We start from the raw sequence: 205,754 nt of genomic DNA, 5'->3' as shown, positions 1-205,754 counted from the left end.
AACAGTGCTATTTATTTATTTATTTATTTATTTATTTATTTATTATGTTATGTTAATCACCATATATTACGTCATTAGCTTTGGATGTAGTGTTCCATGATTCATTGTTTGCATATGACACTCAGTGCTCCATTCAGTACGTGCCCTCTTTAATACCCATCACCAGGCTAACCCATCCCCACCCCCCTCCCCTCTAGAACCCTCAGTTGTTTCTCAGAGTCCATAGTCTCTCATGGTTCGTCTCCCCCTCTGATTTCCCCCCCTTCATTTTTCCCTTCCTATTATCTTCTTCTTTTTTTTTTTTTTTAACATACAATGTATTACTTGTTTCAGAGGTACAGGTCTGTGATTCAACAGTCGATAGTGCTTTTTAAATATAAACCTTCCAGTTCATTAAGAATTTTAAGATATGTGATGATACATAGCAAGTCCCACAATTTTTAGAATTTCTATGACAAGACAAGAATTTATGAAGAATGCTAAAAACTGTACAACAGAAATCTGTGCATATCTATCCTTGCTTTAAGTAGAGAATATGTATTAAGTAAAGATAGATTAAATGTAGTTAAATTTTTAAAGAAGACTCTTATTACTCTTCTATTTTCTTTTTCCTTTTTCTTCCTCTTGCCCTACCCTGCCCGTGTTCTCTGTGGCGGCTTGCCAAGACTGCCAGCTCTTCTAATTTTTTTTTTTTTAAATTAAAACCTGCTAAACTCCAGAGTAGCAGAGTCCATTATATCTTTATTATTCCCCCTCCCTCCAAAATGGTCTAAGAACCCAGGGACCTTGATGAATTCAAAGAGACCAGTCATTTTTCCAAATACTTCACAGAGGAAGAAAGAGAAAAAACTAGAAAATTTGACCAGTCTCCTATTGGGTCCCATTTTTCTGTCATTGTTCTGTTGTCCACAGTTACTGGTAACAACAAAACCTCATGGTCTCATGCATCCTCTTCCATTCCTGCGATGATATGCCTCCTGGTCAATAGCCCAGCACAGTGGTGCTGTATTTCAGACTTGGACCATAACTCAGCTCTTTAGTTCACACTCATTGGGTAAGAGAATGGGTTTTGAAGTCTCACAGTCCTGTGCATGTGTCTCAGATCTGCCACTTACTGGCTGTGTGGCCTTGGAAAATTTACTTAAGCTCACTAGGCCTCTATTTGCAGAACCATAAAATGGGTATACTGTTGGACTTTCCTCATAGACTAGTTGTAAGAATTAAATGACAAAATCTGCATAAAGTATTTAGGAGAATATCTGGCACATAGCAATGTCTATAATTTTTTTTAAGTTTTTATTTAAATTTCAATTAGTTAACATACAGTGTAATATTAGTTTCAGGTGTACAATATAATGATTCAACACTTCCATATATCACCCAGTGCTCATCACAAGTGCACTCCTTAATCCCCATCACCTATTTCACCCATTCCCCCACCCACCTCCCATCTGGTAACCATCAGTTTGTTTTCTATAATTAAGAGTCTATTTCTTGGTTTGTCTCTCTTTTTTCCCTTTGCTCATTTGTTTGTTTCCTAAATTCCACATATGAGTGAAATCATATTGTATTTGTCTTTCTCTGACTGGCTTATTTTGCTTAGCCTAATACTCTGTAGTTCCAACCATGTCATTGCAAATGGTAAGATTTCATTCTTTTTTATGGCTGAGTAATATTCCATTGTGTATATATACCACTTCTTCTTTATCCATTCATTAATTGATGGATATTTGGGCTGCTTCCATAATTTGGCTATTGTAGATAATGCTACTATTTATAGCAGAGGTGCATGCATCCCTTTGAATTAGTGTTTTTGTATTCTTTGGGTAAATACCTAGTAGTGCAATTGCTGGATCATAAGGTACTTCTATTTTGAACTTTTTGAGGAACCTCCATATTGTTTTTCATAGTGGCTGTCTCAGTTTACATTCCCACCAACAGTGCATGAGGGTTCCCCTTTCTCTGCATCCTCGCCAACACCTGTTTATTCTTGTGTTTTTGATTTTAGCCATTCTGACAGGTGTGAGGTGATATCTCATTGTAGTTTTGATTTGTATTTCCCTGACGATCAGTGATGTTGAGTATCTTTTCATGTGTCTGTTGGCCATCTGGATGTCTTCTTCGGAGAAATGTTTGTGCATGTCTTCTGCCCATTTTTAAATTGGATTATTTGTTTTTTGGGTATTGAGTTAGTTTCTTTTTCTTTTCTTTCTTTCTTTCTTTCTTTCTTTCTTTCTTTCTTTCTTTCTTTCTTTCTTTCTTTCTTTTTTAGGGAGGAGGTGAGGGGCAGAGGGAGAGGGAGAGAGATAATCTTAAGCAGGCTCTATGCCCAGTGTGGACCCCAATGTGGGGCTCAATCTCACAACCCTGAGATCATGACCTGAGCCGAAATCAAGAGTCAGACACTTAACTGACTGAGCCACCCAGGTGTCCCTGGGTATTGAGTTTTATAAGTTCTTTATATTTGGATACTAACCCTTTATCAGATATGTCATTTACAAATATCTTCTCTCATTCTGTAGGTTGCCTTTTAGTTTTGTTGATTGTTTCCTTTGCTGTGCAGAAGCTATAATAGTGAACCTGAGTAACAGAGGATGATATCTATATGTTTATGAAGAGATTTAATGATGTAGGGAAAAGCTTATGATATAATTTTAAGGGCAAAGAAAGGAATAAAATTATATATATATATGTATCTATATATATGTAATGTGATTTTTAATGTGACAAGGAGGATGGTGGCCATCAAACACTCCACTTTATGTCCTTGACATTTCTATCTTTCCATCTATAGTTACATGACTAGTTCTAGACTGTGGACTGTGGGTGAAAGTGGTGTGTTACTTCTGGGCCAAAGCATAGCAGAACCGGTGTGAGAGCCTCCAGCTGTTGCTTTGTCTCCCAAGGTGACTGAAGAGGTCACATGTTCCAGGGGCAGCTACAAGATTGTGAAGTTTCCTCATCAGTCTGGGTCCTTGATGGACTTAAGGTCCCTGTTGACCCATGATGGACAGGTAGCGTGAGTGAAAAATAAGCCTTAACTGAGTTAAGCCACTGGGATTTAGGGGTTAATTTGTCAACACAGCCTAATCAGGCCTATCCTGCCCAATACTTTTATCTTTATTAAAATATGTATAGAAAGACTTGAAGATAATTCACCAAAATTTTAATAGTGATAATTGTGCAATAGAGTGATTATGGGTGCTTTCAATTTTCTTTAAAAGTTTTCTGTATTATAAAACATTAAAAACATTTTTAGTTCATTTTAGGAAAATTTTGATCAAAACTGGTTACATTATTATCATTGGCTCTTCAAGGGTAAGCTGTAGCTATTTACAGACAATTTATTAACGAGAATTGCTTGACACTCTAGGACTGACAACTAAATAAGGATTTAGTGTAGATTAGGGGTTGGCAAACTACAGTCTGTGGAACAAATATGTCCTGCAGCCTGTTTTTGTAAATAAATTTTTATTGGAACAAAGCACACTTTTTTTTTATTATGTTCAGTTAGCCACCATATAGCACATCATTAGTTTTTGATGTAGTGTTCAATGATTCATTAGTTGCGTATAACACGCAGTGCTCATCACAACAAAGTACACTTTTTTTTTTTTTAAAGATTTTATTTATTTGACAGAGAGAGACACAGCGAGAGAGGGAACACAAGCAGGGGGGGTGCGAGAGGGAGAAGCAGGCTCCCCGCAGTGGGACTCGATCCCAGGACGCTGGGATCATGACCTGAGCCGAAGGCAGTCGCTTAACCGACTGAGCCACCCAGGCGCCCAACAAAGTACACTTTTAATTTAAATATCATTCGTGGTGTTTTAGCTCTATAATGACAGAGTTGAGTAGGTATAACAAAGATGACATGGCCCACAGAGTCTGAAATATTTACTATCTGGCCCTTTTCAGAAAAAGTTTTCCAACCCCTTGTGTGGGTTGCAAACTCTAGGCAGGGCCAGGATTAGGGTGAGGAGTGTGAGGCACTTGCACTTGCTCAGGGTACAAAATTCAAAGGGGCACTGAAAAACTCAGTAATCAAGATCTAATAACATTTTAATGCAATATTAAAAAAATTAATGCAAAAAATCCATGATGAACAAAATGCCAAAATTTTAAATAAAAATAGAATCAGTAATAGTACTGTGCCTACCCCTGTTGGAGCCCAAGGCGATACTAATCCTGTCTTTATTTAGAATTTTGATATTTTGTCCCATCATTTACAGCAGAGAAGTGCCCTAAATTCCCTAGCATGATGCTTAGCATATAGTGGACTTGTCATAAGTTTTTTCATAAATGTGAATTCATTAGCCCATGATACTGAAAAAGAAGAATTAGAAAAACTGTTGACGTGGGAGCAGTTTGTCCCAGTTGTTCTGGTACTTATGCACTACATACTAAGGCTTTTCAGCAGTTTGATGTACCAACAAATATTGGTGATGGCTTTTGCCTTAGTCCTAGACCCATGGGTGCCACCCCAATTTATAGGACTGTTTTAAGGTGGTGTTACGGGGATTTATTATACTTTAAACATAATTTTGAACATAATTTTTTTGAAATTTATATGATCTGTAAAGACTTGCTTGTACAGGGGCGCCTGGGTGGCTCAGTTGGTTAAGCAACTGCCTTCGGCTCAGGTCATGATCCTGGAGTCCCGGGATCGAGTCCCACATCGGGCTCCCTGCTCAGCGAGGAGCCTGCTTCTCCCTCTGACCCTCCCCCTCTCATGTACTCTCTCTCATTCTTGCTCTCTCAAATAAATAAATAAATCTTTAAAAAAAAAGACTTGCTTGTACAATCTAAATGCTTGATATATTACTTTTTAGCCAACTATTTCTGGCATTCTCTCCCATTTCTTAGTTGATGTATTCATCAGATAGACTAATCTCATCCTCTCCTTCCAGGCTCTTGTAATATCTCCATTCTGACTGGAAGATGGAACATCCATTCCAAAAGTCATATTTGTTGGGATTCGAAGCCACATTTTTCAGAGTTCAAAGGTTCATGTAGTCTATAAACTTGAACTTTACTCAATATATTTGGAAGTGGCTGCTCCTAAGGAATGAACATTATATTGTTTATCTTTGTCACAGAGACCCACGTTGACCAGTATAGAGGCTTGGATGAAGACAGGGAACAGTCGTTCTTTTTTCTTCCAAATACCTGCTTTTTGGGGGAGAGGGGTAGATTTTGGTAAAAGTTGGGGAAGGAAGCACCATGTGAGTGGATGCTGATGTTGTATAATGGTCATTAGACAAAACATTTTGAAAGGAGCATATTAACTATAGGAATAGAGAACACAACTACACATTTAGTTTACCATTGTAAATCAAAATAAATATGCCCAAATGGTAGTCACTCAAATGCAAAAATTGTTCATGCAATTCTGATAAACTTACAAGTAATTTAGTTTGAATTAAAATGTTAGCTGGCATTTTGTTAGATGTCTTTGTTACTAGACTTCAATCACCTATAGGTAAAATTTTTGGTTCTTCTTCATGTAGGGAAGTAGAAGAAGAACAAGAGAGGTTCTCCCTCCTCACCTCAGTTCTTTGAAGTGGATAGGGTAAGGGTGGGAGAGCGTTAGGAAAGAGAGAGAGGAGAAAACCCAGGAATGAGGCTTGAGGAAGAGAAGTGGAGAGAGAGAGATAGTGATTAAAGGAGAAATGTGGAGTGAAGAGAGGAAGGGGACAGAGAAAGGTTTTGGGGAGGGAGCAAGGGACAGGACTCTTGGTCTACTAGCTCCACTTTGTGTACTAGTAGGAGATACTATGATGGAGGCAGATACTCAATAACCTTCGACGGTGGAGACTCATCTGATCCCTTATGTACTACACAGGTTTTCTTCAAATTAGTTGAACCAAGAGGGGGAACCAGTCTGGTGCCACTATGATGATTTCTTCTGAAGGTACTAATATTCTGAGGACATTTCTGGCCCTACAATGATGTGAACTAAGAAGAACTAAACATTTACCAGGGATACATGGCAAGATCTGTGAGGAGGTTGCCTGAAAAATTGAATGAAATGAATGAAATGAATTGAAATTAAATGAAAAATTAAGGTTTCTAACACTTTATTTATTCCCACAATCCAAATTTTCCTTTTGTTTTTCCAATTTTCTGACACATTTTGGTGAGGGCTGCCTATAGCATGTGTTTGTATGTGGAAAAATGGAAGCATTTCTCCTGAAGAAAAATTCACAGCTTTCTCAAACTTTACCTTGAGGCTTTGGTATCTTAGTTTTTCTCTATTTTTAAAATTTTGGGGGAGAAAACTTGATCTTCTTTTCTGTATAGGCAGTTTACTAACATTTCATAGCTAAGTCATGTGGAGAGACTATTTCTAGCGTTGACAGTAATTGTCTTCTCTCTGGAGAGAATGAAAAGATGGAGTATTTCTTAGTACTTCCCACGGCACCTAGTCGCATGCTTTGTTTACAGGGGGTTCTCAATAAGAGTTCACAAAATTGTAACTTTAAAGGTTTTTATAAACAATGGTATGTACATAAAAGGGTTTTTTTCTACCTAACGATGAGAATCATGGGCTCTGAAGCCAACTTGTGTATCTGTTGTATTTTATAGCTGAATTAGACTGTTGGTTTTATGTTTTTAATTTAATTTGTATTTTTATCAAACCAGTATAAATGAATGGTTAAAAAGACAGAACAAAACATATAATGAAAACAGCAGTGTTCTGTGTCATATTTTCTTACACCTGATTCTTATCCACTATTCCTCATTATTAGCTATTTCACCTCCTTATTTCTAAATCACACCCTTACACTAGTTAAAAAAATTTTTCATTTTATGTACCATGGTTTCTTGCTATGGATGATGGAGCTTTAGCTCTCTTATACCATCTCTCCCTCCCTTCCTCCTCCCCTACTCCTTATTCTCCTAATGTTGTCATATTACAGTTTTGGTTAACTTGATATTTAGAAGTTCTTTTATCAAAAAAATTTTAATGGTTGTATTCTTTGCTTTATCAAGTATATCTCTGGGAATTTATTTTAAGAAAATATCAGAGATAATGCACAAGACATTTATATGTAAGGATATTCACTTCAGTCCATCAGTAATTATGAAAAAGTAGACCAAATCTGAAGTCTAGCATTAAGGAATTTTTTTGGTAAAAATCCATTTTTGCCAAAAAAAATCTATTTTTACCTAATCATATGATAGACTACTATGCAACCATTAAAAGGAGTGCCTGGGTGGCTCAGGTGGTTAAACGACTGCCTTCGGCTCAGGTCATGATCCTGAAGTCCCAGGATCAAGTCCTGCATTGGGCTCCCTGCTCAGTGGGGAGTCTGCTTCTCGCTCTGACCCTACCCCCTTTCATGCACTCTCTCTCTCACTCTCTCAAATAAATAAATAAAATCTTAAAAAAGATAATGTTTTAGAAGACTTAATAGCATAGACAAAGGTTCATGATATAAGAAAAAATGAAGCTAATGTCTAACAGTATACCTAGTTTGACCCAATGTTATTTTACAAAAAGAAAAAAGAAAAGAAAAAAATGCACATATTAAGAAGGTATGGAAAGATATGTACCAAAACTTTAAAAGTATTTTTTCTTTAGTTGACAGTATTGAAAAGTAATTTAGTTTTCCTGTTAAAGTTTTTCTGTATATTCCAAAAAGAATCAAGTTGGCAAATTGCTTTCTGAAAGGGTTCTAGTATTATTGCAATACCATCAACCATTTATAAGACCAGTAGCTTTATTGTATTCTTTTTTATTTTTTATTTTTATTTTTTGCTTTATTGTATTCTTAACGTTACTTCATCTAGTGCTATTATTTTTTAAATTCTTGATATTAGGCTTGCTTCTCTTCTTTTTATTTATATTTGGACATCTTTGTGAAATTTTGACAGGAATTAAATATATTTCCTTTTAGCTATATTTTATTGGAAGACAAGAAACTGTCATCATAAGGTACATGAATCATTCAAAAAATTTTTTTAAAAGATTTTATTAATTTATTTGCGAGAGAGAGAGAGCACGAGCAGAGGGGAGGGGCAGGGGGAAAAGCAGACTCCCCGCTGAGTAGGGAGCCTGACTTTGGGCTCAATTCCCAGGACCCTGAGATTGTGACCTGAGCAAAAGGCAGACCCTTAACTGACTGAGCCATCCAGGTACCCCCAATCATTCAAAATTTATTTTTGTTAATTTAATTGACAAAAAATGCACCTTATTTGGAGTATTGCTTCTTTGTGCTCAAATAAATTTTCATAGCTTCCTTTTCTTGTTGTGTATTGACTGTTTTGTGAATTTATGTCTGTTTGTGTCCTTTGGATGGTAGATTTCAAGATGGTAAGGTGATAACAGAGATTATTCTAAGCGGAGATAATGACGCAAGCAGACATATGATTATATAGTTGTGGACTGGGTTTGTGAGAGGGCAAATCCTGTTTGACAGGATCATGGTGTGTATGTAGGAGAACAGGGCAGGAAAAAGTAATGCCTTAGAAATGTTGACCATTGCCTGTCCTGCTAAAAAGAATTCCTTTTAAAGGAATCTCTTCTGCGCATAGGCCTGTTTCTAAAGGGTCCATTCTCTGAACCTGTTATGCTGCCCATCCCCCACATGATTGGATCACAGCTGAGTGGAAGAGGATGGGCATCTGATCCAAAGACAGACACTCGATCGGTTATTCTGTGGCATAGCTGTGGTCCAGCATGAAAAGATGGAGTAGGCCATTTGGCCTCTTCAGAATTTCAACCGGGAAATCAAAGACTGAACCAATTAGCAGTGTGGGCAGAAACTGCAAGGAAGTGTTGAGAGTGGACAAGGTGGAGAAGGGCTTGGGAGTGGTCATGTTGTGCTGTGTGCTGGCTGAAACCATGAGGAATGGAAACTGAATAATGAGGGAGCAGGGTGACAGAGAGAAGAGAAACTGAAAGGAGAAGAAGGGACATGGGTAGAGTGAGAGAGTGGCTCAGTTTTAGAGCTTTCTCGTTCTGACAGCTATCAGTTGATCAGTGAATATCCTTTTTCAAACGTTTTCTTCTCTTAAAGTAACTTGAGTAGATCTCTAATGCTTCGAAACATACAGGTATCTTGGGACCGTATTAGGAAGAACTTTTGATGCTAGGGCAAGATGTTTGGAGTTTGCTGGGCAAAGGATAAATCTTAACCATTTTTGAGATGCAAACTAGTATCATTAGAAGTGTGTTAAATAAAGATTAATCTAGAAGTGGTATGCAGGAGAGATGGAGAAACTGATTTGGGAATCTATTACAATAAGATAGGTAGGAGGTAATTAAGGCCTTGAATTGAAGGTATGACAGAAAGAAGGTAAATGAGTAAACAGATGTAAAAATATAACAAAGGAGGAATCAATAACACATGATGTAATTTATTAGATATAGGAGACAAGGAAAAAGAACATGTCAGAGTTGGAGCTGAGGTTGTAAGGCTTGGAGGTTAGAAGTTAAGAGAAATAAGGAAGTTAGGAGTCTGGGATGTTTGGAGTTATGGAGGGCCGGACAGCTGTTCAGTTTGTGTCTGTTTAGTTTCAGGTACAGGTGGGAAATACTATTTAGTTCAGCTTAAATAACTTTTATTGAGTTCCTACTACCTTGTTGCTGCCCCTCAATGGTGAATGTGGGAGATTGAAGTACAAAAAATAAAATAAAATAAAATAAAACATGGTTTGTGCCTTTGAGGAGCCCCTAGTGTTATGGATGAAGTTGTCTGCTAGGTAGAGGTATGTGTGGAACAGCTTGAGAGAGAACTTTTGGACTGGAGATCCAGATGTCAAAAGAGCCCCCACAGAACTGGATTATTAAAGGATAGAGTGTGGGAGTATAAAGAGGAGAACCAAGGGTAAAACTGTGGGGAATACCTGGTGTCATAGGTTAGGAGAAGGAAGGACAAGGGGAGGCATGGCCAGGATATGCTTAGGAAAAATGGGGTAATACAATATTACAAAACCAAGGGAAGGGAGGGTTTCGGGAGATACAGTGTTAAATACTGCAAGAGCTTGAGAGAATGAAGTTGGATTTGACATGTAGGAACTCATTGTGATCCTAGAAGACATGAGTGAGTAAAGGGCTAGTGAAGACAGGTAGGAAGCAAATGTAAATTCCTCTTCTAATAATTTGTATGTTGAAGGGTTGATAAGAAAAGAAAACTTGGGGGAGGGGGTAAGATCAAGAGAAGATCTATGTTTATTTTAAGACACTGGGTCTACTGGAGTAGGCAGAAGAAGAGATGATTGGTCAGGAGAGTTTTAAAAAAAATCAAAGAAGAGAATTGAAGGAGCAAGGATGTAAGGAGAGGAGGATTTATGATCAAGTGTAAAGGCAAAGAGGATAATGTTACCAGAATGAGAGATATTTCATGCTGGAGCCCAAGACTGGAAGGAAGAATACAACTTACAATACAGAGGAATTCAGAGGGGAAGAGAAAGGGAGTAAAAAGAAAAATACCTCAGATGGCTTGTATTTTCTCAGAAAAGTAGCAGGCTAGAAGTGAAGTCTTGTGATTGGGGATTTTGGGAACATAGAGGAAGAGAAAGTCTTGAAAGGCCACTAAAGGGAATGGAACAGGGAATTAATAAGAGGTAAATGAGAGGATTTTTGAGTGGTAATAGAGACAAATAAGGGTGAGAAGGTGAGAGATGAATCAAGAAAATGAAAACTGTTTCAAGTAGTAGTACTCAAAAGAATTTCACCCAGTTCCTCCTTCCCCCACCCACACTATTTTACAAATAAAGAGTTTAATTCTAAGCAGCTTACTCATGAAACTGTTGGAGTCCCACCGCCCCCCCCCCTTCTTTCTGCATGAAAAGAGATGTTGACAGTTAACTCTAAGGTTAGTTTAGGGAATTGGTTAAATCTGAAATCTGACTAAATCTGGAAAATATAAAATTGACCCAACCAAAAGATCAGTGCCTGTGTATGTTGAATAAACCTGATAGCTGGTCAGGATATGATTCAGGAATATTATAGTGTGTGTGCCTGATAAGAATACTTTTTCAAATTTTTAAACAGTTCTGGTTTTGCATATATTTAAATGTCTGATTCAGACAAAATAACTGCCAATTGTCTTATCTAAAAGAAACTCAGTTGTCACTGTGCTTGTTCTATAATGTAAGTCCAGTTTTCAGTGTGAAAGCTATAGTTGTGGAAGATAGTCTGGAAAATTATTACACATTCAGAAGTAATCAATCATTTCTAGAAATGGAATGAGAACATTATTTAAAATGTTTTAAGAAATATTTAATTTATTTCCAGGTTTCAAGACTGAATCCCTTAAGTTTCTATAAATCTTTTAAAGATGAAGCTTTGCATTTCTGAGGATTCCTTTTTCAGCAGAGCTCTAAGAAAAGTTGAATTCTCTTAGAAGTAATAGTGAAATAATATTCTTATTTATATTTGTGAACAAGATCAAATATGTACTTTATATTGAACCTCAGTAGTGACCTTTAGGGGCCAAATAAAATGACCACAGCCCTTCTGTGTCATTTTCACATTCAATTTTAGCAGCCACAGACCGAACAGACAGAATCACCACAGCAATAGGCAGAATATTATTATTACTTCTGGTTAGAAAATTCTCTAGATATTTTTCTTTTTTTGGTTTTTGGTTGTTGAAACAAAATATTGGAAGTGATTCCAGAAAAAAGATGCAAGTTTTATTAGATACTTTGTGTTTTCAAAGCACATTGTAATTGTCGGTTATTCTTTATCCCGCTGTGACAGCAGATGGGAATGCCATCAGTGATGTCCATAGGCTTCAGCGTGAGGTAAGGGTCAGTGATCATTCTGGCCTCTTGCCCAGGAGATGGAATGGAATGACTCAGTTTTCTTGGCTGAATTCCAAGGAGACCTCAGGAGAGCCCTTCACACTGAAATGATACTGAAGCCTTTATCACTTTTCTGAATTGGTAGAACTTGTCCTCTGGTTAGATGCAATGCTAGTGATACACCTGTCTCTTCTGCAGTGTGTGTGTAACACGTGTGTGTGTGTTTGTGTGTGTATGTATGTGTTCACTGCTGCTGGGAGTCCACACTTTTTAACTCCAGAAGGGGACAGCTCGCCTCTGACCCTTACTACCTCTTAGGTCTCAATTTAGGAAAGGGTGTTCTGCATTTCAGAGGTATTCCTAGCTAAAGAATCCAGCTTCCACAATGAAGTATTGGCAGCTCTGTGGATGAGCCTTGGTTTGGCAGACTAGGCTCTCTATCTGACTCAAAAGCTTGGACATTATCCATAGATGTCCTTATTTGCAAGGTGACATTCTAAAGAGAATGCCCCCCCTTAAATTGTGTCTGAAGAGTGAATCAAGAATGCTGGGGGCTATTTTTCACTGGATGCTCAAACTATTTTAACTTCCCCCTAAATCTGTTCCAGACACCTTTTAGTTCACTTCAAATTTCTTCCACCAATATTTTCTGGGTACCTGTCTATATGCTATCCCATTTGCTACCTCTGCCAGGAATTCTGAATAATTCTACTGTGTATAGATAATAATTCTCAAATGAGAAGGCAGAAGAGCTACCCTGGCCCCAGTGTTCTGTGCCCATCACCAGGATGGTGTATTATGGAGCTAGAACCTGGTGTTTCTACTGCTGCAAGTTCCTTTCAAGTACAACAATACTTATGATGGAGGATGGATCAGTTTTCCACATTTCCTGCAGGGTCTATCTTGGTTCTCTTTAATAAGCAAAAGAATGGCATTTACCTTTTCTAGCAAGACAACTGTGATTTTAGTAGGCTCATCATATATAATCCATACCAAGCTCTCAGTAGAAGAGGCAATGTAGCATAAAGTAAAGAACATAGTCAGTGGAACCAATAATATCTGGATTTGACTTCTGGCTCTACTACTTTTTAACTATGTGACCTTGTAGAAGTTGCTGTAAGTGTTATCTACCACAGGGCTGTTGTGAGAATTAAATGAACTAATACATGTACCGTTCTTACCATAAGGGCCTGGCACATGATAGGTACTCAATAAATGGTAGCTATCATCATCATTACCAGTGATCTTCCTGAATATAGGCTGAGCTCTTTATGGAATTTGACTTATGGACACGTACAACTTTGTTCTTGGAAAAGTGGCAAGCAAACACTATCCTTCCAGGCATTTTTTTTTTTTTTTGAGAGGGAGAGAGGAGGGCAGGGGCAGAGGGAGAGAGAGAATCTTAAACAGGCTTCATGCCCAGTGAGGAGCCTGATGCAGGGCTCTATCTCACAATGCTCAGATCATGACCTGAGCCAAAATCAAGAGTCAGATGCTTAACCGACTAAGCCACCCAGGAGCACCCTTCCAAGCATCTTCTGATAAGTCTGAATATATTGTAAGACTGGCATCTGCACTCCTTGGCCATCTTCCAATACCTGTTGAACAACATCTTAGGTGAATGCTGGGGACTGAGGAATCATGGTTTTCTAGGGTGACATGACATACTTCTATGACTTACTGTCATATAAGTCCCTGGTTTAGATAGATAGGTTTTACAAGTCTCTTTCAGTATCTCTAGGTCAACTCTAAAAAATGTGTATTTGAGAGCCCAATGGTGAGACTCATTTTTCTCTTCAAGATTTGCCAAGTCAACGAAATATGTCAGTAAAGCGGTGGTTGGCTTTATGTCCATTCCCAAGTGTTCCAACTATGTAGTGTGAACAATTCCACATTGTCATTTAAGCTATTGCTACTCGTCCACAGGAAGTTTTAGGGTCCATCTTTCTTGTTGCTCTCATATGGCATTCAGCTCTATACCAGCAGTTGTTGGTGGCTCTGCTCCTTCCCTTTGACTCACTGCATCTCTCACATCATAGATGTCTTTCATGACCTGGGCAAAATGCAGGCAATTCAGAAGGGCCTTCAGGACACTCTTTAGTTATCAAAGCCACTGGTATAGCAGTACAAGAAGTACTCAGGTTACACTTAGCCTTTAAGGAGACTATCTACGTGGGTTATGCGACCTGTCTCTTCCCATACCCACTACCCACTTGAGTTGATAGCAGAGGGTTTCCACTCAAGGTCTTTTGAGGGGGTTGCTCTGTCACATGTTGTCATCCCCCTCCAAGCGAATCAACCACACCTTCTATTGTATACATATACACACACATATAAACATATGTGTATATATATATGTATATATGCTTAGCTATTTATATTTTTCATGCAACAAATCGTCCCTTTATGTCATATGTCAATTTTTCAACTAGTATGCAATTTTTCTTATAGTTTAAGTTTTTATTTTTATTTATTTATTTTTATTATGTGTTGTAAAATTGGGAAACAGGCTTAAGTAAAATTAAGTTAGATACAATCCAGGCCTCTGTCCTAGGACCTCCTTTTTTAAAAAAAATTATTTGATTTTATTTTATTCTGCACACTCCCCTAGATCATCTCATCCAGTTGTAGGGCTTGGATTACTACCTTTCTGCTCATGGTTCCAAGTCTCTTTCTCTGGTTCAGACCTCTGTCCCACATGATGGACATAAAATTTTGACTGCCTCCCAGGCAGCTTCTCCTGGACCTACCACACGCAGCATACTTTGTCCTAAATTGAACTCATTATTGCCTCCTTACAAGCTTTTTCCTTCCATATTCTTGATCTTGAATTGTAACACCAACATATCAGCTGGGGACTTGATAGTATTTCTAGTCTCTGCCCTCTCTTCTATTTCCAAGATTCAAATCCTATTATTTCTTCTAATGAAGTACTTTTGGAATCTCTCAATTTAGACCTTTCATCATTTACCCTGTGAATTAATATAATACTTACCTCTAATTGCTCTCCTTAGCTGCTGGCTTAGATCTCTTCAATTTATCTCCTTAATGCTTTCAGCATGATTTTTATAAAATGTGAAAACTGAAAATATGATTATTTGTTTTCTTCTCCCTCACCCACTCCCAGCTTAAAAATATTCAGGGACTTCCCATCATTTACTGAATGAAGATCTAATTTGTTAGCATGGCTTATAAAACCCTTTATGATTTGACCTCTGCCAACTTTTCTTACTGTACCTCTCTCCCTGCTCTCCTGTTTTTAGTCTTCCTCCTTAATATAGTGAAGTAATTGGCTCCTCATGCTTGTGCAGATGTCTGTTTTTGCCTATGTTCTTCCTTTACCTGCCCCTCCCCTTAGTGAACTCATGAAGCTTTTATTGACCTCTTCCCTAAAGGAAGAGTTAAGTTTCTCTATTTCTCTGCTTCCATGGATCTGTATTACTTATTTAACAAGTATTTGCTGAGGATGTGCAATACAGAGAAATAAGGTTAAAATTAAATGATTTTTGGATTGAGCACATGAGTACATTTGTTTTAGATAAATATTAATAACAAAATAAAAATTTAAAAAAACCCCTTATTTTGGATATTTAGCTTAGCCATGTAGAGTGAGATAAATTACTAAGCTTTAGCCAAATGCAACCTAATTCTTGTTTGATTCAACTGTCCCTGCATTTTCCCTCAAATCATTTGTCATATAATGGTGTTGTTGAAGAATAAATGCAACCTACCTTAAAGGCAATTATTTTTGTTTTAATCAAATAGTGAGTCTTAAGGTTGTGACTGATTTCCATCTTTTTGCTTACTTATAATTTTGTCAGAAAATAGGAGATTGAGCCTATAGGACAGGACAAAATCTAGTGTAGTATTTTGGCATATTAGTTGGGAAGGAACAGCACACAAATAGACTGGGGTTGGTTGGATTAAGTGGGTTAGGATTTGGTCTGTAATACGTCGGGCGTTTTTGTTAGATATGGGAAGTGAGGAGCTCAGATATTTTAGGACTAGTATTACATGTCTATCTAAAAGATTGTATCTGAAAAAAAAAAAGATTGTATCTGAAAAAAGGCACTGGAAAGAAATCTGTCTCCACATAGACTTTTTTTAAAAAAAATTACCCATTTATTTGAGAGAGAGAGAGAGAGCGTGTGAGTGGGGGGAGAGGCAGAGGGAAAGGGAGAGAATCTCAAACAGACTCCACACTGAGCATGGAGTCCCCCATATCAGGACCCTGAGATCACGACCTGAACCAAAACTAAAAGTCAGGTGCTGAACTGACTGTGCCACCCAGATGCTCTCACATAAATAGACTTTTGCTCTCATCATCCCACATTAAGTGTTTCCCTTAAACTTTCTCTTCCTTTCAGAATCTTCCTCTTCCTTTACTGAATTAAGTCCTTTTGGGTCTCTGGTTATGCTATTTGTAGTGAATCTCTATTATTTTGTTTGTCCACAGTTTTGACTCTTCTTCTGGGAACATCATTCACCCCTTTGGGCAAAATGTTCCTTATTGCCCTTTAGACAGTTGATTTGGATGTGAGCTGCCATGTTCTTTTGACAGACTTTGAACCTGACCACAGTTGATGGCTGAAAAGTGGTCAGAACTCATCATTTGGAGTTTTGAACTAGGGACCAGAGAAAGCATGGTCTGTTCTTTGATGGTAAAGCTGAGATGAAGTATGGTAGCTGTTGGCAGCCAATTTCCTCATCATATACTTGCAGTTGGTTTAAAAGAAAAAAATAAACGTGCAGAGAAAAACAATGAAGAGACAGAAAATCCTGGTGGGACTCAGGTTTCTGGTTCCAAAGTTGCTTATATTCAAGTCTGTTTTGAGGTCCACCTGTAGTCCTTCTCTTCTTATAACACCAAACAAATACATTTCCTCTTTTGCCTAATCTAATTCAAGCTGGGTTTCTGTTACCCTGCAACCTAAAGAGTTCCAGCCATTCCACTTTCTTCATCTCTTTCTCTATATAATCTGTTTGATTCATTTTGTTAATATTCTTTTATTAATGTCCTTAAGATATTAGATGACATGCATAATAGCTATTATTTCATCAAATAAATTTTATTCAGTAAAGCGGTCGTTGGCTTTATGTCCATTCCCAAGTGTTCCAACTATATAGTGTGAACAATTCCACATTATCATTTAAGCTATTGCTACTTGTCCACAGGAGGTTTTAGGGTCCATCTTTCTTGTTGCTCTCATATGGCATTCAGCTCTATACCAGCAGTTGTTGGTGGCTCTGCTCCTATTGCTGTGTGTACTGAGTATTCAAAGTGAGAAACATCATTAGGAAATCAGATAGAATAAGTAATATGATTTAAGAATAACTAGAAGAGTAGTCTGGAAGGGCTGATCCACATCTAAGTTTGGTCAAATTTTGTTCTCTAGAAAACAGGAGACAAATACCTTGTCTAGAGAACTATGCAAAGATCTAGAAAAAAACCTAGAAAACCTAAAAAGACCTAGGAAAAAAGGTTATAAGCACTGATTTATAATGGATGGAAGTGGTATATTGTTTTATAGAAATGTATACATAGACCAGGGAGTTTAACACTTATCTAGGAGTTTGGCACTTGTATATACCTGCTGTATATACAGGTTCAATATGAGGAGGAGGAGGAGGAAGTTTTAATTTGTTTGTTTTAAAAATAATTTGGTAAAAAATTAGGTTTCAGTTTTTTTAAAGGGAAATTAAGGTTTTTATACTAATATGATGACAAAAATGTGACTTGGGCTACACGGTTCATGTATCTTTATGGGATTAAAAGAATTCATTACCTTGGATTTTACAAAAGACATAATAATAATAAAAATAAAAGCAACCTAATAAAAATGAGCAAAATATTTGAACAGATACTTCACAAAGGAAAATGTACGAATGGCCAATAAATAATAAAGACATGAAAATGTGCTCAATATCAGTAGTCATGAGGGAAATGTAATTTAAAACCACAGTGAGCTAACATTTAATATCCACTAGAATGGGTAATGTTTAACAGTCTGTTATCACCAAATGTTGGAGAGGATGTGGAACCACCAGAACACCCATTTATTGTTGGTAGGTGGGTGTGTAAAATGGTTTCACCACTTTGGAAAACACTCTGAAAGTTTCTTAAATGGCTAAGCATACAACTTCTTTATGACCCAGCAATTCTACTTTTAGGTATTTACACAAGAAAAATGAAAAAAAAAATATCACCACAAAAACATTTGTACAAGAATAATGTACAGCATTAAAAAAAAAACTGGAAGCAACCTAGGAGTCCATCCATTAGAGAATATTAAAAAATGAATACTACTGGGCAATAAAAATGAGAAACTACTCATATACACAATGACATGAAAAAAAACTAAAACCCCAAAACACCAAAAAAAGCTATACTAAGTGAAAGAAGTATATAAAAGAGCAAATATTTTGTGATTCCATTTATATGAAGTTCAAAAACAAGCAAAACTAGTTTATACTGTGGTTGCCTCTAGGGGAGTTTGGGCTGGGATTGACAGGGAAAGAACAAAGGGAACTTCTTGGGTTAACAGTAATATTCTATAACTTGATAGGGGTTGGGATTCACAGGTACACACGTGTCAGATTCATCAATTATCACAATATTTTTGCATTTCACTGTACATAAATTTTATCTCAAAAAGAACTGCAAACAAATATTAAGCTCTAGTTAATGATGTGTATGCCAAAGTATTTCGGGGGAAGTGTTCTGATATTGCAAGTTACTTTGAAATGCATAAAAAAATAAGATAGAGGGGGGCTAGGAAGATGGCGGCAAAATAGGAGGATCCTAGTCCCACCTTGTCCCACAAATACAACTAGATGACTATCAAATCATCCTAAAAACCCCAGAAATTGACCTGAAGACTGGCAGAACAAACTCCACAACTGAAGGTAGAGAAGAGGCCACATCGAAGAAAGTAGGAAGTGTGGAGATGCAGTTTGGGAGAGAAACAGATCATGACTGCTGCAGAAGGGAGCCATGGTAATGGAGAAGGGTGAGAGATAGACTAATGCATAGGGGAACACAGGGAAAATGATTCCCCATAACAATTGCTTGGAAGGTGAGAGGTGCCAAATTTGTGACTTCTGGCAACCAGCAGGGCTTAAAGCCTGGAGGCAAGGAATAATATAGCAGAGAAAAAGGGTACAATAAACAAAATGAGAAACATACTTGATGGAATGAACAGCAGAATGGAAGAAGCAAAGGAACAAATTAGTGACCTAGAACACAGAGTTATGGAAAATAGTCAAACTGAACAAAAGAGAGAAAAAAAGAGTAATTCAAAACAAGAATAGACTTAGGGAACTCAGTGACTCCATCAAATGTAGTAACATTTGTATTATAGGAGTCCCAGAAGAAGAGAGAGAAAATAGGGCAGAAAATTTATTTGATGAAATAATAGCTGAGAACCTCCCCAATCTGGAGAAGGAAACAGGAGATCTGTGCCTCAGATCTAGGAGGCACAAAAAACTCCCATCAGAGTCGATAAAAGCAGATCCTCACCAAGACATATTCTAATTAAATTGGCAAAATATAGTGATTAAAAAAATTTTTAGAGGCACCTAGGTGGCTCAGTCTGTTAGGCACCCAACTTGATCTCAGCTCCCAGGTCTTGATCTCAGGGTCATGAGTTCAAGCCCCACATTGGGCTCCACACTAGGTGTAGAGCCTACTTAAAAAAAAAGAAAAAGAAGGGGCACCTGGGTGGCTTAGTCATTAAGCGTCTGCCTTCGGCTCAGGTCATGATCCCAGGGTCCTGGGATCGAGCCCCACATTGGGCTCCTTGCTCAGCGGGAAGCCTGCTTCTCCCTCTCCCACTCCCCCTGCTTGTGTTCCCTCTCTCGCTGTCTCTCTCTCTGTCAAAAAATAAATAAAATCTTAAAAAAAAAAGAAAAAGAAAAAAAATTAAAACAATAAGACAAAAGAAGATAGTAACTTACAAGGGAAAACCTATAAGGCTAGCAGGAGATTTTTCAGCAGAAACTTTCCAAGCCAGAAGACAGTGGAATGATATATTCAAAGTGCTGAATGGGAAAAATCTGCAGCCAAGAATACTCTATCCAGCAAGGCTATCATTCAGAATAGAAGGAGAGATAAAGAGTTTCCCAGGCAAACAAAAACTACAGGAGTTCATGATCACTAAACCAGCCCTGCAAAAAATATTAAAGGGGACTCTTTGAGTGGAAAGGAAAGACAAAAAATGACAGTATGAAGATAGGAAACACAATGGCAATAAAAATGAACATTTCTGTAAAGAATCAGTCAAGGAACCCCAAAAATAAAAGGATGTAAAATGTAACAAAATATACCTAAATGTGGGGAGGAGAGAAGTAAAGAATAGGTTCAAACTTAAACGACCATCAACTTAATATAGACTATTATATGTAAAAGAGCTTATATACAAACCTAATGGTAACCATATATCAAAATCCACTAATAAGTATACAGAGAATAAAGAGAAAGAAATCCAAATATATCACTAAAGAAAATCAGCAAACCATGAAAGACAGGAAAGGATCAGAGAAAATCTTCAAAAATAACTACAAAACAAATAATAAAATGACAATAAATACATATCTACCAGTAATTACTTTGAATGTAAATGGACTAAAAACTCCAATCAAAAGACACAGGGTGACAGAGTGGATTAAAAAAAAAAAAAAAAAAAGACCCATCTGTATGCTGCCTACAAGAGACTCATTTTAGACCTAAAGATATCTGAGGATTGGAAGTGAGGAGATGGAGAAACATTTATCATGCAAATGGATGTCAAAAGAAAGCTGGAGTGGCAATACTTAGCAATATTTATATTGAACAAAGTAGACTTTAAAACAAAGACTGCAACAAGAAACAAAGAAGAACACTATGATAATAAAGGGGACAATCCAACAAGAAAATATAAAAATTGTAAATATTTATGCACCCAACATAGGAGCACACAAATACATAAAACAGTAATAAGCATAAAGGAACTAATCAATAATAATACAATAGTAGTAGGGGACTTTAACATCCCATTTACATCAATGGACAGATCATCTAAACAGAAAATCAGCAAGGAAACAGTTTCTTTGAATGACACACTGGACCAGATGAATTTAACAACTATATTCAGAACATTTCATCCTAAAACAGCAGACTACATATTCTTTTCAAGTGCACATGGAACATTCTCCAGAATAGATCACATATTAGCCCACAAAACAAGCCTGAACAGATTCGAGAAGACTGAAGTCATACCATGCATGTTTTCGTATGACAACATTATGAAAGGACAAGTCAACTGCAAGAAAAAATTTGGAAAGACCACAAATACATGGAGGTAAATAACATGCTATTAAACAATGAATGAGTCAGCCAGTAAATAAAAGAAGAAATAAAAAGTACATGGAAACAAATGAAAATGAAAACACAATGGTCTAAAACCTTTGGGATGCAGCAAAAGTGGTTCTAAGAGGGAAGTTTATAGCAATATAGGCCTAGCTCAAGAAGCAAGAAAAATACCAAATAACATAACCTTACACCCAAAGGAGCTACAAAATGAACAACAAACAAAACCTAAAACCAGCAGAAGGAAGGAAATAATAAATATTAGAGCAGAAATAAATGATGTAGAAACTAAACAAACAAACAAACAAACAAAAAACAATAGAAAAGATGAATGAAACCAGGAGCTGGTTTTTTGGAAAAAAAAAAAAATCGATACACCTATAGCCAGACTTATCAAAAAGAAATGTACCCAAATAAATAAAATCACAAAATGAGAGAGGAGAAATACAACCAATACCATAGAAATACAATTGTAAGGGAATATTATGAAAAACTATATTGGACAATGTAGAAGAAATGGATAAATTCCTAGAAACATATAAATTACCAAAACTGAAACAGGAAGAAATAGAAAACTTTAACATACTGATAACCAGCAAGGAAATTGGATCAGTTGGGGCACCTGGGTGGCTCAGTCGGTTAAGCGTCTGCCTTTAGCTCTGGTTGAGATCCTGGTGTCCTGGGATTGAGCCCCACGACAGGATCCCTGCTCAACAGGGAGCCTGCTTCTCCTTATCCCTCTGCCACTCAACCTCCTTGTGCTCTCTCTCTCTCAAATAAAGAAATAAAATATTAAAAAAAGAAATTGAATCAGTAATCAAAAAACTCCCAACAAACAAAAGTCCAGGATTGAATGCCTTCATAGGTGAATTCTACCAAACATCTAAAGAAGAGTTAATACCTATTCTTCTCAAACTATTCCAAAAAATAGAAAGGGAGGAAAACTTCCAAATTCATTTTATGAGGCTAGCATTACCCTGATAACCACCAAAACGCTCCTGGGTGGCTTGGTTGTTTAAGCATCTGCCTTCAGCTCATGTCACGATTCCAGGGTCCTGGGATTGAGCCCCGCATTGGGCTCCCTGCTTGGTGGGGGGCCTGCTTTTCCCTCTCCCTCTGCCACTCCCCCTGCTCGTGCTTGTCCTCTCTCTCTCCCTGTCAAATAAATAAATAAAATATTTTTTTTTAAAGATTTTTATTTATTTATTTGAGAGAGAGAATGAGATAGAGAGCATGAGAGCGGGGAGGGTCAGAGGGAGAAGCAGACTCCCTGCCGAGCAGGGAGCCCGATGCGGGACTTGATCCCGGGACTCCAGGATCATGACCTGAGCCGAAGGCAGTCGCTCAACCAACTGAGCCACCCAGGCGCCCCAATAAATAAAATATTTTTTAAAAAGACACTAAAAAAGAACTACAGGCCAATATCCCTGATGAACACTGATGCAAAAATTCTCAACAAAATACTAGCAAATCTAATCCAACAATACATTTAAAAAAATCATTCACCATGATCAAGTGGGGTTTATTCCTGCATTGCAAGTGTGGTTCAATATTTGCAAATCAATCAACATGATACATCACATCAATAAGAGAAAGGACAAGAACCATATGATTATTTCAATAGATGCAGAAAAAGCATTTGACAAAGTACAACATCCATTCATGATAAAAACACTCAACAAAGTAGGTTTTGAGGGAACATACCTCAACATAATAAAGGCCATATATGAAAAACCCACAGCTAACATCATCCTTAATGGGGAATAACTGAGAGCTTTTCCCATAAGATCAGAAACAAGACAAGGATGTACACTCTCACCATTTTTATTCAGCATAGTACTGGAAGTCCTAGTCACAGCAATCAAACAAGAAGAAGGCATCCAAATTGGTAAGGAAGGAGTAAAACTCTATTTGCAGATGACATGATACTATATATAGAAAATCCTAAAGGCTCCACCAAAAAGCTATTAGAACTGATAAATGAATTCAGTAAAATCACAGGATACAAAATCAATATACAGAAATCTATTGCATTTCTATACACTAATAATGAAGCACCAGAAAGAGAAATTAAGAAAACAATCCCATTTACAATTACACCAAAAATAATAAGATGCCTAAGAATATAACCAAGGGGGTAGAAGACCTATACTGTGAAAAATTGAAAACACTGATGAAAGAAACTGAAGATGACACAAAGAAATGGAAAGATATTCTATGATCATGGATAGGAAGAACAAATACTGTTAAAGTGTTTATAGAACCTGAAGCAATCTACACATTTAATGCAATCCCTATAAAAATACCAACAGCATTTGTCACAGAATTAGAATAAATAATCCTAAAATTTGTATAGAACCACAAAAGACCCCAACTAGCCAAAGCAATCTTGAAAAAGAAAAGCAGGGGTGTCTGGGTGGCTCAGCTGGTTAAGCCGCTGCCTTCGGCTCAGGTCATGATCCCGAGGTCCTAGGATCGATCCCTGCATCGGGCTCCTTGCTCTGTGGGAAGCCTGCTTCTCCCTCTCCCACTCCCCCTGCTTGTGTTCCCTCTCTCGCTCTGTCTCTCTCTGTCAGATAAATAAATAAAATCTTAAAAAAAAAGAAAAAGAAAAAGAAAAGCAAAGCTGGAGACATCACAATTCCGGACTTCAAGATGTACTACAAAGTTGTAGTTATCAAAGCAGAATGGTACCAGCACAAGAATAGGCACATAGATCAATGGAACAGAATAGAAAACCCAGAAATAAACCCACAACTATATGATCAATTGATCTTCAACAAAGCAGGAAAGAATATCCAATGGGAAAAAGTCCTTTCAACAAGTGGTATTGGGAAAACTGGACAGCAATACGCAAAAGAAACTGGGAAGATATTTGCAAATGACATATCCAATAAAAGGTTAGTATCCAAAATATATAAAGGACTTATTCTGCTCAATACCAAAAAAAAACAAACAACAACAACCCAACAACAAAAAACAAACAAACAAACCCAAATAATCCAATTAAAAAATGGGCAGAAGACATGCACAGACATTTCTCCAAAGAAAACATCCAGATGGCCAACAGACACATGAAAAGATGTTCATCATCACTTACCATCAGGGAAATGCAAATCAAAACTAAAATGAGATATCACCTCACACCTGTCAGAATGGCTAAAATCAACAGCACAAGAAACAATAGGTGTTGGTGAGGATGTGGAAAAAAGGAACCTTCATGCACTGTTGGTAGAAAAGCAAACTGGTGGAGCCACTGTGGAAAACAGTATAGAGGTTCCTCAAAAATTTAAAAATAGAACTACCTTATGATCCAGCAATCACACTACTGGATATTTACCCAAAGAATACAAAACACTAATTCAAAGGGATACATGCACCTCTATATTCATAGCAGCATTATTCACAATAGCCAAATTATGGAAGCAGCCCAAGCATCCATCAGGTAATGAATGGATACAGAAGAAGTGGCATATATATACATATATATGCATATGGCTGTATATATGTTTATGGCTGAATAATATTCCCTTGTGTATATATGTATATATATTAATAAACTATAAAAAGGAATAAAATATTGCCATTTGCAATAACATGGATAGAGCTAGAGAGTATAATGATAAGTGAAATAAGTAAGCCAGAGAAAGACAAATACCATATGATCTCACTCATATATGGAATTTAAGAAACAAAACAAATGAGCAAAGGAAAAAAAAGAGAGAGAGAGACAAATCAGGAAACAGACTTTTAACTGTAGAAAACAAACTGATGGTTACAGAGGGGAGGTGGGTGGGAGGATGAGTTAAATAGGTGATGGGGATTAAGGAGTGCACTTGTTGTGATGAGCTCTGGGTGATGCCTAGAATTGTTGAATCACTGTATTTTACACCTGAAACTAATATAACACTATGTTAACTGGAATTAACATAAAAACTTTAAAACAAAAAAAAATAAGATAGATCGATGGATGGGTAGACGGATGCGAAGATGGGTAGATACGTGATAAAGCAACCATGGCAAAATGTTAATTATAAAATCCAGTAGGTATGTGTATGGATGTTCACTGTAGAGTTTTTTTAACTTTTCTCTATGGTTGAAAGTTTCATGCTAAGATATTGGAAAAAATAAATAGCAAAATGGAAAAAAGAGGACATCAAATATATTAATGAGAACTGATTATATATTACTAAATGGATTATATATACTTCATTAAACAACCAGCTTAAACATAAATGTGTTACCACCACATAATAAATTACAAAATATATAGGGCTGCCTCAAACATTGCTGATTTGAAATAGTGATTATTATCTCAGAAATATATATATTTTTAAAGATTTGTTTATTTATTTGAGAGAAACAGAGAGATAGAGAGCATGGGGTGGGGGTGGGGTGGGGCAAAGGGAGAGGGAGAGAAAGAATCTCAAGCAGACTCCCCGTTGAGCACAGAGTGGGATGCGGGGTTCTATCTCACGATCCTGAGATCACCACCTGCTCTGAAACCAAGAGTCTGGTGTTTAACTGACTGTTCCACCCAGGTGCCTGCTGAGAAATATTTTTATATAAAAATACTATGTATTCATTGATACATATAAATTCATTTAGTTTTAGAAATTAAATAATCCTCTAACAAATGTGTTTTGAATACTGAAGCATGTGCTGTCCATGGTCTGTTTGCTCTCAGATCCATTCCTTGGCCTTCCCCTGATTTACTCTGTGTCACAATGGGGCTGACCTGGCAGGATCTTTTCTCAGGCTCCTCTGTCAGCTGGGTTACAGCATGGGAGGTGTAGACAGGACAGAGAAGAGTAAGAAAAAGGAGAGCCCAGGGGGTTTCTCCTCTTCTGGGCCATGGTCAGTATCCTCAAACATAGCTGCAGTCTTCTCTGTGACTTTAGTTCTCATCAGCCATGCCTGCCATGGTCTCTGCTTTTCCCAGTGACCCTAAACTCTGGGCACCCATATCACTACCTCCTTCTTTTGTCCCTCCAGCCTACGGGTGGTAGTGGCTTCTTGTTGGGAAGCTCTTGAGTCGCTTCACTGTGCTCTTTGACTTAGGGGCTCTTCTGTTACTTGTATAAAGAATTCTCTGCATTGAATTCTTTCTCCTTTACTACTTAGAATGGTCCTGTTTTCCTGATTGATCCCTGCCTGAAATATGTAATCTTCATAGAGAGGGATCATGGATGGAATGTTTTTGGTTTTTTAAACTGAGGATGGCCATTTCCTGAAAGAAGATAACAAAGAATGAGAAACAGAAGTTTGCCTGGGAATTGTGGGCCAGGGGTGAGTCTGAACTTTCCTGGCCCTGAAATGAACAGGGACATCCAGACCACAGAATGCAATGGAAACAAAGAAGTATATACATAGTATATGCATAGTATGTACAAAGTGTATACATACATTTATTGCCATTCTGACCACTATGGTAATACAGTTCCTTTAACTGGGATGGAGTGCAACATATTGAGATCCATCAAAGGCTCACAGCTAGAGCCTGTGAGTGGGACTCCCCACCCTGTTTGCTTGTTCTTTCTACTGTGTTCTTTCTCTTTCCAGTGTTGTTTCCACTGTCTCATTCTGATAAAGAGATTTGATGCACGGGGACTGATAAAGGTGTGAAAGTGGACATGTCGGTATTATGTGGATGTGTAAAATGCTCATTTTCTGTAGTGGTTGATCTGATCAAGGAAATAAATGATATAAAGCAGCAGTCCAGTAGGGCTTGCTGGAAATTCTCTCAAAATGGAGGTGGTGAAGAGGACAGGTTCTGTAGCCAGACTGCCTGGTTCCAGCCTTGGCACTGCTGGCTTTTGTGTGTCCTTAGGTAAGTTAAGTAACCTCTCTGCCTTACTTTCTTCATGCCTAAAATGAGTGTAATCACGGTACCTACTTCATAGGGTTTTTGTGAAAATAGAATGACTTAGAACATGTAAAGCCTTTAGCACAGCTCTGGATACTCCGTGAATGTAACCATCACCATTATTAGGAAGGGCATCAGAAGCTTCACTGCAGCCTAGGAGGAAGTAATCAGCAAATGTCTGTAACCGGGTGGCAGGACATGATGGCCACAGGCATGTCATAACTTCAGGGACTTTGAAGGGAGGGAAGCCATAATTGCCAGTCTATGATGTAGGAAATGTGCCTCCCTTCATGGGACCCCTGTGGTAATGACTCTCTTCAGCACTGATACAGTTCATGCTCCCTTTCCCAGGGATGCGTTCCCCTTAAACAGTTCACTTGGAGGTGTAGTTACTCCTTACTAGATTTTGGTCGTTTTGTTTGTTTTTTGTTTGTCCCCCTTACTAGATTTTGGAGACTCCCTTAGCTAGGAGGGCAGTCCTAATCTAGTTCTAGATCTCTTTCTCAGATTTCATAGTAAATACATATCTTTTTTTTTTAATTGTGGTCACCCACATTCAAATTCACTTCCTATGTTTTTGGAATCTTGTTTGAGACTTGGGGAGAAGCAGAGTCCACCCCAAAGTTGAAGCCAAAAAGTCAGTGTTTGTTTTCTTCCTTACAGCTTGAGTTTAGGCTGGCTAGTTTCAGTTGTAATAGTCTCCTGCCTAAGAATTGGAATGTGTTGAGTTACCTAAAGAAGCAGGGTCAGTTTAGAATTTCTTGTGGTGGTGGGTGCTGCCTGTGGCATCCGGCATCCAGCTGTGGTTGTGTCCGCAGTTTTAGCAGAGTTCCCTAAGCTGCAGGTGGTGCCCATCCAACATTCAGTGGTGATGGCTTAACACCTAACCAGGCTCTTCCCAGCATATGCCTTTGGCAGTGGTTCTGGTTACCTATATTTTCCTGGCTTCTGCTAATATTTTGAGCCTACTTCTTCAGTCTTTGTGTTGATGCTATGAATTGTCCAGTAACTTTTAATCAATTCATTTTTTCTTAGTAATTAGCCAGGGTTGGCTTTATTGTTTGCAACCTGAAACTCTGCCCAATGCACTGGTTTTTTGGGACCCACTGATCCTGTTCTACTACTACTACCACTACCACCACCACCACCACTACTACCACCACTACTACTACCACCACCACCACCACTACTACTACTACCACTACTACTACCACCACCACCACTACTACTACTACCACCACTACCACTACTACTACTACCACCACTACTACTACTATCACCACCACCACCACCACTACTACCACTACTACTACCACTACTACCACCACCACCACTACTACCACTACTACCACCACCACCACTACTACCACTACTACTACCACCACCACCACCACCACTACTGCTGCTACTAGTACCACCACTACTACTACTACTACCACCATTACCACCAGTACTACTACCACCACCACCACCACTACTACCACCACTACTACTACCACCACCACCACCACTACTACTACTACCACCACCACCACCACTACTACTACCACCACCACCACCACCACCACTACCACTACTACTACCACCACTACTACTACCGCTACTACTACTATCACCACCACCACCACTACTACTACTACTACTACTACAGCAGCTGCCTGTTTATGTCAGAGCCAGTGTATCCATTGTAGAAGAGTCTGACCTTTATCTCTTACAGTCCTTTAAGCCTCAATTTTTGAAAGCACAGGCTTTGTGTATCCAGACACAGGAAGTTGCTGTAATACTACAATATGCATTATTTCTATCCAACTCATTTCAATTTACCAAACACCTAACGAACATTGTATAAGGCAATGAATGGTCAGGCTTTGAGACACAAAGTCAAGGAAGGCACAGTTCCTCCTGCTTGTATTTAGAATTAGAGCTGCTTAATTTGTTATATCATGGTGTGATTCAGGCAAACCAATTCAGCCACGCCCAAAGGGGAAAAATGAATGGGTAAGATTAAGGTTAGGGAAGGCAATATAACATGGTGGTTAAAAGATTTTTTAAATTAATTAATTAATTAATTTTTAATTCCAGTATAATTAACATACAATGTTATATTGGTTTCAGGTGTACAATTCAGCAATTCTATACATTACTCAATGCTTATGACCATAAGTGTACTCTTAATCCCCTTCACCTATTTCACCCATCCCCCACCTACCTTTCCCCTGGTAACCATCAGTTTGTTCTCTATATTTAGGAGTCTGGGTTTTTTTGTTTGTTTCCTTTTTTCTTTTTATCATTATTTATTTATTTATAATTAAAAATTTTTTTATTAACATATAATGTATTATTTGTATGTTTCCTTTTTTCTTTGTTCATTTATTTTGTTTCTTAAATTGCACATATGAGTGAAATCAGATGGTATTTGTCTTTCTTTGGCTTATTTCATTTAGCATTACACCATCTAGATCCATTCATGTTGTTGCAATTGGCAAGATTTCATTCTTTTTCATGACTGAGTAATATATATATATAATATGTATAAAAATATATATCACATTTTTTTTTTTTTTGAGAGAGAGAGAGAGAGCATGAGCAGTGGGGGGAAGGGAAGAGGGAGAGATCAAGAGGGAGAGAGAGAGAATCTGGCACAGGGCACAGGGCTCAATCTCATGACTCTGAGATCATGACCTGAGCTGAAATCTACGAGTCAGATGCTTAACCAACTGAGCCACCCAGGTGCCCCTATACCACATGTTCTTTATCCATTCATTTATTGATGGACACTTGGGCTGCTTCCATATTTCGGCTATTGTAAATAATGCTGCAACAAACATAGAGGTGCACATATCTTTCCAAATTAGTGTTTTCATATTCTTTGGGTAAATCTCAGTGGTAGAATTACTGGATCATATGTTAATTCTATTTTTAATTTTATGAGGAACTTCCAAAGTGTGTTCAACAGTGGCTGCCCCAGTTTGCATTCCTACCAATGGTGCATGAGGGTTCTTTTTTCTCTATATCCTCACCAACTCTTGTTGTTTCTTGTGTTTTTGATTTTAGTCATTCTGACAGGTGTGAGGTGATATCTCATTGTGGCTTTTATTTCTATTTTTCTGATGATTAATGATATTGAGTATCTTTTCATGTGCCTATTGGCCATCTGGATGTCTTCATTGGAGAAATTTCTATTCATGTTTTCTGTACCCCCTTTTTTGGGGGGGTAGGCTCCATGCCCAGTGTGGAGCCCAACCTGGGGCTTCAACTCATGACCGTGAGATCAAGACCTGAGTGGAGATCAAGATGTCAGATGCTCAACTGACTGAGCCACCCAGGTGACCTGCCTTCTACCCATTTTTAATTGGATTATTTGTTTTTTTTTTTTTTGGTGTTGAGTAGTGTAAGTTCTTTATATATTTTGGACACTAACACCTTATCAGATATATCATTTGAAAATATCTTCTCCCATTCAGTAGGTTGTCTTTAGTTTTATTGGTTGTTTCCTTTGCTGTTTCTTTTGTAGAAGCTTTGTTTTCTTTTGCAGAGGCTTTTTGTTTTGATGTAGTCCTAATAGTTTATTTTTGCTTTTGTTTCCCTTGCCTCTGGAGACATATCTAGAAAAATGTTGCTACAACTGATGTCAAAGAAATTATTGCCTGTGCTCTCTTGTAAAAATTTTTATGGTTTCAGCTCTCACATTTAGGTCTTTAACCCATTTTGAATATATTTTTGTATATGGTGTTAGAAAGTGGTCCAGTTGAGTTTATTTTTGTGTTTGGTGTTAGAAAGTGGTCCAGTTTCATTCTTCTGCATGTAGCTGTCCAGTTTTCCCCACACCATTTGTTGAAGAGACTTTTTCCCACTGTATATTTTTGCTTCCTTTGTCATAGATTAATTGACCATATGATCATGGGTTTATTTCTGGGCTCTCTATTCTCTTTTATTGATCTATGTATCTATTTTTGTTCTAGTACATACTGTTTTGATTACTACAGCTTTGCAGTATATCTTGAAATCCAGGATTGTGTTGTGTTCTTCTTTTTCAAGATTGCTTTGGCTAGTTGGGATCTTTCATGGTTCCATACAAATTTTAGGATTATTTGTTCTAATTCTGTGACAAATGCTACTGTGTATTTTGGTGTAGATTGCTTTGGGTTCTATAGATATTTTAACAGTATTTTGTCTTCCTATCCATGATCATAGAATGTCTTTCCATTTCTTTGTGTCATCTTCAATCTCTTTCATCGATGTTTTATAGTTTTCAGAGTCTTTCACCTCCTTGGTTAAGTTTATTATTAGGTATTTTATTATTTTTGGTGTAATCGTAAATGGGATTGTTTTCTTAATTTCTCTGTCTGGTGCTTCATTATTAGTATATAGAAATGCAACAGATTTCTGTATATTGATTTTGTACTCATGATTTTACTGAATTCATTTATCAGTTTTAGTAGCTTTTTGGTGGAGCCTTTAGGGTTTTCTTTTTCTTTTTTTTTTAAAGATTTTATTTATTTATTTGAGAGAGAATGAGAGACAGAGAGCACGAGAGGGAAGAGGGCAGAGGGAGAAGCAGACCCCCCACTGAGCAGGGAGCCCGATGTGGGACTCGATCCAGGGACTCCAGGATCATGACCTGAGCCGAAGGCAGTCGCTTAACCAACTGAGCCACCCAGGTGCCCTTCTTTTTTTTTTTTTATGGCAAGAATATTTAGACTATTTTTTTTGTTTTTTGTTTTTTTTGTTTTAAATTTTATTTTATTATGTTATGTTATTCACCATATAGGGTTTTCTATATATAGTATCATGTCATCTGCAAATAGTCAAAGTTTTACTTCTTCCTTACCAATTTGGATGCCTTTTATTTCTTCTTGTTTGACTGCTGTGGCTAGGACTTCCAGTACTATGCTGAATAAAAATGGTGAGAGTGGACATCCTTGTCTTGTTTCTGATCTTATGGGAAAAGCTCTCAGTTTTTCCCCATTAAGGATGATCTTAGCTGTGGGTTTTTTCATATATGGCCTTTATTATGTTGAGGTATGTTCCCTCAAAACCTACTTTGTTGAGTGTTTTTTATCATGAATGGATGTTGTACTTTGTCAAATGCTTTTTCTGCATCTTTTGAAATGATCATATGGTTTTTATCTTTTTTCTTGTTGATGTGGTGTATCAAATTGATTGATTTGCAAATATTGAGCCACACTTGCAATGCAGGAATAAATCCCACTTGATTGTGGTAAATGAGTTTTTTAGTGTATTGTTGGATTCAGTTTGTTAATATTTTGTTGAGGATTTTTGCATCAGTGTTCATCAGAGATATTGGCCTGTAGTTCTCTTTTTTTAGTGGTGACTTTATCTTGTTTTGTTATCAGGGTAATGCTAGCCTCATAAAATGAATTTGGAAACTTTCTTTCTTCTTCTATTTTTTGGAATAATTTGAGAAGAATAGGTATTATCTCTTCTTTAAATGTTTGGTAGAATTCATCTGTATAGCCATCTGGTCCTGGACTTTTGTTTGTTGGGAGTTTTTTGATCACTGATTCAATGTCATTGCTGGTAATCAGTTTGTTCAAATTGCCTATTCTTCTGGAATCAGTTTTGGAGGGTTATATGTTTCTAGGAATTTATCCATTTCTTATAGGTTGTCCAATTTGTTGGCATATAGTTTTTCATAATATTCCCTTAAAATCCTTTTTATTTCTGTGGTGTCAGTTGTTATTTCTCCTCTCTCATTTCTGTTTTTATCTGAGCCCACTTGCTTGCTTGCTTCCTTCCTTTTTCTTTCTTTTCTTTCTTTCTTTCTTTCTTTCATGAGTCTGGCTAAACGTTTATCAATTTTGTTGATTTTTTTCAAAGAATCAGCTCCTGTTTTCATTGACCCCTTCTACTGTTTCTTTAGTTTCTATTTTGTTTATTTCTGCTCTAATCTGTATTATTTCCTTTCTTCTACTGGTTTTGGGTTTTCTTTGTTCTTTTTGTAGCTCCTTTAAGTATAAGGTTAGGGTTATTTAGGTGTCAGGGTCTTTGTGATTTTTCTTGCTTATTGAGGTAAGCCTGTATTGCTATAAACTTCCTTCCTAGAACAGCTTTTGTTGCATCCCAGGGATTTTGGACCTTTGAGTTTTCATTTTTATTCGACTCCATGTATTTTTTTTTCTTCTTTGATTTCTTGGTTGATCCATTCATTGTTTAGTAGCATGTTATTTAAACTCCATGTATTTTTTAAAAAAGATTTTATTTATTTATCTGAGAGAGAGAGAGAGAAAGCACGAGTGGAGGGGAGGGACAGAGGGAGAGAGAGAAGCAGACTCCCTGCTTATCATGGAGCCTGATGCAGCGCTCCATCCCAAGACCCTGAGATCATGACCTGAGCCTAAGGCAGATGCTTAACTGAGCCACCAGGCACTCCCTGTTATAATAATCTTAGCACCAGTAGTCAGAAATGTATGTTTTCTTCCAGCATGGATAAATCACAGTTTTTAATAGAAATAGGTGAGTTTCTTGCCTGTTTTCCTCTACTTGATGCTCTTCAGTAGTATTTTAGTAGAATTTTTGGCTGCAGTATCACACTGAGGCAGTACCCTTCAGGGAATTTCTGTGTCCTTTTCTGGGTAGGTGTGGTGTCCTGATAGAGGTTTGAGAGTAGCTTTATCTCCTCAGTTGCATAACTGTGTACTTTACATACATTGAAACCTCTTTGCCCCTTTCCTGCTCACTCATTGACATTTGCCACTATTTGATATAGTAGGCCTGACTTGTATGTTTCAAAAGATATTTATGATGCATGAACCTCCCTTCTGGCTTTTTTCCCCGGGGAAGACCAAGGAAAGTGATTCATTTACCCAGTTTGCTATCTGATCTTTTGATAAGTGTACCTTTTTTTGTTTTTCAGATTCTTCAGCCCAGTATTTTTTTAATGTGTTATAAAAAGTGTTTTATTGCCTTTGGAGTCAATTTCAAAGTATTTCTCAAATTATATTTGGTCTAGTTTTCAGTTTTATAGTTAACGGGCTATGTTTGTTAGCTTCCTTGTTTTCCTTATATGGACTACTTTTCTATTATTAAAAACTGATTTTTTTGTAATTGCTGTTTTGGTTATCAATCAGATAGGTGGGGTTTTGTTTGCTTGTTTGCTTTTGGAAGAGTTTTAATTAAAAAATTTTGTTTTTTATTATTCCTTTCCCAATGCTATTTACAATTATAACTTTATTTTTGGCTTCTGATGAGATATTTGAAAAAAGTCTCTAGGCTTCTACTTTATTTTCATATTTTCATTCATTTCTCTCCCTACCTGACACCTGCATTTGCTTATGTTGCAACCAGTGGAAATGATACCAAATGAGGGATTGTAGCCTGAAATTCTAGTGCTGGGACAGCTTCAGAGTTACAGTGTGACTTTGGTTAGGTCATTTGACTGCTTGGCTTCCAATTTCCTCATCTGTGAAATGAAGGGAGTTTGTTCATTTACTCAACAAGTATTTATTAGGCAAGTATTAAATTGTAGGCATTGTGCTAGATGCTGGACGATCTGCAATGAACAAAAAAAGTCAAGGTGCCTCCTCTCATGGGATATATATTCTAGTGCCATTAAATGATATAAACTCCAAGGCTTTTTGGAGTTCATGGTACTGTGTGTGATACTTTCACTTAGTTCCAATTCTCTTTTGAGCAGAATAGAAAAAAATGCAATACATCTGAAGTTTGTTTTTGGCTTTTGGGGATTCCGTTGGCTTAAAATAAATACCTTACAATTTGTCCTAGAAGGTGTTCCATGGAAACCAGTGTGAGATGCTCTTTCTGGAAAGGATTTAGGTCAAAGCTGCGTACTATATCCTCTTCTTAAAGTATATCTTAGGACACCTTTAGAAATACACTTCAGAGCTCTGTTTTTTGAAGTACACTTAAAAAAAGGAATTACTGGAATAATTAAGATTGACCTTTATTTAGATTTGAGAGTCAACATCAGTGAAAGAGGAAATGAAAGTTTTTTGGTTGCTGCCAGTATGCTAATACTTATTGAGTTATAAAATTGCATTCAGCTCTAGACTATAAAGCTCTCTATTGGATATCAGTAATAATGATAAATAAGTACGAATAGCAAAATGTGTAAATTTATTATTTGGTTGACAATCTAGTATGTGACATATATCTTGGAAAAATAATGGACTGATAAGCTTTTTTTTTTTTCTTAACATATATTGCATTATTTGTTTCAGAGGTACAGATCTGTGATTCAACAGTCTTGCACACTTCACAGCGCTCACCATAGCACATACCCTCCCCAATGTCTATCACCCACCCACCGCATCCCTCCCACCCCTCCACTCCAACAACCCTCAGTTTATTTCCTGAGATTAAGAATTCCTCATATCAGTGAGGTCATATGACACATGTCTTTCTCTGATTGACTTATTTCACTCAGCATAACACCCTCCAGTTCCATCCACGTTGTTGCAAATGGCAAGATCTTTTTTATTTCAATATAATTAACATGGGCTGGTAAACTTTTAAATGTACTTGCCAATGGATTTTTAGTGTTGCAGGAACTACCACAACAGAAGTCCTTAAAAGAATATTTAAGCCAAGTCTTCTCTCCTTTTCCCTTAATACCCCCTTTAATTTAAAGTGGGCTATTTGTGGGAATGTTCGATGTCAGGTAGTAAGAAAAGTTTGGAATTATATTGAGGTAATTTTGGAATTATTATCAGAATGGAGCTATCTGAAAGGATTGTTTGTAACAGGTGAAAGCTGTCAGGAAAAATAAAATAGAATGAAAGATGTAAGCAAAGTGACAGAAAATAACTGATGAGTTGGTGGAAAATCCAGAAAACTTCTTGCATGAAAATCAAAACATAACAGGGACTTGCTTGATTTTATGGGAAGAGAATAAATAGTAAATATAAATTTTTGCCTCTTTCTCAAATTCTGTCTTATCCAGGATAATAATTCTTATTTCAATTCCAAATGATCACACTTGTATTTTTTTTCTGTTCATGAATTTATATTAAATTTTATTAATATCATGGTTCTAATTTAATTGGTCTCCTTAGATTAATCTTCTGAAACTTCAGGAACAATAATCAGAGTGACTGAAAGGAAGTAGAGTCCAGTATTCTGAAGATGTTCATGCATATACCTCGTTATACATATACAGAGATAACCAGAAAAAAATACAAAGTAGCACCAAAGAAAAAAGGAGGTAAAGAGATATTAAATTTTCAGAGGAGGGCAAGCGTACTTCCAAATTGGAGGAAAAGGGAAAAATTTGTGTGTAAGATTTATACTGGTCTTAAAAGAGTAAAATCTGGGCACTCAGAGATGTAGGGAACACGTCCTAGGTGGAAGGAATAATAGAGCTATAGAGTGAAAATTATATTGGCCTGGAGTTAACTGAACTTTGGTTCAATTTTCTCTAATTCCTAGTTTCATCTATAAAGATTGGATAATAACATCAAAACCTTGCTGTGGGGTTGTTGTGAGGGGTGGTCAAGTGGACATTTCTAGCTAAGTTTCTGGCAAAGAGTAGATGCTTGGACAAAAACTCTCCCTTCCTTTTTAATGCAACTGTGAAGGACATATGAGGCCAGGCTAAGGAGTTTGGGGGAGCCTTAATCCTGCTTCTACTATTTACTAGCTTCATGATCTTGGGCAAATTATTTAATCTTGCTCAGTCTCAGTTTTCTCATCTCTAAAATGGAGGTAATAATAGTACCAATTTCATAGTTGATATAAGGAGTAAAAGAGTTAGTTTATGTAAAGGACTTATAAAATATATGGCACAAAGTATGTCACTGTTAACTATTATTATTATTTTTCATAGGCTCTGAGGAGCAAGTGGAAGTTTTTGAGCCAGGGGATGGAGGAGAGTGACTGACTCAATTTTTTCTTTAGAAAAATCAACGTGTTGGTGGTTTACCAATAGGAATTGGGTGGTGAAGAATTAGGGAGAGACCCAAAGTGAGGAAGACTAGTTAAGGGATTATTAAACACTCTGGATCAGAGACACTAAGAACCTGATGAGTAATGGTGGTAGCAGGAATGGAGAGGGGCCACTTGGCCTAGAAACATACTTTTCAAACTTCATTGTATGAATCACTGGGGATCTTATAAAAATGCAGGTTCTGGTTTGGTAGGTTTGAGTGGGGCCTGCAATGTTGCATTTATAACAAGATCCCAAGTGGTACCAATGATGCTGGCCCAAGGAGCACACTGAATAACAAGGAATTTGAAGATAGGATTCATAGGAGTTGACATTTGATTGGTCATGGGGACAGGAGACAAGAGGGATGGTGAGTTTTCAACAGAAGGAGCTAAATTGGGAAGGAAAACGATGAACTCAGATTGACACACCAAGCTTGATTTCCTGAAATTGGAGTTTTAGGAGGGAGAATGGTATAATGCCAAAAGGGTAGATTTATTGTCAAAAGACCTGGATTAAATCCTGGCTCCAACAATTACTAGAAAGATGACTTTGGACATTAGCTCTTCTTCATCTCTAAACGGGAGACCACAGTGACTACTTCAAAGGATTGTTGCAGAGATGAATGGAGAAACTTTGTCATGAAAACTTCTCGCATGGTGGCCAGCACATAGATGGCACTTCCTGAGTAAAAATCATATTTATAAGCTATGGAATTTATGGACTAATCCAGCTCCTGGCAAGGCTGATTTGGGTTTTAACACATACGTTTTTCCTACAATGTACATACTGATACTTCAAATCATACGGTAATTTGGCAGGCTTCTGAACTTTATGTTTTCTAAGTATGCGTTAGCTGACATAATTTCAGAGGACTTGAATGCCAGGATTGGCAGAAGTTCCACCAGAGCTACATCTATCAGAAAACAGCAATTGTCAGATTTTTCCTTTTAAGGCACTTCTCCAGGAATAACTGTCTGAATCAAAGAGGAAAATATCTGGTCAAACTCATTTATAATCATAGTCCAGTAATGGTAAATGGCAGGCTGTGGGATAAATCTGTGGACTTTCACTTACATTTCCAACCAGAGGCAGCAGTATTGATGATTGAAGAATTAGCTCTTTGGAGCTTATCTACAACCTTGAGTTGGATATTTTAGACTGGTGGAAAGTAAATATTTTTCCCTTAAACTTAATCTGAACTTTCAAAATTGTCCTTGTATCTGTCCCTACACATAACTCAGTCAGTGAGATTTTAGGGATAAGGTTATACTGAAGTGAGCAAGTAAATTTATGATAACAAAGAATTTATAGCACACATTTTATTCTGGAAGTCTTAAAAAATAACTATAATATTAACAAACTGCGGTTATAGTACTTATGTTGTTGGACTATTCAAGAAAAAGTTCTTTTATCTCTTGCTTCATAAAAGAGATCAGAAAGAAAAAAATTCCAGGCCATATTGTCAAGATATTATCTCAAATATAACAAGAGATCAAGTCATCCAAAGACTCGTTTAGTTACAGTTCTTCTAAAAACAACTTATTCTTTCTAAAAATTAAATTACATAAACTATTCTGGAATATTTTGTGCTCAACATCAGGGACATCAACCATAAGGATTTGGGACTGTATCTTCTTTGGTGTCACTTCAGTACGAGGAAATTCAAAATCACTTGCATGGATTGAGTACTAAACAAATCATCTCAATTTCAATTCTGTATCTCTGCATTTTGTTGTCTCCAGTATTCTCCATAGCCAGAATCCATTATTTTCATCAACTCTAAAAAAAGTCCAGTCTTTCAAGGCTGAAAGGAGCTCCAGAAGAAAATCTTTGCTGAGAGAATTATTTTGATCTTGCTTGAGTAGTTGGCTGAAGTCCTTGCCAACCTATTTACCTTAATTAACTCCACAGGTATGGTTCCCTCAAGATGAACCCTAAGTGTAGTTGACTCTAGGTTCAAAAAGGGAAACTCTCCATCTCCTGAAATTAGAGAACCATTAAGGCTCTTAGAGACTTCCTCCAAATAACATAAAATTTCTTCTTAAATTGAAAGACTTAAGGCTCAATCTAATAGCTTGCTTACATAAGGAGCTAACCTGCTTTAGGTAGCAACTATTTTCTACAGATAATGGCTATGAAAATATTTGTTGAATGAGTCGATACTATTACCTGTTTTATCTCCTCCAAAGAATAATTTTATGAAACTTTTATCTAGACACATTATTTTTTTCTCCCATAAATTTTTCCTTCCTGTTATGTAGCCATCATGCATCCAGTCATCTGAAAGAGAAATTTAGGAGTTTTCCTGGAGTCCTCCCTGCCCACCTCATATCCCCGTTCACTTCCTGACACCTGCTGACTCTTACATCCTACATGTGTGCTGTCCCTTTCTCGCTTGGTCCCTCCTGGCACTATGCTAGCCCAGGCCCTTACATTTCTCTCTGAGCCTTTATAACAGCATCTTAAGGATTTTCTCTGTCTCCAGTTATGGCCTCCTCCAATTTACCCTTCAGAATGCCTTTGGAGTGATATATTTAAAATCCAAATTCAATCAGGTAATTTCCTTTCAGTGACACTCCATCATTCACAGTGAAAAAAAAATAAATAAATAAAAATACAATGAAAAAAATCCAAGCTCCCTGATACAAAATTCAAGGCCTCCCACGATCTGGTTTGTATGAGCCTCTCAGGTTTATTTCCTACTTACCATTCACTTCACACTCAGCAGGTGTCTCAGCCTCGGTGCTACTGGCATTTTGGGCCAGATAATTCTTTGCTGTGGTGGGGCTATCCTGTGCCATTTTAAGATGTTTAGCAGCATCCCTACCCTCCACCCAACCAAAAATAACTCCATTGCTAAATGTTCCCCAGGGGGTAAAACTGCCCCCTGGTTTGTAGATAGGAGTTGGGTGGTGAATCACAAACTCTGTACATATTAGGATATGTAGTACCTCTATTCTTTGCTTTTTTTGTTATTTGTTCCTGGAAAGCTTTTCTCCTTCTTTGTCTAATGTAGGGAGAGAGGAAAATATCCTGTACTTCTGTCCTCTAACTTCTTTGTTTGCTCAAAAAAAGAAATTTCAACAAAGCTTCTATAGGCCATATTCATTTTTCATATTACCATCCCTTCTCAGAATCCTTACAGTTAGTTTCCCTTCCATCCCCATAAAAATCCACAACCCATGATAATCAGAGCTATTATCAAGAAAGAGAGACCTTTGACATTTTATGGCGTATGATGTTACTAAACATCAGTCCGTAGCCAAGTCCCAGAGATTCTGCTTCACAAAGTCAAGGGTGAGTCTCAGGATCTATCTATATGTGTATTTTTTTTTTTTTTATCAGCTCCAGCCAAGATGAGTCTCAGGTGCCATCTGGTGTGGAAGCCAGTGACTACATAGCTGCAAAGGAAAAGGTAAAAAGATGCATCCAGGTATTCAACATTTTGATAGTTGAGTATTTCACCTCATGTTCATATGGATTCAGTATCTAGTGTCCACACTTAAATTCCAAGTTACATAAATCCATATAGCAGATAGAGGAAAAGATGTCTGTTCATGCCATTGTCCTAAATACTAAGAAGGCCTTCAAAACAAACCAGGTAAAGAGGAAATACCTGCAAGCGTTCTTTCTTAAGATAGCAAAAACATGCCTGATAGTGGGGAAATGGAGTTATTTTCATAAAGGTTTCCAGCTATGGGAGCAAACAAAGGATGAGAGAAATCCTTTCTACACAAGTTTCATTCTAGATGCCCCCCTCCTTCAACAGAGAATTTAAAATAGCCCTTTCCCCTAATTCTGTTGATTATTATTCTTCTAAAGTCTTCCTCACCATTTAGGATCCCATGGGAGATCAGTAAGGATGGTGGGGGTGAAATGTTCCTAGTAGTGGAACCAAGGATGATGGAGTAAACTGGAAAAATCCTTTAAAAACTCTAATTGAGACAAACCTGACTACAAAATTGTATCTGTGCTATGATTACAACTGTAAAAATTCTGTCTGCATATGGACAGGGACTAAAAGGGAGCATGAAAAAAATGTAAACAGTTTGGTTTGTAGGATGGCAGGATTTTGGGTGGATTTTTCTTTCTTTTATTTTGAGTTTTGTCAATGTTTTTGTAATGTTTTGTAATAAACAATACTATAAAAGAAGCAGCTGAACCTACTGACTAATTATTGTTAGAAAGAGCAGCTTAGCATCAACTCTATCAGAGCTAAAATTGCTGCTTTTGGCAGATGCTCCTCGACATCAGATAAATACTATGTCAGATAACCTTAATCAAGAAGTCAACTCCTCTGGTCCATAGGAGCATTTCTTCCTTCCTTCCATCCCCCTTCCCTTCCTCCCTTCCTCCAGTCTTCCCTCCCTCCCTCCCTCCCTCCCTCCCTCCCTCCCTCCCTCCTTCCCTCCCTCCTTTCTTCCTTCCTCTGCTAACTCCCTGTGACAGGCATACCCAGATTACCAGATATTGGTTCAACTGGGTCCACAAGGAAGGTGTTCCATTTTGCTGTTTTTATTTTATTTTTAAAAATAGTTAAAATGATTGATTGGTTATACAGGCCCTAAGAACAGCCTTGGACCAAATAATCTTCTTCAATATCGTGAAAAACTCAGGGTCCTCAAAAGAGTGTCTAAGTGTGTGAGTGGATTCAAGCTCCATTTTGAAGGAAATACTGTTGTCACCTTCAGGAACTCTTGCAGCTTATCTTTGTGCAGAAATGGAATGGCAAGAATACAAGTTAGGTTCTTAAAAATTTGACAACAGAATGTCAGCCTCACTTCCTGCACATCTGGTGTTTAAAGCTTATGGGTAATCAACAGCATAGACTATTGACACTTCAGGCACTTGTCGGTGAATTCAATCCTGAAGTGACTTGTAACTGTGCACTTGCCAAAGGCTCACCGAAGACACATGGTATTGGAGAGAGACAATTTAAAATGGGTGGTCTCTCCATTTTCCTTCCAGGAACTCTAATCTCTGTTCTTGTGATTCGTTGCAATATTGGGAAGCAACATATCTGGGCTGGGTTACCTCTGTACCTGATAGAAATTCTTGCACTGGGTTAAAAATTCAGTAGTCTGGTTTGAGCCTTTGTGAGAATCAATATAAGAATTGTTCATTGGAACAATGCTTTTGCATTTTTTGGCAAATATCATTGCTGAGGATGTTGTGCTTTATGTCACCTAAAATCTGTTATTAAAAAATATACGTGATAAATTGCTGTTGGATTCAGGACATGAGCTTTTCTTTGCTCGTAACATGGATTAGAGACCAGGCATTTCTCTTTGTGCCTTAGGTACCAGGAAACTCATGCTTTACCCCTAGTACTCCTCCACTGGCAGTTCCATACAGATTAGAGGAACTGATGAGCAGAGATAGCAGAGTTGGGCACAACAGGGAGGTACAATTTGGTGTCCATTCAGTTGCTGTGCCTGTTAGGGCTTAGGTTGGTACAATCCTTCCAACTTTAATGATCTCATTAAGATTTTTTCTTCAAGAATCTGTTGTTCCTGAAGTGCTAGATTTTCATAAAGGAAGAAATGCATTTCATTTTCTATAAATATCAAAATTAATTACTCATCGTTATAACTATTCATTAAAATTCAAAATTAGATGAGAATGTTCTTCATAGATTTTTTTTAAGCCTTGAAGAGATCCATTTTATTATAGCATCTTCAGCTGTACTATTTAAGGAAATTATGACATAAGGTTCATAATCGAATTAAGCCAATACCTTTTGCCCAAATCCTAAGAAGAAATTAGTAAAAGATGGTGGGTAGAATTATGGTGGTTTATTAGGACAAGTGCAGGCAATTGAGTAGAGTTGTTTTTGTAGGTCTGACCCCAGTGTATCTAGTTGGGAACAGACTCATTCATTCACTTGTTCATTCTTTTAGTCAGCAATATATGAGTCTAATGTATTCCAAGGACCATTTTAGGTGCTGAGGATATATCAGTAAGTGGAACAGACAGAACTCTCTGCCTTTACAGAATTTACATTCTAGTGGGGAGAGGGGAAGACAGTCAATAATAACAAATAAAAAAATGCATGGTGTGACAGTTGGTGATAAGCGTTATGGGGAAAAGTCAAGTAGGTAAGGGAGAGATAGGGGGCACAGGGTGTGAGGGTGGAATTTCTATTTTAAATAGTGTGACCAGGTGGCATCTGAGCAGAGATTGGAAGGAGAAAGCTATGTGAGTCTCTCTGGGACAAGTTTCCATTGAGAGGGAACAGTTTGTGCAAAAACCCCAAAGCAGGCGTGTGCTTGGCATGTCCAAAGAAAGCAAGGAGATGGATGTGGCAGGAATGGAGCATGGGAAGACAGTGGTTGGGAGACCACTGAGGGAGGAGAGAGCCAGATCAGATAGGCCACTTTAAGGGGTTTTAAAAATGAGACAGGGACCACATGGAGGGTTTTGAGCAGAGGAGTAATGGGATCTGACATGTTTTAAAAGGATCACTTGATTGCTTTGTGCAAAACAGACAGTAGTGAGATGTGGGACTTGGGCTGTAGTAGGGAGAATGAGGAGAAGTGGTCAGATTCTGGATCTATTTTGAAGGTAGAGCCACCAGGATTGGTGACTGGTAGGATAGAAGTTGTGAAAAAAAAGATAAGTTTTTGGTCTGAGCAAGTATGTCAATGAATGCAAAGGATGGAGTTGCCCATATCTTGGATGAGGAAGACTGTGGGAGGACGATCAGGACAGTTTTGGACAGATTAAATTTGAGATGTCCAAGTGCTGATGGTTTGATAATATAAATCTTAACTCAAAATTAATACTATGTTTAATATAATATATAAACAATATACTATGGTACTATTAAATATTAATATACTTGTACTACATTTTAAGAGAGACACTAGCAACAAGTTATACATATATATATATAGAGAGAGATCTACATATATATCTATATCTGTGTCTCTTTTCATGCTGGAGGGGTTCCTTGAAAAGAGCAAATGAATTTTCTCTCAGTGCTCACTTACAGTCAGTACTCAGTCTTCCTCTTCTACTGCCCAAATGAACCTTGATTTTGTTCTCTTTTTATTCACACAGCCTAAAATTCAGGCCCCTTGATCTCTTCCTGCATTATTGCAACAGCTTCCTAACTGGTGTCCTCACCTCTGCTTTATGTTCTTTCTCTCTCTCTCGTACACACACACACACACACACAGATATATAGATGTACTCACATACATCAGTCTACCTATTTATAGCTATATATGTATACATATATATGGCCAGTTATCATTGTGGTAGCTGGATATGTAGATAATAAATATGATACATATATATTGGATAACAATATATTAATATGGCCACTGCAGTGTGTGTATATGTATATATGTATTTATGTACACATATATACATACATACATATACCTATATAGGCACATACATATATATGTATGTATATGTATACGTATGTGTATATATACACAGAAACATGCCTATAATACAATAAATATACATATTTACATTTACATGTGTATATACACCCACACACATATATAAACCCAGCCACAACAGTGATATTTCTGTATTTTTAAAATATTTATTTGTTTGTTTGTTTGTTTATTTATTTATTTATAGTGCATGTGAGTGGGGGGAGGGGCAGAAGGAGAGGGAAGAGAGAGAATCTCAAGCAGACTCTGCACTGGGCATGGAGCCCCACTCGGGACTTGATCCCACAACACTGAGATCATGACCTGAGCCAAAACCAGAAGTCAGTCCAACACTTATCTGACTGAGCCACCCAGGTGCCCTGTGATATTTCTTTTTTTGATTAGAAACTTAAAAATTTGTGGTAAAATATACATACCATAAAATTGGCTATTTTAACCATTTTAACGTGTATGGTTCAGTGGTATTATGTACATTCACGATGCTGTGCAACCAATCTCCAGAAGTCTTTTCTTCTTGCAAAACCAAAACTTTGTACCCATTAAACACTAGCTCCCCATGCCCCCTGCCCCTAGCCCCTGGCAGCCACCATTGTACTTTCTGTGACTATGAATTTGACTGCTCTAGAGACCTCATATAAATGGAATCATACAGTATTTGTCCTTTTGTGACTGGCTTACCTCACTTAACATAATGTCCTCAAAGTTCATCCATGTTGTAGCATGTCTCAGCATTTCTGTCCTTTTTTAAGGCTGAATAACATTCCATTGTTTATCCATCTTGTTTATCTATTCATACATCGATGGAACCACAGTGATATTTATTACATACTATCCCCCTTGGAACCTTATAGTAACTTGTCCCCATTACTCTCAGGATAAACCTAAAAGGCTTTACTATGGTTTACAACACCCTGCCCCCTAACCCAGCAGCCTTCATTCTATTTATCTCCCTTTACACTCTTTCCTTCAGTCAGGCTACCTGACCTTACCACAATTCCTTTCACATCTGGAATTTCTGTCCAGCTTCTTCCTCTGCTTACAATGCCGTTTTTTTCAGAACAAGCTCAGCTTATACCTCAGGACTCAGCTTAAGACATCAACTCCTCCAAGAAGCTTTCCCCCCTCTCATCCAGGCTGGGTTAGGTGTACAGATAGTGCTTCTAGAATCCCCTGGACTTCTCTCTACCAATGCACTTGTCACACTTAGAGCTAAGATGATGTTTTGTTTTCCATTTCATTCCTGGAGCCCAGCACATTCTGAGTGTGCAATACAGTGTTCCCCTCCTATCCAGGGTTACTGTTTGCAGATTCGGTTAACCCTCCTGTGGGCAATGGTCCACGGTGACTACAGAGGTAGGGAAGTGGATGCTCCTCCTTCTGACATAGCATGATGTAGCCTCAAGCAATGACACAATGCCCGCGTCACTCTCCTCATCTCATCATGAGGGCATTTTAACATCTCACATACTCAAAGAAGGGCAAGTACTGTACAGTGAGTTATTTTGAGAGGCAGACCACATTCACATACCTTTCATTACAATATGTGGTTATAAGTGTTCTATTTTACTATTATTGTTGTTAATCTCTTTCTGTGCCTAATTTACAAATTAAACTTTTAATCATAGGTATGTGTGTGTATACACATATATCTATATAGTTCTGTACTCTCTGGGGTTTGGGCATCCAGGGGGGATCTCTGAATGAACCCCCCTGATAAGGGGGAAATGTACATTTTTGTTGAATGAGTGGATAGTGGCGTGCAAGTAACTGGAGTCTTGGAGGAGGTGGGTGTTGAGGCAGTGGGCCGAACAAGTGACTAATTCAAGGCCACTAAATGTGAAGGTCAAGCCTATGCAGCCCTCTGAGTGCTGACTCCTTCCCTGCCCCCGACACCGCTGAATGAGGCACTTTGTGCACGCAGTAGGATGACCCAGGATGTGCTGGAATTCACATTCTCCAGCCCTCAACTGTTAACCCCCCAGGTAGGAGTTTAGGTGCCTTCAGCACAGTGTTAAACTTGTACTCTTTTGGTAAATGATGCTTAAACCCTTCCTGCCTCAGTTCTCCTCCTCACTCTCCTCCCCCCACTCTGAACTTGGAAATAAATTCATATGTTTAGGTCACTTAAACAAAAATGAAACTTTATTCTGTGAAGTAAGTGTTTAGTTTGTAAAAGGATCAATGGACTATTTTGGATCAAATAACTGTGTTTTCTTTAGCCATTTAAAATGGTCTATTTTCATTTTTTAAGCCACTGCCTTGTGAAAGGACCTAAGAATATCCCCAACTTAGTGTTAGATCCTGTAATTACATTTTCTCATTTTGAAAGCAGTTATGCAGTCCTTACAATAGAGTCAACGCAGCTAAAAATAAACTCCAGGCAGTTCATATTAACTGGGTACTAATAACAGGCAACAAGGAGGCTCGGGGTCCAAATATGATGAAAACAGGAAGTTCATTACACAAGCTGTTCTTTCCTGAGAGATCTGAATTCTTAAAGCCTTAACTCAAAAATAATCCCTTCAGGTTATAAATAAAAGCAGAGAATCGTCTCTTGTGGCTTAATGGAGATAACACTGCAGCTAAATAAATCCGCATAGTTATGGATTGAACGTAAGGCCAGAATGTCTGTTTGGGAAGAGGAAGGAGTATGTTTGTGGAGACCCCTCTCCTCCCACAGAGGCACTGGGCCCATGCGCCCAGGGGCTTACCTTTTCTCACCCTGGACACCAGTTGCCAAGGAGATGACGCTTTACTTTGGTATGATGGCAGGAAAACAGAAAGCCTTCAGGTGTGGAAAGGATTTTTATTTTTCCCTGGGGAGAAAATGGATGAAAACGGAGCAACCGCAGCTCCAAGTGTCTGCCAAGTAGTGTAAATTTCAGTCCTGGGTTTTCAGTGTAAAGTGGGAATGAGACCCAAAAGAAGAAGTTAAACCTCTTTCCTTTAGAACTTCCTTTCTCTAGTGAGTGTCCCTGATTGTAAAGATTCAGATTTTCTTGATTAATGCAAGGTGAGCATGGAAAATTTAACTTATGTGACTGGGATGAACCCCACCATCTCACCTCTTGAAACCAAATCCCAGACCTCCACGGTGTTACTGAGGAGTGTGATGAGGAGCCCATGACCCTGCCATCCACTCCTCTTTGAGAATCTCTCACTAGTTTTTGTTTTTCTTCCAAATTTTTATTTAATTTCTAGTTAGTTAACATATAGCATAATGTTGGTTTCAGGAGTAGAATTCAGTGATGCATCACTTACATACGACACCCAGTGCTCATTATAACAAGTGCTCTCCTTAATGGCCATCCCCCATCTAGCCCATCCCCCACCCACCTCCCTCCATCACTAGTTGTTACAACAGCCACCAGGAGGATCGCCCTGGCTCAGACAGGTAGCTCATCTTAATTTCCTGTAACATGGCAGAGACCAGGCTGACAGGATTGGGATGGGGAAGAGAACGGGGGTAAGGAGCAGGTGCCAACCACAGAGTGGAAAGTGCACACTGATCTGGCTCCACAGAGGCAGTTTTTGCTCCCTAGGCTGGGTCAGTGATGTCTGCTGGGTTTGCCTGGAACAAAAGAGCACACCTGGGGAGTGCTCACCTTGTGAATGTCCCCCAAACCCGCCAGCTAATTCTTGTTCTACTCACCCTTCCAGGGGAGGGAACTTTGTTTCTTTCACCACACAACAAATCTAGGGCTCTGTCCTAGGAAAGGGGTTCTTGCCACTTTTGAAGAGATAAGGGAGAGGGCCAGTCACAGTGAGCTTCAGGAGGGCCATACTGCCAAGGCCTCAAATTTAGACTTTTGATGTTATTTCCAAATGGGGTTAACATAGCCGCAGACATACACTGATCTAAAAAAAAAAAAACCAAACCAAAAATGTCATTCCATATGACTTTAAGGTTGTGTTCTATGACCAGCTCACATTAACTGTTGGGTACTATAAATTTTATATTTTGTAAACCTGTGAATAACACAATAACATTGCACTATATATATTTATTGAGTGCAAACATTTAAAATATGTCAATTTTTGTAATGCTGTTTTGACATTTTTTTTTTCATTTTCTAAAATACTGTCATTCTCAGAAATTGGAAGTGGTCTGGCCTCTAAGAGGCCCTGACCATAGACCACCTCCATCTCTGATGCTACTCAAGGGGAGGGGCGGAGACTTTTGTGAGAGAAGGAGGGAGTTTTACAGAGATACTTCCTCAAGGTAGATGAATGCAGTGGTTCTTAAACTTACATGCATAACAAAATCTCCTAGGAAGCTTGTTAGAAATGACACATGATGCACTGAGAATTTCTGGCTCAGACTCAAGATCTTTTCTCAGGGGACCTGGGACTACTCTTTGAAAGGCCCTGTAACAGGTTGTAGAGGGAGCTGTTGGGGGAAGGTCAAAGGGTAAAAGAGGTACCTTTGGGAAATAAATAATGACTCCTTCTGGGAACAGTGAAGACTCTGTCAGAGAGAGGTTTATCCCAGTAGCTGAGAGAGCAGAGGATAGGTAGAGACAGCCATTAAGGATGTGGAGAAAAAGGAACCCTCATGCACTGTTGGTGGGAATGCAAACTGGTGCAGACACTGTGGAAAACAGTATGGAGGCTCCTCAAAAAGTTAAAAATAGAATTATTGTATGAGGGCACCTGGGTGGCTCAGTTGGTTGGGCGTCTGCCTTCGGCTCAGGTCATGATCCCAGGGTCCTGGGATCGAGTCCCGCATCAGGCTCCCTGTTCTGTGGGGAGCCTGCTTCTCCCTCTCCTCCCCACTTGTGCTCTCTCTCTCACTATCTCTGTCTCTCTCTCTCAAATAAATAAAATCTAAAAAAAAAAAAAAGAATTATTGTATGATTAAGTAATTCCACCACTGGGTGTTTACCCGAAGAAAACAATTTGAAAAGATACATGCACCCCTTGTTATTTACAGTAGCCAAGGTATGGAATTAGCACAAGTGTCCATTGACAGATGAATGGATAAAGAAGCTGTGATATGTATACACAATGGAATATTACTCAGCTGTAAAAAATAATAAAATCTTGCCATTTGCAACAACATGGATGGACCTAGAGGGTACAAGGCTAAGTGAAATAAGTCAGTCAGAGAAAGACAAATACCATATGATTTCACTCACATGTGGAATTTAAGAAACAAAACAGACGAACAAAGAAAAAAGACACAAACAGACTCTTAACTATAGAGAACAAATTGATTGTTACTGGAGGGGGGTGGGGGAACGGGTTAAGTAGGTGATGGGGATTAAGTAGTGCACTTATCATGATGAACACCGAGTGATGTAGAATGATTGAATTATGACATTGTACACCTGAAACTAAATTAACACCATACATTAATTATACTTCAATTAAAAACAAACAAACAAAAAAAACCCAGAGCCAGGGACCTGGTGGTTGAGGGGGCAGAGGGTAGGAGGGAGAGCTATCAAGCCTGGCTTTAGAAAGCACAGAGCACACTGGAGAAGTGTTCACATGGGCAGACTGTGGGGGTGGGCAGTTATGCCAGAGGGACATGAGACATGGGCAGCTTCAGGAGCATCTTGCTGGAGGGGCGTGGTGAGAAGACCTCAGGTACAGCACGCATATCCTAGAGGGGTCCGAAGTCTATGAAGCCAAGGAAGTACGAGGGAGGCTCCGTAGGCCTTGGTATAGGAAGAAGCCCAGAGCTAACCACTCCCTCCACCAACTGCCAACAAGCTAGAATGCTCCCTATAGGTCACTTATCTAATATGTACACTGACTTTTTATGACATTTTTGATCAACTCATCTGTTTGGAAAAATAAGGAGAGTATTAAAAGAATTTGGGATATGGAAGGAAGGTGTCCTAAGCTGTGGGTAGGGACAGCTTTTCCTAGATTTTTGAGTTACGGTTTTAGCTAAGCAAAGTATGACATTCCTTCATAGATCAATCTGTGTCTCTCATACCATCAATAGTTCTTGCCTCAGGGTCAATTTTATACATTTAAAAATTATAGATTAAACATTTCAGTTTCATTTCCATGGTCCATGTGTTACAAACCCAAAATTCTTTTGTATTAGTTTTTGTCCATTCCAAGAACCTACCACAAAAGCCTTTCTATGAGTAATAAGAGAAATTTATCCACTCTTTATATGATTAAGTAGTTATAGGACTTTCTTTGGTTTTTAAATATCAATGATCTCAGTTACATAAGTTTTTCTTAACTTTAAATTTCACTTCTTTAATTTTCACTGATGATAGCAACCGTGCTCCATATTTTGGAGTTATCTGCCTAGCAACTTGACTGTGAGCCATTTGAGCTAAGAGGACAATTCTCAAGCTTTCTGGATTGCAAAGCTCTATTGTTTCTAGACTTCCACATATTATCCATTTTTTTTTCTAGTGGAACAACATTAATAGATTACAGCAAAAAATCATAACAACTCAACTTCTGTTTTGCTTCTGTTGTGGCCATCACAGGTAATGGTTCCTAAGCTATAAAAAATAGAACAAATAGTGTTAATAGGGCTTTGAAATCAAAGGTAGTTGTTGGATGTGTATGTGTGTTTGTGTGGATTGTGTATAGGAAGTCAAAAGATAGTCTACTTATAATTCAACAAGTTTATTTAGTGCCTAATATACGCCAGACACTGTTGGATACAAGTGTACAAAGCAATGCTCCCATTCCAAGGGAATTTATGTTCTCATGGTGGTAGTAGGGAAATGAAGGGAGTGACTGGAAGTAGGACATGTGTGCTGTTTTTTATTTTGTTTTGGGTTTTTTTTGACATTTTTTTTATTATGTTATGTTAATCACCATACATTACATCATTAGTTTTTGATGTAGTGTTCCATGATTCATTGTTTGCGTATAACACCCAGTGTTCCATTCAATACGTGCCCTCTTTAATACCCATCACCAGGCTAACCCATCCCCCCACCTCCCTCCCCTCTAGAACCCTCAGTTTGTTTCTGAGTCCATAGTCTCTCATGGTTCATCTCCCCCTCCGACTCCCCCCCCTTCATTTTTCCCTTCCTACTATCTTCTTCTTTTTTTTTTTAACATATAATGTATTATTTGTTTCAGAGGTACAGGTCTGTGATTCAACAGTCTTGCACAATTCACAGTGCTCACCATAGCACATACCCTCCCCAATGTCTATCACCCAGCCACCCCATCCCTCCTGCCCCCACCACTCCAGCAACCCTCAGTTTGTTTCCTGAGATTAAGAATTCCTCATATCAGTGAGATCATATGATACATGTCTTTCTCTGATTGACTTATTTTGCTCAGTATAATACCCTCCAGTTCCATCCACGTCGTTGCAAATGGCAAGATTTCATTCCTTTTGATGGCTGCATAATATTCCATTGTATATATACACCACATCTTCTTTATCCATTCATCTGTTGATGGACATCTTGCTCTTTCCATTGTTTGGCTATTGTGGACATTGCTGCTATAAACATCGGGGAGCATGTACCCTTTCAGATCCCTACTTTTGTATCTTTGGGGTAAATACCCAGTAGTGCAATTGCTGGATCATATGGTAGCTCTATTTTCAACTTTTTGAGGAACCTCCATACAGTTTTCCAGAGTGGCTGCACCAGCTTGCATTCCCACCAACAGTGTAGGAGGGTTCCCCTTTCTCCGCATCCCCGCCAACATCTGTCATTTCCTGACTTGTTAATTTTAGCCATTCTGACTGGTGTGAGGTGGTATCTCATTGAGGTTTTGATTTGGATTTCCCTGATGCCGAGCGATATTGAGCACTTTTTCATGTGTCTGTTGGCCATTTGGATGTCTTCTTTGGGAAAATGTCTGTTCATGTCTTCTGCCCATTTCTTGATTGGATTATTTGTTCTTTGGGTGTTGAGTCTGATAAGTTCTTTATAGATTTTGGATACTAGCCCTTTATCGGATATGTCATTTGCAAATATCTTCTCCCATTCTGTTGGTTGTCTTTTGGTTTTGTTGACTGTTTCTTTTGCTGTGCAAAAGCGTTTTATCTTGATGAAGTCCCAGTAGTTCATTTTTGCCCTTGCTTCCCTTGCCTTTGGCGATGTTTCTAGGAAGAAGTTGCTGCGGCTGAGTCAAAGAGGTTGCTGCCGGTATTCTCCTTTAGAATTTTGATGGACTCCTGTCTCACATTTAGGTCTTTCAAGCATTTTGAGTCTATTTTTGTGTGTGGTGTAAGGAAATATGGTCCAGTTTCATTCTTCTGCATGTGGCTGTCCAATTTTCCCAACACCATTTGTTGAAGAGACTGTCTTTTTTCCATTGGACATTCTGTTTTATAATAGGGTAATTAGAGGAGGATGAGTGACATTTGACCCAAGACTTGAAAGAAGTGAAGATGCCTCATGGATACCTGGGGGGAGAGATTTCCTGGTGGAGGAAAGTTGAGTACACAGGACTGAGAGAGGAGATTACCCAGCATCTGTAGGTAGGGAGTGGATGAGGGGGAGAGGGAAAGGGAGCATGCCAGAAAGTTAGCTGGGGAAGACCATAGAGAGTCTTTCAGAGAAAGGTAAAGACTTTGGATTTTTTTTTTTTCTTGGTGAGATAGGAAGCCAGTGGAGGGTTTTGAGCAAAGGAATGATGTGAACATTTTAATAAGATCATTGTGGCTGCTGTGAGGGGAGTAAGTTAGGCTGAGTTCCCTAGAAGAAGAACCTGAGATGGTAAGTGCATATGATTTATGAAGAAACTGGTGAAGGAAGCAGGGTCAAAGTGAAGAAGGAGAATGGCAAGAAAATGGTTTTGGGTGATGTAAGCTTCAGCCTTATCCCATGGGGAGCTCTGGAGCATAAATTTCACCATTGAGTTTTCCCCACTTGAGGCAAGGGAGAGGTGCTTTTTACCCTCATCCTGGTTCTTGGCTAAAGAATCTGGGGAGAGGGATGGAGAGTGCAAATCCCGGGCACCTCTGGGTACAGTGACTTCTTTTGCTGAAGGGGCAGTTCTCATGGATGTGCTCACAATAGTTCGGGCAAGGGCTCACCAACCACACAGAGAGAAGAGATTTTAGGGGGCCTGACTGAGCATACCAACAGCATCTTCTACATGGAATAAGGATGGAAGGAGAAACACCCATTAGGAAGCTAATGCAGCAGTCCAGAAGAAAGATGGAGGTGGCCTGGACTAGAATATAACAGTAGAGGTGTTGAGAAGTGGTTGGATTCTAGAAAATTTTGGAAGGCAGGGCCCCACAGGATTTGGTAATGGGTTGCTTATAGAATGTAAAAGAAGGAAAAGAATCAAGAAGGATTCCAGGGTTTGTGGCCTACCCATGTATGGAGAAGGGAAAGACTGTGGGAGGAGCAAGTTTGGGACTGGGGTGACAATTAGAAGCTCTATTTGATACATATTAAATCAGAAGCACTTCATAGATGCCCAAATGAAGATGTCACAGAGGCAGATGATCAAAGAATCTGAAGCTGTGAAAATATGTTTCAATTCCTAGGTTCAGATTACCAGCTGCCCATGATTTTAAAAGAATGTGTGTATATGTTTGAGGTAGCACTGCTGGAAACTTTTACTGGGGTCCTGAGAATGGATGGGTGAGAAAGCTGTAGTTAGTTCCAATAAACCTCAAGAAGGGTAAAAGGTGAGTATTAGACACTATAGACCAGTAAGCTTAATGAGAACTGTAGGCTCCATTTCTAAGATAGACCATTAAACATGGTTTGTAAGTAATTTACCAAAAGTTGTAGTGCTTTAGAGGTCACATGGATTCACAAAGTACACATCAGACCACGTTAGCCTCACTTCCATAAAGATATTCTAGGCACAGAGGTTTGAGGAATTCTGCAGTCTTAGTATATCCTGATTTTTATACAGTATTTGTTAAATTTCTTTATTATATCCTTCTGACAAAATGAAGAAATGTGGGACAGAATCTAGAGTACTTATGTAGCTTTCTAACTGGCTAAGCAAGAAGAGCAAAGAAGGGCCAACCCTTAGATTATTTTTTTTACTGCCAATCAAGTTTTTATATTACTAGGCCCTTTGCTAGTTATAATTTTTATCAACAACTTAACTGAAGAGCTAGAAAGCATGTTATCATGTTTGAAGATGACACAAACTGAAGGAAAAAAGCTAATATAGTGAATTATAGAATGGAAGTTGAAAAGGAGAAGCCCAAACTCACAATCTGAAATTTAATAGGGATGGATGCAAAATAAAGCAAAAGATCCCATTTCACAGGTTATGAGAAGTCTACCTTGACAGAAATGAATAGAATTAACAAATTTTTATAAAGAGGTTTATTTTTCATTAAGTATGTGTGGCATTAAGTTAAGAGTGCAGGCTTTGGAACCATCTGCCTGGGTCAGAATCCTGGCTCTGCTACTTACTGGCTGCATGACCTAGGGTATGTTTTTTAAAGTCTGCACTTTATCTTCCTTACCTGGGAAATGAGAATGCTAATGTTAGTTCTAGCTAATATTGTTGGAACAACTGGAAGAATTAAACACATGTGATGTACTTAGAACTGTGCCTGGCATATAATAAGTATTCAATAGATCACTATTATAACAGGTTCAAACAGTGTGATCTGGTTGCTAAAAAGGTAAAACAATCTTTGGGTACAATGATAGAGATGAGGCGTCAAGATCCAAGGAATCTCATTGCCCACTGTACTATTTACTGCAGGGATTTTGTTCAATTCAGGTGTCCCTAATTTAAAAAGTGTCTTCAACCTGTGGGCAGTTGAGTGCTGAAGGTGATGAAGGGTGTAGAGTCATGCCAAGTGAAGAAAAGTAGAAAGGGCTGGAATAGAGACTATGACTTCTTCTTTTGCAGAAAGACTCAAGAGCTGACATAAAGCTTTCTTGAAAAATCTGAAGGGCTGTCATGTGGAAAAGGAATTAGAGTGTTGCTCTGGAGACAGAACCTGGAGCAGAGAGTAGGAATAACAGGGGATGATGTGGGGTGCAGAAGTGTTTTAACTTTCTGTTATGGGCAGAAGAATTTCTGTTCTAGCTCTGCCTCTAAATCACTGTGTGATGTTAAGTCTCTCCACTCTGTAGGCCTCAATTTTATAATCTGTGAAATCAGGATTTAGATTAGATGTGTTCCAAAGTGGAATTTATAGTTGGTCTGTCAGTGGGTTGTCTTCCTAGACAGTGGGTTTCCTGTCATTGGAAATGTTTAAGTAGAGGGCCATGAGACATATCAGAGTAGACATTACTGTATTCGATTTGGAATTTGATCTAAATGACATCAAAGATCTCTTTCAATTCTAAGATTCTAAGAAAATATTTTTTTTAAAAGATTTATTTATTTATTTGAGAGAGCGAGGATGAGAGAGAGTACATGAGAGGAGAGAGGGTCAGAGGGAGAAGTAGGCTCCTCGCCGAGCAGGGAGCCCGATGCGGGACTCGATCCCGGGACTCCAGGATCATGACCTGAGCCGAAGGCAGTCGCTTAACCAACTGAGCCACCCACGCGCCCCTCTAAGAAAATATTTTTGTGTGTATTCAGATGGCCTATCCATCCCCATCCTCACCCCTTAGCTCTACTTTCTTGATGGAGATAGAGACTCTAATGATTATGTAAGAGCTCGTTACAGTCTCTATTGATTAGACTGAGCTGGGATTTCTCATTCACATTCTCAGGGGCATAAAGCTCCCAGAGAACTGAATGACCTCAGGAAAGAGCTCTCTGTACTAATTTCCTTGGTACCTGAAGTGTCACAGCAGAGTTTCTAGCATTAGCATGCTATCATTGCTCCCATTCTTTGTCCCGAAAGTGAAGAAAGTGAAAAGTACCCATAAATTACTGATTCTGTATTACACAGCCACTAGCTGGGTTCAAGGCTGTGCATGGAGAATTTGGTGCTGGTGGAGGCTGGGATACGCAAGCTCGGGGGTGAGTGCAGCAGGAGGGCGAGGGGCGACTGGATGGCAGCCAGGAGCAGCGGAGCTGTGGGACACCCTGTTGCCTGCAGTTGCCAGGCTGACTTCACTCTTTATACAACAAATATTTAGTGACCACTTATCATGTGGAGGACACTCTACTAGGCACTCTGAGGGACACCGAGGAATGCGATACACTTGCCCCTTCTGGCAGGGGGTTTCTAGGCTATTTGGAAGATAATTACCAACTGGCAGCAAACACTTTGCATAATACTTCCTTGTCTGCAAAGTGCCTTCAGACAGACCATTCTTCCAGCAGCCTGTGGGATTAGATCCTTCAAGTACCCTCACAGCAGCCTGTGAGGTACCATTATTCCCACTTTTCAGACAGGAAACTGTGGCTCTGGAAATTAAGCCATTTGCCTAAGATCACCCAACTGTGTTGTCTGACGTGCCCTTGCTGTTGCTGAAGTAGACCTAGGCATGTCTTCGACTCCAGTTCCAGTACTCTTTCCACTCCACCACAGTAACAAGAAAAGTTAAAAACCATTATGTAGCCTATAGTATATTATCAAGGGAATTGCACAGATAATATGTATTATAGGATTTAGAAATGCAGATCACTATGTCTAGTTACCGAAGGGAGGTGAGCGAGGCTCTGGACATGAGTTAGAGCACGCCAGTAATTTAATAGTGATCCAAACAGACACGATTCTTGCCATCTGAGAGTTTATAGACCAGTAAGGGAGTCAGACATTCATTAAATAATGACATAAAGATTAATTACAAGCTAGGATGATGCTATGAAGAAAAAGTATAAGATGATTTGAGAATGTATAACAGGATGGAATCTGATCTAGTTTGAGTAGACAGAAATCAGGGATATTTTCTCTGGAAAAAAAAAAAAGATTTTTGGCCTGAGGGTGAATAGGACTGAGCTATGCCAAGGGAAGCAAGGAAAGGGAGAAAAACATTCCAGACAATGGGAACAGTATATGCAGAGGCCCTGTGGTAGCAGGGATCATGCATTCAAAAAAGTGAAAGTTGACTAGTAGAGGGTACTGACTTGAGACTGAACAGAAACGCAGGAGCCAGATAATACTGAGTTCTTTGTTTTTATTTTGAGAACAATAAGAAGGCATTGGAATATTCTTAACCTGGAGGTGACGAGTTCAATTTTGCATCTTGAAATGGCTACTCTTGCTACGTGAATAGATGCGAGGTGGACACTCAGGGAAATTGGGAAGAGCCTACTGTGGCAGTCCAAGAGGGAGATCTTGGTAGATTGGACAATGGAAAGGGTAGTGGAGAGAGAAAATGATGAGAGAAGATTTACCAGGACTTGAGGACTGGTAGGATGTGGATGAAGAAAGGAAGAAAAGCAATCAGCAATCAAGGTTTTGGATGTGGGAGTCTTGCAGCCTGGAAGTGCTTTTAAGAGATATAGAAAGTAGGGGTGGTGCTGGCTTGATATGCAGAGTTGAGGGTATGATGGATTATCCAAGTGAAAAGAAAACAGTACGATTAGAATTTTTAAAAAAGACAAAAGAATTGTAGTTGTAAGATTGGGACCTATCAATAAAGTCATAGTAATTAAGGTGTGAGTAGAGGAATCTACAAGTTGGGGGATAGTGAAAAAAAATAATGAGGGTTCAGGAGTTGTATAGAACAACCACTGTATAGAACAGAACCACTGGGTCAGGTGAGTGGATAAAGTAGGGCACACCTGCAAAGAAGTGGTCACAGAAATAGAAGGGCATTATTACAAGAAAATAAAAAATGTAACCACTAAACATAGTTCTTTTTTTTTTTTTATTAACAACCTCATATATATTTCCCTGAATTAAATAACAACAGACATCCACCAGGAAGAAATTACTCTGTGGACTGCAACGCTGTTGTTACCATAATATGGTTGCTTTCAGAGTATGTTTGGGCCTCCCCACCCCTGCATTTACTGGTCACAAACTACGTTTAGGTTGTAGTTTTTGCTAGTGAATATTGTGGTCCAGAATCAGATTCTGCAATACACATTCATTTGTAAATAAATAAATAGCCCCCTAAAATCATCAAGATGCTTTCGTTTTCTTAAAAAAAAAAAGGAATCTGCTTCTCTATTTGAGAAGTCACAGTGTGATCCTGTGACCAAAGAACACCAAACTTTCATTCTTATTCCAAATGTCTCTAAAATCCACTAACACTTGTCTCAGCATTGAATAAGCACATTAAAAATAACGTTATCCATTTTCTCTGCTGAAACTTTTTCATCTACTTACCAGTACGCCCAGAGACATCAGTTCTGAAGGATGGCAGCTTGATTTGTGCCAACTGTTACCAGGAATCACGGACCAAACTGGTTATTTTTGGCCATGAAACTAACTTGAGGCTGGCACCAATGTCCTAAAGCACTTACGAGACAAAACACTTGAGTGGGAGTCAATTGTATTCTCTTCTATGGAAAGTCTTCTGTGAGGTCGAAGTACAGGTGGCTTCATCCAGCCAAGATTACGTTCAAAGTTGAGTACTCTAACGACAAAATGGAAAAAACTCAAGCCAACGGATTAGGTGATTGGTGTCGGTAAATTTTCATTTTATGGTTAGTTGAAAACATAAGGCAAGACATCCTTATTGCGGCTCTGCATCTAGGCACAGAGAGGGTGGATGTGAGGAGTCAGTCCCTGATGACCACCTTTATGTGGTTTTGTATCTGGTGAGTCAGCTCTGGGTCCCTGTCCCATAGTAGGGTGGCAAGGCTCCTATTCTTCTTGTAGTGTCCCTTAGGTTCATCCCACCCTGTTTTCAGAGTTTCTTCTGAAATGCTACTTTTTTCGCTCTTCCAGGATCTGAGGCCAACATTTCCGATGGGTGGGGGTGACCACTCCTCCAACCTAAGTGTAGGAGATTCATGGAAGTGTAGGGAGAATCAAACTTTATGTGTATCAAGGGAAGGTGCAAAGCCAGGACTTCGGGAAAAGTTTACATTTTTTTTAAAGATTTTATTTATTTATTTGAGAGAGAGAGAATGAGAGACAGAGAGCATGAGAGGGAGGAGGGTCAGAGGGAGAAGCAGACTCCCCGCCGAACAGGGAGCCCGACGCAGGACTCGATCCCGGGACTCCAGGATCATGACCTGAGCCGAAGGCAGTCGCTTAACCAACTGAGCCACCCAGGCGCCCCAAAGTTTACATTTTTATCAATCAGGTCTAGGGAGATACCACCTGAAATCTAAACCTTTAGCTACACTGATTAACCTTTTTTAAAAAACTGAGGTATAATTTGTGTACAGTGAAATGCTCAGATCTTCGATCAGTTTTGACAACTGCATACAAAGACATAAAATATTTTCATCAGTCCAGAATGTTCCCTCATGCATCTTTCTGGTCAGTCCCCATACTCATCCATCAACTACTGCTCTGCTTTCTATCACTATCTGTTAGTTTTGTTTATTCTTGAATTTCTTATAAGTGTAATCATTCGGTCTGTGCTCTTTTGTCTTTTGAATCTTTCACTGAGGATAACATTTTTGAGATTCATTCATGAGCATATCAGTAGTTCATTCCTTTTTATTAATGAATAGTATTCAATCTTTGAATGTACTACAGTTTTTAAAAACTTCATTCTCCTGTTGATGTACATTTGGATTTTTTCCAGTTTTTGGCTACTATGAATAAAACTGCTTTGAACATTCTTATATAAAGCTTTATGTAAACAGACATTTTCATTTCTCTTAGGAAAATATCTATAAATAGAAGTTCTGGGTCACAGGGTAGCTGTATGTTTAACTATTTAAGAAACTGCTTAACAGTTTCCCAAAGTAGTTGTACCATTTTATACTCCCACCAGAACCAGTGAAAATCTGGGTTTCTTAACATCCTCTCCAACGTTTCTGTTGTTAGTATTTTTTCATTTACAGGTGTGTGTGTGTGCATTGTATGTAGTGATATGTCATTGTATTTTACTTTGTGTTAACCTGCTGACTAGTGATGTTCAATACTTTTTACATGTGCTTATTGGTCATTTGTGTAGCTTCTTTTGTGAGCTGTTTGTTTAAGTCTTACGCCTATTTAAAAAATTTGGTCCTTTGCATTATTGACTTACAGGATTTCTTTGTATGTTCTGGACACAATGTATTTGTCAGATGTATGTGTATATATGTACTGTGAATATTCTTTCCCAGGCTATGGCTTGCTTATTTCTTTTCTTGATGGTGTCTTTTGATGAGCATTTTATAGTTTGATACAGTACAGTTTATCAAGGTTTTTCCTTTATGGTTCATACTTTCTATATCCTTCTTGAAAAAGTTTTGCCTACTACAAGGCTGTAAAGATTTTTCTCCCATGAATTTTTCTCCTAGCAACTTTATTGTTTTACCTTTACATACATTTAAGTATATGACCCATCTCTAATTGACTTTTGTGTATGGTGTGAGGTAAATTTTTTCCCCTCTCTCTCACTTTTGGTATGGGTATCTAGTTATTCTAACACAGTTTTTGAAGAGATTTCCTTTCTCCATTGAATTTCTTTGGTGCCTTGTCAAAAGTCATTTGACTAAATGTGAATGGGTGTATTTCTGGACTCTTTCTTCTGTTTCTAAATCTGGTTTCTAAGTTTGGTAATGATTTTGAAATAGGAATGGATTGAGAGTCTTAGGTTTCTAGAGGTTTATGAATTAGTGTAGGAGTCCTATAGTAAGCATCTTTCACCATCTGAAGATTTGTATGTGTGTGTTCAGTGAACCCATGATCATTTATAGGATTCTCATGTGAGTTCTCTAAGGAAAGTGGTTACAAAGAGTCAGAGCATTGATGTGTTTGGCTTTTACTTGCTGCTTGTAACAACATCTTTCAAGACTGAGATGAGCTCAGGTAAGAATTAGCTGATTTGATAGTAGAAGCAGAGGAAATAGAGTCTAGAAATGTAGGGCCTGTCAGGGCTGGAAAAACCAACTATTCCCGAACCTAAATAAATTGTTGCCTTTTTACTCAAGCCTGTTATTTCAAATGGTCACAGTGTAGCTGTCACAAGCTGAGAGAGCTAGAAGATACCCCATGCTTGACCTTTTGCAAGTGGTTAAACATTTTATCTGAATTATTCTTAACCACTTACATAGCACCAGTATCTCTTCCTTCATTGCCCTGGCTCTGATGAGCTAGTGTTCCTGCCCTGGCCTTTCCTTGGAAAGGCCCATCTTTTCTTAGAATTCAGGTTACTAGATTGTCCTATATTTGCAGCTCTCTGATGGCTCAAGAGAAGTTATGATTTGTAGTCCACCCAGCTTTTTATTGTTAGGTTTGGACTGAGCTCTTTCCAGCGTTTTGTACTCTAAATGGAAACAGAATTCCCAAGTGGGTGATTTATAAAGATATTTTTTCACTTGGTAAAATATCTTTTTTGTAATATTCCTTGGAATCACAATCCCTATTACCGTTCCAATCCCTATTACCGTTCCAAACCCTATTACCACTCCAATCTGTTTCTTTGTCGGATTCTACTCATCTGCCTCCAGACTTGTAGACCACAGCTCCTGGAGGGTATGACTTGGCATTTATTTCTATCCCCAGCAACTTGTACAGATTCTGGCATACTAAAGGACCCTGTTTGTTGATTAAGTGATGAATGGAATGCCTTGACCAATCTCACTTGACAAATGCCTGTCTTTCAAGATGAAAAGCAATGTCACCTCCTCTGAGAAAACTCTTATGAGTTCTCTTTTTTTGTGTGTGTGTGTTTGATTAGATTTTAGAGTTCAGAAAATTTTATTTAATCAATTTTTGCTTCAGTGAAGGAAACATTTTTGGAGCTCACTGCACCATTACTTCTGTGGTATCACTTCTGCATTTTCTTTTTTTCTTTTAAATTTTTTATTCTTATGTTAATCCCCATACATTACATCATTAGTTTTAGATGAAGTGTTCCATGATTCATTGTTTGTGCATAACACCCAGTGCTCCATGCAGAACGTGCCCTCTTTAATACCCATCACCAGGCTAACCCATCCTCCCACCCCCTTCCCCTCCAGAACCCTGTTTGTTTTTCAGAGTCCATCGTCTCTCATGGTTCGTCTCCCCCTCCGATTTCCCCCGCTTCATTCTTCCCCTCCCGCTACCTTCCTCTTCTTCTTTTTTTTTTCTCAACATATATTGCATTATTTGTTTCAGAGGTACAGATCTGAGATTCAACAGTCTTGCACAATTCACAGCGCTTACCAGAGCACATACCCTCCCCAGTGTCTATCACCCAGTCACCCCATCCCTCCCACCCCACCCCCCACTCCAACAACCCTCAGTTTGATTCCTGCGATTAAGAATTCCTCTTATGAGTTCTCTTAGAAAGAGTTAGTTGCTCCTTCTCTGTGTCTCCTTCATATTTGTACCTTTCTCCACTGGCATAGTGTATGATGATGATTTTTTATATCGTTTAGTCTAGATTGTGAATTTGTTGAGAGCATGAACCCATTCTTCTTATTCTGTATCTTCAGGTACCTAGAATGCTGTGTGATACATATAATTATGACTCAGTTTGTTAAATGGACACATAAAAATGGGTTTTCTAAATGAACTGTAAAATGTCTTTGTTGAGTGATTATACAAAATAGGTTTACATTTATGCAATTTCTATTTAAAAAACAATGGCATAAGGAAATGCACTTGTTATAGGATGTGTATATGTGTGTATGTTTAACCTCCTAATGGTGTAAGTTAATCACAGAATTTGCTTAGGACAAAGATAGCAACCATGTAGTACCTCTGCCACCATTTTCTCCTTGTGTGCTTATGGCAGACAAATTGTTTCAGTTCTTTTTCCTATTGGTCCTGGGCATGAACTCAGAATCCTACCTTCCAATAACAACTCTACCAATGGATTAGATTTGGTGCATGGAATAAAGATTGCTTTCTCTTCCCTAATCTAAGGGGCTCCTAAGACAACAAGCACCCTTGATGCCCTTGCGGGATAGTACCTAGAGAGAAGATTCTAATAAGCTGCAGACACTTCGCAGATTCCTGTCTCTCAGAACTTAATCACATTTGCATTTGGCTATGCTCAGATGGTGGAAACACAAACTCCAGACTGTCAATCAACTTGGGCTTCCTTTCCAGCTTTTCCTCAATCAATTTCTTTAAAAATCTTGGAACACCACAATTGTACAACTAGTTTTTAAACAATAACAATGTTTGATACCTATATATTACATGATAGTTGGTAACTTAGAATTGTTAATCACTGAAAATCTAGTTTAAAAGATGTGCATGAGCGTATGTGTGAGAGTGTGTGCATACATGTGTGTGAACTGAGGAGCTTATGAGATGTGAGGAAAAAAGAGGGGAAGATATTTGCTGAAAAATATTTTTTATACAGTCCAGCTTTTACCTTTAAGTATCAGTAGAAAAATTTCTGAAACATATAGATTTCTGGCATGTAATTTATCTTCAAAACAGAAATTAAACTAACCAGTTATAAATTTGAGTTTCTTTCTGAATTAACCATGTTGGCATTACCCCAGCTACCTCCTTATGCTCACATGGTTGCTTCCAGACTCTATGTAGAATTTTATGCCTCTGTAGTATCAAATTTGTTAAATGGCATATTTTTATATCAGTAATTTTTATAGCATATTGTTATTCCAGACTTTTACATGCCTCTAATTTATTCTTAACTTCAATATAGCAGTATTGGCTTTTTTTTTTTTCTAAGTTTGATGGTATGAGCGCTTAATTGTGATTTAAAGTCATTTCAACACCATCACTAATTTGTACTTCATTTTCTATTCTTTCACAAACTTCAGATATTTGGATGGGTACAAGAGTAAGTATTAATGTTCCTCAAGTTTCCTTTTTATATCTCCTTGAGGAACATTTTGATTTTTTTCTTAATAATGATTGAGGTGAAGTATTTCTGATGACCTTGGCTTATTCATGATACTTAAATGCAGAATTGTAGGAGCAGTTTTGGTTGCAAATCAAATAGGACTTGGTTTGGTTTCCTTAAATCATATTCCCTCTTCTTAGCCCCCCAGTAACAAGGAGTCAATTGATCATTATCTCTCTCTTCTAATGTCTTTTATAAAATGAGGTCATTGGGTTGCAGAGTTGTCCAGTTGTCTTTAGGAAAGATTTTTGTGGCAGTGTCCTTTCTTCGCTGTCTGGGTACCATGTTTCTGTGATTGTCAGGATTATGGTCAAAGGTTAGATGGATGAAGAAGGCTGATGAGGCATGTTCGGTTGCTATAAAAAGCAAGGTTCCTAAGTACATCAATCAAGAGATTGATTTTTTTCCTTGAATACTTTGTTTGCCATTGAGATAGGCTGCCACCAGGTGAATGGTGGTACCTTGGTTATCTGGCCTGGAGTCCAAATAGCTTTCATGGAAGACCTGTTCAAAGCATCAATTTTCTGTCTTAATTATATCATTTTATTTTTGGCATGACTTATGATCACATTATAATGAAAATAAAAATAAGGAAGGGAAGTTAACCTAAAAATCAAGTAGCTTTTCTTTTCCCTTGCTTATATTCAGTTTGTATCCATTTATAGCCATAATCTGTGTGTAGTTGTAGCCATAGTTTTTGGTCCATAATTTATTATTCCAATTTTAAGTAATACATCGAAAAGCATGTTTCTATGTTGCTACGTAGTGTAATTTGTTACGACCATTTGAACAAATACGCATTTTCATGTCAGTAGATATTCTTTTAAAACTGTTCATTCAATGTTGAATATATACAAAAATTTGTAAGTTACATATAAGCTATAATGAATCAACATATTATCAATACGCATATGCCTATCATTCAGTTTAAGATGAAGAGCATTACCATTATCTTTGAAAGTCCCTATGTGCCTTTCCTGTCTTATCCTGTCTTACCTCCTGAAGGTCACATGACCACTATCCTAAATCTTGTGTTTATTATACTCTTGGTTTTCTTTATAATTTTATTATATGTATTTGGTTGTTTCTCTAAACAACATATGGTTTAGTAAATACTTTTTAATCTATATTTAAATGGATTCATATTGGATGCATTCTCTTGTGATTTTTTTTTTCACCCAATATTAAACACCTGTGTTTTTTTCCATGTCATCATGTGTTGTATTGTATTCATTTGCATGGGTATAAAGTATTCCAGTATATGAATATACTACAACTTATTGTCCATAGTGAACATTTGTGCTTATTCCAGTTTTTTTCCCTTTATAAATGGTAGGGCAAAGAACATTGTAATATACAATTCCTATTATGATTATTTAAGAGTTTTTTTGTAATGTGTATCTAAGACAGACTCTTCTTCAAATACTTAGGTAATTCCAAACTGTTTCCAAAAGTGGTTGTACAAAATTACACTCCCAACAGCAAGATGTAAGAATTCTGGTTGTTTTATACCCTTGTCAATGTTTGATATTATCAGATAGTATAATTTTTACTAATATGATAGGTACAAAATGCTTTCTCATTTGGTTAAAATGTGTATTTTTCCAGTTAGTAATGAGACAGAACATCTTTTCAATATGGCTTATCTTCTAGTGAAGAGCTTGTTCAAATCTCTTGCTTTTATTTCTCTTGGGTTCTCTTTTCCTGATTGGTTTGTAGAAATTCTGGATATTAATTATTTGGGCTATATGGGTTCAATTAACCTTCTCCCACTCTCTTTCTCACTGTCTTTATGGTATCTAGTGGTAAACAGATAATATTAGTTTTAATGTAGTCAAATGTAATTTTATTTTAAAATTTGTGCCCTTTGTGTCTAAAGTAAAATTTCCTCCCTCAGGTGTTAAGGATATTCTACATTTCTTCTGAAAATGTTATAGTTCCGTCATCCAGTCAGGTTTTTAACCTACCTGGAATTGACTTTGTGTGTGATGTGAGGTAAAAGCACATTTTCTTTCTTTTTTTTTCCTCTTAAATAAGGATGACCAGTTGGCTCAGCACAATTTATTTATTAAAAATTCACTCTTTCTCCATTGACTTGTAATACCAGCCCTGCCATACACCAAGTTTCCATATATTTCTGTGCTCTGTAATCTGCTCCGTTGGTTAATTTGTTTGTCATTATGCCAATATTACATTTTCTTAATTATATCAGCTTTATTTGAAGTTTTGATATCTGGTAAAACAAATCTCCTAGTTTTTCTTTAGGAATGTATTGGTTAATCTTGGCCCTTTTTTCTTCCATATAAATGTTACAAACTGCTTGGAAAAATCAATTAAAAAAACTGCTGGGATTTTATTTAGAATATCATTGAATTTATAGATTAAATTAGGGGAAATGGACATCTCGGTGATACCTGAGTCTTCTAGTCCAATGAATGTGGAATGTTGTTTTGTTTATCTAGGTCTTAGTGAATGCTTTTTATAATTTTTAATTATTTTATTTTATTTATTTATTTTTAAAGATTTTATTTATTTATTTGAGAGAGAGAATGAGAGACAGAGAGCACGAGAGGGAAGAGGGTCAGAGGGAGAAGCAGACCCCCAGCCGAGTAGGGAGCCCGATGTGGGACTCGATCCCGGGACTCCAGGATCATGACCTGAGCCGAAGGCAGTCGCTTAACCAACTGAGCCACCCAGGCGCCCACTTTTTATAATTTTTTAGAAAAGATTTTATCCATAGAGGATTTGCACAACTTTTGTTAAATTTCTTTTTAATGTTATTGAAAATGGCCTGTTTAAAAAATACATATTCTAATCATCTGTTTCTTCTGTAATTGAAATATAATTGATTTTTGTAAATTGACTTTGTATACAGAAAAATATGTAAATTTTCTGTCTAATTCTAATCATTTACCTGTAAATTGTTTTGGATTCTATCACATTCAAAAGTTACAATTTCAGTTTTTCTTTTCTAGTTGTTGTATCACTTGTTTCTTTTTCCCCTTACCAAACTGGTTTGGATTTCTAGTACAATATTTTATAAAAGTGGGGATAGTGGGTCTTATTCCCTATGGCAAAGGGAAAGCTTTCACAGTTTCCCTATTAATTGTGATATTTCTGTAGCTTTATATTTGTTGTTGTTAATATCCTTTATCAAGTTAAAGAAGCTCACTTCTAATTTTAGATTATCAAAAGTGTTTTAAAAATTGTGAATGGATATTGAATTTTAAAAAGTTTTTTTCTTCATCTAGAAGAAGAAATCACATTATTTTCTCCTTATTAACATGGAGAATTGTATTGATTTTTAGTGTTAAACTAATAATACATTCCTGGCATAAATCCAGCTTGATATGGCTAGATTATCCTTTCTATATGTGGATAGCTGTTACAGGTTGTTAATTTATTAATATATTGTTTAAGATCATTGCCTCAGAATTCTTCATAGAAATTAGTCTGTGCTTTTCCTTTGGCATAGGTCATTGTCAGGTTTTAGAATCAAGACTATGCTAGACTTATAAAATGAGAAAATGAATTGCAAAATATTCCCTTACTTTTTGTTCTCTGGAAGAGTTTTCATGAGTTTGGAATTATATTTTTCTTGAATATTTGGTAGAATTTGCTAGCGAAGCCCTCTGTATCTGGAGTTTTCTCCAGATGTGGAAACTTTGTATCTCTGATCCAATTGCTTTAATGGTTATAAGACTAGTCCAATTTTAAAAGGTTATGATAGGAACTATCCTATAAATCCAAATTAATAGATGCTAGAATTTTACGCACATTTTATGTTTTTTAACCTTTCACACTTTTCCTCTGCTTGTCCCTCTGCACTGTATTCTGGGTAATTCCCTTAGATCTGTCTAATGATTCATTGATTCTCTTTTCCACTGTGTCTAATCTGTTGTTAAACCTGTCCATTGAGATTTTATTTTCAAAGATTACATTTTTAAAATCTAAAAGATTACATTTTTAATACATTATTTTTACTCTTTTTAAAAATCTGATTGCTGTTTACTCATATTTTCAAGTCTATTTATTATTTCCTGAAAATTGGAAGTGTTCTTAGTTTTGGTCTGTTAATCCCAGTATTTAGTTATTTGCAGCTCTAATTCTGCTGCCTGTTGTTTCATCTTATTTTATTATACATTTTGTGAATTTTATCTGTGATTTGTGCCTTGGAACTCTTCCTGGGTAAACTCTGTATTTGAACCTGATGGAGGTGGTTTCTTTCAGAGAGAATTTGGTTTTGTTTCTGTCAGGTGCTGCTGGGGAGGGTAACATCAGTGTGTAGCTGGGACACTTTAAGCTAAATTATCAGCTTGAGATTTTAAGTTTATTTCTTTGAAACCTATCAAATTATAGAAGTTTTGGTGCAAATCCAAATAAGGGCTGGTTGTTACCTCTACTCACAATGAAGGTCCCACACAGGACATTTTCTTTATGAGTTCTTTGAAGGTAAGGGTCAATTTATTTCTGTTAGTTCATCCTTACCATGGGGGCATAGCCCTTTGAGATCTCAACTTTATGGGAAGAGTTGCCCATTAGTTTTCCCACCTTGACCAATCCCCAAGAGGCTGTGAAAAATTAAACTCAAATTGAGCTGATTTGGCAGATATTCTCATGGTTAAAGCCAGCTTCAGTGCTCTGTTTTCTTCTCTGAGTTTTTGCCTTTATTTAGTTTTTGGATTGGGTATTTTATTTTCTTATCATATCATATATTAATTTAAGAAGATATACAAATTTTATCTTTCAGTTTTAGTTTTTTTTCTTAATTGATGGTCAGTTTTGGCAATTAGTGCACCATACTACCAGAAATTATTTTTTAAATATCTGGTTTTAAATGACTGCATAATTTAATAAAGTACCAGGTGAATATATCACTGTTTATTTTACAATTAATAGTTTTAACATTTCAAATGAATGCATGCATCAAGTTGATACACCACAACTTACTTAAGTACTCCCCTTTTATTGGACATTTACTTCATTTCCAGTGTTTTCCTACTATAAAAATATTATGATGAAAGTTAAAAAATACTTTATGAATGCATGGGTCTTGCATGCCATGATGAATTTCCATTTTATCATGGTTATGGTGACACATATCTGTATTTTGAGCCAGGTAGTGGCACGTTCAGCTTTGCATTTTAGAAAGTGAAGATGATGAATTCTATGTGGTTGAGATTAAAGAAAAAAAGATTCGTACAAAAGCTATTTGAATAGTCTAGCTAAGATTTGATGAAGGTAGCAACCAGCCCAGAAACAGGGGAGATTAAAAAGAAGGTCTAGATTAGAAGATACTTGGGGTTTTAAAATTTATAGAATTTAGTGAATGACTGAATGAAAGGGGGTGGGGAGAAATAACAAGAAGAAATAACAAGAAAAAAATAACAAGAGGACTCCAGTGTTTCTGGTTTGAGCAGTTTTGTGGATAGCAATGTCCTTCACCAGAAAAGGAAATGCAAAGAAGGAGCAGATTATGGGTACATGTGTACATATGTTGAGATATAAGTGCCTGTGGAGATATTTACTGGGCCTTTGGATATTTGTATCTTAAGTTTTCTGGGCTGGAGATAAAGATTTGGGAATCATGAAGAAACATATGGTAGCTGAAATTTGGGTCTTGAATGAGACTGCCTGGGGAGATTGTGAGGAAAAAAAAAGGCTTAGAGTAAAACCATGGGAAACACTAAAGCTTAAGAGGTCAGAGGTGGAGCCAAGGTAAATGAAAATACAGGACCAATTGCTCAAAACAGAGAAAAAAAGTGCTATTATAGTTACATTACAAAGCTTTTCCTTTCTTTTATGGTCTCTCTTTTGACATTATTGTGGCTTTTATTTGCTATTTAATATCATTCCAATAAAGAAAAATCGAAACTTTTTTTTTTTTAAGATTTATTTATTTGACAGAGAGAGACACAGCGAGAGAGGGAACACAAGCAGGGGGAGTGGGAGAGGGAGAAGCAGGCTTCCCACTGAGCAAGGAGCCCAATGCGGGACTCGATCCCAGAACCCTGGGATCATGACCTGAGCCAAAGGCCCATGCTTAACCGACCGAGCCATCCAGGTGCCCCCCAAATTGAAACTTTAAATTATTAACGTAAATTTTGTCATTCATCTTTATATTGTGCAATGCCAGTTTTTTAACAGCTTTATTGAGACAAATTTGCATACGGTAAATTCACCCATTTAAAGTGCACAGTTCAGTGGCTTTTAGTATATTCGCGGAGTTATGTAACCATTACCACAATCTAATTTTAGAACATTTTCATCATCCCAGAAAGAAATCCCCCACACCAATTGGCAGTTCCCAACCCCCCTCCCCCCAGCCCTAGGTAACCACTAATTTATTTTCTATCTCTATAGTCTTGTCTATTGTGGATATTTCATATAAATGGAATCATACAATATGTGGTCTTTTGTGACTGGCTTCTTTCAGCAATGCCAATTTTAAGTGCAAGTATCAGAGTATTTAACTAGTATGTGGAATTATTGAAATGACACATTTCATATTTCATGGCTCATTTCTGGAGGGTGCCTCAAGCTGGACAGAAGAGACAAATTCAAGCCAACCCCAGGAAGGATGAAAAAGGAAGAGGATTCTCCTTCCCACATCCCATCCTCCCATTGAGCTGGCTGAAGGAACACTTTTGGGCCCCGGGATGCTTGTAGGGCAAGTGTAGGCTCTGCCCCATGATATGGGATACTTATTTGCTTGGACCTGAAGGCTGCTAGGTTTTACCTTCTGTCAACATAGAACTTCCACACCAAGCCCTGGGCAAACATGGGTTTGGGGATGTGAAGCCAGTCATTTCCTCTAACCATGGTCTCCTGCCCTAACTCATGGCAGCCAGTCATTTCCCTAACTCATGGTCTGCTGCCCTAACTCATGGCAGATGGGTGGCCCCCAAAGATGTTTAAATCTCTGCACTTTAAACCACAACACACCGGGGTGCCTGGGTGGCTCAGTCGTTAAGCGTCTGCCTTCGGCTTAGGGCATGGTCCCGGGGTCCTGGGATCGAGCCCCGCATCGGGCTCCCTGCTCGGCGGGAAGCCTGCTTCTCCCTCTCCCACTCTCCCTGCTTGTGTTCTCTCTCTCGCTGTATCTCTCTGTCAAATAAATAAATAAAATCTTAAAAAAAAAAAAAACCACAACACACTGAGCACCTGGATGGGGGACGACCAAGAGGTTTGTGGACCAAGACTGAGTCTCCAGTTGATCGCTTGCCACACATGCTAGTGTGGCACAGGAGTAGAATGTGTACCCAATCCTGATCCTCCTAGAACTGTGCCAGGCCCTTTCTAGGGGTCAGAGAGTGGCAAGAGTCATGGGATGGAGGTGAGTAGGGGAGGCCAGGCAGGTGAGGCAAGATGAACATGAGCTGAGACTCCAAGCCCAATGCATATTCCATTGTCCCACTGGACTTCCCTTACAAAGCAGAAATTCAAAGGGAAAAGTATTAAGAATTTCAAGGTAGTGACTGCAGTACATTAAATCCCAAGCAGGGGCCCTTCTGAACATTCATACTTATGCAATTGCACTGGACTTACTTCCGTGAAGCTGGTCCTGGCCAGAGAAAAGGAAAACTCAGAAGCAACAGAAAAAGAAATATGACAGGAGCTATAAAGAGTGGTGTCAAAGAAGCTGATGGAAGAAGATGTCCTAAGAGAGATGGAGAAGTCAACAGAGTCATTGCAAGAAAAAAGTGTACATATGAAAAGGATTGACCACTCTCATATGACAGGCCTGATGATTTTGCTGAGATCAATTTCAGTGCAGTGGAGTGGGTAGAAGCCCGATTACAAGGATTGCAGAATGATTGGGAAGTGAGGAAGTGGAAACAAAGATTGTTGACTTGTTCAAGAAACTGGCCTGTAAAAGTGAGGGGTGAGAGTAGAACTTGGAGCAGCAATAGAGTCTAGAGCAAGGGTTGGTAAATGACAGCCTGCAGGCCAGTCTATGGCTTGTTTTTGTAAATGCAGTTTTATTTGAACACAGCCATATCCATTTACCTACATATCGTCTTTGGCAGCTTTCACACTGTAACAGCAGAGCTGAGTAGCTGCAAAAGAGACCATATGACCTGCAAAACCTAACCTATTTACTATTCAGCCCTTGACAGAAGGCTTTTGACCCCTGTTCTAGAGCAGTGGTTCTTAAAATGCAGTTCCTGGACCAGCAGCATCAGCATTACCTGGGAATTTAGAAATGCAGATTCTTGGGTCACACCCAGACCTACTGGATCAGAAACTTTGGTAACCCAAAATCTATATTAAGCTCTTCAGGTAATTCTGATGCACCTTAATGTTTGGGAATCATTGGGGTGGAGTTCTGATGGAAAGATTAGCTTTTGACTGGAGGAGAGAACCCATTCCTCTGAGGTGAAGTGAAGGAAGGGAGGAGGGATGGGATGCATGAAGTTGAGTTCCACTCATTAGGTTCTTTTCACTTCCTACACTGTCTCAGAGTAGTAACATCCTGCCTTCCCAAATCCCGTATTAGATGGAAGCAACCAGGACTGATTTCCAAGTGACATGAGCAACACCTCCCAAGTCTAAAGTTAAACTTACACGAAGGGAGATTTTAGCTTAGGAAATGGAAGGAAGCTGTACAAAACTCACCCGTGCAGAATGCTGTAGAGGCCATTCATGCATTGCATAGGTACTTGGATCTTAAGATACCCTTTTAGGTTTTCTGCAATCTGAAATTTTAAGATTCCTGCCTAGGGTGGGCATTTATTTCTAATCTCTGATGACTTATTCTATCTAGAGTCAAAAACACCTTCTTGGAACACATTCTGATCTCCAGGCCTCTTTCCTTGTTTCTAAGGGTCAGATCTCCCTCAGTGGTTCTCAGCTGCCTGGGGTTTAATTAAACTAGTAGTCAGGGAATCCAATGACCTGCTTACAGAGCAATCAAAGGTCAGGGACAAATTTGTCTTTTCTAGTGAACCCTCTGTTCTATGTCAGGAATTCCTGTCAATAGTTAGTGAATGATTCCTGTGTTTTGAAAACGTGTGAAAAGTGTGAAAGCCAGGATAGGTCCTAGGCCAGCAATATACCTTCTATGCTCCTCGATTGTCTCTTAAACTGTGTGAATTAGTAATTTAAATTCAGTTGTATGCTTAGTAAACCAGTTCACATAGTTCCAATTTCTTATGGGCCTGCTTTCTGCTATACAGTTTGACTTACTTTTCTTTATGAAAGGGCCAATATATTTTCAGGTATGAAGTGGCTGATCTCCTGACTCTTTTCCCTCTTGCTAGGCTGATCATGAAAGAATCTAGAGAAAGAGATAGGGGGCATTCAGTGGTGAAATGAAGCTGATAAATCTGATGTGTCACAGTAGGACTATGAATTCTGAGGGGCTCATGTGAGCTTACTCGTAGGGTGGCCCAAGAGGACAAAGTGAAGGAGATAGTGGTCTAGGGCAGTGGGAGGTGGTAGGAGTCTCCAAGGGACTTCAGTGGCTGCTCAGTCACTAATCCCTTCTAAAGGAGCACACTCTGGCTCTAAATTCTAGCTGTCCTGGGGGTCTTTAGAAGCTCCCATGGTCATGCTCAGGGACATGGAAATTATAGTTCTGAGGCTTTGAGAAATATCACTGAAAACATTCTGTTGAGAGGCCAAGTAATAATAAAATGTTGTGCCTTGTCTGAATATTTTTGATGGTCAGTGCATGTATGTGTGTGTGTTTTATGATAGTTATATTTTCCCTTTGGTTAATTGCCTTTTATAACTTCGTGTTTTTCTTATCAATCAGCTTCTCAAACAACCAAGATATGATTTGTTTATCTTTCATTTCTGCTGCAAATATTATTCCCAGTTGGTTGTTTGCATTTTTATTTTGGCTATGATTTTATTTACAGAATTTAAAAACATCAAGTAGTCAAATCTGTTAGTATTTCTTAAATGGGAAGGTGGAAAAATGTCATGTTCACCTGCAAACCAAAGAAACTCCATGTGTGGGAAAACTTCTTATGTGGTAGGAGTGCTGTAGTGACTATAAACCATCCTGGCATGGGTAGATCTATCATCTCTGGTTGAGGAGAGTGGAGTAAAAAAAAAAATGAGAAAGAATCACATTAGCTATTATTTGGATGTTATTATTATTTGGATGTTAATACCTTAGGTGCCCAGTTTTTGAAGGGCCTTGTCAGATCCTTTTAAAATAAGCTAGTATGGATGTCTGTCCAAGTTTGACTCCTTGTGTATGGCTACTAGTAAAAAGATAGAATGACCACTGCCCATATCAGCTCATCAGACCTGCTGGGATCCTAGCATAGTCTGTGCCCATGTATGAGGAAGAACCCAGGCAGCATGAGGAGTTCTTTCCTACTTAAATGCTGGATGCTTGAAACTAGAGTGATGCTTTGTCTATGCTGTAGTTATCTTAGACTCCTTGATCACTTACAGCTGTTGGGTAATTTTTGAATTGTCCTCTAAGGGAGGAACTGATCAGATCTAGCTTTGTGTCCTCATTTCTTTTGTGATTGACAACTTACTCTAGAGTGTTTCCACTGGCTTTGGAATGATGAGACTCTGCAACTTGCCTGCTGACCATGGCTGTGATGGACCATAGAATATTAACCAGATTTAAAAGACTACCGGTATAGCTTCCCAGTGTAGCTTCTAACATGGCTGAAATCCCATGTGGGAAAGTGAATTCATCAGTGGGCAACTGATGGTGGGAAAGCTTGTCGTGTAGATGACTTTACCCCGGATGTCCAGGCAGAAGGTCACACAGAGCTATTCATATTTGAATTCCCTACTTCCCATGTTACCTTGGATATTGGGTCCAGCCTGGCTTGAGGATTCTGGTTTTGGGGTGATTATACTGCCTCCAGAACTCAAGTAGGTCTTGAAGATCACTGCACAGCCTGCCTTCCAAGTGGACTCTGTGTAGGTGTTCTTAGAGCGGGAAGCCAGGCATGGCGTTGTCTACCATTATCTGAGAGTGTGAAATTATCCTTGTACTTGCAAATGAATTCCAACCTAAAGGGGTATACTTCCTCTTGAAACTAGGGCCCGAGGCCTCTGAAAACATATTGGTAAAAATCTGTGGTTAAGGTTCATTTGTCCTGCAATATCCCAGTTCTGTGATACTGTTTGTAGTAAGAGATGGGACAAGCACAGTTCTGCTGTGATTAACATCTCATGACTGTGGTAATCATTCAAAACTAGAGTTCACTTCCACTTGTTCCTGACTTTCTGGGCTAGCTGTGCAGGGCTGGGGTCCTGCGCCCTGGACCCCTGCTGCAATTTGGGTTAGGATGGTTAGAATCCCTTCTCTACCCATGTACAAGGGGGATTGATAGGAAACCACCTTCAAATGACACCCAAACTAGCGTGGGACCTGTCTCAGGCTATTTGGTTTGTATAAATCCCAGCTGTCATATTTAAACACTTAATAAATGACGGTCCACATTCTGCACCCTACACGGGCTTCTGTATCAAGGGCAGTTCTTCAAATGTTTATAGTTTATAATCATATCTCACCTGAGTCTTTTCCTCAGGTTAAACAATCTTCTTTTCCTTCAACTATTGCTTATGTGAAAAATTCCATGGGGACACAGTAATTACCGTCTCACCAGCCATGAAATGCCAACAGAAAAACGGGTAAAGGATATAACCATCATAAATAAATAAATAATTAAAAATTTTGATAGCCATGTATGGAAAGTTTTAACTCACGAAAAAACAAAGACTTTAAAGTTAAACAGGTTTCCCAGTCAGTTTGGCAAAAGTTAAGATTCTTATACCCCGTGATGGTGAAACTATGGGAAATAGGCAATTTCATATGGGGCAGGTAGGAGAGTGAAATGTACTTCTGGAGACAGTTTGGCAAACGTTGCCACAAGTCTTAAATATTTGCATACCAGAAATTCCACTTATAGGAATTTAGGCTGAGGAGATAATCAAACAAGTTGTATATTACAAGGATGCTCACCCTGGTGCTGTTTATAATAGTAAAATAACAACAAATCATGTCCAGTACTAGGGAACTGGCTACATAAATGATGATACAGCCCCATAAAAGGATGATGTAGCTCTGTATTGAAATGGGAAGATATCTGCAATACATTTTGTGGAATAAATTGGTTATTTTTTTTCTTAAAGATTTTATTTATTTGACAGAGACACAGCAAGAGAGGGAACACAAGCAAGGGGAGTGGGAGAGGGAGAAGCAGGCTTCCCACTGAGCAGGGAGCCCGATGTGGGACTCTATCCCACGACCCTGAGATCATGACCTGAGCCAAAGACAGACGCTTAACAACTGAGCCACCCAGGCGCCCTGTAAAATGGTTATTAAACCAAAAGAATAACATGATGTTGCTTCTGAAGGACATACAAATGTGAACGGTAGTTATATTTGACTCAGGATTGTGGATAGTGACATTTTCATATCTCTATTTCTAACTGTCCCTCTTGGATTTTATTTCTTGGATATTAAAGAAATATTAAAAGTTAAAAATATTTGATAATTTGATAGGTAAATTGGCCTCTTGATTTAATTTATGTTTTTGATTACTAGTGAGTTTAAACAATTTTTCATGTTCATTACTTACTTAATCAAGTATAGTTAAATAAGGACTAAAGTCTTATGTTTTCAGAGGTCATGTTACAGCTGGAAGGGAATTAGCAACATCTAGTCTCAATCTCTCATTTCATAGGTAAGGATCAGTCAGTCCAGGGAGGTTATATAATCTGACCAAATATGAGACAGAATTATGGCTGGTCTCTGACCCATCAAATGATTGAGCTTTCTGTTACAGTTTGCTGTCTTTCTCAGATTAGGTACATGCTGCTTGGTACCTCATACATGCTTCCTGGCAGTACCAAGTGTTGTGTTGTGCCAATTCAGAGATTAATTTGTGATTCATGATTGCTAATGATTAATTTTGGAGGTGATTTGTGGTAGATGTTGCTTTACACAAGCTGGGTTTTTTCTGTGTGTTATGTGTGAGGGGAGTCAAATAGGGGCTTTCATTGTGCAATTAAATCTGTACGGTGGAAGGAAGAATTTGGAATTTGGGCCAGAGGACCTGCAGGTGACTCCAACAGTACCATTCCCTATCTGTGGGCCCCTGGGTAAGTTATTTAACCCCTTTGAACTTTGTACATAAATGGCCAAGAGTATCTACATCACAAAGTTGTAAAGAGGATTAAATGGGGTTGTAAAGAGAATTAATGTGTGAAAAAGACCAGTAGAGTGCTAAACTGAATGTTATATATCTGTTTATCTTCACTGGTTTGTTAAGATCCCGATTCTTTCCAGAAAGAATTTGAGACAGCAGATGTACATCATGCTTGTTGTTGTTGTCATGGTTTCTACTATATACCAACTCTGTGGGAAGGTCGGTTGTCAAGATGGACTGTAGCAAGAAAGAATAAATATTTACAAAAACCTGTTTCAGAAAAGAGGGGTAAGGGAGAACCTCCTTGGGTAGGGAAGTTAAATTTCTACCAGCCACTTGGGGCTAGGAGTGAGTCTATTGGTCACGATGGGGTAAGTTAATCATCTGGACCAGGCTTAGGATTTACTAAGAACAAAACACTTTGTAGTCTGGGGGAAAATGTATCTTTTAGAGGAGAATCTTTTGGAGGATATATGAGGAAAGCTGACCCACCATTAGCCTTTAAACTTCCAAAGTCAGGGATTGTGTCTTTCCTGTTTGTTGCTGGACCAGTACCTAGCCCAGCTCAAAAACAGTGAGTTGTCTGAGTAACTTCTAACATTTGGGCTATAATGTGCCAAGGGGCGTGCATATTGTGTTGAGCTCTCAGGGACCATTTCAATAGGGAATTTAGTTTCCTTCAGTTCTAGGAAAATTGCCGGTGTTATTTCTTAGATAATGTCCTCTCTTCTGTTATCTCTATTCTTTCTTTTTGGAATTCCTATTAGTTAAATATTAGATCTTCTTTATTAATATTCTCATTTTTTTTCTTTTGGTCTGCTTTCTGGAAAACTTCTTCAATTTTATCTTTCAATCTTTCTATTTACTGTTTTCTTTTTTTTTATTCTCTGAATATCTAAATATTCCTTTTGTTCATGGCATCTTATTCCTGCTTAGTGAATCTAATAGGTTAAACAAACTCTCTGAAGATATTACTTATAGATTTTGGGGGAAGGGTTTCTTTTTAAATTCCTTGTATTATTTCCAGTTCTTCAGGCAGTGGTGGCTTTTCCTTCTCCTTCTCCCTCTCCTCCCCCCCTCCTCTTCCCCTTTCCCTCTCCCCCTCTTCCTCTGCCTCCTTCCTCCTCCCCTTTCTTCTTCTTCTTCTTCTTCTTCTTCTTCTTCTTCTTCTTCTTCTTCTTCTTCTTCTTCTTCTTCTTCCTCTTCTTCGTCACCTTCTTCTTCTTCTTCTTCTTCTTCTTCTTCTTCTTCTTCTTCTTCTTCTTCTTTCTTCTTCTTCTTCTTCTTTCTTCTTCTCCTCCTTCTCCTTCTCCTCCTTTTCCTTCTTCTCATTCTCCTTCTCCTCCTTCTTCTTCTTTTCTGCTGCTTCTGCTGCTTCTGCTTCTTCTTTTTGCATGTTTATATTGGTCTCTGTCTTAAATATTGATTGGTGGTTTTCCTGAAATGCCTGGTGATCCTTGGTTAGCTGTTCATATTTTAAAATGAGGCACTAAAAAGCTAATTGAAAACTATGTATTCATGGGCAAAGCTTGACAATTGCTGGAGTGGACTGAACCACCCAGGCGCCCCTGATAGCAAAGCAGAGGTTAGCAAACTATGGCCTGGGGGTCAAATCCAGCCAGCCCTCTGTTTTTATGGGCCAAGTTTTCTTGGAACGCATCCACACCCATTCATTTACATATTCTCTATGGCTGCTTTTGTCTTAGAAATGCAGAGTTGAGTAATTGTGACATTGATATATGGCTTACACAATCTATAATATTTACCATCTGCCCCTTCCCAGAAAAAAGAGCTTGCTGATCCCTGATCTACAGGCCACATTCTATGCTGCATGCTTGAAGAAAGTGGACACTCAGTCTGAACACAAGACAATGGAAGAGCTATATAATAGTAAGAATAATTTCTAATATTTTTTGAGTGTTTAGATGTGCCTGGCACTGGTAGGCATGCATTATCATATTTAATAGTAATTAAGGATTATCTTCCTGACTAGATTATGCATTCCTTAATGTTAAGTTTATAGCTCCAGAATTTAGCATGTATGGGCTTTGAGTGACTGTTTGTTGAGCTAAATGAGCAGTATTATCATGTAGAAGAGATGAAAGCCCCTTCTTGGAGATCAGAATAGAAATTTTAGAGAAGCAGATTTCAGGTCATTGAGACATATCAGCTCTCACTAAGGTAGTGAGATACCTGCCCTTGAAGAAGTGGTCACAAGAGTCTGACTGTCCAGTTGTTCATGGATATTACCTAGGGGCTTCTTGCTTTGGGTGGCAGGTTGAACTACTTGAAGTCTTGACTTCTAGGGTTCTGTCATTCAAACTAGGAGACCAAAGACTAGAACTCAGAACTTATAGTTGATATACTTCTCTTTCCACTGTAATATACTGCCTCCCTTAGAATTCCCACAAGAAGTGCTATGAGGAGTTGGTGTTGTTGTGGAAGGAACATCACAATGAACATAGGAGGTTTGGGGTTATAATTCCATTTCTGCAACGTATTTACCACATAAGCCCAGCAAGTCTTTTAATGCTTTGGGGCCTAAGTGTCCTCAAGTGAGGGGACTGGACTAGATAATCTCTAAATTCTCTTTCAGCTCTAAAATAAATTTATCCAAGGATTAGCAGGGCCCCTCCTATTGGGAGGACAGGACAGACTAGTACAAACAAGATGTTTCCCTGTTATGTGTTGCCAGAGTACCAAGGCTCTGCTTTTAAAAATATTTTGCCCACCTCCTGATCCCATCCCAGTCTCAGCTACTCAGTTTCTATCCCCTTTCTGTCTCCCTGTTCCTGTCTTGCTTTATGGTACTTCTTACTTGGGAGATTAGATTTAAGCAGGCTGTAGTTTAAGCCTTTCTTTAGCATAGTGAAGGCAAGCCCTTTCTTGTTAAATTCTGCTCATTTGGCTAGTGAAGAACGTGGAGCTGTTCAATGCTTGGAAGTTTGGGGATATTAACATTGACCTCAGAAAAGTGATTGGGCCTCCTTTATTTAGGGCACTAGCCATGGAGAGCTCAGATTTCTCATGGGGGAACATTTTATTCTTGGTGGAGACAGTTTCAGCTCCCAGAATGAGCCATCTATCCATTCCTTTAATAAAGTTCTTTCATTAAAACTAAAGAACTTAAATTCTTTTAAAAAAAGATGACAAGACTCAACCTTAAGCGGACCCTCATCTAGCAGTACTGTTCTCACATCCCACTCGAAAAGATATCAACTACTAACTGTGGTCTCCAATTACCTGTAGGCTTTTGTTTGAACTATCTTAAATTAAAAAAATTTCATTTTACTTAAGTGCTTAATATTAAATTGTTTTACAGTTGCCCATATTCCACGCTATATTTGACCATATAGCTCTTATCTCTGAATAGCCCTAAAAACTGCAGTGTCATGTTAAGAACTCCTTTTAGTCCAAGGCACGTCAATGCGTGTTGCCAACTTACAACTGATTCTCATCCAGAAGATTAGCAAGGCCGCCACATGGTGTTCTTTTTTATGAAACGTTATTGCCTGCATTATAGCTAGGACTTGATGTGGTGACATGAATCCCAAATCTGCAGAATGGTACTCTTAATTCTGCTTGGGTGGAGAGCAACTTGAGCTCTCAGCATAAGCCTTTTATTTTGGGAGTATCATTCTTTGTCATCATTTCTGCAAGGAATCTTAGTCAGTTATTAAGAATTTTATTTCGCTCCTGAAAATAATATTTCTCTCTTTTCATATTGAGATACCCAGATTTCATATCTTTAATGAACAATCTCTAGCATTGATTTACTTCCTGAATATCCTCCCCAGATATGTTTTAATTATTCATTAAGAAGCTATAGGAATTCTAGGGGCGACTGGGTGGCTCAGTCGTTAAGCATCTGCCTTCGGCTCAGGTCATGATCCCAGGGTCCTGGGATCGAGCCCCGCATCGGGCTCCCTGCTCGGCGGGAAGCCTGCTTCTCCCTCTCCCACTCCCCCTGCTTGTGGTCCCTCTCTAGCTGTGTCACTCTCTGTCAAATAAATAAATAAAATCTTAAAAAAAAAAAAAAAAGAAGAAGAAGCTATAGGAATTCCAGGTAAAAATGGAGCCTGGCTAAAAGTCCCTGGGGAAGTCTTTCTCAAATTTCCTACCAAAGTGCCTGTAAAGACAAAGAAAAAATATGATAATTTAAACACAAAAATAAAAACAATGAGCAGGATAGTCTCAAAATTGGGGAAGAATCTTTACTAATTATAAAGCAAGATTGAGACAAATCTACCCCAGTCTCTTTCTATGGCACACTGAGTTGGCTTTACTACATGACACAAAAAACCTTTTGAAATGGGGGAGTGAAGGTATTGTGTTCCCTCCACTGTCTTGTTCATTATCAATACAACCAAGCAGGTGGGCTTTTACTCATGTGTGTTTTGTGAGGCTGAGAGTATTTTCACATCATTCTATATCCCACAAATTAAAATTCTCAGAAAACAATTTGGATCCTGAGAAAATGAGGTCAGCTTTGGCTGAGTTGGAGGACTGGTGGAGGTATGTTGCATTTTCAGGGGAAAATTTCTGAAGGGTAAAGCTCTTTAGGTTTAGGTTGGATCACAAACAAACAAAAACCACCATGAACTAAACCCCAGTAATGGTGCATGCTGGGAATTAATTTTTGAGAATCCATGATGGGTTTAGGTTAGGGGTTAGGCCAGATGCTGTGCACATCTAATAAATGGAGTGGAGCCAAGAATGCTTTAACTTCTCTGTGTTTTGATAAACACCAAATATGAATAGATTTCAACTTGTTCAAAGATAAATAAGGAAGAGGTAAAAACCACATGAAGTGTGTGAAAAAGACTTTACTACAAGGGAAGAAAGAGTATCTAGAAGACCCAAAGGAAGAGCGTATCTCTGAAGTGATTTACTGGAGGGTCCAGAAACTGGAAGATTTCAACTGGAAGTGTTGGCTTCCTCAATAGAATACAAAACATATGGATGTTAAAGAGCAGAGAATAAATACGTGGATAACTGGTATTCTTGAAGAAGACACTTAAACTAATGGAAAAAAACAAAGATACAACAGAAAAAGGGAGAGAGAGAGAAAGAGAGAGAGAGAGAGAGGGAGAGAAATGAAGAAACAGATTCTTAACTATAGAGAACAAACTGATGGTTACCAGAGGGGAGGTGAGTGGGGGAATGGGTTAAATAGGGAATGGGGATTAAGGAGTGCACTTGTTGTGATGAGCACCGGGTGATGTATGGAAGTGTTGAATTACTATTTTGCACACATGAAACTAATATTACACTATATGTTAACTATACAGGAATTTAAATAAATAAATAAATAAATAAATAAATAAATAAATAAATAATCTCATCCTCCCCCCAAAGATATAACAGGAAAAATTCTTGAGCAGAAGTAAGACCCATATTGAAAAAAATCATTGTGTTCCAGACAAGTCAATGCACAAAAGCACACATAGAATATATCCTGGCAAGAATTTTAGTTCATAAAGTTAAGAAAAAACTTTCACAAGCATCTAAGCAAAGAAACCAATACCTAAAAAAAAAAAAAATTGGTTGTTCTTTGGCTTTTATTCTGAAAGCCTAAATTTAGAAGAAAATAGAGTATTTATATAGAATTTTGAGAACCAAAGTTTGTAAGTTATTGCTATTATACCCAGCCTAATTAACTTGTGAAATAACAAAAAGACATCTCAGATATGCAAGGACTCAGAAACATGTACCCTTCTTGAAAACAATCACTTGGAAAAGCCTAAAAATGGAGAACTTAGGCTAGAAAAGGATTGTCCTTTGGTCTGAAACCAGTTAAAATAGGGATATGTCCAATCAGTGTTTATCAAATGATTTTCAGTCATTAAATTCTTTATCTAGAGGAAATCTCCCTTGAAAGTCTCAAATATAAAACAGCTACAATTGTCATTCTTTGGTTAAAGAGGGTATAAAGAACCAAGAGGTCTATCCACAGGCAGCCTGTGAGGTACCCCCTCAAAATGTTAGTACTCTATGGAAAAAAGTTTTAAAATCACTGCTCAAAAATAACTATTGTAAATCTTTCTATAGAACTGAATACAGATGTTAAAAAATGATTGATTATTAAAGGAGATTTATGATGGATAAATTAATTTGATAATAATCTAGATGTAGATATTATAATTTCTCTGACTCTGTTCTCCTGTTTCAAGATTATTTTGATTATTCTAGATTTATTGCAATTCCATATAAACTTTAGAAGTGTCTTGACAATTAAAAAAAATAAGCTGTTGGGTTTTTATTGGAATTGAAACAAGTTATCAGTTTGGAGAGAATTGGCATCTTTATATTAATATGATTTATCTTTGCATACTTTTAGCTCTTTTTAAATTTCTCTTAGTTATTTATTTTAGTATTCAGTGTAAAGATATTGTTTAAATTTTGTTTAAATTTCATTTCCAATTGCTGCTATATAGAAACATAATTGATTTTGCTTATTTAGTTTGTAACTTGTTTTTCTAAAATGTAATTTCCCAGTTACTATTATACAGAAATGCAATAAATCTCTATATATTTATGTACTATATTTTGACCTTGTTCAATTCACTTCTTAGTTCTAGTAGTTTTTTGGTAGTTTTTTAAAATTATGTTCTGTTAGCCAATATATAGTACATCATTAGTTTTTGATGTAGTGTTCAACGATTCATTAGTTGCGTATAACACCCAGTGCTCATCACAACACATACCCTCCTTAACACGCATCACCCGGCTACCCCATCCCCCTTTCTTCTGTAACCCTCAGTTTGTTTCCCGGAGTCCAGGGTCTCTCATGGTTTTTCTCCCTCTCTGATTTCTTCTCATTCAGTTTTCCTCCCTTCCCCTATGGTCCTACTCACTATTTCTTATGTTCCACATATGAGTGAAACCATATGATAATTGTCTTTCTCTGCTTGACTTATTTCACCTAGCATAATCCCCTCCAGTTCCATCCATGTTGATCCAAAAGGTAGGTATTCATCCTTTCTGATGGCTGAGTAATATTCCATTGTATATATGAACCACATCTTCTTTGTCCATTAATCTGTTGAAGGACATCTCAGCTCCTTTCACAGTTGGGCTATTGTGAACATTGCTGCTATGAACATTGGGGTGCAAGTGCCCCTTCTTTTCACTACATCTGTATCTGTACCTAGTAGTGCAATTGCTGGATCATAGGATAGCTCCATTTTTAACATCTTGAGGAACCTCCATACTGTTTTCCAGAGTGGCTGTACCAGTCTGCATTCCCACAAACAGTGTAAGAGGGTTCCCCTTTCTCCACATTCTCACCAACATTTGTTGTTTCCTGTCTTGTTAATTTTTGCCATTCTAACTGGTGTAAGGTGGTAACTCATTGTGGTTTTGATTTGTATTTCCCTGATGCCAAGTGATGTTGAACATTTTTTCATGTGTCTGTTAGCCATTTGTATGTCATCTTCGGAGAGTGTCTGTTCATATCTTCTGTCCATTTCTTGACTGGATTATTTGTTTTTTGGGTATTGAGTTTGAGAAGTTCTTTATAGATCTTGGATACCAGCCCTTTATCTGTAATGTTTGGTAGGTGTTTTAGGATTTTCTACATATACAATCATGTCATCTACAAATAAATACATATAGTACATATTTATCAATACAACTACGTACTACCTTCTTTTTCCATATTACAACCAATTTTAGTTTGAGCCTTTTTCATACTCAAGTCTGAGATCCCTCCTGCATCTCTTCTTGCAGTCATCACTTTTGTCTAACATTTTGATGACACACTGCTTTTTATTCCTGTTTTTCTGAACGTAACAACTATTCACCTTTAGAATTGACAGTTTAATTTGAAAGCACCTGAAAGGGGTTCACTTGTTTTTTTCTGCTGGGTTACACTAATAATTTTTCCCCTTAATTGAAATACATATAGCTAGGTGACAATTAGCATCACTGGAAAATCATCCAGCATTGGTCACACTTCTGTTCCTAGCTTTGGAAGTTCTATTCTCTGTCTGAGAAATTTGTCAATTTTGACTACCTTTAATTGTATTGCCTTATATGAGACAGAAAATCATTTGCATACCCCCAATTTTTCATTTCAGGGCTGCCACACAATATGATATTTTGAATCTCATTTTAGGCTAGTGTTTAAAATCATGTTGTGCTGTCAATGCAATTAACTAATCGAAGGTAACAATTGGAGGAACATACCTTCCATGCATGGCTAAGATCACATGTATGTGGCAACTACAATAATGCCTAAACTTAGTCTTCTCTTTGGCCACTGCCGAATGTCTTTGATATCTATTGAAAGATATAGTCAAAGTTCAGAAAAGTTGAAATTTGAAAATAGACTAATGAATTATAAAATGGAAAAATTGTTGAATTGCTCAATAAATTAAATAGCTGATTTTAAAGAAACAATCAATAAAGGTATGCATTTTTGGCAAGTATATTCAAGGAAAAGAAGAATTACATATATATAATTAAAATAATTATTAAAGAATACCATGGCAAGGGTTTTGTTGTTGTTGTTGTTGTTTTTAAAGATTTTATTTATTTATTAGACAGAGAGACACACAGCGAGAGAGGGAACACAAATAGGGGGATGAGGGGAGGTAGAAGCAGGCTTTCCGTGGAGCAGGGAGCCCGATGCGGGGCTCGATGCGGGGCTCAATCCCGGGACTCTGGGATCCTGACCTGAGCCGAAGGCAGATGCTTAACGACTGAGCCACCCAGGCGTGCCTATGGCAAGGTTTTTTAAAGATCTGGATAAAACAAATTATTTTTCTAAGAAAAATATATTACCAAAATGGACTCAACTAGAGTTAGAAAACCTGAACATTCGTAACCACTAAAGAAATTATAAAGATTATAAAATGGTAAATTATAAAAATTATTTAAAAAGAGCTAACTCCTAGAAAAGCCCTAGGCTAAATGGATTTACAATCTTTTAACAACTTTCAATGAATGGTTAATTCCTATGTATAAACTGCTCCTTAATAAACAGATGGTAAAGTTTTCAATTAATTTCACAAACCTAACAGAGCAATTATACCAAAACTTTAGAGACACTATAATGGATATAAACTATTTTTATTAAAAAAAATTAAAGAAAATTAAAAATAAAGATGCTGGAGGCAGGCAGACAGTTTAAAAAATTTCTACGTAGTCTAAGAATTATATCCAATGAAAAGTAGAATAAAATTGAACATACAGTGGGTTGGTGGTAGAATTAGGCTTAGAACTTGAAAAATTTTTTAACCAACATTTTCTCATCTTGAAGTTGTGTGTCAAAAATCACATATAACCAAATTCTCTCTCTCTCTCTCTCTCTCTATGCATCCATTATCTGTCTGTTTATCATTATTAATTATAATGGCGAAGAACTACTGTACTAACAATTAAGGGTAAAAAATCCTTGAAGATTGCTCCCTAGAAAAGGGGTGAAACTTTAAAAAGTTGGAACCATAGTGTTTAGAAAGCACCCACCAGTCCTGGATTCTGTTCTCTGCTGAGTTCTGGACTCAGTTCCTTCTGCAGGTCACCAGTTGCGTGGATCCAGCCTCTGCTCAACTACCTACAATGAGATAATAAGAAGGTGGCAATTTTGTGTATTCTCAGTCAGAGGTGGCACAGATTTCATTGGTCCCAAAGTGTATGTAATTTTGGACACCTTCTTAAGAAAAAGAATACAAAATTAGGGCCTGGAGGAGTTTGTGCAACAGAGGAGCCCTGAAGTTTAAGCTTCATCAACCTCATAGAAATATCCCTCTGTTCTCAGTTATTTCAACTCTTTTCCAAACGTAGCTATTTTGAGACTTCTTACAACTAAGTTGCTCTACCTGATTTAACTTGGGTTATCGAAATCTCTCTTTTTTAAAAAGATTTTATTTATTTATTTGAGAGAGAGAGAGCGTGAGCACAAGCAGGGGGAGTGGTAGGCAGAGGGAGAGGAAGAAGCAGGCTCCCTGCTGAGCAAGGAGCCCGATCTGAGACTCTATCCCAGGACCCGGGGACCATGACCTGAGCCGAAGGCAGCCGCTCAACTGACTGAGCCACCCAGGCATCCCTCGAAATCTCTTTTTAAGTGTACTCAAAAATAGGCACAAGATTCTGTATTCTGACTAGCCTAGGATAACAAAGGACTATCATCTCCTTTTATTTAAGAACTTTATACCAGTATTACTGCAGTGATAATATTAACTTATAAAAAAAACCCCACAATACACAGATGATAGAACTTGATCTTAAGTCATCTAAAACATTTGTTTTACTGAGAGAAGTAAATTTTGTTCTTCTCTTCCACTCTACTTTATCAGCTCATATTCAGATAATTTCTCTTATACCACAACCAACCAACAACAGCAAATAATAATTAACACTAGTGAATATTTATTTATTGAATGTGCTAGGCACCATTCTAAGTACTTTACACATCTTAATTTATTGATTTATAATTTATCCTCACAAAATCCCATGAGGTAGGTACTTTTACTATTTTTATTTTACACATAAGGAAACTGAGATACAGAGAGGTTAAAACTTGCTTGAGAACCTTACATCACACCATATACAAATATTAACTCAAAATGGATTTAAGACTTAAATATAAGAGCTAAAACCATAAAACTCTTAGAAGAAAACATAGGGCCCAATCTTTATGACTATGGGTTTGACAGTGGTTCCTTAGATTTGACACTGTAAGCACAAATAGGGGAAAACAGATAAATTGGACTTCATCAAAATTAAAAAATTCTGTTCATCAAAGGACACTATCTGTGAAAAGACATCCCACAAATGTGAGTGAGAAAATATTTGTAAATCACATATCTGATAAGGGTCTAGTAGTATCCAGAATCTATAAAGAATATTCACAATTTTTTTTAAGATTTTACTTATTTATTTGAGAGAGAGAGAGAGCACATGAGAGGGGGGAGGGTCAGAGGGAGACGCAGATTCCCCGCTGAGCGGGGAGCCCGATGCGGGACTCGATCCTGGGACTCCAGGATCATGACCTGAGCCGAAGGCAGTTGCTTAACCAACTGAGCCACCCAGGCACCCAAGAATATTCACAATTTAACAACAAAAAGATAAACAACCGAATTAAAAAAAAGGGCAAAGGATTTGAATAAAAATTTCTCCAAAAAAGATATACAAATAATCGACAAGCATATTAAAAGATACTCAGTGTTACTTATTGTTAAGAAAATGCAAATAAAAATACATGAGATACTATTTCACACTTACTAGGATGGCTATAATAATAATAATAATTAAAAAAACCCATGAAAAATAGCAAGTGTTGGCAAGGATATGGAGGAATTTGAATGTTCTTACAATACTGTCAAATGTAAAATAGTATGGCTACTGTAGAGAAGTTTGATGGTGTCTCAAAAGTTAGATGTAGAGTTATACTACAAAGCAACGATTTGAAAACAGGTGTTCAGGCACAAACTTGTACACAAATCTTTATAGCAGCACTAATCACAATAGTCAAAAGGCTTTGGAAACAACCCCAATGTCCATCAAATAATGAATGGACAGACAAAATGGATAGTATCCATGCATTATTATTCAGCCATAAATATTAGTCACCCTGATTCCTTAACCCTAAACTTACAAAAAAAATAAAAAATGAGAAAAAAAATTCTTCACCTTTTACCAATTCTTCTGTAATAGTCAGGCCTCTTGATTGCACGTGATAGGAACCCATCTAGTTTACATGAAAAAGGAAATTTATTGGGAGGCTCACAAAACTGCAAGAAGGGTGGGGGTAGAGTTGGGCCTTAGGGACCTCTGGAATTAGGGACTTGAATATCTATGGGGCTATCTCTCTTTCTTCCTTCTTATCGACTCTTTTTTGCTTCTCATTCTGTGTTGGTTTGTTCTTTCACTCTTTATTTTTTCCCACTAGGCGTGAAACATAGCTACTAGCAGCTTCCAGGCTTATGTTCCAACTTTGTCTTATGAGAGGGACTCAGTCTCTTCTACAAGCTCCTGTTTGAAAAATCCTAGTAAGGACTCTGATCAGCTTGGTTGTTACATACTCATCACTTGGTCCAACATCTATGGGTGGGCACACTAAGATTGGTAGTCTTCACTGGCATCATTAGTAGAGCAGGTCTATTTCATCAGAAGAAGAGGTGTGCTTTTCCTAAAGAAGAGCCAGGCAAAGAAAATAATAAAAATCCACAACGCCTACTAAAATTATAAACCCATAACTCATGTTAACTTCCATAAATAACTTACTCATTTGTGTAACTTACCCACCTTGGCACTCTCTGTTGTAATTCTCTCCTCAGACTATAAACCCTAAAAATATGGGAAATCACTTGGTTCAACTGATGTGCATAGTGCCTAGCCATTGATTTCTTTTTTTTAAATTTTATTATGTTATGTTAATTATCATACATTACATCATTAGTTGTTTTTTCTTGATGTAGTGTTCCATGATTCATTGTTTGCATATAACACCCAGTGCTCCATGCAGTATGTGTCCTCTTTAATACCCATCACCAGGCTAACCCATCCTCCCAACCCCCTCCCCTCTAGAACCCTCAGTTTGTTTTTCAGAGTCCATCATCTCTCATGGTTCATCTCCCCATCCAATTTCCCCCCCTTCATTCTTCCCCTCCTGCTATCTTCTTCTTCTTCTTTTTTTTTTTTAACATATAATGTATTATTTGTTTCAGAGGTACAGGTCTGTGATTCAACAGTCTTAACACAATTCACAGTGCTTACCATAGCACATACACTCCCCAGTGTCTATCACCCAGCCGCCCCACCCCTCCCACCCCCCACCACTCCAGCAACCCTCAGTTTGTTTCCTGAGATTAAGAATTCCTCATATCAGTGAGATCATATGATACATGTCTTTCTCTGATTGACTTATTTCGCTCAGTATAATACCCTCCAGTTCCATCCATGTCGTTGCAAATGGCAAGATTTCATTCCTTTTGATGGCTGCATAATATTCCATTGTATATATACACCACATCTTCTTTATCCATTCATCTGTCGATGTAGCCATTGATTTCTATTCAAGATGCCATCTCCCCTTCACTCCACTTACTGAAAAAAAGAGAAAAAAGAAAAAAAAAAGAACTATCAAAACACCCTCACTTGCCTTTCATTTCTTACTGCATTTTGGTTGACTTCCACACCCACTGCTCTACCAAGACTACTCTTAAGAAAGTTGACAATGGCTTCTCTATGTCAAATCCAATGGCCTCTTCCCAATCTTGATCCTACATGATGTTTTCTTTTCAGAAGCTTTTTCTGTTGATATGCTGGTAATTTACTATTCCCTCTGACCAGTGCTCCCCAGCCCATGTTGCTAGTTCCACTTTTGTCTCTGCCTCAAACTCAGGTGTTCCCCAAGATTCTGGGCTCAGCCTTCTCTTCTGACTCTCCATAGATGCCTCCATGGTTTTGCTTTTCTCTGTAGGTATGTGGCTTCCATGTCTGTTGTTGCAATCCTGAATTCTAACTACCTCTTTTATGTCTTCATATAGACCTCTGCACATCCTGCAATTTGAATATTTATTTCGTGTCTATATCACACCTTATTTCTAAAGGAATCTTAGAGGATTCAAACTACCATCTTCACTTCCTGTTGAAATTTTACTCCATCTTCAAGGTTAATCTGAGAGGTGCCTCCTCTAGGAAGCTTCCTTACATTCCTACCATATAATGAATGGAATCACCACTTGAGATCTTATGTTATTTTATTGTACCACTATCATAGATTCCTATGATAAAAAAGTTGTGTCTGCATCCCCAATGACTTGGGAGTTACTTGAAGGCCAGGACCAACTTTTGAATCCTTCTCTCTATTCACCTGTCCAACTCAGAGCATAAGATCTTACAGATAGGAGAGAGATCAGAAACGGCTCTACTTCTGGCCTCTCTGAATTAAACTAGAACAGGAGGGCAGTACTTAGTAGAAATCAAAATCAGTGGTTTTACAGCAAATAAAAGGGAAGTCTTCTTTTATAGGCAGGGAGTCAACTTGTTACTTATCTAGGTAGAATGTAGAAGATGAAAATACACATAGGTCCTGTAAGAATTTAACCAAACTTACATTTCAGTTTAGAGAGATGCATAAGGTCTTACCAGGTGAAAAGAGGGGCATGCCTTATCTTTCAAATGTAGGCCATGGTTGATAATTACTATGATTTCTCAGGACTGTCCAGGCTCACACCGGACATCTAGTCACCCACAGACTTGGCAACAGTTCAATTATTCTGTTCAATTCAGATCACCAAGCTGACTAATACATGCTTTCCACTTCACTGCAAGCTCTGGAGACACAAACGCTTGTCCACACCCCAGAATGAATCCAAGCTGAGGTTCAGCACAATTAGTTATTTGTTTCCTTTAACATCTGAACCTTGTGAGATTCAGCCACCTCCTGGGAACCAGCCCTCTGCCAACGAGGCATGAATAAAACAGAGAAGGTTCCAGCTGGCATCACCTGCTGTGTTTTGCCTTATTTCTCTATGCACATTTCTCGACTTCTGAAATCCAGGGGCCTCTCTCAAGAGGACGCATGCCACATGGGCTGGGCCTCTGAGACCTTGACTCTGTTGTTGAATTTTTTATTTTTGAGTCTCAGTCTGACTCAGGTATTAGACAGTGGATCTGAGACCCTGATTCTCAGATTCTCACACGGTTCTGACCCCGGCCACCCTCACCTTCCCACCCTTTCCAGGCAGCCCCGTTGATACTATTAATCTTCAGATCATATAAAATCTGGTTAAAAGCTCATCTTTTAAGGATGTCTATACTCTGCCAAGATTTCTCTATTGTCCTATACAGTGGTATTTATATTTTCATGATACAGCTGTAAGCCATGGTATTGTTCAAGTCTCACTGTTCTTTCCTTTCTAGTAGCTCTCTGTGAATACACAGATGAAACTTTCTCCTCATTTCCACTGCCATCATCTTAGTTTAGCCTCTTGTGACACCTCAGTGTTGTAGCAGTTAAATTCCTGGATTTCAACATAATAAAATTAAAAAAAAAAAAAAAACATTCCTGGATTTTGCAGCCAGATGACTTGGTCTTAAATCCTGGGTTTGCCATGTACTAGCTGTGTGGCTTTGGGTAAGTCACGTAGTCTCCCTGTGCCTTGGTTTTCTCATCTGGGAAACTAGAGATCATACTCATACTCATCTCTTAAGGTTATTGGGATGATTAAATGAGTTAATATATAAGGTGCTAAGAGTATTACCTTGCTTATACAAGAGCTGCAAAAGTGTTAGTTGTTAGTATTATTTTTATTGTTATTATCCCTCATACAATTCAAAACTGCTTTGCACAGAACATCAGTTCAGTTTTTAAATGAAAATAGGTTATTTTCCTATAGTTAAGAGTTTCTTATGGTTTGTCTCCTACTCTGATTTCATCTTATTTTTATTTTTCCTTCCCTTCCCTTATGTTCATCTGTTTTGTTTCTTAAATTACACATATGAGTGGGACACCTGGGTGGCTCAGTCGATTAAGCCTCTGCCTTTGGCTCAGGTCATGATCCCAGAGTCCTGGGATCGAGTCCTTCATCAGGCTCCTTGCTCAGTGGGGAGTCTTCTTCTCCCTCTGCCTGCCGCTCCTCTTGCTTGTGCTCTCTCTGACAAATTAATTAATTAATTTAAAAAATTACACATATGAGTGAAATCATATGATATTTGTCTTTCTCTGACTGACTTATTTTGCTTAGCATAATACACTTTAGTTCTATCCACATCATTGCAAATGGCAAGATTTCATTCTTTTTGATGGCTGAGTAATAGTCCATTGTGTGTGTGTGTGTGTGTGTATACACACACCAAATCTTCTTTATCCATTCATCTGTCAATGGACATCTGGACTCTTTCCATAGTTTGGCTATTGTGGACATTGCTGCTATAAACATTGGGGTGCAGGTGCCCCTTCAAATCACTATGTTTGTATCCTTTGGATAAATACCTAGTAGTGCAATTGCTCTGTCATAGGTAGCTCTATTTTAAACTTTTGAGGAACCTCCATACTCTTTTCCAGAGTGGCTCTACCAGCTTGCATTACCACCAACAATGTAAGAGGTTGCTGAAGGGGAGATGGGCTGGGGGATCGGGTAACTGGGTGATGGGCATTAAGGAAGGACACGATGTAATGAGCACTGGGTGTTATAGGCAATTGATGAATCACTAAATTCTACCTCTGAAACTAATAATACACTATATGTTAATTAAATTGATTTTAAACTTAAAAAAAAGAGGGAAAAAATAGGTTATTTTATAGCCCTTCTCTATGTTGGCAAAAAGCAAAAAATTAAACAAAGCCTCTTATAGGTAGGATGCTTTTGAAAGGAGTTCAGTAAAGATGAGGTCTTCTAAGTGCAGGTAGTCCTCAGAGATGAGACCAGAGAGGCAGATGAAGGAAAAACTGTAGAGAACCTTTAACACCCGGTGAAGTTGCTAAAGGTTATGACAAAGTCAGAGGAGAACCCCTGAGGGTTTCAAGTATGTGTGTGTATGTGGGGCGGGGGGGGGGGACTGACAATGAGCACTGAGAGATTAATCTGCAGGAGATGCCTGACTCATTTCAAGGATAATAGGGCTAATTTGTAAGGCCAGTCCAATGGAGTCTGGGTTTCATTCATTCATGAAAAATTCCAGTGGTCATTTACTACTAGATGCCAGGTATTTGCTAGGTTCTGGAGATACAATGATAAGTAATGTCCACATGGTTTCTGTCACAGTTTATGACATGGAGTTCATTGTCTAGAGGAAGAGAGACACTACCGCGGCATGGTAAGTGCTGTAGAGGGCATGGAGACCGCCTCTTCCCCCCTTCATCTCACCCATTCCACCTCCGGAGGAGCTAGTGTGTGAGTGGGATTGACTCCTAACTCTAGTGGGGTTTGATTAATGTAAACCCGTTGCTTCTAACTTTGAAGCACATTCCAGTTACTGGGGGAATTTAACAAAATTACAGACACTAGGGAGCCACACTTAGAGATGAACTGATGGGGGTTGGAGCCTGAGAATAGGTAGTGGTTGCACAGCTTCCCTAGATGATGTTAATGTGCAACCAGGGCTGAGAACCAGTGGGCTCTCTTACTTTTCTTGCTAGGATGTTTTGTTCAGGACTTGTTCTGGAGATGAAGCACATAGACCCATGGCAGCCACAGTGTATCCCCGCCCCTGGTCATTAAAACTAGTTTAAGTGGGGTGGGGGGTGGTGGGGTGGAGAGTAGGGGTGGTTCCATCAGAATGAACCTTAGTACTTTTGTTTGACGGTTCTCTGAAGTGACACTTTCTTCTTCCCATTTGTAAGCAATGAAATTGTTGCTAGTAACCATCTTGCAAAGCCAACTCATGGAGTCAAACATAGCCAACAGAATGTCAGAGAAAGGGGACGGGAGTCCTGAGGAATGCATGCTTGCTGCTTCCCTACCTCTGGACTTTCTAGTTACATGAACTAAATGAACCCCTTGAATGTTTAAGCCAGTTTGAGTTAGGTTTATTGGTACTTGGAACTGTAGCATGACAATAAAAACATCCTGATTGACTGAAGAGATATGTTATGGTAGATTCAAGGTGCTCACCACTGGGAAAAGATCAGAGAAATGAGTGGGTTCTGGAGAGGAAGAGGGTACTCCACTTGTAGTTAGAGGAGCAACGTGACATTTTGGAAAGAGTGCGGGCGTTAGAGTTGGACACACCTGGGTTTCAATTCTAGTTCTGCCACATACTGGCTCTCTGACCTAATTTTGTCATCTTTAAATTGAGGGTATTGGGCGCCTGGGTGGCTCAGTTGGTTAAGCGTCTCCTTTTCGCTCAGGTCATGATCTCAGGGTCCCGGGGTTGAGCCCTGCATTGGGCTTTCTGCTCAGCGGGGAGCCTGCTTCTCCCTCTGCTCGTTCGCGCTCTTTCTCTCTCAAATGAATAAATAAAATATTAAAAAAAATAAATTGAGGGTATTAACAGAACTTGTAGGATAGTGATAAGATTTCATTGAGATTAATTATGAAGCTGGCCGGGCCCAGTGACTATTGGTACATTGTAGATACTCAAAATATGACGGCTGTTGCTTCTCTAGTGGAAGCTGCTACCAGAAAAAGGTGATGAAAGGTACCAGGTCCTGAGGTTAGGGGGTTATGGACTGAATGGCATACAGTAGGGTTCCACAGGGACTATAGCCAATGGGATGGGACTGTGAAGTCTCACCAGGACTGGATCTGATGGGGTGCTGACATTATTATGAATAGCTGGAATAAGAAGGGACAAAAATTGGAACAGAAAGTTGTATGCTTAAAGGACTATTTCTTGTAGAAAGGATTATCTGGTTGGACTGCCCCTTTTGTTGTAGGTATGGTTCTATGTAAGGAATTAATGCTGCTCAGCTATAACAGAAACATCTTGCTTGTATCCTGCTGGATAAAAATTGATAAATTGATGTTTGTGACACAGTTCATTCTTTTGTCCCTTATCTGGAGTAAACGTGTACAAGATGAGTTACAGGACAATCGGACTTGTCACTGTCTTTACCTCTGTTTCATTCTTGTCAAGTCTTCCTAGAAATGTATTCTAGTCACCTTGAATGAATTCAGGAAATACTCCGGTGTTTGATGGGACTCGGAAAACCACATTATTTTTCTTTGCAATAATTTACAAAATGTTCTTAAGATGGGTTACTTCTACAGAAAGTTATGCAAACTGTTGCACGGTAATTCTTTATTAATCTCTATTTTAGAAGATATCTTTGCTTTGCTTTCCTCCTAAGTGCTAAAACAGCATGCTGTACAAAATCAACGGCCCAAACTTCACACCTGGAGTTGGGCACTAGAGTTAGCCAGAAAAAATTATGAAAGGATAATCTGGAACCTACCCCAGTCTGTTGGATCAGTCGTTCCTTCTCTACATCCTAATGTTATGGCTTCAGCTGCAATTTAAAACAAATTTAAAGAAATATAAGCAGCTAAGGATAGATACCTTTTTCTTAACTAAGCTTTAACTATAATCTGTCATTGCCTGCTGTAACCTCTAATTTTTTTTCCCCTTTCTTCACTCTATTCTGAGGACATTGTCTTATTTTCTCATACTTAGACATGAGTGCTTAACTGTTATTAACAAAGTTTCTTGCTCAGCCTTTGGTATGAATCACTTTGCTTGGTTGTCATTTTCCAATCATATGAAGGCCTTGACTGGCTAACCATTTTTATGTTACTCCTCTCAATTTCACATGTCTGATATGGGTGAAAGGCATGGGCTTAAGTTCAAGACCCAGCTTTGCCTAATTTATCTTTGTGATTTAGAGCAGCTGCTTAACTTCTCTAAAACCTAGTTTTCTCATCTGTAAAATGGACAATATCTGAAACCATAGGATTATTATGTATGTGAAATAATAAAATACATAGACCACCTAGCCTGGTACCTGTACATGGTGAGTACTCAATAAATTTTAATTCTCTAGTATCTCCTACTCCTCTCTTTTGAGGCTTCTTTTTTTTTTTTTTTTTTTTTTTTTTTTAAAGATTTTATTTATTTATTTGAGACAGAGAGAATGAGAGAGAGAGAGAGCACATGAGAGGGGGGAGGGTCAGAGGGAGAAGCAGGCTCCCCGCCGAGCAGGGAGCCCGATGCGGGACTTGATCCCGGGACTCCAGGATCATGACCTGAGCCGAAGGCAGTCGCTTAACCAACTGAGCCACCCAGGCGCCCTCTTTTGAGGCTTCTAATTGGGGTAAAATCATTTGCACAAAATACTAATTATTATAATTTAACCTCTCTAACAGCTTGTGACATACTTTAAAACTATTCTCAAAAGAATGATGCCTGATTTTTCTTGGGCTTAAACAAAGTTCACTGCATTTATTATTTGCCCCAGAATGCTGAACTGGCAGTTAATAATTCACAGCTATTATCAGTGATCTTTGATAAGACATGGAGGATAGGAGGGATTCCAAAAAACTTGGAATGAGCAAATATTCCAAATTTCTAAAGGAAGAACAAAATATGTACCCTCACTGCCTGCCCCACCAAATGATGGAGTAGCTATCTTGATATCAATCTCTGGAAAAATCCTAAAAATGCAACTATACTTAGGATTTGTAAGCATTTAGAAAAGAAAGCCGTGATTGTTAGGAATTAGTATGGATTCACTAGGGCCAGGACTAGATATTGTAAGTCCTGTGGATCACATCAATGCTGTAGATATAGTATATTTTGATGCAACAAAGCCTCTGACAAAATCCTCATGGTATCCTTGTAGATAAAATACTTAGAGAAATGTGATTTGGATTATCTTCCATCTTTTTCTTTGTTTAAAAAGACTTTTGGTGGCTTTAACAATACATAAAACTCAATAAGATGACTTTCCCTCCCCCTCAAAATAAAGAAGGGAGGAAATTAGAGTAAATGGAAAAAAATGTTAGGGAGAATAAGACGAAACCACAAGTGTGTAATTAGTCCATGAAATGTTTGCCATGAGATTCTGAGATTATTCCATACTCTGTACACTTTCTAGAGGTGGTTTTCAGATTTTGCTATGGGCTTCCTAATAGTCCGTGCAAAAAGGAAACATCATAAATAAAAGTGTCTATAAGAAAGAAAAACAGTACTGAGAACAGAGAGGAACTTCTGTGGGTTCTCGTAAAGAGGACATATGTCATATAGTAAACCATCTGCTCAGTACATCCTCACATGAAATACAGTGGTGATTTTCAAGGGCTGCTTCTTATGAAGTACCTTTGTGTGGGCCAAAGAACTATTGTGTAAAAAAAAAAAATCTATGGGAAATTGGGAGTCAGGGGTCATGAGAATGCCATGCAATTCTCTGGTAGTTGGGAGAATGCTTTTACCATTAGGTTCTCGTTCAAAAGACTGACTTATATAACTTCTCCAAAGATCATTCATTAAAGGATTGATGTCTCTAATGCTCTGCTCTATCCTTGGATACCCAAAATAATCATCAAAGATAAAACCATAAAACACACTCCTTACATTTTGGACAATGAAAATTTGGGAGGGACAGTGGATACAGTTAAGTGGTCTTCGTACCTGAAATGTTGGGTTACGGTCTATAGGATAAAATTTGGTAGCTCTAAATGTATATAAGATAGTGGATTTAGGTTAAAAAGCAAATCCTTGAGTTAGAGAATCAGGGACACCCTGAAAGCAAAGCAGACTGTTTGAAAAGGACACCAGGAGCATCTGTGACTGTAAACTCAGATGGATCAATAGTGTGACATGACTTCTAAGAAACCTAAATTTGCATCTATAGAAGCAATGTGCCCACAGAGTTGCGTTGTGCTATGCCCTGGTTAGGTCACATCTGGAGCCTTGTGTTAAATTTTCACACCATTTTCCAAGAGAGATATTCAGGCAAAGGTGAGTATCTGGGGTGCTGAGGATTCTAAAGGAAAATTAAGGGAAACTGCAGATGCTTATCTTGGAAATGAGAAGACAAAGGCATATATAGGTGAAGAGGTATTATGTGGATAAGGGAATAATTTCTTCCTGGATTAATCTAGAAGGAATTATGAAAAACCAATGATTCTTTGTATAGGAACACATTAAAGAAAATATTCTGAGAGCTATCTGAAAAATCAAGATTGCCTCTCTTATGAGTAGTGAGGTTCCTATCATTGGAAGGGATCAAGGAGAGTATATATTTGCCCGGAATATTATAAAGGATAGTTTGTTGAAGGTGAGAGATTGTTCTAGGTGACCTCCATATTCTCTTCCACTTCCAAGATTTTATGCACCTTTCTCTGAAATGGCAGTCAAAAAAAATCCACCAGTTATTTAAGGAAGAAAATCAATCTAGTCTCAGACTATTGTTAGTGCCTCAGAAGATCTGCCCCCAAATGACTAAGTTAAAATAACACAAGCAGAAGATGATGAATCATGCTGCTTTGCCTAATGGTCTCTAACATGCAAAGCCCAGGCTCACAGCTGCCACTCTGTGCCTATGTGGGGAGGGAGAACTAAATTACGGTAGGTATGACACCGTAATGTTCCCAGTTGGTGGCTTGTGTGTATGTGATTACCTAGGATTCCTTACCAGCTGTTTTTTAACATTAGTCATACTGATTTAAAACAGCCACCCTCTTTTCATTTATCTCAATAAGCACTGTTCTTTTAGGAGGAGTAAGACATTTCATTTAAAAGTGTAAGCTTTTCTTAGTTCTTGAGTGCATGTAATATGATTGTATACATATGTCCTTCACGGGGTCATTGTGAATCTCAGGTGAGGTAATTAGTGAGGTTATATACTCTGTCTTGTTATTCTTGACCTGGGTCATTCAGGTGGGCAGGTTCACGGGCATGGGGAACATTAGTGTCCTTCTTGGGCCAGAATAAAGAAAGTAAAATTTTAGTGGGTAGACAAGCTTTTGGAAGGGGTCCATGGAAGATGAGCAATCAAGACAGATGGTCTTCAACTACCTCTCCCCATTCCCAGTGTGAGGGGACTTAGATGGGTGGGTTTTCTTTCTTGGTGCTCCTGGAGCTTGAATGAGGCAAAACCTTGAGGTGTGCTGAACTGATACAGGAATATGATTGTACTCCGTCTGGAATAGGGATGGGGTCACTAAGGGTAAGGATGATCAGGGCCTGGAAAGACCCCTGGAACAATTTAATCAGGGGTGGAGTGGGGAGGAGATCCTGAAAGCCCAAGTCCAAGGTTTAAAGCCAGAATAAGAACCAATGGGGTGTCTAGATATTAGAAGCTAGGAAAACAACAACAACAACAACAAAAACAACAGATGAAACCTGTCCATACAGATTCTGCTAAAAGTTAGGTTGTTGCCTTCACATGCTAGCTTTATTATGTCTCATTCATAAGACACTTATACCCTGTTAGTGGGAATGTAAATTGGTGTAACCTTTATGGAGGCTAATCTGGAAATATATATTAAAAGCTTTTTTAAAATGTGCACCACCTTTAATCTAGTAATTATACTTACAGCAATGTATTCTAAGGAAATAATTGTCTACAAAGAAGTGTTTACCAGGTAGTTCATTAAAGTATTATTTAAATAGCCAAGAGATATAAAAACATATGCCCAGAACCTAGAAGTTGTTTAAATAAAGAAATAATTATATATTCATATAATGGGATATTATGCAATCATTACAATTACATTTTTCATACATTCATACATTGCATGTGAATATTGTTGGAAGTGGCTTTAACTGGAATTAATGGAGTTGTTCTGAAGTTGCCATTAAATGGTAGGGATCAAATCTGCTCTGGTCAATATTTCTCTTATTCTCCAGGATTGGACACTGTTACAGTCCTTTATCATCTTGCATATCTCAGGGTCACCAAGCTGGTGATGGGTAGCTTCCCTTTTCTTAGAACTTTTTACTTACACCTTTTCTGGAGTTAGCATGAAAGCTTTATGCATATGAGTATTTATCTGATGCCTCTTCCCCCTCCAGATAGGCTCTGACCGCTAAATATTGGCCCTTGTGTTCAGTTCTTGGATCTATTTGTTTTCTATCTACACTTACTGGTAATCTTTTCTAGTCTATGGCTGTTGATGCCATCTTTGTGCTGATAACTCCCAAATTCCTAACATGACCTCTCCCCAAGACTCAGATGAACATATCCAACTATTTATTTAAGGTCTCTACTTTGGCAGCTATTCGACTCAGATGTCCCAAGTTGAATTCCTAAACATGCCCACTGCAGACCTGCTCTTTCCACAGTGCTCCTTGTCAGGTAAACGATAGCGTTATTCTTTCAGTTTCCAGGGATAGAAACCTTGGTGACATTCTTTATGCTCCTCTTTTTCTCATACCCCATATCAAAACTGTCACCCTATCCTGAGGCTGTATCTTCTTTTGAAATCTGTGTGGAATCTAACTGCCTCTTCCCACCCATACCTCTACCTTCTGGTCCCAGCTACTGTCTCCTGGATGGTTCCAGCCTCCTACTTGGTCTCACTGCTTCCACTCTTGCCTCTACACTCTATTTTCAACAAGGTAATTCTCCAAAACCCCAAGTCATGGCATGTCCCTTGTCTCCACTCAATATTCACCAAAGGTTTCCATCTCTCTCAGAAAAGAATTCAAGACTTTCCATGATATATATACAAGGCCCTGTGTGACCTTACCTCTGGCTACCTTTTCTGACATCATCTTTGATTACTCTTCTCCTCATTCCGTTCTACCCACATTGTTCCCTCCATAGTGTTTCTAGAATATACCCAAGTAGTTTCCTGCCTCAGGGCCACTGCCTGGAATGCTCTTCTCTACTGCCCTCTGTGGTTCACTCCTCCACTATGTCAGTCTTTTGTGTCAAGGACTTTCCTGATCCATGCTATCTAAAATCACAATCCCTTTCCTCCCTTTTGTCTCTACTTGTCTTCTTCCTTGCTTTCTTTCCCTCTATAGTGGCTACCACCGTCGAACATACTTAATTATTTCTTATTGTCTGTTTCCTCCGGCAAGAAGGAAAGCTCCCCTGGGACAGAGATTTTTCTTCTTTTGTTCACTGGTTTATCCCAAATATTGTGCATGGTACATATTAGATACTCAATAAATATTTGTTGTTGAATAAATCTATGAATGCTGTATCTGAGGAAATACCAAAGCGTTATTCTTGGTGCTAAGGTGATGAATAAAGTTCAGGGTCATTTGGAAACTTTTAAGTGCTCATGGGATGAATGATTGCTTTAATATCATAAGATGCCCAGTGGTAACAAGGGAAAAGTCAGATAAGACCTCTGAGGCTCAATTAGGATGACTGGTGTTCCTTCACTCTCTTCTGGTGATGTTCCTGTCACTTGACATGGGATATATCTTGTTATGATGATGGAAGGAGGGAGTTGAAACTGGGAGAGGATTGTGAAATATTATAATGGAGATGGTTGAAAATATCCCACTTAAACCTAGGTGGGAGACACTCATGAGGAAGCTATTATCTCATCATTAAAATCTAAGACTGTGTGTACTCTGCCAGTTTCTGTGTTATTTATATTACCCATTACTTCAAGGCTGTTATAGGGGCTATTTATAGGGGGTTTCTGATTCTGGAAGAAAACATAAATTAACAGGGGAACATAGTCACCATATATTTTAATTTTAAAAGAAGATTATAAAAAACCATAAAGATAGTAATCTCATTTACTTGGAAAAAAATCTGTGCTTTCTATCATCTGGCTACCTAAAGATATATGTGCCAAGAAAATGTAATGGAAAGATACATACCAAGGTTCTGACAGTATCTCTGGATGTTGACTATATTTTTATTTCTTTTTCTTTTGCTTACCTGTATCTGTAATCTCTAATTTTCTACAATGAATATATTGTGCTTTTACAATAAGAAATAAATTGTGAACATGGTTGTGGAGTTATTAGACTGAGGGTATGGGTAGATTATAGGCAATGATCATGGAGTCTCAATGTTAAAAATGACTTTTAGGTTATAAGGCCAACCTCTGCAATATCTTTGCCAAGTGGTTTTCTACTTGTACACCTCTGATGGCAGAGAGCCTTCTGAGTCAGCCCATACCATATGCCTGCCTATGACTTCCACGCAATGGAGGTTTTACCCTTTGGAGTCATAAATTCTGGATTTTTGCAATAGCCTCCTACTCAGTCTACTTTCTACTCTTCCCTTGTTATAATCTATCTATTCTCACAAAGTGATCCTCCAAAAACCTTAGTCTTATCATGTTATTCTTCTGCTCAAAATTCACTTTCCAGCTCCTTTAGAGAAAAAGTCAAGGACTTTCCATGACTTAAAAGTTCCTATATCCTTGAATCTATCTCCTACATGAAAACCAGCTCCCTTGATAATTGCTTGTGTTTTTGAGGCCCATCACCTACCTGGGCATTTCACTTTGGACATTATTCTCCTTTTAATTTTCCTTTACAGGGATTGTTTTTTGAACTGAATACAGTATTCCTAGGATTATTGGACACCCCATAGCAGAGCATGATGTTTCCTTCCTTATTCTGGATACTTTATTCAATTCAGCCCAAGTTTGAATTATCCTGTTTAGAGGACATGTCAAGAAAGAAAGATCATGTTCTAGTTTCTTATTTATACACTGTTTATGGCTATGGGAATTTTCTAGTTCTGACACACACACACACACACACACACCTATATATAGTTTCAGTCTGCTTATAAGGGGAAAAGAAAGGGAGAAAGAAGGCATAAAGAGGATTTGATACTAGGGAGTGAAACTTAGGACAAAGTCAAGGCTCTCTTGGTGTTAGGAGAAGTATCACCAACACAAATATGTTCTGGTTCTTTGAATTTTTAAAAGCTACAATCTATTTTTAATTTAACGAGATTGCACTGTCTTCTGTAAAAGGAACACAATGGTAGGCACTATTAGTGAAGATGGAAAATAGAGGATATAAGAGGAATTGCAGGACATGGATTTCATTCTCATAGGACAGATTGTCTACTTAGGGGTAGCATCCATGCCTGAAACAGAGAAAATAACACAGCCTGAGAGCAGACACAATGTACCATAAAATGAACAATAGACACAGGGGGGAGAGGACTGGTAAATTAAGGGCTGATGAGAGTCCACTGGTGTCCATGTTCCACTCAGTAAATATTTTTTGAATACCTACTGTCTGTACATGAGCTGTACTGAGTTCTATGGAAATGTACAAAAAGAATAAAACATTGACCCAACCCTCTATGTCTGTGGTCCAGTGGAATGCAAGATTAAGCAATTATAGGAGTTTGTAAAGACTTGGGCAGATGAATGAAAAAGTTAAACTTAAAAAATGACATAAAGTTACACATTCGGCATGATCTCAACTATGTAAAAAGTTCCCAGAAGTTTAGAAGAAAGTATGCTAAAATGTTGAAAAATGTTAATCATGTCAGGGTAGAATTAGGGTGATTCCCCCCTCCCCCGCCCTGCCTACGCCCAATTTCTTTATACTTTTATGTGCTTACCAAATTTTCTATCATAAAATTCATCATTATGTTTTACAATCATTAAAAAAAATAAATTCCACCCTTTTACTGACTTTGTCTTGTAGGATAATAAAGACTTGGTCCCTGATCCTGAGGTCATTTCCTAGCTTTTATTCTTATTGTCCTAACTTCTTTTCTGTAACACATACTTGACTTCTATGGATTTGTACTTTTCTAGTTTTTTCACATCTTGCATTTCTCTCTCTGCCTCCCCAGCCCCCCATCTGCATTTCTAGAGCTCCACCCTTTGCCCTTAGCCCTCTCTGGGGTTACTCTGTGCCCATGCTAAGAGACCTCAAGTGTACCACATGTGACCTCATGACACTCGAATTCTCAGGAGAATCAGGAGCTAGGTGCTCCTCTATAACACACATGTGCTCTGGCCCTCCAACATCAGATCATTTTCGAAGACAATGTAAGGCCGTAGGGCAAAGAGACAGGACTGGGTCCTATCTGAGTCTCTGTTTCCTCATTTGTAGAATTGCACCTAGGGTTATTACAAAGCTCCAAAGAGTTAAAATATGTAAAGTGCCCAGCATGGTGCCCACATGCAACAGCTGCTCCAGGAATGTTCTTTCCCTTCTTTTCCCCTTCCTCCACTGCTACCATCTGCCTGAATACAAGAATGACAATCTTCAGGGCATACTGTCTGCAGTTCTTATTATATACATCTATTAAAGATCCAGTTAATCTATTTTGGTTGCCATCAAAGCAAAGGATTGCCATCAAAATGTCTATTTATGCAAACAGAATGGAGTACTTTATTGATCCACCAATTAGTAGTGTTCTACTATTTTGGTCTAGTCTCAGCTTTTGGGAGTTTCTTTTGTGGTTAGCAGAATGTCAGTGAAATAAACAAATAAAATAAATGTATTGTGTGGGATTAAAACAGTAGCAAAAGGGATTATTGAAATTACTTAGTCTCATTTTTATGGTTTCGCTAATACTTGTTTTGGCTGTTTTTCTACCATTTGTGAAGTTTGAGGACGGTAGAGTCCTAGGAATCTGCCCCAACAACCTACACTAGAGTACTGAAAATAATTATGATTTATCTTGCCAGAGGATAGTTTTCTCTTCCCACCCCAATGTCCCTTAGTGTTAAAGTGAGAGGCAGTGTGGTATAGTGGGGAGTGTTTTGGACTTGGAATTAAACTAGCTGGATTTGCATTCAGGCTCCAAAGAGTGGGAAATAATTCCTACTTTATAGAGCTAGTGTGAAGATTAAATGAATCAGCATCTATGAAATAAGTTTTCAGAAAATGCTAGGAATGTAAGTCATTATTATTTCTTATGCTGACACACAAATCATCAAGAAATGCCTGTCTCTGGCCTTCTTGATGTAGGTAAATATTTATTTTGTTTTCCACCATGCTTGCCCTTTAAGCAATAGCAATGAAAGAAAAATAATGATCTTAAAAAAAAATTAGCAGCCAAAGATCCTCAGCTACTATATCTTTTGTCACTTAGCAAGTGCGTGGCTTAGAGTGGATGTTCAATAAATGTTTATTGAATGAGTAATGAGTAAAAGAGATTTATTCCACTCTTGTGAGAGGAATAAAGTCATGGTGATTTTTTAACACAGGGATAGCCAAAATTCACTCACTGACCATTCTTGAAAAGAAACCGTGAAGCTGTGATCAGCTAGGCTTGGAGCTCTGTGAACACTGTGTACAATATACACTATGGGGTTTCAGGTTGGCTTCTAACTCTTCGTTTCAACTAATCTGTATTTTTTAATTAATGAACTTTAACATTTGTTAGGTACTTTGTAGTTAATGAAGCATTTTCATTTTGATATCTCCTTTAACATGATAGAGTTGTACTAATCCTTCATTATAGATGAGGAAATAAAATTCGAAGACATTAAGTAACTTGTTTAAGGTAGCAAGAAAGGTTAGAAGCAGAATGTGGCTGTGAACTCAGGTCCTTTGGGTCCAAGCCCAGGGCACCATGACCTAAGACTCCTGCTAGGGCTGCTGTTAATGTGGTATGTGCGTGTTTTGCCTCTGAGCTTCCCCCGGGCCTAGGATGAGACACTGGGAGGCAATTTGGTTTTGGAGGTGCGGAGGGGGAAGCTGGCTGTTCTACAATTGCTTGCTGAGCCATCTGCTCTCTCTTCCTCTTCAGAAATGATGCATTTGTTACTGTGGGCTGCTTTTGCCGAATACTTGGATTATGTCATTTTCCCTGTATGTCACATGTGGGGCATTTGGTGACATGCAACTCAGCCTACATTAGTTTCCCTATGTAATATGATAGGTATAAGCACATTGGCTTTCATTTCAATGTCTGAATAGTTGTAATGCCATTTAGACAAGAGTCACATGTCTGCACAACAATAGGAGCCTTCACATTTCCAACTTCCCCTTTTGTATAGTGCTAATAGAAATTGGAGGAAAAAAATCGCTCACACACATACACACAACAAAAACAAACCAAAGGTACCTATTGATTAGATGGGATACTGGTCAACCGTGTCACTTAGTTTTGTATCATTCGTGACAATTGTGTGTGTGTGTGTGTGTGTGTGTGTGTTGGGGGGGTTGTCTGTTATTTTACAACTTAGTATCCAAACTTAGTCATACTTAGTAATCATTATTAACAATGATCCTGGGACAATTTATAAGTGAACCAGTGGCTGAAAGGCTCTTCTGTGTGGGTGGGAGAATTAATTTTTATTACTGGAGTAACATCGGTAAGATGATGATTAGGAGCCAATAGACTTGGGTTACTGTTGCTGCTCCTCTGCTTTATGACCTTGGGGAAGTCATTTTACCTCCTTAGGCCTCAGTTGTCCCATCTATAAAATGATGAATGCAAAGGATTTTTGGAAGTCCTAATTCTGCGGCTTTATGAGCATGTGATTTTGTGGTATGTAGAAATTAGAGACCACATGCATGGGACATATTTTCAGGGAATGCGGAAATGACTCCAAACATTGTTTTTCTCTCTGTGAGTAGAGGAAAGGATTATAGGAGGGTTGTCAGGCTGTGAAGATCTCTCCAAGCGTAGATGGAGTGTGGAGTTCATTGTTTAGCTATAAAGCCTATATGAGGCAACATTTTGGCAACAAAAGACTAGAGAAATTCCATTTCTGAGAATGTGTTTATCCCTCCATGGTTTATTAGGATATTCAGAATCTCTGAAAACTTGATGGGTGGTAGCTTATCTCAGACTGTATTTATGAATTGATTATATCTTCTTTGAATATATAATGAGTACTTACTATGTGGCAACCACTGTGCTTGATGCTGAGGACTCAAGGGTGATTTTAATTCATTACCTGACCTCAAGGGAGAAACTGTGTGGGGAGGAGTATATGGGAACTCTCTGTACTTTCTGCTCAACTTTTCTATAAGGCTAAAACTGCTAAAAAAACAAGTCTATTAAAAAAAATGATGGGGACTTATCAAAAGGACATAGGTACCAGCTTAAAGGGGCTCCCATTCTGGGACAATATGAACATCAAAATAATGATTTTGATTGATTATAATCCCTTGAATAAAATAGAAATCCATGAGCCCACAATGATTAAATAAATGAATAAAAAATGAACAGGTGGAGATTGAAAAGCTCTCCCTTATATGCCAAGTAATAAATGTAGAAAGAATTATGTAATTAAAAGATCACCATTTGGCAATTATTAAAAAGAAGGGAAATGGAAACTCTTGTGCACTACTGATTGGAATTTACTCTTGTCAGCTATCCTGGAAAACAATATAACAGTACTTAGTGTGCATACATTCTATGGTCCAGCAATCCACACCAGGATGTAAATTCCTACAAAGGTACAAAGGGATGCTGTACAAGTATGTGATAGAAAGTTGAAGGTATATTTGACTTTCTTCCTGCAGATGATGGATAAATGAGATATACTGGATGGATATTATAAAATATTACATGGTAATAAAAATCAATAAATTTTAATAGACACACAGCATATAGATTCTACACACACACACCCCACACATAAAGTGCATATTGTTGAATGAGAAACTGACAAACTGTTTACCCAAGTGGTTGTACCATTTCACCCTCGGATCAGCAGGATATATGAGAATTCCAGTGCCTCCACATCCTTACAAAAACTTGATGTGGTCAGTTTATTTAATTTTAGCCATTCTAATAGATAAGGGATGGTATCATTGTGGTTTTGATAAGCATTTTTTCTAATGACTGATGTTGAGCATCTTTTTATGTGCTTATTTTCCCTCTATATGTCTTCTTAAATTGGGTTCTTTATTTTCTTATTTTTGAATTTTGAGGTTTTTATTTTTTTATTTTTTTAAAGATTTTATTTATTTATTTGACAGACAGAGAGTTAGTGAGAGCAGGAACACATACGGGGGAGTGGGAGAGGGAGAAGCAGGCTTCCCGCCGAGCAGGGAGCCCAATGTGGGGCTCGATCCCAGGACCCTGGGATCATGACCTGAGCCAAAGGCAGACTCTTAACGGCTGAGCCACCCAGGTGCCCCAATTTTGAGGTTTTCAAAAAAGATTTATTTATTTATTTGAGAGAGAGCAAGAGTGAGCAAGGAGGAGGGGCAGAGAGAGAGTCTTAAGTAGACTCTGTGCTGAGCGCAGAGACTACATGAGGCTTGATCTCACAACCCTGAGATGACAAGTGAGCCAAAACCAAGAGACGGGCACTTAACCAGCTGTCCCACCCAGGTGCCCCTTGAATTTTGAGTTTTAGATATATTCTAGGTTGAAGTCCTTTATCATATATTGTATTCATATAGATAATTTGCATTTACATATCCTATATATACTTGTATTTATGTGCTTGTATTTCTGTATACTTGTGCTCTAATACAAGTACTTTGCAAGGATATTTTTCTAGTCTGTGATTTGTCTTTTCATTCTCTTAACAATGTCTTTTAAAGAAATTTTGAATTTTGATGAAGTTTAAGTTAGCATTTTTCCCTTTTAGGAATTTTGCTTTTGTTTTCCTAGATAAGAAGGTCACAGAGATTTTTCTCTTATATTTTCTTTTCTAAGTTTTATAGACTTAGGTTTCACACTTATGTTTATGATCCATTTTCAGTTAATTTTTGAATACAGTACAAAATATGAGTCAAAGATCATCTTAAGAATATAAATATTTCATTGTTATAACACCATTGGTTGAAACAGTGATCCTTTCTCCAATGAATTGCCTCTGAATCTAATTTGTTAAAAATTAGTTGCCTAGAATGTATGGGTCCATTTCTGGGCTCTCTTATGTTCCATTGATCTAGTTCTCTATCATTTCACCAATAATACACTGTTTTGATTGCTATAGGTTTATAATGAGTCTTTAAATCAGGCAATGTTAATTCTCAAACTTTGTTCTTTTTCAAATTTGTTTTGGCTATTCTAGGTTCTTTGCATTTTATATGAATTTTGATATTGAGTTGTCAATATCCAGAAAAAAGCATACTAGAATTTTTATTGGGATTGCATGACATCTATAGATCAATGTAGGAAGAGCTGACCCCTTACTAATATTGAGTCTTACAACCTGTGAATGAGGAATACCTCTCCATTTATTTCGGTTTCCCTTAATTTCTCTCAGCAATGTTTTGTATTAAGTATTGCTCATATTTTTTCAGATTTATCCCTAAGTAAGAAATTCTTTATTTTGATATAGTAAAATCCATTAATATATGTATATATATTTTTACAATATGGTTTGTGCATTATGGATTTTAAGAAAGTTTTTCATATCCCTAGGTTACAAAGATATTCCCATATTTTATTCTGTTAGCCTTACAGTTTTACCTTATACAGAAAAGTCTTTAATCCATTCTGAGTTCACCTTTGTAAATGATGTCAGGCAGGAGGGACCAACTTTATTTCTATCCATATAGTGAGTCATTCTATCAAGTGCCACCTAGATAAATTATTTTCTCCTTATTTTAAAATGCTTCTTTATCATATACCAAATTTCCATACATATGTGGGTTTATTTCTGAGTTCTCCATTTGGCTTCATTGACCTATTTGACCCTCACCAGTACCATACTGTTTTAATTACAGTAGCTTTTTAGTATGTCGTTTCTGGTTGGAGGAAATCCCTCCCTCCCTTCTCTTCTTTTTCAAAGTTTTACAAGCTATTTGAGGACTTTTATAACTTCAGGTTTGGATGGTTTGTTTAAATGTTTTTAAAAAGCTGAGTTTTTTTTTGTGATTGCACTGACTTCATAGATGAAGTGGGAAGAATTGATGAGGTTAATCATCTCTTTGTGAACCTGGCATAGCACTCCATTTACTCGAATCTTCTTTGATGTCTCTTATTAGGAGTTTTCCTTTGTTCTTTGCCTTAAATGCTTTGCCAATAATATTTCAAGCCTTCACTAATGTACTCTCTTTGTGTGTTGGGCATTCCTTCAGCACTCGGACAGGTAGTTTACAACTCTGCCTTAGCCTTCCCCTCCTGCTTATACAGAGCCTCAGGTCAGAGGTGATGAATTAGGTCTTTCCTGGGCATGTTCATTGTTGTGTATGTGCACATGGCTTTCTGGATTACAGGAATATGTTGGCGGTTTTCAAAGCCCCTTATGGACCAGAACCAGATTTTTTTTTTTTTTTAATGTTTTTAAGGTCAGCTTCTTATTGGCCCCAATTCTTATCAACATTATAGGGAGCCCCATGTTAAATTGTGGCCACTGATTGTTTTAGACACATACCTCAGGGAAAAGGCTGTTCTCACTGAGCAACCTTGGACTCGGGTTGTATAAAGATAAGCTCTGCAAATGGGGGTTACCAGGGAAACTGCCAGACAAGTTTAATGGCAACAGTTCTCTGGAGCTGGGGCTTCTGGGCAGCTCCAGACATGTCCCCCTCCTCTAGTGGCTGCAAGGTTGCTGGTTTTTGTAGCTACCATGATCTCAAGGCTGGTCCCAAGACTACCACGGACATGGGAGAGGAGGATGGGAACAGGGCAAGATACCACAAAACTCACTGCTTATATTAAGATACAGCCATTTTTCTTGAATAACTCATTCTTAGGTTGTTGAAAGTCTTTGGTTAATCTCCAGAGTTCTGAAAAAGTTGATTTTGTGCCCCTCCCGCCCTGCCCTCCATTTCTTCCCTGGTTTTCTTGTTGCTTTTATGGAGGAAGAGATTTTCAGAGGTTCTTAATTCATCATTCTGGAAGTCAGTCTCTGCTAGGTGCTTTTTAAAAATCCATTGACATACTCATGATTTTTTTTTTTTTAGTTATTTAGTATTTTGAGTTACAACAATAGATTTCTTTTGCATTCCTAGGGAAAAATCCTATGATCATGATATACAATTTTAAAATATATTTTTGAATTCAGTTAATATTTTACTTAGAATTTTTGCATCTATATTTGCTTGTTTCAATCTCATCCAGTTTAAAAGTTTGATTATATTAGTCTCAGACAATGAGTTAAATTGTTTTATCTTATTTTCTATATTTTTGGAAAAACTTGTATAAGATAGAGATGATCTGTTTTTTGAAAGTTCGGCAAAATGCACCTATAAAATCAGGGTGCCTGGGTGGCTCAGTCAGTTAGGCATCTGACTCTTGATCTGATGTTCTCACTAACATCAGAAACTAAACTTAAATTCCTTGGAAAGGATTTCTATTCCAGCATACAATCGCTGTTAGTTTTGCTTTCTTAGTGAAATACCATTTCCCCCTTTTAACAATCTTTTCCTAGAAGTATCTTCTCTGAATGAATGTGGAAAGAAGAGAGGGTTGAAAGAAAAGTCATAAAAAAGGAATATCATAATATCAGAAGAATAGATTCTCAACAATCTGATTGGCCCTGATTCTGGTTTTCTGAGCCAGGGAAGAGATTGTGAATGAGAGACAAGTGCCTTCATATTTTATTTCACATTGTTTGGACTTTTTATTTATTATTACTGGTGTTGTGAAGCAGAAGGAAGCCACCGGTTGTCTTTCTCAATCCAGCTCCATAGGTCTCATAGATACTGAAAATTCCTCCCAGATTCTGGCAACCAGCTTGCTGCATGTCTCAGTTTTCAGACTTGTTTTTAATTTTGGACTTCTCCTCTCTTGGTAATTTTACTGGGCTGCTGGAAGTAACTGCATCAGGGATTGTTGATTTGCTTCCATTTTAAAAAGGAATTCCATTGCAAATGAATTTAAAAATAATTTTTCAAGTTATATTAGGAATAGTTGAGGTTCACTTTCATGTTGCTTTAATTTACAGATTAACCTGTGGAGGATTTTCATTCTTTTTTTTTTTTTTTAAGATTTATTTATTTGAGAGAGAGAGAGCAAGCAGGGGGAAAGGGCAGAGGGAGAAGTCAAGAGAGAATCCTGAAACAGATTTCAGGATTCCGCTCCCCACTGAGCAGGGAGCTCGATCTCAAGACTCTGAGATCATAACCTGAGCCGAAATCAAGAGTTGGCTACTTAGCCAAGCCACCCTGGCACCCTGGGTTTTCATTCTTATAATATTTGTTCTTTTCTTTTTGGAATTTTAATTCACAATTTAACATAAATTGTACTTAAAAAAAACTCTATTCTACATTTTTCTTGTTGATAGGAATACATTGTTTTTATTTTAATTTCTGACTACTTTTAATGGTATGGAAATGGTATAGAGAAATACTATAGGTGTGTGCATTTATTTTATCACTGACTACTTTGTTGAGCTCCTTTAATAGCTTTGATAATTTTATGGTTGATTAAAAAATTTTGTATGCAATCATATTGTTGGAAATTAACATTTTCTTGTTTGTCTCTAACATCTCAAATTATTTAAGTGCCACTGCATTTGTAAGAACCTGAAATGCAGTATTAATTAGATAATTTATCTATAATGATAAATTATAGATGCAGTGACAATGGCATTTAAGTTTAGTTTCTGATGTTAGTGAGAACACCTCTAATGTTTTCCTCAGTTACACAGAATGCTAGCTTGTGGTTTTAAGTAGATACTGCTTTGCATTGAATGTCTTTCCACATAGTAAGGATTTAATAACATTTTGTGAAGTCAAAGGGAAATAGCTTTCTATTCTTATATTTTGTGTTTAAAACTTATAAATAAGTTCTAATGTTTTTTGAAAACCCTTTGGGCATATATATATATATATATATATATATATATTTTTAAAGATTTTATTTATTTATTTGAGAGAAAGAGAGAGAGAGAAACAGCATGAGAGGGGAGAGGGTCTGAGGGAGAAGCAGGCTCCCCGCTGAGCCGGGAGCCCGATGTGGGACTCGATCCCAGGACTCCGGGATCATGACCTGAGCCGAAGGCAGTCGCTTAACCAACTGAGCCACCCAGGCGCCCTGGGCATATATTTAAATACAGTTCTTATTATTTATACTATTAATGTGGTATATTGTTTTGGTAATTTTTCTTATTTCTTATGTGGAATATTCCTTAAATTACTGTGACAATTCCCACTTGTTCATTGGTGTATTGTTTTTTTAGTGAATAGCTGAATTCTGTTGCTAATATTTTGTTTACCATTTTTGAATGCATATTAATAGGTGAAATTGGCCTATAACTGTTTTATTATCTTTATCAGGTTGTAGACCCAAGATCATAGTTTACTTATGGTCTTATCGTTTTTGCTATGTTCAAAAGTGGTTTATAATACATTTGATATTATTCCCTGATCATTTTAGATAATTTATCTATAAACTCATATAATCCCTCTGTTTTCTTTGATCTTATCTTCCATTTGTTTTTCAGTTTCTGTTTGTCATATTTTATAAAAAGAAATTATTCATTACATGAAGTTCATTTTCATACAACTGTGTATTCACTCATTTTATTTTGTATTTTAATTAGTATTCTTTCTCACTTTAATTTATTTGCATTTTACTTTTGATTAAATTTTTGCTGTTGATCTATCTGTTTTTAGCAAGTCAGATCATGACTTTATTTTTCAATTATACTTCTGTTCCATTTTCCAGTATGCTTGTTTAATTTTATTTTTCATTTTTCTTATTTTTGTTTGGGTTGCCTTCTTATCCTTTAAAATATTCAGCTGATTTTCTTTAATTTTTTTAAGACTGAGATGAATAACATCTGACTTTTTTCTCTAAGAGTTACTTTGGCTGAATTCAGTAGATGCGTTGAGTTTTCAAGAATATCACTTTCGGGAGCCTGGGTGGCTCAGTCGTTAAGCGTCTGCCTTCAGTTCAGGTCATGATCCCAGGGTCCTGGGATCGAGTCCCACATCGGGCTCCCTGCTTGGCGGGAAGCCTGCTTCTCCCTCTCCCACTCCCCCTGCTTGTGTTCCCTCTCTCGCTATCTCGCTCTCTGTCAAATAAATAAATAAAATCTTTAAAAAAAAAAAAAGAACATCACTTTCTGTGTTATCTGCTGTTCTATTCTTAATTATCATCCTGTAAATGCATTGTGTTTATAGGATTTCTTTTACATATTCAAAGGTTTTGTTCATACTCTTATTATTAATTTCATAATGACAATTTCTGTGGCTTGTTCTGTATACAACTTTGTCAGAGTACCTAAAGTTTGTATTACTTGGGGGATGGTGAGCTCTGTTCAAAAACTTTGGAGAGGAATGATGGATGAAGAGCATATTTAGCTCTTCTTTAGCTGTATTAAGGTCAAGGTTATTATAACATTATTAAGGCTAATGTATGAAAAACAGAATTACCAATGTAACTCTGTGGGTTACACATATGATAAAGAAACTGGTGAACAGCTATTTTATGCTATAAGAACTTTTCTATAAAGCTCATTTTCTTAATTTGTCTACACCATTTCATCGTTTACAGAGCCATTTTCGTAGATACTTTAATCTGATCCCTCTAAGAACTCTATGAGAAACAGGCAAGTCGGCATGTGCTGTTAATCCATTTTACACATGAGGAAGTTAAGGCTCATGGAAGTCAATGCTTGACTCGAGTCCCCAGCTTAATTAGTGGAGTATCAGGAAGTAGAACCCAAGCCCCTTGCCTCCTAGTCCTATGCTTACTGCACAATGTCACGGTCCTCCAGGTCCCAAACTGAAACACTGCAGTGTGGTTTCTTTTCTAGTAGTTGGCTACAAATGATACATAATTTTAATAACATATGCTTATTTCCAGAGAAAGGATTTTACTCCCATTCTATGCCAGTGTTATTTTAATGTGTGACATTACATAGCAGGCTGCATACTTTTACATGAAAAAATTTTAGGAAAAAATGTTTGCATGTATCTATTTTTGCAGATCCATTCTAATTTAAGGAGTCATGATGATTGAAAACCTGTATTTCAGAACAAATTAGAGTAAAAATTTCTGTTACATCTTGACTTTTACCTCCTTTGAAGCCAATGTAATTCTAATGGAATCTAGGGAAACATTTTGAATTCCTACCCTGAATTTCATGAATGAAGTCACAGGACAGGTGTGTGTGTGTGTTGGAATCCTATACTTTCCTTCCTGACTCACTGTATCAAAGAACTGAGCACCAGAGCTTTTTGCTAGGCCTGAGACATAGTTTAACAATTGTAGTGATAATAATACCTATTTGTTCCTCTACTTAGTACTTCAAAGTTTATAAAACTGATGCCCAGGTACTCTTTTTAAACTCCCATGAGAAAGACAGACTATTTATAAAAATAGTCTTATTTTATAAATGAGGAAATCGACTAAAGGGTATGAAGGGTCTTGCCTAGATTCACAATGGGTGGAATTCTGGCTTAAACCTGTATCCTTTGGCTTACTGTTCAGTAGGACTCTTTTTTACCACTCATATTGCCTTCCATGTGGTCAGCAGGAGATCTCTTTAAGAACCAGAATGCTAAAAGTTTAAATTGTTCTAGACTACAACAGCAAAGTCATTGAGCACTTTGCAAGACTGAAATATCAGAAGGAAGCAGTTTTTTTAAAAGATTATTTTTATTTATTTGCAGGAGAGAGAGAGGAGGGGTAGAGGGAGAGGGAGAGAGAATCCTCAAGCAGACTCCCCACTGAGCTCAGAGCCTGATGTGGGGCTCCATCCCAGGACCCTGAGATCATGACCTGAGCTGAAACTAAGAGTCAGATGCTTAATGGACTGAGCCACCCAGGTACCCCAGAAGGAATGAGTTTTTTTACAAGAAGTCATGGAATACCTCAGGATGAAAATGTAAGATGTTATGCAGTTCAATGTAGGAACTTAAAAAAATAAAAACAAAATGAAGCATATACCTATCCAACTTCATTGACATTATTTTCATAGTGAATAGTGTGTTTTGATTTTTTGTGTGTGCCATGTTTTTAGATATCTATTGCATTACCTCAGCTAAAATGCTCACATGCATAAATGTATGAGCACACACATGAGACAAATGTACATTTATATATCCTCAAATATGCATGTGCTCATATATATTGAAACATGTTCTGTTGAGATTCCCCAGCAGCCCAAAAGAATTAGAACTGCCTCTAAGAATCAGATGCTTTCTCCCAGGTCATGTCCATAGGCAACATGAACACAAAGATTGCCTTCCAGAATTTTAGAAAAAAAAAATCTGGCCAGTTCCCTGGATGGGCAAATAAATCAGGGCATACTCAGCTTTGTTTGCGTGAGGGTGAGGTGATTGGTGAGGGTGTCTCTCACTTCTGAATGTAGTCTTAGTGCTGCAAAATTACTTCTTTTCTTTTTAACCTTATCGTGATCCCTAATGGTCTAACAGGGTGCTTTTTAAAAGGGTACACTTGGTTAACACTTAACTTCAGACTAATAAACAACAGGCAGGAAACCCTCCACTCTCCAAGTCTTAGTTACACCAGTAGACGAAGCCCAAGGGATGCACAAGTGCTTTTGTCATTGTTTGTTCTTCTTCTGGTCTTTATGCCCATGACATCATTGATGTAGCAGTTGTGACAACAGCTCAGCTGTCCACTCAAACAGTTGATATGGTCATTCTCTTGAAGGTCAGGAATATCCCCTAACCTCCAGATTCAACGCCCTGTTGTTGCTCTCCATCTTCCCAGAAGTCTCTTCTTCTCCAGAGGAAGCAAACAGTCACCAGAGGGAGGAAGCATGGGTTTGGGAACGGGTTTGAGAATGATGGGAAGTGAGAAGAGCCTTACACATCTTAAGGCAGAAATCAGGGAAATCAGACCATGTCTCAAGGTGGAGAAAGAAGATTGAGACAGGGACTCTTAATTTCAAATTAGACACCCAATTATAGGAATGTGAGTCCCAAAGCTTTGGGCTCAGGGATGGGGTGGCTTAAACTTTCTATCTCATGCCAGGACTGATCTAAGACTAGAGCATTGCTGTCCAGAAGAAAAATACAATGCAGGCCTCAGATTTGAGCTACACATGTAGTTTTCAATAGTTTTCTAGTAGCCACATTTTTAAAAGGTATACAAAAATAAGTGAAATAAATTTTAGTAATGTATTTTATTTAACCCAATATATATTAAATATTATTGTTTTAACATGCAATCAGTAAAACATTATTAATCGGATTTTTACAGTCTTTTTCTCCTACTAAGTCTGTGAAATCTGGGTTTATTTTACATTTATAGCACATCTCAATTTAGGCTAGCCACATGTGGCTAGTGGCTACCCTGTTGGACAGCGCAGGTCTAGAGCCCAAGGGGCAAGACTCAGCTTGTGGGTGGGAATCCAGTGGCCTTTGCTAGGGGAGGAAGGACATGGACTTCTGGGGACTTGAATCAGGGAGCCTGCTAGCTGCCAGGTTAATTTCATAAAAGGCAGATCTTAGCATGTCCTTTGATATGCTCAAAAACATTTACTGTCAAATAACAAAAACAACAACCTTTTACTCTTCCCTTATTGCATGTTGCAGTATCCAGACTCCTGTGTGACATTGTGACACCGGAGGTCCTTCTCTGTGTCTACTTGACCTGTACTGATGGTGTTTTCTCCTTCCACTCTCCCTTCATCTGTGATTGTACCATTTCTGTTTTTTAAAATACAGCAGAAGTCCTCTTTTGTAACATGTTTAGTTAACCAGTTTATTAAAAAAAGTCATTGAAAGAAGGACATTATAAAAATGTATAAACTTAGGGGTGCCTGGGTGGCTCAGTGGGTTAAGCATGGGACTCTTGATTTTGGCCCAGATCTTGATCTCAGGGTTGTGAGATCGGCCCCCTATCGGGTTCCGAGCTGGACATGGAGCCTGCTTGGGATTCTTTCCCTCTCCCTCTGCCTGCCCCCCGCAACTTGTGCTCTCTCTCTCTTAAAAAAAAAAAAAAGTATACACACACCTTAAACATTTTTATACTTAGAAGATATACTGTACATTCAAATGAGGAAGGGATAGGACATTTCTTTTTTCTTTCTTTCTTTTTTTTTTTTTGAGAGAGAGAGAGAGAAGGGGAGAGCTGGGTGTGGAGCCAAACGGGGCTCAATCTCACGACCCTGAGATCATGACCTGAGCTGAAATCAAGAGTCAGACGTTTAACCCACTGAGCCAGCCAGGCACCTCAGGATAGGACATTTCTTCAAGTGTGAGTCATCTGACTGACGTTCTTTATAACATTTCTTGCGTAAACTAACTCATAATGCATAGTATATATTAAACCTATTTAAAAGACAATCTGATTATAGATCTTTGCAGATTTTTACTATTTTCTCCAAAATCTTTGTAGTTGTCTTGGCTGTATCTAAATGGTTAGCAAAAGTTTTTAGCACCTTACCTTTAAGGAGTCCTTCCAAAGCATTCTACTTCATTTGCATGGAAACAACTCTCTTTTCACATCATATTGGTTTATGTACTATTTAATTAAATTAAATGTTACAATGACAAATACATCTGGCCTAAATAGGTTTGGCAAGAAACACAGCTGGGTCGTGGTAGGCATACAACTCATCTGGTGGAAGTAGATGTGAACAGATGTTTCAGGGTAGCCTACTGGCCCTGAGTATCCAGCATGTGTTACAATAGGGCTTACAGAGGGAAGGGAGGATACTGGTTAATCGGGTGAGCTGGCTAACAGATTCTAGGGATTCTTTTGTTAATTGTTGTTGGTCTGCCTTGCTTTTGCCCTGCATCTCCTCCTGGAATCCCCTTGTTTTCATCTCCAAACTCTTGCTGTAGAAAACATTTGGTAGGCAGAATACTGGCCCCCAAAAGATATCTATAATCTATCTCTGGAACCTGTCAATATGACAAATGGGATTTTGCAGATGTGATTAAGCTAATAATCTCAAGATGGAGAGATTATCCTAGATTATCTGGGTGGACCCAGGGTAATCACATTGGTCCTCAAAAGCAGAGAACCTTTCCTGCTTGTGGTCAGAGGGACATGTCTTCTATGGAAAGCGTGGATGAAGGGGGCTCTGAGCCAAGGAATGTTGGTAGTCTCTAGAAGTGAAAAAGGCAAGGGAATGGATTTTCCCCTACAGCCTCCAGAAAGGAATGTAGTCCTGCTGACACCCTGATTTTAGCCCAGGGAGACCCATGTTGGACTTCTAATTTACAGAACTGGGAGATAATAAATTTATGTTGTATCAAAGCCACTAAGTGAGTGTAGTTAGTAGAAGTAGGAAGTTAATGCAGAATCTATTCAGTTGTCCAGGCTCATCTCAGAATCCTCTGCAAAGATTTTCTTGATACCTGTGATCTGGTAGGAACTTTTCCTCTTTTAGACTTTATGTCCTTTTTATTATATTAACCTTAATTTTCCTCCTACTAGTCATAAATACTGACTGTAGGCTCTTGATCAGCAGGGACTGTACTTATTTTTGCACCATATATTTGGATAGTCTCTAGGTTTTGTCCTTGGGTTCATACAGGCCCGTGCTGTGCAATAATGCAACCACCAGCCATGTGTGGCTATATATGTAAATTAATTAAAATGAAATAAAGTTAAAAATTCAGTTTTTTCACCACATTAGCCACATTTCAGAAGCTCAATAGCCGCATAGAGTTAGTTAACGGCTACTGTATGGAGCAACACGGATCTAAAACATTCTCACCACATCAGAAAGTTTTATTGGATAGCTCTGTTCTAGACTGTTAGTTTTGGTTATACTTGAACAATAATTTCTTGACTCTTGTAAGAGGTGTTTTGACTGAGATGTATTTGAGGGTGATGGTTGTGCTTTCTTTTTGAGAAGGAGGCTTTTGATATACACATTTCATCTGTATCATTCAGGGTCCTGGTAGGAAAGCCACGGCATTCCTGGAAAGGAAGAGTCTTCAAGGACAGCAAAGTGTGGATAAGAGTTTAGAGAACTAATAGAAAGTGTTGAGGCAGCCAGAGTTTAACAAAGTGGGAAGCTCTTACCATTTTGGGCTGACGGGTTATTGGAGTCATGGGAAGTGTTACTCAACAGAGCTGCAGTCCTGAAGACAGGCAACTTCTAGCAGAAATGTGACCAAAGCAGAGAGGACCAGGGAAGGGATTCTTCAACCTCTCTCTTCTCCTGACTGCCAGTCTCCAGCTGAGCCCAACCTGGAGCCAGCCAGGAAGAAGCCTGGGAGAGACAGTCTGCAGAGTGAGCCTCCTGTGCACAGAGCAGAGAGAAGGAAGAGAGCGAATTGGGGGCAGAGGAACAAATAGAAAATAATAAGCACTGTGGTTAAGGGCATTACACTGCATTCCTCAATTTAGAGGTATTTATTTTAGAGGTAAGCGATTAAAAAAAGATTTCCTTTTCTAGAGCGATAGCTCCATTTCAGCATCTCAAATAAGAATAATGGCCTTTCGCTGTGACATTCTGGAAGATCAGAGTAAACTCTACAGTCTAAGTGAGGTCATCGGGCTTGCCTATCTGAGCTTCTCTTTCCCTGGTCTATACCTCTTATTTATATTTTACTTTTGTCCTATTGTATTTTTAACTTATATTTTTCCAGTTTTACCGCAAGCATTCCTTTGTGTTTACATTGTGAAATGAGGCAAGAATAAACCAAATAGCTAAATGCCTATTTTTTAAAAAAAATCCACAGAATCTCCTAGCATTGTGTTCTTGCCCACAGTTGGCTTGTTTAGTTAAGTGCAGACAAATTCAATCAGGCAGGTAAATAATTTATATGGTAATTTCTATTTCTACCCATTGCTAATACTGATTATTCTGTTTAATATCTATTTCTTCTACCTGAAATGTCTGGATAACTTCTAACTTTCTACATCCTCAGAGGGCATCATGAAGGGAACTTAAAACCGAAACTCTGATAATGCAAGTGAAGTTTGAACTATATGAGTCACAAACTCAAAAAAGGAGTTGTTCCATCATGTCCTGACTGTTTTGGTGAGATTCGGGGACTTTTATGAGAGAATTTTACAGAACTAGGCAAGATGAAATAATACCTGCCTAAAATGAATACACGCCTGGAGATTAACAGTGTCATAATTTCACCTCTTTTCACATTCATTTTTTTTTCCCCACAATGAACTGCTCTGCTGAAGTCACAGATTCTTAGATACAAGGATGAGAAAGGACAGTTGAAAAGAATTCAGGCTTGTAGAAATCCTCTTTGGTTTCTTTGTTCAAGTGTTTAGCGTCTCATGCCTCAGAGATACTTTGCTATTTTAAAAACTCAACACAGGACAGTCTAGGAATAACATAGATATCCATTCACTACCTCCCATCTCTTCACTCCTAAGTTTTCTACAGATTCATTAAATTGTGCTTTCGCATTTTTGCAATGTCCAGAAACAATGAAAATTATCAAATTCAGAAACTTAGCAAAAATTATCAAAATCTCCCTTTAGTCATATTTCTTTTTGGCAACATATTCTCAGTTCCCCTTTCCCATCTTTCTAATTGGTCATATATTATAAATAGGTTAGCATTTTGGATATTTACATTTTATTCCATCTGGCCATAATTCTTTTTCTTTTTAATTGGGGGCAAATTATATTTGATATATTCATGGCAAGGCACATCCTGTAATAACATAGATCTGTCTTTTGAGAGATCACTGATAGAGTATTATGAATTATAATTTAGACTTGTGAGATGGAATCTTTATAACAACTTGAGTCTAGACTTAAGATAAATATATACTTTTTAAAAATTACAAAAATATTTTTCTTTGAAGGTAAGCAGGGTTGCATTTCCTAAAATGGACTAGGTAAATAAAATAGTTTTCTAGATTACAAAGTTATTTTTGTTCACAAATATGAAATATTTTATGTATTTATAATACTACTTGATACATTTCATGTAATATTTCTTTACTAATAATCGCAAATGGAATGATTAAATTAACTTCTACATGTTTTCACTTTCGCTCTAAATGGAATTTCCAGCTATTAAATTCTAAGGAAGAGAGTATTTCTTTGTTTTAGTCTGTTTATAGGAAGCCTTAAAAAACTGAGGACAGAGAAAATCATCAACATTAGAGTACTGCATGGTAAGTCCTCAAGTTTGCTGGGTAGTAACGGCCTCTACTCTGTCAAGCAGAAGGAGGAAAACATGCCTGAAGCTCACTGACCTTTGTCCAGTTAATGTTTTTTTGTGAACTAACATTAGTGGTGATACCTACTTCAAATGCCTTCCTCTATTATCTTCACAGACTTGTATAAACTAAAGTTTCTCCCCCCAGACTGTGATGATTTCCAATGAATTACTAGCAGAAGACGTTGGATTTGGTTTCCTATGTACAACTATGTGAAATTGCTGATACCTGATGATTTATTTTAAATTACAAAAGTGGTTCAGACTACTATTATAGAGTATTTATTATAAAGACTAGGAAAAAATTCTGTAAATATAGGTCCCTGTCCCCCCGGGTTGATGCTACATTTGTAGGGTCTGAGAGAGCTATTAGGAGTTGAAGCTAGTTAAACAATCTTTTACACCAATGGAGATATCCCTCCTGGTTGACCTTGGTACATTAACCAAGACTTATTAGGTAACCAAATGATCAACAAATCTGTATTTCTCTTCTGGTATGTAAGTATACTTTGAAACACTTGGTCAGATATAATACTGAGTGAGATATAAAACTTTGTATCTGTGGTCTTCTCCTGTATGAGGAGAGCAGATGAAATTTGTTCTATCTTGTTCTTGGCGGACTTAGGCATGCTCTTGTTCTACTCTAGTCAAAGTATGATTGCCGCCGCCTTCTTTTTTTTAAAAAGATTTTATTTATTTATTTATTTATTTATTTATTTATTTATTTATTTTAGAGAGGGGGAAGGGACAGAGGGGGAGGGAGAGGGAGAGAGAATCTCAAGCAGATTCTGTGGTGAGTGTAGAGCCTAATGCGGGGCTCAATCTCATGACCTGAGCTGAAACCAAGAGCCAGATGCTTAACCAACTGAGCCACCTGGGTAGGTGCCCCCAATTGCAATCTTCTAATGCCTTCCTGGTTGTTAAGGGATTAAGTCCCAGCCCTAGTATTGACCAATTTATTCTCCCCTAAGACCACTTAGGCTGACTTTTGCTCTTTGAGGGTTTGCAAATTCAAAAAACTTTCCAAAATGATTACATAAGCCAAGGAAGATGCAGTACTTTTAATCAAAAGGACACTTGCTACAGAGTTAAAGAATGCTCTATGAGGTAAACCAGTAATGCCTCAGTAGATGCTCAGGGCCTCTTGAGAACTCCATCTTCCTTTCCTGTTGTACCAGAAAAGCAGGACAGGCATCCAGAGTGCAGTCAAGAGAAGGACACTAGGGATGGCACTGCGCTTTGTTGATGAAGTGTTTGCGGATCTGTACTCCCTAGAGCCAGAAAAGCGGGCAAATTTCTTTTATGTGAGTCAGTTTTATAGTTTCTTCACAACTGGCGGGGTGTCCTTTCAAGTGGCTTGAAATAAAATGGCTCCTCTGATTATTCAAAGTGTGGAGAAAGGAGAAAATGCAGCTGTAGGCTGGCCTCAGACAGGGAAATTGGACCCTACCCACTACCAATGCAACATTCATTGGAGTCATAATTTGGTGCAATAGTTAAGATTATCTATGAACAAAAGGTTTAAAGAATCAAGACGTCCTTTTTCTTTATTATTATTTTTTTCCTGATATTTCTTCTCTACCCAATTATATTTTTGGATTGAGATCTATGTTTTTCCTGGTTCCGTGGACTCATTTATTAAGGAAAAGGGTAAGGAAGACATAGAAGCATTCAAAATGCCAATTTGTTGCGTGCATGAATGTGTGTGTGTGTGATAAGTATGTATGTACTAGCATTTTAAACATGCCTTCTGAACTCTTTTGGAATTCATACTGGTTGCTGATGATCACACCTTTCTTTTCTAGTACTTTCAAACAAAAATACATGTTGTCATCCTTTGCGGGAGCTGGTTACTTTTACTGTTTCTCTTTCCTTTTTCATTTTAGCCAGTTCATGTGATGAAAAGGCTTTATTTTCTGTCTCCATTTCCTTACAGAAAGGTAGATGCCGATGTTTATAAACTTACAGGGTCTCGTGTAGCCTTGCTCAATACCTTTCTCCAAACAAGACACCTGTTGTCTTGACTATCCTTCATTAGAGAAGTTGAATTAGTGCCTTGCTGCCCTGCTGCCACTGGGCAAGGGTAATGAACCACCCTTATTTAGCTGTGTTGAGTTCAATGGGGTTCACCAGTATTCCCCAAATAGGATCATGTTGTCAGAAATGGTCTGTTGGCTGAATGAAAATGCAACTCTGTTTTCATAGCAGCCAAGGTTAGTAACTGAAAGTGATTTACTTTTATAAGAATCCTTGATTCATATTTCCTAATAAACTAAGCTGGGTTTTTAAAATATTCGCCATCAAATTGACCCAAGTTCAAGATAATAATTTTTTATTTTTAATTCTATCCCCAAATAAATGTGTTTTTCCTTCCCTTTGTACATAAGAGTTACATGAGGTGGAGAAAAGACCCCGAATCTTGACAAAAAGAAGCCCCTTCTACAAATAAAAGACACACAAAAAAGGCATTTTAACCAACCAAACGAAAGATGCCATTGCACAACTGTGATTCTCCCAGGGAAACTTGTATTTGTTAGGTGCACTCTCTTGAAAATGACATTAAGGGAGGTTCACACAACTCTAGTAGTTCAAGCGGGTCTTAGCTCTTGGCATGATTAGCAAAATGGGTTTTCCAACACATTTATTTTGGGGACTTTTTTCACCCATGAGTCTTTAATCTGATTGCCAGACCCTTCCCTAATTTCATTGTTCTGTGTTTTTTCTCTTTTGAGGATGCTATTGTGTAAAATTTACAGGCACATTACTCAGCCTGGCAAGCGTGGGGGAAAATGACCATTTCTTGACATTCACTTTTTAAGGAGATTTGCTTGTTGCCTCGTTTGACTGCACTGGCATTCTCCCTATATGTTGCTACATAGTGTAACGTCTAAGAAACACTTCATTCTAAAAGATGATATTTTATCCAAACACCTTCTTTGTGTAGTTATGTAAATAAAACTTTAGGGTCTATGCCATGATATGCTTTTGATGTAAGAGCAAATCTGCTTACCCTTGTCCTCCCTTATCATGTTAAATCCTTTTTTTTCCTCCTTGGTAGTGACTTCCTCTACTGAGACTAAAAGAAAACTCTTATGTATCTTCCTTCTGAATCCAGGTTCACTTGACTGAATATAGACAGAAGAAGACTCATGGGTTCGTGCTGTGTATGACTAAAAACAGTTTTCTCTCCCTAGTGCGGATCCCATGAATAAATCACCGTTCAGTGGCTCCCACCTTTCCCTCATACTCCCGCAGCCAAACTAGTCTGGTGTCCTGTTTTTTGGCTCAAGGGATTGGCCATTTCTGCTCCTCTCCATGTTCACATGTCCACCTTCTTATCTTTCCATCCCCAAAACCTCTCATGAGCCTCCTTGTCCCCCACATGAAAGTAATCTCTTCCTTTTCAAATTCTTTAACACTTTGTCTATGCTTCTCTCTTATGCTTCTGAGCATCTTCTCTTTGTTCCTGTAGTTATTTTACTGCGTGGTTTCTATATTAGAAGATAAGGTATTCAAACAGGAACGATGTCTGATTCTCTTTGTATCTGCTCCAGTCTCTGGCACACATCTGATATATAGTAAGTGAGTGCTCAGAAATACCAAATGCTGATGAAGAAATGAAAAAAAAGAGCAAGTCAGACCTTCCTTGGAAGATAGCATTAGGCTTGATTAATCATTAAGACATGGATTAGGATCAGCTATCTTTATGAAGTCTTGTGAAGCAGGAATGAGCTTAAACCATAGGGGAGGGATTCTGGCTCAAGAAAATTCAAGGTATGGAAGCCCATCAGTCAAGATCCAGGAACCTTTCCTTCCTTAAAGTTTTTAAGGTAGGCTTTGGAGCTATAAATGTGGGTAGGTGGGACAGGAGTGGGGGAATTAGAAGAACTCTCTTCTGAATTTATTGTTGTTTCTAGGAAAGCAGTCCAAAGCAGGAATTTCCACAAATCAAAAATCATGGCCCAGAAGGTCCCAGAGGGCTCCCAAGAATGACTGGGAAGCTTGATTCTACTTTGGAGAGATAGCATGTGTGCTCTCTTAAATAATAAAAATAAAATGAATAATAAAAATTATTAATAATATCAGAATAGCAACCCGGTTGTAGTATGATGCTTTTGGCCCCAACCCCTGAAACTTCTCAGAACATGCCTTGAAAAACCACCCATCCAAGAAAATGTACTTTGCTGGGAGGATGCTCAATTTTGGATTAGGTATGTAAAATCTCTACCAGTGCTGGTTCTTTATTTCCAGGAGTCTCCACCACAGTCACATCTTCCATTAGGCACATTGATTTTTTTCTCAAATCTATCATGTTGATAGAATTGTTATTTTCCCCAACAAGAAGCCCAAATTCTGGTCTTCTTTGAGTCCTCCTCACACTTGTCTGCCAACCAAACATTTCAGGTCCAGATCCTACTTCTTTACCACTTTCCTTGAGAATAGGAACTGGCTCCAACTTATCTTTGTATTTTCCAAGTAGCTAAGGCTGTCCCTGGCACAGAGAAAGTCTTCGACTCTGGCTCCATGAGGGTATAGACTATGACTATGTCTCATTCACCTTTGTGATCCCAGTGCTCAATGTTGAGCATGTGTTGAATTATGAATGAATGAAAAGTAATGTATTTCCAGGAAGGAAGGTACAGTCCATCCTGCTTCCAGTTCCTTTTGAAGTATAGTTGACACACAAAGTTACATTAATTTCAGGTATAGAACATAGTGATTCAATAACTCTACACCTTATGCTCTGCTCACCATAAGTGTAGCTACCCTCTGTCACCATACAACGTTATTACAGTAACATTGACTATATTCTTATGCTGTACCTTTTGTCCCTGTGATTTATTCCATAACTTGTTTCCAGTTCCCTTTTAAAAAGAGACAGTAAGGAGTCAAATGGATGGTTAAAATGTTGACTCTTTTGTCTAGTTAGACCTTGGGCTTATCACTATTCCCTGGATTTCAGTTTTTTGCTTTCATAAGAAGAGGAAGTTAAGTCTTAGATCTAATTGTGTATGGGGTGGGGGTAGGGGAGGGAGAGAGAGGGAAAGTGGGGGGGGGAGAGAGAGAGAGAAAGAAAGAGAGGGGAAAGAGAGAGAGAGAGAGATTGATTTTCCTTGGGTAAAGAGAAATAATCTTTCTCACAATTAGTCTTCATTTATATAAATTACCACAGGGTGATACCAAGGCCAAGAAAAGTTGAAGTTTAGAGTTCAAAGAGGTCCTTTTATCTCCTGAAGCTTGAAGAAGGATTGATTTATATTTGTAGCCTTGACTTGGCTCCACAATCTTGGGATCTAAAAATGATAAATCACATCAGCAACTAAACTCATCCTTTATAGTTTACAAAGTACCTTTGTTTGCCAGCCTCTTTCTTTCTGTCTCTTTGTCTTTCTTTCTTGTTTTGCTACAGATATTTTCCAAGCTCTTTCAAATCTTTAATCTTTTCAATGGAACTTTGTAAATACCATATGAGGTAGCCTGGATAGAGATGGTTATTATAGTTTTTAATTGCATTTTGGCTTTAGAAATATATGGTCTTTTAATTTAAAATAATATTTTTATTATGCAAACATTCTAACTAGCCTTGCTTTAGAATCTTAGTTTGCTTCTTACTAGCTGAATGACCTTTGGCAGGTCACTTGGTCTCTCTGAAACTTGCTCCTTCACCTGTAAAATGGGGTTAAGAGTGGTAACTACTACACAGGTTTGTTGTGAGCATTAAATAAGATAATACTTATAGAGCCCATGTTGCGCCTGAAACAGGAAATGCTAAAATGAAATACCAATTACTATTTGATGATTTTTTCACAAGGGGGGTGGAACCCCCATATTCTTTCCTAAAGTCTTTTAGGTGGCAGGCAGCCTTAGCATCGTCAGTTTTTTATAATATTGGAAGTAAAAGCTCTCAGTTCTATGAATTTGGGGTTAATGTTGGTGTTGGGTTGGGGAGTTTCAACTCAGGCTCCTTGACTACGATTCCTACTGGAATTTTTTTGTTCTTTTTTACTTTTTTCTTGGAGTTGCTGTTAAGCAGAAACTCAGAGCCAACCCACTTTAAAAGCTGGCTCTCTCACGCCATTTTCAAGATTCACACAGGCTTTGTCTTTGGCCATTTTTATATCACTATCTATACCTTGGGTCACTCCTGAAACAGGAAGTTCAAAAAGGTCCTTTTAGTCTTTCTGTAGATCATGATCTCCTTGATGACACATGTTTCTTGGCTGGCAGAGATCCTGACACCTGTCTGAAGTACAGCCTTGTTCTGTTTACCTATGTATGATCCCTAAAGAGCACTGATTAAAAAGTTTAAAAAATGCTACTAGAGTTATATAGAACAAAGACAGAAGTATCAAAAGGTGTTGCCGCTGCAGTCATTATTGGCTCAGGACAGGATTCTGCCCTTGCTACTCAGAATGTGGCCATTAGACCAACAACACCTGGGAGCTTGCAAGAAATGCAGAGTCTCTACCTGACAACACACCTCCTGAATCAGAATGATCAGATTCTACATTTCAACAAGTTTCTCAGGGAAGTCTATGCCCAGTACAGTTTGGAAAATACTGCTCTACAAGACATGTCCTCAGTCCAACCCAGTGGCAAGCCATGTCCAAAGGATACAATGGCAGACTGGCTGTGCTCACCAGATTAATTCCCATACTGACTGTTATTAACTCAACTGGTTCTTTTTTTTTTTTTTAAAGATTTTATTTATTTATTTGATAGAGAAAGACACAGCGAGAGAGGGAACACAAGCAGGGGGAGTGGGAGAGGGAGAAGCAGACTCCCTGCCGAGCAGGGAGCCCGATGCGGGACTCGATCCAGGGACTCCAGGATCATGACCTGAGCCGAAGGCAGTCGCTTAACCAACTGAGCCACCCAGGCGCCCTAACTCAACTGGTTCTTGAGCTTGTTTCATTTTATCACTGTCTTCCCATTTATATCATTTTGGCAACGCACTCAAATTAAACTTTGGGGATGCTTGACTCCTCTGCTTTGCTCACCACTTAACAATAAGGATGGTTTTCCTGCAGATTGCTGGTCTTGCACCCCCCATGTCTCTCTGTTTTCAGGGGCAGCTCTCATTAGGCAATCCCTCACTACTTCCCTGCTCAAGTCATAGTCAACAGGACATTTCAGAAGGTATGTATTAAGAATTGTGTGTGTGTGTGTGTGTGTGTGGTGCAGATGTAGACAGATATACTGAGCCCTTTGGGGTGAGACAATTTATGAATATAGTGATAACTATTTTAAGAGATGGTAGCTCTTCTGTGCTGACTAGACCTTCTTCTTAAACGTGGGTGCTATATTTGCCATACATAATTTTTATTAAATTGGACTTCTATGACTGATGCCCTTACACTGAATTTTTAACATTCGATTCTGTTTTTCTTAAGGCAAATCAAGGCACTGGGGAAAAATATGATTTTTAAAGATTTTTATCTTTTGGGGAGAGGGGAGCTTTTGAATTTCTTCTACATTGGGATTTTTTGCGTGTACAGCAAAATACCAAAAGGAAATAAATTTAGTGCAAAGAAATGAGGAGCATAATGACCTTGGGTGTTTTCATCATATTTTTTGAAATATTCTTCCTCCCTTTTGTAAAGTTTCATAGTGAAATAACACCCTTGTCAAAATGTCTAAGCACTGCAATAATAGGTGATGGAGAAATGGTGACAGAAAACAGGGGCTTCTAGCTCACGAATATAGCATCCACGCAAAGCTTTCCACTCTTATCTGCTTCACAAGAGTAAATACTTTAGAACCACAGTCTTGATGAAAGTAAAAATGACTGTCAATAATGTCCATTTTCTCTGAGAGAGTCTTTCAACTTTAATATTATTAAAAATGAAATTTCTCCTATTTTTAACTTTCTCTTTGGTTACCAAGGTTGTTGTTTGAACACTGACAGGAAAAAAAAACCCTAGTAATGCCTATTTTATGTTAACATGTGCTAATGAGCTAAGAAATATTTTCTTCCCTCTAGTTTGGAAACCTTGATATATAAAGAGAAAAGAAGTTTGTATTAATGATGATTCATATGTCTGTCATTTAATTAGAACCCGGGTATGTCACGTGATCTGGTACTCTGATCAAGACTTAGCTGCTTTTTGTCCTTTTCTCCCAGTGCAAGGATATATGATTATATTAGGATTAAATAAGATAATGGTAGAAAAATACTTGCAAACTGTACATTGCCATGTAATGTTATTCTGTCCTACAAAATTGAGTGTATAATCTAATGAAGAAATTTAAACAAATGCCCTATTAGCTGATAATGGCTTAATATATAAACTGTCTAGGTAAAAGTTGCCTTGTGACTGACATTGGCAATCTATTGTGCTAAAGAAGTGTGTAATGTGGAGCCAGATCTTCAGTATTCTGCTTGGAAGAAGCCATTTCGTACTTTTGTTTAAAAATCTTGGTACATTTGCTTCTATAATTTTCTCGTGTATAAAAGTAAATTACAGTTTAGAACTGTGCTGTCCAGTCTCACCACCTCTAGCCACGGATGGCTATTGAGGATTTGAAGTATGGCCAGTACCAATTGAGATGGGCATTTAGTGAAAAATGCACACTGGATTTCAAAAGCTTAGTAAAAAGAGAGAGACAGAGAGAAAGAGAGAGAGAAGGAGAGAGAATGCAAAATATTTCATTAGTAGTTTTTTATGTTGATTAATGTTGAAATGATATTTCAGATATATCTAGTTCCTTAATCCATTCAGGCTATTATAACAAAATACAATAAACCAGGTAGCTTATGAACAACAAAAATTTCTTTCTCCCAGTTCTGGAGGTTGGGAAGTCCAAGATCAAAGCACCAGCAGATTAGATGTCTGGTGAGGGCCTATTTCCTGGTTTGTAGATGACTGTCTCTTCACTATAACCTCACATGGCAGAGGGGTCAAGGGAGCTCTCTGGAGTCTCTTATATAAAGGCACTAATTCCATTCACGAGGGGCTCTGCCCTCATGCCAAATTACCTCCCAAATGCTCCCTTCCAAATACCAACACACTGAGGATTAGGTTTTGATATATGAATTTTGAGGAGGCATGTTCAGTCTATAGAATTGGGTTAGATGAAAAATGTTATTAAAATCCATTTTACTTCATTTCATTTTTTACTTTTAAAAATATGGCTACTAGAAAACTTAAAATTACATATATATCAGCAAAGCAGAGAGGACAAAATTTGTGAGGAAATGAAGGAATCTATTGGTCAAAGGTCATTTTGCAGTTCTGACTCGGGCCAGCAAGATTATACCAACTGTGTACCCTAAGAGAAAGTAAGAAGATATAAGTCATAGCAACAACATGGCAGAACATTTCTGGTGGAAACAGAGTCCTTGAAAAGGAAGTAAGTTGTTGTCCCTTCCACAAATACAGAGTTGAAAATCTCCTCAGTCGGAGAAGACACAGGCGACAAATGGAAGGAACCTACAAGAGTTTGTGATGCTGAGTTGCTCTGAAGGCTTTAAACATACCCAGCTCAGCAGCGCATCTTAGGAGGTTCTGTGTCTCAGTAAGAGACTCAGAGTGAGCTGGGGGACTTGCACAGAACTCGAAGAAGCTGGGGTGGAGTGCCTGCCTGAGTTTCCTTTGCATGCCTCGTTCTCTGTGAGCTTACTAGAACAGCCTCTTTCTTTTCTCACACTCAAAGCTTTTTATTTTCTGTTCTCTAGTTTCCAGACTCCACATTTCCTCCTCTTTTGGAAATGGGTACGTTTTCCTACCTCCCTTCTGGTATTCTCTGTGTTTTTCAGGGTTAGTGACTGTACGTCTACAGTCACACCTGTGTGCTCTTTCAGTCCCTTAGCATATTCACCTCATTTGGACGACATGAATACTATCTCTTAAGAGAAACTTTTCTTGACTACCTCCTCTGCTACCCCCAATCTAAAGTGAGCCCTCAGTACAATCTCATCTCACCTTTTCCTTTTCTCATAGCTCTTATTACAATATTCATGTGATTAATTGTAATGTCACTTTTCCCACCGAACTGTAACTGTAAGATGGCATCTGACTTTTTTTGTTCTCTGTGGTGGTCCCAGTGCCCGGTATGTATTAGGTACTAAATAAATATTTGTTGAATGAATGGATGGATGGGTGGACGAGTGAATGGATGTGTGGATGGATGAGTGGATGGGTAGATGGATGGGTGGATTTATCATGAGGAACTCTCTTAATGTCATTTTTCTTATCATGACACTAATTCCATGTTGGTAATCTTTTTTCTCCCCTTTTCTATTTGGGAATCATTTTTGTGAAAAAAGGGAAGGCACAGCACAGGCTGAGTGATTTTGCCATTTCTAGGTCATCAGTTAGTTGACACCCATGGGCCTGTCCCTTCCTTGTTGTGAGTCTTTTTGCTTGGAATACACCTTAAGAACCATGTTTGTTACCTAGAATGATTCACTCCCACCTTCCTCCTAAAGTCTCATCTTGTTCAAGATGTCAGTGTTTTGTGTTTTTTTGTTTTGTACTGATCTAGTCTTCTTTGTTTTCATTATGGGTTTATATTATCTGCCTTCTATCTTTTATCCTTTCCTTCTTATATGGAAATTATGGAAATTATTATGTTTATTTAAAAAATAATTTTAAATGCCCCATTTGTCTTCTGAAAGGAGTTTAGAGTCCTTTAGAACTAAGAGTCTAAATTCCTTTTAGTTCTTGGCAATGGGAATACACTTTATAGTTTGGTTTTTAAATGTCTAAGACCAATGTCAAATTATACAATATTGCTCCTGACTTTCTTTTTTATCAAAGATGATTTCATAGTGTATTGGTTTTCCATTGCTGCTGTAACAAGTTACCCCAAACTTGGTGACTTAAAACAACATCCATTTATTTTCTTACAATTCTAGAGGTCAGAGGTCTGGAAATTACATTTAGAGGCCATCTGATAAAACAGGATGACCTCTCTATTTTAAGATCCTGAACTTAATCATACCTGCAAAGTCTCTCTTTTGCCATATAAGATAACATTCACAGGTTCCAGGGATTAAGACCTAGCTATCTTTGGGTACCATTATTCAACCTACCACAATGAGAAAAACAGAAGACCAAATTTTAACTTTATATGATAAAAGTTTATATAGGCAAGAGATTAATTACATAACATGGGTAAATAAACCAAAATTAAGTGGTGTATGTATTTCAGAGTACTAATGGTGGCTTTCTGTGGTTTGTGGGTGATTTTTACTCACTTCCTAGTTTTTGCTTATCTATATTTAAACATTTTTACAATTAATATGTATTTTATTTATAATAAGAAAAACACAAATAATATTTACTTTTCAAAATGGAGTCAGAATCAAAAGTTTACTTTCTCCTTAATTAAAATATGACCTGGCACTCAGAATAAACTTATGTTGAGGAGAAGATAAAGGGTACTTATGGGGTACCTCTTTTGATTTTAAATATAATTACATTGCTTATCTAAGACAGTTGATTTCTTTCTTCTGTCTTTAATTAGAAAAAAACATTTTGGAGGAGAGAATTATCTCTAATCATTTTTAATTTTATTTTTTCATATTTTCTAAGAGGATAATTTCAAAATCAGCAAATATATTTTTTTCTTTCCAGTATTCATAATTCTTTTTCCTTTTTCCTTACTTATTGAATTGGCAAGGAATTCTAAAATAGTTTTGAATGCTAGTGGTAAAACTAGGAAGACATTTTACTCTTCTATTAATGAGGATGTTTCTATTATTTCCTCATAATTTCTGAAGCTGTATATATTAGTAAGATAAATGTTATTCATGTTAAGAAAGAATTTTTTTAAATTTATGAAGAATCTTTTATCAGGAGTAGGTACTAAATTTTATTAAGACTTTTTGCCATCTATGAAGCTGACATTATGGTTTTCTTATTATTTTTTCTTTCTTGACCTATTGGTGGAACCAAATTACCTTAGTATATTTAGGTTAAATATTACTTGAAAAAGAATTAATTGTTCTTTTTATATGTTAGTGTATTTGGTTTTAAATAAGATATTTAGAATTTTTGTATCTTTGTTCATAAATAATTTTTTCCTAGGCTTTTTTTGGGTGTGTGATTACTTTATTAAGGTTTATTTATTTTATTCTCAAACCTTGGAATAAAGAGAATTAATCTGTTTTTTGAAGATCTGAAAGAATTTGTCCATCATACCATATGTACCCAACATTTTTAGGGAGGGTAATTTTTGGAGAGTATTTTTTATTTATGTCATGGTTTTTTATCCATTTGAATCTTTTATATCTTCTTGGATCAATTCAAATAATTTACCTTTCCTTAAAATTATTCCATTTCTCTCACAATTTCAATCTTGTAGTATCAAGAGAAAATTTTTCATTGCAAATGTCTCTCCCATTTCTCTCATTTCATAGGGGCAGGACTGCTTCATCCCTTTGGGCTCCTTTGTACTTATCTGGTCTTGGAGTGAGCAAAATCCCTGCCACTTTTAGCCACTGCTCTTAAATTGGCCTATTGCATTTTTTTAGTGAATACCTGCTGGCCCCTTTAGCGTGCTTCTGTTCTCAGGTCCATCCTGTATATCCTACTATTTTTTCTTGCACAGATGCTAGTGATATGCAGGGCTTGACTCTTGCAGATTTGTCCCACCCAGTTGTATTTAGGGGATCATAAAGACACCTGTCACCTAGTTTTGTTGTAAATTTTGTCTATGGATTTTGGTTTTACAGTCTAGTTACTATGTTTTTATCTGGATATTTAGGAATATCCAAAAATGATCCTGCCACTGTCGTCTCCATCTTCCCAGAATTCTCCCTTTCTTTCTTAATTATATATTAGAAGCTTTTTTTTTTTGCGTAATTGCGATGTTTGAAAACCAGCTCTCATGTTTATTTACCAGTTCTGTGTCCTGGCTATTTAATACTTTTTTCTTTTACCTTTTTATGCTCTTTGATGTTTATTCATTTCTTTTTTTATTTTTTAGGAGTTATACTATTGTTCTTTTTCTAGATCTTAAGTAAGAGTAGTTCATTTTTTCCCATCTTCCCTATTACATATTGAAATATTTAAGGCAATGCTCTCTTTTTTAGAAAATTGGGAATTTCATATAAATTTTTATTTATAGTTTTCTCATCTTTATTTAAAAAGTTATCTGCAATTATGATTCATATTTAACAATTACTTAATGAAGTTATTTTTAATCTTCTAGGGGCTGGGCTTTTCTTTAAACTTTTGTTATTAATTTGAATTTTGTTAAATCATATTCAAAGGTATAGCTTGTGAAACTTTGGTTTTGGAACTTTGAAATTTTCTCTCTATCCTAATATACCACAAATTATTGTAAATAGTCTATAGGTCTTAGAAAATAAAGTACATTTTCTGTTTGTACAATATTAAATTGTATAATTTATAAAATTTTATATTAAATCAATTTTAATAGATTAATCAGCATCTTTATTTCCTTGCTTACTCTTTATTTTTTTTAATTCCCTTTATCTTTTATTTCTTTTTATCTGTCAAAGACAGTTTTAGCATTTCTAAAATATAATCATATTTCCATCATTTTTCTCTTTGTATTTCTAACAATTTTTTCTTTAAATGTGTCAATACAATATTATTTGACATATACACGTTCATGACAATTATATTTTCATAGTAAGTTAAACCCTTTACCAATATAAAATGATGATCTCCCTTGAATTTGTCTGGTATTCAGTGTTATCTGATATTGATATTGTAGTCAAGCTGTATTTTTGTGTGCCTTTACATAATATTCTTTATATTTTTGTGTTGGTTTATTTTAAGATGTATTTGGTAAATAGCAAATATTAGGTTTTGTTATTTGACCCAGTCTGAGAATCTTTGAATAAGGTTTGTAACCCATTTACATGTTTTTGTTAAAACAAATATATTTTACATATTTTTTTTGTCATTTTGTTACATTAACTTTTTTTTCTACTTTCTTCTTACATTTTAGAGGGTCATTCTCTATATATGGTATATAGTTTCTTTTAACTTCTCCATTGTTTTGGGAAGTATATATTTTATTCAAAATTCTACAAATCATTACTTTCGATTTCTTCTGGCTTGTTTTTGAGTAAATCTACCGATAAGAAGGAAGGACTCAGAACATTTTGTAAGATACTGCAATTTCATTGGCATCGTTGCCAAGTGCTTTACTTTAGTCATGTCTTTCAAAGTTCATCACAACCCTGTGCAAGAGATACGTTTTGCTCATTTCACAGATGAAATAACTGAGGCTCAGTAAAGTTAGATAATTTGCTTCTGATTGAATGACTTGAAAGTGATCCCATCCAACTCTGGCTTCAGAGCCTTTGACCTTGGACTGTAGGATGGTGAGACTGAGATTTGAGTCTTGGGAGATTGTTATTTTTGGAAGACACCACCTCCTAGTTTGCTGCATCAGTTATGGTATAGGAGGAACTTTCTGTTCTCCTGGGAGGGCGTGTGTATGTGTGTGTGGAGGAGGGATGGTAACAAGATTCTTCCTACTTCCTAGTGTCTGAGTCTCACTGAATTTGTTACAAGGAATATAAGTTGTTGCCGCTTTTAGAAAACTGGGACTTTCCCATTGTGGTGAGAACTGGAAGGAGCGCTTCATTCCTGTCTTTACCATTTTTTAGATTACTGACATTGGTTTCAAGTCCTTGCCTCTTTGGAATAATTTTCTTATTTGTCTCATACTCAAATGTATTCCTGACTACTGTTCCCCTCACAATGCAAATATGTGGAAAGATATTTCTTCGAGAGCCTTTACGGCGACTCCTAGTGAGGAGTGGGAGGGGGAAAACCATTTATAGTATGCACCAGTGTTCTCCACCTCTAGCAGGAAGGGAAACAGGACCATGACAGAAACCTTTTCTTCTGGCTGTACAGTGAGCTGGTAGACTTCTGTGGCCCACCCCCGAGAAATTTCCCTCCTGTCATTCAGTTCCTCCTCTGGCCGACAAACTGATGTTAACCCTGCCTGGCAACTCCCCTCTCTTTGCTGCTATTCCTGTTCACCTGATGGTTTGCTAGTAAGTAATTCTAATGAGTCCAACAGGGATCTCATGACCCTTTGGTAAACATGACCCCAAGTGTGAGCATTACACTTCAGTCTCTCTCTTTTTCCACTATAGATCATTACCTTGGCAATGAGCTGATATGCAGGTGTGCTACTCAAGGAAGAACATGGGCATCCTACTCCTTCAGTTCCTCCTTCAAAAAGGCCTTCTGGAACTGACCTTTGAGTTCAGATCAGATCTGAAGAATGAATTGAGGCAAAATGGCTGGGGAGTAGGGTGGGCAGCACAGAGAGGCAGATGGGAACGGGGAAGAGCGTGTTGGACCAGGCAACTTCTGCGTCTCAGGACTGTGGGAACTCCTGAGGAGTATGAGACACTCAGGGGGTAGGGCTCCATCTAGGTATTTACAGCAACTTGTGCTCCTGTGGGTTTGTATATCCAGAGGAAATTGTGATTGGTCTGAAATTTTATCTCTAGAATGTTTGAAATGAAAAGGCCCTCTTTTGGAAGGGATCCTTCCTTCACTGATTCATTCACTCCTGTATTCATTCATCAGAAACCTTCATGAAGTGTCTGTCTTGTACCCTCCTGAGTCGGGCTTGGCCCTGGTGGGAGGTTGGGCTCTGCTCAGTTTCCCACTCCATGCTTGTGTGTTCGTCCCACCAGGTGGACCCTTAGTCCAGAGGTGTCACAGCAAAGTCTCAGAGGTAGGCCTGGCTTCCAGTTCAAGGGCATGAGACTTCACTGTGTGGTCATTTGCTCTGCAGACATGCCCTTACTTGCATGGCAGGGGAGGCTTGTTGATTAGAAACAAGAATTTTCAATTCCTTTTACCAGTGATTTTGTGGTGAAAACAGTCACTGGCTCAGTCCCAAAGGAGTAGGCTGCCCAGGGTTGGTCATGCCTTGGCATATCGGGGTGGATTTCTATTCCCACCCCTGGAGGAGGGTGAGTCTGAAGGGCTGCTTCTTTAGCAGGGCTCACAAGCCACAGCTCAGTTCCCCTACCCATGCTCTCTCTGTCTCTATCCTGGTGGAATATGCTGTTCATGAAAGAGTGTCCGGAACTTCAGGATCTGGCCTTGGGCAAGGTGCTTAACCACTCCAGGCCTCTGCTCCCTTATTGGTAAGGGGGGAAATATTGGTGCTACTTCATGGGTCTTAAATGAGATAAGAAACATAAAAGGCTTAGCTCGGAGGCTGGCATATAGATACTCCTCAAACTGAAGATAGGACATTAATGGGTGGGGCTAATTGCCTGGGGGAGCATATTAAAAAAAAAATGCAGGTCCCCAGGCCCATTCTTAGCTACACTAACGGTTAGCAAGGATCAGGGTCTTACCATGTCCCAGGAAGGCATCATTCTAAATTCTTTTCCAGAGTTACCTCATTTCCTCATCACAGTGACCCTACCAGGCAGGCCCTATTATGATGTGCATTTTTACACGCCAGGGAGCTGAGGCCGAAATAGATGAGGCAAAGTGCCGGAGTTCACATAGCTAGTAAACGTGTAGAATCAGGATTTGAAACCAGTTAGTCTGACTTCAGGGCCTGTGTGCTGACGCCTGGCTCCATGCTACTTGTAAGAGCTGCGTGACATTTGTCACCACACACTATTTGATTAGGAAACCTACAGTCTATAGATCATGCCTTGAGAAACACTGTGAAGGCTGTTACTTCTATCTCCCTGCACCTCTGCCTCTAGCGTCCCCCAAGGCTCATGGACCCACCTCCTGCTACTGCCTCTCACGAGGGGGAGTAGCAGTTGTCCCCACAAGTGCTTGACAATAGTTCACACAAAGGCTTCTGGGAGTGTGAGCTGAGAATTCTGTCCAGGGCCAGAAACGGCAGATGGGTTTTCTTTATACATTTTTTTCCGTTTGCATTCCTTTATATCCTCTAGCCTTCAGGGTTCCTGGCTTATCACTTCCTGTCTTGCTATTTCCCTTTGGAGTAGAGTTCCTTCCTGTTTATCTATCCTATTTACTTGGTACACCTGAGGGAGAAGTGCAGGAGGGAGGGTGGAAGGATCCCTGTTGGAATTTCTTCCTATGGTGAGGATTGTCACCAAAATGTTATTTGTGGGTTCATTTTCCTTGGAACACTTGGAACATTCCATTTCCTTTGAACACTGGGATTACCTTTTCTCTTGGGACTTGGTATACTTTCCCCTGGGAGGGAATGGGCGAGGGTTTCAGGGGTCCTGCCCAGTCCCTCAGGAAACTGAATTTAGATAGAATAGTTGAGAGAGGTTGATACAACTGATCTGCCTGATCACATTTGTTTCTAATTTAAAATCTATGGATCTCGGGGTCGTGAGTTCAAGCCCCACATTGGGTGTTGAGCTTACTTAAAAAAAAAAAAAAAATTTATCAATGGCTTCCAGTTACCTGGGTACCCTGGGGCAGAGTCCAAAAGTCCTTACACGGCCTCCAGAGTCTGACAGGAACTGGCCCTACCTACCTCTCCAGACTGTATTGGTCCATTCTCTGCTTATTCCAAGCCCTCTGGTCACACTGACTTTCTGGTCCTTGGATGTGCTGGGCTCTTTACCCATGGCCCTGAGTACTGTTTCTTCAGCTTGTATGCCCCTCCCGCCATGACTAACTTTCTCCTACTTTAGGTTGGAGTTCAAGTGTCACTCAGGACAGCCTTTCCTAACCCTCCTGTCATGGCAACCCATATTTTGGCCACTTAGGGCTTATCCCATGGTCACTTGGATAATTATTTGTTTCACATCTGACTTCCCCATTAGATGCTTTCCAGGATGGTGTGGCCCAGGTTTGCCTCACAGAATTCTGTGTCCCTAGTGTTCAGCATGGTGCCGCACACACAGTGGGTGTTCAAAGAGTATTTGCCAAATGAATGAGTCGCGGGGATGCCAGGGGGCCTGGTGCCTCTTCAGAGGTCTGAGAAAGACCGAGGAAGCAGCTGGGAGGCCCGTGGTATTGGGGTGCTGCTAGGAGGCTTGCTTCCAGGGATCTTCCAAGAGTTCCTCAAAAACTGCCGAACAAGGGGCGCCTGGGTGGCTCAGTCAGTTAAGCATCTGCTTTCGGCTCGGGTCGTGATCCCAGGGTCCTGGGATGGAGCCCCACATCAGGCTCTCTTCTCAGCGGGAGGCTTGCTTCTCCCTCTCCCACTCCCCCTGCTTGTGTTCCCTCTCTCACTGTGTCTCTTTCTGTCAAATAAATAAATAAATAATCCTTAAAAAAACCCAAAAACTGCTGAGCAAAACCATAGCAGCCAGGGTAGGGGAAAACCTGGGAGTGAGGAAGCCAGGCCCTTTCCAAGAATGTGTTTAGGTAAGCTGGTTTCAGAACAACGAAGGTTATCCCAAGAAAGAGAAACTTATTTCTCAGTAGAAGCCCTGGGTACTTCTTAGACAACAATGGTCAGAAATGGAAGGAAAATGAGAGACGTCAGATTTCCACAGATACTGAGCCTGAGAGTCAGAGAGGGAGAGCAGCTAATGCCTGGGCATACAGCTAACTATGGGCCACAACCAGATCTTCTGGCTTCCAGAGCTGTTCTTATTTTATTATAACATACTGCACTTTGATTTGGGGCCACTGTTGTCGGTGAAAAGAAATCATTAGAAAATGAATGTTTCCTGAAATATCACCTGCAATTTATTGCACTCAGAATTTCACACTGATAAATAACCTCTCTCTCATTAACATGCAGGCTCCCTACAATTAGCACTCTCATTTGCACTATGTAAACAGCTTCTAACTGTGCCTTTTACCTCTTTGTTCAAACAAAGATTTCTGTTAGCAAAGAAACAAGAAGGAAATTAGTAGCAGGTGAGAGCTTATTTTTAATTATATTGAGATTGACTGTTGTTCTCCAAATCTTCTCTAATTCCCCCAAGATATTTATTTGCAGACCAGAGTTTTCAATCTATTAAAACAGCAGTCATTTCTGATCTTTATTTACTAAATGAAAACACAAATGGCAGCAGTGGATTCCTGGCTTGGTGCCAAGGTGAGGCAGAGAAGGGGGATGGTGCCACATCAAGCTTCGATCTGAGAAGTCTCGCAATCAAAGTGAAGTAGTAAACATAGAAGACGTTGAAGAGCACCAGTTTTGGCACGGGGTGGGCTGAGTCCCTTCTCGGCAATAACTCTAAACTTCTACCACCTGAACTCAAGTTTGGGTTCTTTAGCCAAAGGATTTTAGTTTGTTTCCAGGAATGAGAAACTTTATGTCTGCCATTGATGAAGGGATTGGCTTGGAGCATCTTATGGTCAGAACTTTTCAGAGATTATCTATTGCAACTTCTCACTAAGAGCAAGAATCCCTTTGGAAACATCTAAAAACTGATGTTGTAGGAGCTCCTCATTTTACTTGTTAGTGTACTCCATCCTGAAATTTGTCTTCCCCTGAATCGACATCTTGTGTCTGGCAACTTTCCTTGGGGAAATCCACTTTCCCCAAATCCACTCTGGGGAGTCCACACTGAAAGAAACTCCTCCCTCTTTTCCATGACAATCTTATGTCACTATTTCTATTTTAAGAGAGGGCCATGTCCCCTGAGTCTGTTCCAGGCTGCATGTGCTGAGTTCCTTTATTTTTAATGGGACATGGTTCCTAGGCCCCTTGGACATACTATAGGTGGTGAAGGCCTCCTACAGTGTGCTGTCGAAGGATGAATACAATGCTCCAAGTATTATCTGAATTCAGGGCAAAGTAAGGTTAAACTAAACACCCTGACCCTCGAAGGCCATCCTCCCAGTTGAGGACCTCACCCTGCCCACTGGTGGCTCTTCAGTTTTCATCTGTTGGAGGAGTACATTAGGATCCTCTAGACTTTTTTCTTTTTTTTTTTTTTAAACATTATATTGACTTACTTATTTGAGAGAGAGAGCACATGTGAGCACAGAGGGAGAGGCAGATGCCCTGCTGAGCAGAGAGCGGGACGTGGGACTCAATCCCAGGACACTGAGATCATGACCTGAGCCGAAGGCAGATGCTTAACCATCTGAGCCACCCAGGCACCCCAACTTTTTTCTTTTTTTTTTAAGATTTTATTTATTTGTCAGAGAGAGCACAAGCAGGGGGAGCGGCAGGCAGAGGGAGAAGCAGGCTCCCTGCTGAGCAAGGGGCCCAATGTGGAACTCAATTCCAGAACTCTGGGATCATGACCTGAGCTGAAGGGAGATGCTTAACTGACTGAGCCACCGAGGCGTCCCCTCTAGAATTCTTTTTAAAACCTAGTGACCTTTTCCTAGGAACAAGAGAGCCGTCTTAGATGAAGGGCCAGTTATCACATTTGAATATATTTTATTTAGCATTTCTGAGCTATTTCCAATAGTTGTTAATTTGCATCATATAAAACGTTTCATTTTACAAAGAACTTTCACAGTAACCCCAAGAGACAGGCAAAGTCAGGGAAGTCACATCCATCTCACAGATGAGGAAACTAGAGGTAAGGGCATGTGGAATACCACACAGAGTTGGGGTTTGAACCTCAGTTCTCAGACTTGGTTCACACCTTGTTTTCCCTACTCCTTGGCTGGCTCTCCTTAGCAGATAATGGGGTTGAGAGGGAGCAACTGAGCTTCTGGGCAAATGACCAAGGCCTGGATTCCTCCACTCTGCCAAGTAGAGTAGTCCTTTGGGGCCCTTCGTCCTCTGTCACTTGTCCCAAGAGGCAGGTTGATGGGAGCCCCGTCATTGGTATGAAGCTGTAAAATGCAAGATTCACCCACATTTACAAGCTGAATAGAGAAAGCGACTTTCTGAAAGTTGAGGAAGCGACTTTCTGAAAGTTGAGGGAAAGCTTGAATTTTCCCCCAGTTAAGCGTCAAATGACTTGAATTGGAATTTATATTGCAATAATTTGTAATTTATGCTCCCACTAATTCTAGGTGACTTAATTCAAAATTACATTTAAAAAAAATACTAGAAAGGACCAATAATACAAAGGAAAACAATTATACCTAGAAATTTAAGCCAGGAAGAGTTGCTATCAGCTTTCAGTTTCCTGGTACCCAAGGTAAGAACAGAAACATAATGGCTTACCTAGCTCTTCTTTTCTTGTAAAAGGAAGCAAACAGAGAAGTGACACCTACAACAACTGGAATCTCTCACTTTCATTGTTATATAAACAATTCTGAACAGCATAATGATCCATCACTTCCATCATCATTTACAAACTGTTGGAGATTCCATTCAGGAGGTCTGGGGTGTGCTTTGAGAATCCACACTTTGAAACTGCTCCAGATGCTTCTGGTGATCAAGCAAATTAGGAAAGGAATACCTGGGGATGCCTGTTAGAAATGCAGATTTCTGGCTCTGCCCCAGATCCTTACCTCGCTCTTTGGGCTTTTGATCAGAGTGGTAGCTTGTTAGCTAATAACTGGGGCTCTCTCATGAGGTCAGGAGGGCAGTAGCTTGTTAGCTAATAACTGGGGCTCTCTCATGAGGTCAGGAAGGCAGGTGATTTTCTCTGTAGGGACAAGGAAGCAGCGGCAATGTTTTCTTCCAATAGCTAGGGATTTAGATGTGTAATCTCACCAAGACAGAGGATCAGTCCTCCTTTTCATGAACCAGTCAAGATTACCTACAAGCCTGGCCCGGACTTCTCATTTAGGTAGCAGTTCTTGTTCTGATCAGTTGCTCAAGGCATTTGCAGCCCAAGGGTTTGACACCACAAGGCCAAAGAGAAGCACTTTTATCCAGGAAGATTTTGGAGGAGGGTCTTGTCAATCATCTGGCTGTCAACAGAAGAAGCTTAACATGGCTCCTATGGAGTGTTTGATTCTGCATAAAACTGCTGTTATATGGATCCTCTGTATGGCTCAGCATACCACTGCAGAACTCGATAAATTCACCTGTTAGAGTTATTTAATACTGTGCATCTGAATGCCGAAGAGTGTCTGCACGTTAGAATTAATGTCAGTCTTGGACATGATAAATATGATTCTAGTGACTCCTCAGAGAAGCTTCGCTAGGGTACCATTTTATTGTCTGCTGTCTCACAGGCTTAAATCTTTTTTTCTGCCTTCAGTTCATAGGATAAAAACATGTGAAATCACTGGGATTTATATAGGCAGATTTGGCAGCTCTTTCATTTTTTTTACTTGGACTGTCAGATATAAATCAATGTTACAACACTCTTTCCAAGAATGTGTTAGAATGTGCATGTGTTTGGGGAGCAGACATGGTATTTCTATTATAATTTTGTTTGTTAGGTGTGATCTGAATTGTTTGGTTTTGTTTTATAACATTCACAATTTGTGGTTATTTAATTGGTTTTCCTCTGTTATCCCTACCCAGTGACTGTCAGGTTTTGGGGGTTTTTTTTGGGTTTTTTTGTGTGTTTTTTGCCACTATGCCTTTATTCTTGCCCAGAATGCCCACCCCCTCCTGCCTATCCTTTAAAACTTAACTCTGGCACCACTTTCTTGATAAAGTCTTTTCTGATATCTCTACTCCATCTTGATCTTTCTTTAAACTTCTTCAAAATTTGTTGCCAAGACCATATACTTAACATTTTGTTATACATTTTCTAGTTATTGAGCACTTTATTTTAAACTGTTCCATTGGCCAACAGTGTCACATGGGAATTTTATTTTCCCAGTTAGATTTTTTAGCTCATTGTGGATAGAGCCCAGATTTTATAAATCTTTTTGATTCCATCCCCTCCCCAGTGGTGTGTGCCCATGGCTAGGCACATGTAGATATGTCTTTTTCAGACTGCTGTAACAAATATACCCATAGACTAGGTAGCTTAAATGGCAGGCATTTATTTCTCACAGTTTTAGAGCCTAGAATTCCAAGATCAAGGTGTTGGCCAATTGGGTCAGCTTGCCAAGACTCCCTCAGTAAGGAGTACCTCTTGGGTAGTTAGTCTTTATGAGTCCTGTTCATGTAAGATCTTCAGCATGGGCACTAGTCTTTATTCCAATCCACTGTGATGAGTATATCAGTGTTGGTTTCATTTCTACAATAAGTGTATCAGGAAGGGAATAGCAAGAAAAAGTCAGTTCCTCCTGAGGGCCTGCTTCCTGGTTTGTGGATGGCTGGCTTTTTGTTGTATCCTCACATGTTGGAGAGCAGAGAGAAGATGCAGGTTTTCTCCTGTCCCTTCTTATGAGGGCACTAACCTATCATGAGTGCTCCACCCTCATGGACCTCATTACCTCCCAAAGGCCTCCCCTCCTAATACCAACACACTGGGGGTTAGAATTTTAATATATGAATTTTGGGGGAACATCAACATTCAGCCCATAGCAAGATGTTGGAGTGAATTAATTTGTTGAATGACATCTTTTGTCTAAACCTGATTTCAGAGAGAACATGAACGGGAGTAGGGGCAGAGGGAAAGAGAGGGAGAGAAGCAGACTCCCTGCTGAACATGGAGCCCAATGTGAGGCTTGATTTCATGACCCCAAGATCATGACCTGAGCTGAAATCAAGAGTCAGACACCTAACAGATTGAGCCATCCAGGTGCCCCATGACTCCCATGAATCTTATGTGTTGAAATGAAAAGCAAGGTATTTATCGCTGGCAAGGTAGAAGTTTCTGGAATTTGAGATGAGTTGGGGCCTATTCTTTTCTTGTCACTTTTTTTTTAAAAAGGTTTTATTTTTAAGTGATCTCTACACCTAAAGTGGGGCTCAAACTCACAACTCCAATATTAAAAGTTGCATGCTCTACTGACTGAGGCAACCAGGTGCCTCTTCTTCCCACTTTCTAAGCTCATCCCTCCCTGTCACATCCCAAAATGAATAAAAGAGGCAAAGGGGAATCTCTGATTCTATGGCATTATGGGGGGAGTATCTTCATTGAAGAAACCCAAAATAAAGTAATTTTGTTTTTAGACATCTAATCATTTGGACTTTCCTGCATTCCCAAGAATTGCATATCCTTTTATATCCTCACAGTATCCAGCGTTTAGTATGAAAAATTGCAATCTACATAAGTTTCATTTACAGACAAGGTAAAATCAAAACCCTGTAAAGGATGTCCTAAACATGGAGGAAGGATTCTAAAGCAATGAGAACAAAGAAAAGTCATATGTAAACATCTTGCCCTTCAACTCTGAGGGGAGGCAGGGAAGGAGGAGCAGACTTTAAAACGTTCACTCTGGAGTCTTCCTATTAGACATGCAGATTGATTGCAAGGAAATACGAGAATGTCCCTTCATCTACCACTCAGTCACCCAGGCTCCCATTTCTTCAGTACACGTTTTCCATCCAGTCCCAAGCAGTTAAAGAGAGCTGCCCAGGTCTGGTGCCCTTTGCTGTTTATTTGGCTCATTTTGCTTCTCAACAAAGAGGAGTTGGTTGGGTCAGCTTGCCAAGACTCCCGCAGTAAGGAGTACCTCTTGGGTAGTTAGTCTTTATGAGTCCTGTTCATGTAAGATCTTCAGCATGGGCACTAGTCTTTATTCCAATCCACTGTGATGAGTATATCAGTGTTGGTTTCATTTCTACAATAAGTGTATCAGGAAGGGAATAGCAAGAAAAAGTCAGAAAATTGGTTAGGGTTGCTCTCCTTGGAAGAAGTTTGGCAGATGCTTGAAGCTCCCTGGATTGTCCTTCCATACATCCAAGCCCAGGACCCACTGGGGGCTTGGGGGCAAAAGTGACAGGGCTGAGGATGGCAGATGGCAGGAGGAGAGATGACCAATATACAGGGAGGAGGCCAGGGGAAGACTTTAGGCAGAGCTTCTTGTAATAGGCCTATGAATAATTCAGGGAAGGAATTGGTTTCAGATAAGACAACCAGATCTGGGAGGGGCTATTCTTCTCTTTATTGGTAAGCAATCCCATTCCACTTTTCCCACTCATTTAGGGGTATTCATATATAATTTCATTCCAGGTCAAGGGACCAGCACTCATTAATTAGGGTGTTATATTTCTGTCTGTTGATGTGTCACTAACTGGTCTTTATGAGGACTTAAAGCAATTCACAATAGCGACAAGGATGAATAGAGAGCTCAAAACCATGATACATGAGATAATGTTAAAAGTCTTCTTTGTCTTCAGATATCTGAAGGCCACCATGCAAAGGAGGAGTTGGATGGATTCCTTCATTCTTAAGAAGGCATAATGAGAACCAGTGGGTAGAAGATGCAGGGAGGCAGATTTGGGCTCAATAAATGAAATTAACAGTGGAATCTGTTCAAAGATGGTCTTACTACCTTCGGGAACAGTGAGTTCCCCAGTCCTAGAAGTGTTTGAGCAAAGTCTAGGAGCTATTCATAAGGTGTTAGGGAAGAAGCTCTCTTTCAAAAGTAACAATATGAAGATTGAAATGTTTAACTTCGGCTTCTAAGGCAAAGGCTTAAGAAATGATGATGGCAAGAGCGGGGATAGATCTTTCCCCTTTTGGGGACTCAGTTTCCTTCCTTGCAAATTGAGAAGGTTGGGCCACATACCTTTGGAGATTAGGTGGGCTCTGACACTCTATGCTAATGCTTAGAATCCCAGTAATTTACTGGTCCAGTTTTGAGGTCACATTGCTAAAGGCACATCCAGGGGATGTGTTGGCTTCTTCAAGTACCTTAATTCTTGTCCTTAGGGAGGAGAGGGGGAGAAAGTTCAACCTTGTTTCCCATGACCTCATATACCATGTATCAAAGGCCTTAGAGATTTTCTTGGCTGCCTGCCAATTTTTCTGGTCATTTCACATCCTAGCCTTGTCCGTGTGTACCAGGGGTCTCAGTGAAGCCCCATGAGACATCATTACCCAGCATGAAGGAGCTCAAGGCTTCCCTGAATCTGTTGAGGACTGGCTCTGTTCTAATAGTGCTGGGATTTCTGCTCTGATCATTTGACATGTTCTTAAATTGGAATTTATGGGAACTTCTTTCCTGAGTGAGGATCAAGAGGTAGAAATGAATCAAAGAGAAGGCCTACTTTCTTATCTTAAAATCTCAGTGCTGGCAGGTAACTAGAGCACGCCTATGCTTATTAAACTTCTTTTTTAAAGGTCCTCAAAAAATCAACCATAGAAATGGAGGATGGGGGGCATATACATTCCCCATTCACTCATTTATATCAATATTTGAGTGCTGGCCATGTGCCAGCCATGGAGATAAGCACTGTATTAGTTTGCTACAGCTGTCATAACAAAATACAACAGACTTAATGACTTAAACAACAGAAATTTTTTTTCTCACAGTTCTAGAGGTTGGAAGTGCAAGATCAAGGGGCCGGCAGTGTTGGTTTCTTCTGAGCCCTCTGTCTCTGGCTTGTGGATAGCCACCTTCTTGCTGTGTCCTCACATGGTTGCCCTTCCATCTGTGTGTCGTCTGTGTCTTAATCTCTTCTTATAACAACACCAGTCATATTGGATCAGGACCCACTCATATGACCTCATTTTACTTCAGTGACTTCTTTAAAGGCCTTATCTCCAAATAAATTCACATTCTGTGGTACTGGGTGGGGAGTACTTCAGCATATGAACTTGGGGAGAACACAATTCAACCCATAACAAGCACAGAACTGTGACTTAATGGCAGATATAATAATAATGAAAATAAGATTTTAACTGATAGGGAGGTCAATATGATTTAACTGGCTGCCTAATGTTATGGCAATCTCAAGCTGTGTGACCAGAAATATGACACAATGTAGCTTCTCTTAACCAATTTTCATTTAGTTGACTTCTTGGATTGAGGTGTTCTCTTGATTACTTCTGTAAGTTATGCCAACTGATGCCCACAGTGTGCTGAATGCTGGTAGCCAGCGGCCTCTTCTTTAGCATGCTCAGGCACTTGTGCCCCTTCCAGATGGGTCCATGCTCAAAAAGAATCACTTGGGTTTTTTCACGTATACAGAAATGCCAGACATACTTGTTATTGTAATTACAGAATTTAATTACATGATATGTAAATCAGTGAAATATGAGTGCAAAAGAGAGTCATTTCTATGAGAACTTTGAATGTTTTAGAAACATCTGTGCCATGAAACACGTAAGCCACTAAAAGAATTGGTGTCCATGTTCAACATGGTTCAAGTCCTGGCTCTGCCTTTTTCTAGCTGGCATTTTGGGGCACCTTACTTTACCCCTACAGAACATTAACATGATGGTTGAGAACAAGGACTCAGTCAACTATAAAAGGCTAGAAGTATTCTGTACTCAGACTGTTTCACAGTTGTCTTTATGTTCTTAGCTTAGCTTAGTCCTCAAACTGTAAGCTATATGAGGGCATCAAATAGGCCCATTTTTCTCACCGTACCTGATGAATAGCACAATGCCTGGCATATTGCAGGTGCTCCATAATATTTGCTTAATGAAGGACCCTCTATTTACATTTTGGTGCATTTCCTTCTAGCGTTTTTTCTGTGTGTAATATATATGTATATGATTTTTTTTTGGAATACATTATGTATCTTTTTGTTCTCAGCTTTTTTCCCACTTAACCTGATTACATCCTAAACATTTTCTCATGTTACTACAAATACTTAAGAAAAAAACTTTGTGTTTTGGAATGACAGCTGGTGCTCTGAGAATTGTGTACAATGTACTACCTGTCTCACTCACCTTGAAGGTTCTACGACATCGTGGGTGTGGTTAAGGGGACGCTGGGTTTGTGAATGGCATCCTTCATATGTGTTGCTACAGAAAGAGGTCGCAATTGCTGCTTTATTGGCTGGAATGACTTACAAAGAGTAGATTGGATTATTAAGTCCTGAAGGGTTTCTGCTAGAGACCAAGAGACTAAATAATTCTTATTTCCTAAAATGACTCTCTTGGTTACCTTCTCAGGATTTACAAGCACCAGAAACTCAACATGTCCAAACCTTTCTTATCCCTCCATGTTATCTGGACCATTCAAGACTACCACTGTTCTCTCAGCCTTTCACGCTGCAAACTTTGGGCTCCTCTTTGAGTTGTCCCTTTCCCTCCACATTGGATAAGTCCTGCCAAAGCCATTTCTGAAAACTCTCTTGAATGTTCCCTCCATGTTCTCTGTTAATCATGACCTGTCCTCTCTCAGACCTTCATCACTACGGCTTACGCAGAATCCTCCTAATGGGGCTTGTTACTTTCTGCCTCAACCACTTCTGATTCATGGTTTACATTTTAGTGAGCTTTCTTTCCTCCTCAATGAAGATTGAATCATATTGATTTTTTTTTTTAATTTTCTGCTCAAAATCTTTTAAGGGTTTCCCTTGCTATAGAATAGAGTTCTTACTTTTTGCTATGGTATTCAGGGCATTTTACTTCAACCTCTATTTCCAGTGTCTTTTAAGGTATAAACTATTTTAAATGAAAAATTTTTTTAAAGAGCACGGTCTTTATTACAGAAAGGTAGACATGGGCCAAATCCTGGCTCTACCCCTTTCTAGGTGGTAACTTTGTTCATCTTACTTTCTCCCAACAGAACAATAACATGATGGTTGAAACAAGGACTCAGTACCCCCTCCACCTGGCTTTACCTCTTACTGGTGGTAAGACCTCAGGCAAATGACTGGAACAGTCTGGAACCCAGGTTCCTCATTTCTAAAATGGGTTTTGCACCTGTATGGTTGAATCGTTGTGAGGATTAAATGAACTAATACACATGTAGTTCTTAGAACAGCACACAGTATGTCCTAAATGCTAGATAGCTGTTTACTATTATCGTATGAGACATGGTTTTCACATCTGTAAAATGGGGGCAGTACTACCCACTTATCACATAGGAGTACTTTGTAATTAAATAAAATGATATAGGATCACCTATGTGAAAGTACCTAGAACAACCTCTTATACAAATTAGATATTTGGTTTTCTCCATTACCCAGACCTCAACTTAGAATTCAGTTCTGCCTCTTGGGAGCTTCCATAGCCCTTTTTTAGTAGTGTTAATATAGCACCAATCACTTTATATTATAATTATATAATTATATATATATATATTCTCTCTCTCTAGAATATATATGTATATTCTACATTGTTAGCTTCTTAAGGGAAGTAGCTGTGTGTCATTAATTTCCATATTACTAACTCATGACTCAATCCCTTGCATAGATGGGTAAGGCAGTATGGGTAATGATTATGAATGCATCCCCTTGATTCAGACAAATGTAGATCCAAATCTCCCTGACTCTTGCTAGTTGTATATAAGATCTTGGACAGGTTACTGACCCTCTCTGTTAATACCACCCTCCATATAGGGCTAGTTGAGGAGTGGATGAAGTGATCAAACATAGAGCACAGTGACTTGATCATAACAAGAACTCAAATTAACATTTGTTAATTTTGTTAATTTTAATTATTATCATAGGGATGCAGAGGTATCTAAGCTTTAATTCTTTAAAAAAAATTTGGCTTTTTTACTTTTTTAGATTATAATATAGATAGATGTGATCTAGGAATTTACCATTTAAGTTTCGGTTACTGGCCTTTACTTCCTCCAGAAAGCTGGGACAAGAGGTAAGGACAGAAATGGGAAGCTCAACAGTGAGGGTTCTCTATTTTCATCAATAAGTAATAAAAATAGGTCACCCATGTGACAAAGGAACAACCTTTTCTATCATTTCTTTGCTGAAATTGAAGAAACGAAATGAGCACTGACGGAGATGGGTGATGTCACACTGTCATCTGCCATCCCTGAAATACCACTTCCTCTTCGTGGGGGCAATGAGGACCCAACACATAAATGCAGCTTGGTCACTCACTGAGGGGGTGTCACCTCTTTAGATGCTCACTTTAGATGGAAGGGTGTCATTGCCAAACACCTGTCTACCTGTTTTTAGGGAGAAAAAGAAACATAATATGAAGAAATACGGAAAACACCAGCATAAGGGCTCTTACTTTTCAGACAAACAATCTAAAAGGCCTGATACATTATGCACTCCCCATCACCACCACCCACACCCACTTCAGTTCAATTCTACAAAAATAAGTTTTGTGTGCCACATTTGTGCTAGATGTCCTTCTAGATGCTGTGGGAAGTCACGGTGAGTTAAATGCAAAGATTTCCTGATATAGTAATGCCCTCAAGATAGTTTATGATCTAGTGGAGAGACAGAAGTATTCTAAAGTTATCAATAATTTGTAAAATAATGCATAATAAACTAGTGGAGAGTAAGCAGAGAGCCATGGGACACTTTTAAGGAAGGAATTGCCCAGATGAAGGGCATTAACATTTGTTAAGTAGCTATCATGTGGCACATGCTGTGCTAGAAATTTTACGTATGTTATTTCTTCCACAGGAAAAAATCAGCTTAAATCAGTATTATGAGCTCTTTAACAAGTGGTTAAGTTGAATCTCAGAGAGTTTAAGTAACTCGCCCTTATCATACAGTTAACACATCACATACGTCAGGGGGGCATGCAGATCCGAGGTTGTTTGATGCCAGTCTTGACAGTTCTCTTTCTTTTCCTTTTTTTTTTTTTTTTTTTTAAGATTTTATTTATTTATTTGACGGAGAGAGAGAGTACAAGCCGGGGGAGCAGCAGGGAGAGGGAGAGGGAGAAGCAGGCCTCTCGCTGAGTGGAGAGCCTGATGTGGGGCTCAATCCCAGGACCCTGGGATCATGACCTGAGCTGATGGCAGACGCTTAACCAACTGATCCACCCAGGTGCCCCAGCAGTTCTCTTTCTGTTAGAGATAACAGGAGGTAGCTTTTGATTGGGGCTTGAAAAATGATTTGGGGAATAGGGGGGAAGAGGGGGCAGAGTAGAGCGGACACAAAGAGAAGACCTTCACCCTGAGGAAAGGATGGCATATCATGAAAGACTTTAGTAGCTATGTTGAAACTCCACCAGTCCCATCCACAGCATTCATTCCATCAAAAAACTTATGCATACTTCTTATGAGACAAAGCCTGTACTAGTTATGAGGAGATATATGTTAAAAATACCATCTATGACCTCACTCATATGTCATGAGTGTTAAAATATACTCTGTGAAACATGCAGACAATACATAGGATAGTCAGTGCCTGATGTGGCACTGGTGGATTATGAATCATGGTTATTTTATGTAAAGGAGAACAATGGAAACTGAGAAAATGTATCATGAAAAGGCACTGGATTGGAATTTGGAGGATCTGAGTTCTAGTGTCAACTCTACCACTTCCTGATTTTGTAGCTTTGGACAAGTCACATCCATTCTCTGGGCCTGACTTTCTTCATGGAAGGAGTGAAGGTTTAGTTTACATGATTTTAACATCTTCCTTCCAGCTCAACGTGTACACTGAGGAGCTTTGCTAAGTTTACTGTGTTCTAGCAGGTGCTTTCTCTTTTTTCAAGTTTTCTCCTCCACATCTTCCCTAAGATGGCTGATGCTCCATTTTAGGAGACTTTATTGCAAACCCTCAACCTGCCTCAGAGTGAGGGAGCAGAAGATCAGAAGGCGGAGGGGAGCCAAACACAAGCTCTGTCTCTGAGAAGGAAGGTGGAGTTGGACACGGGCTCAAGGCAGTAACTCCCTGGAGGTCAGCTGACTGTGGCTGGGGAATCCCAGACTGGAAGGTCTCTAAGGTCTCAGCTCTGACCATCTGTGTCTCCATGGGTGGAAGTGACACCGTAGGCCTGCATTATTCACCCCATCACCAACTATGTTTACAAAACATGACTGGTAAATTCTGGATAATTGACCATTCTTGGGTAAAACAGAAAAGTCACTGTGTCCTTGTGGTTCAGCCCAGTGGAGATGACAAAAGGGAGAAAACGGGTTCACTTGAGGCTAAATTTAAGCATTTGGGTTGTTTATCGTCACTGAATCTGTAATTCTTCCTTTCCATGTTTATAAATGTCAGCATATTCGTGAACTGCTAACTACACAGACTTCAAATAATCTCTTCTCAGAGAAGAGAACGCTGTTGGAAAGCTAGTTTCCTAGAAACTCTGTGCATTTACAGGGCATTCAAAAGCCTTGCATTCCAATCTTACCTCTGATGCTAACTCTGTGTCATCTTAGACAAACCTTTTTGTACCTGACTTTTGTCATTGGCAAAATGAAGAAGTTGGTTTTCATTCATTAGCTTTGATTATCTTTTTCTTACCATTGACTCCACATTTTAGAACATTCTCACTCTCAAAAATTTACATAAATAACAATGAATCTATTTTTCCTGGTGCTATCATTTATCATGGGTGTATATAATTTCTAGCCAGAGCTTTTGGTCACAGTGAAGTACTCAGTGTGACCACACTAAAAAGATGTCATTCCAAATGTTAGAGAAGAAATTTGGCCTTTGACCTCACTTGGGGAGACTTACCACAAGAAGACTTGTGATTTCTGGAAAGATACTGAAAGTTTGGAAAGAGCTGGAGGAACCAATTTGCCAAAAACATAAAGAGACCTTGGGTTAGATCTTTATTTTACCATTCAGTAGCTATATGACTTTGGAAAAATTATTTAACCTCTCTGAATCACATTATTCTCATCTATAAAATGGAGATAATCAAGAAGTGTAACTGCCCCACCCACCTCACAAGTTTCTTTTCTAGTAATTAAATAATACGCTTGGAAATTTGTTCAAAACTAAAAAACCTGATACGAATATATGTTATTCATAAATACTCCATATTCCATATATTCTTAGAATGTTTGATTGCAACTGATAGTTTTTCAGACTTAGATTCCATCATCCATCTTGTTAGATGTATGAGATGATTTGCCTCGTCTTGGTCATCTGTTTTCCTTATTCACAAAGTGGTTCTTTTTTGAAAAAATTGTGGTAAAACATATATAACACAAAATGTATCATTTTAAAGTATACAATTCAGTGGTATTTACTATACTCACAATATTGTGCAACCTTGGCCACTGTCTAGTTCCAGAACATTGTCATCATCCTGAAAGAAAATTCCATATCCATTAAGCAATTGCTCCCCGTTCTGCCTTCTGTTCTCCCCTGAGCCCCTGGCAACCACTAAAAATCTAGGTTCTTCTGTATAGATTTGCCTACTCTGGACATTTCATATAAATGGAATCACACAATATGTGACCTTTTGTGTCTGGCTTCATTCACTTAGTATAATGGTTCCAAGCTTCATCCATGTAGCAAGTATTAGGACTTCATTTCTTTTTATGGCTGAATAAGATTCCCCTGTATAGCTATGCCACAAAAAGTGGTTTTTAACCTTTGGGTTATTGGCTTCTTTGAGACTGACTATACACACACAACTACTCTCCTTCCCACACAATTGCATGTAATTTATGCCCAAGCCCATTAATGTATCCCAGATGAAAAACTCTTGCTCAAGTAAGAGATCATTCTCTGAATCCTTACATTCACTCATTCATTCTGACCATCGATTCATAATTACTGATTGAGTATAAGGTACTTTTCTACACTCTAGGGGAAATAAAAGTGATTTTGAAAAAAGCAGACGAGAATTTCCTTCACCCATGGAGCTTACTTTCAAATAGTGGGCAACATACAGTGAACAAATAAATCATACAGTTTATAAGAGGGTCCTAAGTGCTATGGGGACAAACAAAGCCAGAGAAGGAGGTAGGAAGTCCTGAGGAGGCAGCTTTGCAATTTTAAATAGGGTAGTCAGGGGAAACTTCAAAGAGAAGGTGACCTTTGGATGAGTGTGTGATGAAGTAGCCATGGGTTCAGTCTTATCTGTCGAAAGACCTGATCACTGTTGCAAAGATGCCTAAATAACATTCCTTTTCCCTGTAACAAGGGCAATTCCATCTTTAAATTGTCAAATAAGAATTCGTGTAGATGTGGATTTCCACAAGTTTGCCTTCCAAAAAGGCTAAAGTTCCCTGTGTTTTATGATAATTTAGGGCACAGGCTTGGGAGTCAGACTCTATCTCTGCCACAAAAGGTCTGCACGCCTTTCCAGAAAGTCAGTTAGCGCACATTATAGATTTTTCGTTTGTAAAATGGTATCCTATATATCTTAATCCCTTCCACAACAACCCTATTCAATAAAATGAAGTACCTGGGGCACCTGGGTGGCTCAGTCAGTTAAGCGTCTGCCTTCGGCTCAGGTCATGATCCTGGGGTCCTGGGATTGAGCCCTGCATCGGGCTCTCTGCTCGGCGGGAAGCCTGCTTCTCCCTCTCCCACTCTCCCTGCTTGTGTTCCCTCTCTCGCTGTGTCTCTCTCTGTCAAATAAATAAATAAATAAAAATACTTAAAATAAATAAATAAAAATAAAATGAAGTACCTAAAACACCCATGACCCTTCATGGAGTATAGATTTTCATCAGTAAATGGATAATTTTATTTGTTTACAGAACACTTGCTGATTGCTATCCTCTCCTGAAGTAAACCACTTTTGCATGTTGTTTAACAACGGGAAAAAGGAAGTGTTCTGCTGCCTGTGTGGTTGCAGTCAGGAAAAGAAGGAAGTGGGATGGTGTATTATGGGGCTTGAAGAGAACGAGCCCAACTATTTCAGCCCCACAGATACACACTGTTGATGTCTCAGCCCTCTGTCTCTACTTTAGGAATCATTCTGGATTTTCCTGGGATTTGAGTTCTTTGTGTTTTGCTTTGGCCTCAGAGGCAGAATTCCCTTACTTGGTTCCCTCCCTCAATTCTTCCAGGTCTTTTATTCAGAGAATCTTTCCCTGAACTTGCTTTTCACCTCTTCTTCCCCAACCCAATCCCTCACCACCCATTGCTCCACTTTATTTTTCTTCATAGCACTCAACAAATTTTTTTTTAAAATCCCCAGTACATAGAATAGTGCTTAGCACTAGCAGGCACTCAAGAAAATATTTGTTGAGTAGGCAAATGTATTGAAGATCTTGAAAGCCATGAGTTTTGTACTTTCTACCATTTAATGCTGGGTGTGACTAGATGACTTACTTTGACCAATGAACTATGTGAGTGTAAGTGACAACATATCAGTCAGGTGGAAGCTTTAACCAGGGCATGCTCTGTTGCCTTCTCTTTTCCTCTGTCAGGCAACTAGCAATGTTAGAGAGAAGGGCTGCATTATCATCCTGGGTCCCCCAGAATGATTACAATGAATGGAGCTTCTCCTGACTTCTTGTGATAAACATGTAATATGAGCAAGAAACAAACCTTTGTTGTTTTAAGCCATAGAGCTTTGTGGGTTGTTTGTTACCACAGCATAACCTAGACTCTCCTGACTGATAAAAGTGCCAACCTTGTAATTTGGTCTTCTTATTCTCTCTTCTCAAGAGAGAGATCTGGGTATCATTTACTTTTAAATGAAAGTTCTGTGATTAGAAAAAAAAATGGATGTGGTATGGCAATATCATGTGGGCCACATCTGACTTATTCAAAGAAGTCTACCAGACAACCTTTGGTCAGCTCCTGTTTCATGTGCACTTTAGGCACTGGAGAATGAGATTAAATCTCAGAAGTCATTTCCTTCAGGGAGCAGAGGTCTTTCCACATGAGACAGCTCTCACCTACCTCCAGACCCAATGCCATTTGTTCTTTTTCAGTTTCTGCTGTACCAACCAAGTCTGTGCTGCCTCTGATTAATTTACCTCTTTTATGTCAGTGGGATAGACAATTATCTTAATACTCAATTTCAGATTAATTGTTTGAGGTTTAGTGTAGTGGGGAAAATAAAACCCCAAAGATTGGGCATCAGAGGATTTTGGTGTAAGTATCTATTTACTAGCTCTGTGATTGTGGGTAAATTGTTTAGCTTTCCTGAGTCAAAGAATCCTAGTTATAAAAGTGGGATGATAATGTGAGTCTATGAGAGTCCAATGTGAGTCCTCTTCCCAACCAAAATTCTTGAGGCAAGATGTGTTTTTGGAATTCTGAATTTTTTACTTTTTATTTTTTATGTTTTTTTAAAGATTTATTTATTTATTTTAGAGGGGCAGGGAGAGAGAGAGTGTGTGTGAGCAGGGGGAGGGGCAGAGGGAAAGAATCTCAAGCAGATTCCCTGCTAAGTGTGGAGCCTGATGTGGGGCTTGATCTCACAACTCTGAGATCATGATCTGAGCCGAAATCAAGAGTTGGACATTTACCTGCCTGAGCCACCCAGGTGCTCCTGGAATTCTGAATTTTTTAGATTTTAGAAAGGTAACATGTTACATATGATGTATAGATCAAAAAAGCCCAACAGGATCTAGGATGTCCTCTGAAAGCAAATGTATTAATATTTCTGCAGCAAAATGTATAAATATTTACATAAGTAGGGTAAGGACTATGAAAAGGCTCATCTCAACTCAAATCAAGCTTTTCATCACATGCATTTCCCCCCAAACTTTTGTTTTTAGAGTTTTAAAAAAATATGGTAATGTACTGTGGACTTATTTTTCAAGTTGTTATAAAGAATAAATGAGGGGCACCTGGGTTGCTCAGTTGGTTAAGCATCTGCCTTCATCACAGGTCATGATCCTGGGGTCCTGGGATCAAGTTCTGCATCAGGCTCCCTGCTTGGTGGGAAGCCTGCTTCTCCCTCTCTTCCCTGCTTGTGCTCTCTCTTGCTCTGTCTCTCTCTCAAATAAATAAATAAAATATTTTTAAAAAAATAAAGAATAAATGAAATAACGTGTATGAAAAGGATGTTGTGTACAGTGTCACCATAATAATGAGAATTGTTTTATCACAGCACAGAAGTTGTAGTTCATTTAACAACATTCAACATAACATTCAACAATAACAGTAATATTCAATGAGCACCTACTATGTGTTTGTCATTGTTCTAGGTGTTGGTACTTATGTTATTAATGGACCAAGGATCCATTTCTTCCATTCAGCCTCTTGCCCAGAGGATTCATGTGTTTCTACACAATTATTTTCCCAAGTGTGTGTACACACAGAGTCAGTCTCTTGATTGTTTCTTAGGCTTATTAAGATACTTCATTATTTGGAGCTTTAAAAAATACTTCAGATAAATTAAATTTTCTACTTTTCAGAACAAGTTAGCCCTAGAAGGTCTTCCGGTGAGTCACATTCTAAGCAGAGAAATCTGGCATTGAGGCATAATTAACATTCTGGGTTGCCCCCAGTTTCTATGGAGATGAGTCTAGCCCCTCGGGGGGAGGAGTGATGGATGTGTAATCTCCAAGATAAGTAACTGACAGGTAAGAAATTTTCCTTTCTCAAATGCATTAATTATTCACATTCATTATTCATCAAACACTGTGAGTTTCCATTTAGAAATTGGACCAAATAGAGAAATTCTCTCCTGTCCACCCCTCATAATCAAATTCTTCCAGGGACTGCTAAGCATTTGAGTAGGTCTGCTATTTGGTCTAGTTTAATGGCAAGTGTTAGTCTGATGTTGCTGGGAGATGGAAGGAAGATTAAACACCTTGTTGACTACAATAGCACAGACTTTGGGGGGTTTCAACTTTGCCAAGTTGATATTTTCTTATTATCATTTCTTTCTTCTACAACGTTAGCTTCGTAAGAACCCAGCCCTTACCTGTCTTGTTCACTATCATATTCCCAGCTCCTAGAACAGGATATAGACACTTGATAAGTGTTTATGAAATAAGAGAATTAATGGAAGAGATTTGTGTCTGGGGATGGCAGAACCCATCAGAGGAAATGCACATATGAGCAATCCAGCCCTAGTTCCCTGAGGGATTGCTGTCTACATTCTCCTCTCCCCTGATAGATGAAAACATACACTGAGACACAGAGAGAAGGCAGCTAGGGCAAGACCCTTAGCCCATTCCAGGATAGCCACCCTTTGGCACATCCTTTAAATCCTTTCTTATTGCGCACATTGCCTTTTAATTGACTTATTTGAACCTAGACCTGTTCTTTCCTTGAAGTGTATCCCAGAACCATGATCAGTCAGGAACTATGGATTGCCTCAACAGGCCAGGCTGTGAAACACCAGAGTGCCTAGTCCCAGGATCCAGAATCAATTCGAGGTTTGCAAAAAATAAATTCTCTAATGGCCGATTTGTTCAATGACCAATTTCCCAAAAACATGTTCTCTATGATCAACTTATAAAGTAGATAGCCGTTGGTGTTTGATGGGAGGCTTTCAAAAGCTCTTGAGTTTTTCAATGGTGTCTTTTTGTTCAGTATTACTGTTAGTTTCATCAGAGCTGCGTCTCTATGGCAGGTCAAGGCTTCTTGCTTTGTAGATTTTCTTCTCATTGGATCTGTGACTTTTGGGCATGAGAATTTTTTTCGTGTATTCTAATCAGGCATTGTGCGTGTCTTAAATGTTAAAGATAGTATAAAAGACAGGGCAGGTATCTGCTAACACATTCTAAATCCACTTTACTGCCTAAATACTTGTTGACTTATTCAAACAAGTGAATATTTTGTTTGGTTTTGAGCATTAGAGAAGCTTTGGGATCTGAATTATTAAACACACAAGAAACTGATGTTCAGTCCCCCTGAACTGAAAGGGCCACGTGACTGAGGGGAAACAGTTTCAGGAAAGCTAAAACTAATTGTGCTTCTCAATAGCACATTAATTAATTAATTCAACATGCACTGAGTTCCTTTTTAGTGCTGGGCCTTATTCTAGGGACTTGGAATAAAAGAAAAATAAGACAAGGTTTCTACTTTGGAGACAGTCTGCTATTTTGAAGTTTCCTGGTAGGATGTAAGGCCCATTCTGTTGAATTCATTTAAACTTTTTTTTTTCCTTTCAATTTTGTGGTCATTCTTTTAGCCTGTTTCACCTTCTACTCTGATAGGTATAAATTACGTGTCTTAAACAAACTGGAGTTGATCTTCATGGCCCATCTTAATTCTTGCGAAATGTCCTTTCTCATCTTACAAACGTTGCGTGTGTGGTTAGAGATGCAGCTTCATCCCCTCAGCCCCTTCCTGCCCTCTCTTGCCCCGGCAGCCCTGTCCCTTCAGGGACCACGTGAATCTGAAGACCTGTGTTTAAGTTCTGCTCTTCCTTTGGAAGCTCGTGCATCTGTTAAGTGGGCTCATGGAGACTAACTCACAATGTTACTGCGAGTAAAATGGAGCTAAGAGTACTTTGTAAGCAATAAAGCAAAAATGTGAGAGATTATAATAGATTAGAGCAAGTCAGGTTCCAATGCACAAATAAGGAAAACCCTGCGGGAATATAGAGGAGAGACAATTAGGGAGATCAGCAAGGTTTTGCAAAGCTGGTATGGCATAACTTGGTCTTGAGATTAGGAGATATCTAGGTGAAGCAGAACATTCCAGAAAGAAAAAAAAAAAAGCAACTGGACAAAGTCTCAGAGGCACCAAAAAGTCCTATATGTTTAGCAAAAAATGAACAGGAGTGATTGTAGATTGGGGGGAAGTCATAGGTGTTGATAAATTAGGTACAAGTCAGTGCCTGAATAGCTCTGTATGCCATATTAAAGAGTTTGAGCTTTATTTACAGAGCCACTGAAAAGTTTCTTTTCTTTTTCAAGATTTTATTTATTTATTTATTTGAGAGAGAGAGAGAGAGCGCCTGCATGACTGGGGGGGGGGGCAGCGGGGGAGAGAGAGAGGGACAAGCAGACTCCACACTGAACACAGAGCTCAGTGTGGGGCTCCATCTCACCACCCCAAGATCATGACCTGAGCCAAAATCAAGAGTCAGATGCTTAACCCATTAAGCCACCCAGATGTTCCGAAAAGTTTCTTTCTACAAATAGTTTCTGTGTGAGCCAATATATGCCAAGCACTGTTGTAAGCACTTGTGATTTATCAGAAGAATCATAAAAAGAACATCCATGCATCCAATTTAAGAAATAATTTAAGAGATGACGGATCCCCTGTGAAACTCTCTGTGTTCCCCTCCTTGGTAGAACCCTAATTCCCCAAGAGTAACTCAAACGCTAAATTTGGTGTTTGTTATTCCCTTGTTTTTCACTACAGTTTTACTCACATGTGGGGTTCAATGAATATTTGCTGGATAGAGCAATGAAAACACATGTCCCCATGTGGGTGATCTCTGGTGCCCGGTCTCACAGGTGTTGCTCCCATTTCTGCTGCATCCATTATCATTCCACATTCTTAACGTGTCTGTCACTCTCAGGTTTCTTGATTTACATGCTGGTGTGAGTCTTTATCAGATAGTTGTGTTTGTTATCAAAACAACTTTATACAGATTACTCTCAGAATTCCATTCAACATAGCAATGATTTATAATTTCTACCTCTTCTTCCCATCTTTATCCATGTTAAGTGGAGTTATTATAATCTAGATATTTTGTGTTTTGTCCTTGAGTTTTTTGCTTTGTGTTATTCTGTAATGCCTGTATTTCTAGGTAATGTTTGTATTCATTATTTTTATGAGTTCCCAATATTCTATCAAGCAAATATATTACAATTTGCTTTATCATAATTAAATTGCTGGATATTCAGGTTGCTTCCAATTTTAAACTATTATAAGAAACATTGCTATAAAACATTGCCTTTTTACTTAAAAGATTTTTTTTTCTTGTTTTGAATTCTTTCCTTAGGATATATTTTCATGAATGCGATTACTTGGTCAAAGGCATGATTAATTTTGTGGTTCTTGTTACCTGAGGGGCTTGCTTTACATGAAAAAAACATTGTTTATTTTTCTGATTATAAAAGTAATTCATGCTCATTATAGAACACCTGGAAGACACAGAAATGTGTAAAGGGAAAACCAAAACTTTCTTAATTTTATCCCACAAAGATAACCATCGTGAACATTAATTTTTTTTAATCCATCATTAACATTTTGGTGTATTTCCTTTAACTTTCATAAATTGGGATCATATATTGTTTCGTATCCTGCCTTTTAAACTTGACTATCAGCTCTTCCCATGTCACATAATCATTTTCAAAGATGTAATGTTTTTTAATGGCCACATAATGTGTTATGTGAATGGCTATCAATCCCTTCTTACTGAACTTTTTACTGGAACAAATAATGCTGTCAATGAACATCCTGATATAGAATGAGAATTCTGATTATTAGGACAAATGTATGGAGGTAAAGTGCTAGAGGAAGGATACAAATATTGTCAGTTTTTGATCCATGCAGGAATCATGAGCCTTGATTTGTAATACTCCTTTGCCACTCTGTATCAGTTTCCTATTGCTGCTGTAACAAATTTCCACAAAGTTAGTGGCTTAAACAAATACAAATTTATTATCTTAGAGTTCTGGAAGTCAGACGTCCAAAATGTGTCTCACTGGGTTAAAATCAAAGTATCAACAGGGCTACATTCCTTCCAGAGGTTCTAGGCAGAATCCATTTCTAGCTTCTAGAGGCCACCGGCATTCCTTGGCTCATGACCCCCTTCCTTCATTTTCAGAACCAGGAGTTTTAGGCCAAGCCCTCACATTGCCATCTCTCTGGCTCTCCCTCTCCTCTCCCTCTTCTACTTTTATATTGGAAAAGTGATTACACTGGGCCCTCCTGGATAATCCAGGCTGCTCTCCCTATCTTAAAGTCAGCTGTTTAACAACCTTAATTCCCCTCCTGCCATGTAAACTAATATATTCACAGGTTCTGGAGATTAGGACATGACCATCGTTTGGGGTGTCATTATTTTGCCTACCACACATTCCTTCCTTTGTGTATTGTCATCCTACCTCCCATTGCTTCGTTTTGATCAGGAGCCAGTTCCGCCAGGATTCAACAGAAAGCCAGAAGTGTTTTGGTCCTTAACTATATGTGTAAGACACTACCAGATACAAAGCTCTAAAAAATTTCTGCTGATGGAGGAAATATTTACTTACACGAGGACCTTAGTCAAAGCAAAGTATGACTAGTGATGAAGAGTAGTCCCAAGTAACTCAAAGGAACACAGAGGACAGCCGATTAATTTTTACTCTGGAAAGCTTCCTGAAGGAAGTGCCACTTGAACTGAAAATGTAATGATGGCTAGAATTTTTATAGGTAGAGATGGGGAATGGCAAAGAAGGACCACAATGACTAAAGGCACAGAGAATGTATTCAGAGATTCCTTAGTCTAGTAGAGTGCTGTCTGATAGAACTTTCTATGGTGACAGAAATGTTCTATATCTGTGGTGTTCAATAGGGTGGCCACTAGCCAAATATGGCCATTGAGCACTTTAAATGTGGCTGGTGCAACTGAGGAACTGAATTTTAATAAATTTAATTGTAAATAGTCACATGTGGCCAGAGGTTGCCATTGGGACAACACAGATCTAGAGTGACTAGAACAAGGGATCTTTTGGGGAAAGGTTTTTGAAGACTGCATTAGAAGATTTATTGAGGCAACATAATACAATAGAGGGCCTTGAGAGACTCTGGACTCTGGGAACCGAACTGAGGGTTACAGAAAGGAGGGGTGTGGGGGGATGGAGTAACCAGGGGATGGGTATTAAGGAGGGCACATGTGGTGATGAGCACTGGGTGTTATATGCACTACACTGAACACTACATCAAAAACTAATGATGTACTATATGCTGGCTTATTGAAAAAAATGAAATCATGAAAAAATTAATTAATTAATTTAAAAGACAATAGAGGGCCTTCAAAACCATGCATTGGGTAATGGGGAGTCACTACCGTGTTTTGAGCTGGAGAATTATATGATCACAAGTATGTCAGACTTAAGAAACTATTCTGATGGCTTTTGGAGGATGGGAAGGATGGGAGGAAGTTTAAAGCCTGTTGATACCAGGACTGATGCACAAGTCCTATTAATTTCTACATACTTCCTAGTCAGTATTAACATTTTAGGGTGGCTTTATGTCCATACTCTGGGCATTAGTATGCAGTTATCTGAGGATATATGGATAGCCTTTCCTATTGGATTCTTAGCACTATTGGATACTTCCTATATCTTCTGTATAAAACTGTATTAAGATCTGGTTTAGAATTTTCCTAGCATTTTTATTCTTTTACCTTTAAATTTTAACTTAAAGCAAGTGATTGTAAGGGCTGTGAGGGCACAGACAACGGTATCCATTGTTGTATTTCTAGCTCTTTGAAGAATACTTGGCATAGTTTAACTGTTCAAAAAGTATTGTGTAAAATAATGTCTTATTAGGTTGATGAAGAATCTTGTGGCTCTGATAGGATTTCCCCATACCTTTCCAAAAGCCCATTGTCAACCACAGTCCTGAACAGACTCTCACAATCCTCTTATGTAGCCAAATGTTCACCATCTACAGTTACTTGTCTTTCAAGGTCATACCTTTCAACTGGAAGAAGTTGCCCCCCCAATCTCTCAATTTTTATCCAGTACTTCCAAGTGTCGAGAGAGTTATCCATAGCCTTTTGGATGCTTTATGGATCTATAAATAAGTGTAGTAGTTGGTTGCATTTTGGGAAGCTTGGTCATCTCTGTGACATCTCATGACCATGTACTCCTCACACCCTGTCCACCCAGGCTACCTCCTCCCCGGCTCATCAGAGACAAATCAACCTTGGTAATGGAGCACTTCCCCCAGGCAATTATCACTTATTTCTTTGTACTGCTAGTACTTAAAAATCCTTATTTTTTCCAGGTAGTTGACCACTCATTTTGGCATTGTTTTATATTATCATTTTATTATTTCCTATATATCTTGTTCTTTTTCCTCTCCTCACTGTAGTATAAGTTCCTTAAACACAGATGTCGAAGTAAACAAAGACCATCCAAATGAGAATAAGCAAAGGCTATTTAGGCAGAGTTTGCTATACTAAGGGAGTCAGCCACCCTCTCTTGGGTTGGGTGGAGATTCAAAGGCAGGCAGGGGCATAGGAAAGCTTTATAGTGGGAAAAAGGGAACGCTTCATGTGTGCCCTGACTGGAGGCCATTGGCATAGAGAAGCCAGAGGCAGGCTAACGAGAAGCAGAGCATTCTATGTGAGTGATTAGGAGTGCATATTTGGTTTTCTTTGTTTGGTCCTAAGTTGGACACCAGAACAAAGAGGGAACCTGTCAATGATTCATCAGTTTCCACTGTTTGGAGCTGATTGCTATAGGAGTCATTGTTTGGCTTCCTTGAATGTCCGTTGTAGATAGTGGATTGTCTTCCTGGACCGATGGCTGCAGATTGTGGGTCAGAGTCCTGTTTTTATATACATCTGGCCATTGTCCATTTGTATATTCAGTCTCTCACAGGGACTGTGTCTTAGGCTTCTGTTACACCTGGCCTTCGCCCATGCTCTTCAGGCTCTCTAGTGTCTTCTACATGCCCAGACATAACACAGGTGTATGGTCCACATTTGGTTGAATGATTTGGCTGCACATCCTGTAGAAACAGACACTGAGCTGGGAGTTGGCGTGGGCGAGTCACTAGTTCTATTCCAGTGTATTCCATTCCCTTCACATTTACAGTAACCCTGTGAGATGTCAGGCCCTAAAAACCAAGCTGATGGCACAAAAAAGAGCGATACAAAATCCCTGCTCTCAAACACTCCTTAACAGATCCCTCTTTACACTTTAGGTTTTCATCTGTAAAATAGCAACAATAATTGCATCAAGCTGTTGGGAGGGTACGATCAGATGAAGTACATGAAAGCATGCAGCACATTGTAAAGAGTTATAAGCTGTGAGGAAGTTTTGCTATTTTAAATGTTTAATAATTGTTTTTCTGAAAAGACAAAGTAACTCCAGAAGATGATGCATCTTGATAAACTTTTCCTCCATATTTTCTATAATTTATGATATAATCACGCCATGGACAGAGAACCTCTGCATTTCTTTTTCTAGATTTTTACTGAAGGATCTGGGTATAATTATACCTCTGTCTTTTCAGGGGGTGATACAGTTTCAAAAGCCTGTTTAAAGGATTTCTAGTTGCCAAGCTGTCCTGTGAACTGGCCAATACGATTCCTTGAATCATCGCCCAGTGCGGACCCAATTTATATTTGGAATTTCATGCCATCTTGAAGGAACATCATCCAGTGCCAGGGTCTTCTTTGAGCTAATTGGGCTTTGGCAGTGATGTCATTCCATGGTGGGCGTTTGTCGAGACTATGGCAGTGATAACGCAAGTCTCATTTTCGGCAGCGTGTGCCCATGTGTGCAAAAGGCTGCTCCCCTCCCTCACAGGCAATCACTCCTCCTGCTGTAGTTCCACTTCTGGTCCCTTTCTGAAGACGGGAGATCAGTGGGCTATTTATACCCCATGGCTGGAAACATTCCTCTTCTTCTATTCCACGTGCAAATATTTCTCCGATCATTAATGTGGCTTAAAATATAATGAGGGAGAGCAATCATCCAACTTATCAAACTTTTTGATAGGCAGGAAACAGTCATAGAATCACAGAAGGAGGTGTCTCCTGGGGCTAAAATGACAGGTGTTGGGATGAAGCAGATCTGTGTGCAATGGCTGTCCAGCCACTGTTAGCCGTGCATATCGGACAAGGTTGTTAACCTATACCAGCCTGTTTCCTCACCAGTAAGATGAAGGTAATGCTTTTTGTCTCATGGGGTTGTGGGTTAAATGTAACCCAGATTTATGGCTGTTCCTCTATGTCTGCTGACTTTGCTGACCTCAGATTTTCTTTCTACCCTGTGAAGTAATCTTCATGACCCAAGAGCATTGGGGAATAAGGAAGAATTTTCTGGTGATTTTCCAGGGGAGATGGAGAAGGTTTCATTACATGTGTCACAGTGGGTTTTTGCAATCCCTAGGATCCCTCCAGAACACTGTCCTTAGCCTCTGCTCTATTATTTCTGAACAATTCAGTTCTGCCCCAAACTTGCACACTGTTGCAGTCATGCCAGTCCCACAGGCATCTTGCTACCCAGTAGTTCAAAAGCCCTGCCATTAAGTGGACATCCAACTGTCTATCAGAAGGAACTTTGGCACTTGTCCCTTATTATGTCAGTATGTTTTTGGGGGTCTCATCTTTCACTCACATGGTCTATCAAAGTATTGCTTGCAGTCATGTTCAAGTTTGACTCCCTGAGAGGTGTCCTAAGGGGGAATATAAAAACAACTTCCCTCATTTTGCTACATTAGTTTTGTATTATGTAATACATATAAAACACTTAGCACCATGTTGTAGTACTCACAGACATCATAGTACTCAACAAACAGAAGTTCATTTTTTAGGCAAAGTGAAAGCTATGTAGTGAGATACATAGCTTTGATATATCTGGAACAACTGCTATACTTAAAAATTTGTATCTTGTACTTGTCCCTTAATTATTTACATTTTATTAGAAAAGGTATCAGCAATCCTAAGGTGTAATGCCCAAGGCATCAAGGCTTCAAGGGTGTGTCACTGCGGACTTAAACTCCCATCTGGAGACCTGGCCACATGCCCACACAGACAGCTCAGTAAGCCATCAGCATCTTTTCCTCCTTATACAGAGAGGTTAAATGACTTTCCCAAGTTTACATCAGCCTCTAAATTGCAAAGGTATGGGCTACCATGTAATTTTGTTAAAGAAAATAAATACTTGACTGCCATTTTGTCTTCTCCAACAGGGAAGTATTGACCCCAACCCACAATGTCCCATGGTCTCTCAGTGCTTCAGTGAGTAGTCATTGATGTTCCTAGCTGGTTTAGTCTCTTCTTTCTGGGTCTTAGCAAGTCTTTTTGGACTTCATTCTACCACTGTGTTGTTTGTCAACTCTTCTGCTGGCCTGGTCACTTTTTATCCATTTAACTAGAGAATGTGCTCTGGGCCAGACACTCAGCCAAAGGCTGGGGAAACAGGGTGGGGGGGGGGCGCGGCAGGAAAAAAAGTTCTTGGTGAACTCAGCTGCATCACATGGAGTAGTAAGCTGCAAAACACTCGATGAGCTAGTGTTCAAGGCAGGGCAGGATGGGAGAGACTCATTTTGCCTAGGAAGTAGGGAGCCAAGGAAGGTTTCAAGAGCCTTGGTGTTTGATATGGACTTTAAGGAAAAGGAAGATTTTTTTCTAGTCAATGAAACAGATGATGACAATCATTACAGACTTTTTTGGGTGTGCCAGCCAAAATCAAAGTGAGAACTTCAAGGGGGAAAGGAAACTCGAAGGGACAGAATTAAGACCTTTTATTACATCATCTCTTCCTGTGTGGAGACCCCGTTCATGTACTAGAGGGCTTTGTATTTTCCTTTAATAAGGAAGGCCATTCCCTTATAAATGAAGGTTTCTTTTCTCTTAGTGAGGTTAAATGACTTGTCCAAGTTTGTATACTTAATAGGTAACAAACAGAATCTAAACCCAATGCCTACCACAGGGTCTAACCCTTAATTTATGGTCAATAGCCGGTATTTATTGCATGAACAATGAATGAATGAATGAGTGAATGAGAAAACCCAGTTCTCCTGACTCCCATATAATATGATTTATGCTACTTGGCATTTGTTGTTGTTGTTTGGTCACATGTTAGCTGATGATTATCACCGTCTTGAGCAACATCCCAAGGATATACCTTGAGACTTTTGTGGCTCCTCAAATTCATGAAAGCATGCATTTTAAAAAAATATTTTATTTATCTGAGAGAGAGAGAGAGAGAGGAAGAGAATACAATGGGGGTGGGGGAGGGGCAGAGGGAGAAACAGACTCCACTCTGAGCAGGAAGCTGGATGCGGGGCTCAATCTGAGGACCTCGGGATCATGACCTAAGCTGAAGGCAGATGCTTAACTGATTGAACCACCCAGGCACCCCAGTTTTTTCTGTTTTAATATGAACATTTTATATAGGGCAGGGAGTCCACCAAACAGTTTTAAAAATTGCTTTCCATTCTCTCTGACCCTAGTCTCACTACCTTTCAATCTCTCCTGCCCATAGTCATCAGGGGCTTAACCTAAGTGTACCTTGACTTGCACCCCTCATATGCTTTCTTTGTGGCCTGTTACAGGCCAATATTGCTTTTCCAGGGCAGAGTTAGAGCCTCCAACCTGCCTTCTTATCCTTTCCTTTCACTTCATTTATTCTTGCATTCATTCAACAAATACTGAGCATTTCGTAAGAATTAGACCCTGTACAGTGTACTGAAGATCCAGAGGTAGAGAGGAAAGACACAAAGTCTCACCTCATGGAGCTCTCCCTTCAGTGGAAAAAACAGTAGAAAATGAAAGTTATGTTATGTATTGGTTTATATTATGTCATGGTAGTTTTGTTAAGTGCCACAAAAGGGAAGTATAGGATGGTGAGGTTGTTTAGCAGGAGAATCTAATTTGTTTAGGAGGGTTAGGAGCAGCTTCCCTGAAGGACCGCCTTTAGGGGAGTAGGAAATAGCTCAGCAAAGAGATGGCGATGGAGGGGGCATTCCTGGCAGAAGGCACAGTATGGGTAAAGGCCCTGAGGTAGGACAGAACTTGGTTTTCCCAGACATTTAGAAAGCCTCACAGGACTCTCATGGTCTGGCCCAACAACAGCTTCACGATGGCTTCCTACTGCACTGGGAGCAAAATCCTAAGTCCTTCTTCTCATAAATAAGATCACACATAGTCTAGAGCCCCTACTACAGCTCAGATCTCATTTCTTCCCTCTTCCCCCTCCCCCTGGCCTCATCTTGCTGTTCCTCCAAAATGGCAAACATAGTGCATTTTCTGGGCACCTGCATTTTTTTCTCCCTTCTACCTAACCACCCTCATACCAGATATCTTCATAGCTCACTCCTTCATTTCCTCTGGGTTTGCACTAAAATGTTTCTGAAGGGGCCTTCTCTGCTCACTCTTCCTATGACAGGGGGTAGAGCCTAGGGGTAAAGCATTGGACTGTACTTTTCCTATGACAGTGGCCTTCCCTCGCTCTCTGTTCCACTACTCTACATGTTGTTCTTGATCACACCTATCACCACCTGGCATATCATTTTTATTTGTCAATGAATTGTGTCTCTCCACTAGCTTGTGAGGGTCATGATTAAAGCTACATTTTTGATTGCTGTATCCTCAGCACCTAGAACAGTGCCTGACTCATGGTTGGCACTCAACAAATATGTATAACAGCTGAATGGGAAGGGTGATGCAGGACCAGACTGGAGAGAAAGCCAAGAGCCAGACCCTTTGACATGTACCATATATTTTCATGCCTCTGGGACTTGCTCATGCTTTTCCTTCTGCCTGCGATGCTCTTCCCCACCCGCTTCCACTGTCATCTCCCACAGTGGAAGTCCCATTGACATAGCCATTGTGTGAACTTCCACACAGCATTTAATTCCTCTTTGGATTCTAGTGGGTGGGATATATGTTTGACTCCAGTCCTCAAATAGACGGCGCCCATTGGATGAAACCATATTGGATTCATGCCTGTACCCAGTCCATCACAGAGCTTGATCCAGAGTAGGTACTCAGACAAGTCTATGCTTAATTGGATGGCAAGAGGGCAGTAATCCAGGAGAGCTAATAATCCAGGTCGGGAATTACAGTGAGGTCAGGGAGCTGAGCTAAAGTCATGGCTCGATTTGAAGGAACATACAGTTAAGAGCATGAACTCAGAGACTTGTTGCCTGGCTTTTGAATATAGCTTTGTCATTTACTAGTGATTTATTTAAACCCTAAGGCCTTAATTTTCATATCTGTAAAATGGGTATAATAAGAGTAACTCTCATAAAATCATTACAAAATTTACATGAATCACTATATGGAAGTATTCAGAACAGTACAGAACATAGTGGAAACTATATACATCTTTTATTTTGATACATAAATAAAAAGCCTAGGATACTGTCTACAGGCAAGAGACCTCAAAGTCCAGGGGAGGTCTGAACTTGGTGGAGGGGCAGCACCTGGAGATTCACTTGGTAACCCTGGCAGGACAGTTGCAGGCAACGAGATCTTGGGAGCCAAACCCCAATCCAAGGCCATTCTCTAGTCTGTTGTTTTACAGAAGGGGAGACTGAGTCCAGGAAGCATCTTCCCCAAGCTCCCACCGTGGCAAAGGAAAGCTGACACCTCCAGTGGCCCCCCAGTCTAATGCTCCCCCTGCTATTTCCCCACAGTTTATCAGTGGGAGCCAATAACGTTTCCCAGATGGTGGTTTATTATTTATTTCCTTGTTGATTTCCCTCCTTTTTTCTCAGAGCAGTCGAGGAAGTTTATAGGAAGCACTAGAAGGCAAACTATCATTAAAGACAAAATTAGGACTTGGAAACGTATACATTAAAATAAGAAGCCAGAATGATGGTGAGGTAGGAGAGAGCACTGATGACAAGCAGATTATAAGGGTCTATGCAGTTGTTCTTTTCATGTGCAAATTAAGTTCTGAGCTTCCTAACTGCCAAAGTGAAAAGAGATACGTGGGCAGTTATATAGAAAAGAAGATCAAAGTGCTTTTCTAGCTCTTAGTCCTAAGAGAAATTCCTTGTTTGTGCCAGGCTCCACAGGATGACACTGAAACTTTTTCTTCTGATGATCACCATTCTTCTGTCCTGGAGCTGTCTTGGCTGATGGGTTGTCCAGATTTCTTCCCTAAGTGGGTTAAAAATTCTGAATTTGCTTGAAAAATCTTAGATCCTCATTCTGACTCTGCTGTGATTATGGGGTTCCCCTGATCAGCCAAGAAGTACATTTGTGGTTCAACCTCTTAGAATTTCATCGTTCTTTAAAACCTTAAAGGTCATCAAGTCTAACATCCCCATTCCACTCACCTTCTGATATCTGAATCCTCTCTGCAATAACTCCATCAAGTGGCCATCCAGATTTTTCTTGAATGCCCCAGTGACAGGGAGCTCACTACCGCAGAGGGCATCTCATTTCATCTGTCCATGAAGTTTTTTATTCTATCAACTTGACATCTGAATCTTGGCCATACTTATTGAAAGCTACATTTCATCACTGAGGAAAGAAATCAAGTCAAATGGCCAGCAGAAAGAAGCTCTGGGAATCCTGAGCTTCCTTAGAAGTAGACTTTTGTTCAAATAAAGTGTTAAAATTAAAGCAGTATATATCTGAGTGGGGCCAATTGGCATTAACTCATCACAGCATATGGTGTGCTTCCTTTTATATGCATGTTTAGCAGCTAGTGGGTACCAAACCTCACACAGCTCTCAATTGCTAGCACTAATGAAGGATCTGTTTGCTTTGGGGGATAAAGATGGTATCACTGATTCACAGTTGTTTTTCCAGGAGTGATGAACAGATTTCATTTCCTCATCCCCACTCTCTTGCTCGGTCCTTTATCGTCCCCACTACCACTACCTTCTTCAAACCTCATTGTCTCTTGCCAGGACTGTTCACTTGCCTCTGACTGGCCTCCCTGCCTTGGTTCTGGCCCTCTCTGGTCTAAGATCACACTACCAGAGGGATCTTCATCAAGCACAGATTTGCCATATCACTTCCAGCTTGAAACCCTTCAGTGGTTCCTGTTAGCTCCTTCATGGAAGCCAAGTTTCTTAGCATGGAAGGTAGGCCAGGCAGGGGAGGGGGTCACTTGAGGCCACGGAATGGGACAAGGTTAACTGTCCCTCTTTCAGGGTCAGTGGTGTCCCCAAAGTAGTACAAGTCCTTCTGGAACAAAAGCTTACATTTGGAGAACTTTACAGTATTCATTCTTTCCACGGACAAAAATTAATTTTATCTCCAGCGAGCAGAAGAAGAAACAGATTCTCTCAATGCTACGAGTAACAGTACGGCTACTACTGATTATAATAATAATATTGAATATTTTTATAGCTTATGTGGCAGGTTCTGCCCGAAGCACTTTCTTATTTCATTTAATCCTCACGACAAGATGATGGCACTTGCACGGCCCTGAGAGTGAGCACCTCCTGGGGTGCCTCGCTTACCTCACCCTCGTCCCAGCCCGGGCAAGACCCCGGATCCCGGACAGGTTTCGGGGGTGGCAGCCGGGGGCGGGGTATCTCCGATGGGAAGGTTGGCCTGAGCAGAGGTTCAGCCTCGCCGCTGGTGGTCAGATAAGAAGACCCAACCCAGAGTTTTGCAGTCAGGGTCGGAGACCCAGGAGGCCATCCTCATAAGTCACATGGTGGAGACGAAGCTTCAGGGCTGGGATCCAAGTTCCCGGCTATATGTGCTACTGTTGGGGGTGGGGGGGGCACGTGCACTGTTTCATTTCTGGTCCTCAGTTTCCTCCTCTGCACACACAGTGTTGACAACCCCCCGTCTCCTTCCCACGTTTAGTTTGCAAGTGGCAGTCAAGGTGTCTGATGAGCAGTAAAGGGAAGCACCAACACAGCATGAGGCCGGGAGAGGGTATCCGAGTGGGTCCAGCTTATCCCCACCCCTGACTCCCTCGGAGAGTGTCGCGCATGACTTCCCCTTTCTGGGGCAAGACTTCATATGTCATCAAGGTGGTTGAGGGAGCTCAGTTTGATGAAGGCAGCTGTGCTTCCTGTCCCCACAATCAGATCCCACCATCCTGGCCCAGGGGCAACAGGCAGCTAGGAGCATCACGGCCTTCAAATCCGAACCCCAGCTCTGCCCTCTTGGCGAACGCTTTTTCGGGCTCAGCCACAGTGAAATGTCTCCTTCCATATAAACGTGGGGCCGTGCCCCTGCTTGCCTATCCCATCACCCACACTTCCTCTACAGCTTAAAACATGCCACTTCCTCAAGACTCGGAGGCCCACCTTAGGAAGTGTGAGATCCATGTTGATAACTAGCTAGAAGGCTAATTGGAAATATTTTGGGGTTTGCATGTTAGCTCTGTCAAATCAAGTAAAAAAATCATTCTTATCTCTTATAACCAGCAGTTATGCAAGTCTGCCAATGGCATTAATTAAAGCATGTTCTTACTTCTCAGAGCATTTATCGTAAATGAGGAACAGGAACATTCAGGGGCCTATTTTATTCTCCGCAGGAGCCAAAGCCCTGTCTGAATTCATGCCGTATGGGAAGAGTCTATCCTGGAGGGCAGGGTTATCTGATTCCTTGTGGGCAGATATTTGAGTTCTGTATTTATGCAGCACTGTATCTGTCCCAGGTGTCAGCTTAGATAGGATAGGCTATCCCCCAAGTGAACCTTCATACTTCCCACAACAACACTTGAGATTTCAAGCCTTACCTCGACCCTGTATGGCGGGCAAAGTGGACGCTGTCTGCAGAACAATTTTACATCCACTACCCTTTTCTGATCTTCACAACAGCTCTCTGATGCTGGTTATTATCCCTGCATTGCAGATAAAAAATCTTAGACTTGCCTGCTATAAAATAGGGTTGAACAGAATTTTTGCAAAGGGTCAGATAGTAAATATTTTAGGCCTTGTGGGTCTCTGTCACAACTTTCAACACTGCTGTTGTAGCATGAAAGCAGAGATAGACACTAAATAAACAAAAAACATGGCTGTGTTCCAATAAAATTTCCATTACAAAAAGAGATGGTGGGCCATACTTTTCTGAGCTCTGCTGTAAAACACTCAGAATATTGTGTGTGGGGGGATGCCTTTGGTAAATAGAAAACCTTAATGAGGGCATTTGTTATAAACTCAGTAAATGTAATTGAGTGCCTACTATATGTCCAGCACTGTAAGGGATACATAGATGAATCGTAGGTAAATCAAGGAGCTCACGATATGGTGGGGGAGATATCTATTTGAACTCACATCACTATCATGTATGTCTCAGAGTGCTCAGGGCCATTAAAGAGGGCAGATGGGACTCAGAATTCATAGCATCAGGAATATCAAGGAGCTTTCTGGAGGAAAACATGTTAGCTGGGCTTTGAAGAACAACATGGATGGAACCCAAAGCCTTGTTTATGGGGCGGGGCGGGGGGCATACTTGTTGGAAGGTCTCTGCGATCATATTTCCTCTCTCATTCTGCTCCTCCAACCACTAGAGACCGGCTGTGTTCAAAGCCAGTGCCCAAGCGAGAGCCCTTGTAGGACAAGTGTGGTGGTGAAGGGCGCCTGAAGATCTGGGCTCAGGATGGTGCTCCAGGCTGATGGGAAGAACAGATCCTAATTGGGCCATGCAAGGGCCAGCTGGAGCGACACAGGTAGTTTTGGGCAGCCAAGAAAGAGAAGTTAGGGTAGAGGACATCCCATGGCACTGAGTCACAGGGAGGGGCGGTGGCTGTTGTGGAAGCTTAGGTGGCAAGTCATGATGCTGTGGTTGCATCCCTGACTCTGGGTCCTGTCCCGGGAGGAGCCCCCCACGCTAAGTACAAGCAGAACGACCTCACTTTGGGCTTGTGCCTGGGGTGCTTGGGGGCTCCCAAGGCACATTCATCGCCATTGTCTGTTCTTCTTCATAACAAATCCTTACAAAATTAGTACTACCCCTCCCATTTCACGGGCGGAGAAGCCGAGGCTCAGAATAAGGCACTGCTGCGCCCATGCATTTGAAGCTAGATCTGTGTGACCTTGAAGCCAGCACTTTTCTCACTGCTCTATTCTGCTCCATGGGACATGCACCAGCAGTTAGGGATGGGAGAGTAGGAGAAAGAGAGAACCCAGGTCAGAACCCCAATCAGCAAAGGCCTCTCAAGTGGACTTAGGGCTCAAAAGAGTGCTTTCTGCAGGAGACAAATTGCCACCCGACTGGAAGCACCGGGCCTCATGGAACAGGCTTTTATTCTGGCACAGTCTGCTAGAGGCGGGGAGAGTGGCCCCAGGCTGTCTCCTTCAACCCTCCGAGCACATCCCTACCCCTACCCACGTGCCTGCCAGCTGGTGGGCTTGGGAATGCTTCCGGGCTCTTCCCCCTTTGCTTCCAGCACTTCCTCAGCCCCGTCCTGCTGGCTTCTAACTCTTTCCAGCCAGCAGCTTTGGATTAATTATTTCTTTGGGCAGGTTTTCAGGGTTCAACTGTCAGAGTATCCACCACCAGGCCTCAGTGTTTATTCCCGAGGACCGCATGCTCAGGCCTCACATTTGTGTCAAGCCCCTGGTGTCTATTTTTAACCTCATCTCAAAGCAGGGTTATGCACACAGTCTCAGTGAGGCCCTGCCAAGCCTGGGAGAAGACTCTCCGTGTGCCACTGAAAATTCTGTCGCTTTATGAGCCCTGATGGTATAGTAAACTCATTGATGATTTCTCTGATTGTCTTTGGAGAGTAAACAAACAGGAACTGCTTTGTTCATGTGGTTGAAAAGCCATCATTTTTTTTTAAAAGCAAATATTTCAGGGATATTGCAGTTTACTTGGCCCCGTTTTTGCATTTCTTTCTTTTGATACAAAGTACTAAATGCCTCAAACGTGGAGATGCCCTGCAAGTCTCTCGATCCCTGAGTAGCCCTGGTGCCCCCAACAGCCCCAGTTTTTGGGGAATAGGAATCAGATGGAGAATTCTGCCTCTTGCCTTCTGTCCAGATCTTGGTTCACAGCACAGCTCCCAGCTCAGTCCCCAGTCAGCGCTTCTGCCCACACCACCACTGCCTTCGTCTGCTCTTCTTCATCTCTCTTGGACTGTGATTTAAACATTCTGGAACATGATCCTTCTGTCACCAGTTTCTTCCCGTGCACTCCATTTCCCACACTGCTCTTACAGTGAAACCTCTATAAAAAGCACATCTGATCATGCCCTCCCCGACTGAAAGCCCTCCTCCGTAGCTCGGTTTTACTCCCAGCTTGGCTGGGGTGGGGGTCTTCGCTGCTGTCATCACCTGACATGACTTGTCTAGCGTATGGATGCCTGCAGAGGACAGCGCCCTTGGTCCCAGAGAAGAGAAGCTCCCAGGGCCACTCCCTTCCCCCACCTTACCCCTCCAGCCTCGGCAGACCCATCAGCCAGACAATGTGGTCATTGTCTGAGGCTCTTTCCCAGATCCAGGAAGGGACATCCCGCATCAAGCTACAAAATGCAGATACTTCCTCCTTGTTTTATTCCACGCCAGAAAAGGCCCGAGGTCCTCCGGGCGATGTCTGACTTTGTGCCCTTGGGTTCCTCTCTCTCAGGTTCTCTTTCCCCGCACGGTTTTCTCTTCAGTTCTCAAGTCTGGTGTCCTCACTGCAGACCTTTGCCCAAGGGGCAGTTCTCCCTCTCTGATTTCACCAAGTTGAGTGACACCTCCAGTTTCAGCGCGTCCCAGAGTGAGAGGTGAGGGTGGCTCTCATCCTCCAGGGGACCAGGGACCGGGGACCGAGCCCCTTCGCATCAGTAGATTAGCATATGTCAGCCTGGCCCTTTTTAGAAACCTAGGTCTCCTCACTGTGGTGTCTGGTTTTGACTGACAAGCCTGGCTTTCCTTGAAGAGAAGCCAGGCTAGCTGTAGGTGGCTGGTTTCTTCGCCAGAAAGGTGAAGGGTAGCATGGCTTGGATCCATAGCTGATAGAAAGCGGAAACAGAGGGGTCGCCGGATTCCTGACACAGTGAACAGCTGGTCATCTGTATTAGCTTCTGAGGGCTGCTGTGACAAGTTACCACACGCCTGGTGGCTTAAAACACCAGAGACATCATCTCTCACAGTTGGGGAAGCCGGAAGCCTAAAATCAAGGCTGGCAGGGCCATGCTCCCTCTGAGGGCTCCAGGAGAGAATCCTTCCTTGCCTCTTCCACTTCTCATGGCTCCACGTGTTCCTCGGGCATGGCAGCATCCCTCTGATCTCTGCCTGCTTCTTCACGTGGCCTTCTCCTCTGTGGCCTTTCCCTTCTCTCCTGTCTCTCATCTCCCTCTGCCTTTCCTTCATAAGGGTACCTGTCATAATAATCCAGGATAATCCAGGAGGAACTCTCCTTGAGATCCTTAACTTAGTTATATCAGCAAAGACCCCTGTTTTAAATAAGGTCAGATTCATGGGTTCCAGGTGTTAGGACATGGACATATCATTTGGGGGAGCCACCAATGAAGTCCTTTATGCGTTTGCATTGGTTCCTGATCTACCCTTGATCCTTGATGGTCCTTCACCATCTTCCCACCTGTGCACCATCATCATGTTTTCCTCACTTTGCAAACTCATTTTATCCTTAAAGTATGAGCCCCAACATCACCTTGTTCCTAAAGCCTTCCTTGACCCCCGGAGGCACCATCCTGTGTTCTGTCCTCTGGAACCCTGAGGCATGTTGCTCCCTTGCCTGGAAGGTACCTGCCAGCCTGAGTCTTGGAAATGAAGCCTGTCAGACAGGAGAGTGCACAGGGCCAGGCAGGAGAGAGCCAGACTGGGAAGGAGGGTCCAGGGTGGCCACGGAGCTTACTCTGCCACTATTCTCACCCCCATTTCTAACCCCAGCCAGCAGCTGCTTCTCAGAGGGGTCAAATGCCCCAGAGCAAGAGGAGGTGGCTGAAGCAGTAGATGTCATGGGAAAATCCTACCCTCTTTCAATCTCTCCTCCTTTTCATACAAGCTCAGAAATTTCTGATATGGAAACAACCCAAGGATCCATCAGGGGGTGACTGGATAAAGAAAATACGAGATACACACACACACACACATATTCACACAATGGAATATTATTCAGCCATAGAAAAGAAGGAAATCCTGCTATTTGGGACAAGGATGAACCTGGAGGACATTATGCTAAGTAGAATAAGCCAAGCAAAGAGACAATGTAGGGTCTTACTTATACATGGAATCTAAAAAATGTTGAACTCACAGAAACAGAGATTAGAATGGTGGTAGTCAGGGACTGGCGGTTGAGGGAAACATGGAAATGGTGGTCAGTTTTAATAAGCAAGGGAACTTACGCACGAGGCTTGTGTTGGATGGCTATGAGATGAGTAGATCTCTACACCAGCCCGTAAGAATCTTAAAGTTTACATAGAGGCCTTAACAAGGTTTAGTCAGGTATATCGTCCAGATCGTCCCAACAACACATTTTTCTCTTGAGGCTGTGACCTTGAAAATGGTCAATGTGTGGGAGCCTCCACACATTGGAGCCTCCACACAGCCTCCAATTACCTGTGTCCATTACCAGTGGTTATATCCTCTCGATGACTTCCTTCAACAGTTAAAGGTCACAAACTTCCAATTATAAGACCATCAAGATTTGTGGCTTAAAAAAATTTTTTTTTATTTTAGAGAGAGAGAGAGAGAATGGGGGGAAAGGCAGAGGGGGAGGGAGAGGGACAAGCAGACTCTGCGCTGAGCACAGAGCCCAGGGTGGGGCTCTATCTCACGACCCTGAGATCACGACCTGAGCCGAAGCCAAGAGTCAAATGCTTAACTGACTCGTCCACCCAGGTGGCCCGATTAAGATCTGGGGATTTAATGTACAGCATGGTGACTATAGTGAATAATACTGTATTGCATACTTGAAATTTGCTAAGAGAGTAAAATCTTAAGTGTCCTTTCCACACATAAAAAAAATGGCAATGATGTGAGGTAACAGGTCTGTTAATTAGCTTGATTGTGGTAATCATTTTGCAGCATATACATATATCATATCATCACATTGTGCTCCTTCAATATATACAATTTTTATTTGCCAATTATTTCTCAATAAAGCAAGGGGGGGAAAAAAAGAAATTCCTTTAAGAGGAATAAGGTCTTTCCCTTCCCGTCAAAGGAAAGACAGGAGAGAGAGAATCGTCCCCTTTACATGTAGTTTCCATCTGTGCCTTCTCCACTTAGCTGCGAGGGAGGTGGAGAGCAGAAGGGCTCTTGAAAGATGGCCATGGCAAAGGGGCAGACCACAGACACCGGAGATATCCAGGATGATGGTCAGTGCCGCTCCCCCTCGGCTCTCAGGGCCTATAGGAAAGAAGCAGCTTGTTGCTGCAGAATGAATGGTGAATTAGGCAACACCAGTTTCAAGACTGAACTCTGCCTCGACTGCCCATGACCTTCCCTTCTCTGGGCTTCACTTCTCTCCTAGGAAAATGAGACGGTGATTAGGTGGTTCCAGGAGGAGCTCTCATCAAGGACCACTTTGTTCTCTGGAGATTGACTAGAACATTTCTGCAAGGCTGTCTCAGCACATGAATCTATAAGACCACAACACAGGAAATCTTCACTGCCCACATAGTTTTGGGAATCACCGGAAAGTTAACAAATACTTAATGAATACAAGGACAGTGCCAGCCTTTGAAAGGCATTAAGGACAAAGAGACTGTTCTGGTTCTCAGAGAGCTTATGAGCTAATGTAGGGGCACATGTCTTTAAGAGTTACCATAATACTGGCCAGACAGTGATGCATACTATGATAGAGCAAGTTAAGGGAAATCCAGAAAGGCTTCAGGGAGGAGGTGACATTCTAGCTATGTTTAAGTGTAAGGAGGAAGTAGGCAGGCAGTAAAGGAGTAAAGGAAGGAAGGGCATCCAGATAGAGTGACCAGTCTTAACAGAATTCTGGTGGTTTAAAGTAAATGAGCTGATGTGCCTAGATATGAAAAATGTTAAGAAATGAGCCCCAAGAGGTAGATTGGAGTCTGAATCAATTATAAAGCATTTCATTGCCCCTAATCAAAATCAGTTCAAACTTGCTTAAACATTAAAAGGGATTTATTCATTTATGGAACTGGAAAGTCCAGGAGTAGGGCAGATTTCAGAATTGGTTTGTTTCAGTGGCCCAAGAATGTTCTTAAAGTCTGCCTTCTCTCTGTGTTTCTCCTCTGCTTCTGCAGGATCAGCTTCATTCTAGGCTGGTGCCTCTCTAGCCAAAAGATGGTTGTCAACTCACTCCCCCCAGGATATGTTCTTCCTTGAAGGTAAGCCTTTCGTTCAAGAATAGAGAGAGAAGATTATTTCTGGGAGCTCTCTTGGAAGATTAAGGTAGTTTCTTTTATAGAAGCCTCCAGCAAATGTCTACTTCATTTAACCAGCCTGAGTTGGGTAGGTCATATATTCATTCCTGAATTTATATCTGTGGCTGGAAGTGGAAGCTATGCTCATTGCCACAGACCAATCACAAGCATGACCCAAAAGTTGAGACTAGAGGCAGCTTCCTCCAAATCCAGGGTAGTACGAGGTTAACAAAAATCAGGATGAAATACACCCCCAAAAGAAGGAGAAATAGATGTTGGAAGGTGCCATAGACATTGTAGATTCCACAGACTCCTTTGTAGTTACAGGATCTACATGTGGCCAAAGATCTGCCAACAGGAGGCTGAAATGAACAACAGGAGGTGTTGACTGTGTGGGCAGATTGGTTCTTCTGACAGGAATGGTGCTGGGGGCATATGCTTCTTCTGGGGCAACTGTGGTGGAGCTTCTAGGTCCATTCATACTAGAACAGTCCTATGGAACAGTGGGAACTTTGTCCTGACAATGTGGCTCCATATTTGTTATTTCTGATTATAATGGGATTCAAGCCTAGTTCTTGAATATTGGTATTCTGTGAGATACCTAATGGATATAAATAAATCCCTTTCTGCTCACATAAAGTAAAGTGGATTCTGTTTGCAGCTAAGAACCCTGACAATTACTGACTTCCTCTATAGAGTTCCATGTCAGGAAGTTACTTTTATGGAAAGGAATGCAGCCTTTATCCGTTTATGGGCAGGACAAGAACCGCTAATGAGTTTCAAATGGGAAAGTGGTAATGATAGGACAAGATCTCATTCCTCTTTTCAACCCACCATTCCATTGAAACTGTAACTCTCAAGGTCACCGGTGACTTCCATTTTGCCAAATCCATGGGTCATTTCTCTCTCGCTCTCTCTCTTTTTAAAGTAAACTGTTTAGCAAAATCTGATGCAGTGAATTGCTCCCTTTTTCTTGGTCATTTTCTTCTGGCTCATTATGTGACAGTTTCCTTGTCTTCCTCCCACCACTGGCCACTGTCTCTTACTATCATTTGCTGGTCCCTCCTCCACCACTGAACCTCTGGACATTGGAGTGCCCTAGGCTCTTCTCTTCCTTATGAATCCCATGGTTTCAAATAACAGGGATCTATGGCAGTGACGCTTAAATTTATATAGTTAGCCCAAACTTCCTATTTCCCTCTGGATTTGTGTATCCAGCTATTGACTTGACGTTTCACTTGAATGCCTAGTGGATACTTGTAACATAGTCAAATAAAAATGCTTATTTTTCTCCCAGCTTACTTTCTTTCATTGCCCTCATTCAAAATGGCACTGCCATCCACTCAGTTGCTCAAACCCTAAGCCCAGAATCATCCTTGGTTATTTTTTTTTTTTCCAATTTCCCCAGGTCAAATCCATTGGAGAGTACTGGGAGCTCTACCTTCAAACTGTCTTGAGCACACATGTCTATTCTCTTCTCCCACTGCCACCCCGGCGCCTGCTTCACTTCTCCTGCGTCAGCTCGACCACTTTCCCCCCCTTTCACACCACCTGCTAGCCTCCTGGGCCTTCTTTGTGTTCTTCAAAGAGCCACACTCATTTCTACCTTCTGGATCTCTTCTTTCCATTGTCTGGAATGCTCTTCTCTCAGATCTTGGCATAATCCGTTCCCCTCTTGTCTCTAAGGCCTTGGGTCAGATGTGACTTTCCACCTAAGTTTCCCCCCAATGCATGTCACTTTCTATCCCAAGACCCACTTGGATTCAATGACTAAGCAGTGATCTGAAATAATCTGGTTTGTTTCCTTTAGTGACATTGTCTCCTCTGTCTGGACAAACGCAGATACTTGCCTGCCTTGATCACTTAACATACCCAGAAAAGTGCCTGGCACTTAATTGCAACTGAATATGTATCTATGGGATAAATGAGCTATGTTTTAGAAAAATCTCTCTGATGACAATTTGAAAAATCACCTTAAAGGGAAGAAATCTGTGTCTTTGAAAGTCCTCTCCGGCTGGAATGTGCAGTACGTATCGGACTTGGAAGCCTCATAGTCTCTTGGAACAACAAACCTTATGGGATGTTAGGGGAGGTGAATTCAGTATGATTAAGCCCAGAAATGACTTAGGAGATTTCTTCGTTGGTTTCAACAGGTGGGCTTTCTTTTTCTGTGCTGTTGCCTTTAAGTCGAATAGTTAAAATGTGGCCAAAATAGCTTTCTGTATTTGGGTTGCTGACACCACAAGTGTGTGAAAGTGGAATTAGATACTTTTCCCGTGGCAGCTCCTGACCCACAAATCACAGACAATCACTGCTAGGACAGAGCCATTCTCTGAGCGTGTCATCTGGCAGCGAAGAGGCGAGGGGAATTAGCCTGCAGCGGGGTGTGCTTCGCTCCGCGAGTCAGAGGTCCTTTTGGCTGGCCTAGTGGTGGATAATGTGGGACAATTCTTTTCTTTCCATCTCTTCATTACCGCACAAAAGAGCACACAGACCTTCACAGAAAAGGGGTTAGCCAGGCTCCGTAACTCTAGGATTCTTCTTTTTCTCTTTACCCCAGAGCCTGAGTTCTCTCGCATTCTTTTCAAAGCACAGTGGAAACAGAAAGGATGCTTAGAAAAGTGGATAAAAAGAAAACAGAATAGAAATCTCCTAAACCTGCCAAATTCTTTCCCCTGAATCCTATGTCATGCACAATTTATATTCAGTAAAAAATTTTTTGCAAGACAAATAAAAAACCATCCCAATGGCAATTATCCCCTTTCCTTATTATTATTATTTTTAAAATAACCTGTATGGAGTGATTTAAATTCTTAGGGCCGCTCTTCCATTGTGCAGACTGAGAAATTGTAAACCTCGTAATTGGGAGAGTTGGGAGATCTGAAAGAGTGGGAAAACCAGACTTGAGGAGCTGGCAGAGTCCCCACAGATCCACATGGAAGCTGAGTTTTGCCAGTCTGCACGGACAGTCCCTTCTGAAAGGCATATGATGTTCTACTTGGCAGCACCATGTAGTAGAGAAGTGTGGAATTAGCAGACAGGAAGGCAGGACTGCCGTCCTTACTACTCGGGTGACCTTGGGCTAGCTATTGAGAATTTCTGAGGCCAGGCTTCCTTGGGATGCCGTGGGAGCCACGTTACCTCCTACCCTGTGTGCAGTGCGGTTCTGAGAATTTAATGCATCCATGAGAGCGCTCAGGAAATGGGGAAGACCTCTGTGTCTCTTAGTCATTATTTTCTAGTTTGTCAAATCAAAGTCGTAATCTAGAACGGATAAATCTATTCACAGTGAGTGTTCATTCATTAGACAGGCTGATTGATGATGAGTTGGGATTCTGGATTCAGACCAGAAGACAGAAATAAACCCACTCTTGATATTTTAGAGCCTCTCCAACTTAATATGACTGAATTTGTACATTTAGTATAGAGCTTGAGTATTAGATAGAGCTACAAATGTGGCTATTTAGGTTCAGTGAGAATAGATGGTTTTATCCCTTCAACATTTACTCGGTAAATATTTTTGGGTGCAGGTAAAGTGTTTGTAACAGTGCTTGGCACATAGCAAGTGTTCAATAAATTCCCACTGTTATTATTGTCATTGCTAGGCCTGGGCTGAGCTCTAGAGCTACAAATAGTCAAAGCCACGGCGTCTGCCCTCAAGAACTCTTGAGTCTAGTGGGGGAGACAGATTTGTGAGTTGAAAACTACAGGACAATAAAGCTAGTGGGGACAAAGATGGACTTGAGTCAGCCTGCCTGTATTCAAATTCTGCTCCATTATTTATTAGCTGTGTGAACTTGGGCAGGGTGACTTACCCTTATTTCCCTCATCTGTAAAATGGGAGAAAAATTTACTCACTGAGTGAGTAAAATTAGATAATTATTCATTAATTTACTTATCAAAGGTTTATTGAGTGTCATGGTTGGCAAAATGACGACGCCTCTGCCCACCACAGGTACCCATGGCCTGATCCCCAGAACCTGTGAGTGTGTTAGGTTACTTGACAAAGAGGAGTTAAAGCTGTAGGTGGAATTAAGGTTGCTAATCAGCTGACCTTAAAATAGGACAATTAACCTGGATGAATGACACGGGCCCAGTATAGTCACAAAAATCCTCAGAAGAGGAAGAGGGAGGCAGGTGAGGAGTCAGAGTCAGAGAGAGATTTGAAGATGTTTCACTGCTGGCTTTGCAGATAAAGAACCAAGGCCATGGACCAAGGAATGCAGGTGGCCTCTAGAAACTGGCAGAAGCGAGGAAACGTATTTTTCCCCTTAGAGCCTTCAGAAGGAATACAGCCCAGCCTACTCCTTGATTTTAGCCTATTTCAAACTTCTGACCTCCATTTCAAACTTCTGACCTCCAGAGCTGCACAATAATAAATCTGTGCTGTTTAAGCCACTAAATTTATGGTAATTTATTACTGCATCCATAGGAAACTGATACAGATGTCTGCCATGTGCCACCAGACTCTGTTCTAGATGCTGGGGCTAAGCACTCGGATGCACACACAACCACACACTTGTGCGCTCATACGTGCCCTGGTCTTCTGGAACTTAACTTCTAGGATGATAAACAAGTAGACAAATAAATATGTATCAGAGCCTGATAAATGCTATGAAGAAAAAATCAGGCAGAGTAAGGGCTGGAGAACAAAGGGGATGTTGTTTGCATAGGAGTGGTCAGAAGGCCTTTGCAGTGAGATGGCATTTGAGCAGAAACATGGATGAGATAAGGACTTGACCCACACGGGTGTTTATGGGGAAGAGCAACCTGGAATGAGAGCTCCTTTCTGAGGGCTGTTCCTATGAGGGATGCAGCTATGAACCTTCAGCACATGGGGGAATGAACACCACAGTTCCGAAGCGGAGCGGATGCATCACAGCACCCACCACGGGGCTGTTATAATAGTCTATTCCAGAGGTGACGATAATTTGTATGAGGGTGCTTGCAGGGGAGAAGGCAAGAAATACTCATTTTAAAGTAGAGCTCACAGATTTGCAAATGGATTTGCTACAACGGAAAGACAGATGTCAAGGCTGACTCTAAGCAAGTGGAATGGGATTGCCACTTGCTGAAATGGGGAAGACTGGACGAGGGGCAGGTTTTGGGGAGAATAATCAAGAGTTTAGTTTTAGACATATTAAGTTCAAGCTGCTTTAGCCTCTCTAAGTAGGGAGATGTTGAATTCAGAGGAGAGATCAGGGCTGGAGATGTAACTTGAGGAGAAACCATGGAATTGACCTTAATCACTTTAGGGAGTGGAGGTAGGCAAAGTAGAGATCCAAAATTGAGTCCTGGGGCACTTCATCAATGAAAGATTGGAATGATAAGAGAGGGCTCTTGCAAAAGCACAGGGCCTGGCATGTGGTCAGTGCCCAGGAGAGGGTAGCAAGCTGCTATGGACTGAATTGTGTTCCCCTAAAATTCGTATGTTAAAGCCCTAACCCACAATGTGACTGTATTTGGAGATACAGGTTTTAGGATGTAATTAAAATTAAATGAGGTAATAAGGGTGGGGCCCTGATCTAATAGGATTGGTGACCTTCTAGGACTCATGACAAGTAAGCAAGCTAGGAAGAGGGTTCTCACCAGGAATGAATTGGTTGACACCTTGATCTTGGATTTCTAGTCCCTGGAACTATGAGGAGATGCATTTCCTTTGTTTAAGGCCCCCCAGTCTGTGGTACTGTGTTAGGGCAGCCCGAGCTGGCTAAGACATTAGCCGTGGAAGGGTGACAAAGGCCAGAGTGACTTAGGCTAGAAAGAACTAAGAAAGCTGGGAGGACATGATTTGTGCCCAACTTTTGGACCAACCCATGTTCATCCACATCCCTCTCTGGGCCTCAGTTTTCTCCTTTGCAAATTAGGGGCTCCGTTCAGTTCTTGCATTCTATAAACAATGTTTTGGGAATGGAATTGTTAGAAAACGTGGACTAAACAAATATTTCATAATTTTATTCTATATTGTGGTAAAGTATACATAACATAAAATTGAGCATTTTAACCACTACCCCTCTCCAGGACCTCTTATCTTTCCAACTGAAACTCTGTTCCCGTTAAACCATCACTTCCCTCCTCTCTGCCCAGCCCCTGACTCCACCACTCCACTTTCTGTCTCTGTGAATTTGACGACTCTAAGTAACTTGTATGAGGGGAATCCTACAGTATTTGTGCTTCTGCGTCTGGCTCCTGTCACCTAGCATAATGTCTTCATTTCATCTGTGTTGTAGCATGGGTCAGGATTTCATTCCTTTTTAAGGCTAAATAGTATGAGTCATGTGGTTTTGAAATCACAAGACCTGTGTCCAAATTCTAATTTTTCTACTTATGAGCTCATGTGACCTTGAGTGTGCCCTCTGCTGTCTCATTTCCTCAACCTTAAATATTGAAAATAGTACCTACCTCAACAAACATGTTGGGTGGAGAATTTGATATAATGGATGTGAAACCTCTTTGAAAAGATGATGATGCTCTGGCTATTTTTAGCTATAAAGAGGCCACTAGGTTGGCTGCCAGGGTTTGATTCTTCTCTCTTGGCCAACCTAATGACATCTTTCCAAGCAATTCCTTGGCTGAGGATGATCCAATTCACTTATCATGGCCGTCAAATAAATGGACTTGGTTGTTTTCCTATCAGCCTCTCGATGTGTCACTTCAGAACAGCCAAAGATAAGGAGCCTCTGTCTCTGACCCAGACAATTTGGACCTTGGTGCCTCCATAGTATGCCAGGGAAAATACAAGCCCAAGGCCTGGAGAAAACTGTCTTCTTGTTGGCTTTTTTTGTGTGTGTGTGTGTGACATTCTAAAGCAACATCAGGCTCCCTGTTTCTGGCCTGGCTCCAGGAGGTAATCCATCAGATAATGGGAGGTGAATTAGTGGGAGGTAACATGAGGCAGCATGGCCTGGGAGTCTGGGGCCTGAGGGCCAGGATGGGTCTCTTGTGGGTGCGCTTTGTGACTGGGAGGGAGACATTTCCCCAATCCAGGCAGGTTACCCTCTTCTGTGTGATGAGGGGTGGGACTCGATGGCCTCCAAGGTCTGGCTCTGGCCTTCTCTGAATCATGAATTATTTAAGAATGCAATCCCACTTTCTGTCAATGACTCTCAATCTTTCCTTCACCCCCACTCTTCATGCACTCCACTTGTCCCCAAGAGCTGCTCATTTCAAGGTCAGCTTTAAACGTAATCCTTACCCCTAGCACTGAGCCTATTGCCTCCCTCCTTCCTCTTCATTTTGACTTCTTTCTGGTCCAGTTTTCTGTCATCCAGAGGAGCTGGCTTTTGAAACCTCTGGTTTCCTAATGCATGCTGAAAGATTAATGGCAGATTATGGCTTCAGTTCCCATTCTGCTTGTGTTTTGGGAGAAGAGCAATACTCCAACTTCAGAAGAATGGCCCTCTTAGAGTAGAGTCTAGACTCAGAGTGGGGAGATAGGTTCAAAAAGTAGACAGGGGGCCATGTTACATAGGCGTCCAAAGAGAAGCTAAGAGGTTTGGACTCTATCCAACGGCTGCAGCGAGCCACTGAGGGTTGTTGGAGCTGTAACTGAACGTCATCTTCTGGAGATCATTCAGGCAGCTTTTGAAAACTAGATTAAAGTGGAAGAAAGCAGAGGCAGGCAGGAGAGGGAATCCAGCCTCTAGGTGAGAGAGACCAAGGAGGGTGGTGGCAGAGATGGAAGGGAAGAGCCTGGTCTGAGAGGTTAGAGAAGAACAGACTGGACGTGGCCCGGTGGATGTGGGGATGAGAGGGAGGAGTTGAGAATGACACTGAAAAGCATCTAGCTGGAGAGGCTGAGGCACAGTTTGGTCTGGGGTCAACAGGAAAACAACTGCCTTGCCATTGTCCGTCAGCCCACCCAGCTGCAGCCACAGCCACATCTGCTCTTGCCTCAGGGCTTTGGCACTTGTGGAGCTCGGTGCCCAATTTTAGCTTAAATGTTGCCTCTTTCAAGAGGCTTCCTTGACTAACCAGTCTAAAGCCGTCTCCCTGCCCTCTCATCTTCTACCTCGGGTCTTCATTCCCCTCGCTCTTTTTCTCCAGCTGATGCAAGCTCATTTATCTATGTGCTTCCTTCCACTAATTTAAGTTCCACGTGTGTAGGTGTCTTACCTGTCTTGCACATGAGTGTATCCCTAGCACCTAGAAATAGGGCTTGGCTCATAGCAGGTGCCTAGGAATTATGAGAGTTTAATGAACTGGAAGGAAGGAAGGGAGGGAAGGAAGGAAGAAGGCAGGAAGGAAGGAAAGGAGGGAGGGAGGGGGGGAGGGAGGAAGGACAGACAGGAGGGAGGAGGATAAAAACTAGAGTCAGCTGTGGCAGGTTATTTCCAAAGATGGCCGCAACAGAAACTCCCATCTTACAGGCCTTTCCCTATGAGACTTGAGGCTCCTCTCAGCAGGTGGAGTCTGTTTCCCCTCTCTTGAACCTGGCCTGGCCCCATGAGGTGCTTTGACCTGTGGAATGCTGCTGCAGTGACATTGCATGGCTTGGGAGCCTAGGCTCTAGGAATCCTTGTGGCTTCCATTTCACGCTCTCCCGATGCTTCCTCTCTGAAAGGTGCGGTAAGACCATCTTGCCAAGAAAGCCCAAGGCCCTGTGGAGAGAAAGGGAGCCTTGCAGCCAACTGCTCCAGGGGAGCCCAGCCCCCAGCAGATCTGCCACTTGAATGTGGCTGCGAGTAATCCCAGGCAGGAAGAGCCCTCCGGCCACACCACAGAGTTGTAGAGACAGTCCATTGTTTTCAACCACCGAGTTTCTTTCTCCACTTTGGGCTTTGAGTTTAAGATCTGGTGGGCATCCAGATGGAGATGCAACAGGAGGAATTGAATATATATATATGTATATGTATATACACACACACACATATACATATATGTATACATATGCATATATGTTTATACATATGTGTGTGTATATATATATATGCATTTCTGCAGTAACTGGTTTGATGACCTGTGTATCATATATATATATATGTGAGTCAGAAAAGAAGTTCTTCTGTTTTTTGTTTGGACTGTAAAGACAATTATAATAATGGTGTGCTTGCTTACTCCTAGTCTGAAAATTTTTCAAACGGATGAATGGGGGCAGATATAGCCAGATAAAGGAAGGGTTCCCCACCTGGTGTGGTTTGAGAGCCTGCCTGCCCTAAGCTTCTGCCCCATTCTATTCCCTGACGCCAGTCTTCTGCCCGCCTGTCACCCCTTGGTCCGAGAGTTAGGACAGTAGCTGCCAAAGCAGCAATTGCAGGCCGCCCTAGCATGAGTAAACACGTATCGGGTGCTTTTCACCTGAGAAAGCAGTAATCCTCATACGAACTCTGTAGTATGGTCTGGGGTCAACAGGAAAACAGCTGCCTTGCCATTCTGATTTTTTTTTTTTTTCCAAAATGGAGAAACAGAGGCTCACACTGAGTCACACGGTGCACAGGTAACAGTGAGGAGGGATCCAGTTGACTATACTCCTGGGTCAGCACGCTTTCCGTACCACCACCCTCAGTCTGCAGTCCGATGGAACATTCTATGAGCTTCTTGGAAACTATTTACATAACAAAGAGAACAACCTTGGTCTTGAAAGCCATTCATTGTCTGTCACAGGAGACAGGGAGATAGCATCTTCGGGCAAGGTCTTCACCCATCTTGTAATTTAAGTAAAACTTTCATGCTAATTTCCTCTCCCTTCTAGTGTTAGTCCTGGCTCCTGGGAAAGGAAAGGAAGTGCTTTCACACTTTATAGACAACCTTGGCTTCAATCACATCATTTGCTCCATTTTTTTTTTCTCCTACAAAATATGAAAAAGCAGAAGTAAAGGCTTCTCTGTTTCTCTTTAAAGGAAGAATATAATAGTTGTTTTGCACATTTTAATTTAGCATATTTAAAAAGATTGAGAGTTGATGTTTTTTAATTGCAGGATTTACTTTGGATAAAAATTAATGTGGGATGAGCTAAGAATACTTTTTCTTTTCTTTTTTTTTCTTTTTGACTGTAGGAAGACAAGGGGAAGGCTCTGGAGATCTGTTTGCAAACCTCCAGCAACCTTCCTGGTCTCCCTGAAACCAGCCACACGCTGCCTGAGATTCTGGCATCACAGGCACAGTTAGAATATCTCCCATCCAAGTACCAACCAGGCCCGACCCTGCTTAGCTTCCAAGATCAGACGAGATCGGGCGCATTCAGGGTGGTATGGCCGTAGACAGAATATCTGATTGGGGGCGCGGTGTGGGTGTCCTCTAACCAGACCTCTTAGCTGTGCAATTTTCTATCACAGAAGAAAGGCCATACCTGACTCTCCTCTCCCGGTTAGTGTCCCACTCATTTCTTGACTAATGCAAGCTGTTTCTCACTGCTGCCTTCCACACCCCTCTCCATTGTGCTCCTGGGTCCCTGCTTCATGCCGAGCCACTCCCCACTCCCCTTGCTCATTGCTGAGATCTGGATTGCCCTATGGGACTTGCCCAGTGAAAGCTACTCATTCTTCCGCTTTCCATGTACCATGGAGCCAGGAAAGGAGTTGACATTTTCTTGGATCTCCGCTTATGTTTACAGACATTACACTGTCACCCAAGTTAAAAATTGCAATGTATTTTGAGTTTTATTCTATTTGGCTATATAATCCATTATCTTTTCTATATCACTGTCATGTACTAGCCTTCCAGGCACTGTAGTTCATTTATTGAAGACTTTGGCACCTGACTCATGACATGTCTCTCCATCTCAACTCCTGCCATCATCATCCTAGGACATTTCAGTGACAAGAATTGGACCATCCCACATCCTAGTCTCATAATTCTGGAACTCCTTCTTCCTGGAGACCATTACCTTGCCTCACTTTCAGTCACATACTCTAGGACCATCTCCTAGAAGAGTTTCCCTTTTGAAGTCTTCAAGTCCCTTCCAGTAACCCCATGCTTTGCTTCCTCAAGGCTCTTGGACCCTTAATTTTCTCTCCATCCGTTGGCCCTCTCCCAACCTTTATTTCTTTTTTCCCCCTTTTTAGAGTCCATGATTGATTACCCTTTCCTTCTCAGCAACTCTCTAAACACTTACCACTCTCCTTGAGTTCCACACCCAACCCCGCACCCCTCGCTCTACATTCCCAGTGGAATGTCATGTCTCACACTGCACTGAGAAAATTGATCCTTCTAGCATCAATCCATCTCTGTCAATTTACAGCAGCTTCTCATTCATTGCCTCTTTTCCCCTCTGCCTCAGAGGATATGTATCCTTGTTGCCACTTTCTCTTCCTGCACCTTGTTCTACCAGTCATCAACTCTCTATGAGACCTTTTTCCTTCTATGAAATCCTTTCCCTCAGGATATAAAAATGGTCATGTTTTTCCCCATCCAAACAAACAAACAAACAGACCATGATTACCTCTATCCCATGTTTACCTCTAACTCAGTAGGATCTTATCCAACTATCTCAAAAGAATGGCCTACACTCACTACCTCTAGTTTCCCGTACCTCATTAACTCCCCACCCTGCTTCAGTCTGCTTCTTGCCCCGGTCCTTCCACCGAAACACCTGTTCAGTAAAATTAATAGTAGCTTTCTAATTGCTAAATCCAATAGGTGTTTTTCCAGTCCTTATCCTACTGAACCACTTTCCAGTATTGAATACTGTTAATCATTCTTTTTCTTCTTGAGACTCTGGATTTCCTTGCATCTGGGATATACATCCTTCTGATTTTCATAGTAGCTGGAAATTCTCTCTCTGGTTCTCCATGGCTCCTCTTCCTCTTACATATTGGAAGCTGCTAGAGTTGTGCACTGTCTCACACTCTGCCTAAATGAGCTCTTTTGCCCTTATGACTTCTGTTTTTAACACCTATAAGTCACTAACCCCAAAGTACTTTTTCTTTCATTCATACCTCCCCCGAGTCAGGAATTTAACTATCTTCTAGATAGCTCTAGGTGACTCTTCATACATACATAGCATGTTCCCAAACCAGTTCTTCCTCCTAAATTCTACAATTCACTCATCCTTGCCTAGGCACCAGGTTAAAACTTGGGAGTCACCCTTAACATCTCTTTCTCCTTGCCAGCCACATCATATCAATGAGCATATCCTGCCAAAATAAAGCTTCCCCTTTTTCTTTATCCTGGATTGGTACAATGGCCTTCGTGCAGGGCTCCCTGCTTCCATTCCTGTTTACTTCTGGTCAACCCTCATGCCACAGTCAGCACAATTTAATGAAATATAAATCTGACCAGGCAAGCCCATTTTTAAAGCATTTAAATAGGCAGTATGTCCAGGGGAATGTCCAGGCTCTTCCCATACAAGGACTTCTTTGATCTAACATCTGCAGACATCTTCAGCCTCATTGATCAGCCCTCCCTGCCTGATCCTTTCTGCTTCAATAACAATTAGCTGCACAGAGTCCATACCTGACACCACCCCAACCAGGCAGGTCTTGGTGCCTTTGCTTGTGTTCTTCCCTTGCCTGGAATTCCTCATCATTCTCTAACTCTCCTTTGCCTGGCTGAACCTCACTCATTCTTTAAGACTCAACTCACAAGTCCTTCCTACACCCCTTGGCTAATGTATGAACCTTTCCTCAGAGTTTCCACAACACAGTGTGCATACTTCCATCAAATTGCTTCATACTGTCTTCTATGTATATCCTTCCACTACATTGTAAGCCTTTTGAGGTCTCATTCAACGTTCCATCCCTCTTGCCCAGTCCAGTGCCAGATATTTAGAAGGTGCTTGGAAAAAGCTTTGGATGTGGAATTAAGAGCCAGGGTTCAAATCCTTCCTTTTTCATCCATTTTCCCTGTGACAGAGATAAGTCACCTTCCTCATCTGAGTCATGCTTTCTTATCGGTAATTATTCCATTTACCTTTCTTTTTTTTTTTTAGATTTTATTTATTTGACAGAGAGAGACACAGCGAGAGAGGGAACACAAGCAGGGGGAGTGAGAGAGGGAGAAGCAGGCTTCCCGCTGACCAGGGAGCCTGATGCGGGGCTCGATCCCAGGACTCTGGGATCATGACCTGAGCCGAAGGCAGACGCTTAATGACTGAGCCACCCAGGTGACGCTCCATTTACCTTTAAAGAAAAAACTGAGGATCAAATGAGATAACATTGTAAACTGCAAAGTACTATGAAAATGTTTTATTATATAGGATATGCAGAAACACACAGAGGGAAAAAAAAAAGATCTATCATAACATTATGGATCCTGTACAAATTTTAATGAGACTTCATATTCATTCAAAAATCTGCATAAGCATTTTTATATCAGTATGGTAGTTTGCAAAGTGTAGCGAGGGATTATTTCTTTGTTTTAAAAACCTACTCACTGTGCCCAGAGGCACTGGAACTGGGCTTGTGAAAATAATCAGCTGATATTACTTAATAGCTGTGACAAGAGCACTAATCCAGTTTAACATTAGAAGCACACAAATCTACGGAGAATCCTAAGGAGTTTATGGCAGTGCATCTTCTTTGCTCTGTGCCTTCAGACCGCCCCTTCTACCCAGCTCTTCCAACAGGGCATTTTACACTACTTGTCAGTTCCGTGTGAAAATCAGGCTACGGAGAAGGGATGATTCAGATGAGATTTCACAAGCCAACCTGATTTACCTTAAGTGAATACATGTCATTTATCCAATTCTTTCTCTAGTGCTTGGCAAGAGAGGAGGAGAAACAGTTCCACTCCGAAAGGACAACTCCCAGTTCAGATAAGTAGAATTAGAAATAACTGAACAAGCAATGAATGGGAGTGACCTGCTTTAACGAGTCAAATCTTTATAGAAAATTGGAGTGGGAAAACTCTTAGTTCCAGGTTGTACAACAAAACACTCCAAGGAACTAAAAGCATCGGGCGAGAGGAACATGTACATTTCTTCTCCATAGGGAAGAAGGGGGCAGTTCAAGGGCTCCCGGGACAAGGGAAGTTTATGGGGTACGGGCAGAGGCCCGTACCTGGGTTTTGGAGGTGGAGACCTGGCTCTGCCACCTACTGATTAGACGACCTTTGGCAGGTTATTTCATCTGTTTGGACCTGTTTCCTCATATGTCACATGGAGATCAATCATAAGACGTATCTCATAAAGTGATTGAGAGAGAGAGAGAACCTGGCATATATTCAATAAATAGTGGATATTATTTTAATTAAAGTTAAATTTATTTGAAGGGAAAATGCAGGGAAATAAAAAATGATTGGAAAGACACGTCGGTGACACGCCAGGGCCAGATTATGCAGCTCTTGAATTCCAGGCTACAAAGTTTAGATTTTGTTTAGACAAGGGGGAGCCTCAAAGTTTTTGAGCAGCAGTGTGACACAATGACAGATGTGCTTTTTGAAGTTGATCTGGAAGTGCTGTGTGCAGGGAGCTTGAAGGGAACTGTCAGGAGGCAGAACCAGCTAGGAAGCTATCATTTGGTCCAGTGAGACCTGATAAAGTCTGACCTAGGGCAGTGGTAATGGGGTTAAAGAAGAAGGAGGTTATTGGGATAGAACTGGCAAGAGTTTGTTAAAGACGGTTCCTGTGTGTTCCCACCTTTGTGGCTGGGAGGATGGTAGTGCTCATTATTTCTTCAAAGAAGAGCCAACAATCATTTGGGTACAGTAACTCTCTGGACATCTGGTCTGTGATCAAATTTTGGAAAACTTCACTGGACCATTGGTTCTTATTTCAAAAAAGTTTATGTCTGATTTCTGATTTTCTTAGAAGAATGCAATCAGTAGGAATGTAGGATTCACCAACAGCAAACCTGGCTGGAGTGCATCTCTTCTATGAAGTGACTCCTTAGGCCTTCCCAGCTCACTGCGGGGCTACCCAGGTTAGCCACATTCATCTGTTGCCAGGAAGATGTTTGAATCCAGGTGAGAGCCCATGCCAACCCCTCTGGCTCTTCTTCCGAGAGTGCCTGTGTTCTCCTCCCCATCCAAACTGGCTGAAAACATGAGCACATCTGATCCTAGTACAACCATGTTGAATAGTCTGTTCCTTCATTCTCCTTATCAAAGACTCAGCCTGGCTGCAGAGGCTTAGCCTCCCCAGGGAAAATCATGCTGAGACCCAGTATCACATCCACCTTATCTGTGTTGTACTATTCTGTCCTTCTTTAAACTCTCCATCTGTTGTCCTAATACCGAGGTAAGGCTTAATGGTCTGTAATCCCCAAGTTCCCAGTGATGCCTCTGAAAAAGATTGGGCCCCACATTAACAACCTCCCAATTTTTGGGAACAGTGTCTTTTGTAACCCCATTTCTCTGTTGACGGGGCCATTTTGTTTATGTGAAAACAGCAAATACATAAAAAAGTAGCCCAAATGCCATCTTAAATGACATATAAAGAAGATCAAGACAGTGTGCTGCATAAGTAATTACAGTTTTGGTTTAAATCTAGGATGCAAGTAGGGCTTGTGCTAATTAGTTAATTAATTATTTGTACTTCGTTTTCGGACTACAGATCTCATTAATACAGGCTCTAATGGAAGACACATTTTATGTAACATTCCATGTGTGCAGAAATCATGTGAATTTATCACGCATGTACTTTACACTTTCCCATTTGATCATCATACCAGCCCTGTAAACAGCACATGTCTTAGTTCAAAAAGGTGTGGGACTTGCTTCAGTTTCTCCCTAACCAGAGGGTAATTTTCTGGAAGTCAGGGACCAACCTGTGTCTCCAAGGGCCAGAAAAAACTGGACCAAAGAGTTGGAGATAGAGCTGTGGCAAGACCTTACAAGCTTTCCTCAGTTCTGTGCTTTTATTAAAGAATAGCAACCAATGTTGCATAAACTGGATCAGCTGGGCCATATCCAAAGGAACATCTCTGATGCTGGAGACATTGCTAGAACTCTAGGGTGCTGAGGGCAGGTTTCAGCAAGATCAGAAACTCAGAAATTGTTGGGTTCACACAAAAGGATAGAGTCAAGTCCACAGGTTCAGGGCTAGAGAGGGACAAAGCCAGAGGTAGGGTCAATGGATTCATAGCCATGAGACCACAGATGTGTGTTCTTCTTTCAAAGGATGTCTTCAGCCTCATCTGCTTTTATCTTTAGGTTTCTATGGCCCTCTCATTGTCCTGACGGGCAGGGATTCGGGAAACTTATGGGAGTTTCAAGCAGTTAAAACATCTCTGAGACCTCCAAAGCAGAGACACACCTTTATCATTGTCCATATCCTTACTTAAGCCAGGGCTGGGTCCTTTAGTGTGACCCGAGGTTCAGTAATGGGAACAATATCCACAGCAGTCCTGGTATACTGTATTCCAAGGTGGCAGCATGGATTATGATGGAAACATCCTCTTGGGAAGAGTTTTTCTTCTCCAAGGCAGGGTCAGGAACTGTAGCCTATTAATTAAATTTAAGGATTCTAATGTAACAGGGGACACTGGTTTTAAACCATAGACTGAGACAAAGCATGGCGGCAGTACATGATGCCTGTGATGACCTTGGAGCATTGACAGTGTTCGATATTATTTTGGCATAGGATCCACGAGAGCATAAATTCTGTCTCAGCTCAGCCTCTTCTTTTCTTGACATATTTACAAGAGATACACATTAACAAAGAACAAAGGCAAAGAAAGGCAAATTCACATTTTATTGTTCGCTGGGACTGAGACCCAGTCCAGCACAGAGAACTTTGGCAGGCTGGACTGGAGTTATGTAGAACTCAAGAGCTTTAGCCAAGGGTCAATTTAACATGCTTGTTAATAAGGGCAAAAATACACAAAGAAAAAGAGACTCTTCTAGGTGCCAAGTTGGCTTAAACTCCCCGGGCAGTAGCCTCAGGACCATTGCTGTTCAATTTATCCATTTTTTATTTTACGTTTAATGCCTTTCCTGTCCTGAGTAAAAAATCTTTGCTGACTTCAAGTTCTCAAATATTTTCTCTTACATTTTCCTCTAGGAGTTTTATAGTTTCAGTTTTCTGTTTTGTTCTATGATCTATTTCAGGTTAATTTTTGTGTATGATGTGGGGTAAGGATATCTTTTCCCATATAGGTATCCAGTGATTCCTGATTGAAGACTGCCCTTTCCCCATTGACTTACTTTGTCACCTTTATTGAAAATGTATGTGTGTGATCTCTCTGATCTGCTCTGTTGATCCATTTATCTATCCTTACACCAGTACCACACTGTCTTGATTATTATAGTTTTATAGTAAGTCTTGAAGTCAGGTAGGGTAAGTCCTCCAAATTTTTGCTTCTTTTTCAAAATTGTTTTGGACACTTTCAATCATTTACAATTCCATATACATTTTAGAATCAGTGTGTCAATTTCTACCAAAAAAGGCTGCTGGGGTTTTGATAGGGATAACATTGAATCTATAAATAAATTTAGAGAAAACAGATATCATAACAAGATTGAGACTTGCAATTCATGAACACATGTATGTGTACCTTTCAGTTTGTTTAATTATTCTTAATTTATCCACAACATTTTGTAGTTTTCAGTGTACAGGTCTTGCATATATGTGTTCAATGTATTCCTAAATGTCTTATTTTTTTTATGTTACTGTATTGATATTGTTTCTTTGATTTCATTTTCTAAATTTTTCACTGATATTCTATAAAAATACAATTGATTTTATATAATTACCCTGTAACCTGCGACTTTGCTAAATTCACCTTTTAGTTTTAGTTTTTTTGCAGATTTCTTAGGATTTTCTGCATACAGAATTATGCTTTATCTTACATGATTTTTTAAAAAATTTTATATGACTTTTAAAAGCAGTGATACTCAGACCTGTACCTGTACCTCTGTTAAAAAAAAAAAAAAGAAGAAGGTAGTAGGAAGGGAAAAATGAAGGGGAGGAAATCGGAGGGGGAGACAAACCATGAGAGACTATGGACTCTGAAAAACAGGGTTTTAGAGGGGAGGGAGATGGGGGGATGGGTTAGCGCAGTGATGGATATTAAGGAGGGCATATATTGAATGGAGCACTGGGTGTTATATACAAACAGTGAATCATGGAACACTACACCAAAAACTAATGATGTAATGAATGGTGACTAACATAACATAATAAAATAAAATAAAATAAAAAATGCAGTGATACTGCCTACTTGAAAAAGTGGCCCAATTCTTGTCTTGGGAACTGACCAATATAATTACTATTTCCTCATCTTTGGGGAAGTCATGAAAGATACTGTGCATGGATGAAGGCATATTGATTATATAGTGAATCAGTAACCAGCCATCCCTGGAAGTCTTAATAGATTTCCCTGATTGAGGAGAATAGGAAAGAGGTTAATGAATGCCTCTTGGTATTCCTTCTTAAGAAAGAGGTAGATAGGAGGGGAAAATAAAGGTCAGAGAAAATTGAGGAGTGAAGGATTTCAAGGGACCATGGGTTGGGCCAGTCCTCCAATCAGGAAAGGACTGACTTCTTGGAGCAGGTGTCTGGGCTGTGGTAGTGTCTGCTAAGATATCCCACTCTTAATGAATCATTTGTGTGGGCAAATGTTATCAATATCTCCAGGGATTCTAATATGCTAAACAGGACACTACAGAACTAATGGGTACAGGCATGGCTTTCTTCAGGTCATTATTTGGAAGATGACTTGGAAGAAATAAGATTAACTGGGAAGTTAATGACTGCCTAAGATGCATGTCTGAGAATGGAATTTGGATTTGGAGATCGAGGTTTTAGAAACTGAAATTATGAGCTCTTAGTTAAGACACTAAGTTAAGTATCTGGGACTTAAGACACTGGAATTTTGAGAAAAACAAGGGCTTTGGAGTTAGACAAACCAGGGTTCAAATCTCATTTCTACCCTTCTTGACCTTGCTCTGTGTGCTGGGGGTTGACTTGAGATTTGCTCTCCTACCTCCAGTTGGGTTTAGCCAATGGGAGGTGCTGGCAGGTAATCAGAGGTGAGAAGTGAGGTCAGGATATTTATTTTCCCAGTTCCCTCTCTGTTGGGTTGCAGTTTGGCTGTGGCTGCTCCTGACAGTTGGCCTTTTCCTACAGCTTTCTCTCCAGGTTCAAGTAACCACTAGCTTTTCTTGCCCCTTCATGCCCAAGGATAATACAAGCTTTCTACTGTTTCTGTTAATGGATTACTTTATCGCCCCTTGCAGGTTTTCTATAACTCTGCATACCTTACCATGTTCCCTTCATTAAACTTTCTTCAATCATCTCTTTTGAGGATGTCAGGACGCTGTTAGACCAGCCCACCTGTTTAATAGCTTTGGAACTTGGAGCAAATTATTTCACTACCTGAGTCTCTGTTTTTTCATCTATAAAGTGGAAATAAAAATATCCCTTGCAAAGGTAAGAGATAATAGATGGGAATGGCTAAGAGTAGCTACCCATTAAGTGGTACTTATCATCATCATTAGTGGTAACTATTATCACATGAGGACTGGCAAGATCATGGAGTCCTTGGTGACTATTCAGAAAGAAATTGTAGAGCTGGTTACTAGTTACCCAGAAGCATAAGACTGGGGGTGGGGGTGGGAGCAGGGAGAATCTCAGGTAATGAAGGGTGAAAACTAAACAAAGCGTTGAAAAGATGTATTAGTACTGTGTAATAGAATAATTTTGATATTTTAATGCAAGAAGGGAGATACACTTTTAGGAATCTCAGACACTTGATGGGAGGATCCTTACACCTAAATATGGTAATGGAGGCGTTCACCTTGTTAAAAGGAAGCAGGGATGGTAGTGCTACCTATCACAAGACAAATCCTTGAATGGAGATGCCTTGAGTTATGAGTCAAACCTTGAGAAAGGCAAAAATATAATAGAAAAGAAGTTGCTAATGACATGGGGGCATTCTGAAGATCATCCAGCCAGATGGAAAAAATGAGTCCCTGACTCAGATTGCAGGTCTGGTAAGGAAGCAAAGTGTCTTCATGTTGCATCTTGATTGTCCCCAGCTTGCTCCTACACCATCACTTAATCCCCACTGCTACTCTGGCCAGCTGGTCCTCCTCCCTGTCTCAGTCTCTTAGAAGAGCTCACAACAAATTTTGGTGGAAAGCTCTTTAGTTCACTCATTGCCCTCTTCTTTCCAGGGCATGCATGTCTGTTGGGATGGAGGAGTCAGAGTTGGTTCAAGCAAAAGCTCCCTATCATGGTACTTGCAATGTCTCTCCCCACAGACTCTCAGTCTTTGCCATTGAACCTAACTAGTCACGCAAAACCCCTCGTCTTTGGATGTAATTTATGTCCAAGGGACTCTGCACATCCTCTTGCAATTTACTTCCTGTTGAACGCCCCTCCCTATCATTTACTCTCCCATGCCACATGCATCTGTGTGAGTTCTTTTCCCAGGAGGCTTCTCAACATCCCCGAAATTCAAAGAATAAAGCTGGAAGCCAGAAGGTGTCAGATCTAAGCAAATTTCAGATTCTGCCCAGCTTCTAATAAATTCTTATTGCCCCACAATTTTTTTCTCCCAGCAGGTAGATAAGGTGATGAGATTGTCTCCTGTACTTAATTGTGATAGAAAGAAGAGGAAGCCTGAAAGAGAGAGAGAGAGAGCTTCCATTAGCCAGGGGGGAGAAAAGAAACCCAGAGAAAAGATTCAGCTAGTTTGAAATTCTAAAGTGGTAGATGTCTCAGCAGGTTTGGGAAGGTCCCCATGTGGACATTCTGTCTATGAAATTGCATACAATCCTGATGACAAAGAAACTGAGGTGGACTCTAAACAGAAGGAATCCTTTGATTTCTTAGGGAGCTCTATGTGAGCTCAGCTCTTCCAAAGACATTACTGGAAACCAAAGAATGAATATTAAAAATGGTGAAGATTTGTGCAAATGATGTCAGAAAAGCAAAAGCTCAGGATAAATTCTGACTTGTGAACAATGCTCAGGACATCATAAAAGACACAGAATGCTATTTGGAGCAAGCTGAAAAGTGAACAAGGCAAAAGCAAATGTCTTGGGTAAATGCTTTCAAAGCCATTCCAAAACTCTTGGCCTTCATTTGCTCTGCCAAGAAGAATGACCTTATGAATGGAAAGGCTAGAAAAATCAGGGGCATAAAAAAGATCACTGAAGTCCAAGCTGGTGAAGAGACTGAGCACAAAGCTTCCAGCCTCCTGCCCAGGAACATTGTATTCTAGGGAACTGTAAGACCTTGCAAATGAGATTACTGGGCCACTTCTTGTTATCTCAGAGGAGCTGTGAAAAATGGGGGATGTGTCAGAAGACTGGAATCAGCTAAGAATAGTCATGATTTTCTAAAAGGGGAAAAAGTGGGTTATGTAAAAGAAACTGTAAACTTAAACGTTTACGGAGACCAGAAAATAATGGAAGAGTCAAGTAGGACGGATGGAGACCCCAGCAAGCTGGAAAAGGCAGGCTCTTTCTCAAAGGCACAGCTGTTACTGAGCTCCAGACCATTGTAGCCATGTCTAGAATTGCTGGAACTTCAACATTTTTAAGTTAAATTTTTAAATTTTCAAATGGGGTAACAATTTGAATGTTTTAAAAAGTATTGTACAGGCCGAATTAAACAGGTTTGTGAATGGATAGGGCCAACAGGCCACCAGTGTTTGACTATAGATTTACCATCTTGCAGCTCAGAAGCTAGGATGGTGTATTAAATGATCACCTGGTAAGTATTTTAAAGGACTGATGATCCTCAGGATAATTTTGATATTATCTCTATTCAAGGATTTGTCTTGTGATAGGTAGCACTACCATACCTGCTTCCTTTTAACAAGGTGAAACGCCTCCATTACCATATTTAGGTATAAGGATCCTCCTGTCAAGTCTCTGAGACTCCTAAAGCTGTATCTCCCACACTCTAACCTCTCTCAAGTCCTCGATTCTGTGATAGACTTGGGTGGTGTGATTTCAGCAAGGCTCTGCCAAGGATAGCTATCTTACCCCTGGGAACTAGATGGAGAAGTTCAAATGGAATGTGAGTACTTCCAGGTGGATTCTTAGCTGAAATGAAAAACGATGCTCAAGGTTGACAGATTAATAAACCAATACTGACCCACAGGGAAATCTCTATTCTCTTGTCTCTGACCAACTACACCTATAGAACCTAGAAATAAAAAAAAAAATTAGCTTGTCTCCTCTTGCAGGGTGCAGTGAGAATATCAACTCCTTTGTCTTGGCTCTGCATTTTGTAGCAAAGGGGTCAGCAAACTAACCCAGTTAGTTTAACTGAAGTTTTATTGGAACATAGCCACACCCATTCTTCTACACATTATCTCTGGCTGCTTTTGATAGATAGGGACAGAGTTGAGTAATTGCCACAAGAGCCTGTATGGCCTGCAAATTCTAAAATACTTACTACCTATTCCTTCACTAGATGAGTTTGCCAACTTTCTGATGTAGCTAAACATCATAATGGTAATCTTAGTGACCTTATTGGACTGTTGACTAATACTGGATTTGTCAGTAATGGTCAATAAAAGCCCAAAGTCTGTATCATATGAACTGCTATCAAGCTACATCTTGAATCCTAGATTGAAACAATTGATTTAATGACTCACAGAGCACAGCTTTAAATTTATCCCTGATAAAATTCAGCTTATTGTTTTATAATTTTTTGTACAGTGTCTTATAATGCCTTTGGCTTTATTTCCAATGCATCCCATTTTTAAGATAGGCTGGAATGGGACCTCCTGGTGAGGTAGGATTCAGAGGCCTGGGTCCAGATGGCAGCTCAGAGTGGCCAGAAGTAGATCTAATTTGGGGGTAAGTTCAGCATAAGTATCCAGGAGAAGAGCTAAGGGTCAAGGTCAAAGAAGCCATGTCCATCATCATTGTGATGGGCAAAGGTAGAGCAAGAGGTCGAGGGTGAGTAAATGCAGAAGCAGGACTAGCAGTGAGCTCAAAATGATAGCAAAGCAAGAGAGTTCTGGATTTTATCTGTTAATGAGGAAAGGGTGTCTCTTCCTGGATGCCTATTTCAGGAGTCATTAGATTTAGATGAGTTTAAGAGGGTGGGCCCCATGTTGATATTAGTATATTTATGAGGAGAGGGAGAGATCAGAGCTCACTCTCTTTGCCTTGTGAGGACTCAGCAAGTAGGTGGTCATCTGCAAGCCAGGAAGAGGGATCTCAGCAGGAAAGTAACCTTGCTGGCCCTTGATCTTGGACTTTCCAGTCTCCAGAAGTGTGAGAAATACATATCTGTTGCTTAAGCCACCCTGTCTGTGGTATTTTGTTATAGCAGTCTGAGCTAAGACAGATATCATCAATTTTACCCTTCTTTAAAAAAAAATTGTGGCTAAAAACACATCACATAAAATGTGTCACTCAACCACTTTTTAAGTATATAGTTCAGCAGCATTAAGTTCATCTACATTGTTTTGCAACAGATTTTCAGATCTTTTCATCTTTCAAAACTGAAATTCTATACCCACTAAACAAGAATTCCCCATTTCCCCTCAATTTTACTGTTCAAAACAAGTTATGAAAGCAGCTAAAGAGAAACACTACCAGATATATAAGAAACTGTACTCCAAATCAAAATAATAAAGAAAAGTAGATGCAATCTGGTATATTAGTATCCTCTTTTCCACTTACATCTTCAAAGAGAAAAAGAATATAATTCCTTCTCTTGTTTACCTACTTGAGCATTGAGATCTTCAGGGGCTGCGACCCAGGTTTTTGGCTCTCGGCAGAAGAATCTTCTCAGTAGTGTTCTTCACAGCTTGGACTGGCGTGTGGAAGAAACCTCAAAGGAGGGCACGCTTCCTTTCTGGTGGCATGCCCCCAAAGGCTTATTATTAATGAACCAATTCCTATTGCTGCTTTCCTTCTTGCTACTGAAGAAATTACCAATGGTTTTAGAATTCCTTCTCCCCAGAGTTATTTTTTTTCCCCATACTTCTTCCATACAGCTTGACCAAAGCTCAAAGAGATTATTACCAAATGCATTCCACTTTTTTTTTTTTTTGGTATGAAACATGGTAATTTTCTTTGCCCTGACCAGAAAAGGCTTTCCAGTGCCTAAACATGACTTGCCGTTCTCCAGCTTGCTTGCTTGCTTCCTTGCTTGCTTATTTATTTATTTATTTATTTATTTATTTATTTATTTATTTATTTATTTATTATTTTTAAAAAGATTTTTTTTATTTATTTGACTTAGAGAACGAGAGAGCATGAGTGGGGGAGGGCGGGTGGTAGGGGCAGAGGGAGAGGGAGAAGCAGAATCCCCACTGAGCAGGGGGGCTCAGTCCCAGGACGTGGGGATCATGACCTGAGCCAAAGGCAGATGCTTAACCGAATGAATCAC

The 205,754-nt window shown here is 39.4% G+C and overlaps 1 long non-coding RNA gene across 1 annotated transcript; it reads left to right on the top strand.

Annotated features, from left to right (window-relative positions):
- The first annotated feature begins 40,230 nt into the window (after positions 1-40,230).
- Positions 40,231-181,528, top strand: LOC123849839 (uncharacterized). Its single transcript, XR_008506761.2, has 3 exons — positions 40,231-40,309; positions 78,917-79,023; positions 181,451-181,528. It is a non-coding gene; the product is annotated as an uncharacterized LOC123849839 (long non-coding RNA).
- The last annotated feature ends 24,226 nt before the right edge of the window (positions 181,529-205,754 follow it).

The sequence above is a fragment of the Mirounga angustirostris genome, unplaced genomic scaffold (genome assembly GCF_029215605.1).
Source record: "Mirounga angustirostris isolate CCGP_5_RB_7025 unplaced genomic scaffold, mMirAng1.0.hap1 SCAF_15, whole genome shotgun sequence".
NCBI classification, from domain to species: domain Eukaryota; kingdom Metazoa; phylum Chordata; class Mammalia; order Carnivora; family Phocidae; genus Mirounga; species Mirounga angustirostris.
The sequence above is the reverse complement of the archived record's forward strand: the minus strand, read 5'-3'. Positions and strand labels throughout refer to the sequence as shown.